The following is a 288,358-nucleotide window of genomic DNA, read 5'->3' on the forward strand; positions in this document are numbered from 1 at the left end:
TATAAAAATAGCAATTTTTTTAGGTTTTGGGTGGATTTTTCAATTTTTTGGGGGTGGTCACGAATTAAAGTCCTTTTCGCGCTAGGACGCTTAGTTTAGGAGATATGGGCAAAAGAAGTTTTTCATATAAAAATTTCAATTTTGTTAGGTTTTGGGTGGATTTTTCAATTTTTTGGGGGTGGTCACGAATTAAAGTCCTTTTCGCTCTAGGACGCTTAGTTTAGGAGATATGGGCAAAAGAAGTTTTTCATATAAAAATTTCAATTTTTTATGTTTTGGGTGGATTTTTCAATTTTTTGGTGGTGGTCACGAATTAAAGTCATTTTCGCTCTAGGACGCTTAGTTTAGGAGATATGGGCCAAATAAGTTTTTCATATAAAAATTTCAATTTTTTTAGGTTTTGGGTGGATTTTTCAATTTTTTGGGTGGATTTTTCAATTCACGAATTAAAGTCCTTTTCGCTCTAGGACGCATATTTAAGGAGATATGGGCAAAAGAAGTTTTTCATATAAAAATAGCAATTTTTTAGGTTTTGGGTGGATTTTTCAATTTTTTGGGGGTGGTCACGAATTAAAGTCCTTTTCGCTCTAGGACGCTTAGTTTAGGAGATATGGGCAAAAGAAGTTTTTCATATAAAAATTTCAATTTTTTTAGGTTTTGGGTGGATTTTTCAATTTTTTGGAGGTGGTCACGAATTAAAGTCCTTTTCGCTCTAGGACGCATATTTAAGGAGATATGGGCAAAAGAAGTTTTTCATATAAAAATAGCAATTTTTTTAGGTTTTGGGTGGATTTTTCAATTTTTTGGGGGTGGTCACGAATTAAAATCCTTCTCGTTCTAGGACGCATATTTAAGGAGATATGGGCAAAAAAAGTTTTTCATATAAAAATTTCAATTTTTTTAGGTTTTGGGTGGATTTTTCTATTTTTTGGGGGTGGTCACGAATTAAAGTCCTTTTCGCTCTAGGACGCTTAGTTTACGAGATATGGGCAAAAGAAGTTTTTCATATAAAAATTTCAATTTTTTTAGGTTTTGGGTGGATTTTTCAATCTTTTGGGGGTGGTCACGAATTAAAGTCCTTTTCGCTCTAGGACGCTTAGTTTAGGAGATATGGGCAAAAGAAGTTTTTCATATAAAAATTTCAATTTTTTTAGGTTTTTGGGTGGATTTTTCAATTTTTTGTGGGTGGTCACGAATTAAAGTCCTTTTCGCTCTAGGACGCATATTTAAGGATATATGGGCAAAAGAAGTTTTTCATATAAAAATTTCAATTTTTTTAGGTTTTGGGTGGATTTTTCAATTTTTTGGGGGTGGTCACGAATTAAAGTCCTTTTCGCTCTAGGACGCATATTTAAGGAGATATGGGCAAAAGAAGTTTTTCATATAAAAATAGCAATTTTTTTAGGTTTTGGGTGGATTTTTCAATTTTTTGGGGGTGGTCACGAATTAAAGTCCTTCTCGTTCTAGGACGCATATTTAAGGAGATATGGGCAAAAAAAGTTTTTCATATAAAAATTTCAATTTTTTTAGGTTTTGGGTGGATTTTTCTATTTTTTGGGGGTGGTCAAGAATTAAAGTCATTTTCGCTCTAGGGCGCATATTTAAGGAGATATGGGCAAAAGAAGTTTTTCATATAAAAATTTCAATTATTTAGGTTTTGGGTGGATTTTTCAATTTTTTGGGGGTGGTCACGAATTAAAGTCCTTTTCGCTCTAGGACGCTTAGTTTAGGAGATATGGGCAAAAGAAGTTTTTCATATAAAAATTTCAATTTTTTTAGGTTTTGGGTGGATTTTTCAATTTTTTGTGGGTGGTCACGAATTAAAGTCCTTTTCGCTCTAGGACGCATATTTAAGGAGATATGGGCAAAAGAAGTTTTTCATATAAAAATTTCAATTTTTTTAGGTTTTGGGTGGATTTTTCAATTTTTTGGGGGTGGTCACGAATTAAAGTCCTTTTCGCTCTAGGACGCATATTTAAGGAGATATGGGCAAAAGAAGTTTTTCATATAAAAATAGCAATTTTTTTAGGTTTTGGGTGGATTTTTCAATTTTTTGGGGGTGGTCACGAATTAAAGTCCTTTTCGCGCTAGGACGCTTAGTTTAGGAGATATGGGCAAAAGAAGTTTTTCATATAAAAATTTCAATTTTGTTAGGTTTTGGGTGGATTTTTCAATTTTTTGGGGGTGGTCACGAATTAAAGTCCTTTTCGCTCTAGGACGCTTAGTTTAGGAGATATGGGCAAAAGAAGTTTTTCATATAAAAATTTCAATTTTTTTATGTTTTGGGTGGATTTTTCAATTTTTTGGTGGTGGTCACGAATTAAAGTCATTTTCGCTCTAGGACGCTTAGTTTAGGAGATATGGGCAAAATAAGTTTTTCATATAAAAATTTCAATTTTTTTAGGTTTTGGGTGGATTTTTCAATTTTTTGGGTGGATTTTTCAATTCACGAATTAAAGTCCTTTTCGCTCTAGGACGCATATTTAAGGAGATATGGGCAAAAGAAGTTTTTCATATAAAAATAGCAATTTTTTAGGTTTTGGGTGGATTTTTCAATTTTTTGGGGGTGGTCACGAATTAAAGTCCTTTTCGCTCTAGGACGCTTAGTTTAGGAGATATGGGCAAAAGAAGTTTTTCATATAAAAATTTCAATTTTTTTAGGTTTTGGGTGGATTTTTCAATTTTTTGGAGGTGGTCACGAATTAAAGTCCTTTTCGCTCTAGGACGCATATTTAAGGAGATATGGGCAAAAGAAGTTTTTCATATAAAAATAGCAATTTTTTTAGGTTTTGGGTGGATTTTTCAATTTTTTGGGGGTGGTCACGAATTAAAGTCCTTCTCGTTCTAGGACGCATATTTAAGGAGATATGGGCAAAAAAAGTTTTTCATATAAAAATTTCAATTTTTTTAGGTTTTGGGTGGATTTTTCTATTTTTTGGGGGTGGTCACGAATTAAAGTCCTTTTCGCTCTAGGACGCTTAGTTTACGAGATATGGGCAAAAGAAGTTTTTCATATAAAAATTTCAATTTTTTTAGGTTTTGGGTGGATTTTTCAATCTTTTGGGGGTGGTCACGAATTAAAGTCCTTTTCGCTCTAGGACGCTTAGTTTAAGAGATATGGGCAAAAGAAGTTTTTCATATAAAAATTTAAATTTTTTTAGGTTTTGGGTGGATTTTTAAATTTTTTGGGGGTGGTCAAGAATTAAAGTCCTTTTCGCTCTAGGACGCATATTTAAGGAGATATGGGCAAAAGAAGTTTTTCATATAAAAATTTCAATTTTTTTAAGTTTTGGGTGGATTTTTCAATTTTTTGGGGTGGTCACGAATTAAAGTCCTTTTCGCGCTAGGACGCTTAGTTTAGGAGATATGGGCAAAAGAAGTTTTTCATATAAAAATTTCAATTTTTTTAGGTTTTGGGTGGATTTTTCAATTTTTTGGGGGTGGTCACGAATTAAAGTCCTTTTCGCTCTAGGGCGCATATTTAAGGAGATATGGGCAAAAGAAGTTTTTCATATAAAAATTTCAATTTTTTTAGGTTTTGGGTGGATTTTTCAATTTTTTGGGGGTGGTCACGAATTAAAGTCCTTTTCGCTCTAGGACGCATATTTAAGGAGATATGGGCAAAAGAAGTTTTTCATATAAAAATTTCAATTTTTTTAGGTTTTGGGTGGATTTTTCAATCTTTTGGGGGTGGTCACGAATTAAAGTCCTTTTCGCTCTAGGACCCTTAGTTTAGGAGATATGGGCAAAAGAAGTTTTTCATATAAAAATTTCAATTTTTTTAGGTTTTGGGTGGATTTTTCAATTTTTTGGGGGTGGTCACGAATTAAAGTCCTTTTCGCTCTAGGACGCATATTTAAGGAGATATGGGCAAAAGAAGTTTTTCATACAAAAATAGCAATTTTTTTAGGTTTTGGGTGGATTTTTCAATTTTTTGGGGGTGTCACGAATTAAAGTCCTTTTCGCTCTAGGACGCTTAGTTTAGGAGATATGGGCAAAAGAAGTTTTTCATATAAAAATTTCAATTTTTTTAGGTTTTGGGTGGATTTTTCAATTTTTTGGGTGGATTTTTCAATTCACGAATTAAAGTCCTTTTCGCTCTAGGACGCATATTTAAGGAGATATGGGCAAAAGAAGTTTTTCATATAAAAATAGCAATTTTTTAGGTTTTGGGTGGATTTTTCAATTTTTTGGGGGTGGTCACGAATTAAAGTCCTTTTCGCTCTAGGACGCTTAGTTTAGGAGATATGGGCAAAAGAAGTTTTTCATATAAAAATTTCAATTTTTTTAGGTTTTGGGTGGATTTTTCAATTTTTTGGAGGTGGTCACGAATTAAAGTCCTTTTCGCTCTAGGACGCATATTTAAGGAGATATGGGCAAAAGAAGTTTTTCATATAAAAATAGCAATTTTTTTAGGTTTTGGGTGGATTTTTCAATTTTTTGGGGGTGGTCACGAATTAAAGTCCTTCTCGTTCTAGGACGCATATTTAAGGAGATATGGGCAAAAAAAGTTTTTCATATAAAAATTTCAATTTTTTTAGGTTTTGGGTGGATTTTTCTATTTTTTGGGGGTGGTCACGAATTAAAGTCCTTTTCGCTCTAGGACGCTTAGTTTACGAGATATGGGCAAAAGAAGTTTTTCATATAAAAATTTCAATTTTTTTAGGTTTTGGGTGGATTTTTCAATCTTTTGGGGGTGGTCACGAATTAAAGTCCTTTTCGCTCTAGGACGCTTAGTTTAAGAGATATGGGCAAAAGAAGTTTTTCATATAAAAATTTCAATTTTTTTAGGTTTTGGGTGGATTTTTAAATTTTTTGGGGGTGGTCAAGAATTAAAGTCCTTTTCGCTCTAGGACGCATATTTAAGGAGATATGGGCAAAAGAAGTTTTTCATATAAAAATTTCAATTTTTTTAAGTTTTGGGTGGATTTTTCAATTTTTTGGGGTGGTCACGAATTAAAGTCCTTTTCGCGCTAGGACGCTTAGTTTAGGAGATATGGGCAAAAGAAGTTTTTCATATAAAAATTTCAATTTTTTTAGGTTTTGGGTGGATTTTTCAATTTTTTGGGGGTGGTCACGAATTAAAGTCCTTTTCGCTCTAGGGCGCATATTTAAGGAGATATGGGCAAAAGAAGTTTTTCATATAAAAATTTCAATTTTTTTAGGTTTTGGGTGGATTTTTCAATTTTTTGGGGGTGGTCACGAATTAAAGTCCTTTTCGCTCTAGGACGCATATTTAAGGAGATATGGGCAAAAGAAGTTTTTCATATAAAAATTTCAATTTTTTTAGGTTTTGGGTGGATTTTTCAATCTTTTGGGGGTGGTCACGAATTAAAGTCCTTTTCGCTCTAGGACGCTTAGTTTAGGAGATATGGGCAAAAGAAGTTTTTCATATAAAAATTTCAATTTTTTTAGGTTTTGGGTGGATTTTTCAATTTTTTGGGGGTGGTCACGAATTAAAGTCCTCTTCGCTCTAGGACGCATATTTAAGGAGATATGGGCAAAAGAAGTTTTTCATATAAAAATAGCAATTTTTTTAGGTTTTGGGTGGATTTTTCAATTTTTTGGGGGTGGTCACGAATTAAAGTCCTTTTCGCTCTAGGACGCTTAGTTTAGGAGATATGGGCAAAAGAAGTTTTTCATATAAAAATTTCAATTTTTTTAGGTTTTGGGTGGATTTTTCAATTTTTTGGGGGTGGTCACGAATTAAAGTCCTTTTCGCTCTAGGACGCTTAGTTTAGGAGATATGGGCAAAAGAAGTTTTTCATATAAAAATTTCAATTTTTTTAGGTTTTGGGCGGATTTTTCAATTTTTTGGGGGTGGTCACGAATTAAAGTCCTTTTCGCTCTAGGACGCTTAGTTTAGGAGATATGGGCAAAAGAAGTTTTTCATATAAAAATTTCAATTTTGTTAGGTTTTGGGTGGATTTTTCAATTTTTTGGGGGTGGTCACGAATTAAAGTCCTTTTCGCTCTAGGACGCTTAGTTTAGGAGATATGGGCAAAAGAAGTTTTTCATATAAAAATTTCAATTTTTTTAGGTTTTGGGTGGATTTTTCAATTTTTTGGGGGTGGTCACGAATTAAAGTCCTTTTCGCTCTAGGACGCATATTTAAGGAGATATGGGCAAAAGAAGTTTTTCATATAAAAATTTCAATTTTTTTAGGTTTTGGGTGGATTTTTCAATTTTTTGGGGGTGGTCACGAATTAAAGTCCTTTTCGCTCTAGGACGCTTAGTTTAGGAGATATGGGCAAAAGAAGTTAGTTTACGAGATATGGGCAAAAGAAGTTTTTCATATAAAAATTTCAATTTTTTTAGGTTTTGGGTGGATTTTTCAATTTTTTGGGGGTGGTCAAGAATTAAAGTCCTTTTCGCTCTAGGACGCATATTTAAGGAGATATGGGCAAAAGAAGTTTTTCATATAAAAATTTCAATTTTTTTAAGTTTTGGGTGGATTTTTCAATTTTTTTGGGGTGGTCACGAATTAAAGTCCTTTTCGCGCTAGGACGCTTAGTTTAGGAGATATGGGCAAAAGAAGTTTTTCATATAAAAATTTCAATTTTTTTAGGTTTTGGGTGGATTTTTCAATTTTTTGGGGGTGGTCACGAATTAAAGTCCTTTTCGCTCTAGGGCGCATATTTAAGGAGATATGGGCAAAAGAAGTTTTTCATATAAAAATTTCAATTTTTTTAGGTTTTGGGTGGATTTTTCAATTTGTTGGGGGTGGTCACGAATTAAAGTCCTTTTCCCTCTAGGACGCTTAGTTTAGGAGATATGGGCAAAAGAAGTTTTTCTTATAAAAATTTCAATTTTTTTAGGTTTTGGGTGGATTTTTCAATCTTTTGGGGGTGGTCACGAATTAAAGTCCTTTTCGCTCTAGGACGCTTAGTTTAGGAGATATGGGCAAAAGAAGTTTTTCATATAAAAATTTCAATTTTTTTAGGTTTTGGGTGGATTTTTCAATTTTTTTGGGGTTGTCACGAATTAAAGTCCTTTTCGCTCTAGGACGCATATTTAAGGAGATATGGGCAAAAGAAGTTTTTCATATAAAAATAGCAATTTTTTTAGGTTTTGGGTGGATTTTTCAATTTTTTGGGGGTGGTCACGAATTAAAGTCCTTTTCGCTCTAGGACGCTTAGTTTAGGAGATATGGGCAAAAGAAGTTTTTCATATAAAAATTTCAATTTTTTTAGGTTTTGGGTGGATTTTTCAATTTTTTGGGGGTGGTCACGAATTAAAGTCCTTTTCGCTCTAGGACGCTTAGTTTAGGAGATATGGGCAAAAGAAGTTTTTCATATAAAAATTTCAATTTTTTTAGGTTTTGGGTGGATTTTTCAATTTTTTGGGGGTGGTCACGAATTAAAGTCCTTTTCGCTCTAGGACGCTTAGTTTAGGAGATATGGGCAAAAGAAGTTTTTCATATAAAAATTTCAATTTTGTTAGGTTTTGGGTGGATTTTTAAATTTTTTGGGGGTGGTCACGAATTAAAGTCCTTTTCGCTCTAGGACGCATATTTAAGGAGATATGGGCAAAAGAAGTTTTTCATATAAAAATTTCAATTTTTTTAAGTTTTGGGTGGATTTTTCAATTTTTTGGGGGTGGTCACGAATTAAAGTCCTTTTCGCGCTAGGACGCTTAGTTTAGGAGATATGGGCAAAAGAAGTTTTTCATATAAAAATTTCAATTTTTTTAGGTTTTGGGTGGATTTTTCAATTTTTTGGGGGTGGTCACGAATTAAAGTCCTTTTCGCTCTAGGGCGCATATTTAAGGAGATATGGGCAAAAGAAGTTTTTCATATAAAAATTTCAATTTTTTTAGGTTTTGGGTGGATTTTTCAATTTTTTGGGGGTGGTCACGAATTAAAGTCCTTTTCGCTCTAGGGCGCATATTTAAGGAGATATGGGCAAAAGAAGTTTTTCATATAAAAATTTCAATTTTTTTAAGTTTTGGGTGGATTTTTCAATTTTTTGGGGTGGTCACGAATTAAAGTCCTTTTCGCGCTAGGACGCTTAGTTTAGGAGATATGGGCAAAAGAAGTTTTTCATATAAAAATTTCAATTTTTTTAGGTTTTGGGTGGATTTTTCAATTTTTTGGGGGTGGTCACGAATTAAAGTCCTTTTCGCTCTAGGGCGCATATTTAAGGAGATATGGGCAAAAGAAGTTTTTCATATAAAAACTTCAATTTTTTTAGGTTTTGGGTGGATTTTTCAATTTTTTGGGGGTGGTCACGAATTAAAGTCCTTTTCGCTCTAGGACGCTTAGTTTAGGAGATATGGGCAAAAGAAGTTTTTCATATAAAAATTTCAATTTTTTTAGGTTTTGGGTGGATTTTTCAATTTTTTGGGGGTGGTCACGAATTAAAGTCCTTTTCGCTCTAGGACGCATATTTAAGGAGATATGGGCAAAAGAAGTTTTTCATATAAAAATTTCAATTTTTTTAGGTTTTGGGTGGATTTTTCAATTTTTTGGGGGTGGTCACGAATTAAAGTCCTTTTCGCTCTAGGACGCTTAGTTTAGGAGATATGGGCAAAAGAAGTTAGTTTACGAGATATGGGCAAAAGAAGTTTTTCATATAAAAATTTCAATTTTTTTAGGTTTTGGGTGGATTTTTCAATTTTTTGGGGGTGGTCAAGAATTAAAGTCCTTTTCGCTCTAGGACGCATATTTAAGGAGATATGGGCAAAAGAAGTTTTTCATATAAAAATTTCAATTTTTTTAAGTTTTGGGTGGATTTTTCAATTTTTTGGGGTGGTCACGAATTAAAGTCCTTTTCGCGCTAGGACGCTTAGTTTAGGAGATATGGGCAAAAGAAGTTTTTCATATAAAAATTTCAATTTTTTTAGGTTTTGGGTGGATTTTTCAATTTTTTGGGGGTGGTCACGAATTAAAGTCCTTTTCGCTCTAGGACGCTTAGTTTAGGACATATGGGCAAAAGAAGTTTTTCATATAAAAATTTCAATTTTTTTAGGTTTTGGGTGGATTTTTCAATCTTTTGGGGGTGGTCACGAATTAAAGTCCTTTTCGATCTAGGACGCTTAGTTTAGGAGATATGGGCAAAAGAAGTTTTTCATATAAAAATTTCAATTTTTTTAGGTTTTGGGTGGATTTTTCAATTTTTTGGGGGTGGTCACGAATTAAAGTCCTTTTCGCTCTAGGACGCATATTTAAGGAGATATGGGCAAAAGAAGTTTTTCATATAAAAATTTCAATTTTTTTAGGTTTTGGGTGGATTTTTCAATTTTTTGGGGGTGGTCACGAATTAAAGTCCTTTTCGCTCTAGGACGCTTAGTTTAGGAGATATGGGCAAAAGAAGTTAGTTTACGAGATATGGGCAAAAGAAGTTTTTCATATAAAAATTTCAATTTTTTTAGGTTTTGGGTGGATTTTTCAATTTTTTGGGGGTGGTCACGAATTAAAGTCCTTTTCGCTCTAGGGCGCATATTTAAGGAGATATGGGCAAAAGAAGTTTTTCATATAAAAATTTCAATTTTTTTAAGTTTTGGGTGGATTTTTCAATTTTTTGGGGTGGTCACGAATTAAAGTCCTTTTCGCGCTAGGACGCTTAGTTTAGGAGATATGGGCAAAAGAAGTTTTTCATATAAAAATTTCAATTTTTTTAGGTTTTGGGTGGATTTTTCAATTTTTTGGGGGTGGTCACGAATTAAAGTCCTTTTCGCTCTAGGGCGCATATTTAAGGAGATATGGGCAAAAGAAGTTTTTCATATAAAAACTTCAATTTTTTTAGGATTTGGGTGGATTTTTCAATTTTTTGGGGGTGGTCACGAATTAAAGTCCTTTTCGCTCTAGGACGCTTAGTTTAGGAGATATGGGCAAAAGAAGTTTTTCATATAAAAATTTCAATTTTTTTAGGTTTTGGGTGGATTTTTCAATTTTTTGGGGGTGGTCACGAATTAAAGTCCTTTTCGCTCTAGGACGCATATTTAAGGAGATATGGGCAAAAGAAGTTTTTCATATAAAAATTTCAATTTTTTTAGGTTTTGGGTGGATTTTTCAATTTTTTGGGGGTGGTCACGAATTAAAGTCCTTTTCGCTCTAGGACGCTTAGTTTAGGAGATATGGGCAAAAGAAGTTAGTTTACGAGATATGGGCAAAAGAAGTTTTTCATATAAAAATTTCAATTTTTTTAGGTTTTGGGTGGATTTTTCAATTTTTTGGGGGTGGTCAAGAATTAAAGTCCTTTTCGCTCTAGGACGCATATTTAAGGAGATATGGGCAAAAGAAGTTTTTCATATAAAAATTTCAATTTTTTTAAGTTTTGGGTGGATTTTTCAATTTTTTGGGGTGGTCACGAATTAAAGTCCTTTTCGCGCTAGGACGCTTAGTTTAGGAGATATGGGCAAAAGAAGTTTTTCATATAAAAATTTCAATTTTTTTAGGTTTTGGGTGGATTTTTCAATTTTTTGGGGGTGGTCACGAATTAAAGTCCTTTTCGCTCTAGGACGCTTAGTTTAGGACATATGGGCAAAAGAAGTTTTTCATATAAAAATTTCAATTTTTTTAGGTTTTGGGTGGATTTTTCAATCTTTTGGGGGTGGTCACGAATTAAAGTCCTTTTCGCTCTAGGACGCTTAGTTTAGGAGATATGGGCAAAAGAAGTTTTTCATATAAAAATTTCAATTTTTTTAGGTTTTGGGTGGATTTTTCAATTTTTTTGGGGTTGTCACGAATTAAAGTCCTTTTCGCTCTAGGACGCATATTTAAGGAGATATGGGCAAAAGAAGTTTTTCATATAAAAATAGCAATTTTTTTAGGTTTTGGGTGGATTTTTCAATTTTTTGGGGGTGGTCACGAATTAAAGTCCTTTTCGCTCTAGGACGCTTAGTTTAGGAGATATGGGCAAAAGAAGTTTTTCATATAAAAATTTCAATTTTTTTAGGTTTTGGGTGGATTTTTAAATTTTTTGGGGGTGGTCACGACATAAAGTCCTTTTCGCTCTAGGACGCTTAGTTTAGGAGATATGGGCAAAAGAAGTTTTTCATATAAAAATTTCAATTTTTTTAGGTTTTGGGTGGATTTTTCAATTTTTTGGGGGTGGTCACGAATTAAAGTCCTTTTCGCTCTAGGACGCTTAGTTTAGGAGATATGGGCAAAAGAAGTTTTTCATATAAAAATTTCAATTTTGTTAGGTTTTGGGTGGATTTTTCAATTTTTTGGGGGTGGTCACGAATTAAAGTCCTTTTCGCTCTAGGACGCTTAGTTTAGGAGATATGGGCAAAAGAAGTTTTTCATATAAAAATTTCAATTTTTTTAGGTTTTGGGTGGATTTTTCAATTTTTTGGGGGTGGTCACGAATTAAAGTCCTTTTCGCTCTAGGACGCATATTTAAGAAGATATTGGCAAAAGAAGTTTTTCATATAAAAATTTAAATTTTTTTAGGTTTTGGGTGGATTTTTCAATTTTTTGGGGGTGGTCACGAATTAAAGTCCTTTTCGCTCTAGGACGCTTAGTTTAGGAGATATGGGCAAAAGAAGTTTTTCATATAAAAATAGCAATTTTTTTAGGTTTTGGGTGGATTTTTCAATTTTTTGGGGGTGGTCACGAATTAAAGTCCTTTTCGCTCTAGGACGCTTAGTTTAGGAGATATGGGCAAAAGAAGTTTTTCATATAAAAATTTCAATTTTTTTAGGTTTTGGGTGGATTTTTCAATTTTTTGGGGGTGGTCACGAATTAAAGTCCTTTTCGCTCTAGGACGCATATTTAAGGAGATATGGGCAAAAGAAGTTTTTCATATAAAAATTTCAATTTTTTTAGGTTTTGGGTGGATTTTTCAATTTTTAGGGGGTGGTCACGAATTAAAGTCCTTTTCGCTCTAGGACGCATATTTAAGGAGATATGGGCAAAAGAAGTTTTTCATATAAAAATAGCAATTTTTTTAGGTTTTGGGTGGATTTTTCAATTTTTTGGGGGTGGTCACGAATTAAAGTCCTTTTCGCTCTAGGACGCTTAGTTTAGGAGATATGGGCAAAAGAAGTTTTTCATATAAAAATTTCAATTTTTTTAGGTTTTGGGTGAATTTTTCAATTTTTTGGGGGTGGTCACGAATTAAAGTCCTTTTCGCTCTATGACGCATATTTAAGGAGATATGGGCAAAAGAAGTTTTTCATATAAAAATAGCAATTTTTTTAGGTTTTGGGTGGATTTTTCAATTTTTTGGGGGTGGTCACGAATTAAAGTCCTTTTCGCTCTAGGACGCTTAGTTTAGGAGATATGGGCAAAAGAAGTTTTTCATATAAAAATTTCAATTTTTTTAGGTTTTGGGTGGATTTTTCAATTTTTTGAGGGTGGTCACGAATTAAAGTCCTTTTCGCTCTAGGACGCATATTTAAGGAGATATGGGCAAAAGAAATTTTTCATATAAAAATTTCAATTTTTTTAGGTTTTGGGTGGATTTTTCAATTTTTTGGGGGTGGTCACGAATTAAAGTCCTTTTCGCTCTAGGACGCATATTTAAGGAGATATGGACAAAAGAAGTTTTTCATATAAAAATTTCAATTTTTTTAGGTTTTGGGTGGATTTTTCAATTTGTTGAGGGTGGTCACGAATTAAAGTCCTTTTCGCTTTAGGACGCATATTTAAGGAGATATGGACAAAAGAAGTTTTTCATATAAAAATAGCAATTTTTTTAGGTTTTGGGTGGATTTTTCAATTTTTTGGGGGTGGTCACGAAATAAAGTCCTTTTCGCTCTAGGACGCATATTTAAGGAGATATGGGCAAAAGAAGTTTTTCATATAAAAATAGCAATTTTTTTAGGTTTTGGGTGGATTTTAAATTTTTTGGGGGTGGTCACGAATTAAAGTCCTTTTCGTTCTAGGACGCATATTTAAGGAGATATGGGCAAAAGAAGTTTTTCATATAAAAATTTCAATTTTTTTAGGTTTTGGGTGGATTTTTCAATTTTTTGGGGGTGGTCACGAATTAAAGTCCTTTTCGCTCTAGGACGCTTAGTTTACGAGATATGGGCAAAAGAAGTTTTTCATATAAAAATTTCAATTTTTTTAGGTTTTGGGTGGATTTTTCAATTTTTTGGGGGTGGTCACGAATTAAAGTCCTTTTCGCTCTAGGATGCATATTTAAGGAGATATGGGCAAAAGAAGTTTTTCATATAAAAATAGCAATTTGTTTAGGTTTTGGGTGGATTTTTCAATTTTTTGGGGGTGGTCACGAATTAAAGTCCTTTTCGTTCTAGGACGCATATTTAAGGAGATATGGGCAAAAGAAGTTTTTCATATAAAAATTTAATTTTTTTTTAGGTTTTGGGTGGATTTTTCAATTTTTTGGGGGTGGTCACGAATTAAAGTCCTTTTCGCTCTAGGACGCTTAGTTTAGGAGATATGGGCAAAAGAAGTTTTTCATATAAAAATTTCATTTTTTTTTAGGTTTTGGGTGGATTTTTCAATTTTTTGGGGGTGGTCACGAATTAAAGTCCTTTTCGCTCTAGGACGCATATTTAAGGAGATATGGGCAAAAGATGTTTTTCATATAAAAATTTCAATTTTTTTAGGTTTTGGGTGGATTTTTCAATTTTTTGGGGGTGGTCACGAATTAAAGTCCTTTTCGCTCTAGGACGCATATTTAAGGAGATATGGGCAAAAGAAGTTTTTCATATAAAAATTTCAGTTTTTTTAGGTTTTGGGTGGATTTTTCAATTTTTTGGGGGTGGTCACGAATAAAAGTCCTTTTCGCTCTAGGACGCTTATTTTAGGAGATATGGGCAAAATAAGTTTTTCATATAAAAATTTCATTTTTTTAGGTTTTGGGTGGATTTTTCAATTTTTTGGGGGTGGTCACGAATTAAAGTCCTTTTCGCTCTAGGACGCTTAGTTTAGGAGATATGGGCAAAAGAAGTTTTTCATATAAAAATTTCAATTTTTTTTAGGTTTTGGGTGGATTTTTCAATTTTTTGGGGGTGGTCACGAATTAAAGTCCTTTTCGCTCTAGGACGCTTAGTTTAGGAGATATGGGCAAAAGAAGTTTTTCATATAAAAATTTCAATTTTTTTAGGTTTTGGGTGGATTTTTCAATTTTTTGGGGGTGGTCACGAATTAAAGTCCTTTTCGCTCTAGGACGCTTAGTTTAGGAGATATGGGCAAAAGAAGTTTTTCATATAAAAATTTCAATTTTGTTAGGTTTTGGGTGGATTTTTAAATTTTTTGGGGGTGGTCACGAATTAAAGTCCTTTTCGCTCTAGGACGCATATTTAAGGAGATATGGGCAAAAGAAGTTTTTCATATAAAAATAGCAATTTTTTAGGTTTTGGGTGGATTTTTCAATTTTTTGGGGGTGGTCACGAATTAAAGTCCTTTTCGTTCTAGGACGCATATTTAAGGAGATATAGGCAAAAGAAGTTTTTCATATAAAAATTTCAATTTTTTTAGGTTTTGGGTGGATTTTTCAATTTTTTGGGGGTGGTCACGAATTAAAGTCCTTTTTGCTCTAGGACGCTTAGTTTACGAGATATGGGCAAAAGAAGTTTTTCATATAAAAATTTCAATTTTTTTAGGTTTTGGGTGGATTTTTCAATCTTTTGGGGGTGGTCACGAATTAAAGTCCTTTTCGCTCTAGGACGCATATTTAAGGAGATATGGGCAAAAAAAGTTTTTCATATAAAAATTTCAATTTTTTTAAGTTTTGGGTGGATTTTTCAATTTTTTGGGGGTGGTCACGAATTAAAGTCCTTTTCGCTCTAGGACGCTTAGTTTACGAGATATGGGCAAAAGAAGTTTTTCATATAAAAATTTTATTTTTTTAGGTTTTGGGTGGATTTTTCAATTTTTTGGGGGTGGTCACGAATTAAAGTCCTTTTCGCTCTAGGACGCATATTTAAGGAGATATGGGCAAAAGAAGTTTTTCATATAAAAATAGCAATTTTTTTAGGTTTTGGGTGGATTTTTCAATTTTTTGGGGGTGGTCACGAATTAAAGTCCTTTTCGCTCTAGGACGCTTAGTTTAGGAGATATGGGCAAAAGAAGTTTTTCATATAAAAATTTCAATTTTTTTAGGTTTTGGGTGGATTTTTCAATTTTTTGGGGGTGGTCACGAAATAAAGTCCTTTTCGCTCTAGGACGCATATTTAAGGAGATATGGGCAAAAGAAGTTTTTCATATAAAAATAGCAATTTTTTTAGGTTTTGGGTGGATTTTAAATTTTTTGGGGGTGGTCACGAATTAAAGTCCTTTTCGTTCTAGGACGCATATTTAAGGAGATATGGGCAAAAGAAGTTTTTCATATAAAAATTTCAATTTTTTTAGGTTTTGGGTGGATTTTTCAATTTTTTGGGGGTGGTCACGAATTAAAGTCCTTTTCGCTCTAGGACGCATATTTAAGGAGATATGGGCAAAAGAAGTTTTTCATATAAAAATTTCAATTTTTTTAGGTTTTGGGTGGATTTTCCAATTTTTTGGGGGTGGTCACGAATTAAAGTCCTTTTCGCTCTAGGACGCTTAGTTTAGGAGATATGGGCAAAAGAAGTTTTTCATATAAAAATTTCAATTTTTTTAGGTTTTGGGTGGATTTTTCAATTTTTTGGGGGTGGTCACGAATTAAAGCCTTTTCGCTCTAGGACGCATATTTAAGGAGATATGGGCAAAAGAAGTTTTTCATATAAAAATAGCAATTTGTTTAGGTTTTGGGTGGATTTTTCAATTTTTTGGGGGTGGTCACGAATTAAAGTCCTTTTCGTTCTAGGACGCATATTTAAGGAGATATGGGCAAAAGAAGTTTTTCATATAAAAATTTAATTTTTTTTTTGGTTTTGGGTGGATTTTTCAATTTTTTGGGGGTGGTCACGAATTAAAGTCCTTTTCGCTCTAGGACGCTTAGTTTAGGAGATATGGGCAAAAGAAGTTTTTCATATAAAAATTTCAATTTTTTTTAGGTTTTGGGTGGATTTTTCAATTTTTTGGGGGTGGTCACGAATTAAAGTCCTTTTCGCTCTAGGACGCATATTTAAGGAGATATGGGCAAAAGAAGTTTTTCATATAAAAATTTCAATTTTTTTAGGTTTTCATATAAAAATTTCAGTTTTTTTAGGTTTTGGGTGGATTTTTCAATTTTTTGGGGGTGGTCACGAATAAAAGTCCTTTTCGCTCTAGGACGCTTATTTTAGGAGATATGGGCAAAAGAAGTTTTTCATATAAAAATTTCATTTTTTTAGGTTTTGGGTGGATTTTTCAATTTTTTGGGGGTGGTCACGAATTAAAGTCCTTTTTTTCGCTCTAGGACGCATATTTAAGGAGATATGGGCAAAAGAAGTTTTTCATATAAAATAGCAATTTTTTAGGTTTTGGGTGGATTTTTCAATTTTTTGGGGGTGGTCACGAATTAAAGTCCTTTTCGTTCTAGGACGCATATTTAAGGAGATATAGGCAAAAGAAGTTTTTCATATAAAAATTTCAATTTTTTAGGTTTTGGGTGGATTTTTCAATTTTTTGGGGGTGGTCACGAATTAAAGTCCTTTTTGCTCTAGGACGCTTAGTTTACGAGATATGGGCAAAAGAAGTTTTTCATATAAAAATTTCAATTTTTTTAGGTTTTGGGTGGATTTTTCAATCTTTTGGGGGTGGTCACGAATTAAAGTCCTTTTCGCTCTAGGACGCATATTTAAGGAGATATGGGCAAAAAAAGTTTTTCATATAAAAATTTCAATTTTTTTAAGTTTTGGGTGGATTTTTCAATTTTTTGGGGGTGGTCACGAATTAAAGTCCTTTTCGCTCTAGGACGCTTAGTTTACGAGATATGGGCAAAAGAAGTTTTTCATATAAAAATTTTATTTTTTTAGGTTTTGGGTGGATTTTTCAATTTTTTGGGGGTGGTCACGAATTAAAGACCGTTTCGCTCTAGGACGCTTAGTTTAGGAGATATGGGCAAAAGAAGTTTTTCATATAAAAATTTCATTTTTTTTGGGTTTGGGTGGATTTTTCAATTTTTTTGGGGTTGTCACGAATTAAAGTCCTTTTCGCTCTAGGACGCATATTTAAGGAGATATGGGCAAAAGAAGTTTTTCATATAAAAATAGCAATTTTTTTAGGTTTTGGGTGGATTTTTCAATTTTTTGGGGGTGGTCACGAATTAAAGTCCTTTTCGCTCTAGGACGCTTAGTTTAGGAGATATGGGCAAAAGAAGTTTTTCATATAAAAATTTCATTTTTTTTAGGTTTTGGGTGGATTTTTCAATTTTTTGGGGGTGGTCACGAATTAAAGTCCTTTTCGTTCTAGGACGCATATTTAAGGAGATATGGGCAAAAGAAGTTTTTCATATAAAAATTTAATTTTTTTTTTAGGTTTTGGGTGGATTTTTCAATTTTTTGGGGGTGGTCACGAATTAAAGTCCTTTTCGCTCTAGGACGCTTAGTTTAGGAGATATGGGCAAAAGAAGTTTTTCATATAAAAATTTCAATTTTTTTTAGGTTTTGGGTGGATTTTTCAATTTTTTGGGGGTGGTCACGAATTAAAGTCCTTTTCGCTCTAGGACGCATATTTAAGGAGATATGGGCAAAAGAAGTTTTTCTTATAAAAATTTCAATTTTTTTAGGTTTTGGGTGGATTTTTCAATTTTTTGGGGGTGGTCACGAATTAAAGTCCTTTTCGCTCTAGGACGCATATTTAAGGAGATATGGGCAAAAGAAGTTTTTCATATAAAAATAGCAATTTTTTTAGGTTTTGGGTGGATTTTTCAATTTTTTGGGGGTGGTCACGAATTAAAGTCCTTCTCGTTCTAGGACGCATATTTAAGGAGATATGGGCAAAAAAAGTTTTTCATATAAAAATTTCAATTTTTTTAGGTTTTGGGCGGATTTTTCTATTTTTTGGGGGTGGTCACGAATTAAAGTCCTTTTCGCTCTAGGACGCTTAGTTTACGAGATATGGGCAAAAGAAGTTTTTCATATAAAAATTTCAATTTTTTTAGGTTTTGGGTGGATTTTTCAATTTTTTGGGGGTGGTCAAGAATTAAAGTCCTTTTCGCTCTAGGACGCATATTTAAGGAGATATGGGCAAAAGAAGTTTTTCATATAAAAATTTCAATTTTTTTAAGTTTTGGGTGGATTTTTCAATTTTTTGGGGTGGTCACGAATTAAAGTCCTTTTCGCGCTAGGACGCTTAGTTTAGGAGATATGGGCAAAAGAAGTTTTTCATATAAAAATTTCAATTTTTTTAGGTTTTGGGTGGATTTTTCAATTTTTTGGGGGTGGTCACGAATTAAAGTCCTTTTCGCTCTAGGGCGCATATTTAAGGAGATATGGGCAAAAGAAGTTTTTCATATAAAAATTTCAATTTTTTTAGGTTTTGGGTGGATTTTTCAATTTTTTGGGGGTGGTCACGAATTAAAGTCCTTTTCGTTCTAGGACGCATATTTAAGGAGATATGGGCAAAAGAAGTTTTTCATATAAAAATAGCAATTTTTTAGGTTTTGGGTGGATTTTTCAATTTTTTGGGGGTGGTCACGAATTAAAGTCCTTTTCGTTCTAGGACGCATATTTAAGGAGATATAGGCAAAAGAAGTTTTTCATATAAAAATTTCAATTTTTTTAGGTTTTGGGTGGATTTTTCAATTTTTTGGGGGTGGTCACGAATTAAAGTCCTTTTTGCTCTAGGACGCTTAGTTTACGAGATATGGGCAAAAGAAGTTTTTCATATAAAAATTTCAATTTTTTTAGGTTTTGGGTGGATTTTTCAATCTTTTGGGGGTGGTCACGAATTAAAGTCCTTTTCGCTCTAGGACGCATATTTAAGGAGATATGGGCAAAAAAAGTTTTTCATATAAAAATTTCAATTTTTTTAAGTTTTGGGTGGATTTTTCAATTTTTTGGGGGTGGTCACGAATTAAAGTCCTTTTCGCTCTAGGACGCTTAGTTTACGAGATATGGGCAAAAGAAGTTTTTCATATAAAAATTTTATTTTTTTAGGTTTTGGGTGGATTTTTCAATTTTTTGGGGGTGGTCACGAATTAAAGACCTTTTCGCTCTAGGACGCTTAGTTTAGGAGATATGGGCAAAAGAAGTTTTTCATATAAAAATTTCATTTTTTTTGGGTTTGGGTGGATTTTTCAATTTTTTTGGGGTTGTCACGAATTAAAGTCCTTTTCGCTCTAGGACGCATATTTAAGGAGATATGGGCAAAAGAAGTTTTTCATATAAAAATAGCAATTTTTTTAGGTTTTGGGTGGATTTTTCAATTTTTTGGGGGTGGTCACGAATTAAAGTCCTTTTCGCTCTAGGACGCTTAGTTTAGGAGATATGGGCAAAAGAAGTTTTTCATATAAAAATTTCATTTTTTTTTAGGTTTTGGGTGGATTTTTCAATTTTTTGGGGGTGGTCACGAATTAAAGTCCTTTTCGTTCTAGGACGCATATTTAAGGAGATATGGGCAAAAGAAGTTTTTCATATAAAAATTTAATTTTTTTTTTAGGTTTTGGGTGGATTTTTCAATTTTTTGGGGGTGGTCACGAATTAAAGTCCTTTTCGCTCTAGGACGCTTAGTTTAGGAGATATGGGCAAAAGAAGTTTTTCATATAAAAATTTCAATTTTTTTTAGGTTTTGGGTGGATTTTTCAATTTTTTGGGGGTGGTCACGAATTAAAGTCCTTTTCGCTCTAGGACGCATATTTAAGGAGATATGGGCAAAAGAAGTTTTTCTTATAAAAATTTCAATTTTTTTAGGTTTTGGGTGGATTTTTCAATTTTTTGGGGGTGGTCACGAATTAAAGTCCTTTTCGCTCTAGGACGCATATTTAAGGAGATATGGGCAAAAGAAGTTTTTCATATAAAAATAGCAATTTTTTTAGGTTTTGGGTGGATTTTTCAATTTTTTGGGGGTGGTCACGAATTAAAGTCCTTCTCGTTCTAGGACGCATATTTAAGGAGATATGGGCAAAAAAAGTTTTTCATATAAAAATTTCAATTTTTTTAGGTTTTGGGTGGATTTTTCTATTTTTTGGGGGTGGTCACGAATTAAAGTCCTTTTCGCTCTAGGACGCTTAGTTTACGAGATATGGGCAAAAGAAGTTTTTCATATAAAAATTTCAATTTTTTTAGGTTTTGGGTGGATTTTTCAATTTTTTGGGGGTGGTCAAGAATTAAAGTCCTTTTCGCTCTAGGACGCATATTTAAGGAGATATGGGCAAAAGAAGTTTTTCATATAAAAATTTCAATTTTTTTAAGTTTTGGGTGGATTTTTCAATTTTTTGGGGTGGTCACGAATTAAAGTCCTTTTCGCGCTAGGACGCTTAGTTTAGGAGATATGGGCAAAAGAAGTTTTTCATATAAAAATTTCAATTTTTTTAGGTTTTGGGTGGATTTTTCAATTTTTTGGGGGTGGTCACGAATTAAAGTCCTTTTCGCTCTAGGGCGCATATTTAAGGAGATATGGGCAAAAGAAGTTTTTCATATAAAAATTTCAATTTTTTTAGGTTTTGGGTGGATTTTTCAATTTTTTGGGGGTGGTCACGAATTAAAGTCCTTTTCGTTCTAGGACGCATATTTAAGGAGATATGGGCAAAAGAAGTTTTTCATATAAAAATTTAATTTTTTTTTTAGGTTTTGGGTGGATTTTTCAATTTTTTGGGGGTGGTCATGAATTAAAGTCCTTTTCGCTCTAGGACGTTTAGGAGATATGGGCAAAAGAAGTTTTTCATATAATAATTTCAATTTTTTTAGGGTTTGGGTGGATTTTTCAATTTTTTGTGGGTGGTCACGAATTAAAGTCCTTTTCGCTCTAGGACGCATATTTAAGGAGATATGGGCAAAAGAAGTTTTTCATATAAAAATTTCAATTTTTTTAAGTTTTGGGTGGATTTTTCAATTTTTTGGGGGTGGTCACGAATTAAAGTCCTTTTCGCTCTAGGACGCATATTTAAGGAGATATGGGCAAAAGAAGTTTTTCATATAAAAATAGCAATTTTTTTAGGTTTTGGGTGGATTTTTCAATTTTTTGGGGGTGGTCACGAATTAAAGTCCTTTTCGCGCTAGGACGCTTAGTTTAGGAGATATGGGCAAAAGAAGTTTTTCATATAAAAATTTCAATTTTTTTAGGTTTTGGGTGGATTTTTCAATTTTTTGGGGGTGGTCACGAATTATAGTCCTTTTCGCTCTAGGACGCATATTTAAGGAGATATGGGCAAAAGAAGTTTTTCATATAAAAATTTCCTTTTCGCTCCAGGACGCTTAGTTTAGGAGATATGGGCAAAAGAAGTTTTTCATATAAAAATTTCAATTTTTTTAGGTTTTGGGTGGATTTTTCAATTTTTTTGGGGTTGTCACGAATTAAAGTCCTTTTCGCTCTAGGACGCATATTTAAGGAGATATGGGCAAAAGAAGTTTTTCATATAAAAATAGCAATTTTTTTAGGTTTTGGGTGGATTTTTCAATTTTTTGGGGGTGGTCACGAATTAAAGTCCTTTTCGCTCTAGGACGCTTAGTTTAGGAGATATGGGCAAAAGAAGTTTTTCATATAAAAATTTCAATTTTTTTAGGTTTTGGGTGGATTTTTCAATTCTTTGGGGGTGGTCACGAATTAAAGTCCTTTTCGCTCTAGGACGCATATTTAAGGAGATATGGGCAAAAGAAGTTTTTCATATAAAAATAGCAATTTGTTTAGGTTTTGGGTGGATTTTTCAATTTTTTGGGGGTGGTCACGAATTAAAGTCCTTTTCGTTCTAGGACGCATATTTAAGGAGATATGGGCAAAAGAAGTTTTTCATATAAAAATTTAATTTTTTTTTTAAGGTTTTGGGTGGATTTTTCAATTTTTTGGGGGTGGTCACGAATTAAAGTCCTTTTCGCTCTAGGACGCTTAGTTTAGGAGATATGGGCAAAAGAAGTTTTTCATATAAAAATTTCATTTTTTTAGGTTTTGGGTGGATTTTTAAATTTTTTGTGGGTGGTCACGAATTAAAGTCCTTTTCGCTCTAGGACGCATATTTAAGGAGATATGGGCAAAAGAAGTTTTTCATATAAAAATTTCATTTTTTTTAGGTTTTGGGTGGATTTTTCAATTTTTTGGGGGTGGTCACGAATTAAAGTCCTTTTCGCTCTAGGACGCATATTTAAGGAGATATGGGCAAAAGAAGTTTTTCATATAAAAATAGCAATTTTTTTAGGTTTTGGGTGGATTTTTCAATTTTTTGGGGGTGGTCACGAATTAAAGTCCTTTTCGCGCTAGGACGCTTAGTTTAGGAGATATGGGCAAAAGAAGTTTTTCATATAAAAATTTCAATTTTTTTAGGTTTTGGGTGGATTTTTCAATTTTTTGGGGGTGGTCACGAATTATAGTCCTTTTCGCTCTAGGACGCATATTTAAGGAGATATGGGCAAAAGAAGTTTTTCATATAAAAATTTCAATTTTTTTATGTTTTGGGTGGATTTTTCAATTTTTTGGTGGTGGTCACGAATTAAAGTCCTTTTCGCTCTAGGACGCTTAGTTTAGGAGATATGGGCAAAATAAGTTTTTCATATAAAAATTTCAATTTTTTTAGGTTTTGGGTGGATTTTTAAATTTTTTGGGGGTGGTCACGAATTAAAGTCCTTTTCGCTCTAGGACGCATATTTAAGGAGATATGGGCAAAAGAAGTTTTTCATATAAAAATAGCAATTTTTTTAGGTTTTGGGTGGATTTTTCAATTTTTTGGGGGTGGTCACGAATTAAAGTCCTTCTCGTTCTAGGACGCATATTTAAGGAGATATGGGCAAAAAAAGTTTTTCATATAAAAATTTCAATTTTTTTAGGTTTTGGGTGGATTTTTCTATTTTTTGGGGGTGGTCACGAATTAAAGTCCTTTTCGCTCTAGGACGCTTAGTTTACGAGATATGGGCAAAAGAAGTTTTTCATATAAAAATTTCAATTTTTTTAGGTTTTGGGTGGATTTTTCAATCTTTTGGGGGTGGTCACGAATTAAAGTCCTTTTCGCTCTAGGACGCTTAGTTTAAGAGATATGGGCAAAAGAAGTTTTTCATATAAAAATTTCAATTTTTTTAGGTTTTGGGTGGATTTTTCAATTTTTTGGGGGTGGTCAAGAATTAAAGTCCTTTTCGCTCTAGGACGCATATTTAAGGAGATATGGGCAAAAGAAGTTTTTCATATAAAAATTTCAATTTTTTTAAGTTTTGGGTGGATTTTTCAATTTTTTGGGGTGGTCACGAATTAAAGTCCTTTTCGCGCTAGGACACTTAGTTTAGGAGATATGGGCAAAAGAAGTTTTTCATATAAAAATTTCAATTTTTTTAGGTTTTGGGTGGATTTTTCAATTTTTTGGGGGTGGTCACGAATTAAAGTCCTTTTCGCTCTAGGGCGCATATTTAAGGAGATATGGGCAAAAGAAGTTTTTCATATAAAAATTTCAATTTTTTTAGGTTTTGGGTGGATTTTTCAATTTTTTGGGGGTGGTCACGAATTAAAGTCCTTTTCGCTCTAGGACGCATATTTAAGGAGATATGGGCAAAAGAAGTTTTTCATATAAAAATTTCAATTTTTTTAGGTTTTGGGTGGATTTTTCAATCTTTTGGGGGTGGTCACGAATTAAAGTACTTTTCGCTCTAGGACGCTTAGTTTAGGAGATATGGGCAAAAGAAGTTTTTCATATAAAAATTTCAATTTTTTTAGGTTTTGGGTGGGTTTTTCAATTTTTTTGGGGTTGTCACGAATTAAAGTCCTTTTCGCTCTAGGACGCATATTTAAGGAGATATGGGCAAAAGAAGTTTTTCATATAAAAATAGCAATTTTTTTAGGTTTTGGGTGGATTTTTCAATTTTTTGGGGGTGGTCACGAATTAAAGTCCTTTTCGCTCTAGGACGCTTAGTTTAGGAGATATGGGCAAAAGAAGTTTTTCATATAAAAATTTCATTTTTTTTAGGTTTTGGGTGGATTTTTCAATTTTTTGGGGGTGGTCACGAATTAAAGTCCTTTTCGTTCTAGGACGCATATTTAAGGAGATATGGGCAAAAGAAGTTTTTCATATAAAAATTTAATTTTTTTTTTAGGTTTTGGGTGGATTTTTCAATTTTTTGGGGGTGGTCACGAATTAAAGTCCTTTTCGCTCTAGGACGCATATTTAAGGAGATATGGGCAAAAGAAGTTTTTCATATAAAAATAGCAATTTTTTAGGTTTTGGGTGGATTTTTCAATTTTTTGGGGGTGGTCACGAATTAAAGTCCTTTTCGCGCTAGGACGCTTAGTTTAGGAGATATGGGCAAAAGAAGTTTTTCATATAAAAATTTCAATTTTTTTAGGTTTTGGGTGGATTTTTCAATTTTTTGGGGGTGGTCACGAATTATAGTCCTTTTCGCTCTAGGACGCATATTTAAGGAGATATGGGCAAAAGAAGTTTTTCATATAAAAATTTCAATTTGTTTATGTTTTGGGTGGATTTTTCAATTTTTTGGTGGTGGTCACGAATTAAAGTCCTTTTCGCTCTAGGACGCTTAGTTTAGGAGATATGGACAAAATAAGTTTTTCATATAAAAATTTCAATTTTTTTAGGTTTTGGGTGGATTTTTCAATTTTTTGGGGGTGGTCACGAATTAAAGTCCTTTTCGCTCTAGGGCGCATATTTAAGGAGATATGGGCAAAAGAAGTTTTTCATATAAAAATTTCAATTTTTTTAGGTTTTGGGTGGATTTTTCAATTTGTTGGGGGTGGTCACGAATTAAAGTCCTTTTCGCTCTAGGACGCTTAGTTTAGGAGATATGGGCAAAAGAAGTTTTTCATATAAAAATTTCAATTTTTTTAGGTTTTGGGTGGATTTTTCAATCTTTTGGGGGTGGTCACGAATTAAAGTCCTTTTCGCTCTAGGACGCTTAGTTTAGGAGATATGGGCAAAAGAAGTTTTTCATATAAAAATTTCAATTTTTTTAGGTTTTGGGTGGATTTTTCAATTTTTTTGGGGGTGGTCACGAATTAAAGTCCTTTTCGCTCTAGGACGCATATTTAAGGAGATATGGGCAAAAGAAGTTTTTCATATAAAAATAGCAATTTTTTTAGGTTTTGGGTGGATTTTTCAATTTTTTGGGGGTGGTCACGAATTAAAGTCCTTTTCGCTCTAGGACGCTTAGTTTAGGAGATATGGGCAAAAGAAGTTTTTCATATAAAAATTTAAATTTTTTTAGGTTTTGGGTGGATTTTTCAATTTTTTGGGGGTGGTCACGAATTAAAGTCCTTTTCGCTCTAGGACGCATATTTAAGGAGATATGGGCAAAAGAAGTTTTTCATATAAAAATAGCAATTTGTTTAGGTTTTGGGTGGATTTTTCAATTTTTTGGGGGTGGTCACGAATTAAAGTCCTTTTCGTTCTAGGACGCATATTTAAGGAGATATGGGCAAAAGAAGTTTTTCATATAAAAATTTCAATTTTTTTAGGTTTTGGGTGGATTTTTCAATTTTTTGGGGGTGGTCACGAATTAAAGTCCTTTTCGCTCTAGGACGCTTAGTTTAGGAGATATGGGCAAAAGAAGTTTTTCATATAAAAATTTCAATTTTTTTAGGTTTTGGGTGGATTTTTAAATTTTTTGTGGGTGGTCACGAATTAAATTCCTTTTCGCTCTAGGACGCATATTTAAGGAGATATGGGCAAAAGAAGTTTTTCATATAAAAATTTCAATTTTTTTAGGTTTTGGGTGGATTTTTCAATTTTTTGGGGGTGGTCACGAATTAAAGTCCTTTTCGCTCTAGGACGCATATTTAAGGAGATATGGGCAAAAGAAGTTTTTCATATAAAAATTTCAATTTTTTTATGTTTTGGGTGGATTTTTCAATTTTTTGGTGGTGGTCACGAATTAAAGTCCTTTTCGCTCTAGGACGCTTAGTTTAGGAGATATGGGCAAAATAAGTTTTTCATATAAAAATTTCAATTTTTTTAGGTTTTGGGTGGATTTTTCAATTTTTTGGGGGTGGTCACGAATTAAAGTCCTTTTCGCTCTAGGACGCATATTTAAGGAGATATGGGCAAAAGAAGTTTTTCATATAAAAATAGCAATTTTTTTAGGTTTTGGGTGGATTTTTCAATTTTTTGGGGGTGGTCACGAATTAAAGTCCTTTTCGCTCTAGGACGCTTAGTTTAGGAGATATGGGCAAAAGAAGTTTTTCATATAAATATTTCAATTTTTTTAGGTTTTGGGTGGATTTTTCAATTTTTTGGGGGTGGTCACGAATTAAAGTCCTTTTCGCTCTAGGACGCATATTTAAGGAGATATGGGCAAAAGAAGTTTTTCATATAAAAATAGCAATTTTTTTAGGTTTTGGGTGGATTTTTCAATTTTTTGGGGGTGGTCACGAATTAAAGTCCTTCTCGTTCTAGGACGCATATTTAAGGAGATATGGGCAAAAAAAGTTTTTCATATAAAAATTTCAATTTTTTTAGGTTTTGGGTGGATTTTTCTATTTTTTGGGGGTGGTCACGAATTAAAGTCCTTTTCGCTCTAGGACGCTTAGTTTACGAGATATGGGCAAAAGAAGTTTTTCATATAAAAATTTCAATTTTTTTAGGTTTTGGGTGGATTTTTCAATCTTTTGGGGGTGGTCACGAATTAAAGTCCTTTTCGCTCTAGGACGCTTAGTTTAAGAGATATGGGCAAAAGAAGTTTTTCATATAAAAATTTCAATTTTTTTAGGTTTTGGGTGGATTTTTCAATTTTTTGGGAGTGGTCAAGAATTAAAGTCCTTTTCGCTCTAGGACGCATATTTAAGGAGATATGGGCAAAAGAAGTTTTTCATATAAAAATTTCAATTTTTTTAAGTTTTGGGTGGATTTTTCAATTTTTTGGGGTGGTCACGAATTAAAGTCCTTTTCGCGCTAGGACGCGTAGTTTAGGAGATATGGGCAAAAGAAGTTTTTCATATAAAAATTTCAATTTTTTTAGGTTTTGGGTGGATTTTTCAATTTTTTGGGGGTGGTCACGAATTAAAGTCCTTTTCGCTCTAGGGCGCATATTTAAGGAGATATGGGCAAAAGAAGTTTTTCATATAAAAATTTCAATTTTTTTAGGTTTTGGGTGGATTTTTCAATTTTTTGGGGGTGGTCACGAATTAAAGTCCTTTTCGCTCTAGGACGCATATTTAAGGAGATATGGGCAAAAGAAGTTTTTCATATAAAAATTTCAATTTTTTTAGGTTTTGGGTGGATTTTTCAATTTTTTTGGGGTTGTCACGAATTAAAGTCCTTTTCGCTCTAGGACGCATATTTAAGGAGATATGGGCAAAAGAAGTTTTTCATATAAAAATAGCAATTTTTTTAGGTTTTGGGTGGATTTTTCAATTTTTTGGGGGTGGTCACGAATTAAAGTCCTTTTCGCTCTAGGACGCTTAGTTTAGGAGATATGGGCAAAAGAAGTTTTTCATATAAAAATTTCAATTTTTTTAGGTTTTGGGTGGATTTTTCAATTTTTTGGGGGTGCTCACGAATTAAAGTCCTTTTCGCTCTAGGACGCTTAGTTTAGGAGATATGGGCAAAAGAAGTTTTTCATATAAAAATGTCAATTTTTTTAGGTTTTGGGCGGATTTTTCAATTTTTTGGGGGTGGTCACGAATTAAAGTCCTTTTCGCTCTAGGACGCTTAGTTTAGGAGATATGGGCAAAAGAAGTTTTTCATATAAAAATTTCAATTTTTTTAGGTTTTGGGTGGATTTTTCAATTTTTTGGGGGTGGTCACGAATTAAAGTCCTTTTCGCTCTAGGACGCATATTTAAGGAGATATGGGCAAAAGAAGTTTTTCATATAAAAATTTAAATTTTTTTAGGTTTTGGGTGGATTTTTCAATTTTTTGGGGGTGGTCACGAATTAAAGTCCTTTTCGCTCTAGGACGCTTAGTTTAGGAGATATGGGCAAAAGAAGTTTTTCATATAAAAATTTCAATTTTTTTAGGTTTTGGGTGGATTTTTCAATTTTTTGGGGGTGGTCACGAATTAAAGTCCTTTTCGCTCTAGGACGCTTAGTTTAGGAGATATGGGCAAAAGTAGTTTTTCATATAAAAATTTCAATTTTTTTAGGTTTTGGGTGGATTTTTAAATTTTTTGGGGGTGGTCACGAATTAAAGTCCTTTTCGCTCTAGGACGCATATTTAAGGAGATATGGGCAAAAGAAGTTTTTCATATAAAAATTTCAATTTTTTTAGGTTTTGGGTGGATTTTTCAATTTTTTGGGGGTGGTCACGAATTAAAGTCCTTTTCGCGCTAGGACGCTTAGTTTAGGAGATATGGGCAAAAGAAGTTTTTCATATAAAAATTTCAATTTTTTTAGGTTTTGGGTGGATTTTTCAATTTTTTGGGGGTGGTCACGAATTAAAGTCCTTTTCGCTCTAGGACGCATATTTAAGGAGATATGGGCAAAAGAAGTTTTTCATATAAAAATTTCAATTTTTTTAGGTTTTGGGTGGATTTTTCAATTTTTTGGGGGTGGTCACGAATTAAAGTCCTTTTCGCTCTAGGACGCATATTTAAGGAGATATGGGCAAAAGAAGTTTTTCATATAAAAATAGCAATTTTTTTAGGTTTTGGGTGGATTTTTCAATTTTTTGGGGGTGGTCACGAATTAAAGTCCTTTTCGCTCTAGGACGCTTAGTTTAGGAGATATGGGCAAAAGAAGTTTTTCATATAAAAATTTAAATTTTTTTAGGTTTTGGGTGGATTTTTCAATTTTTTGGGGGTGGTCACGAATTAAAGTCCTTTTCGCTCTAGGACGCATATTTAAGGAGATATGGGCAAAAGAAGTTTTTCATATAAAAATAGCAATTTTTTAGGTTTTGGGTGGATTTTTCAATTTTTTGGGGGTGGTCACGAATTAAAGTCCTTCTCGTTCTAGGACGCATATTTAAGGAGATATGGGCAAAAAAAGTTTTTCATATAAAAATTTCAATTTTTTTTGGTTTTGGGTGGATTTTTCTATTTTTTGGGGGTGGTCACGAATTAAAGTCCTTTTCGCTCTAGGACGCTTAGTTTACGAGATATGGGCAAAAGAAGTTTTTCATATAAAAATTTCAATTTTTTTAGGTTTTGGGTGGATTTTTCAATTTTTTGGGGGTGGTCAAGAATTAAAGTCCTTTTCGCTCTAGGACGCATATTTAAGGAGATATGGGCAAAAGAAGTTTTTCATATAAAAATTTCAATTTTTTTAAGTTTTGGGTGGATTTTTCAATTTTTTGGGGTGGTCACGAATTAAAGTCCTTTTCGCGCTAGGACGCTTAGTTTAGGAGATATGGGCAAAAGAAGTTTTTCATATAAAAATTTCAATTTTTTTAGGTTTTGGGTGGATTTTTCAATTTTTTGGGGGTGGTCACGAATTAAAGTCCTTTTCGCTCTAGGGCGCATATTTAAGGAGATATGGGCAAAAGAAGTTTTTCATATAAAAATTTCAATTTTTTTTGGTTTTGGGTGGATTTTTCAATTTGTTGGGGGTGGTCACGAATTAAAGTCCTTTTCGCTCTAGGACGCTTAGTTTAGGAGATATGGGCAAAAGAAGTTTTTCATATAAAAATTTCAATTTTTTAGGTTTTGGGTGGATTTTTCAATTTTTTTGGGGTTGTCACGAATTAAAGTCCTTTTCGCTCTAGGACGCATATTTAAGGAGATATGGGCAAAAGAAGTTTTTCATATAAAAATAGCAATTTTTTTAGGTTTTGGGTGGATTTTTCAATTTTTTGGGGGTGGTCACGAATTAAAGTCGTTTTCGCTCTAGGACGCTTAGTTTAGGAGATATGGGCAAAAGAAGTTTTTCATATAAAAATTTCAATTTGTTTAGGTTTTGGGTGGATTTTTCAATTTTTTGGGGGTGGTCACGAATTAAAGTCCTTTTCGCTCTAGGACGCTTAGTTTAGGAGATATGGGCAAAAGAAGTTTTTCATATAAAAATTTCAATTTTTTTAGGTTTTGGGTGGATTTTTCAATTTTTTGGGGGTGGTCACGAATTAAAGTCCTTTTCGCTCTAGGACGCTTAGTTTAGGAGATATGGGCAAAAGAAGTTTTTCATATAAAAATTTCAATTTTTTTAGGTTTTGGGTGGATTTTTAAATTTTTTGTGGGTGGTCACGAATTAAATTCCTTTTCGCTCTAGGACGCATATTTAAGGAGATATGGGCAAAAGAAGTTTTTCATATAAAAATTTCAATTTTTTTAGGTTTTGGGTGGATTTTTCAATTTTTTGGGGGTGGTCACGAATTAAAGTCCTTTTCGCTCTAGGACGCATATTTAAGGAGATATGGGCAAAAGAAGTTTTTCATATAAAAATTTCAATTTTTTTATGTTTTGGGTGGATTTTTCAATTTTTTGGTGGTGGTCACGAATTAAAGTCCTTTTCGCTCTAGGACGCTTAGTTTAGGAGATATGGGCAAAATAAGTTTTTCATATAAAAATTTCAATTTTTTTAGGTTTTGGGTGGATTTTTCAATTTTTTGGGGGTGGTCACGAATTAAAGTCCTTTTCGCTCTAGGACGCATATTTAAGGAGATATGGGCAAAAGAAGTTTTTCATATAAAAATAGCAATTTTTTTAGGTTTTGGGTGGATTTTTCAATTTTTTGGGGGTGGTCACGAATTAAAGTCCTTTTCGCTCTAGGACGCTTAGTTTAGGAGATATGGGCAAAAGAAGTTTTTCATATAAATATTTCAATTTTTTTAGGTTTTGGGTGGATTTTTCAATTTTTTGGGGGTGGTCACGAATTAAAGTCCTTTTCGCTCTAGGACGCATATTTAAGGAGATATGGGCAAAAGAAGTTTTTCATATAAAAATAGCAATTATTTTAGGTTTTGGGTGGATTTTTCAATTTTTTGGGGGTGGTCACGAATTAAAGTCCTTCTCGTTCTAGGACGCATATTTAAGGAGATATGGGCAAAAAAAGTTTTTCATATAAAAATTTCAATTTTTTTAGGTTTTGGGTGGATTTTTCTATTTTTTGGGGGTGGTCACGAATTAAAGTCCTTTTCTCTCTAGGACGCTTAGTTTACGAGATATGGGCAAAAGAAGTTTTTCATATAAAAATTTCAATTTTTTTAGGTTTTGGGTGGATTTTTCAATTTTTTGGGGGTGGTCACGAATTAAAGTCCTTTTCGCTCTAGGACGCTTAGTTTAAGAGATATGGGCAAAAGAAGTTTTTCATATAAAAATTTCAATTTTTTTAGGTTTTGGGTGGATTTTTCAATTTTTTGGGGGTGGTCAAGAATTAAAGTCCTTTTCGCTCTAGGACGCATATTTAAGGAGATATGGGCAAAAGAAGTTTTTCATATAAAAATTTCAATTTTTTTAAGTTTTGGGTGGATTTTTCAATTTTTTGGGGTGGTCACGAATTAAAGTCCTTTTCGCGCTAGGACGCGTAGTTTAGGAGATATGGGCAAAAGAAGTTTTTCATATAAAAATTTCAATTTTTTTAGGTTTTGGGTGGATTTTTCAATTTTTTGGGGGTGGTCACGAATTAAAGTCCTTTTCGCTCTAGGGCGCATATTTAAGGAGATATGGGCAAAAGAAGTTTTTCATATAAAAATTTCAATTTTTTTAGGTTTTGGGTGGATTTTTCAATTTTTTGGGGGTGGTCACGAATTAAAGTCCTTTTCGCTCTAGGACGCATATTTAAGGAGATATGGGCAAAAGAAGTTTTTCATATAAAAATTTCAATTTTTTTAGGTTTTGGGTGGATTTTTCAATCTTTTGGGGGTGGTCACGAATTAAAGTCCTTTTCGCTCTAGGACGCTTAGTTTAGGAGATATGGGCAAAAGAAGTTTTTCATATAAAAATTTCAATTTTTTTAGGTTTTGGGTGGATTTTTCAATTTTTTTGGGGTTGTCACGAATTAAAGTCCTTTTCGCTCTAGGACGCATATTTAAGGAGATATGGGCAAAAGAAGTTTTTCATATAAAAATAGCAATTTTTTTAGGTTTTGGGTGGATTTTTCAATTTTTTGGGGGTGGTCACGAATTAAAGTCCTTTTCGCTCTAGGACGCTTAGTTTAGGAGATATGGGCAAAAGAAGTTTTTCATATAAAAATTTCAATTTTTTTAGGTTTTGGGTGGATTTTTCAATTTTTTGGGGGTGCTCACGAATTAAAGTCCTTTTCGCTCTAGGACGCTTAGTTTAGGAGATATGGGCAAAAGAAGTTTTTCATATAAAAATTTCAATTTTTTTAGGTTTTGGGCGGATTTTTCAATTTTTTGGGGGTGGTCACGAATTAAAGTCCTTTTCGCTCTAGGACGCTTAGTTTAGGAGATATGGGCAAAAGAAGTTTTTCATATAAAAATTTCAATTTTGTTAGGTTTTGGGTGGATTTTTCAATTTTTTGGGGGTGGTCACGAATTAAAGTCCTTTTCGCTCTAGGACGCTTAGTTTAGGAGATATGGGCAAAAGAAGTTTTTCATATAAAAATTTCAATTTTTTTAGGTTTTGGGTGGATTTTTCAATTTTTTGGGGGTGGTCACGAATTAAAGTCCTTTTCGCTCTAGGACGCATATTTAAGGAGATATGGGCAAAAGAAGTTTTTCATATAAAAATTTCAATTTTTTTAGGTTTTGGGTGGATTTTTCAATTTTTTGGGGGTGGTCACGAATTAAAGTCCTTTTCGCTCTAGGACGCTTAGTTTAGGAGATATGGGCAAAAGAAGTTTTTCATATAAAAATTTCAATTTTTTTAGGTTTTGGGTGGATTTTTCAATTTTTTGGGGGTGGTCACGAATTAAAGTCCTTTTCGCTCTAGGACGCTTAGTTTAGGAGATATGGGCAAAAGTAGTTTTTCATATAAAAATTTCAATTTTTTTAGGTTTTGGGTGGATTTTTAAATTTTTTGGGGGTGGTCACGAATTAAAGTCCTTTTCGCTCTAGGACGCATATTTAAGGAGATATGGGCAAAAGAAGTTTTTCATATAAAAATTTCAATTTTTTTAGGTTTTGGGTGGATTTTTCAATTTTTTGGGGGTGGTCACGAATTAAAGTCCTTTTCGCGCTAGGACGCTTAGTTTAGGAGATATGGGCAAACGAAGTTTTTCATATAAAAATTTCAATTTTTTTAGGTTTTGGGTGGATTTTTCAATTTTTTGGGGGTGGTCACGAATTAAAGTCCTTTTCGATCTAGGACGCATATTTAAGGAGATATGGGCAAAAGAAGTTTTTCATATAAAAATTTCAATTTTTTTAGGTTTTGGGTGGATTTTTCAATTTTTTGGGGGTGGTCACGAATTAAAGTCCTTTTCGCTCTAGGACGCATATTTAAGGAGATATGGGCAAAAGAAGTTTTTCATATAAAAATAGCAATTTTTTTAGGTTTTGGGTGGATTTTTCAATTTTTTGGGGGTGGTCACGAATTAAAGTCCTTTTCGCTCTAGGACGCTTAGTTTAGGAGATATGGGCAAAAGAAGTTTTTCATATAAAAATTTAAATTTTTTTAGGTTTTGGGTGGATTTTTCAATTTTTTGGGGGTGGTCACGAATTAAAGTCCTTTTCGCTCTAGGACGCATATTTAAGGAGATATGGGCAAAAGAAGTTTTTCATATAAAAATAGCAATTTTTTAGGTTTTGGGTGGATTTTTCTATTTTTTGGGGGTGGTCACGAATTAAAGTCCTTCTCGTTCTAGGACGCATATTTAAGGAGATATGGGCAAAAAAAGTTTTTCATATAAAAATTTCAATTTTTTTTGGTTTTGGGTGGATTTTTCTATTTTTTGGGGGTGGTCACGAATTAAAGTCCTTTTCGCTCTAGGACGCTTAGTTTACGAGATATGGGCAAAAGAAGTTTTTCATATAAAAATTTCAATTTTTTTAGGTTTTGGGTGGATTTTTCAATTTTTTGGGGGTGGTCAAGAATTAAAGTACTTTTCGCTCTAGGACGCATATTTAAGGAGATATGGGCAAAAGAAGTTTTTCATATAAAAATTTCAATTTTTTTAAGTTTTGGGTGGATTTTTCAATTTTTTGGGGTGGTCACGAATTAAAGTCCTTTTCGCGCTAGGACGCTTAGTTTAGGAGATATGGGCAAAAGAAGTTTTTCATATAAAAATTTCAATTTTTTTAGGTTTTGGGTGGATTTTTCAATTTTTTGGGGGTGGTCACGAATTAAAGTCCTTTTCGCTCTAGGGCGCATATATAAGGAGATATGGGCAAAAGAAGTTTTTCATATAAAAATTTCAATTTTTTTTGGTTTTGGGTGGATTTTTCAATTTGTTGGGGGTGGTCACGAATTAAAGTCCTTTTCGCTCTAGGACGCTTAGTTTAGGAGATATGGGCAAAAGAAGTTTTTCATATAAAAATTTCAATTTTTTTAGGTTTTGGGTGGATTTTTCAATTTTTTTGGGGTTGTCACGAATTAAAGTCCTTTTCGCTCTAGGACGCATATTTAAGGAGATATGGGCAAAAGAAGTTTTTCATATAAAAATAGCAATTTTTTTAGGTTTTGGGTGGATTTTTCAATTTTTTGGGGGTGGTCACGAATTAAAGTCGTTTTCGCTCTAGGACGCTTAGTTTAGGAGATATGGGCAAAAGAAGTTTTTCATATAAATATTTCAATTTTTTTAGGTTTTGGGTGGATTTTTCAATTTTTTGGGGGTGGTCACGAATTAAAGTCCTTTTCGCTCTAGGACGCTTAGTTTAGGAGATATGGGCAAAAGAAGTTTTTCATATAAAAATTTCAATTTTTTTAGGTTTTGGGTGGATTTTTCAATTTTTTGGGGGTGGTCACGAATTAAAGTCCTTTTCGCTCTAGGACGCTTAGTTTAGGAGATATGGGCAAAAGAAGTTTTTCATATAAAAATTTCAATTTTGTTAGGTTTTGGGTGGATTTTTCAATTTTTTGGGGGTGGTCACGAATTAAAGTCCTTTTCGCTCTAGGACGCTTAGTTTAGGAGATATGGGCAAAAGAAGTTTTTCATATAAAAATTTCAATTTTTTTAGGTTTTGGGTGGATTTTTCAATTTTTTGGGGGTGGTCACGAATTAAAGTCCTTTTCGCTCTAGGACGCTTAGTTTAGGAGATATGGGCAAAAGAAGTTTTTCATATAAAAATAGCAATTTTTTTAGGTTTTGGGTGGATTTTTCAATTTTTTGGGGGTGGTCACGAATTAAAGTCGTTTTCGCTCTAGGACGCTTAGTTTAGGAGATATGGGCAAAAGAAGTTTTTCATATAAAAATTTCAATTTTTTTAGGTTTTGGGTGGATTTTTCAATTTTTTGGGGGTGGTCACGAATTAAAGTCCTTTTCGCTCTAGGACGCATATTTAAGGAGATATGGGCAAAAGAAGTTTTTCATATAAAAATTTCAATTATAAATTAATGGTTCTTCAAGCTCGAGGTCTTTTTAAAATATTTTATTTATTATTCCCAATATTTCGCGATTACGATATTGAATCGCTTCCTCAGGGGTCTACAATAGATTTATAGAAATTACATTTCATAAATATCACAGTATTAAACATTTAATAATTTAAAGAAGTGTAAATCTTAATTACTTTTAGTTAATAATCTCAAATGGTATTATAGGATAATATAATTATAAAAAAAAATCGGACAGACATATCTTAATCTCATTTTTCAAGTATCAGGCGAACAGAAAAATTAAAACAGCAACACAACCAATGACTTACATGTATAGTATCCACAACACAAAATACTTAAAGCTACTGTAGATTCACTACCCTCGTCAGCTGTCTGTATTGCACTGAGTTGTTTTTACTATTGCACGATGATCACTACCATGTATTTGTTGTTTCCTTTTCCGAAGCAAATGCCTGTAACAGTGAGCGATGTTTTCTGTATCAACTTTGAAGTTCATTCGTTTGCTTGCAGGTACATTGTTTATGTGAAGTGTTTCTAGTGTAAACCTTTTGCTGTAATTATTCTCTCTTTCTAATATTCTTACGTCGTCAAAGTTTGGGGTATGATTGTTTCTCGCACAGTGGCCTGCTAGTGCCGTTTTTGTGGTATTCGAGTTGGTGCGTAATTTAATATCCGATTTATGTCCTGAAATTCTTGTTTTTAATTTGTTTTTGGATGTTCCTACATAAACTTTTTCACATTTTTCTTTATTATTTCCACCGCACGGTATTTCATAAATCGTATTATGTTTTTCCATAGTGGGGATCTTGGTTTTCATGTTGGAAAATAATTTTTTGAGAGTATTGTTTGACTTGTGTGCTAAAGTGTATTGTCCTTTATCAAAGATTTCAGAGTTTGTAATTCGTTCTGATAATTTGTTGACATATACTAGTGACTTGTATATTGTTTCCTCGTTTTTATTTTCGTTTTGTTTTTTCCCCTCCGGATTAAATTGTGATATTAAGTCATTAATTAAATATTTTGGAAAATTATTGTTGTGTAGAATATCTCTAATAATGGATTTGTTTTTAGAATGATATTCTTTGTCACTTATGTTTAACACCCTGTTTATAAGATTTTTTGCTGTGTTAATCACTATCCTTTTTGGGTGTTGTGAAAAATAATTCATTATTCTCCCCGATGCTGTTGGTTTTTGGTACCAATCTAAACCAAGTTTATAATTTTCCTTCCTGATAACCAGCGTGTCTAAGTATGGAATTCTGCCGTTTTTCTCTATTTCTACCGTGAATTTTATGCTATTATGGAAGCCATTTAATGTTGTCAAGATCTCATGTATTGCACCTTCCCGAACCACAGCAAATATATCGTCCACATATTTCGTCAAGATTTTTGGTTTTGTTGTCAAGTTTTCCATGCAGTTGTCCAGTAAATGTTCCATAACTATATCAGCTACAATAGGTGAAGCAGATGATCCCATCGGCAGTCCTCTCTTTTGTTTATATGTTTTGTCTTCATACGTAAAGTATCTATTCTCCACTATGCAGAATTTTAAAATTTTCATAAATATATTCTTTGTAAGTCTAGTATGGCCCTCCAATTCTTGCCATCTACTTTCGATGATTTTTAAAGCTAAGTCAACCGGTACACTTGGGAATAGGGACACAACGTCAAAAGATACTAATTTTTCATCCTCCTTGATAGTCAGGTTCTTGATCTTATTTTTAAATTGCAGGGAGTCTTTTATATTGTACTTCGAGTCCTGTGTTAAAATTTTTAAAAAGACCTCGAGCTTGAAGAACCATTAATTTATAATTCTAACGAAAAGGTCGACCAAAAATCAAACAAAAACTAATAATTAAAACGGAGAGCCCGCCGAAACAACCAAATAATTCAAAAATGATCTACAATAGACTAAAGAAAAACAACAGCATAAAACACAGTATAAATAGACATAAAAATTTAAATGAAAAAGCTATAAGGACAAAATCGACAATGACTTTCCTAATAAAATGTCGCAACGAGGGAATTATACCAGGATTCATAAAACAAGCAATGAAAAATGTTTACAATATATTAGGAAATAGACGAAAGGAATATGAAGTACAGAAGACGCTAGACAAGCATATTGAGAATTTTCAAAGAAAAATTCTAAATGTTGTTATAAAACATCAACATAATATAAAACGAGATATTGAACGAGAAAAGGACGGAATAAAATCATACTTAGACAGTAAACTTAATGAAGAAGAAAAGAATTACCTTTGGACAAGAGAAAATAAAATTACAAGGGAAATTAAAGAAAAGTCAACCGCAACACACAAGAAAAAATTATTAAAACTTCAAGAACAACAAAGAGAGGAATTGGACATAAAGATAAACGAAAAATGGTTTATTAATACAACAGATACTCAATTTCACGAAAATGTAAAATGGTTACTGTCGCTAGGACAAAAACATGGTCTCCCAACATCAAAAGCCGAATTTCCACTTTTTAAATATATAAGTGATGGGGAACATATAATACAATCTACAAAAAAAGAAAAGGAAGAACAGGAAACTGCGAGAACAATGTTCGCAACAACTTTAGAAACTCATTTAAATAAAATGAAATACAACAGTAGGGAGAAGTTCGTTACAAGAACAGTGGAGCAAACTCGACAATTTTTAAAGAAAAATAAAAATATATTAATTTTAAATGCAGACAAAGGCAATACAACAGTTGCTATGGAAAAAAGTGAATATCAACAGAGAATGATGAAGATTATAAGCGACATGATGATGTATCAAAGAATCAACAAGGATCCAACGACATCGTTGCAAAGAAAAAATAACGAATTAGTGGAGGAACTGGACAGAAACAACATGATTTCGCCTGCAGAGAAAAAGCGACTAAAAATGGACGTAGCTACAGCACCAAGGATTTATGGCTTGCCAAAAACACATAAAGATGGTTATCCATTACGGCCAATTTGCTCATCTATAGATTCACCTTCGAGCAATCTCTGCAAGTACATTGGAAACCTTTTAAAAATTTTAACACAGGACTCGAAGTACAATATAAAAGACTCCCTGCAATTTAAAAATAAGATCAAGAACCTGACTATCAAGGAGGATGAAAAATTAGTATCTTTTGACGTTGTGTCCCTATTCCAAAGTGTACCGGTTGACTTAGCTTTAAAAATCATCGAAAGTAGATGGCAAGAATTGGAGGGCCATACTAGACTTACAAAGAATATATTTATGAAAATTTTAAAATTCTGCATAGTGGAGAATAGATACTTTACGTATGAAGACAAAACATATAAACAAAAGAGAGGACTGCCGATGGGATCATCTGCTTCACCTATTGTAGCTGATATAGTTATGGAACATTTACTGGACAACTGCATGGAAAACTTGACAACAAAACCAAAAATCTTGACGAAATATGTGGACGATATATTTGCTGTGGTTCGGGAAGGTGCAATACATGAGATCTTGACAACATTAAATGGCTTCCATAATAGCATAAAATTCACGGTAGAAATAGAGAAAAACGGCAGAATTCCATACTTAGACACGCTGGTTATCAGGAAGGAAAATTATAAACTTGGTTTAGATTGGTACCAAAAACCAACAGCATCGGGGAGAATAATGAATTATTTTTCACAACACCCAAAAAGGATAGTGATTAACACAGCAAAAAATCTTATAAACAGGGTGTTAAACATAAGTGACAAAGAATATCATTCTAAAAACAAATCCATTATTAGAGATATTCTACACAACAATAATTTTCCAAAATATTTAATTAATGACTTAATATCACAATTTAAACCGGAGGGGAAAAAACAAAACGAAAATAAAAACGAGGAAACAATATACAAGTCACTAGTATATGTCAACAAATTATCAGAACGAATTACAAACTCTGAAATCTTTGATAAAGGACAATACACTTTAGCACACAAGTCAAACAATACTCTCAAAAAATTATTTTCCAACATGAAAACCAAGATCCCCACTATGGAAAAACATAATACGATTTATGAAATACCGTGCGGTGGAAATAATAAAGAAAAATGTGAAAAAGTTTATGTAGGAACATCCAAAAACAAATTAAAAACAAGAATTTCAGGACATAAATCGGATATTAAATTACGCACCAACTCGAATACCACAAAAACGGCACTAGCAGGCCACTGTGCGAGAAACAATCATACCCCAAACTTTGACGACGTAAGAATATTAGAAAGAGAGAATAATTACAGCAAAAGGTTTACACTAGAAACACTTCACATAAACAATGTACCTGCAAGCAAACGAATGAACTTCAAAGTTGATACAGAAAACATCGCTCACTGTTACAGGCATTTGCTTCGGAAAAGGAAACAACAAATACATGGTAGTGATCATCGTGCAATAGTAAAAACAACTCAGTGCAATACAGACAGCTGACGAGGGTAGTGAATCTACAGTAGCTTTAAGTATTTTGTGTTGTGGATACTATACATGTAAGTCATTGGTTGTGTTGCTGTTTTAATTTTTCTGTTCGCCTGATACTTGAAAAATGAGATTAAGATATGTCTGTCCGATTTTTTTTTTATAATTATATTATCCTATAATACCATTTGAGATTATTAACTAAAAGTAATTAAGATTTACACTTCTTTAAATTATTAAATGTTTAATACTGTGATATTTATGAAATGTAATTTCTATAAATCTATTGTAGACCCCTGAGGAAGCGATTCAATATCGTAATCGCGAAATATTGGGAATAATAAATAAAATATTTTAAAAAGACCTCGAGCTTGAAGAACCATTAATTTATAATTCTAACGAAAAGGTCGACCAAAAATCAAACAAAAATTTCAATTTTTTTAGGTTTTGGGTGGATTTTTCAATTTGTTGGGGGTGGTCACGAATTAAAGTCCTTTTCGCTCTAGGACGCATATTTAAGGAGATATGGGCAAAAGAAGTTTTTCATATAAAAATAGCAATTTTTTTAGGTTTTGGGTGGATTTTTCAATTTTTTGGGGGTGGTCACGAATTAAAGTCCTTTTCGCTCTAGGACGCTTAGTTTAGGAGATATGGGCAAAAGAAGTTTTTCATATAAAAATTTAAATTTTTTTAGGTTTTGGGTGGATTTTTCAATTTTTTGGGGGTGGTCACGAATTAAAGTCCTTTTCGCTCTAGGACGCATATTTAAGGAGATATGGGCAAAAGAAGTTTTTCATATAAAAATAGCAATTTTTTAGGTTTTGGGTGGATTTTTCACGAATTAAAGTCGTTTTCGCTCTAGGACGCTTAGTTTAGGAGATATGGGCAAAAGAAGTTTTTCATATAAAAATTTCAATTTTTTTAGGTTTTGGGTGGATTTTTCAATTTTTTGGGGGTGGTCACGAATTAAAGTCCTTTTCGCTCTAGGACGCATATTTAAGGAGATATGGGCAAAAGAAGTTTTTCATATAAAAATTTCAATTTTTTTAGGTTTTGGGTGGATTTTTCAATTTTTTGGGGGTGGTGACGAATTAAAGTCCTTGTCGCTCTAGGACGCTTAGTTTAGGAGATATGGGCAAAAGAAGTTTTTCATATAAAAATTTCAATTTTTTTAGGTTTTGGGTGGATTTTTCAATTTTTTGGGGGTGGTCAGGAATTAAAGTCCTTTTCGCTCTATGACGCATATTTAAGGAGATATGGGCAAAAGAAGTTTTTCATATAAAAATAGCAATTTTTTTAGGTTTTGGGTGGATTTTTCAATTTTTTGGGGGTGGTCACGAATTAAAGTCCTTTTCGCTCTAGGACGCTTAGTTTAGGAGATATGGACAAAAGAAGTTTTTCATATAAAAATTTCAATTTTTTTAGGTTTTGGGTGGATTTTTCAATTTTTTGGGGGTGGTCACGAAATAAAGTCCTTTTCGCTCTAGGACGCATATTTAAGGAGATATGGGCAAAAGAAGTTTTTCATATAAAAATAGCAATTTTTTAGGTTTTGGGTGGATTTTAAATTTTTTGGGGGTGGTCACGAATTAAAGTCCTTTTCGTTCTAGGACGCATATTTAAGGAGATATGGGCAAAAGAAGTTTTTCATATAAAAATTTCAATTTTTTTAGGTTTTGGGTGGATTTTTCAATTTTTGGGGGTGGTCACGAATTAAAGTCCTTTTCGCTCTAGGACGCTTAGTTTACGAGATATGGGCAAAAGAAGTTTTTCATATAAAAATTTCAATTTTTTTAGGTTTTGGGTGGATTTCTCAATTTTTTGGGGGTGGTCACGAATTAAAGTCCTTTTCGCTCTAGGACGCATATTTAAGGAGATATGGGCAAAAGAAGTTTTTCATATAAAAATTTAAATTTTTTTAGGTTTTGGGTGGATTTTTCAATTTTTTGGGGGTGGTCACGAATTAAAGTCCTTTTCGTTCTAGGACGCATATTTAAGGAGATATGGGCAAAAGAAGTTTTTCATATAAAAATTTAATTTTTTTTTAGGTTTTGGGTGGATTTTTCAATTTTTTGGGGGTGGTCACGAATTAAAGTCCTTTTCGCTCTAGGACGCTTAGTTTAGGAGATATGGGCAAAAGAAGTTTTTCATATAAAAATTTCAATTTTTTTAGGTTTTGGGTGGATTTTTCAATTTTTTGGGGGTGGTCACGAATTAAAGTCCTTTTCGCTCTAGGACGCTTAGTTTAGGAGATATGGGCAAAAGAAGTTTTTCATATAAAAATTTCAATTTTTTTAGGTTTTGGGTGGATTTTTCAATTTTTTGGGGGTGGTCACGAATTAAAGTCCTTTTCGCTCTAGGACGCATATTTAAGGAGATATGGGCAAAAGAAGTTTTTCATATAAAAATTTCAGTTTTTTTAGGTTTTGGGTGGATTTTTCAATTTTTTGGGGGTGGTCAAGAATTAAAGTCCTTTTCGCTCTAGGACGCATATTTAAGGAGATATGGGCAAAAGAAGTTTTTCATATAAAAATTTCAATTTTTTTAAGTTTTGGGTGGATTTTTCAATTTTTTGGGGTGGTCACGAATTAAAGTCCTTTTCGCGCTAGGACGCTTAGTTTAGGAGATATGGGCAAAAGAAGTTTTTCATATAAAAATTTCAATTTTTTTAGGTTTTGGGTGGATTTTTCAATTTTTTGGGGGTGGTCACGAATTCAAGTCCTTTTCGCTCTAGGGCGCATATTTAAGGAGATATGGGCAAAAGAAGTTTTTCATATAAAAATTTCAATTTTTTTAGGTTTTGGGTGGATTTTTCAATTTGTTGGGGGTGGTCACGAATTAAAGTCCTCTTCGCTTTAGGTTTTGGGTGGATTTTTCAATTTTTTGGGGGTGGTCAAGAATTATAGTCCTTTTCGCTCTAGGACGCATATTTAAGGAGATATGGGCAAAAGAAGTTTTTCATATAAAAATTTCAATTTTTTTAAGTTTTGGGTGGATTTTTCAATTTTTTGGGGTGGTCACGAATTAAAGTCCTTTTCGCGCTAGGACGCTTAGTTTAGGAGATATGGGCAAAAGAAGTTTTTCATATAAAAATAGCAATTTTTTTAGGTTTTGGGTGGATTTTTCAATTTTTTGGGGGTGGTCACGAATTAAAGTCGTTTTCGCTCTAGGACGCTTAGTTTAGGAGATATGGGCAAAAGAAGTTTTTCATATAAAAATTTCAATTTTTTTAGGTTTTGGGTGGATTTTTCAATTTTTTGGGGGTGGTCACGAATTAAAGTCCTTTTCGCTCTAGGACGCATATTTAAGGAGATATGGGCAAAAGAAGTTTTTCATATAAAAATTTCAGTTTTTTTAGGTTTTGGGTGGATTTTTCAATTTTTTGGGGGTGGTCAAGAATTAAAGTCCTTTTCGCTCTAGGACGCATATTTAAGGAGATATGGGCAAAAGAAGTTTTTCATATAAAAATTTCAATTTTTTTAAGTTTTGGGTGGATTTTTCAATTTTTTGGGGTGGTCACGAATTAAAGTCCTTTTCGCGCTAGGACGCTTAGTTTAGGAGATATGGGCAAAAGAAGTTTTTCATATAAAAATTTCAATTTTTTTAGGTTTTGGGTGGATTTTTCAATTTTTTGGGGGTGGTCACGAATTCAAGTCCTTTTCGCTCTAGGGCGCATATTTAAGGAGATATGGGCAAAAGAAGTTTTTCATATAAAAATTTCAATTTTTTTAGGTTTTGGGTGGATTTTTCAATTTGTTGGGGGTGGTCACGAATTAAAGTCCTTTTCGCTCTAGGACGCTTAGTTTAGGAGGCAAAAGAAGTTTTTCATATAAAAATTTAAATTTTTTTAGGTTTTGGGTGGATTTTTCAATCTTTTGGGGGTGGTCACGAATTAAAGTCCTTTTCGCTCTAGGACGCTTAGTTTAGGAGATATGGGCAAAAGAAGTTTTTCATATAAAAATTTCAATTTTTTTAGGTTTTGGGTGGATTTTTCAATTTTTTTGGGGTTGTCACGAATTAAAGTCCTTTTCGCTCTAGGACGCATATTTAAGGAGATATGGGCAAAAGAAGTTTTTCATATAAAAATAGCAATTTTTTTAGGTTTTGGGTGGATTTTTCAATTTTTTGGGGGTGGTCACGAATTAAAGTCGTTTTCGCTCTAGGACGCTTAGTTTAGGAGATATGGGCAAAAGAAGTTTTTCATATAAAAATTTCAATTTTTTTAGGTTTTGGGTGGATTTTTCAATTTTTTGGGGGTGGTCACGAATTAAAGTCCTTTTCGCTCTAGGACGCTTAGTTTAGGAGATATGGGCAAAAGAAGTTTTTCATATAAAAATTTCAATTTTTTTAGGTTTTGGGTGGATTTTTCAATTTTTTGGGGGTGGTCACGAATTAAAGTCCTTTTCGTTCTAGGACGCATATTTAAGGAGATATGGGCAAAAGAAGTTTTTCATATAAAAATTTCAATTTTTTTAGGTTTTGGGTGGATTTTTCAATTTTTTGGGGGTGGTCACGAATTAAAGTCCTTTTCGCTCTAGGACGCTTAGTTTACGAATTAAAGTCCTTTTCGCTCTAGGACGCATATTTAAGGAGATATGGGCAAAAGAAGTTTTTCATATAAAAATAGCAATTTTTTTAGGTTTTGGGTGGATTTTTCAATTTTTTGGGGGTGGTCACGAATTAAAGTCCTTTTCGCTCTAGGACGCTTAGTTTAGGAGATATGGGCAAAAGAAGTTTTTCATATAAAAATTTCAATTTTGTTAGGTTTTGGGTGGATTTTTCAATTTTTTGAGGGTGGTCACGAATTAAAGTCCTTTTCGCTCTAGGACGCTTAGTTTAGGAGATATGGGCAAAAGAAGTTTTTCATATAAAAATTTCAATTTTTTTAGGTTTTGGGTGGATTTTTCAATTTTTTGGGGGTGGTCACGAATTAAAGTCCTTTTCGCTCTAGGACGCATATTTAAGGAGATATGGGCAAAAGAAGTTTTTCATATAAAAATTTCAATTTTTTTAGGTTTTGGGTGGATTTTTCAATTTTTTGGTGGTGGTCACGAATTAAAGTCCTTTTCGCTCTAGGACGCTTAGTTTAGGAGATATGGGCAAAAGAAGTTTTTCATATAAAAATAGCAATTTTTTTAGGTTTTGGGTGGATTTTTCAATTTTTTGGGGGTGGTCACGAATTAAAGTCCTTTTCGCTCTAGGACGCTTAGTTTAGGAGATATGGGCAAAAGAAGTTTTTCATATAAAAATAGCAATTTTTTTAGGTTTTGGGTGGATTTTTCAATTTTTTGGGGGGTGGTTACGAATTAAAGTCCTTTTCGCTCTAGGACGCATATTTAAGGAGATATGGGCAAAAGAAGTTTTTCATATAAAAATTTCAATTTTTTTAGGTTTTGGGTGGATTTTTCAATTTTTTGGGGGTGGTCACGAATTAAAGTCCTTTTCGTTCTAGGACGCATATTTAAGGAGATATGGGCAAAAGAAGTTTTTCATATAAAAATTTCAATTTTTTTAGGTTTTGGGTGGATTTTTCAATTTTTTGGGGGTGGTCACGAATTAAAGTCCTTTTCGCTCTAGGACGCTTAGTTTAGGAGATATGGGCAAAAGAAATTTTTCATATAAAAATTTCAATTTTTTTTAGGTTTTGGGTGGATTTTTAAATTTTTTGGGGGTGGTCACGAATTAAAGTCCTTTTCGCTCTAGGACGCATATTTAAGGAGATATGGGCAAAAGAAGTTTTTCATATAAAAATTTCAATTTTTTTAGGTTTTGGGTGGATTTTTCAATTTTTTGGGGGTGGTCACGAATTAAAGTCCTTTTCGCTGTAGGACGCATATTTAAGGAGATATGGGCAAAAGAAGTTTTTCATATAAAAATTTCAGTTTTTTTAGGTTTTGGGTGGATTTTTCAATTTTTTGGGGGTGGTCACGAATAAAAGTCCTTTTCGCTCTAGGACGCTTATTTTAGGAGATATGGGCAAAAGAAGTTTTTCATATAAAAATTTCATTTTTTTAGGTTTTGGGTGGATTTTTCAATTTTTTGGGGGTGGTCACGAATTAAAGTCCTTTTCGCTCTAGGACGCTTAGTTTAGGAGATATGGGCAAAAGAAGTTTTTCATATAAAAATTTCAATTTTTTTAGGTTTTGGGTGGATTTTTCAATTTGTTGGGGGTGGTCACGAATTAAAGTCCTTTTCGCTCTAGGACGCTTAGTTTAGGAGGCAAAAGAAGTTTTTCATATAAAAATTTAAATTTTTTTAGGTTTTGGGTGGATTTTTCAATCTTTTGGGGGTGGTCACGAATTAAAGTCCTTTTCGCTCTAGGACGCTTAGTTTAGGAGATATGGGCAAAAGAAGTTTTTCATATAAAAATTTCAATTTTTTTAGGTTTTGGGTGGATTTTTCAATTTTTTTGGGGTTGTCACGAATTAAAGTCCTTTTCGCTCTAGGACGCATATTTAAGGAGATATGGGCAAAAGAAGTTTTTCATATAAAAATAGCAATTTTTTTAGGTTTTGGGTGGATTTTTCAATTTTTTGGGGGTGGTCACGAATTAAAGTCGTTTTCGCTCTAGGACGCTTAGTTTAGGAGATATGGGCAAAAGAAGTTTTTCATATAAAAATTTCAATTTTTTTAGGTTTTGGGTGGATTTTTCAATTTTTTGGGGGTGGTCACGAATTAAAGTCCTTTTCGCTCTAGGACGCTTAGTTTAGGAGATATGGGCAAAAGAAGTTTTTCATATAAAAATTTCAATTTTTTTAGGTTTTGGGTGGATTTTTCAATTTTTTGGGGGTGGTCACGAATTAAAGTCCTTTTCGTTCTAGGACGCATATTTAAGGAGATATGGGCAAAAGAAGTTTTTCATATAAAAATTTCAATTTTTTTAGGTTTTGGGTGGATTTTTCAATTTTTTGGGGGTGGTCACGAATTAAAGTCCTTTTCGCTCTAGGACGCTTAGTTTACGAATTAAAGTCCTTTTCGCTCTAGGACGCATATTTAAGGAGATATGGGCAACAGAAGTTTTTCATATAAAAATAGCAATTTTTTTAGGTTTTGGGTGGATTTTTCAATTTTTTGGGGGTGGTCACGAATTAAAGTCCTTTTCGCTCTAGGACGCTTAGTTTAGGAGATATGGGCAAAAGAAGTTTTTCATATAAAAATTTCAATTTTGTTAGGTTTTGGGTGGATTTTTCAATTTTTTGAGGGTGGTCACGAATTAAAGGCCTTTTCGCTCTAGGACGCTTAGTTTAGGAGATATGGGCAAAAGAAGTTTTTCATATAAAAATTTCAATTTTTTTAGGTTTTGGGTGGATTTTTCAATTTTTTGGGGGTGGTCACGAATTAAAGTCCTTTTCGCTCTAGGACGCATATTTAAGGAGATATGGGCAAAAGAAGTTTTTCATATAAAAATTTCAATTTTTTTAGGTTTTGGGTGGATTTTTCAATTTTTTGGTGGTGGTCACGAATTAAAGTCCTTTTCGCTCTAGGACGCTTAGTTTAGGAGATATGGGCAAAAGAAGTTTTTCATATAAAAATAGCAATTTTTTTAGGTTTTGGGTGGATTTTTCAATTTTTTGGGGGTGGTCACGAATTAAAGTCCTTTTCGCTCTAGGACGCTTAGTTTAGGAGATATGGGCAAAAGAAGTTTTTCATATAAAAATAGCAATTTTTTTAGGTTTTGGGTGGATTTTTCAATTTTTTGGGGGGTGGTTACGAATTAAAGTCCTTTTCGCTCTAGGACGCATATTTAAGGAGATATGGGCAAAAGAAGTTTTTCATATAAAAATTTCAATTTTTTTAGGTTTTGGGTGGATTTTTCAATTTTTTGGGGGTGGTCACGAATTAAAGTCCTTTTCGTTCTAGGACGCATATTTAAGGAGATATGGGCAAAAGAAGTTTTTCATATAAAAATTTCAATTTTTTTAGGTTTTGGGTGGATTTTTCAATTTTTTGGGGGTGGTCACGAATTAAAGTCCTTTTCGCTCTAGGACGCTTAGTTTAGGAGATATGGGCAAAAGAAGTTTTTCATATAAAAATTTCAATTTTTTTTAGGTTTTGGGTGGATTTTTAAATTTTTTGGGGGTGGTCACGAATTAAAGTCCTTTTCGCTCTAGGACGCATATTTAAGGAGATATGGGCAAAAGAAGTTTTTCATATAAAAATTTCAATTTTTTTAGGTTTTGGGTGGATTTTTCAATTTTTCATATAAAAATAGCAATTTTTTTAGGTTTTGGGTGGATTTTTCAATTTTTTGGGGGGTGGTTACGAATTAAAGTCCTTTTCGCTCTAGGACGCATATTTAAGGAGATATGGGCAAAAGAAGTTTTTCATATAAAAATTTCAATTTTTTTAGGTTTTGGGTGGATTTTTCAATTTTTTGGGGGTGGTCACGAATTAAAGTCCTTTTCGTTCTAGGACGCATATTTAAGGAGATATGGGCAAAAGAAGTTTTTCATATAAAAATTTCAATTTTTTTAGGTTTTGGGTGGATTTTTCAATTTTTTGGGGGTGGTCACGAATTAAAGTCCTTTTCGCTCTAGGACGCTTAGTTTAGGAGATATGGGCAAAAGAAGTTTTTCATATAAAAATTTCAATTTTTTTTAGGTTTTGGGTGGATTTTTAAATTTTTTGGGGGTGGTCACGAATTAAAGTCCTTTTCGCTCTAGGACGCATATTTAAGGAGATATGGGCAAAAGAAGTTTTTCATATAAAAATTTCAATTTTTTTAGGTTTTGGGTGGATTTTTCAATTTTTTGGGGGTGGTCACGAATTAAAGTCCTTTTCGCTGTAGGACGCATATTTAAGGAGATATGGGCAAAAGAAGTTTTTCATATAAAAATTTCAGTTTTTTTAGGTTTTGGGTGGATTTTTCAATTTTTTGGGGGTGGTCACGAATAAAAGTCCTTTTCGCTCTAGGACGCTTATTTTAGGAGATATGGGCAAAAGAAGTTTTTCATATAAAAATTTCATTTTTTTAGGTTTTGGGTGGATTTTTCAATTTTTTGGGGGTGGTCACGAATTAAAGTCCTTTTCGCTCTAGGACGCTTAGTTTAGGAGATATGGGCAAAAGAAGTTTTTCATATAAAAATTTCAATTTTTTTAGGTTTTGGGTGGATTTTTCAATTTTTTGGGGGTGGTCACGAATTAAAGTCCTTTTCGCTCTAGGACGCATATTTAAGGAGATATGGGCAAAAGAAGTTTTTCATATAAAAATAGCAATTTTTTAGGTTTTGGGTGGATTTTTCAATTTTTTGGGGGTGGTCACGAATTAAAGTCCTTTTCGTTCTAGGACGCATATTTAAGGAGATATGGGCAAAAGAAGTTTTTCATATAAAAATTTCAATTTTTTTAGGTTTTGGGTGGATTTTTCAATTTTTTGGGGGTGGTCACGAATTAAAGTCCTTTTTTCTCTAGGACGCTTAGTTTACGAGATATGGGCAAAAGAAGTTTTTCATATAAAAATTTCAATTTTTTTTAGGTTTTGGGTGGATTTTTCAATCTTTTGGGGGTGGTCACGAATTAAAGTCCTTTTCGCTCTAGGACGCATATTTAAGGAGATATGGGCAAAAGAAGTTTTTCATATAAAAATTTCAATTTTTTTTAAGTTTTGGGTGGATTTTTCAATTTTTTGGGGGTGGTCACGAATTAAAGTCCTTTTCGCTCTAGGACGCTTAGTTTACGAGATATGGGCAAAAGAAGTTTTTCATATAAAAATTTTATTTTTTTAGGTTTTGGGTGGATTTTTCAATTTTTTGGGGGTGGTCACGAATTAAAGTCCTTTTCGCTCTAGGACGCTTAGTTTAGGAGATATGGGCAAAAGAAGTTTTTCATATAAAAATTTCATTTTTTTTTGGGTTTTGGGTGGATTTTTCAATTTTTTGGGGGTGGTCACGAATTAAAGTCCTTTTCGCTCTAGGACGCTTAGTTTAGGAGATATGGGCAAAAGAAGTTTTTCATATAAAAATTTCAATTTTTTTAGGTTTTGGGTGGATTTTTCAATTTTTTGGGGGTGGTCACGAATTAAAGTCCTTTTCGCTCTAGGACGCATATTTAAGGAGATATGGGCAAAAGAAGTTTTTCATATAAAAATTTAAATTTTTTTAGGTTTTGGGTGGATTTTTCAATTTTTTGGGGGTGGTCACGAATTAAAGTCCTTTTCGTTCTAGGACGCATATTTAAGGAGATATGGGCAAAAGAAGTTTTTCATATAAAAATTTCAATTTTTTTAGGTTTTGGGTGGATTTTTCAATTTTTTGGGGGTGGTCACGAATTAAAGTCCTTTTCGCTCTAGGACGCTTAGTTTACGAATTAAAGTCCTTTTCGCTCTAGGACGCATATTTAAGGAGATATGGGCAAAAGAAGTTTTTCATATAAAAATAGCAATTTTTTTAGGTTTTGGGTGGATTTTTCAATTTTTTGGGGGTGGTCACGAATTAAAGTCCTTTTCGCTCTAGGACGCTTAGTTTAGGAGATATGGGCAAAAGAAGTTTTTCATATAAAAATTTCAATTTTCTTAGGTTTTGGGTGGATTTTTCAATTTTTTGGGGGTGGTCACGAATTAAAGTCCTTTTCGCTCTAGGACGCATATTTAAGGAGATATGGGCAAAAGAAGTTTTTCATATAAAAATTTCAATTTTTTTAGGTTTTGGGTGGATTTTTAAATTTTTTGGGGGTGGTCACGAATTAAAGTCCTTTTCGCTCTAGGACGCATATTTAAGGAGATATGGGCAAAAGAAGTTTTTCATATAAAAATAGCAATTTTTTTAGGTTTTGGGTGGATTTTTCAATTTTTTGGGGGTGGTCACGAATTAAAGTCCTTTTCGCTCTAGGACGCTTAGTTTAGGAGATATGGGCAAAAGAAGTTTTTCATATAAAAATTTCAATTTTTTTAGGTTTTGGGTGGATTTTTCAATTTTTTGGGGGTGGTCACGAATTAAAGTCCTTTTCGCTCTAGGACGCATATTTAAGGAGATATGGGCAAAAGAAGTTTTTCATATAAAAATTTCAATTTTTTTAGGTTTTGGGTGGATTTTTCAATTTTTTTGGGGGTGGCCACGAATTAAAGTCCTTTTCGCTCTAGGACGCATATTTAAGGAGATATGGGCAAAAGAAGTTTTTCATATAAAAATAGCAATTTTTTTAGGTTTTGGGTGGATTTTTCAATTTTTTGGGGGTGGTCACGAATTAAAGTCCTTTTCGCTCTAGGACGCTTAGTTTAGGAGATATGGGCAAAAGAAGTTTTTCATATAAAAATTTCAATTTTTTTAGGTTTTGTGTGGATTTTTCAATTTTTTGGGGGTGGTCACGAATTAAAGTCCTTTTCGCTCTAGGACGCATATTTAAGGAGACATGGGCAAAAGAAGTTTTTCATATAAAAATAGCAATTTTTTTAGGTTTTGGGTGGATTTTTCAATTTTTTGGGGGTGGTCACTAATTAAAGTCCTTTTCGCTCTAGGACGCTTAGTTTAGGAGATATGGGCAAAAGAAGTTTTTCATATAAAAATTTCAATTTTTTTAGGTTTTGGGTGGATTTTTCAATTTTTTGGGGGTGGTCACGAATTAAAGTCCTTTTCGCTCTAGGACGCATATTTAAGGAGATATGGGCAAAAGAAGTTTTTCATATAAAAATAGCAATTTTTTTAGGTTTTGGGTGGATTTTTCAATTTTTTGGGGGTGGTCACGAATTAAAGTCCTTTTCGCTCTAGGACGCTTAGTTTAGGAGATATGGGCAAAAGAAGTTTTTCATATAAAAATTTCAATTTTTTTAGGTTTTGGGTGGATTTTTCAATTTTTTGGGGGTGGTCACGAAATAAAGTCCTTTTCGCTCTAGGACGCATATTTAAGGAGATATGGGCAAAAGAAGTTTTTCATATAAAAATTTCAATTTTTTTAGGTTTTGGGTGGATTTTTCAATTTTTTGGGGGTGGTCACGAATTAAAGTCCTTTTCGCTCTAGGACGCTTAGTTTAGGAGATATGGGCAAAAGAAGATTTTCATATAAAAATTTCAATTTTTTTAGGTTTTGGGTGGATTTTTCAACTTTTTGGGGGTGGTCACGAATTAAAGTCCTTTTCGCTCTAGGACGCATATTTAAGGAGATATGGGCAAAAGAAGTTTTTCATATAAAAATTTCAATTTTTTTAGGTTTTGGGTGGATTTTTCAATTTTTTGGGGGTGGTCACGAATTAAAGTCCTTTTCGCTCTAGGACGCTTAGTTTAGGAGATATGGGCAAAAGAAGTTTTTCATATAAAAATTTCAATTTTTTTAGGTTTTGGGTGGATTTTTCAATTTTTTGGGGGTGGTCACGAATTAAAGTCCTTTTCGCTCTAGGACGCTTAGTTTAGGAGATATGGGCAAAAGAAGTTTTTCATATAAAAATAGCAATTTTTTTAGTTTTTGGGTGGATTTTTCAATTTTTTGGGGGTGGTCACGAATTAAAGTCCTTTTCGCTCTAGGACGCTTAGTTTAGGAGATATGGGCAAAAGAAGTTTTTCATATAAAAATTTAAATTTTTTTAGGTTTTGGGTGGATTTTTCAATTTTTTGGGGGTGGTCACGAATTAAAGTCCTTTTCGCTCTAGGACGCTTAGTTTAGGAGATATGGGCAAAAGAAGTTTTTCATATAAAAATAGCAATTTTTTTAGGTTTTGTGTGGATTTTTCAATTTTTTGGGGGTGGTCACGAATTAAAGTCCTTTTCGCTCTAGGACGCTTAGTTTAGGAGATATGGGCAAAAGAAGTTTTTCATATAAAAATTTAAATTTTTTTAGGTTTTGGGTGGATTTTTCAATTTTTTGGGGGTGGTCACGAATTAAAGTCCTTTTCGCTCTAGGACGCTTAGTTTAGGAGATATGGGCAAAAGAAGTTTTTCATATAAAAATTTCAATTTTTTTAGGTTTTGGGTGGATTTTTCAATTTTTTGGGGGTGGTCACGAAATAAAGTCTTTTTCGCTCTAGGACGCTTAGTTAAGGAGATATGGGCAAAAGAAGTTTTTCATATAAAAATTTCAATTTTTTTAGGTTTTGGGTGGATTTTTCAATTTTTTGGGGGTAGTCACGAATTAAAGTCCTTTTCGCTCTAGGACGCTTAGTTTAGGAGATATGGGCAAAAGAAGTTTTTCATATAAAAATTTCAATTTTTTTAGGTTTTGGGTGGATTTTTCAATTTTTTGGGGGTGGTCACGAATTAAAGTCCTTTTCGCTCTAGGACGCTTAGTTTAGGAGATATGGGCAAAAGAAGTTTTTCATATAAAAATTTCATTTTTTTTTGGGTTTTGGGTGGATTTTTCAATTTTTTGGGGGTGGTCACGAATTAAAGTCCTTTTCGCTCTAGGACGCTTAGTTTAGGAGATATGGGCAAAAGAAGTTTTTCATATAAAAATTTCAATTTTTTTAGGTTTTGGGTGGATTTTTCAATATTTTGGGGGTGGTCACGAATTAAAGTCCTTTTCGCTCTAGGACGCATATTTAAGGAGATATGGGCAAAAGAAGTTTTTCATATAAAAATTTAAATTTTTTTAGGTTTTGGGTGGATTTTTCAATTTTTTGGGGGTGGTCACGAATTAAAGTCCTTTTCGTTCTAGGACGCATATTTAAGGAGATATGGGCAAAAGAAGTTTTTCATATAAAAATTTCAATTTTTTTAGGTTTTGGGTGGATTTTTCAATTTTTTGGGGGTGGTCACGAATTAAAGTCCTTTTCGCTCTAGGACGCTTAGTTTACGAATTAAAGTCCTTTTCGCTCTAGGACGCATATTTAAGGAGATATGGGCAAAAGAAGTTTTTCATATAAAAATTTCAATTTTTTTTAGGTTTTGGGTGGATTTTTCAATTTTTTGGGGGTGGTCACGAATTAAAGTCCTTTTCGCTCTAGGACGCATATTTAAGGAGATATGGGCAAAAGAAGTTTTTCATATAAAAATTTCAATTTTTTTAGGTTTTGGGTGGATTTTTCAATTTTTTGGGGGTGGTCACGAATTAAAGTCCTTTTCGCTCTAGGACGCATATTTAAGGATATATGGGCAAAAGAAGTTTTTCATATAAAAATTTCAGTTTTTTTAGGTTTTGGGTGGATTTTTCAATTTTTTGGGGGTGGTCACGAATAAAAGTCCTTTTCGCTCTAGGACGCTTATTTTAGGAGATATGGGCAAAAGAAGTTTTTCATATAAAAATTTCATTTTTTTAGGTTTTGGGTGGATTTTTCAATTTTTTGGGGGTGGTCACGAATTAAAGTCCTTTTCGCTCTAGGACGCTTAGTTTAGGAGATATGGGCAAAAGAAGTTTTTCATATAAAAATTTCAATTTTTTTAGGTTTTGGGTGGATTTTTCAATTTTTTGGGGGTGGTCACGAATTAAAGTCCTTTTCGCTCTAGGACGCTTAGTTTAGGAGATATGGGCAAAAGAAGTTTTTCATATAAAAATTTCAATTTTTTTAGGTTTTGGGTGGATTTTTCAATTTTTTGGGGGTGGTCACGAATTAAAGTCCTTTTCGCTCTAGGACGCATATTTAAGGAGATATGGGCAAAAGAAGTTTTTCATATAAAAATAGCAATTTTTTTAGGTTTTGGGTGGATTTTTCAATTTTTTGGGGGTGGTCACGAATTAAAGTCCTTTTCGCTCTAGGACGCTTAGTTTAGGAGATATGGGCAAAAGAAGTTTTTCATATAAAAATTTCAATTTTTTTAGGTTTTGGGTGGATTTTTCAATTTTTTGGGGGTGGTCACGAATTAAAGTCCTTTTCGCTCTAGGACGCTTAGTTTAGGAGATATGGGCAAAAGAAGATTTTCATATAAAAATTTCAATTTTTTTAGGTTTTGGGTGGATTTTTCAACTTTTTGGGGGTGGTCACGAATTAAAGTCCTTTTCGCTCTAGGACGCATATTTAAGGAGATATGGGCAAAAGAAGTTTTTCATATAAAAATTTCAATTTTTTTAGGTTTTGGGTGGATTTTTCAATTTTTTGGGGGTGGTCACGAATTAAAGTCCTTTTCGCTCTAGGGCGCATATTTAAGGAGATATGGGCAAAAGAAGTTTTTCATAAAAAAATAGCATTTTTTTTAGGTTTTGGGTGTATTTTTCAATTTTTTGGGGGTGGTCACGAATTAAAGTCCTTTTCGCTCTAGGACGCTTAGTTTAGGAGATATGGGCAAAAGAAGTTTTTCATATAAAAATTTCAATTTTTTTAGGTTTTGGGTGGATTTTTCAATTTTTTGGGGGTGGTCACGAATTAAAGTCCTTTTCGCTCTAGGGCGCATATTTAAGGAGATATGGGCAAAAGAAGTTTTTCATATAAAAATAGCAATTTTTTTAGGTTTTGGGTGGATTTTTCAATTTTTTGGGGGTGGTCACGAATTAAAGTCCTTTTCGCTCTAGGACGCTTAGTTTACGAATTAAAGTCCTTTTCGCTCTAGGACGCATATTTAAGGAGATATGGGCAAAAGAAGTTTTTCATATAAAAATTTCAATTTTTTTAGGTTTTGGGTGGATTTTTCAATTTTTTGGGGGTGGTCACGAATTAAAGTCCTTTTCGCTCTAGGACGCTTAGTTTAGGAGATATGGGCAAAAGAAGATTTTCATATAAAAATTTCAATTTTTTTAGGTTTTGGGTGGATTTTTCAACTTTTTGGGGGTGGTCACGAATTAAAGTCCTTTTCGCTCTAGGACGCTTAGTTTAGGAGATATGGGCAAAAGAAGTTTTTCATATAAAAATTTCATTTTTTTTTGGGTTTTGGGTGGATTTTTCAATTTTTTGGGGGTGGTCACGAATTAAAGTCCTTTTCGCTCTAGGACGCTTAGTTTAGGAGATATGGGCAAAAGAAGTTTTTCATATAAAAATTTAAATTTTTTTAGGTTTTGGGTGGATTTTTCAATTTTTTGGGGGTGGTCACGAATTAAAGTCCTTTTCGCTCTAGGACGCATATTTAAGGAGATATGGGCAAAAGAAGTTTTTCATATAAAAATTTAAATTTTTTTAGGTTTTGGGTGGATTTTTCAATTTTTTGGGGGTGGTCACGAATTAAAGTCCTTTTCGTTCTAGGACGCATATTTAAGGAGATATGGGCAAAAGAAGTTTTTCATATAAAAATTTCAATTTTTTTAGGTTTTGGGTGGATTTTTCAATTTTTTGGGGGTGGTCACGAATTAAAGTCCTTTTCGCTCTAGGACGCTTAGTTTACGAATTAAAGTCCTTTTCGCTCTAGGACGCATATTTAAGGAGATATGGGCAAAAGAAGTTTTTCATATAAAAATAGCAATTTTTTTAGGTTTTGGGTGGATTTTTCAATTTTTTGGGGGTGGTCACGAATTAAAGTCCTTTTCGCTCTAGGACGCTTAGTTTAGGAGATATGGGCAAAAGAAGTTTTTCATATAAAAATTTCAATTTTCTTAGGTTTTGGGTGGATTTTTCAATTTTTTGGGGGTGGTCACGAATTAAAGTCCTTTTCGCTCTAGGACGCATATTTAAGGAGATATGGGCAAAAGAAGTTTTTCATATAAAAATTTCAATTTTTTTAGGTTTTGGGTGGATTTTTAAATTTTTTGGGGGTGGTCACGAATTAAAGTCCTTTTCGCTCTAGGACGCATATTTAAGGAGATATGGGCAAAAGAAGTTTTTCATATAAAAATAGCAATTTTTTTAGGTTTTGGGTGGATTTTTCAATTTTTTGGGGGTGGTCACGAATTAAAGTCCTTTTCGCTCTAGGACGCTTAGTTTAGGAGATATGGGCAAAAGAAGTTTTTCATATAAAAATTTCAATTTTTTTAGGTTTTGGGTGGATTTTTCAATTTTTTGGGGGTGGTCACGAATTAAAGTCCTTTTCGCTCTAGGACGCATATTTAAGGAGATATGGGCAAAAGAAGTTTTTCATATAAAAATTTCAATTTTTTTAGGTTTTGGGTGGATTTTTCAATTTTTTTGGGGGTGGCCACGAATTAAAGTCCTTTTCGCTCTAGGACGCATATTTAAGGAGATATGGGCAAAAGAAGTTTTTCATATAAAAATAGCAATTTTTTTAGGTTTTGGGTGGATTTTTCAATTTTTTGGGGGTGGTCACGAATTAAAGTCCTTTTCGCTCTAGGACGCTTAGTTTAGGAGATATGGGCAAAAGAAGTTTTTCATATAAAAATTTCAATTTTTTTAGGTTTTGTGTGGATTTTTCAATTTTTTGGGGGTGGTCACGAATTAAAGTCCTTTTCGCTCTAGGACGCATATTTAAGGAGACATGGGCAAAAGAAGTTTTTCATATAAAAATAGCAATTTTTTTAGGTTTTGGGTGGATTTTTCAATTTTTTGGGGGTGGTCACTAATTAAAGTCCTTTTCGCTCTAGGACGCTTAGTTTAGGAGATATGGGCAAAAGAAGTTTTTCATATAAAAATTTCAATTTTTTTAGGTTTTGGGTGGATTTTTCAATTTTTTGGGGGTGGTCACGAATTAAAGTCCTTTTCGCTCTAGGACGCATATTTAAGGAGATATGGGCAAAAGAAGTTTTTCATATAAAAATAGCAATTTTTTTAGGTTTTGGGTGGATTTTTCAATTTTTTGGGGGTGGTCACGAATTAAAGTCCTTTTCGCTCTAGGACGCTTAGTTTAGGAGATATGGGCAAAAGAAGTTTTTCATATAAAAATTTCAATTTTTTTAGGTTTTGGGTGGATTTTTCAATTTTTTGGGGGTGGTCACGAATTAAAGTCCTTTTCGCTCTAGGACGCATATTTAAGGAGATATGGGCAAAAGAAGTTTTTCATATAAAAATTTCAATTTTTTTAGGTTTTGGGTGGATTTTTCAATTTTTTGGGGGTGGTCACGAATTAAAGTCCTTTTCGCTCTAGGACGCTTAGTTTAGGAGATATGGGCAAAAGAAGATTTTCATATAAAAATTTCAATTTTTTTAGGTTTTGGGTGGATTTTTCAACTTTTTGGGGGTGGTCACGAATTAAAGTCCTTTTCGCTCTAGGACGCATATTTAAGGAGATATGGGCAAAAGAAGTTTTTCATATAAAAATTTCAATTTTTTTAGGTTTTGGGTGGATTTTTCAATTTTTTGGGGGTGGTCACGAATTAAAGTCCTTTTCGCTCTAGGGCGCATATTTAAGGAGATATGGGCAAAAGAAGTTTTTCATATAAAAATAGCAATTTTTTTAGGTTTTGGGTGGATTTTTCAATTTTTTGGGGGTGGTCACGAATTAAAGTCCTTTTCGCTCTAGGACGCTTAGTTTAAGAGATATGGGCAAAAGAAGTTTTTCATATAAAAATTTCAATTTTTTTAGGTTTTGGGTGGATTTTTCAATTTTTTGGGGGTGGTCACGAATTAAAGTCCTTTTCGCTCTAGGGCGCATATTTAAGGAGATATGGGCAAAAGAAGTTTTTCATATAAAAATAGCAATTTTTTTAGGTTTTGGGTGGATTTTTCAATTTTTTTGGGGGTGGTCACGAATTAAAGTCCTTTTCGCTCTAGGACGCTTAGTTTAGGAGATATGGGCAAAAGAAGTTTTTCATATAAAAATTTCAATTTTTTTAGGTTTTGGGTGGATTTTTCAATTTTTTGGGGGTGGTCACGAATTAAAGTCCTTTTCGCTCTAGGACGCTTAGTTTAGGAGATATGGGCAAAAGAAATTTTTATGTATAAAATTAGCAATTTTTTTAGTTTTTGGGTGGATTTTTCAATTTTTTGGGGGTGGTCACGAATTAAAGTCCTTTTCGCTCTAGGACGCTTAGTTTAGGAGATATGGGCAAAAGAAGTTTTTCATATAAAAATTTAAATTTTTTTAGGTTTTGGGTGGATTTTTCAATTTTTTGGGGGTGGTCACGAATTAAAGTCCTTTTCGCTCTAGGACGCTTAGTTTAGGAGATATGGGCAAAAGAAGTTTTTCATATAAAAATAGCAATTTTTTTAGGTTTTGTGTGGATTTTTCAATTTTTTGGGGGTGGTCACGAATTAAAGTCCTTTTCGCTCTAGGACGCTTAGTTTAGGAGATATGGGCAAAAGAAGTTTTTCATATAAAAATTTAAATTTTTTTAGGTTTTGGGTGGATTTTTCAATTTTTTGGGGGTGGTCACGAATTAAAGTCCTTTTCGCTCTAGGACGCTTAGTTTAGGAGATATGGGCAAAAGAAGTTTTTCATATAAAAATTTCAATTTTTTTAGGTTTTGGGTGGATTTTTCAATTTTTTGGGGGTGGTCACGAAATAAAGTCCTTTTCGCTCTAGGACGCTTAGTTAAGGAGATATGGGCAAAAGAAGTTTTTCATATAAAAATTTCAATTTTTTTAGGTTTTGGGTGGATTTTTCAATTTTTTGGGGGTGGTCACGAATTAAAGTCCTTTTCGCTCTAGGACGCTTAGTTTAGGAGATATGGGCAAAAGAAGTTTTTCATATAAAAATTTCAATTTTTTTAGGTTTTGGGTGGATTTTTCAATTTTTTGGGGGTGGTCACGAATTAAAGTCCTTTTCGCTCTAGGACGCTTAGTTTAGGAGATATGGGCAAAAGAAGTTTTTCATATAAAAATTTCAATTTTTTTAGGTTTTGGGTGGATTTTTCAATTTTTTGGGGGTGGTCACGAATTAAAGTCCTTTTCGCTCTAGGACGCATATTTAAGGAGATATGGGCAAAAGAAGTTTTTCATATATAAAATAGCAATTTTTTTAGGTTTTGGGTGGATTTTTCAATTTTTTGGGGGTGGTCACGAATTAAAGTCCTTTTCGCTCTAGGGCGCTTAGTTTAGGAGATATGGGCAAAAGAAGTTTTTCATATACAAATTTCAATTTTTTTAGGTTTTGGGTGGATTTTTCAATTTTTTGGGGGTGGTCACGAATTAAAGTCCTTTTCGCTCTAGGACGCTTAGTTTAGGAGATATGGGCAAAAGAAGTTTTTCATATAAAAATAGCAATTTTTTTAGGATTTGGGTGGATTTTTCAATTTTTTGGGGGTGGTCACGAATTAAAGTCCTTTTCGCTCTAGGACGCTTAGTTTAGGAGATATGGGCAAAAGAAGTTTTTCATATAAAAATTTCAATTTTTTTAGGTTTTGGGTGGATTTTTCAACTTTTTGGGGGTGGTCACGAATTAAAGTCCTTTTCGCTCTAGGACGCATATTTAAGGAGATATGGGCAAAAGAAGTTGTTCATATAAAAATTTCAATTTTTTTAAGTTTTGGGTGGATTTTTCAATTTTTTGGGGGTGGTCACGAATTAAAGTCCTTTTCGCTCTAGGACGCTTAGTTTAGGAGATATGGGCAAACGAAGTTTTTCATATAAAAATTTCAATTTTTTTAGGTTTTGGGTGGATTTTTAAACTTTTTGGGGGTGGTCACGAATTAAAGTCCTTTTCGCTCTAGGACGCATATTTAAGGAGATATGGGCAAAAGAAGTTTTTCATATAAAAATTTCAATTTTTTTAGGTTTTGGGTGGATTTTTCAATTTTTTGGGGGTGGTCACGAAATAAAGTCCTTTTCGCTCTAGGACGCTTAGTTTAGGAGATATGGGCAAAAGAAGTTTTTCATATAAAAATTTCAATTTTTTTAGGTTTTGGGTGGATTTTTCAATTTTTTGGGGGTGGTCACGAATTAAAGTCCTTTTCGCTCTAGGACGCTTAGTTTAGGAGATATGGGCAAAAGAAGTTTTTCATATAAAAATTTCAATTTTTTTAGGTTTTGGGTGGATTTTTAAATTTTTTGGGGGTAGTCACGAATTAAAGTCCTTTTCGCTCTAGGGCGCATATTTAAGGAGATATGGGCAAAAGAAGTTTTTCATATAAAAATAGCACTTTTTTTAGGTTTTGGGTGGATTTGTCAATTTTTTGGGGGTGGTCACGAATTAAAGTCCTTTTCGCTCTAGGACGCTTAGTTTAGGAGATATGGGCAAAAGAAGTTTTTCATATAAAAATTTCAATTTTTTTAGGTTTTGGGTGGATTTTTCAATTTTTAGGGGGTGGTCACGAATTAAAGTCCTTCTCGCTCTAGGACGCATATTTAAGGAGATATGGGCAAAAGAAGTTTTTCATATAAAAATAGCAATTTTTTTAGGTTTTGGGTGGATTTTTCAATTTTTTGGGGGTGGTCACGAATTAAAGTCCTTTTCGCTCTAGGACGCATATTTAAGGAGATATGGGCAAAAGAAATTTTTCATATAAAAATTTAAATTTTTTTAGGTTTTGGGTGGATTTTTCAGTTTGTTGGGGGTGGTCACGAATTAAAGTCCTTTTCGCTCTAGGACGCTTAGTTTAGGAGATATGGGCAAAAGAAGTTTTTCATATAAAAATTTCAATTTTTTTAGGTTTTGGGTGGATTTTTCAACTTTTTGGGGGTGGTCACGAATTAAAGTCCTTTTCGCTCTAGGACGCATATTTAAGGAGATATGGGCAAAAGAAGTTTTTCATATAAAAATTTCAATTTTTTTAAGTTTTGGGTGGATTTTTAATTTTTTTGGGGGTGGTCACAAATTAAAGTCCTTTTCGCTCTAGGACGCTTAGTTTAGGAGATATGGGCAAAAGATGTTTTTCATATAAAAATTTCAATTTTTTTAGGTTTTGGGTGGATTTTTCAACTTTTTGGGGGTGGTCACGAATTAAAGTCCTTTTCGCTCTAGGACGCTTAGTTTAGGAGATATGGGCAAAAGAAGTTTTTCATATAAAAATTTCAATTTTTTTAGGTTTTGGGTGGATTTTTCAATTTTTTGGGGGTGGTCACGAATTAAAGTCCTTCTCGCTCTAGGGCGCATATTTAAGGAGATATGGGCAAAAGAAGTTTTTCATATAAAAATAGCAATTTTTTTAGGTTTTGGGTGGATTTTTCAATTTTTTGGGGGTGGTCACGAATTAAAGTCCTTTTCGCTCTAGGACGCTTAGTTTAGGAGATATGGGCAAAAGAAGTTTTTCATATAAAAATTTCAATTTTTTTAGGTTTTGGGTGGATTTTTCAATTTTTTGGGGGTGGTCACGAATTAAAGTCCTTTTCGCTCTAGGACGCATATTTAAGGAGATATGGGCAAAAGAAATTTTTCATATAAAAATTTAAATTTTTTTAGGTTTTGGGTGGATTTTTCAGTTTGTTGGGGGTGGTCACGAATTAAAGTCCTTTTCGCTCTAGGACGCTTAGTTTAGGAGATATGGGCAAAAGAAGTTTTTCAGATAAAAATTTCAATTTTTTTAGGTTTTGGGTGGATTTTTCAATTTTTTCGGGGTGGTCACGAATTAAAGTCCTTTTCGCTCTAGGACGCTTAGTTTAGGAGATATGGGCAAAAGAAGTTTTTCATATAAAAATTTCAATTTTTTTAGGTTTTGGGTGGATTTTTCAATTTTTTGGGGGTGGTCACGAATTAAAGTCCTTTTCGCTCTAGGACGCATATTTAAGGAGATATGGGCAAAAGAAGTTTTTCATATAAAAATAGCAATTTTTTTAGGTTTTGGGTGGATTTTTCAATTTTTTTGGGGTGGTCACGAATTAAAGTCCTTTTCGCTCTAGGACGCTTAGTTTAGGAGATATGGGCAAACGAAGTTTTTCATATAAAAATTTCAATTTTTTTAGGTTTTGGGTGGATTTTTCAATTTTTTGGGGGTGGTCACGAATTAAAGTCCTTTTCGCTCTAGGACGCTTAGTTTAGGAGATATGGACAAAAGAAGTTTTTCATATAAAAATAGCAATTTTTTTAGGATTTGGGTGGATTTTTCAATTTTTTGGGGGTGGTCACGAATTAAAGTCCTTTTCGCTCTAGGACGCTTAGTTTAGGAGATATGGGCAAAAGAAGTTTTTCATATAAAAATTTCAATTTTTTAAGGTTTTGGGTGGATTTTTCAATTTTTTGGGGGTGGTCACGAATTAAAGTCCTTTTCGCTCTAGGACGCATATTTAAGGAGATATGGGCAAAAGAAGTTTTTCATATAAAAATTTAAATTTTTTTAGGTTTTGGGTGGATTTTTCAATTTTTTGGGGGTGGTCACGAATTAAAGTCCTTTTCGCTCTAGGACGCTTAGTTTAGGAGATATGGGCAAAAGAAGTTTTTCATATAAAAATTTCAATTTTTTTAGGTTTTGGGTGGATTTTTCAATTTTTTGGGGGTGGTCACGAAATAAAGTCCTTTTCGCTCTAGGACGCTTAGTTAAGGAGATATGGGCAAAAGAAGTTTTTCATATAAAAATTTCAATTTTTTTAGGTTTTGGGTGGATTTTTCAATTTTTTGGGGGTGGTCACGAATTAAAGTCCTTTTCGCTCTAGGACGCTTAGTTTAGGAGATATGGGCAAAAGAAGTTTTTCATATAAAAATTTCAATTTTTTTAGGTTTTGGGTGGATTTTTCAATTTTTTGGGGGTGGTCACGAATTAAAGTCCTTTTCGCTCTAGGACGCTTAGTTTAGGAGATATGGGCAAAAGAAGTTTTTCATATAAAAATTTCAATTTTTTTAGGTTTTGGGTGGATTTTTCAATTTTTTGGGGGTGGTCACGAATTAAAGTCCTTTTCGCTCTAGGACGCATATTTAAGGAGATATGGGCAAAAGAAGTTTTTCATATATAAAATAGCAATTTTTTTAGGTTTTGGGTGGATTTTTCAATTTTTTGGGGGTGGTCACGAATTAAAGTCCTTTTCGCTCTAGGGCGCTTAGTTTAGGAGATATGGGCAAAAGAAGTTTTTCATATACAAATTTCAATTTTTTTAGGTTTTGGGTGGATTTTTCAATTTTTTGGGGGTGGTCACGAATTAAAGTCCTTTTCGCTCTAGGACGCTTAGTTTAGGAGATATGGGCAAAAGAAGTTTTTCATATAAAAATAGCAATTTTTTTAGGATTTGGGTGGATTTTTCAATTTTTTGGGGGTGGTCACGAATTAAAGTCCTTTTCGCTCTAGGACGCTTAGTTTAGGAGATATGGGCAAAAGAAGTTTTTCATATAAAAATTTCAATTTTTTTAGGTTTTGGGTGGATTTTTCAACTTTTTGGGGGTGGTCACGAATTAAAGTCCTTTTCGCTCTAGGACGCATATTTAAGGAGATATGGGCAAAAGAAGTTGTTCATATAAAAATTTCAATTTTTTTAAGTTTTGGGTGGATTTTTCAATTTTTTGGGGGTGGTCACGAATTAAAGTCCTTTTCGCTCTAGGACGCTTAGTTTAGGAGATATGGGCAAACGAAGTTTTTCATATAAAAATTTCAATTTTTTTAGGTTTTGGGTGGATTTTTAAACTTTTTGGGGGTGGTCACGAATTAAAGTCCTTTTCGCTCTAGGACGCATATTTAAGGAGATATGGGCAAAAGAAGTTTTTCATATAAAAATTTCAATTTTTTTAGGTTTTGGGTGGATTTTTCAATTTTTTGGGGGTGGTCACGAAATAAAGTCCTTTTCGCTCTAGGACGCTTAGTTTAGGAGATATGGGCAAAAGAAGTTTTTCATATAAAAATTTCAATTTTTTTAGGTTTTGGGTGGATTTTTCAATTTTTTGGGGGTGGTCACGAATTAAAGTCCTTTTCGCTCTAGGACGCTTAGTTTAGGAGATATGGGCAAAAGAAGTTTTTCATATAAAAATTTCAATTTTTTTAGGTTTTGGGTGGATTTTTAAATTTTTTGGGGGTAGTCACGAATTAAAGTCCTTTTCGCTCTAGGGCGCATATTTAAGGAGATATGGGCAAAAGAAGTTTTTCATATAAAAATAGCACTTTTTTTAGGTTTTGGGTGGATTTGTCAATTTTTTGGGGGTGGTCACGAATTAAAGTCCTTTTCGCTCTAGGACGCTTAGTTTAGGAGATATGGGCAAAAGAAGTTTTTCATATAAAAATTTCAATTTTTTTAGGTTTTGGGTGGATTTTTCAATTTTTAGGGGGTGGTCACGAATTAAAGTCCTTCTCGCTCTAGGACGCATATTTAAGGAGATATGGGCAAAAGAAGTTTTTCATATAAAAATAGCAATTTTTTTAGGTTTTGGGTGGATTTTTCAATTTTTTGGGGGTGGTCACGAATTAAAGTCCTTTTCGCTCTAGGACGCATATTTAAGGAGATATGGGCAAAAGAAATTTTTCATATAAAAATTTAAATTTTTTTAGGTTTTGGGTGGATTTTTCAGTTTGTTGGGGGTGGTCACGAATTAAAGTCCTTTTCGCTCTAGGACGCTTAGTTTAGGAGATATGGGCAAAAGAAGTTTTTCATATAAAAATTTCAATTTTTTTAGGTTTTGGGTGGATTTTTCAATTTTTTCGGGGTGGTCACGAATTAAAGTCCTTTTCGCTCTAGGACGCTTAGTTTAGGAGATATGGGCAAAAGAAGTTTTTCATATAAAAATTTCAATTTTATTAGGTTTTGGGTGGATTTTTCAATTTTTTGGGGGTGGTCACGAATTAAAGTCCTTTTCGCTCTAGGACGCATATTTAAGGAGATATGGGCAAAAGAAGTTTTTCATATAAAAATAGCAATTTTTTTAGGTTTTGGGTGGATTTTTCAATTTTTTTGGGGTGGTCACGAATTAAAGTCCTTTTCGCTCTAGGACGCTTAGTTTAGGAGATATGGGCAAACGAAGTTTTTCATATAAAAATTTCAATTTTTTTAGGTTTTGGGTGGATTTTTCAATTTTTTGGGGGTGGTCACGAATTAAAGTCCTTTTCGCTCTAGGACGCTTAGTTTAGGAGATATGGACAAAAGAAGTTTTTCATATAAAAATAGCAATTTTTTAGGATTTGGGTGGATTTTTCAATTTTTTGGGGGTGGTCACGAATTAAAGTCCTTTTCGCTCTAGGACGCTTAGTTTAGGAGATATGGGCAAAAGAAGTTTTTCATATAAAAATTTCAATTTTTTTAGGTTTTGGGTGGATTTTTCAACTTTTTGGGGGTGGTCACGAATTAAAGTCCTTTTCGCTCTAGGACGCATATTTAAGGAGATATGGGCAAAAGAAGTTTTTCATATAAAAATTTCAATTTTTTTAAGTTTTGGGTGGATTTTTAATTTTTTTGGGGGTGGTCACAAATTAAAGTCCTTTTCGCTCTAGGACGCTTAGTTTAGGAGATATGGGCAAAAGATGTTTTTCATATAAAAATTTCAATTTTTTTAGGTTTTGGGTGGATTTTTCAACTTTTTGGGGGTGGTCACGAATTAAAGTCCTTTTCGCTCTAGGACGCTTAGTTTAGGAGATATGGGCAAAAGAAGTTTTTCATATAAAAATTTCAATTTTTTTAGGTTTTGGGTGGATTTTTCAATTTTTTGGGGGTGGTCACGAATTAAAGTCCTTCTCGCTCTAGGGCGCATATTTAAGGAGATATGGGCAAAAGAAGTTTTTCATATAAAAATAGCAATTTTTTTAGGTTTTGGGTGGATTTTTCAATTTTTTGGGGGTGGTCACGAATTAAAGTCCTTTTCGCTCTAGGACGCTTAGTTTAGGAGATATGGGCAAAAGAAGTTTTTCATATAAAAATTTCAATTTTTTTAGGTTTTGGGTGGATTTTTCAATTTTTTGGGGGTGGTCACGAATTAAAGTCCTTTTCGCTCTAGGACGCATATTTAAGGAGATATGGGCAAAAGAAATTTTTCATATAAAAATTTAAATTTTTTTAGGTTTTGGGTGGATTTTTCAGTTTGTTGGGGGTGGTCACGAATTAAAGTCCTTTTCGCTCTAGGACGCTTAGTTTAGGAGATATGGGCAAAAGAAGTTTTTCAGATAAAAATTTCAATTTTTTTAGGTTTTGGGTGGATTTTTCAATTTTTTCGGGGTGGTCACGAATTAAAGTCCTTTTCGCTCTAGGACGCTTAGTTTAGGAGATATGGGCAAAAGAAGTTTTTCATATAAAAATTTCAATTTTTTTAGGTTTTGGGTGGATTTTTCAATTTTTTGGGGGTGGTCACGAATTAAAGTCCTTTTCGCTCTAGGACGCATATTTAAGGAGATATGGGCAAAAGAAGTTTTTCATATAAAAATAGCAATTTTTTTAGGTTTTGGGTGGATTTTTCAATTTTTTTGGGGTGGTCACGAATTAAAGTCCTTTTCGCTCTAGGACGCTTAGTTTAGGAGATATGGGCAAACGAAGTTTTTCATATAAAAATTTCAATTTTTTTAGGTTTTGGGTGGATTTTTCAATTTTTTGGGGGTGGTCACGAATTAAAGTCCTTTTCGCTCTAGGACGCTTAGTTTAGGAGATATGGACAAAAGAAGTTTTTCATATAAAAATAGCAATTTTTTTAGGATTTGGGTGGATTTTTCAATTTTTTGGGGGTGGTCACGAATTAAAGTCCTTTTCGCTCTAGGACGCTTAGTTTAGGAGATATGGGCAAAAGAAGTTTTTCATATAAAAATTTCAATTTTTTTAGGTTTTGGGTGGATTTTTCAACTTTTTGGGGGTGGTCACGAATTAAAGTCCTTTTCGCTCTAGGACGCATATTTAAGGAGATATGGGCAAAAGAAGTTTTTCATATAAAAATTTCAATTTTTTTAAGTTTTGGGTGGATTTTTAATTTTTTTGGGGGTGGTCACAAATTAAAGTCCTTTTCGCTCTAGGACGCTTAGTTTAGGAGATATGGGCAAAAGATGTTTTTCATATAAAAATTTCAATTTTTTTAGGTTTTGGGTGGATTTTTCAACTTTTTGGGGGTGGTCACGAATTAAAGTCCTTTTCGCTCTAGGACGCATATTTAAGGAGATATGGGCAAAAGAAGTTTTTCATATAAAAATAGCAATTTTTTTAGGATTTGGGTGGATTTTTCAATTTTTTGGGGGTGGTCACGAATTAAAGTCCTTTTCGCTCTAGGGCGCATATTAAGGAGATATGGGCAAAAGAAGTTTTTCATATAAAAATAGCAATTTTTTTAGGTTTTGGGTGGATTTTTCAATTTTTTGGGGGTGGTCACGAATTAAAGTCCTTTTCGCTCTAGGACGCATATTTAAGGAGATATGGACAAAAGAAGTTTTTCATATAAAAATAGCAATTTTTTTAGGATTTGGGTGGATTTTTCAATTTTTTGGGGGTGGTCACGAATTAAAGTCCTTTTCGCTCTAGGGCGCATATTAAGGAGATATGGGCAAAAGAAGTTTTTCATATAAAAATAGCAATTTTTTTAGATTTTGGGTGGATTTTTCAATTTTTTGGGGGTGGTCACGAATTAAAGTCCTTTTCGCTCTAGGACGCATATTTAAGGAGATATGGGCAAAAGAAGTTTTTCATATAAAAATTTCAATTTTTTTAGGTTTTGGGTGGATTTTTCAATTTATTGGGGGTGGTCACGAAATAAAGTCCTTTTCGCTCTAGGACGCTTAGTTTAGGAGATATGGGCAAAAGAAGTTTTTCATATAAAAATTTCAATTTTTTAAGGTTTTGGGTGGATTTTTCAATTTTTTGGGGGTGGTCACGAATTAAAGTCCTTTTCGCTCTAGGACGCTTAGTTTAGGAGATATGGGCAAAAGAAGTTTTTCATATAAAAATTTCAATTTTTTTAGGTTTTGGGTGGATTTTTCAATTTTTTGGGGGTGGTCACGAATTAAAGTCCTTTTCGCTCTAGGACGCTTAGTTTAGGAGATATGGGCAAAAGAAGTTTTTCATATAAAAATTTCAATTTTTTTAGGTTTTGGGTGGATTTTTCAATTTTTTGGGGGTGGTCACGAATTAAAGTCCTTTTCGCTCTAGGACGCTTAGTTTAGGAGATATGGGCAAAAGAAGTTTTTCATATAAAAATTTCAATTTTTTTAGGTTTTGGGTGGATTTTTCAATTTTTTGGGGGTGGTCACGAATTAAAGTCCTTTTCGCTCTAGGACGCATATTTAAGGAGATATGGGCAAAAGAAGTTTTTCATATAAAAATAGCAATTTTTTTAGGATTTGGGTGGATTTTTCAATTTTTTGGGGGTGGTCACGAATTAAAGTCCTTTTCGCTCTAGGGCGCTTAGTTTAGGAGATATGGGCAAAAGAAGTTTTTCATATAAAAATTTCAATTTTTTTAGGTTTTGGGTGGATTTTTCAATTTTTTGGGGGTGGTCACGAATTAAAGTCCTTTTCGCTCTAGGACGCATATTTAAGGAGATATGGGCAAAAGAAGTTTTTCATATAAAAATAGCAATTTTTTTAGGTTTTGGGTGGATTTTTCAATTTTTTGGGGGTGGTCACGAATTAAAGTCCTTTTCGCTCTAGGACGCTTAGTTTAGGAGATATGGGCAAAAGAAGTTTTTCATATAAAAATTTCATTTTTTTTAGGTTTTGGGTGGATTTTTCAATTTTTTGGGGGTGGTCACGAATTAAAGTCCTTTTCGCTCTAGGACGCTTAGTTTAGGAGATATGGACAAAAGAAGTTTTTCATATAAAAATAGCAATTTTTTTAGGTTTTGGGTGGATTTTTCAATTTTTTGGGGGTGGTCACGAATTAAAGTCCTTTTCGCTCTAGGACGCATATTTAAGGAGATATGGGCAAAAGAAGTTTTTCATATAAAAATTTCAATTTTTTTAGGTTTTGGGTGGATTTTTCAATTTGTTGGGGGTGGTCACGAATTAAAGTCCTTTTCGCTCTAGGACGCTTAGTTTAGGAGATATGGGCAAAAGAAGTTTTTCATATAAAAATTTCAATTTTTTTAGGTTTTGGGTGGATTTTTCAATTTTTTGGGGGTGGTCACGAATTAAAGTCCTTTTCGCTCTAGGACGCTTAGTTTAGGAGATATGGGCAAAAGAAGTTTTTCATATAAAAATAGCAATTTTTTTAGGTTTTGGGTGGATTTTTCAATTTTTTGGGGGTGGTCACGAATTAAAGTCCTTTTCGCTCTAGGACGCTTAGTTTAGGAGATATGGGCAAAAGAAGTTTTTCATATAAAAATTTCAATTTTTTTAGGTTTTGGGTGGATTTTTCAATTTTTTGGGGGTGGTCACGAATTAAAGTCCTTTTCGCTCTAGGACGCTTAGTTTAGGAGATATGGGCAAAAGAAGTTTTTCATATAAAAATTTCAATTTTTTTAGGTTTTGGGTGGATTTTTCAACTTTTTGGGGGTGGTCACGAATTAAAGTCCTTTTCGCTCTAGGACGCATATTTAAGGAGATATGGGCAAAAGAAGTTTTTCATATAAAAATTTCAATTTTTTTAAGTTTTGGGTGGATTTTTCAATTTTTTGGGGGTGGTCACAAATTAAAGTCCTTTTCGCTCTAGGACGCATATTTAAGGAGATATGGGCAAAAGAAGTTTTTCATATAAAAATAGCAATTTTTTAGGATTTGGGTGGATTTTTCAATTTTTTGGGGGTGGTCACGAATTAAAGTCCTTTTCGCTCTAGGACGCTTAGTTTAGGAGATATGGGCAAAAGAAGTTTTTCATATAAAAATTTCAATTTTTTTAGGTTTTGGGTGGATTTTTCAATTTTTTGGGGGTGGTCACGAATTAAAGTCCTTTTCGCTCTAGGACGCATATTTAAGGAGATATGGGCAAAAGAAGTTTTTCATATAAAAATTTCAATTTTTTTAGGTTTTGGGTGGATTTTTCAATTTTTTGGGGGTGGTCACGAATTAAAGTCCTTTTCGCTCTAGGACGCATATTTAAGGAGATATGGGCAAAAGAAGTTTTTCATATAAAAATAGCAATTTTTTTAGGTTTTGGGTGGATTTTTCAATTTTTTGGGGGTGGTCACGAATTAAAGTCCTTTTCGCTCTAGGACGCTTAGTTTAGGAGATATGGGCAAAAGAAGTTTTTCATATAAAAATTTCAATTTTTTTAGGTTTTGGGTGGATTTTTCAATTTTTTGGGGGTGGTCACGAATTAAAGTCCTTTTCGCTCTAGGACGTTTAGTTTAGGAGATATGGGCAAAAGAAGTTTTTCATATAAAAATAGCAATTTTTTTAGGTTTTGGGTGGATTTTTCAATTTTTTGGGGGTGGTCACGAATTAAAGTCCTTTTCGCTCTAGGACGCATATTTAAGGAGATATGGGCAAAAAAAGTTTTTCATATAAAAATAGCAATTTTTTTAGGTTTTGGGTGGATTTTTCAATTTTTTGGGGGTGGTCACGAATTAAAGTCATTTTCGTTCTAGGACGCATATTTAAGGAGATATGGGCAAAAGAAGTTTTTCATATAAAAATTTCAATTTTTTTAGGTTTTGGGTGGATTTTTCTATTTTTTGGGGGTGGTCACGAATTAAAGTCCTTTTCGCTCTAGGACGCTTAGTTTAAGAGATATGGGCAAAAGAAGTTTTTCATATAAAAATTTCAATTTTTTTAGGTTTTGGGTGGATTTTTCAATCTTTTGGGGGTGGTCACGAATTAAAGTCCTTTTCGCTCTAGGACGCATATTTAAGGAGATATGGGCAAAAGAAGTTTTTCATATAAAAATTTCAATTTTTTTAAGTTTTGGGTGGATTTTTAAATTTTTTGGGGGTGGTCACGAATTAAAGTCCTTTTCGCGCTAGGACGCTTAGTTTAGGAGATATGGGCAAAAGAAGTTTTTCATATAAAAATTTAAATTTTTTTTAGGTTTTGGGTGGATTTTTCAATTTTTTGGGGGTGGTCACGAATTAAAGTCCTTTTCGCTCTAGGACGCATATTTAAGGAGATATGGGCAAAAGAAGCTTTTAATATAAAAATTTCAATTTTTTTAGGTTTTGGGTGGATTTTTCAATTTTTTGGGGGTGGTCACGAATTAAAGTCCTTTTCGCTCTAGGACGCATATTTAAGGAGATATGGGCAAAAGAAGTTTTGGTCACGAATTAAAGTCCTTTTCGCTCTAGGACGCTTAGTTTAGGAGATATGGGCAAAAGAAGTTTTTCATATAAAAATTTCAATTTTTTTTAAGTTTTGGGTGGATTTTTCAATTTTTTGGGGGTTGTCACGAATTAAAGTCCTTTTCGCTCTAGGACGCATATTTAAGGAGATATGGGCAAAAGAAGTTTTTCATATAAAAATAGCAATTTTTTTAGGTTTTGGGTGGATTTTTCAATTTTTTGGATGGTGGTCACGAATTAAAGTCCTTTTCGTTCTAGGACGCATATTTAAGGAGATATGGGCAAAAGAAGTTTTTCATGGGTGGATTTTTCAATTTTTTGGGGGTGGTCACGAATTAAAGTCCTTTTCGCTCTAGGACGCTTAGTTTAGGAGATATGGGCAAAAGAAGTTTTTCATATAAAAATTTCAATTTTTTTAGGTTTTGGGTGGATTTTTAAATTTTTTGGGGGTGGTCACGAATTAAAGTCCTTTTCGCTCTAGGACGCTTAGTTTAGGAGATATGGGCAAAAGAAGTTTTTCATATAAAAATTTCAATTTTTTTAGGTTTTGGGTGGATTTTTCAATTTTTTGGGGGTGGTCACGAATTAAAGTCCTTTTCGCTCTAGGACGCATATTTAAGGAGATATGGGCAAAAGAAGTTTTTCATATAAAAATAGCAATTTTTTTAGGTTTTGGGTGGATTTTTCAATTTTTTGGGGGTGGTCACGAATTAAAGTCCTTTTCGCTCTAGGACGCATATTTAAGGAGATATGGGCAAAAGAAGTTTTTCATATAAAAATAGCAATTTTTTTAGGTTTTGGGTGGATTTTTCAATTTTTTGGGGGTGGTCACGAATTAAAGTCCTTTTCGTTCTAGGACGCATATTTAAGGAGATATGGGCAAAAGAAGTTTTTCATATAAAAATTTCAATTTTTTTAGGTTTTGGGTGGATTTTTCAATTTTTTGGGGGTGGTCACGAATTAAAGTCCTTTTCGATCTAGGACGCATATTTAAGGAGATATGGGCAAAAGAAGTTTTTCATATAAAAATTTCAATTTTTTTAGGTTTTGGGTGGATTTTTCAATTTTTTGGGGGTGGTCACGAATTAAAGTCCTTTTCGCTCTAGGACGCATATTTAAGGAGATATGGGCAAAAAAAGTTTTTCATATAAAAATTTCAATTTTTTTAGGTTTTGGGTGGATTTTTCAATTTTTTGGGGGTGGTCACGAATTAAAGTCCTTTTCGCTCTAGGACGCTTAGTTTAGGAGATATGGGCAAAAGAAGTTTTTCATATAAAAATTTCAATTTTTTTAGGTTTTGGGTGGATTTTTAATTTTTTTGGGGGTGGTCACGAATTAAAGTCCTTTTCGCTCTAGGACGCTTAGTTTAGGAGATATGGGCAAAAGAAGTTTTTCATATAAAAATTTCAATTTTTTTAGGTTTTGGGTGGATTTTTCAATTTTTTGGGGGTGGTCACGAATTAAAGTCCTTTTCGCTCTAGGACGCATATTTAAGGAGATATGGGCAAAAGAAGTTTTTCATACAAAAATAGCAATTTTTTTAGGTTTTGGGTGGATTTTTCAATTTTTTGGGGGTGGTCACGAATTAAAGTCCTTTTCGCTCTAGGACGCATATTTAAGGAGATATGGGCAAAAGAAGTTTTTCATATAAAAATTTCAATTATTTTAGGTTTTGGGTGGATTTTTCAATTTTTTGGGGGTGGTCACGAATTAAAGTCCTTTTCGCTCTAGGACGCTTAGTTTAGGAGATATGGGCAAAAGAAGTTTTTCATATAAAAATTTCAATTATTTTAGGTTTTGGGTGGATTTTTCAATTTTTTGGGTGTGGTCACGAATTAAAGTCCTTTTCGCTCTAGGACGCATATTTAAGGAGATATGGGCAAAAGAAGTTTTTCATATAAAAATAGCAATTTTTTTAGGTTTTGGGTGGATTTTTCAATTTTTTGGGGGTGGTCACGAATTAAAGTCCTTTTCGCTCTAGGACGCATATTTAAGGAGATATGGGCAAAAAAGTTTTTCATATAAAAATAGCAATTTTTTTAGGTTTTGGGTGGATTTTTCAATTTTTTGGGGGTGGTCACGAATTAAAGTCCTTTTCGCTCTAGGACGCTTAGTTTAGGAGATATGGGCAAAAGAAGTTTTTCATATAAAAATTTCAATTTTTTTAGGTTTTGGGTGGATTTTTCAATTTTTTGGGGGTGGTCACGAATTAAAGTCCTTTTCGCTCTAGGACGCATATTTAAGGAGATATGGGCAAAATAAGTTTTTCATATAAAAATAGCAATTTTTTTAGGTTTTGGGTGGATTTTTCAATTTTTTGGGGGTGGTCACGAATTAAAGTCCTTTTCGCTCTAGGACGCATATTTAAGGAGATATGGGCAAAAGAAGTTTTTCATATAAAAATAGCAATTTTTTTAGGTTTTGGGTGGATTTTTCAATTTTTTGGGGGTGGTCACGAATTAAAGTCCTTTTCGTTCTAGGACGCATATTTAAGGAGATATGGGCAAAAGAAGTTTTTCATATAAAAATTTCAATTTTTTTAGGTTTTGGGTGGATTTTTCAATTTTTTGGGGGTGGTCACGAATTAAAGTCCTTTTCGCTCTAGGACGCTTAGTTTAGGAGATATGGGCAAAAGAAGTTTTTCATATAAAAATTTCAATTTTTTTAGGTTTTGGGTGGATTTTTCAATTTTTTGGGGGTGGTCACGAATTCAAGTCCTTTTCGCTCTAGGACGCATATTTAAGGAGATATGGGCAAAAGAAGTTTTTCATATAAAAATTTCAATTTTTTTAGGTTTTGGGTGGATTTTTCAATTTTTTGGGGGTGGTCACGAATTAAAGTCCTTTTCGCTCTAGGACGCATATTTAAGGAGATATGGGCAAAAGAAGTTTTTCATATAAAAATTTCAACTTTTTTAGGTTTTGGGTGGATTTTTCAATTTTTTGGGGGTGGTCACGAATTAAAGTCCTTTTCGCTCTAGGACGCTTAGTTTAGGAGATATGGGCAAACGAAGTTTTTCATATAAAATTTTCAGTTTTTTTTAGGTTTTGGGTGGATTTTTCAATTTTTTGGGGGTGGTCACGAATTAAAGTCCTTTTCGCTCTAGGACGCATATTTAAGGAGATATGGGCAAAAGAAGTTTTTCATATAAAAATTTCAATTTTTTTAGGTTTTGGGTGGATTTTTCAATTTTTTGGGGGTGGTCACGAATTAAAGTCCTTTTCGCTCTAGGACGCATATTTAAGGAGATATGGGCAAAAGAAGTTTTTCATATAAAAATAGCAATTTTTTTAGGTTTTGGGTGGATTTTTCAATTTTTTGGGGGTGGTCACGAATTAAAGTCCTTTTCGCTCTAGGACGCTTAGTTTAGGAGATATGGGCAAAAGAAGTTTTTCATATAAAAATAGCAATTTTTTTAGGTTTTGGGTGGATTTTTCAATTTTTTGGGGGTGGTCACGAATTAAAGTCCTTTTCGCTCTAGGACGCATATTTAAGGAGATATGGGCAAAAAAAGTTTTTCATATAAAAATAGCAATTTTTTTAGGTTTTGGGTGGATTTTTCAATTTTTTGGGGGTGGTCACGAATTAAAGTCATTTTCGTTCTAGGACGCATATTTAAGGAGATATGGGCAAAAGAAGTTTTTCATATAAAAATTTCAATTTTTTTAGGTTTTGGGTGGATTTTTCTATTTTTTGGGGGTGGTCACGAATTAAAGTCCTTTTCGCTCTAGGACGCTTAGTTTAGGAGATATGGGCAAAAGAAGTTTTTCATATAAAAATTTCAATTTTTTTAGGTTTTGGGTGGATTTTTCAATCTTTTGGGGGTGGTCACGAATTAAAGTCCTTTTCGCTCTAGGACGCTTAGTTTAGGAGATATGGGCAAAAGAAGTTTTTCATATAAAAATTAAAATTTTTTTAGGTTTTGGGTGGATTTTTCAATTTTTTGGGGGTGGTCACGAATTAAAGTCCTTTTCGCTCTAGGACGCATATTTAAGGAGATATGGGCAAAAGAAGTTTTTCATATAAAAATTTCAATTTTTTTAAGTTTTGGGTGGATTTTTCAATTTTTTGGGGGTGGTCACGAATTAAAGTCCTTTTCGCGCTAGGACGCTTAGTTTAGGAGATATGGGCAAAAGAAGTTTTTCATATAAAAATTTCAATTTTTTTTAGGTTTTGGGTGGATTTTTCAATTTTTTGGGGGTGGTCACGAATTAAAGTCCTTTTCGCTCTAGGACGCATATTTAAGGAGATATGGGCAAAAGAAGCTTTTCATATAAAAATTTCAATTTTTTTAGGTTTTGGGTGGATTTTTCAATTTTTTGGGGGTGGTCACGAATTAAAGTCCTTTTCGCTCTAGGACGCATATTTAAGGAGATATGGGCAAAAGAAGTTTTTCATACAAAAATAGCAATTTTTTTAGGTTTTGGGTGGATTTTTCAATTTTTGGGGGTGGTCACGAATTAAAGTCCTTTTCGCTCTAGGACGCTTAGTTTAGGAGATATGGGCAAAAGAAGTTTTTCATATAAAAATTTCAATTTTTTTAGGTTTTGGGTGGATTTTTCAATTTTTTGGGGGTTGTCACGAATTAAAGTCCTTTTCGCTCTAGGACGCATATTTAAGGAGATATGGGCAAAAGAAGTTTTTCATATAAAAATAGCAATTTTTTTAGGTTTTGGGTGGATTTTTCAATTTTTTGGATGGTGGTCACGAATTAAAGTCCTTTTCGTTCTAGGACGCATATTTAAGGAGATATGGGCAAAAGAAGTTTTTCGTGGGTGGATTTTTCAATTTTTTGGGGGTGGTCACGAATTAAAGTCCTTTTCGCTCTAGGACGCTTAGTTTAGGAGATATGGGCAAAAGAAGTTTTTCATATAAAAATTTCAATTTTTTTAGGTTTTGGGTGGATTTTTAAATTTTTTGGGGGTGGTCACGAATTAAAGTCCTTTTCGCTCTAGGACGCTTAGTTTAGGAGATATGGGCAAAAGAAGTTTTTCATATAAAAATTTCAATTTTTTTAGGTTTTGGGTGGATTTTTCAATTTTTTGGGGGTGGTCACGAATTAAAGTCCTTTTCGCTCTAGGACGCATATTTAAGGAGATATGGGCAAAAGAAGTTTTTCATATAAAAATAGCAATTTTTTTAGGTTTTGGGTGGATTTTTCAATTTTTTGGGGGTGGTCACGAATTAAAGTCCTTTTCGCTCTAGGACGCATATTTAAGGAGATATGGGCAAAAGAAGTTTTTCATATAAAAATAGCAATTTTTTTAGGTTTTGGGTGGATTTTTCAATTTTTTGGGGGTGGTCACGAATTAAAGTCCTTTTCGTTCTAGGACGCATATTTAAGGAGATATGGGCAAAAGAAGTTTTTCATATAAAAATTTCAATTTTTTTAGGTTTGGGTGGATTTTTCAATTTTTTGGGGGTGGTCACGAATTAAAGTCCTTTTCGCTCTAGGACGCTTAGTTTAGGAGATATGGGCAAAAGAAGTTTTTCATATAAAAATTTCAATTTTTTTAGGTTTTGGGTGGATTTTTCAATTTTTTGGGGGTGGTCACGAATTAAAGTCCTTTTCGCTCTAGGACGCATATTTAAGGAGGTATGGGCAAAAGAAGTTTTTCATATAAAAATTTCAATTTTTTTAGGTTTTGGGTGGATTTTTCAATTTTTTGGGGGTGGTCACGAATTAAAGTCCTTTTCGCTCTAGGACGCATATTTAAGGAGATATGGGCAAAAGAAGTTTTTCATATAAAAATATCAATTTTTTTAGGTTTTGGGTGGATTTTTCAATTTTTTGGGGATGGTCACGAATTAAAGTCCTTTTCGCTCTAGGACGCATATTTAAGGAGATATGGGCAAAAGAAGTTTTTCATATAAAAATAGCAACTTTTTTAGGTTTTGGGTGGATTTTTCAATTTTTTGGGGGTGGTCACGAATTAAAGTCCTTTTCGCTCTAGGACGCTTAGTTTAGGAGATATGGGCAAAAGAAGTTTTTCATATAAAAATTTCAATTTTTTTAGGTTTTGGGTGGATTTTTAAATTTTTTGGGGGTGGTCACGAATTAAAGTCCTTTTCGCTCTAGGACGCTTAGTTTAGGAGATATGGGCAAAAGAAGTTTTTCATATAAAAATTTCAATTTTTTTAGGTTTTGGGTGGATTTTTCAATTTTTTGGGGGTGGTCACGAATTAAAGTCCTTTTCGCTCTAGGACGCATATTTAAGGAGATATGGGCAAAAGAAGTTTTTCATATAAAAATAGCAATTTTTTTAGGTTTTGGGTGGATTTTTCAATTTTTTGGGGGTGGTCACGAAATAAAGTCCTTTTCGCTCTAGGACACTTAGTTTAGGAGATATGGGCAAAAGAAGTTTTTCATATAAAAATTTAAATTTTTTTAGGTTTTGGGTGGATTTTTCAATTTTTTGGGGGTGGTCACGAATTAAAGTCCTTTTCGCTCTAGGACGCATATTTAAGGAGATATGGGCAAAAAAAGTTTTTCATATAAAAATAGCAATTTTTTTAGGTTTTGGTGGATTTTTCAATTTTTTGGGGGTGGTCACGAATTAAAGTCCTTTTCGTTCTAGGACGCATATTTAAGGAGATATGGGCAAAAGAAGTTTTTCATATAAAAATTTCAATTTTTTTAGGTTTTGGGTGGATTTTTCAATTTTTTGGGGGTGGTCACGAATTGAAATCCTTTTCGCTCTAGGACGCATATTTAAGGAGGTATGGGCAAAATAAGTTTTTCATATAAAAATAGCAATTTTTTAGGTTTTGGGTGGATTTTTCAATTTTTTGGGGGTGGTCACGAATTAAAGTCCTTTTCGCTCTAGGACGCTTAGTTTAGGAGATATGGGCAAAAGAAGTTTTTCATATAAAAATTTCAATTTTTTTAGGTTTTGGGTGGATATTTCAATTTTATGGGGGTGGTCACGAATTAAAGTCCTTTTCGCTCTAGGACGCATATTTAAGGAGATATGGGCAAAAGAAGTTTTTCATACAAAAATAGCAATTTTTTTAGGTTTTGGGTGGATTTTTAAATTTTTTGGGGTGGTCACGAATTAAAGTCCTTTTCGCTCTAGGACGCTTAGTTTAGGAGATATGGGCAAAAGAAGTTTTTCATATAACAATTTCAATTTTTTAGGTTTTGGGTGGATTTTTCAATTTTTTGGGGGTTGTCACGAATTAAAGTCCTTTTCGCTCTAGGACGCATATTTAAGGAGATATGGGCAAAAGAAGTTTTTCATATAAAAATAGCAATTTTTTTAGGTTTTGGGTGGATTTTTCAATTTTTTGGGGGTGGTCAAGAATTAAAGTCCTTTTCGTTCTAGGACGCATATTTAAGGAGATATGGGCAAAAGAAGTTTTTCATGGGTGGATTTTTCAATTTTTTGGGGGTGGTCACGAATTAAAGTCCTTTTCGCTCTAGGACGTTTAGTTTAGGAGATATGGGCAAAAGAAGTTTTTCATATAAAAATTTAATTTTTTAGGTTTTGGGTGGATTTTTCAATTTTTTGGGGGTGGTCACGAATTAAAGTCCTTTTCGCTCTAGGACGCTTAGTTTAGGAGATATGGGCAAAAGAAGTTTTTCATATAAAAATTTCAATTTTTTTAGGTTTTGGGTGGATTTTTCAATTTTTTGGGGGTTGTCACGAATTAAAGTCCTTTTCGCTCTAGGACGCATATTTAAGGAGATATGGGCAAAAGAAGTTTTTCATATAAAAATAGCAATTTTTTTAGGTTTTGGGTGGATTTTTAAATTTTTTGGGGGTGGTCACGAATTAAAGTCCTTTTCGTTCTAGGACGCATATTTAAGGAGATATGGGCAAAAGAAGTTTTTCATGGGTGGATTTTTCAATTTTTTGGGGGTGGTCACGAATTAAAGTCCTTTTCGCTCTAGGACGCTTAGTTTAGGAGATATGGGCAAAAGAAGTTTTTCATATAAAAATTTCAATTTTTTTAGGTTTTGGGTGGATTTTTAAATTTTTTGGGGGTGGTCACGAATTAAAGTCCTTTTCGCTCTAGGACGCTTAGTTTAGGAGATATGGGCAATAGAAGTTTTTCATATAAAAATTTCAATTTTTTTAGGTTTTGGGTGGATTTTTCAATTTTTTGGGGGTGGTCACGAATTAAAGTCCTTTTCGCTCTAGGACGCATATTTAAGGAGATATGGGCAAAAGAAGTTTTTCATATAAAAATAGCAATTTTTTTAGGTTTTGGGTGGATTTTTCAATTTTTTGGGGGTGGTCACGAATTAAAGTCCTTTTCGCTCTAGGACGCATATTTAAGGAGATATGGGCAAAAGAAGTTTTTCATATAAAAATAGCAATTTTTTTAGGTTTTGGGTGGATTTTTCAATTTTTTGGGGGTGGTCACGAATTAAAGTCCTTTTCGTTCTAGGACGCATATTTAAGGAGATATGGGCAAAAGAAGTTTTTCATATAAAAATTTCAATTTTTTTAGGTTTTGGGTGGATTTTTCAATTTTTTGGGGGTGGTCACGAATTAAAGTCCTTTTCGCTCTAGGACGCTTAGTTTAGGAGATATGGGCAAAAGAAGTTTTTCATATAAAAATTTAAATTTTTTTAGGTTTTGGGTGGATTTTTCAATTTTTTGGGGGTGGTCACGAATTAAAGTCCTTTTCGCTCTAGGACGCATATTTAAGGAGATATGGGCAAAAGAAGTTTTTCATATAAAAATTTCAATTTTTTTAGGTTTTGGGTGGATTTTTCAATTTTTTGGGGGTGGTCACGAATTAAAGTCCTTTTCGCTCTAGGACGCATATTTAAGGAGATATGGGCAAAAGAAGTTTTTCATATAAAAATTTCAACTTTTTTAGGTTTTGGGTGGATTTTTCAATTTTTTGGGGGTGGTCACGAATTAAAGTCCTTTTCGCTCTAGGACGCTTAGTTTAGGAGATATGGGCAAAAGAAGTTTTTCATATAAAAATTTCAATTTTTTTAGGTTTTGGGTGGATTTTTCAATTTTTTGGGGGTGGTCACGAATTAAAGTCCTTTTCGCTCTAGGACGCATATTTAAGGAGATATGGGCAAAAGAAGTTTTTCATATAAAAATTTCAATTTTTTTAGGTTTTGGGTGGATTTTTCAATTTTTTGGGGGTGGTCACGAATTAAAGTCCTTTTCGCTCTAGGACGCATATTTAAGGAGATATGGGCAAAAGAAGTTTTTCATATAAAAATAGCAATTTTTTTAGGTTTTGGGTGGATTTTTCAATTTTTTGGGGGTGGTCATGAAATAAAGTCCTTTTCGCTCTAGGACGCTTAGTTTAGGAGATATGGGCAAAAGAAGTTTTTCATATAAAAATTTCAATTTTTTTAGGTTTTGGGTGGATTTTTCAATTTTTTGGGGGTGGTCACGAATTAAAGTCCTTTTCGCTCTAGGACGCATATTTAAGGAGATATGGGCAAAAAAAGTTTTTCATATAAAAATAGCAATTTTTTTAGGTTTTGGGTGGATTTTTCAATTTTTTGGGGGTGGTCACGAATTAAAGTCCTTTTCGTTCTAGGACGCATATTTGAGGAGATATAAGCAAAAGAAGTTTTTCATGGGTGGATTTTTCAATTTTTTGGGGGTGGTCACGAATTAAAGTCCTTTTCGTTCTAGGACGCATATTTAAGGAGATATGGGCAAAAGAAGTTTTTCATATAAAAATTTCAATTTTTTTAGGTTTTGGGTGGATTTTTCAATTTTTTGGGGTGGTCACGAATTAAAGTCCTTTTCGCTCTAGGACGCTTAGTTTAGGAGATATGGGCAAAAGAAGTTTTTCATATAAAAATTTAAATTTTTTTAGGTTTTGGGTGGATTTTTAAATTTTTTGGGGGTGGTCACGAATTAAAGTCCTTTTCGCTCTAGGACGCATATTTAAGGAGATATGGGCAAAAGAAGTTTTTCATATAAAAATTTCAATTTTTTTAGGTTTTGGGTGGATTTTTCAATTTTTTGGGGTTGTCACGAATTAAAGTCCTTTTCGCTCTAGGACGCATATTTAAGGAGATATGGGCAAAAGAAGTTTTTCATATAAAAATAGCATTTTTTTAGGTTTTGGGTGGATTTTTCAATTTTTTGGGGGTGGTCACGAATTAAAGTCCTTTTCGCTCTAGGACGCTTAGTTTAGGAGATATGGGCAAAAGAAGTTTTTCATATAAAAATTTCAATTTTTTTAGGTTTTGGGTGGATTTTTCAATTTTTTGGGGTTGTCACGAATTAAAGTCCTTTTCGCTCTAGGACGCATATTTAAGGAGATATGGGCAAAAGAAGTTTTTCATATAAAAATAGCATTTTTTTAGGTTTTGGGTGGATTTTTCAATTTTTTGGGGGTGGTCACGAATTAAAGCCCTTTTCGCTCTAGGACGCTTAGTTTAGGAGATATGGGCAAAATAAGTTTTTCATATAAAAATTTCAATTTTTTTAGGTTTTGGGTGGATTTTTCAATTTTTTGGGGGTGGTCACGAATTAAAGTCCTTTTCGCTCTAGGACGCATATTTAAGGAGATATGGGCAAAATAAGTTTTTCATATAAAAATTGCAATTTTTTTAGGTTTTGGGTGGATTTTTCAATTTTTTGGGGGTGGTCACGAATTAAAGTCCTTTTCGCTCTAGGACGCTTAGTTTAGGAGATATGGGCAAAAGAAGTTTTTCATATAAAAATTACAATTTTTTTAGGTTTTGAGTGGATTTTTCAATTTTTGTTAAAGTCCTTTTCGCTCTAGGACGCATATTTAAGGAGATATGGGCAAAAGAAGTTTTTCATATAAAAATTTAAATTTTTTTAAGGTTTCGGGTGGATTTTTCAATTTTTTGGGGGTGGTCACGAATTAAAGTCGTTTTCGCTCTAGGACGCATATTTAAGGAGATATGGGCAAAAGAAGTTTTTCATATAAAAATAGCAATTTTTTTAGGTTTTGGGTGGATTTTTCAATTTTTTGGGGGTGGTCATGAAATAAAGTCCTTTTCGCTCTAGGACGCTTAGTTTAGGAGATATGGGCAAAAGAAGTTTTTCATATAAAAATTTAAATTTTTTTAGGTTTTGGGTGGATTTTTCAATTTTTTGAGGGTGGTCACGAATTAAAGTCCTTTTCGTTCTAGGACGCATATTTAAGGAGATATGGGCAAAAGAAGTTTTTCATATAAAAATTTCAATTTTTTTAGGTTTTGGGTGGATTTTTCAATTTTTTGGGGGTGGTCACGAATTAAAGTCCTTTTCGCTCTAGGACGCTTAGTTTAGGAGATATGGGCAAAAGAAGTTTTTCATATAAAAATTTCAATTTTTTTAGGTTTTGGGTGGATTTTTCAATTTTTTGGGGGTGGTCACGAATTAAAGTCCTTTTCGCTCTAGGACGCATATTTAAGGAGATATGGGCAAAAGAAGTTTTTCATATAAAAATAGAAATTTTTTAGGTTTTGGGTGGATTTTTCAATTTGTTGGGGGTGGTCACGAATTAAAGTCCTTTTCGTTCTAGGACGCATATTTAAGGAGATATGGGCAAAAGAAGTTTTTCATATAAAAATTTCAATTTTTTTAGGTTTTGGGTGGAATTTCAATTTTTTGGGGGTGGTCACGAATTAAAGTCCTTTTCGCTCTAGGACGCTTAGTTTAGGAGATATGGGCAAAAGAAGTTTTTCATATAAAAATTTCAATTTTTTTAGGTTTTGGGTGGATTTTTCAATTTTTTGGGGGTGGTCACGAATTAAAGTCCTTTTCGCTCTAGGACGCATATTTAAGGAGATATGGGCAAAAGAAGTTTTTCATATAAAAATTTCAATTTTTTTAGGTTTTGGGTGGATTTTTCTATTTTTTGGGGGTGGTCACGAATTAAAGTCCTTTTCACTCTAGGACGCTTAGTTTACGAGATATGGGCAAAAGAAGTTTTTCATATAAAAATTTCAATTTTTTTAGGTTTTGGGTGGATTTTTCAATCTTTTGGGGGTGGTCACGAATTAAAGTCCTTTTCGCTCTAGGACGCTTAGTTTAAGAGATATGGGAAAAAGAAGTTTTTCATATAAAAAATTCAATTTTTTTAGGTTTTGGGTGGATTTTTCAATTTTTTGGGGGTGGTCACGAATTAAAGTCCTTTTCGCTCTAGGACGCATATTTAAGGAGATATGGGCAAAAGAAGTTTTTCATATAAAAATTTCAATTTTTTTAAGTTTTGGGTGGATTTTTCAATTTTTTGGGGGTGGTTACGAATTAAAGTCCTTTTCGCGCTAGGACGCTTAGTTTAGGAGATATGGGCAAAAGAAGTTTTTCATATAAAAATTTCAATTTTTTTAGGTTTTGGGTGGATTTTTCAATTTTTTGGGGGTGGTCACGAATTAAAGTCCTTTTCGCTCTAGGACGCATATTTAAGGAGATATGGGCAAAAGAAGTTTTTCATATAAAAATTTAAATTTTTTTAGGTTTTGGGTGGATTTTTCAATTTTTTGGGGGTGGTCACGAATTAAAGTCCTTTTCGCTCTAGGACGCATATTTAAGTAGATATGGGCAAAAGAAGTTTTTCATACAAAAATAGCAATTTTTTTAGGTTTTGGGTGAATTTTTCAATTTTTTGGGGGTGGTCACGAATTAAAGTCCTTTTCGCTCTAGGACGCTTAGTTTAGGAGATATGGGCAAAAGAAGTTTTTCATATAAAAATTTCAATTTTTTTAAGGTTTTGGGTGGATTTTTCAATTTTTTGGGGGTTGTCACGAATTAAAGTCCTTTTCGCTCTAGGACGCATATTTAAGGAGATATGGGCAAAAGAAGTTTTTCATATAAAAATAGCAATTTTTTAGGTTTTGGTGGATTTTTCAATTTTTTGGGGGTGGTCACGAATTAAAGTCCTTTTCGTTCTAGGACGCATATTTAAGGAGATATGGGCAAAAGAAGTTTTTCATGGGTGGATTTTTCAATTTTTTGGGGGTGGTCACGAATTAAAGTCCTTTTCGCTCTAGGACGCTTAGTTTAGGAGATATGGGCAAAAGAAGTTTTTCATATAAAAATTTCAATTTTTTTAGGTTTTGGGTGGATTTTTAAATTTTTTGGGGGTGGTCACGAATTAAAGTCCTTTTCGCTCTAGGACGCTTAGTTTAGGAGATATGGGCAAAAGAAGTTTTTCATATAAAAATTTCAATTTTTTTAGGTTTTGGGTGGATTTTTCAATTTTTTGGGGGTGGTCACGAATTAAAGTCCTTTTCGCTCTAGGACGCATATTTAAGGAGATATGGGCAAAAGAAGTTTTTCATAGAAAAATAGCAATTTTTTTAGGTTTTGGGTGGATTTTTCAATTTTTTGGGGGTGGTCACGAATTAAAGTCCTTTTCGCTCTAGGACGCATATTTAAGGAGATATGGGCAAAAGAAGTTTTTCATATAAAAATAGCAATTTTTTTAGGTTTTGGGTGGATTTTTCAATTTTTTGGGGGTGGTCACGAATTAAAGTCCTTTTCGTTCTAGGACGCATATTTAAGGAGATATGGGCAAAAGAAGTTTTTCATATAAAAATTTAAATTTTTTTAGGTTTTGGGTGGAATTTTCAATTTTTTGGGGGTGGTCACGAATTAAAGTCCTTTTCGCTCTAGGACGCTTAGTTTAGGAGATATGGGCAAAAGAAGTTTTTCATATAAAAATTTCAATTTTTTTAGGTTTTGGGTGGATTTTTAAATGTTTTGGGGGTGGTCACGAATTAAAGTCCTTTTCGCTCTAGGACGCTTAGTTTAGGAGATATGGGCAAAAGAAGTTTTTCATAAAAAATTTCAATTTTTTTAGGTTTTGGGTGGATTTTTCAATTTTTTGGGGGTGGTCACGAATTAAAGTCCTTTTCGCTCTAGGACGCATATTTAAGGAGATATGGGCAAAAGAAGTTTTTCATATAAAAATAGCAATTTTTTTAGGTTTTGGGTGGATTTTTCAATTTTTTGGGGGTGGTCACGAATTAAAGTCCTTTTCGCGCTAGGACGCTTAGTTTAGGAGATATGGGCAAAAGAAGTTTTTCATATAAAAATTTAAATTTTTTTAGGTTTTGGGTGGATTTTTCAATTTTTTGGGGGTGGTCACGAATTAAAGTCCTTTTCGCTCTAGGACGCATATTTAAGGAGATATTGGCAAAAGAAGTTTTTCATATAAAAATTTCAATTTTTTTAGGTTTTGGGTGGATTTTTCAATCTTTTGGGGGTGGTCACGAATTAAAGTCCTTTTCGCTCTAGGACGCTTAGTTTAGGAGATATGGGCAAAAGAAGTTTTTCATATAAAAATTTCAATTTTTTTAGGTTTTGGGTGGATTTTTCAATTTTTTGGGGGTGGTCACGAATTAAAGTCCTTTTCGCTCTAGGACGCATATTTAAGGAGATATGGGCAAAAGAAGTTTTTCATATAAAAATTTCAATTTTTTTTTAAGTTTTGGGTGGATTTTTCAATTTTTTGGGGGTGGTCACGAATTAAAGTCCTTTTCGTGCTAGGACGCTTAGTTTAGGAGATATGGGCAAAAGAAGTTTTTCATATAAAAATTTCATTTTTTTTAGGTTTTGGGGGGATTTTTCAATTTTTTGGGGGTGGTCACGAATTAAAGTCCTTTCCGCTCTAGGGCGCATATTTAAGGAGATATGGGCAAAAGAAGTTTTTCATATAAAAATTTCAATTTTTTTAGGTTTTGGGTGGATTTTTCAATTTTTTGGGGGTGGTCATGAATTAAAGTCCTTTTCGCTCTAGGACGCATATTTAAGGAGATATGGGCAAAAGAAGTTTTTCATATAAAAATTTCAATTTTTTTAGGTTTTGGGTGGATTTTTCAATTTTTTGGGGGTGGTCACGAATTAAAGTCCTTTTCGCTCTAGGACGCTTAGTTTAGGAGATATGGGCAAAAGAAGTTTTTCATATAAAAATTTCAATTTTTTTAGGTTTTGGGTGGATTTTTCAATTTTTTGGGGGTGGTCACGAATTAAAGTCCTTTTCGCTCTAGGACGCTTAGTTTAGGAGATATGGGCAAAAGAAGTTTTTCATATAAAAATTTCAATTTTTTTAGGTTTTGGGTGGATTTTTCAATTTTTTGGGGGTGGTCACGAATTAAAGTCCTTTTCGCTCTAGGACGCTTAGTTTAGGAGATATGGGCAAAAGAAGTTTTTCATATAAAAATTTCAATTTTTTTAGGTTTTGGGTGGATTTTTCCATTTTTTGGGGGTGGTCACGAATTAAAGTCCTTTTCGCTCTAGGACGCTTAGTTTAGGAGATATGGGCAAAAGAAGTTTTTCATATAAAAATTTCAATTTTTTTAGGTTTTGGGTGGATTTTTCAATTTTTTGGGGGTGGTCACGAATTAAAGTCCTTTTCGCTCTAGGACGCTTAGTTTACGAGATATGGGCAAAAGAAGTTTTTCATATAAAAATTTCAATTTTTTTAGATTTTGGGTGGATTTTTCAATCTTTTGGGGGTGGTCACGAATTAAAGTCCTTTTCGCTCTAGGACGCATATTTAAGGAGATATGGGCAAAAGAAGTTTATCATAAAAAAATTTCAATTTTTTTAAGTTTTGGGTGGATTTTTCAATTTTTTGGGGGTGGTCACGAATTAAAGTCCTTTCCGCTCTAGGACGCTTAGTTTACGAGATATGGGCAAAAGAAGTTTTTCATATAAAAATTTCATTTTCTTAGGTTTTGGGTGGATTTTTCAATTTTTTGGGGGTGGTCACGAATTAAAGTCCTTTTCGCCCTAGGACGCATATTTAAGGAGATATGGGCAAAAGAAGTTTTTCATATAAAAATTTCAATTTTTTTAGGTTTTGGGTGGATTTTTCAATTTTTTGGGGGTGGTCACGAATTAAAGTCCTTTTCGCTCTAGGACGCATATTTAAGGAGATATGGGCAAAAGAAGTTTTTCATATAAAAATTTCAATTTTTTTAGGTTTTGGGTGGATTTTTCAATTTTTTGGGGGTGGTCACGAATTAAAGTCCTTTTCGTTCTAGGACGCATATTTAAGGAGATATGGGCAAAAGAAGTTTTTCATATAAAAATTTAATTTTTTTTAGGTTTTGGGTGGATTTTTCAATTTTTTGGGGGTGGTCACGAATTAAAGTCCTTTTCGCTCTAGGACGCTTAGTTTACGAGATATGGACAAAAGAAGTTTTTCATATAAAAATTTCAATTTTTTTAGGTTTTGGGTGGATTTTTCAATTTTTTGGGGGTGGTCACGAATTAAAGTCCTTTTCGCTCTAGGACGCTTAGTTTAAGAGATATGGGCAAAAGAAGTTTTTCATATAAAAATTTAAATTTTTTTAGGTTTTGGGTGGATTTTTCAATTTTTTGGGGGTGGTCACGAATTAAAGTCCTTTTCGCTCTAGGACGCTTAGTTTAGGAGATATGGGCAAAAGAAGTTTTTCATATAAAAATTTCATTTTTTTTGGGTTTGGGGTGGATTTTTCAATTTTTTGGGGGTGGTCACGAATTAAAGTGCTTTTCGCTCTAGGACGCTTAGTTTAGGAGATATGGGCAAAAGAAGTTTTTCATATAAAAATTTCAATTTTTTTAGGTTTTGGGTGGATTTTTCAATTTTTTGGGGGTGGTCACGAATTAAAGTCCTTTTCGCTCTAGGACGCATATTTAAGGAGATATGGGCAAAAGAAGTTTTTCATATAAAAATTTCAATTTTTTTAGGTTTTGGGTGGATTTTTCAATTTTTTGGGGGTGGTCACGAATTAAAGTCCTTTTCGCTCTAGGACGCATATTTAAGGAGATATGGGCAAAAGAAGTTTTTCATATAAAAATTTAAATTTTTTTAGGTTTTGGGTGGATTTTTCAATTTTTTGGGGGTGGTCACGAATTAAAGTCCTTTTCGCTCTAGGACGCTTAGTTTACGAGATATGGGCAAAAGAAGTTTTTCATATAAAAATTTCAATTTTTTTAGGTTTTGGGTGGATTTTTCAATTTTTTGGGGGTGGTCACGAATTATAGTCCTTTTCGCTCTAGGACGCTTAGTTTAAGAGATATGGGCAAAAGAAGTTTTTCATATAAAAATTTCAATTTTTTTAGGTTTTGGGTGGATTTTTCAATTTTTTGGGGGTGGTAACGAATTAAAGTCCTTTTCGCTCTAGGACGCATATTTAAGGAGATATGGGCAAAAGAAGTTTTTCATATAAAAATAGCAATTTTTTTAGGATTTGGGTGGATTTTTCAATTTTTTGGGGGTGGTCACGAATTAAAGTCCTTTTCGCTCTAGGACGCTTAGTTTAGGAGATATGGGCAAAAGAAGTTTTTCATATAAAAATTTCAATTTTTTTAGGTTTTGGGTGGATTTTTCAATTTTTTGGGGGTGGTCACGAATTAAAGTCCTTTTCGCTCTAGGACGCATATTTAAGGAGATATGGGCAAAAGAAGTTTTTCATATAAAAATTTCAATTTTTTTAGGTTTTGGGTGGATTTTTCAATTTTTTGGGGGTGGTCACGAATTAAAGTCCTTTTCGCTCTAGGACGCATATTTAAGGAGATATGGGCAAAAGAAGTTTTTCATATAAAAGTTTCAATTTTTTTAGGTTTTGGGTGGATTTTTCAATTTTTTGGGGGTGGTCACGAATTAAAGTCCTTTTCGCTCTAGGACGCTTAGTTTAGGAGATATGGGCAAAAGAAGTTTTTCATATAAAAATTTAAATTTTTTTAGGTTTTGGGTGGATTTTTCAATTTTTTGGGGGTGGTCACGAATTAAAGTCCTTTTCGCTCTAGGACGCATATTTAAGGAGATATGGGCAAAAGAAGTTTTTCATATAAAAATTTCAATTTTTTTAGGTTTTGGGTGGATTTTTCAATTTTTTGGGGGTGGTCACGAATTAAAGTCCTTTTCGCTCTAGGACGCATATTTAAGGAGATATGGGCAAAAGAAGTTTTTCATATAAAAATAGCAATTTTTTTAGGTTTTGGGTGGATTTTTCAATTTTTTGGAGGTGGTCACGAATTAAAGTCCTTTTCGTTCTAGGACGCATATTTAAGGAGATATGGGCAAAAGAAGTTTTTCATATAAAAATTTCAATTTTTTTAGGTTTTGGGTGGATTTTTCAATTTTTTGGGGGTGGTCACGAATTAAAGTCCTTTTCGCTCTAGGACGCTTAGTTTAGGAGATATGGGCAAAAGAAGTTTTTCATATAAAAATTTCAATTTTTTTTAGGTTTTGGGTGGATTTTTCAATTTTTTGGGGGTGGTCACGAATTAAAGTCCTTTTCGCTCTAGGACGCATATTTAAGGAGATATGGGCAAAAGAAGTTTTTCATATAAAAATTTCAATTTTTTTAGGTTTTGGGTGGATTTTTCAATTTTTTGGGGGTGGTCACGAATTAAAGTCCTTTTCGCTCTAGGACGCATATTTAAGGAGATATGGGCAAAAGAAGTTTTTCATATAAAAATAGCAATTTTTTTAGGATTTGGGTGGATTTTTCAATTTTTTGGGGGTGGTCACGAATTAAAGTCCTTTTCGCTCTAGGACGCTTAGTTTAGGAGATATGGGCAAAAGAAGTTTTTCATATAAAAATTTCAATTTTTTTAGGTTTTGGGTGGATTTTTCAATTTTTTGGGGGTGGTCACGAATTAAAGTCCTTTTCGCTCTAGGACGCATATTTAAGGATATATGGGCAAAAGAAGTTTTTCATATAAAAATTTCAATTTTTTTAGGTTTTGGGTGGATTTTTCAATTTTTTGGGGGTGGTCACGCATTAAAGTCCTTTTCGCTCTAGGACGCATATTTAAGGAGATATGGGCAAAAGAAGTTTTTCATATAAAAGTTTCAATTTTTTTAGGTTTTGGGTGGATTTTTCAATTTTTTGGGGGTGGTCACGAATTAAAGTCCTTTCCGCTCTAGGACGCTTAGTTTAGGAGATATGGGCAAAAGAAGTTTTTCATATAAAAATTTCAATTTTTTTAGGTTTTGGGTGGATTTTTCAATTTTTTGGGGGTGGTCACGAATTAAAGTCCTTTTCGCTCTAGGACGCATATTTAAGGAGATATGGGCAAAAGAAGTTTTTCATATAAAAACTTCAATTTTTTTAGGTTTTGGGTGGATTTTTCAATTTTTTGGGGGTGGTCACGAATTAAAGTCCTTTTCGCTCTAGGACGCATATTTAAGGAGATATGGGCAAAAGAAGTTTTTCATATAAAAATAGCAATTTTTTTAGGCTTTGGGTGGATTTTTCAATTTTTTGGGGGTGGTCACGAATTAAAGTCCTTTTCGCGCTAGGACGCTTAGTTTAGGAGATATGGGCAAACGAAGTTTTTCATATAAAAATTTCAATTTTTTAGGTTTTGGGTGGATTTTTCAATTTTTTGGGGGTGGTCACGAATTAAAGTCCTTTTCGCTCTAGGACGCATATTTAAGGAGATATGGGCAAAAGAAGTTTTTCATATAAAAATAGCAATTTTTTTAGGCTTTGGGTGGATTTTTCAATTTTTTGGGGGTGGTCACGAATTAAAGTCCTTTTCACGCTAGGACGCTTAGTTTAGGAGATATGGGCAAACGAAGTTTTTCATATAAAAATTTCAATTTTTTTAGGTTTTGGGTGGATTTTTCAATTTTTTGGGGGTGGTCACGAATTAAAGTCCTTTTCGTTCTAGGACGCATATTTAAGGAGATATGGGCAAAAGAAGTTTTTCATATAAAAATTTAAATTTTTTTTAGGTTTTGGGTGGATTTTTCAATTTTTTGGGGGTGGTCACGAATTAAAGTCCTTTTCGCTCTAGGACGCATATTTAAGGAGATATGGGCAAAAGAAGTTTTTCATATAAAAATTTCAATTTTTTTAGGTTTTGGGTGGATTTTTCAATTTTTTGGGGGTGGTCACGAATTAAAGTCCTTTTCGCTCTAGGACGCTTAGTTTAGGAGATATGGGCAAAAGAAGTTTTTCATATAAAAATTTCAATTTTTTTAGGTTTTGGGTGGATTTTTCAATTTTTTGGGGGTGGTCACGAATTAAAGTCCTTTTCGCTCTAGGACGCTTAGTTTAGGAGATATGGGCAAAAGAAGTTTTTCATATAAAAATTTCAATTTTTTTAGGTTTTGGGTGGATTTTTCAATTTTTTGGGGGTGGTCACGAATTAAAGTCCTCTTCGCTCTAGGACGCTTAGTTTACGAGATATGGGCAAAAGAAGTTTTTCATATAAAAATTTCAATTTTTTTAGATTTTGGGTGGATTTTTCAATCTTTTGGGGGTGGTCACGAATTAAAGTCCTTTTCGCTCTAGGACGCATATTTAAGGAGATATGGGCAAAAGAAGTTTTTCATAAAAAAATTTCCATTTTTTTAAGTTTTGGGTGGATTTTTCAATTTTTTGGGGGTGGTCACGAATTAAAGTCCTTTTCGCTCTAGGACGCTTAGTTTACGAGATATGGGCAAAAGAAGTTTTTCATATAAAAATTTCATTTTCTTAGGTTTTGGGTGGATTTTTCAATTTTTTGGGGGTGGTCACGAATTAAAGTCCTTTTCGCCCTAGGACGCATATTTAAGGAGATATGGGCAAAAGAAGTTTTTCATATAAAAATTTCAATTTTTTTAGGTTTTGGGTGGATTTTTCAATTTTTTGGGGGTGGTCACGAATTAAAGTCCTTTTCGCTCTAGGACGCATATTTAAGGAGATATGGGCAAAAGAAGTTTTTCATATAAAAATTTCAATTTTTTTAGGTTTTGGGTGGATTTTTCAATTTTTTGGGGGTGGTCACGAATTAAAGTCCTTTTCGTTCTAGGACGCATATTTAAGGAGATATGGGCAAAAGAAGTTTTTCATATAGAAATTTAAATTTTTTTAGGTTTTGGGTGGATTTTTCAATTTTTTGGGGGTGGTCACGAATTAAAGTCCTTTTCGCTCTAGGACGCTTAGTTTACGAGATATGGGCAAAAGAAGTTTTTCATATAAAAATTTCAATTTTTTTAGGTTTTGGGTGGATTTTTCAATTTTTTGGGGGTGGTCACGAATTATAGTCCTTTTCGCTCTAGGACGCTTAGTTTAAGAGATATGGGCAAAAGAAGTTTTTCATATAAAAATTTAAATTTTTTTAGGTTTTGGGTGGATTTTTCAATTTTTTGGGGGTGGTCACGAATTAAAGTCCTTTTCGCTCTAGGACGCTTAGTTTAGGAGATATGGGCAAAAGAAATTTTTCATATAAAAATTTCATTTTTTTTGGGTTTGGGGTGGATTTTTCAATTTTTTGGGGGTGGTCACGAATTAAAGTGCTTTTCGCTCTAGGACGCTTAGTTTAGGAGATATGGGCAAAAGAAGTTTTTCATATAAAAATTTCAATTTTTTTAGGTTTTGGGTGGATTTTTCAATTTTTTGGGGGTGGTCACGAATTAAAGTCCTTTTCGCTCTAGGACGCATATTTAAGGAGATATGGGCAAAAGAAGTTTTTCATATAAAAATTTCAATTTTTTTAGGTTTTGGGTGGATTTTTCAATTTTTTGGGGGTGGTCACGAATTAAAGTCCTTTTCGCTCTAGGACGCATATTTAAGGAGATATGGGCAAAAGAAGTTTTTCATATAAAAATTTAAATTTTTTTAGGTTTTGGGTGGATTTTTCAATTTTTTGGGGGTGGTCACGAATTAAAGTCCTTTTCGCTCTAGGACGCTTAGTTTAGGAGATATGGGCAAAAGAAGTTTTTCATATAAAAATTTCAATTTTTTTAGGTTTTGGGTGGATTTTTCAATTTTTTGGGGGTGGTCACGAATTAAAGTCCTTTTCGCTCTAGGACGCATATTTAAGGAGATATGGGCAAAAGAAGTTTTTCATATAAAAATAGCAATTTTTTTAGGATTTGGGTGGATTTTTCAATTTTTTGGGGGTGGTCACGAATTAAAGTCCTTTTCGCTCTAGGACGCTTAGTTTAGGAGATATAGGGAAAAGAAGTTTTTCATATAAAAATTTCAATTTTTTTAGGTTTTGGGTGGATTTTTCAATTTTTTGGGGGTGGTCACGAATTAAAGTCCTTTTCGCTCTAGGACGCATATTTAAGGAGATATGGGCAAAAGAAGTTTTTCATATAAAAATTTCAATTTTTTTAGATTTTGGGTGGATTTTTCAATTTTTTGGGGGTGGTCACGAATTAAAGTCCTTTTCGCTCTAGGACGCATATTTAAGGAGATATGGGCAAAAGAAGTTTTTCATATAAAAGTTTCAATTTTTTTAGGTTTTGGGTGGATTTTTCAATTTTTTGGGGGTGGTCACGAATTAAAGTCCTTTTCGCTCTAGGACGCTTAGTTTAGGAGATATGGGCAAAAGAAGTTTTTCATATAAAAATTTCAATTTTTTTAGGTTTTGGGTGGATTTTTCAATTTTTTGGGGGTGGTCACGAATTAAAGTCCTTTTCGCTCTAGGACGCATATTTAAGGAGATATGGGCAAAAGAAGTTTTTCATATAAAAATTTCAATTTTTTTAGGTTTTGGGTGGATTTTTCAATTTTTTGGGGGTGGTCACGAATTAAAGTCCTTTTCGCTCTAGGACGCATATTTAAGGAGATATGGGCAAAAGAAGTTTTTCATATAAAAATAGCAATTTTTTTAGGCTTTGGGTGGATTTTTCAATTTTTTGGGGGTGGTCACGAATTAAAGTCCTTTTCGCGCTAGGACGCTTAGTTTAGGAGATATGGGCAAACGAAGTTTTTCATATAAAAATTTCAATTTTTTTAGGTGGTGGGTGGATTTTTCAATTTTTTGGGGGTGGTCACGAATTAAAGTCCTTTTCGCTCTAGGACGCATATTTAAGGAGATATGGGCAAAAGAAGTTTTTCATGTAAAAATAGCAATTTTTTTAGGTTTTGGGTGGATTTTTCAATTTTTTGGGGGGTGGTCACGAATTAAAGTCCTTTTCGCTCTAGGACGCATATTTAAGGAGATATGGGCAAAAGAAGTTTTTCATATAAAAATTTCAGTTTTTTTAGGTTTTGGGTGGATTTTTCAATTTTTTGGGGGTGGTCAAGAATAAAAGTCCTTTTCGCTCTAGGACACTTATTTTAGGAGATATGGGCAAAAGAAGTTTTTCATATAAAAATTTCATTTTTTTTAGGTTTTGGGTGGATTTTTCAAATTTTTGGGGGTGGTCACGAATTAGAGTCCTTTTCGCTCTAGGACGCTTAGTTTAGGAGATATGGGCAAAAGAAGTTTTTCATATAAAAATTTCAATTTTTTTAGGTTTTGGGTGGATTTTTCAATTTTTTGGGGGTGGTCACGAATTAAAGTCCTTTTCGCTCTAGGACGCATATTTAAGGAGATATGGGAAAAAGAAGTTTTTCATATAAAAATAACAATTTTTTTAGGTTTTGGGTGGATTTTTCAATTTTTTGGGGGTGGTCACGAATTAAAGTCCTTTTCGCTCTAGGACGCATATTTAAGGAGATATGGGCAAAAGAAGTTTTTCATATAAAAATAGCAATTTTTTTAGGTTTTGGGTGGATTTTGCAATTTTTTGGGGGTGGTCACGAATTAAAGTCCTTTTCGTTCTAGTACGCATATTTAAGGAGATATGGGCAAAAGAAGTTTTTCATATAAAAATTTAAATTTTTTTTAGGTTTTGGGTGGATTTTTCAATTTTTTGGGGGTGGTCACGAATTAAAGTCCTTTTCGCTCTAGGACGCATATTTAAGGAGATATGGGCAAAAGAAGTTTTTCATATAAAAATTTCAATTTTTTTAGGTCTTGGGTGGATTTTTCAATTTTTTGGGGGTGGTCACGAATTAAAGTCCTTTTCGCTCTAGGACGCTTAGTTTAGGAGATATGGGCAAAAGAAGTTTTTCATATAAAAATTTCAATTTTTTAGGTTTTGGGTGGATTTTTCAATTTTTTGGGGGTGGTCACGAATTAAAGTCCTTTTCGCTCTAGGACGCTTAGTTTAGGAGATATGGGCAAAAGAAGTTTTTCATATAAAAATTTCAATTTTTTTAGGTTTTGGGTGGATTTTTCAATTTTTTGGGGGTGGTCACGAATTAAAGTCCTTTTCGTTCTAGGACGCATATTTAAGGAGATATGGGCAAAAGAAGTTTTTCATATAAAAATTTCATTGTTTTTTTTTGTTTTGGGTGGATTTTTCAATTTTTTGGGGGTGGTCACGAATTACAGTCCTTTTCGCTCTAGGACGCTTAGTTTAGGAGATATGGGCAAAATAAGTTTTTCATATAAAAATTTCAATTTTTTTAGGTTTTGGGTGGATTTTTCAATTTTTTGGGGGTGGTCACGAATTAAAGTCCTTTTCGCTCTAGGACGCATATTTAAGGAGATATGGGCAAAAAAGTTTTTCATATAAAAATTTCAATTTTTTTAGGTTTTGGGTGGATTTTTCAATTTTTTGGGGGTGGTCACGAATTAAAGTCCTTTTCGCTCTAGGACGCATATTTAAGGAGATATGGGCAAAAGAAGTTTTTCATATAAAAATAGCAATTTTTTTAGGTTTTGGGTGGATTTTGCAATTTTTTGGGGGTGGTCACGAATTAAAGTCCTTTTCGTTCTAGTACGCATATTTAAGGAGATATGGGCAAAAGAAGTTTTTCATATAAAAATTTCAATTTTTTTAGGTTTTGGGTGGATTTTTCAATTTTTTGGGGGTGGTCACGAATTAAAGTCCTTTTCGCTCTAGGACGCATATTTAAGGAGATATGGGCAAAAGAAGTTTTTCATATAAAAATTTCAATTTTTTTAGGTCTTGGGTGGATTTTTCAATTTTTTGGGGGTGGTCACGAATTAAAGTCCTTTTCGCTCTAGGACGCTTAGTTTAGGAGATATGGGCAAAAGAAGTTTTTCATATAAAAATTTCAATTTTTTTAGGTTTTGGGTGGATTTTTCAATTTTTTGGGGGTGGTCACGAATTAAAGTCCTTTTCGCTCTAGGACGCATATTTAAGGAGATATGGGCAAAAGAAGTTTTTCATATAAAAACTTCAATTTTTTTAGGTTTTGGGTGGATTTTTCAATTTTTTGGGGGTGGTCACGAATTAAAGTCCTTTTCGCTCTAGGACGCATATTTAAGGAGATATGGGCAAAAGAAGTTTTTCATATAAAAATTTCATTTTTTTAGGTTTTGGGTGGATTTTTCAATTTTTTGGGGGTGGTCACGAATTAAAGTCCTTTTCGCTCTAGGACGCATATTTAAGGAGATATGGGCAAAAGAAGTTTTTCATATAAAAATTTCAATTTTTTTAGGTCTTGGGTGGATTTTTCAATTTTTTGGGGGTGGTCACGAATTAAAGTCCTTTTCGCTCTAGGACGCATATTTAAGGAGATATGGGCAAAAGAAGTTTTTCATATAAAAACTTCAATTTTTTTAGGTTTTGGGTGGATTTTTCAATTTTTTGGGGGTGGTCACGAATTAAAGTCCTTTTCGCTCTAGGACGCATATTTAAGGAGATATGGGCAAAAGAAGTTTTTCATATAAAAACTTCAATTTTTTTAGGTTTTGGGTGGATTTTTCAATTTTTTGGGGGTGGTCACGAATTAAAGTCCTTTTCGCTCTAGGACGCATATTTAAGGAGATATGGGCAAAAGAAGTTTTTCATATAAAAATTTCAATTTTTTTAGGTTTTGGGTGGATTTTTCAATTTTTTGGGGGTGGTCACGAATTAAAGTCCTTTTCGCTCTAGGACGCATATTTAAGGAGATATGGGCAAAAGAAGTTTTTCATATAAAAACTTCAATTTTTTTAGGTTTTGGGTGGATTTTTCAATTTTTTGGGGGTGGTCACGAATTAAAGTCCTTTTCGCTCTAGGACGCATATTTAAGGAGATATGGGCAAAAGAAGTTTTTCATATAAAAATAGCAATTTTTTTAGGCTTTGGGTGGATTTTTCAATTTTTTGGGGGTGGTCACGAATTAAAGTCCTTTTCGTTCTAGGACGCATATTTAAGGAGATATGGGCAAAAGAAGTTTTTCATATAAAAATTTCATTGTTTTTTTTTGTTTTGGGTGGATTTTTCAATTTTTTGGGGGTGGTCACGAATTACAGTCCTTTTCGCTCTAGGACGCTTAGTTTAGGAGATATGGGCATAATAAGTTTTTCATATAAAAATTTCAATTTTTTTAGGTTTTGGGTGGATTTTTCAATTTTTTGGGGGTGGTCACGAATTAAAGTCCTTTTCGCTCTAGGACGCATATTTAAGGAGATATGGGCAAAAGAAGTTTTTCATATAAAAATTTCAATTTTTTTAGGTCTTGGGTGGATTTTTCAATTTTTTGGGGGTGGTCACGAATTAAAGTCCTTTTCGCTCTAGGACGCTTAGTTTAGGAGATATGGGCAAAAGAAGTTTTTCATATAAAAATTTCAATTTTTTAGGTTTTGGGTGGATTTTTCAATTTTTTGGGGGTGGTCACGAATTAAAGTCCTTTTCGCTCTAGGACGCTTAGTTTAGGAGATATGGGCAAAAGAAGTTTTTCATATAAAAATTTCAATTTTTTTAGGTTTTGGGTGGATTTTTAAATTTTTTGGGGGTGGTCACGAATTAAAGTCCTTTTCGTTCTAGGACGCATATTTAAGGAGATATGGGCAAAAGAAGTTTTTCATATAAAAATTTCATTGTTTTTTTTTGTTTTGGGTGGATTTTTCAATTTTTTGGGGGTGGTCACGAATTACAGTCCTTTTCGCTCTAGGACGCTTAGTTTAGGAGATATGGGCAAAATAAGTTTTTCATATAAAAATTTCAATTTTTTTAGGTTTTGGGTGGATTTTTCAATTTTTTGGGGGTGGTCACGAATTAAAGTCCTTTTCGCTCTAGGACGCATATTTAAGGAGATATGGGCAAAAAAGTTTTTCATATAAAAATTTCAATTTTTTTAGGTTTTGGGTGGATTTTTCAATTTTTTGGGGGTGGTCACGAATGAAAGTCCTTTTCGCTCTAGGACGCATATTTAAGGAGATATGGGCAAAAGAAGTTTTTCATATAAAAATAGCAATTTTTTTAGGATTTGGGTGGATTTTTCAATCTTTTGGGGGTGGTCACGAGTTAAAGTCCTTTTCGCTCTAGGACGCTTAGTTTAGGAGATATGGGCAAAAGAAGTTTTTCATATAAAAATTTCAATTTTTTTAGGTTTTGGGTGGATTTTTCAATTTTTTGGGGGTGGTCACGAATTAAAGTCCTTTTCGCTCTAGGACGCTTAGTTTAGGAGATATGGGCAAAAGAAGTTTTTCATATAAAAATTTCAATTTTTTTAGGTTTTGGGTGGATTTTTCAATTTTTTGGGGGTGGTCACGAATTAAAGTCCTTTTCGCTCTAGGACGCATATTTAAGGAGATATGGGCAAAAGAATTTTTTCATATAAAAATTTCAATTTTTTTTAGGTTTTGGGTGGATTTTTCAATTTTTTGGGGGTGGTCACGAATTAAAGTCCTTTTCGCTCTAGGACGCTTAGTTTTGGAGATATGGGCAAAAGAAGTTTTTCATATAAAAATTTCATTTTTTTATGTTTTGGGTGGATTTTTCAATTTTTTGGGGGTGGTCACGAATTAAAGTCCTTTTCGCTCTAGGACGCTTAGTTTAGGAGATATGGGCAAAAGAAGTTTTTCATATAAAAATTTCAATTTTTTTAGGTTTTGGGTGGATTTTTCAATTTTTTGGGGGTGGTCACGAATTAAAGTCCTTTTCGCTCTAGGACGCATATTTAAGGAGATATGGGCAAAAGAAGTTTTTCATATAAAAATTTCAATTTTTTTAGGTTTTGGGTGGATTTTTCAATTTTTTGGGGGTGGTCACGAATTAAAGTCCTTTTCGCTCTAGGACGCTTAGTTTAGGAGATATGGGCAAAAGAAGTTTTTCATATAAAAATAGCAATTTTTTTAGGTTTTGGGTGGATTTTTCAATTTTTTGGGGGTGGTCACGAATTAAAGTCCTTTTCGCTCTAGGACGCATATTTAAGGAGATATGGGCAAAAGAAGTTTTTCATATAAAAATTTCAATTTTTTTAGGTTTTGGGTGGATTTTTCAATTTTTTGGGGGTGGTCACGAATTAAAGTCCTTTTCGCTCTAGGACGCTTAGTTTACGAGATATGGGCAAAAGAAGTTTTTCATATAAAAATTTCAATTTTTTTAGGTTTTGGGTGGATTTTTCAATTTTTTGGGGGTGGTCACGAATTATAGTCCTTTTCGCTCTAGGACGCTTAGTTTAAGAGATATGGGCAAAAGAAGTTTTTCATATAAAAATTTCAATTTTTTTAGGTTTTGGGTGGATTTTTCAATTTTTTGGGGGTGGTCACCAATTAAAGTCCTTTTCGCTCTAGGACGCATATTTAAGGAGATATGGGCAAAAGAAGTTTTTCATATAAAAATTTCAATTTTTTTAAGTTTTGGGTGGATTTTTCAATTTTTTGGGGGTGGTCACGAATTAAAGTCCTTTTCGCTCTAGGACGCTTAGTTTAGGAGATATGGGCAAAAGAAGTTTTTCATATAAAAATTTCAATTTTTTTAGGTTTTGGGTGGATTTTTAAATTTTTTTGGGGTGGTCACGAATTAAAGTCCTTTTCGCTCTAGGACGCTTAGTTTAGGAGATATGGGCAAAAGAAGTTTTTCATATAAAAATTTAAATTTTTTTAGGTTTTGGGTGGATTTTTCAATTTTTTGGGGGTGGTCACGAATTAAAGTCCTTTTCGCTCTAGGACGCTTAGTTTATGAGATATGGGCAAAAGAAGTTTTTCATATAAAAATAGCAATTTTTTTAGGTTTTGGGTGGATTTTTCAATTTTTTGGGGGTGGTCACGAATTAAAGTCCTTTTCGCTCTAGGACGCATATTTAAGGAGATATGGGCAAAAGAAGTTTTTCATATAAAAATTTCAATTTTTTTAGGTTTTGGGTGGATTTTTCAATTTTTTGGGGGTGGTCACGAATTAAAGTCCTTTTCGCTCTAGGACGCTTAGTTTAGGAGATATGGACAAAAGAAGTTTTTCATATAAAAATTTCAATTTTTTTAGGTTTTGGGTGGATTTTTCAATTTTTTTGGGGTGGTCACGAATTAAAGTCCTTTTCGCTCTAGGACGCTTAGTTTAGGAGATATGGGCAAAAGAAGTTTTTCATATAAAAATTTCAATTTTTTTAGGTTTTGGGTGGATTTTTCAATTTTTTGGGGGTGGTCACGAATTAAAGTCCTTTTCGCTCTAGGACGCTTAGTTTATGAGATATGGGCAAAAGAAGTTTTTCATATAAAAATAGCAATTTGGATTTTTCAATTTTTTGGGGGTGGTCACGAATTACAGTCCTTTTCGCTCTAGGACGCTTAGTTTAGGAGATATGGGCAAAATAAGTTTTTCATATAAAAATTTCAATTTTTTAGGTTTTGGGTGGATTTTTCAATTTTTTGGGGGTGGTCACGAATTAAAGTCCTTTTCGCTCTAGGACGCATATTTAAGGAGATATGGGCAAAAAAGTTTTTCATATAAAAATTTCAATTTTTTTAGGTTTTGGGTGGATTTTTCAATTTTTTGGGGGTGGTCACGAATTAAAGTCCTTTTCGCTCTAGGACGCATATTTAAGGAGATATGGGCAAAAGAAGTTTTTCATATAAAAATAGCAATTTTTTTAGGATTTGGGTGGATTTTTCAATTTTTTGGGGGTGGTCACGAGTTAAATTCCTTTTCGCTCTAGGACGCTTAGTTTAGGAGATATGGGCAAAAGAAGTTTTTCATAGAAAAATTTCAATTTTTTTAGGTTTTGGGTGGATTTTTCAATTTTTTGGGGGTGGTCACGAATTAAAGTCCTTTTCGCTCTAGGTCGCTTAGTTTAGGAGATATGGGCAAAAGAAGTTTTTCATATAAAAATTTCAATTTTTTTAGGTTTTGGGTGGATTTTTCAATTTTTTGGGGGTGGTCACGAATTAAAGTCCTTTTCGCTCTAGGACGCATATTTAAGGAGATATGGGCAAAAGAAGTTTTTCATATAAAAATTTCAATTTTTTTAGGTTTTGGGTGGATTTTTCAATTTTTTGGGGGTGGTCACGAATTAAAGTCCTTTTCGCTCTAGGACGCATATTTAAGGAGATATGGGCAAAAGAAGTTTTTCATATAAAAATAGCAATTTTTTTAGGTTTTGGGTGGATTTTTCAATTTTTTGGGCGTGGTCACGAATTAAAGTCCTTTTCGCTCTAGGACGCTTAGTTTAGGAGATATGGGCAAAAGAAGTTTTTCATATAAAAATTTCAATTTTTTTAGGTTTTGGGTGGATTTTTCAATTTTTTGGGGGTGGTCACGAATTAAAGTCCTTTTCGCTCTAGGACGCATATTTAAGGAGATATGGGCAAAAGAAGTTTTTCATATAAAAATTTCAATTTTTTTAGGTTTTGGGTGGATTTTTCAATTTTTTGGGGGTGGTCACGAATTAAAGTCCTTTTCGCTCTAGGACGCTTAGTTTTGGAGATATGGGCAAAAGAAGTTTTTCATATAAAAATTTCATTTTTTTTAGGTTTTGGGTGGATTTTTCAATTTTTTGGGGGTGGTCACGAATTAAAGTCCTTTTCGCTCTAGGACGCTTAGTTTACGAGATATGGGCAAAAGAAGTTTTTCATATAAAAATTTCAATTTTTTTAGGTTTTGGGTGGATTTTTCAATTTTTTGGGGGTGGTCACGAATTATAGTCCTTTTCGCTCTAGGACGCTTAGTTTAAGAGATATGGGCAAAAGAAGTTTTTCATATAAAAATTTCAATTTTTTTAGGTTTTGGGTGGATTTTTCAATTTTTTGGGGGTGGTCACCAATTAAAGTCCTTTTCGCTCTAGGACGCATATTTAAGGAGATATGGGCAAAAGAAGTTTTTCATATAAAAATTTCAATTTTTTTAAGTTTTGGGTGGATTTTTCAATTTTTTGGGGGTGGTCACGAATTAAAGTCCTTTTCGCTCTAGGACGCTTAGTTTAGGAGATATGGGCAAAAGAAGTTTTTCATATAAAAATTTCAATTTTTTTAGGTTTTGGGTGGATTTTTCAATTTTTTGGGGGTGGTCACGAATTAAAGTCCTTTTCGCTCTAGGACGCATATTTAAGGAGATATGGGCAAAAGAAGTTTTTCATATAAAAATTTAAATTTTTTTAGGTTTTGGGTGGATTTTTCAATTTTTTGGGGGTGGTCACGAATTAAAGTCCTTTTCGCTCTAGGACGCTTAGTTTAGGAGATATGGACAAAAGAAGTTTTTCATATAAAAATTTCAATTTTTTTAGGTTTTGGGTGGATTTTTCAATTTTTTTGGGGTGGTCACGAATTAAAGTCCTTTTCGCTCTAGGACGCTTAGTTTAGGAGATATGGGCAAAAGAAGTTTTTCATATAAAAATTTCAATTTTTTTAGGTTTTGGGTGGATTTTTCAATTTTTTGGGGGTGGTCACGAATTAAAGTCCTTTTCGCTCTAGGACGCTTAGTTTTTGAGATATGGGCAAAAGAAGTTTTTCATATAAAAATAGCAATTTGGATTTTTCAATTTTTTGGGGGTGGTCACGAATTACAGTCCTTTTCGCTCTAGGACGCTTAGTTTAGGAGATATGGGCAAAATAAGTTTTTCATATAAAAATTTCAATTTTTTTAGGTTTTGGGTGGATTTTTCAATTTTTTGGGGGTGGTCACGAATTAAAGTCCTTTTCGCTCTAGGACGCATATTTAAGGAGATATGGGCAAAAAAGTTTGTCATATAAAAATTTCAATTTTTTTAGGTTTTGGGTGGATTTTTCAATTTTTTGGGGGTGGTCACGAATTAAAGTCCTTTTCGCTCTAGGACGCATATTTAAGGAGATATGGGCAAAAGAAGTTTTTCATATAAAAATAGCAATTTTTTTAGGATTTGGGTGGATTTTTCAATTTTTTGGGGGTGGTCACGAATTAAAGTCCTTTTCGCTCTAGGACGCTTAGTTTAGGAGATATGGGCAAAAGAAGTTTTTCATATAAAAATTTCAATTTTTTTAGGTTTTGGGTGGATTTTTCAATTTTTTGGGGGTGGTCACGAATTAAAGTCCTTTTCGCTCTAGGACGCATATTTAAGGAGATATGGGCAAAAGAAGTTTTTCATATAAAAATTTCAATTTTTTAGGTTTTGGGTGGATTTTTCAATTTTTTGGGGGTGGTCACGAATTAAAGTCCTTTTCGCTCTAGGACGCTTAGTTTTGGAGATATGGGCAAAAGAAGTTTTTCATATAAAAATTTCAATTTTTTTAGGTTTTGGGTGGATTTTTCAATTTTTTGGGGGTGGTCACGAATTAAAGTCATTTTCGCTCTAGGACGCATATTTAAGGAGATATGGGCAAAAGAAGTTTTTCATATAAAAATAGCAATTTTTTTAGGTTTTGGGTGGATTTTTCAATTTTTTGGGCGTGGTCACGAATTAAAGTCCTTTTCGCTCTAGGACGCTTAGTTTAGGAGATATGGGCAAAAGAAGTTTTTCATATAAAAATTTCAATTTTTTTAGGTTTTGGGTGGATTTTTCAATTTTTTGGGGGTGGTCACGAATTAAAGTCCTTTTCGCTCTAGGACGCATATTTAAGGAGATATGGGCAAAAGAAGTTTTTCATATAAAAATTTCAATTTTTTAGGTTTTGGGTGGATTTTTCAATTTTTTGGGGGTGGTCACGAATTAAAGTCCTTTTCGCTCTAGGACGCTTAGTTTTGGAGATATGGGCAAAAGAAGTTTTTCATATAAAAATTTCATTTTTTTTAGGTTTTGGGTGGATTTTTCAATTTTTTGGGGGTGGTCACGAATTAAAGTCCTTTTCGCTCTAGGACGCTTAGTTTTTGAGATATGGGCAAAAGAAGTTTTTCATATAAAAATTTCAATTTTTTTAGGTTTTGGGTGGATTTTTCAATTTTTTGGGGGTGGTCACGAATTAAAGTCCTTTTCGCTCTAGGACGCATATTTAAGGAGATATGGGCAAAAGAAGTTTTTCATATAAAAATTTCAATTTTTTTAGGTTTTGGGTGGATTTTTCAATTTTTTGGGGGTGGTCACGAATTAAAGTCCTTTTCGCTCTAGGACGCATATTTAAGGAGATATGGGCAAAAGAAGTTTTTCATATAAAAATTTCAATTTTTTTAGGTTTTGGGTGGATTTTTCAATTTTTTGGGGGTGGTCACGAATTAAAGTCCTTTTCGCTCTAGGACGCTTAGTTTAGGAGATATGGGCAAAAGAAGTTTTTCATATAAAAATAGCAATTTTTTTAGGTTTTGGGTGGATTTTTCATTTTTTTGGGGGTGGTCACGAATTAAAGTCCTTTTCGCTCTAGGACGCTTAGTTTAGGAGATATGGGCAAAAGAAGTTTTTCATATAAAAATTTCAATTTTTTTAGGTTTTGGGTGGATTTTTCAATTTTTTGGGGGTGGTCACGAATTAAAGTCCTTTTCGCTCTAGGACGCTTAGTTTAGGAGATATGGGCAAAAGAAGTTTTTCATATAAAAATTTCAATTTTTTTAGGTTTTGGGTGGATTTTTCAATTTTTTGGGGGTGGTCACGAATTAAAGTCCTTTTCGCTCTAGGGCGCTTAGTTTACGAGATATGGGCAAAAGAAGTTTTTCATATAAAAATTTCAATTTTTTTAGGTTTTGGGTGGATTTTTCAATTTTTTGGGGGTGGTCACGAATTAAAGTCCTTTTCGCTCTAGGACGCTTAGTTTAGGAGATATGGGCAAAAGAAGTTTTTCATATAAAAATTTCAATTTTTTTAGGTTTTGGGTGGATTTTTCAATTTTTTGGGGGTGGTCACGAATTAAAGTCCTTTTCGTTCTAGGACGCATATTTAAGGAGATATGGGCAAAAGAAGTTTTTCATATAAAAATTTCATTTTTTTTAAGTTTTGGGTGGATTTTTCAATTTTTTGGGGGTGGTCACGAATTACAGTCCTTTTCGCTCTAGGACGCTTAGTTTAGGAGATATGGGCAAAATAAGTTTTTCATATAAAAATTTCAATTTTTTTAGGTTTTGGGTGGATTTTTAAATTTTTTGGGGGTGGTCACGAATTAAAGTCCTTTTCGCTCTAGGACGCATATTTAAGGAGATATGGGCAAAAGAAGTTTTTCATATAAAAATTTCAATTTTTTTAGGTTTTGGGTGGATTTTTCAATTTTTTGGGGGTGGTCACGAATTAAAGTCCTTTTCGCTCTAGGACGCATATTTAAGGAGATATGGGCAAAAGAAGTTTTTCATATAAAAATAACAATTTTTTTAGGATTTGGGTGGATTTTTCAATTTTTTGGGGGTGGTCACGTGTTAAAGTCCTTTTCGCTCTAGGACGCTTAGTTTAGGAGATATGGGCAAAAGAAGTTTTTCATATAAAAATTTCAATTTTTTTAGGTTTTGGGTGGATTTTTCAATTTTTTGGGGGTGGTCACGAATTAAAGTCCTTTTCGCTCTAGGGCGCATATTTAAGGAGATATGGGCAAAAAAGTTTTTCATATAAAAATTTCAATTTTTTTAGGTTTTGGGTGGATTTTTCAATTTTTTGGGGGTGGTCACGAATTAAAGTCCTTTTCGCTCTAGGACGCATATTTAAGGAGATATGGGCAAAAGAAGTTTTTCATATAAAAATAGCAATTTTTTTAGGATTTGGGTGGATTTTTCAATTTTTTGGGGGTGGTCACGAGTTAAAATCCTTTTCGCTCTAGGACGCTTAGTTTAGGAGATATGGGCAAAAGAAGTTTTTCATATAAAAATTTCAATTTTTTTAGGTTTTGGGTGGATTTTTCAATTTTTTGGGGGTGGTCACGAATTAAAGTCCTTTTCGCTCTAGGACGCTTAGTTTAGGAGATATGGGCAAAAGAAGTTTTTCATATAAAAATTTCAATTTTTTTAGGTTTTGGGTGGATTTTTCAATTTTTTGGGGGTGGTCACGAATTAAAGTCCTTTTCGCTCTAGGACGCATATTTAAGGAGATATGGGCAAAAGAAGTTTTTCATATAAAAATTTCAATTTTTTTAGGTTTTGGGTGGATTTTTCAATTTTTTGGGGGTGGTCACGAATTAAAGTCCTTTTCGCTCTAGGACGCTTAGTTTATGAGATATGGGCAAAAGAAGTTTTTCATATAAAAATAGCAATTTGGATTTTTCAATTTTTTGGGGGTGGTCACGAATTACAGTCCTTTTCGCTCTAGGACGCTTAGTTTAGGAGATATGGGCAAAATAAGTTTTTCATATAAAAATTTCAATTTTTTTAGGTTTTGGGTGGATTTTTCAATTTTTTGGGGGTGGTCACGAATTAAAGTCCTTTTCGCTCTAGGACGCATATTTAAGGAGATATGGGCAAAAAAGTTTTTCATATAAAAATTTCAATTTTTTTAGGTTTTGGGTGGATTTTTCAATTTTTTGGGGGTGGTCACGAATTAAAGTCCTTTTCGCTCTAGGACGCATATTTAAGGAGATATGGGCAAAAGAAGTTTTTCATATAAAAATAGCAATTTTTTTAGGATTTGGGTGGATTTTTCAATTTTTTGGGGGTGGTCACGAGTTAAATTCCTTTTCGCTCTAGGACGCTTAGTTTAGGAGATATGGGCAAAAGAAGTTTTTCATATAAAAATTTCAATTTTTTTAGGTTTTGGGTGGATTTTTCAATTTTTTGGGGGTGGTCACGAATTAAAGTCCTTTTCGCTCTAGGACGCTTAGTTTAGGAGATATGGGCAAAAGAAGTTTTTCATATAAAAATTTCAATTTTTTTAGGTTTTGGGTGGATTTTTCAATTTTTTGGGGGTGGTCACGAATTAAAGTCCTTTTCGCTCTAGGACGCATATTTAAGGAGATATGGGCAAAAGAAGTTTTTCATATAAAAATTTCAATTTTTTTAGGTTTTGGGTGGATTTTTCAATTTTTTGGGGGTGGTCACGAATTAAAGTCCTTTTCGCTCTAGGACGCTTAGTTTATGAGATATGGGCAAAAGAAGTTTTTCATATAAAAATAGCAATTTGGATTTTTCAATTTTTTGGGGGTGGTCACGAATTACAGTCCTTTTCGCTCTAGGACGCTTAGTTTAGGAGATATGGGCAAAATAAGTTTTTCATATAAAAATTTCAATTTTTTTAGGTTTTGGGTGGATTTTTCAATTTTTTGGGGGTGGTCACGAATTAAAGTCCTTTTCGCTCTAGGACGCATATTTAAGGAGATATGGGCAAAAAAGTTTGTCATATAAAAATTTCAATTTTTTTAGGTTTTGGGTGGATTTTTCAATTTTTTGGGGGTGGTCACGAATTAAAGTCCTTTTCGCTCTAGGACGCATATTTAAGGAGATATGGGCAAAAGAAGTTTTTCATATAAAAATAGCAATTTTTTTAGGATTTGGGTGGATTTTTCAATTTTTTGGGGGTGGTCACGAATTAAAGTCCTTTTCGCTCTAGGACGCTTAGTTTAGGAGATATGGGCAAAAGAAGTTTTTCATATAAAAATTTCAATTTTTTTAGGTTTTGGGTGGATTTTTCAATTTTTTGGGGGTGGTCACGAATTAAAGTCCTTTTCGCTCTAGGACGCATATTTAAGGAGATATGGGCAAAAGAAGTTTTTCATATAAAAATTTCAATTTTTTAGGTTTTGGGTGGATTTTTCAATTTTTTGGGGGTGGTCACGAATTAAAGTCCTTTTCGCTCTAGGACGCTTAGTTTTGGAGATATGGGCAAAAGAAGTTTTTCATATAAAAATTTCAATTTTTTTAGGTTTTGGGTGGATTTTTCAATTTTTTGGGGGTGGTCACGAATTAAAGTCATTTTCGCTCTAGGACGCATATTTAAGGAGATATGGGCAAAAGAAGTTTTTCATATAAAAATAGCAATTTTTTTAGGTTTTGGGTGGATTTTTCAATTTTTTGGGCGTGGTCACGAATTAAAGTCCTTTTCGCTCTAGGACGCTTAGTTTAGGAGATATGGGCAAAAGAAGTTTTTCATATAAAAATTTCAATTTTTTTAGGTTTTGGGTGGATTTTTCAATTTTTTGGGGGTGGTCACGAATTAAAGTCCTTTTCGCTCTAGGACGCATATTTAAGGAGATATGGGCAAAAGAAGTTTTTCATATAAAAATTTCAATTTTTTAGGTTTTGGGTGGATTTTTCAATTTTTTGGGGGTGGTCACGAATTAAAGTCCTTTTCGCTCTAGGACGCTTAGTTTTGGAGATATGGGCAAAAGAAGTTTTTCATATAAAAATTTCATTTTTTTTAGGTTTTGGGTGGATTTTTCAATTTTTTGGGGGTGGTCACGAATTAAAGTCCTTTTCGCTCTAGGACGCTTAGTTTAGGAGATATGGGCAAAAGAAGTTTTTCATATAAAAATTTCAATTTTTTTAGGTTTTGGGTGGATTTTTCAATTTTTTGGGGGTGGTCACGAATTAAAGTCCTTTTCGCTCTAGGACGCATATTTAAGGAGATATGGGCAAAAGAAGTTTTTCATATAAAAATTTCAATTTTTTTAGGTTTTGGGTGGATTTTTCAATTTTTTGGGGGTGGTCACGAATTAAAGTCCTTTTCGCTCTAGGACGCATATTTAAGGAGATATGGGCAAAAGAAGTTTTTCATATAAAAATTTCAATTTTTTTAGGTTTTGGGTGGATTTTTCAATTTTTTGGGGGTGGTCACGAATTAAAGTCCTTTTCGCTCTAGGACGCTTAGTTTAGGAGATATGGGCAAAAGAAGTTTTTCATATAAAAATAGCAATTTTTTTAGGTTTTGGGTGGATTTTTCATTTTTTTGGGGGTGGTCACGAATTAAAGTCCTTTTCGCTCTAGGACGCTTAGTTTAGGAGATATGGGCAAAAGAAGTTTTTCATATAAAAATTTCAATTTTTTTAGGTTTTGGGTGGATTTTTCAATTTTTTGGGGGTGGTCACGAATTAAAGTCCTTTTCGCTCTAGGACGCTTAGTTTAGGAGATATGGGCAAAAGAAGTTTTTCATATAAAAATTTCAATTTTTTTAGGTTTTGGGTGGATTTTTCAATTTTTTGGGGGTGGTCACGAATTAAAGTCCTTTTCGCTCTAGGACGCTTAGTTTACGAGATATGGGCAAAAGAAGTTTTTCATATAAAAATTTCAATTTTTTTAGGTTTTGGGTGGATTTTTCAATTTTTTGGGGGTGGTCACGAATTAAAGTCCTTTTCGCTCTAGGACGCTTAGTTTAGGAGATATGGGCAAAAGAAGTTTTTCATATAAAAATTTCAATTTTTTTAGGTTTTGGGTGGATTTTTCAATTTTTTGGGGGTGGTCACGAATTAAAGTCCTTTTCGTTCTAGGACGCATATTTAAGGAGATATGGGCAAAAGAAGTTTTTCATATAAAAATTTCATTTTTTTTAAGTTTTGGGTGGATTTTTCAATTTTTTGGGGGTGGTCACGAATTACAGTCCTTTTCGCTCTAGGACGCTTAGTTTAGGAGATATGGGCAAAATAAGTTTTTCATATAAAAATTTCAATTTTTTTAGGTTTTGGGTGGATTTTTAAATTTTTTGGGGGTGGTCACGAATTAAAGTCCTTTTCGCTCTAGGACGCATATTTAAGGAGATATGGGCAAAAGAAGTTTTTCATATAAAAATTTCAATTTTTTTAGGTTTTGGGTGGATTTTTCAATTTTTTGGGGGTGGTCACGAATTAAAGTCCTTTTCGCTCTAGGACGCATATTTAAGGAGATATGGGCAAAAGAAGTTTTTCATATAAAAATAGCAATTTTTTTAGGATTTGGGTGGATTTTTCAATTTTTTGGGGGTGGTCACGTGTTAAAGTCCTTTTCGCTCTAGGACGCTTAGTTTAGGAGATATGGGCAAAAGAAGTTTTTCATATAAAAATTTCAATTTTTTTAGGTTTTGGGTGGATTTTTCAATTTTTTGGGGGTGGTCACGAATTAAAGTCCTTTTCGCTCTAGGGCGCATATTTAAGGAGATATGGGCAAAAAAGTTTTTCATATAAAAATTTCAATTTTTTTAGGTTTTGGGTGGATTTTTCAATTTTTTGGGGGTGGTCACGAATTAAAGTCCTTTTCGCTCTAGGACGCATATTTAAGGAGATATGGGCAAAAGAAGTTTTTCATATAAAAATAGCAATTTTTTTAGGATTTGGGTGGATTTTTCAATTTTTTGGGGGTGGTCACGAGTTAAAATCCTTTTCGCTCTAGGACGCTTAGTTTAGGAGATATGGGCAAAAGAAGTTTTTCATATAAAAATTTCAATTTTTTTAGGTTTTGGGTGGATTTTTCAATTTTTTGGGGGTGGTCACGAATTAAAGTCCTTTTCGCTCTAGGACGCTTAGTTTAGGAGATATGGGCAAAAGAAGTTTTTCATATAAAAATTTCAATTTTTTTAGGTTTTGGGTGGATTTTTCAATTTTTTGGGGGTGGTCACGAATTAAAGTCCTTTTCGCTCTAGGACGCATATTTAAGGAGATATGGGCAAAAGAAGTTTTTCATATAAAAATTTCAATTTTTTTAGGTTTTGGGTGGATTTTTCAATTTTTTGGGGGTGGTCACGAATTAAAGTCCTTTTCGCTCTAGGACGCTTAGTTTATGAGATATGGGCAAAAGAAGTTTTTCATATAAAAATAGCAATTTGGATTTTTCAATTTTTTGGGGGTGGTCACGAATTACAGTCCTTTTCGCTCTAGGACGCTTAGTTTAGGAGATATGGGCAAAATAAGTTTTTCATATAAAAATTTCAATTTTTTTAGGTTTTGGGTGGATTTTTCAATTTTTTGGGGGTGGTCACGAATTAAAGTCCTTTTCGCTCTAGGACGCATATTTAAGGAGATATGGGCAAAAAAGTTTTTCATATAAAAATTTCAATTTTTTTAGGTTTTGGGTGGATTTTTCAATTTTTTGGGGGTGGTCACGAATTAAAGTCCTTTTCGCTCTAGGACGCATATTTAAGGAGATATGGGCAAAAGAAGTTTTTCATATAAAAATAGCAATTTTTTTAGGATTTGGGTGGATTTTTCAATTTTTTGGGGGTGGTCACGAGTTAAATTCCTTTTCGCTCTAGGACGCTTAGTTTAGGAGATATGGGCAAAAGAAGTTTTTCATATAAAAATTTCAATTTTTTTAGGTTTTGGGTGGATTTTTCAATTTTTTGGGGGTGGTCACGAATTAAAGTCCTTTTCGCTCTAGGACGCTTAGTTTAGGAGATATGGGCAAAAGAAGTTTTTCATATAAAAATTTCAATTTTTTTAGGTTTTGGGTGGATTTTTCAATTTTTTGGGGGTGGTCACGAATTAAAGTCCTTTTCGCTCTAGGACGCATATTTAAGGAGATATGGGCAAAAGAAGTTTTTCATATAAAAATTTCAATTTTTTTAGGTTTTGGGTGGATTTTTCAATTTTTTGGGGGTGGTCACGAATTAAAGTCCTTTTCGCTCTAGGACGCATATTTAAGGAGATATGGGCAAAAGAAGTTTTTCATATAAAAATAGCAATTTTTTTAGGTTTTGGGTGGATTTTTCAATTTTTTGGGCGTGGTCACGAATTAAAGTCCTTTTCGCTCTAGGACGCTTAGTTTAGGAGATATGGGCAAAAGAAGTTTTTCATATAAAAATTTCAATTTTTTTAGGTTTTGGGTGGATTTTTCAATTTTTTGGGGGTGGTCACGAATTAAAGTCCTTTTCGCTCTAGGACGCATATTTAAGGAGATATGGGCAAAAGAAGCTTTTCATATAAAAATTTCAATTTTTTTAGGTTTTGGGTGGATTTTTCAATTTTTTGGGGGTGGTCACGAATTAAAGTCCTTTTCGCTCTAGGACGCTTAGTTTTGGAGATATGGGCAAAAGAAGTTTTTCATATAAAAATTTCATTTTTTTTAGGTTTTGGGTGGATTTTTCAATTTTTTGGGGGTGGTCACGAATTAAAGTCCTTTTCGCTCTAGGACGCTTAGTTTACGAGATATGGGCAAAAGAAGTTTTTCATATAAAAATTTCAATTTTTTTAGGTTTTGGGTGGATTTTTCAATTTTTTGGGGGTGGTCACGAATTATAGTCCTTTTCGCTCTAGGACGCTTAGTTTAAGAGATATGGGCAAAAGAAGTTTTTCATATAAAAATTTCAATTTTTTTAGGTTTTGGGTGGATTTTTTAATTTTTTGGGGGTGGTCACCAATTAAAGTCCTTTTCGCTCTAGGACGCATATTTAAGGAGATATGGGCAAAAGAAGTTTTTCATATAAAAATTTCAATTTTTTTAAGTTTTGGGTGGATTTTTCAATTTTTTGGGGGTGGTCACGAATTAAAGTCCTTTTCGCTCTAGGACGCTTAGTTTAGGAGATATGGGCAAAAGAAGTTTTTCATATAAAAATTTCAATTTTTTTAGGTTTTGGGTGGATTTTTCAATTTTTTGGGGGTGGTCACGAATTAAAGTCCTTTTCGCTCTAGGACGCTTAGTTTTGGAGATATGGGCAAAAGAAGTTTTTCATATAAAAATTTCATTTTTTTTAGGTTTTGGGTGGATTTTTCAATTTTTTGGGGGTGGTCACGAATTAAAGTCCTTTTCGCTCTAGGACGCTTAGTTTAGGAGATATGGGCAAAAGAAGTTTTTCATATAAAAATTTCAATTTTTTTAGGTTTTGGGTGGATTTTTCAATTTTTTGGGGGTGGTCACGAATTAAAGTCCTTTTCGCTCTAGGACGCTTAGTTTAGGAGATATGGACAAAAGAAGTTTTTCATATAAAAATTTCAATTTTTTTAGGTTTTGGGTGGATTTTTCAATTTTTTTGGGGTGGTCACGAATTAAAGTCCTTTTCGCTCTAGGACGCTTAGTTTAGGAGATATGGGCAAAAGAAGTTTTTCATATAAAAATTTCAATTTTTTTAGGTTTTGGGTGGATTTTTCAATTTTTTGGGGGTGGTCACGAATTAAAGTCCTTTTCGCTCTAGGACGCTTAGTTTATGAGATATGGGCAAAAGAAGTTTTTCATATAAAAATAGCAATTTGGATTTTTCAATTTTTTGGGGGTGGTCACGAATTACAGTCCTTTTCGCTCTAGGACGCTTAGTTTAGGAGATATGGGCAAAATAAGTTTTTCATATAAAAATTTCAATTTTTTTAGGTTTTGGGTGGATTTTTCAATTTTTTGGGGGTGGTCACGAATTAAAGTCCTTTTCGCTCTAGGACGCATATTTAAGGAGATATGGGCAAAAAAGTTTTTCATATAAAAATTTCAATTTTTTTAGGTTTTGGGTGGATTTTTCAATTTTTTGGGGGTGGTCACGAATTAAAGTCCTTTTCGCTCTAGGACGCATATTTAAGGAGATATGGGCAAAAGAAGTTTTTCATATAAAAATAGCAATTTTTTTAGGATTTGGGTGGATTTTTCAATTTTTTGGGGGTGGTCACGAGTTAAATTCCTTTTCGCTCTAGGACGCTTAGTTTAGGAGATATGGGCAAAAGAAGTTTTTCATATAAAAATTTCAATTTTTTTAGGTTTTGGGTGGATTTTTCAATTTTTTGGGGGTGGTCACGAATTAAAGTCCTTTTCGCTCTAGGACGCTTAGTTTAGGAGATATGGGCAAAAGAAGTTTTTCATATAAAAATTTCAATTTTTTTAGGTTTTGGGTGGATTTTTCAATTTTTTGGGGGTGGTCACGAATTAAAGTCCTTTTCGCTCTAGGACGCATATTTAAGGAGATATGGGCAAAAGAAGTTTTTCATATAAAAATTTCAATTTTTTTAGGTTTTGGGTGGATTTTTCAATTTTTTGGGGGTGGTCACGAATTAAAGTCCTTTTCGCTCTAGGACGCATATTTAAGGAGATATGGGCAAAAGAAGTTTTTCATATAAAAATAGCAATTTTTTTAGGTTTTGGGTGGATTTTTCAATTTTTTGGGCGTGGTCACGAATTAAAGTCCTTTTCGCTCTAGGACGCTTAGTTTAGGAGATATGGGCAAAAGAAGTTTTTCATATAAAAATTTCAATTTTTTTAGGTTTTGGGTGGATTTTTCAATTTTTTGGGGGTGGTCACGAATTAAAGTCCTTTTCGCTCTAGGACGCATATTTAAGGAGATATGGGCAAAAGAAGTTTTTCATATAAAAATTTCAATTTTTTAGGTTTTGGGTGGATTTTTCAATTTTTTGGGGGTGGTCACGAATTAAAGTCCTTTTCGCTCTAGGACGCTTTGTTTTGGAGATATGTGCAAAAGAAGTTTTTCATATAAAAATTTCATTTTTTTTAGGTTTTGGGTGGATTTTTCAATTTTTTGCGGGTGGTCACGAATTAAAGTCCTTTTCGCTCTAGGACGCTTAGTTTAGGAGATATGGGCAAAAGAAGTTTTTCATATAAAAATTTCAATTTTTTTAGGTTTTGGGTGGATTTTTCAATTTTTTGGGGGTGGTCACGAATTAAAGTCCTTTTCGCTCTAGGACGCATATTTAAGGAGATATGGGCAAAAGAAGTTTTTCATATAAAAATTTCAATTTTTTTAGGTTTTAGGTGGATTTTTCAATTTTTTGGGGGTGGTCACGAATTAAAGTCCTTTTCGCTCTAGGACGCTTAGTTTAGGAGATATGGGCAAAAGAAATTTTTCATATAAAAATAGCAATTTTTTTAGGTTTTGGGTGGATTTTTCAATTTTTTGGGGGTGGTCACGAATTAAAGTCCTTTTCGCTTTAGGACGCATATTTAAGGAGATATGGGCAAAAGAAGTTTTTCATATAAAAATTTCAATTTTTTTAGGTTTTGGGTGGATTTTTCAATTTTTTGGGGGTGGTCACGAATTAAAGTCCTTTTCGCTCTAGGACGCTTAGTTTAGGAGATATGGGCAAAAGAAGTTTTTCATATAAAAATAGCAATTTTTTTAGGTTTTGGGTGGATTTTTCATTTTTTTGGGGGTGGTCACGAATTAAAGTCCTTTTCGCTCTAGGACGCTTAGTTTAGGAGATATGGGCAAAAGAAGTTTTTCATATAAAAATTTCAATTTTTTTAGGTTTTGGGTGGATTTTTCATTTTTTGGGGGTGGTCACGAATTAAAGTCCTTTTCGCTCTAGGACGCATATTTAAGGAGATATGGGCAAAAGAAGTTTTTCATATAAAAATTTCAATTTTTTTAGGTTTTGGGTGGATTTTTCAATTTTTTGGGGGTGGTCACGAATTAAAGTCCTTTTCGCTCTAGGACGCTTAGTTTAGGAGATATGGGCAAAAGAAGTTTTTCATATAAAAATTTCAATTTTTTTAGGTTTTGGGTGGATTTTTCAATTTTTTGGGGGTGGTCACGAATTAAAGTCCTTTTCGCTCTAGGACGCTTAGTTTAGGAGATATGGGCAAAAGAAGTTTTTCATATAAAAATTTAAATTTTTTTAGGTTTTGGGTGGATTTTTCAATTTTTTGGGGGTGGTCACGAATTAAAGTCCTTTTCGCTCTAGGACGCTTAGTTTACGAGATATGGGCAAAAGAAGTTTTTCATATAAAAATTTCAATTTTTTTAGGTTTTGGGTGGATTTTTCAATTTTTTGGGGGTGGTCACGAATTAAAGTCCTTTTCGCTCTAGGACGCTTAGTTTAGGAGATATGGGCAAAAGAAGTTTTTCATAAAAAAATAGCAATTTTTTTAGGTTTTGGGTGGATTTTTCAATTTTTTGGGGGTGGTCACGAATTAAAGTCCTTTTCGTTCTAGGACGCATATTTAAGGAGATATGGGCAAAAGAAGTTTTTCATATAAAAATTTCATTTTTTTTTAGGTTTTGGGTGGATTTTTCAATTTTTTGGGGGTGGTCACGAATTACAGTCCTTTTCGCTCTAGGACGCTTAGTTTAGGAGATATGGGCAAAATAAGTTTTTCATATAAAAATTTCAATTTTTTTAGGTTTTGGGTGGATTTTTCAATTTTTTGGGGGTGGTCACGAATTAAAGTCCTTTTCGCTCTAGGACGCATATTTAAGGAGATATGGGCAAAAGAAGTTTTTCATATAAAAATTTCAATTTTTTTAGGTTTTGGGTGGATTTTTCAATTTTTTGGGGGTGGTCACGAATTAAAGTCCTTTTCGCTCTAGGACGCATATTTAAGGAGATATGGGCAAAAGAAGTTTTTCATATAAAAATAGCAATTTTTTTAGGATTTGGGTGGATTTTTCAATTTTTTGGGGGTGGTCACGAGTTAAAGTCCTTTTCGCTCTAGGACGCTTAGTTTAGGAGATATGGGCAAAAGAAGTTTTTCATATAAAAATTTCAATATTTTAGGTTTTGGGTGGATTTTTCAATTTTTTGGGGGTGGTCACGAATTAAAGTCCTTTTCGCTCTAGGACGCATATTTAAGGAGATATGGGCAAAAGAAGTTTTTCATATAAAAATAGCAATTTTTTTAGGATTTGGGTGGATTTTTCAATTTTTTGGGGGTGGTCACGAATTAAAGTCCTTTTCGCTCTAGGACGCTTAGTTTAGGAGATATGGGCAAAAGAAGTTTTTCATATAAAAATTTCAATTTTTTTAGGTTTTGGGTTGATTTTTCAATTTTTTGGGGGTGGTCACGAATTAAAGTCCTTTTCGCTCTAGGACGCATATTTAAGGAGATATGGGCAAAAGAAGTTTTTCATATAAAAATTTCAATTTTTTTAGGTTTTGGGTGGATTTTTCAATTTTTTGGGGGTGGTCACGAATTAAAGTCCTTTTCGCTCTAGGACGCATATTTAAGGAGATATGGGCAAAAGAAGTTTTTCATATAAAAATAGCAATTTTTTTAGGTTTTGGGTGGATTTTTCAATTTTTTGGGGGTGGTCACGAATTAAAGTCCTTTTCGCTCTAGGACGCTTAGTTTAGGAGATATGGGCAAAAGAAGTTTTTCATATAAAAATTTCAATTTTTTTAGGTTTTGGGTGGATTTTTCAATATTTTGGGGGTGGTCACGAATTAAAGTCCTTTTCGCTCTAGGACGCTTAGTTTACGAGATATGGGCAAAAGAAGTTTTTCATATAAAAATTTCAATTTTTTTAGGTTTTGGGTGGATTTTTCAATTTTTTGGGGGTGGTCACGAATTAAAGTCCTTTTCGCGCTAGGACGCTTAGTTTAGGAGATATGGGCAAAAGAAGTTTTTCATATAAAAATAGCAATTTTTTTAGGTTTTGGGTGGATTTTTCAATTTTTTGGGGGTGGTCACGAATTAAAGTCCTTTTCGTTCTAGGACGCATATTTAAGGAGATATGGGCAAAAGAAGTTTTTCATATAAAATTTTCATTTTTTTTAAGTTTTGGGTGGATTTTTCAATTTTTTGGGGGTGGTCACGAATTACAGTCCTTTTCGCTCTAGGACGCTTAGTTTAGGAGATATGGGCAAAATAAGTTTTTCATATAAAAATTTCAATTTTTTTAGGTTTTGGGTGGATTTTTCAATTTTTTGGGGGTGGTCACGAATTAAAGTCCTTTTCGCTCTAGGACGCATATTTAAGGAGATATGGGCAAAATAAGTTTTTCATATAAAAATTTCAATTTTTTTAGGTTTTGGGTGGATTTTTCAATTTTTTGGGGGTGGTCACGAATTAAAGTCCTTTTCGCTCTAGGACGCATATTTAAGGAGATATGGGCAAAAGAAGTTTTTCATATAAAAATAGCAATTTTTTTAGGATTTGGGTGGATTTTTCAATTTTTTGGGGGTGGTCACGAGTTAAAGTCCTTTTCGCTCTAGGACGCTTAGTTTACGAGATATGGGCAAAAGAAGTTTTTCATATAAAAATTTCAATTTTTTAGGTTTTGGGTGGATTTTTCAATTTTTTGGGGGTGGTCACGAATTAAAGTCCTTTTCGCTCTAGGACGCATATTTAAGGAGATATGGGCAAAAGAAGTTTTTCATATAAAAATAGCAATTTTTTTAGGATTTGGGTGGATTTTTCAATTTTTTGGGGGTGGTCACGAATTAAAGTCCTTTTCGCTCTAGGACGCTTAGTTTAGGAGATATGGGCAAAAGAAGTTTTTCATATAAAAATTTCAATTTTTTTAGGTTTTGGGTGGATTTTTCAATTTTTTGGGGGTGGTCACGAATTAAAGTCCTTTTCGCTCTAGGACGCATATTTAAGGAGATATGGGCAAAAGAAGTTTTTCATATAAAAATTTCAATTTTTTTAGGTTTTGGGTGGATTTTTCAATTTTTTGGGGGTGGTCACGAATTAAAGTCCTTTTCGCTCTAGGACGCTTATTTAAGGAGATATGGGCAAAAGAAGTTTTTCATATAAAAATTTCAATTTTTTTAGGTTTTGGGTGGATTTTTCAATTTTTTGGGGGTGGCCACGAATTAAAGTCCTTTTCGCTCTAGGACGCTTAGTTTTGGAGATATGGGCAAAAGAAGTTTTTCATATAAAAATTTCATTTTTTTTAGGTTTTGGGTGGATTTTTCAATTTTTTGGGGGTGGTCACGAATTAAAGTCCTTTTCGCTCTAGGACGCTTAGTTTAGGAGATATGGGCAAAAGAAGTTTTTCATATAAAAATTTCAATTTTTTTAGGTTTTGGGTGTATTTTTCAATTTTTTGGGGGTGGTCACGAATTAAAGTCCTTTTCGCTCTAGGACGCTTAGTTTAGGAGATATGGGCAAAAGAAGTTTTTCATATAAAAATTTCAATTTTTTTAGGTTTTGGGTGGATTTTTCAATTTTTTGGGGGTGGTCACGAATTAAAGTCCTTTTCGCTTTAGGACGCATATTTAAGGAGATATGGGCAAAAGAAGTTTTTCATATAAAAATTTCAATTTTTTTAGGTTTTGGGTGGATTTTTCAATTTTTTGGGGGTGGTCACGAATTAAAGTCCTTTTCGCTCTAGGACGCTTAGTTTACGAGATATGGGCAAAAGAAGTTTTTCATATAAAAATAGCAATTTTTTTAGGTTTTGGGTGGATTTTTCAATTTTTTGGGGGTGGTCACGAATTAAAGTCCTTTTCGCTCTAGGACGCTTAGTTTAGGAGATATGGGCAAAAGAAGTTTTTCATATAAAAATTTCAATTTTTTTAGGTTTTGGATGGATTTTTCAATTTTTTGGGGGTGGTCACGAATTAAAGTCCTTTTTGCTCTAGGACGCATATTTAAGGAGATATGGGCAAAAGAAGTTTTTCATATAAAAATTTCAATTTTTTTAGGTTTTGGGTGGATTTTTCAATTTTTTGGTGTGGTCCTTTTCGCTCTAGGACGCTTAGTTTAGGAGATATGGGCAAAAGAAGTTTTTCATATAAAAATTTCAATTTTTTTAGGTTTTGGGTGGATTTTTCAATTTTTTGGGGGTGGTCACGAATTAAAGTCCTTTTCGCTCTAGGACGCTTAGTTTAGGAGATATGGGCAAAAGAAGTTTTTCATATAAAAATTTCAATTTTTTTAAGTTTTGGGTGGATTTTTCAATTTTTTGGGGGTGGTCACGAATTAAAGTCCTTTTCGCTCTAGGACGCTTAGTTTAGGAGATATGGGCAAAATAAGTTTTTCATATAAAAATAGCAATTTTTTTAGGTTTTGGGTGGATTTTTCAATTTTTTGGGGGTGGTCACGAATTAAAGTCCTTTTCGCTCTAGGACGCTTAGTTTAGGAGATATGGGCAAAAGAAGTTTTTCATATAAAAATTTCAATTTTTTTAGGTTTTGGGTGGATTTTTCAATTTTTTGGGGGTGGTCACGAATTAAAGTCCTTTTCGCTCTAGGACGCATATTTAAGGAGATATGGGCAAAAGAAGTTTTTCATATAAAAATAGCAATTTTTTAAGGTTTTGGGTGGATTTTTCAATTTTTTGGGGGTGGTCACGAATTAAAGTCCTTTTCGCTCTAGGACGCTTAGTTTAGGAGATATGGGCAAAAGAAGTTTTTCATATAAAAATTTGAGTTTTTTTAGGTTTTGGGTGGATTTTTCAATTTTTTGGGGGTGGTCAAGAATAAAAGTCCTTTTCGCACTAGGACACTTATTTTAGGAGATATGGGCAAAAGAAGTTTTTCATATAAAAATTTCATTTTTTTAGGTTTTGGGTGGATTTTTCAATTTTTTGGGGGTGGTCACGAATTAAAGTCCTTTTCGCTCTAGAACGCTTAGTTTAGGAGATATGGGCAAAAGAAGTTTTTCATATAAAAATTTCAATTTTTTTAGGTTTTGGGTGGATTTTTCAATTTTTTGGGGGTGGTCACGAATTAAAGTCCTTTTCGCTCTAGGACGCATATTTAAGGAGATATGGGCAAAAGAAGTTTTTCATATAAAAATAGCAATTTTTTTAGGTTTTGGGTGGATTTTTCAATTTTTTGGGGGTGGTCACGAATTAAAGTCCTTTTCGTTCTAGGACGCATATTTAAGGAGATATGGGCAAAAGAAGTTTTTCATATAAAAATTTCAATTTTTTAGGTTTTGGGTGGATTTTTCAATTTTTTGGGGGTGGTCACGAATTAAAGTCCTTTTTGCTCTAGGACGCTTAGTTTACGAGATATGGGCAAAAGAAGTTTTTCATATAAAAACTTCAATTTTTTTAAGTTTTGGGTGGATTTTGAAATTTTTTGGGGGTGGTCACGAATTAAAGTCCTTTTCGCTCTAGGACGCTTAGTTTACGAGATATGGGCAAAAGAAGTTTTTCATATAAAAATTTCATTTTTTTAGGTTTTGGGTGGATTTTTCAATTTTTTGGGGGTGGTCACGAATTAAAGTCCTTTTCGCCCTAGGACGCTTAGTTTAGGAGATATGGGCAAAAGAAGTTTTTCATATAAAAATTTCATTTTTTTGGGTTTTGGGTGGATTTTTCAATTTTTTGGGGGTGGTCACGAATTAAAGTGCTTTTCGCTCTAGGACGCTTAGTTTAGGAGATATGGGCAAAAGAAGTTTTTCATATAAAAATTTCAATTTTTTTAGGTTTTGGGTGGATTTTTCAATTTTATGGGGGTGGTCACGAATTAAAGTCCTTTTCGCTCTAGGACGCATATTTAAGGAGATATGGGCAAAAGAAGTTTTTCATATAAAAATTTCAATTTTTTTAGGTTTTGGGTGGATTTTTCAATTTTTTGGGGGTGGTCACGAATTAAAGTCCTTTTCGCTCTAGGACGCTTAGTTTACGAGATATGGGCAAAAGAAGTTTTTCATATAAAAATTTCAATTTTTTTAGGTTTTGGGTGGATTTTTCAATCTTTTGGGGGTGGTCACGAATTATAGTCCTTTTCGCTCTAGGACGCTTAGTTTAAGAGATATGGGCAAAAGAAGTTTTTCATATAAAAATTTCAATTTTTTTAGGTTTTGGGTGGATTTTTCAATTTTTTGGGGGTGGTCACGAATTAAAGTCCTTTTCGCTCTAGGACACATATTTAGGGAGATATGGGCAAAAGAAGTTTTTCATATAAAAATTTAAATTTTTTTAAGTTTTGGGTGGATTTTTCAATTTTTTGGGGGTGGTCACGAATTAAAGTCCTTTTCGCTCTAGGACGCTTAGTTTAGGATATATGGGCAAAAGAAGTTTTTCATATAAAAATTTCAATTTTTTTAGGTTTTGGGTGGATTTTTCAATTTTTTGGGGGTGGTCACGAATTAAAGTCCTTTTCGCTCTAGGACGCTTAGTTTAGGAGATATGGGCAAAAGAAGTTTTTCAAATAAAAATTTCAACTTTTTTAGGTTTTGGGTGGATTTTTCAATTTTTTGGGGGTGGTCACGAATTAAAGTCCTTTTCGCTCTAGGACGCTTAGTTTAGGAGATATGGGCAAAAGAAGTTTTTCATATAAAAATAGCAATTTTTTTAGGTTTTGGGTAGATTTTTCAATTTTTTGGGGGTGGTCACGAATTAAAGTCCTTTTCGCTCTAGGACGCTTAGTTTAGGAGATATGGGCAAAAGAAGTTTTTCATATAAAAATTTCAATTTTTTTAAGTTTTGGGTGGATTTTTCAATTTTTTGGGGGTGGTCACGAATTACAGTCCTTTTCGCTCTAGGACGCTTAGTTTAGGAGATATGGCAAAAGAAGTTTTTCATATAAAAATTTCAATTTTTTTAGGTTTTGGGTGGATTTTTCAATTTTTTGGGGGTGGTCACGAATTAAAGTCCTTTTCGCTCTAGGACGCATATTTAAGGAGATATGGGCAAAAGAAGTTTTTCATATAAAAATTTCAATTTTTTTAGGTTTTGGGTGGATTTTTCAATTTTTTGGGGGTGGTCACGAATTAAAGTTCTTTTCGCTCTAGGACGCATATTTAAGGAGATATGGGCAAAAGAAGTTTTTCATATAAAAATTTCAATTTTTTTAGGTTTTGGGTGGATTTTTCAATTTTTTGGGGGTGGTCACGAATTAAAGTCCTTTTCGCTCTAGGACGCATATTTAAGGAGATATGGGCAAAAGAAGTTTTTCATATAAAAATAGCATTTTTTTTAAGGTTTTGGGTGGATTTTTCAATTTTTTGGGGGTGGTCACGAATTAAAGTCCTTTTCGCTCTAGGACGCATATTTAAGGAGATATGGGCAAAAGAAGTTTTTCATATAAAAATTTCATTTTTTTTAGGTTTTGGGTGGATTTTTCAATTTTTTGGGGGTGGTCACGAATTAATGTCCTTTTCGCTCTAGGACGCATATTTAAGGAGATATGGGCAAAAAAGTTTTTCATATAAAAATTTCAATTTTTTTAGGTTTTGGGTGGATTTTTAAATTTTTTGTGGGTGGTCACGAATTAAAGTCCTTTTCGCTCTAGGACGCTTAGTTTAGGAGATATGGGCAAAAGAAGTTTTTCATATAAAAATTTCAATTTTTTTAGGTTTTGGGTGGATTTTTCAATTTTTTGGGGGTGGTCACGAATTAAAGTCCTTTTCGCTCTAGGACGCTTAGTTTAGGAGATATGGGCAAAAGAAGTTTTTCATATAAAAATTTCAATTTTTTTAGGTTTTGGGTGGATTTTTCAATTTTATGGGGGTGGTCACGAATTAAAGTCCTTTTCGCTCTAGAACGCATATTTAAGGAGATATGGACAAAAGAAGTTTTTCATATAAAAATAGCAATTTTTTTAGGTTTTGGGTGGATTTTTCAATTTTTTGGGGGTGGTCACGAATTAAAGTCCTTTTCGCTCTAGGACGCTTAGTTTAGGAGATATGGGCAAAAGAAGTTTTTCATATAAAAATTTCAATTTTTTTAGGTTTTGGGTGGATTTTTCAATTTTTTGGGGGTGGTCACGAATTAAAGTCCTTTTCGCTCTAGGACGCATATTTAAGGAGATATGGGCAAAAGAAGTTTTTCATAAAAAAATTTCAATTTTTTTAGGTTTTGGGTGGATTTTTCAATTTTTTGGGGGTGGTCACGAATTAAAGTCCTTTTCGCTCTAGGACGCTTAGTTTAGGAGATATGGGCAAAAGAAGTTTTTCATATAAAAATAGCAATTTTTTTAGGTTTTGGGTGGATTTTTCAATTTTTTGGGGGTGGTCACGAATTAAAGTCCTTTTCGCTCTAGGACGCTTAGTTTAGGAGATATGGGCAAAAGAAGTTTTTCATATAAAAATTTCAATTTTTTTAGGTTTTGGGTGGATTTTTCAATTTTTTGGGGGTGGTCACGAATTAAAGTCCTTTTCGCTCTAGGACGCATATTTAAGGAGATATGGGCAAAACAAGTTTTTCATATAAAAATTTCAATTTTTTTAGGTTTTGGGTGGATTTTTAAATTTTTTGGGGATGGTCACGAATTAAAGTCCTTTTCGCTCTAGGACGCATATTTAAGGAGATATGGGCAAAAGAAGTTTTTCATATAAAAATAGCAATTTTTTTTAGGATTTGGGTGGATTTTTCAATTTTTTGGGGGTGGTCACGAATTAAAGTCCTTTTCGCTCTAGGACGCTCAGTTTAGGAGATATGGGCAAAAGAAGTTTTTCATATAAAAATTTAAATTTTTTTAGGTTTTGGGTGGATTTTTCAATTTTTTGGGGGTGGTCACGAATTAAAGTCCTTTTCGCTCTAGGACGCATATTTAAGGAGATATGGGCAAAAGAAGTTTTTCATATAAAAATTTCAATTTTTTTAGGTTTTGGGTGGATTTTTCAATTTTTTGGGGGTGGTCACGAATTAAAGTCCTTTTCGCTCTAGGACGCATATTTAAGGAGATATGGGCAAAAGAAGTTTTTCATATAAAAATAGCAATTTTTTTAGGTTTTGGGTGGATTTTTAAATTTTTTGCGGGTGGTCACGAATTAAAGTCCTTTTCGCTCTAGGACGCTTAGTTTAGGAGATATGGGCAAAAGAAGTTTTTCATATAAAAATTTCAATTTTTTTAGGTTTTGGGTGGATTTTTCAATTTTTTGGGGGTGGTCACGAATTAAAGTCCTTTTCGCTCTAGGACGCATATTTAAGGAGATATGGGCAAAAGAAGTTTTTCATATAAAAATTTCAATTTTTTTAGGTTTTGGGTGGATTTTTCAATTTTTTGGGGGTGGTCACGAATTAAAGTCCTTTTCGCTCTAGGACGCTTAGTTTAGGAGATATGGGCAAAAGAAGTTTTTCATATAAAAATTTCAATTTTTTTAGGTTTTGGGTGGATTTTTCAATTTTTTGGGGGTGGTCACGAATTAAAGTCCTTTTCGCTCTAGGACGCTTAGTTTAGGAGATATGGGCAAAAGAAGTTTTTCATATAAAAATTTCAATTTTTTTAGGTTTTGGGTGGATTTTTCAATTTTTTGGGGGTGGTCACGAATTAAAGTCCTTTTCGCTCTAGGACGCATATTTAAGGAGATATGGGCAAAAAAGTTTTTCATATAAAAATAGCAATTTTTTTAGGTTTTGGGTGGATTTTTCAATTTTTTGGGGGTGGTCACGAATTAAAGTCCTTTTCGCTCTAGGACGCTTAGTTTAGGAGATATGGGCAAAAGAAGTTTTTCATATAAAAATAGCAATTTTTTTAGGTTTTGGGTGGATTTTTAAATTTTTTGGGGGTGGTCACGAATTAAAGTCCTTTTCGCTCTAGGACGCTTAGTTTAGGAGATATGGGCAAAAGAAGTTTTTCATATAAAAATTTCAATTTTTTTAGGTTTTGGGTGGATTTTTCAATTTTTTGGGGATGGTCACGAATTAAAGTCCTTTTCGCTCTAGGACGCTTAGTTTAGGAGATATGGGCAAAAGAAGTTTTTCATATAAAAATTTCAATTTTTTTAGGTTTTGGGTGGATTTTTAAATTTTTTGGGGGTGGTCACAAATTAAAGTCCTTTTCGCTCTAGGACGCATATTTAAGGAGATATGGGCAAAAGAAGTTTTTCATATAAAAATTTCAATTTTTTTAGGTTTTGGGTGGATTTTTCAATTTTTTGGGGGTGGTCACGAATTAAAGTCCTTTTCGCTCTAGGACGCTTAGTTTAGGAGATATGGGCAAAAGAAGTTTTTCATAAAAAAATAGCAATTTTTTTAGGTTTTGGGTGGATTTTTCAATTTTTTGGGGGTGGTCACGAATTAAAGTCCTTTTCGCTCTAGGACGCTTAGTTTAGGAGATATGGGCAAAAGAAGTTTTTCATATAAAAATTTCAATTTTTTTAGGTTTTGGGTGGATTTTTCAATTTTTTGGGGGTGGTCACGAATTAAAGTCCTTTTCGCTCTAGGACGCATATTTAAGGAGATATGGGCAAAAGAAGTTTTTCATATAAAAATTTAAATTTTTTTAGGTTTTGGGTGGATTTTTCAATTTTTTGGGGATGGTCACGAATTAAAGTCCTTTTCGCTCTAGGACGCTTAGTTTAGGAGATATGGGCAAAAGAAGTTTTTCATATAAAAATTTCATTTTTTTAGGTTTTGGGTGGATTTTTCAATTTTTTGGGGGTGGTCACGAATTAAAGTCCTTTTCGCTCTAGGACGCATATTTAAGGAGATATGGGCAAAAGAAGTTTTTCATATAAAAATTTCAATTTTTTTAGGTTTTGGGTGGATTTTTAAATTTTTTGGGGGTGGTCACGAATTAAAGTCCTTTTCGCTCTAGGACGCTTAGTTTAGGAGATATGGGCAAAAGAAGTTTTTCATATAAAAATTTCATTTTTTTTAGGTTTTGGGTGGATTTTTCAATTTTTTGGGGGTGGTCACGAATTAAAGTCCTTTTCGCTCTAGGACGCTTAGTTTAGGAGATATGGGCAAAAGAAGTTTTTCATATAAAAATAGCAATTTTTTTAGGTTTTGGGTGGATTTTTCAATTTTTTGGGGGTGGTCACGAATTAAAGTCCTTTTCGCTCTAGGACGCTTAGTTTAGGAGATATGGGCAAAAGAAGTTTTTCATATAAAAATTTCAATTTTTTTAGGTTTTGGGTGGATTTTTCAATTTTTTGGGGGTGGTCACGAATTAAAGTCCTTTTCGCTCTAGGACGCATATTTAAGGAGATATGGGCAAAAGAAGTTTTTCATATAAAAATTTCAATTTTTTTTTTAGGGTTTGGGTGGATTTTTCAATTTTTTGGGGGTGGTCACGAATTAAAGTCCTTTTCGCTCTAGGACGCATATTTAAGGAGATATGAGCAAAAGAAGTTTTTCATATAAAAATTTCAATTTTTTTAGGTTTTGGGTGGATTTTTCAATCTTTTGGTGGTGGTCACGAATTATAGTCCTTTTCGCTCTAGGACGCTTAGTTTAAGAGATATGGGCAAAAGAAGTTTTTCATATAAAAATTTCAATTTTTTTAGGTTTTGGGTGGATTTTTCAATTTTTTGGGGGTGGTCACGAATTAAAGTCCTTTTCGCTCTAGGACGCATATTTAAGGAGATATGGGCAAAAGAAGTTTTTCATATAAAAATTTCAATTTTTTTAAGTTTTGGGTGGATTTTTCAATTTTTTGGGGGTGGTCACGAATTAAAGTCCTTTTCGCTCTAGGACGCTTAGTTTAGGAGATATGGGCAAAATAAGTTTTTCATATAAAAATTTCAATTTTTTTAGGTTTTGGGTGGATTTTTCAATTTTTTGGGGGTGGTCACGAATTAAAGTCCTTTTCGTTCTAGGACGCATATTTAAGGAGATATGGGCAAAAGAAGTTTTTCATATAAAAATTTCAATTTTTTTAGGTTTTGGGTGGATTTTTCAATTTTTTGGGGGTGGTCACGAATTAAAGTCCTTTTCGCTCTAGGACGCATATTTAAGGAGATATGGGCAAACGATTTTTTTTAGGTTTTGGGTGGATTTTTCAGTTTTTTGGGGGTGGTCACGAATTAAAGTCCTTTTCGCTCTAGGACGCTTAGTTTAGGAGATATGGGCAAAAGAAGTTTTTCATATAAAAATTTCAATTTTTTTAGGTTTTGGGTGGATTTTTCAATTTTTTGGGGGTGGTCACGAATTAAAGTCCTTTTCGCTCTAGGACGCATATTTAAGGAGATATGGGCAAAAGAATTTTTTTGGGTTTTGGGTGGATTTTTCAATTTTTTGGGGGTGGTCACGAATTAAAGTCCTTTTCGCTCTAGGACGCTTAGTTTAGGAGATATGGGCAAAAGAGGTTTTTCATATAAAAATTTCAATTTTTTTAGGTTTTGGGTGGATTTTTCAATTTTTTGGGGGTGGTCACGAATTAAAGTCCTTTTCGCTCTAGGACGCATATTTAAGGAGATATGGGCAAAAGAAGTTTTTCATATAAAAATTTCATTTTTTTAGGTTTTGGGTGGATTTTTCAATTTTTTGGGGGTGGTCACGAATTAAAGTCCTTTTCGCTCTAGGACGCATATTTAAGGAGATATGGGCAAAAGAAGTTTTTCATATAAAAATAGCAATTTTTTTAGGTTTTGGGTGGATTTTTCAATTTTTTGGGGGTGGTCACGAATTAAAGTCCTTTTCGCTCTAGGACGCTTAGTTTAGGAGATATGGGCAAAAGAAGTTTTTCATATAAAAATTTCAATTTTTTTAGGTTTTGGGTGGATTTTTCAATTTTTTGGGGGTGGTCACGAATTAAAGTCCTTTTCGCTCTAGGACGCATATTTAAGGAGATATGGGCAAAAGAAGTTTTTCATATAAAAATTTCAATTTTTTTAGGTTTTGGGTGGATTTTTCAATTTTTTGGGGGTGGTCACGAATTAAAGTCCTTTTCGCTCTAGGACGCTTAGTTTAGGAGATATGGGCAAAAGAAGTTTTTCATATAAAAATTTCAATTGTTTTAGGTTTTGGGTGGATTTGTCAATTTTTTGGGGGTGGTCACGAATTAAAGTCCTTTTCGCTCTAGGACGCTTAGTTTAGGAGATATGGGCAAAAGAAGTTTTTCATATAAAAATTTCAATTTTTTTAGGTTTTGGGTGGATTTTTCAATTTTTTGGGGGTGGTCACGAATTAAAGTCCTTTTCGCTCTAGGACGCATATTTAAGGAGATATGGGCAAAAGAAGTTTTTCATATAAAAATTTCATTTTTTTTAGGTTTTGGGTGGATTTTTCAATTTTTTGGGGGTGGTCACGAATTAAAGTCCTTTTCGCTCTAGGACGCTTAGTTTAGGAGATATGGACAAAAGAAGTTTTTCATATAAAAATAGCAATTTTTTTAGGTTTTGGGTGGATTTTTCAATTTTTTGGGGGTGGTCACGAATTAAAGTCCTTTTCGCTCTAGGACGCATATTTAAGGAGATATGGGCAAAAGAAGTTTTTCATATAAAAATTTCAATTTTTTTAGGTTTTGGGTGGATTTTTCAATTTGTTGGGGGTGGTCACGAATTAAAGTCCTTTTCGCTCTAGGACGCTTAGTTTAGGAGATATGGGCAAAAGAAGTTTTTCATATAAAAATTTCAATTTTTTTAGGTTTTGGGTGGATTTTTCAATTTTTTGGGGGTGGTCACGAATTAAAGTCCTTTTCGCTCTAGGACGCTTAGTTTAGGAGATATGGGCAAAAGAAGTTTTTCATATAAAAATAGCAATTTTTTTAGGTTTTGGGTGGATTTTTCAATTTTTTGGGGGTGGTCACGAATTAAAGTCCTTTTCGCTCTAGGACGCTTAGTTTAGGAGATATGGGCAAAAGAAGTTTTTCATATAAAAATTTCAATTTTTTTAGGTTTTGGGTGGATTTTTCAATTTTTTGGGGGTGGTCACGAATTAAAGTCCTTTTCGCTCTAGGACGCTTAGTTTAGGAGATATGGGCAAAAGAAGTTTTTCATATAAAAATTTCAATTTTTTTAGGTTTTGGGTGGATTTTTCAATTTTTTGGGGGTGGTCACGAATTAAAGTCCTTTTCGCTCTAGGACGCATATTTAAGGAGATATGGGCAAAAGAAGTTTTTCATATAAAAATTTAAATTTTTTTAGGTTTTGGGTGGATTTTTCAATTTTTTGGGGGTGGTCACGAATTAAAGTCCTTTTCGCTCTAGGACGCTTTGTTTAGGAGATATGGGCAAAAGAAGTTTTTCATATAAAAATAGCAATTTTTTTAGGTTTTGGGTGGATTTTTCAATTTTTTGGGGGTGGTCACGAATTAAAGTCCTTTTCGCTCTAGGACGCTTAGTTTAGGAGATATGGGCAAAAGAAGTTTTTCATATAAAAATTTCAATTTTTTTAGGTTTTGGGTGGATTTTTCAATTTTTTGGGGGTGGTCACGAATTAAAGTCCTTTTCGCTCTAGGACGCATATTTAAGGAGATATGGGCAAAAGAAGTTTTTCATATAAAAATTTCAATTTTTTTAGGTTTTGGGTGGATTTTTCAATTTTTTGGGGGTGGTCACGAATTAAAGTCCTTTTCGCTCTAGGACGCTTAGTTTAGGAGATATGGGCAAAAGAAGTTTTTCATATAAAAATTTCAATTTTTTAGGTTTTGGGTGGATTTTTCAATTTTTTGGGGGTGGTCACGAATTAAAGTCCTTTTCGCTCTAGGACGCATATTTAAGGAGATATGGGCAAAAGAAGTTTTTCATATAAAAATTTAAATTTTTTTAGGTTTTGGGTGGATTTTTCAATTTTTTGGGGGTGGTCACGAATTAAAGTCCTTTTCGCTCTAGGACGCATATTTAAGGAGATATGGGCAAAAGAAGTTTTTCATATAAAAATAGCAATTTTTTTAGGTTTTGGGTGGATTTTTCAATTTTTTGGGGGTGGTCACGAATTAAAGTCCTTTTCGCTCTAGGACGCTTAGTTTAGGAGATATGAGCAAAAGAAGTTTTTCATATAAAAATTTCAATTTTTTTAGGTTTTGGGTGGATTTTTCAATTTTTTGGGGGTGGTCACGAATTAAAGTCCTTTTCGCTCTAGGGCGCTTAGTTTAGGAGATATGGGCAAAAGAAGTTTTTCATATAAAAATTTCAATTTTTTTAGGTTTTGGGTGGATTTTTCAATTTTTTGAGGGTGGGCACGAATTAAAGTCCTTTTCGCTCTAGGACGCTTAGTTTAGGAGATATGGGCAAAAGAAGTTTTTCACACAAAAATTTCAATTTTTTTAGGTTTTGGGTGGATTTTTCAATTTTTTGGGGGTGGTCACGAATTAAAGTCCTTTTCGCTCTAGGACGCATATTTAAGGAGATATGGGCAAAAGAAGTTTTTCATATAAAAATTTCAATTTTTTTAGGTTTTGGGTGGATTTTTCAATTTTTTGGGGGTGGTCACGAATTAAAGTCCTTTTCGCTCTAGGACGCATATTTAAGGAGATATGGGCAAAAGAAGTTTTTCATATAAAAATTTCAATTTTTTTAGGTTTTGGGTGGATTTTTAAATTTTTTGGGGGTGGTCACGAATTAAAGTCCTTTTCGCTCTAGGACGCTTAGTTTAGGAGATATGGGCAAAAGAAGTTTTTCATATAAAAATTTCAATTTTTTTAGGTTTTGGGTGGATTTTTCAATTTTTTGGGGGTGGTCACGAATTAAAGTCCTTTTCGCTCTAGGACGCTTAGTTTAGGAGATATGGGCAAAAGAAGTTTTTCATATAAAAATTTCAATTTTTTTAGGTTTTGGGTGGATTTTTCAATTTTTTGGGGGTGGTCACGAATTAAAGTCCTTTTCGCTCTAGGACGCATATTTAAGGAGATATGGGCAAAAGAAGTTTTTCATATAAAAATTTCAATTTTTTTAGGTTTTGGGTGGATTTTTCAATTTTTTGGGGGTGGTCACGAATTAAAGTCCTTTTCGCTCTAGGACGCTTAGTTTAGGAGATATGGGCAAAAGAAGTTTTTCATATAAAAATTTCAATTTTTTTAGGCTTTGGGTGGATTTTTCAATTTTTTGGGGGTGGTCACGAAGTAAAGTCCTTTTCGCTCTAGGACGCTTAGTTTAGGAGATATGGGCAAAAGAAGTTTTTCATATAAAAATTTCAATTTTTTTAGGTTTTGGGTGGATTTTTCAATTTTTTGGGGGTGGTCACGAATTAAAGTCCTTTTCGCTCTAGGACGCATATTTAAGGAGATATGGGCAAAAGAAGTTTTTCATATAAAAATAGCAATTTTTTTAGGTTTTGGGTGGATTTTTCAATTTTTTGGGGGTGGTCACGAATTAAAGTCCTTTTCGCTCTAGGACGCTTAGTTTAGGAGATATGGGCAAAAGATGTTTTTCATATAAAAATAGCAATTTTTTAGGTTTTGGGTGGATTTTTCAATTTTTTGGGGGTGGTCACGAATTAAAGTCCTTTTCGCTCTAGGACGCTTAGTTTAGGAGATATGGGCAAAAGAAGTTTTTCATATAAAAATAGCAATTTTTTTAGGTTTTGGGTGGATTTTTCAATTTTTTGGGGGTGGTCACGAATTAAAGTCCTTTTCGCTCTAGGACGCTTAGTTTAGGAGATATGGGCAAAAGAAGTTTTTCATATAAAAATAGCAATTTTTTAGGTTTTGGGTGGATTTTTCAATTTTTTGGGGGTGGTCACGAATTAAAGTTCTTTTCGCTCTAGGACGCTTAGTTTAGGAGATATGGGCAAAAGAAGTTTTTCATATAAAAATGTAAATTTTTTTAGGTTTTGGGTGGATTTTTCAATTTTTTGGGGGTGGTCACGAATTAAAGTCCTTTTCGCTCTAGGACGCATATTTAAGGAGATATGGGCAAAAGAAGTTTTTCATATAAAAATTTCAATTTTTTTAGGTTTTGGGTGGATTTTTCAATTTTTTGGGGGTGGTCACGAATTAAAGTCCTTTTCGCTCTAGGACGCTTAGTTTAGGAGATATGGGCAAAAGAAGTTTTTCATATAAAAATTTCAATTTTTTTAGGTTTTGGGTGGATTTTTCAATTTTTTGGGGGTGGTCACGAATTAAAGTCCTTTTCGCTCTAGGACGCATATTTAAGGAGATATGGGCAAAAGAAGTTTTTCATATAAAAATTTCAATTTTTTTAGGTTTTGGGTGGATTTTTCAATTTTTTGGGGGTGGTCACGAATTAAAGTCCTTTTCGCTCTAGGACGCATATTTAAGGAGATATGGGCAAAAGAAGTTTTTCATATAAAAATTTCAATTTTTTTAGGTTTTGGGTGGATTTTTCAATTTTTTGGGGGTGGTCACGAATTAAAGTCCTTTTCGCTCTAGGACGCATATTTAAGGAGATATGGGCAAAAGATGTTTTTCATATAAAAATAGCAATTTTTTTAGGTTTTGGGTGGATTTTTCAATTTTTTGCGGGTGGTCACGAATTAAAGTCCTTTTCGCTCTAGGACGCTTAGTTTAGGAGATATGGGCAAAAGAAGTTTTTCATATAAAAATAGCAATTTTTTTAGGTTTTGGGTGGATTTTTCAATTTTTTGGGGGTGGTCACGAATTAAAGTCCTTTTCGCTCTAGGACGCTTAGTTTAGGAGATATGGGCAAAAGAAGTTTTTCATATAAAAATGTAAATTTTTTTTAGGTTTTGGGTGGATTTTTCAATTTTTTGGGGGTGGTCACGAATTAAAGTCCTTTTCGCTCTAGGACGCATATTTAAGGAGATATGGGCAAAAGAAGTTTTTCATATAAAAATTTAAATTTTTTTAGGTTTTGGGTGGATTTTTCAATTTTTTGGGGGTGGTCACGAATTAAAGTCCTTTTCGCTCTAGGACGCTTAGTTTAGGAGATATGGGCAAAAGAAGTTTTTCATATAAAAATTTCAATTTTTTTAGGTTTTGGGTGGATTTTTCAATTTTTTGGGGGTGGTCACGAATTAAAGTCCTTTTCGCTCTAGGACGCATATTTAAGGAGATATGGGCAAAAGAAGTTTTTCATATAAAAATTTCAATTTTTTTAGGTTTTGGGTGGATTTTTCAATTTTTTGGGGGTGGTCACGGATTAAAGTCCTTTTCGCTCTAGGACGCATATTTAAGGAGATATGGGCAAAAGAAGTTTTTCATATAAAAATAGCAATTTTTTTAGGTTTTGGGTGGATTTTTCAATTTTTTGCGGGTGGTCACGAATTAAAGTCCTTTTCGCTCTAGGACGCTTAGTTTAGGAGATATGGGCAAAAGAAGTTTTTCATATAAAAATTTCAATTTTTTTAGGTTTTGGGTGGATTTTTCAATTTTTTGGGGGTGGTCACGAATTAAAATCCTTTTCGCTCTAGGACGCATATTTAAGGAGATATGGGCAAAAGAAGTTTTTCATATAAAAATTTTAATTTTTTTAGGTTTTGGGTGGATTTTTCAATTTTTTGGGGGTGGTCACGAATTAAAGTCCTTTTCGCTCTAGGACGCATATTTAAGGAGATATGGGCAAAAGAAGTTTTTCATATAAAAATAGCAATTTTTTTAGGTTTTGGGTGGATTTTTCAATTGCGGGTGGTCACGAATTAAAGTCCTTTTCGCTCTAGGACGCTTAGTTTAGGAGATATGGGCAAAAGAAGTTTTTCATATAAAAATTTCAATTTTTTTAGGTTTTGGGTGGATATGGGCAAAAGAAGTTTTTCATATCAAAATTTCAATTTTTTAGGTTTTGGGTGGATTTTTCAATTTTTTGGGGGTGGTCACGAATTAAAGTCCTTTTCGCTCTAGGACGCTTAGTTTAGGAGATATGGGCAAAAGAAGTTTTTCATATAAAAATTTCAATTTTTTTAGGTTTTGGGTGGATTTTTCAATTTTTTGGGGGTGGTCACGAATTAAAGTCCTTTTCGCTCTAGGACGCTTAGTTTAGGAGATATGGGCAAAAGAAGTTTTTCATATAAAAATTTCAATTTTTTTAGGTTTTGGGTGGATTTTTCAATTTTTTGGGGGTGGTCACGAATTAAAGTCCTTTTCGCTCTAGGACGCATATTTAAGGAGATATGGGCAAAAGAAGTTTTTCATATAAAAATAGCATTTTTTTAGGTTTTGGGTGGATTTTTCAATTGTTTGCGGGTGGTCACGAATTAAAGTCCTTTTCGCTCTAGGACGCTTAGTTTAGGAGATATGGGCAAAAGAAGTTTTTCATATAAAAATTTCAATTTTTTTAGGTTTTGGGTGGATTTTTCAATTTTTTGGGGGTGGTCACGAATTAAAGTCCTTTTCGCTCTAGGACGCTTAGTTTAGGAGATATGGACAAAAGAAGTTTTTCATATAAAAATTTAAATTTTTTTAGGTTTTGGGTGGATTTTTCAATTTTTTGGGGGTGGTCACGAATTAAAGTCCTTCTCGCTCTAGGACGCATATTTAAGGAGATATGGGCAAAAGAAGTTTTTCATATAAAAATAGGAATTTTTTTAGGTTTTGGTGGATTTTTCAATTTTTTGCGGGTGGTCACGAATTAAAGTCCTTTTCGCTCTAGGACGCTTAGTTTAGGAGATATGGGCAAAAGAAGTTTTTCATATAAAAATTTCAATTTTTTTAGGTTTTGGGTGGATTTTTCAATTTTTTGGGGGTGGTCACGAATTAAAGTCCTTTTCGCTCTAGGACGCATATTTAAGGAGATATGGGCAAAAGAAGTTTTTCATATCAAAATTTCATTTTTTTAGGTTTTGGGTGGATTTTTCAATTTTTTGGGGGTGGTCACGAATTAAAGTCCTTGTCGCTCTAGGACGCTTAGTTTAGGAGATATGGGCAAAAGAAGTTTTTCATATAAAAATTTCAATTTTTTTAGGTTTTGTTTGGATTTTTCAATTTTTTGGGGGTGGTCACGAATTAAAGTCTTTTTCGCTCTAGGACGCTTAGTTTAGGAGATATGGGCAAAAGAAGTTTTTCATATAAAAATTTCAATTTTTTTAGGTTTTGGGTGGATTTTTCAATTTTTTGGGGGTGGTCACGAATTAAAGTCCTTTTCGCTCTAGGACGCATATTTAAGGAGATATGGGCAAAAGAAGTTTTTCATATAAAAATAGCATTTTTTTTAGGTTTTGGGTGGATTTTTCAATTTTTTGCGGGTGGTCACGAATTAAAGTCCTTTTCGCTCTAGGACGCTTAGTTTAGGAGATATGGGCAAAAGAAGTTTTTCATATAAAAATTTCAATTTTTTTAGGTTTTGGGTGGATTTTTCAATTTTTTGGGGGTGGTCACGAATTAAAGTCCTTTTCGCTCTAGGACGCTTAGTTTAGGAGATATGGGCAAAAGAAGTTTTTCATATAAAAATTTCAATTTTTTTAGGTTTTGGGTGGATTTTTCAATTTTTTGGGGGTGGTCACGAATTAAAGTCCTTTTCGCTCTAGGACGCATATTTAAGGAGATATGGGCAAAAGAAGTTTTTCATATAAAAATAGCAATTTTTTTAGGTTTTGGGTGGATTTTTCAATTTTTTGCGGGTGGTCACGAATTAAAGTCCTTTTCGCTCTAGGACGCTTAGTTTAGGAGATATGGGCAAAAGAAGTTTTTCATATAAAAATTTCAATTTTTTTAGGTTTTGGGTGGATTTTTCAATTTTTTGGGGGTGGTCACGAATTAAAGTCCTTTTCGCTCTAGGACGCATATTTAAGGAGATATGGGCAAAAGAAGTTTTTCATATAAAAATAGCATTTTTTTAGGTTTTGGGTGGATTTTTCAATTTTTTGCGGGTGGTCACGAATTAAAGTCCTTTTCGCTCTAGGACGCTTAGTTTAGGAGATATGGGCAAAAGAAGTTTTTCATATAAAAATTTCAATTTTTTTAGGTTTTGGGTGGATTTTTCAATTTTTTGGGGGTGGTCACGAATTAAAGTCCTTTTCGCTCTAGGACGCTTAGTTTAGGAGATATGGGCAAAAGAAGTTTTTCATATAAAAATTTCAATTTTTTTAGGTTTTGGGTGGATTTTTCAATTTTTTGGGGGTGGTCACGAATTAAAGTCCTTCTCGCTCTAGGACGCATATTTAAGGAGATATGGGCAAAAGAAGTTTTTCATATAAAAATAGCAATTTTTTTAGGTTTTGGTGGATTTTTAAATTTTTTGCGGGTGGTCACGAATTAAAGTCCTTTTCGCTCTAGGACGCTTAGTTTAGGAGATATGGGCAAAAGAAGTTTTTCATATAAAAATTTCAATTTTTTTAGGTTTTGGGTGGATTTTTCAATTTTTTGGGGGTGGTCACGAATTAAAGTCCTTTTCGCTCTAGGACGCATATTTAAGGAGATATGGGCAAAAGAAGTTTTTCATATCAAAATTTCATTTTTTTAGGTTTTGGGTGGATTTTTCAATTTTTTGGGGGTGGTCACGAATTAAAGTCCTTTTCGCTCTAGGACGCTTAGTTTAGGAGATATGGGCAAAAGAAGTTTTTCATATAAAAATTTCAATTTTTTTAGGTTTTGTTTGGATTTTTCAATTTTTTGGGGGTGGTCACGAATTAAAGTCCTTTTCGCTCTAGGACGCTTAGTTTAGGAGATATGGGCAAAAGAAGTTTTTCATATAAAAATTTCAATTTTTTTAGGTTTTGGGTGGATTTTTCAATTTTTTGGGGGTGGTCACGAATTAAAGTCCTTTTCGCTCTAGGACGCATATTTAAGGAGATATGGGCAAAAGAAGTTTTTCATATAAAAATAGCATTTTTTTTAGGTTTTGGGTGGATTTTTCAATTTTTTGCGGGTGGTCACGAATTAAAGTCCTTTTCGCTCTAGGACGCTTAGTTTAGGAGATATGGGCAAAAGAAGTTTTTCATACAAAAATTTCAATTTTTTTAGGTTTTGGGTGGATTTTTCAATTTTTTGGGGGTGGTCACGAATTAAAGTCCTTTTCGCTCTAGGACGCTTAGTTTAGGAGATATGGGCAAAAGAAGTTTTTCATATAAAAATTTCAATTTTTTTAGGTTTTGGGTGGATTTTTCAATTTTTTGGGGGTGGTCACGAATTAAAGTCCTTTTCGCTCTAGGACGCATATTTAAGGAGATATGGGCAAAAGAAGTTTTTCATATAAAAATAGCAATTTTTTTAGGTTTTGGGTGGATTTTTCAATTTTTTGCGGGTGGTCACGAATTAAAGTCCTTTTCGCTCTAGGACGCTTAGTTTAGGAGATATGGGCAAAAGAAGTTTTTCATATAAAAATTTCAATTTTTTTAGGTTTTGGGTGGATTTTTCAATTTTTTGGGGGTGGTCACGAATTAAAGTCCTTTTCGCTCTAGGACGCATATTTAAGGAGATATGGGCAAAAGAAGTTTTTCATATAAAAATTTCAATTTTTTTAGGTTTTGGGTGGATTTTTCAATTTTTTGGGGGTGGTCACGAATTAAAGTCCTTTTCGCTCTAGGACGCATATTTAAGGAGATATGGGCAAAAGAAGTTTTTCATATAAAAATAGCAATTTTTTTAGGTTTTGGGTGGATTTTTCAATTTTTTGCGGGTGGTCACGAATTAAAGTCCTTTTCGCTCTAGGACGCTTAGTTTAGGAGATATGGGCAAAAGAAGTTTTTCATATAAAAATTTCAATTTTTTTAGGTTTTGTTTGGATTTTTCAATTTTTTGGGGGTGGTCACGAATTAAAGTCTTTTTCGCTCTAGGACGCATATTTAAGGAGATATGGGCAAAAGAAGTTTTTCATATAAAAATAGCATTTTTTTTAGGTTTTGGGTGGATTTTTCAATTTTTTGCGGGTGGTCACGAATTAAAGTCCTTTTCGCTCTAGGACGCTTAGTTTAGGAGATATGGGCAAAAGAAGTTTTTCATATAAAAATTTCAATTTTTTTAAGTTTTGGGTGGATTTTTCAATTTTTTGGGGGTGGTCACGAATTAAAGTCCTTTTCGCTCTAGGACGCATATTTAAGGAGATATGGGCAAAAGAAGTTTTTCATATAAAAATAGCAATTTTTTTAGGTTTTGGGTGGATTTTTCAATTTTTTGCGGGTGGTCACGAATTAAAGTCCTTTTCGCTCTAGGACGCTTAGTTTAGGAGATATGGGCAAAAGAAGTTTTTCATATAAAAATTTCAATTTTTTTAGGTTTTGGGTGGATTTTTCAATTTTTTGGGGGTGGTCACGAATTAAAGTCCTTTTCGCTCTAGGACGCTTAGTTTAGGAGATATGGGCAAAAGAAGTTTTTCATATAAAAATTTCAATTTTTTTAGGTTTTGGGTGGATTTTTCAATTTTTTGGGGGTGGTCACGAATTAAAGTCCTTTTCGCTCTAGGACGCATATTTAAGGAGATATGGGCAAAAGAAGTTTTTCATATAAAAATTTCAATTTTTTTAGGTTTTGGGTCGATTTTTCAATTTTTTGGGGGTGGTCACGAATTAAAGTCCTTTTCGCTCTAGGACGCTTAGTTTAGGAGATATGGGCAAAAGAAGTTTTTCATATAAAAATTTAAATTTTTTTAGGTTTTGGGTGGATTTTTCAATTTTTTGGGGGTGGTCACGAATTAAAGTCCTTTTCGCTCTAGGACGCTTAGTTTAGGAGATATGGGCAAAAGAAGTTTTTCATATAAAAATTTCAATTTTTTTAGGTTTTGGGTGGATTTTTCAATTTTTTGGGGGTGGTCACGAATTAAAGTCCTTTTCGCTCTAGGACGCATATTTAAGGAGATATGGGCAAAAGAAGTTTTTCATATAAAAATAGCAATTTTTTTAGGTTTTGGGTGGATTTTTCAATTTTTTGGGGGTGGTCACGAATTAAAGTCATTTTCGCTCTAGGACGCTTAGTTTAGGAGATATGGGCAAAAGAAGTTTTTCATATAAAAATAGCAATTTTTTTAGGTTTTGGGTGGATTTTTCAATTTTTTGGGGGTGGTCACGAATTAAAGTCCTTTTCGCTCTAGGACGCTTAGTTTAGGAGATATGGGCAAAAGAAGTTTTTCATATAAAAATTTCAATTTTTTTAGGTTTTGGGTGGATTTTTCAATTTTTTGGGGGTGGTCACGAATTAAAGTCCTTTTCGCTCTAGGACGCATATTTAAGGAGATATGGGCAAAAGAAGTTTTTCATATAAAAATTTCAATTTTTTTAGGTTTTGGGTGGATTTTTAAATTTTTTGGGGGTGGTCACGAATTAAAGTCCTTTTCGCTCTAGGACGCTTAGTTTAGGAGATATGGGCAAAAGAAGTTTTTCATATAAAAATTTCAATTTTTTTAGGTTTTGGGTGGATTTTTCAATTTTTTGGGGGTGGTCACGAATTAAAGTCCTTTTCGCTCTAGGACGCTTAGTTTAGGAGATATGGGCAAAAGAAGTTTTTCATATAAAAATTTCAATTTTTTTAGGTTTTGGGTGGATTTTTCAATTTTTTGGGGGTGGTCACGAATTAAAGTCCTTTTCGCTCTAGGACGCATATTTAAGGAGATATGGGCAAAAGAAGTTTTTCATATAAAAATTTCAATTTTTTTAGGTTTTGGGTGGATTTTTCAATTTTTTGGGGGTGGTCACGAATTAAAGTCCTTTTCGCTCTAGGACGCTTAGTTTAGGAGATATGGGCAAAAGAAGTTTTTCATATAAAAATTTCAATTTTTTTAGGTTTTGGGTGGATTTTTCAATTTTTTGGGGGTGGTCACGAATTAAAGTCCTTTTCGCTCTAGGACGCATATTTAAGGAGATATGGGCAAAAGAAGTTTTTCATATAAAAATAGCAATTTTTTAAGGTTTTGGGTGGATTTTTCAATTTTTTGGGGGTGGTCACGAATTAAAGTCCTTTTCGCTCTAGGACGCTTAGTTTAGGAGATATGGGCAAAAGAAGTTTTTCATATAAAAATAGCAATTTTTTTAGGTTTTGGGTGGATTTTTCAATTTTTTGGGGGTGGTCACGAATTAAAGTCCTTTTCGCTCTAGGACGCTTAGTTTAGGAGATATGGGCAAAAGAAGTTTTTCATATAAAAATAGCAATTTTTTTAGGTTTAGGTTTTCAAAAATAGCAATTTTTTTAGGTTTTGGGTGGATTTTTCAATTTTTTGGGGGTGGTCACGAATTAAAGTCCTTTTCGCTCTAGGACGCTTAGTTTAGGAGATATGGGCAAAAGAAGTTTTTCATATAAAAATAGCAATTTTTTTAGGTTTAGGTTTTCATATAAAAATAGCAATTTTTTTAGGTTTTGGGTGGATTTTTCAATTTTTTGGGGGTGGTCACGAATTAAAGTCCTTTTCGCTCTAGGACGCTTAGTTTAGGAGATATGGGCAACAGAAGTTTTTCATATAAAAATGTAAATTTTTTTAGGTTTTGGGTGGATTTTTCAATTTTTTGGGGGTGGTCACGAATTAAAGTCCTTTTCGCTCTAGGACGCATATTTAAGGAGATATGGGCAAAAGAAGTTTTTCATATAAAAATTTAAATTTTTTTAGGTTTTGGGTGGATTTTTCAATTTTTTGGGGGTGGTCACGAATTAAAGTCCTTTTCGCTCTAGGACGCTTAGTTTAGGAGATATGGGCAAAAGAAGTTTTTCATATAAAAATTTCAATTTTTTTAGGTTTTGGGTGGATTTTTCAATTTTTTGGGGGTGGTCACGAATTAAAGTCCTTTTCGCTCTAGGACGCTTAGTTTAGGAGATATGGGCAAAAGAAGTTTTTCATATAAAAATTTCAATTTTTTTAGGTTTTGGGTGGATTTTTCAATTTTTTGGGGGTGGTCACGAATTAAAGTCCTTTTCGCTCTAGGACGCATATTTAAGGAGATATGGGCAAAAGAAGTTTTTCATATAAAAATTTCAATTTTTTTAGGTTTTGGGTGGATTGCCCATATCTCCTTAAATAGGACGCATATTTAAGGAGATATGGGCAAAAGAAGTTTTTCATATAAAAATAGCAATTTTTTTAGGTTTTGGGTGGATTTTTCAATTTTTTGGGGGTGGTCACGAATTAAAGTCATTTTCGCTCTAGGACGCTTAGTTTAGGAGATATGGGCAAAAGAAGTTTTTCATATAAAAATAGCAATTTTTTTAGGTTTTGGGTGGATTTTTCAATTTTTTGGGGGTGGTCACGAATTAAAGTCCTTTTCGCTCTAGGACGCTTAGTTTAGGAGATATGGGCAAAAGAAGTTTTTCATATAAAAATTTCAATTTTTTTAGGTTTTGGGTGGATTTTTCAATTTTTTGGGGGTGGTCACGAATTAAAGTCCTTTTCGCTCTAGGGCGCATATTTAAGGAGATATGGCAAAAGAAGTTTTTCATATAAAAATTTCAATTTTTTTAGGTTTTGGGTGGATTTTTAAATTTTTTGGGGGTGGTCACGAATTAAAGTCCTTTTCGCTCTAGGACGCTTAGTTTAGGAGATATGGGCAAAAGAAGTTTTTCATATAAAAATAGCAATTTTTTTAGGTTTTGGGTGGATTTTTCAATTTTTTGGGGGTGGTCACGAATTAAAGTCCTTTTCGCTCTAGGACGCTTAGTTTAGGAGATATGGGCAAAAGAAGTTTTTCATATAAAAATTTCAATTTTTTTAGGTTTTGGGTGGATTTTTCAATTTTTTGGGAGTGGTCACGAATTAAAGTCCTTTTCGCTCTAGGACGCATATTTAAGGAGATATGGGCAAAAGAAGTTTTTCATATAAAAATTTCAATTTTTTTAGGTTTTGGGTGGATTTTTCAATTTTTTGGGGGTGGTCACGAATTAAAGTCCTTTTCGCTCTAGGACGCTTAGTTTAGGAGATATGGGCAAAAGAAGTTTTTCATATAAAAATTTCAATTTTTTTAGGTTTTGGGTGGATTTTTCAATTTTTTGGGGGTGGTCACGAATTAAAGTCCTTTTCGCTCTAGGACGCTTAGTTTAGGAGATATGGGCAAAAGAAGTTTTTCATATAAAAATTTCAATTTTTTTAGGTTTTGGGTGGATTTTTCAATTTTTTGGGGGTGGTCACGAATTAAAGTCCTTTTCGCTCTAGGACGCATATTTAAGGAGATATGGGCAAAAGAAGTTTTTCATATAAAAATTTCAATTTTTTTAGGTTTTGGGTGGATTTTTCAATTTTTTGGGGGTGGTCACGAATTAAAGTCCTTTTCGCTCTAGGACGCTTAGTTTAGGAGATATGGGCAAAAGAAGTTTTTCATATAAAAATTTCAATTTTTTTAGGTTTTGGGTGGATTTTTCAATTTTTTGGGGGTGGTCACGAATTAAAGTCCTTTTCGCTCTAGGACGCTTAGTTTAGGAGATATGGGCAAAAGAAGTTTTTCATATAAAAATTTCAATTTTTTTAGGTTTTGGGTGGATTTTTCAATTTTTTGGGGGTGGTCACGAATTAGAGTCCTTTTCGCTCTAGGACGCATATTTAAGGAGATATGGGCAAAAGAAGTTTTTCATATAAAAATAGCAATTTTTTAAGGTTTTGGGTGGATTTTTCAATTTTTTGGGGGTGGTCACGAATTAAAGTCCTTTTCGCTCTAGGACGCTTAGTTTAGGAGATATGGGCAAAAGAAGTTTTTCATATAAAAATAGCAATTTTTTTAGGTTTTGGGTGGATTTTTCAATTTTTTGGGGGTGGTCACGAATTAAAGTCCTTTTCGCTCTAGGACGCTTAGTTTAGGAGATATGGGCAAAAGAAGTTTTTCATATAAAAATAGCAATTTTTTTAGGTTTAGGTTTTCATATAAAAATAGCAATTTTTTTAGGTTTTGGGTGGATTTTTCAATTTTTTGGGGGTGGTCACGAATTAAAGTCCTTTTCGCTCTAGGACGCTTAGTTTAGGAGATATGGGCAACAGAAGTTTTTCATATAAAAATGTAAATTTTTTTAGGTTTTGGGTGGATTTTTCAATTTTTTGAGGGTGGTCACGAATTAAAGTCCTTTTCGCTCTAGGACGCATATTTAAGGAGATATGGGCAAAAGAAGTTTTTCATATAAAAATTTAAATTTTTTTAGGTTTTGGGTGGATTTTTCAATTTTTTGGGGGTGGTCACGAATTAAAGTCCTTTTCGCTCTAGGACGCTTAGTTTAGGAGATATGGGCAAAAGAAGTTTTTCATATAAAAATTTCAATTTTTTTAGATTTTGGGTGGATTTTTCAATTTTTTGGGGGTGGTCACGAATTAAAATCCTTTTCGCTCTAGGACGCATATTTAAGGAGATATGGGCAAAAGAAGTTTTTCATATAAAAATTTCAATTTTTTTAGGTTTTGGGTGGATTTTTCAATTTTTTGGGGGTGGTCACGAATTAAAGTCCTTTTCGCTCTAGGACGCATATTTAAGGAGATATGGGCAAAAGAAGTTTTTCATATAAAAATAGCAATTTTTTTAGGTTTTGGGTGGATTTTTCAATTTTTTGGGGGTGGTCACGAATTAAAGTCATTTTCGCTCTAGGACGCTTAGTTTAGGAGATATGGGCAAAAGAAGTTTTTCATATAAAAATAGCAATTTTTTTAGGTTTTGGGTGGATTTTTCAATTTTTTGGGGGTGGTCACGAATTAAAGTCCTTTTCGCTCTAGGACGCTTAGTTTAGGAGATATGGGCAAAAGAAGTTTTTCATATAAAAATTTCAATTTTTTTAGGTTTTGGGTGGATTTTTCAATTTTTTGGGGGTGGTCACGAATTAAAGTCCTTTTCGCTCTAGGACGCATATTTAAGGAGATATGGCAAAAGAAGTTTTTCATATAAAAATTTCAATTTTTTTAGGTTTTGGGTGGATTTTTAAATTTTTTGGGGGTGGTCACGAATTAAAGTCCTTTTCGCTCTAGGACGCTTAGTTTAGGAGATATGGGCAAAAGAAGTTTTTCATATAAAAATAGCAATTTTTTTAGGTTTTGGGTGGATTTTTCAATTTTTTGGGGGTGGTCACGAATTAAAGTCCTTTTCGCTCTAGGACGCTTAGTTTAGGAGATATGGGCAAAAGAAGTTTTTCATATAAAAATTTCAATTTTTTTAGGTTTTGGGTGGATTTTTCAATTTTTTGGGAGTGGTCACGAATTAAAGTCCTTTTCGCTCTAGGACGCATATTTAAGGAGATATGGGCAAAAGAAGTTTTTCATATAAAAATTTCAATTTTTTTAGGTTTTGGGTGGATTTTTCAATTTTTTGGGGGTGGTCACGAATTAAAGTCCTTTTCGCTCTAGGACGCTTAGTTTAGGAGATATGGGCAAAAGAAGTTTTTCATATAAAAATTTCAATTTTTTTAGGTTTTGGGTGGATTTTTCAATTTTTTGGGGGTGGTCACGAATTAAAGTCCTTTTCGCTCTAGGACGCATATTTAAGGAGATATGGGCAAAAGAAGTTTTTCATATAAAAATTTCAATTTTTTTAGGTTTTGGGTGGATTTTTCAATTTTTTGGGGGTGGTCACGAATTAAAGTCCTTTTCGCTCTAGGACGCTTAGTTTAGGAGATATGGGCAAAAGAAGTTTTTCATATAAAAATTTCAATTTTTTTAGGTTTTGGGTGGATTTTTCAATTTTTTGGGGGTGGTCACGAATTAAAGTCCTTTTCGCTCTAGGACGCTTAGTTTAGGAGATATGGGCAAAAGAAGTTTTTCATATAAAAATTTCAATTTTTTTAGGTTTTGGGTGGATTTTTCAATTTTTTGGGGGTGGTCACGAATTAGAGTCCTTTTCGCTCTAGGACGCATATTTAAGGAGATATGGGCAAAAGAAGTTTTTCATATAAAAATAGCAATTTTTTAAGGTTTTGGGTGGATTTTTCAATTTTTTGGGGGTGGTCACGAATTAAAGTCCTTTTCGCTCTAGGACGCTTAGTTTAGGAGATATGGGCAAAAGAAGTTTTTCATATAAAAATAGCAATTTTTTTAGGTTTTGGGTGGATTTTTCAATTTTTTGGGGGTGGTCACGAATTAAAGTCCTTTTCGCTCTAGGACGCTTAGTTTAGGAGATATGGGCAAAAGAAGTTTTTCATATAAAAATAGCAATTTTTTTAGGTTTAGGTTTTCATATAAAAATAGCAATTTTTTTAGGTTTTGGGTGGATTTTTCAATTTTTTGGGGGTGGTCACGAATTAAAGTCCTTTTCGCTCTAGGACGCTTAGTTTAGGAGATATGGGCAACAGAAGTTTTTCATATAAAAATGTAAATTTTTTTAGGTTTTGGGTGGATTTTTCAATTTTTTGAGGGTGGTCACGAATTAAAGTCCTTTTCGCTCTAGGACGCATATTTAAGGAGATATGGGCAAAAGAAGTTTTTCATATAAAAATTTAAATTTTTTTAGGTTTTGGGTGGATTTTTCAATTTTTTGGGGGTGGTCACGAATTAAAGTCCTTTTCGCTCTAGGACGCTTAGTTTAGGAGATATGGGCAAAAGAAGTTTTTCATATAAAAATTTCAATTTTTTTAGATTTTGGGTGGATTTTTCAATTTTTTGGGGGTGGTCACGAATTAAAGTCCTTTTCGCTCTAGGACGCATATTTAAGGAGATATGGGCAAAAGAAGTTTTTCATATAAAAATTTCAATTTTTTTAGGTTTTGGGTGGATTTTTCAATTTTTTGGGGGTGGTCACGAATTAAAGTCCTTTTCGCTCTAGGACGCATATTTAAGGAGATATGGGCAAAAGAAGTTTTTCATATAAAAATTTCAATTTTTTTAGGTTTTGGGTGGATTTTTCAATTTTTTGGGGGTGGTCACGAATTAAAGTCCTTTTCGCTCTAGGACGCATATTTAAGGAGATATGGGCAAAAGAAATTTTTCATATAAAAATAGCAATTTTTTTAGGTTTTGGGTGGATTTTTCAATTTTTTGCGGGTGGTCACGAATTAAAGTCCTTTTCGCTCTAGGACGCTTAGTTTAGGAGATATGGGCAAAAGAAGTTTTTCATATAAACATTTCAATTTTTTAGGTTTTGGGTGGATTTTTCAATTTTTTGGGGGTGGTCACGAATTAAAGTCCTTTTCGCTCTAGGACGCATATTTAAGGAGATATGGGCAAAAGAAGTTTTTCATATAAAAATTTCAATTTTTTTAGGTTTTGGGTGGATTTTTCAATTTTTTGGGGGTGGTTACGAATTAAAGTCCTTTTCGCTCTAGGACGCATATTTAAGGAGATATGGGCAAAAGAAGTTTTTCATATAAAAATAGCAATTTTTTTAGGTTTTGGGTGGATTTTTCAATTTTTTGCGGGTGGTCACGAATTAAAGTCCTTTTCGCTCTAGGACGCTTAGTTTAGGAGATATGGGCAAAAGAAGTTTTTCATATAAAAATTTCAATTTTTTTAGGTTTTGGGTGGATTTTTCAATTTTTTGGGGGTGGTCACGAATTAAAGTCCTTTTCGCTCTAGGACGCATATTTAAGGAGATATGGGCAAAAGAAGTTTTTCATATCAAAATTTCAATTTTTTTAGGTTTTGGGTGGATTTTTCAATTTTTTAGGGGTGGTCACGAATTAAAGTCCTTTTCGCTCTAGGACGCATATTTAAGGAGATATGGGCAAAAGAAGTTTTTCATATAAAAATTTCAATTTTTTTAGGTTTTGGGTGGATTTTTAAATTTTTTGGGGGTGGTCACGAATTAAAGTCCTTTTCGCTCTAGGACGCATATTTAAGGAGATATGGGCAAAAGAAGTTTTTCATATAAAAATTTCAATTTTTTTAAGTTTTGGGTGGATTTTTCAATTTTTTGGGGGTGGTCACGAATTAAAGTCCTTTTCGCTCTAGGACGCATATTTAAGGAGATATGGGCAAAAGAAGTTTTTCATATAAAAATTTCAATTTTTTTAGGTTTTGGGTGGATTTTTCAATTTTTTGGGGGTGGTCACGAATTAAAGTCCTTTTCGCTCTAGGACGCATATTTAAGGAGATATGGGCAAAAGAAGTTTTTCATATAAAAATTTCAATTTTTTTAGGTTTTGGGTGGATTTTTCAATTTTTTGGGGGTGGTCACGAATTAAAGTCCTTTTCGCTCTAGGACGCATATTTAAGGAGATATGGGCAAAAGAAGTTTTTCATATAAAAATAGCAATTTTTTTAGGTTTTGGGTGGATTTTTCAATTTTTTGGGGGTGGTCACGAATTAAAGTCCTTTTCGCTCTGGGACGCTTAGTTTAGGAGATATGGGCAAAAGAAGTTTTTCATATAAAAATTTCAATTTTTTTAGGTTTTGGGTGGATTTTTCAATTTTTTGGGGGTGGTCACGAATTAAAGTCCTTTTCGCTCTGGGACGCTTAGTTTAGGAGATATGGGCAAAAGAAGTTTTTCATATAAAAATTTCAATTTTTTTAGGTTTTGGGTGGATTTTTCAATTTTTTGGGGGTGGTCACGAATTAAAGTCCTTTTCGCTCTAGGACGCATATTTAAGGAGATATGGGCAAAAGAAGTTTTTCATATAAAAATTTCAATTTTTTTAGGTTTTGGGTGGATTTTTCAATTTTTTGGGGGTGGTCACGAATTAAAGTCCTTTTCGCTCTAGGACGCATATTTAAGGAGATATGGGCAAAAGAAGTTTTTCATATAAAAATTTCAATTTTTTTAGGTTTTGGGTGGATTTTTCAATTTTTTGGGGGTGGTCACGAATTAAAGTCCTTTTCGCTCTAGGACGCATATTTAAGGAGATATGGGCAAAAGAAGTTTTTCATATAAAAATAGCAATTTTTTTAGGTTTTGGGTGGATTTTTCAATTTTTTGGGGGTGGTCACGAATTAAAGTCCTTTTCGCTCTGGGACGCTTAGTTTAGGAGATATGGGCAAAAGAAGTTTTTCATATAAAAATTTCAATTTTTTTAGGTTTTGGGTGGATTTTTCAATTTTTTGGGGGTGGTCACGAATTAAAGTCCTTTTCGCTCTAGGACGCATAATTAAGGAGATATGGGCAAAAGAAGTTTTTCATATAAAAATTTCAATTTTTTTTAGGTTTTGGGTGGATTTTTCAATTTTTGGGGGTGGTTACGAATTAAAGTCCTTTTCGCTCTAGGACGCTTAGTTTAGGAGATATGGGCAAAAGAAGTTTTTCATATAAAAATTTCAATTTTTTTAGGTTTTGGGTGGATTTTTCAATTTTTTGGGGGTGGTCACGAATTAAAGTCCTTTTCGCTCTAGGACGCATATTTAAGGAGATATGGACAAAAGAAGTTTTTCATATAAAAATAGCAATTTTTTTAGGTTTTGGGTGGATTTTTCAATTTTTTGGGGGTGGTCACGAATTAAAGTCCTTTTCGCTCTAGGACGCATATTTAAGGAGATATGGGCAAAAGAAGTTTTTCATATAAAAATAGCAATTTTTTTAGGTTTTGGGTGGATTTTTCAATTTTTTGGGGGTGGTCACGAATTAAAGTCCTTTTCGCTCTAGGACGCTTAGTTTAGGAGATATGGGCAAAAGAAGTTTTTCATATAAAAATTTCAATTTTTTTAGGTTTTGGGTGGATTTTTCAATTTTTTGGGGGTGGTCACGAATTAAAGTCCTTTTCGCTCTAGGACGCATATTTAAGGAGATATGGGCAAAATAAGTTTTTCATATAAAAATAGCAATTTTTTTAGGTTTTGGGTGGATTTTTCAATTTTTTGGGGGTGGTCACGAATTAAACTCCTTTTCGCTCTGGGACGCTTAGTTTAGGAGATATGGGCAAAAGAAGTTTTTCATATAAAAATTTCAATTTTTTTAGGTTTTGGGTGGACTTTTCAATTTTTTGGGGGTGGTCACGAATTAAAGTCCTTTTCGCTCTAGGACGCATAATTAAGGAGATATGGGCAAAAGAAGTTTTTCATATAAAAATTTCAATTTTTTTAGGTTTTGGGTGGATTTTTCAATTTTTGGGGGTGGTTACGAATTAAAGTCCTTTTCGCTCTAGGACGCTTAGTTTAGGAGATATGGGCAAAAGAAGTTTTTCATATAAAAATTTCAATTTTTTTAGGTTTTGGGTGGATTTTTCAATTTTTTGGGGGTGGTCACGAATTAAAGTCCTTTTCGCTCTAGGACGCATATTTAAGGAGATATGGGCAAAAGAAGTTTTTCATATAAAAATTTCAATTTTTTTAGGTTTTGGGTGGATTTTTAAATTTTTTGGGGGTGGTCACGAATTAAAGTCCTTTTCGCTCTAGGACGCTTAGTTTAGGAGATATGGGCAAAAGAAGTTTTTCATATAAAAATTTAAATTTTTTTAGGTTTTGGGTGGATTTTTCAATTTTTTGGGGGTGGTCACGAATTAAAGTCCTTTTCGCTCTAGGACGCTTAGTTTAGGAGATATGGGCAAAAGAAGTTTTTCATATAAAAATTTCAATTTTTTTAGGTTTTGGGTGGATTTTTCAATTTTTTGGGGGTGGTCACCAATTAAAGTCCTTTTCGCTCTAGGACGCTTAGTTTAGGAGATATGGGCAAAAGAAGTTTTTCATATAAAAATTTCAATTTTTTAGGTTTTGGGTGGATTTTTCAATTTTTTGGGGGTGGTCACGAATTAAAGTCCTTTTCGCTCTAGGACGCATATTTAAGGAGATATGGACAAAAGAAGTTTTTCATATAAAAATAGCAATTTTTTTAGGATTTGGATGGATTTTTCAATTTTTTGGGGGTGGTTACGAATTAAAGTCCTTTTCGCTCTAGGACGCTTAGTTTAGGAGATATGGACAAAAGAAGTTTTTCATATAAAAATTTCAATTTTTTTAGGTTTTGGGTGGATTTTTCAATTTTTTGGGGGTGGTCACCAATTAAAGTCCTTTTCGCTCTAGGACGCTTAGTTTAGGAGATATGGGCAAAAGAAGTTTTTCATATAAAAATTTCAATTTTTTTAGGTTTTGGGTGGTTTTTTCAATTTTTTGGGGGTGGTCACGAATTAAAGTCCTTTTCGCTCTAGGACGCTTAGTTTCGGAGATATGGGCAAAAGAAGTTTTTCATATAAAAATTTCAATTTTTTTAGGTTTTGGGTGGATTTTTCAATTTTTTGGGGGTGGTCACGAATTAAAGTCCTTTTCGCTCTAGGACGCATATTTAAGGAGATATGGGCAAAAGAAGTTTTTCATATAAAAATTTCAATTTTTTTAGGTTTTGGGTGGATTTTTCAATTTTTTGGGGGTGGTCACGAATTAAAGTCCTTTTCGCTCTAGGACGCTTAGTTTAGGAGATATGGGCAAAAGAAGTTTTTCGTATAAAAATTTCAATTTTTTTAGGTTTTGGGTGGATTTTTCAATTTTTTGGGGGTGGTCACGAATTAAAGTCCTTTTCGCTCTAGGACGCTTAGTTTAGGAGATATGGGCACAAGAAGTTTTTCATATAAAAATTTAAATTTTTTTAGGTTTTGGGTGGATTTTTCAATTTTTTGGGGGTGGTCACGAATTAAAGTCCTTTTCGCTCTAGGACGCTTAGTTTAGGAGATATGGGCAAAAGAAGTTTTTCATATAAAAATTTCAATTTTTTTAGGTTTTGGGTGGATTTTTCAATTTTTTGGGGGTGGTCACGAATTAAAGTCCTTTTCGCTCTAGGACGCTTAGTTTAGGAGATATGGGCAAAAGAAGTTTTTCATATAAAAATTTAAATTTTTTTAGGTTTTGGGTGGATTTTTCAATTTTTTGGGGGTGGTCACGAATTAAAGTCCTTTTCGCTCTAGGACGCTTAGTTTAGGAGATATGGGCAAAAGAAGTTTTTCATATAAAAATTTCATTTTTTTTAGGTTTTGGGTGGATTTTTCAATTTTTTGGGGGTGGTCACGAATTAAAGTCCTTTTCGCTCTAGGACGCATATTTAAGGAGATATGGGCAAAAGAAGTTTTTCATATAAAAATAGCAATTTTTTTAGGATTTGGGTGGATTTTTTAATTTTTTGGGGGTGGTCACGAATTAAAGTCCTTTTCGCTCTAGGACGCTTAGTTTAGGAGATATGGGCAAAAGAAGTTTTTCATATAAAAATTTCAATTTTTTTAGGTTTTGGGTGGATTTTTCAATTTTTTGGGGGTGGTCACGAATTAAAGTCCTTTTCGCTCTAGGGCGCTTAGTTTAGGAGATATGGGCAAAAGAAGTTTTTCATATAAAAATTTCAATTTTTTTAGGTTTTGGGTGGATTTTTAAATTTTTTTGGGGGTGGTCACGAATTAAAGTCCTTTTCGCTCTAGGACGCATATTTAAGGAGATATGGGCAAAATAAGTTTTTCATATAAAAATAGCAATTTTTTTAGGTTTTGGGTGGATTTTTCAATGTTTTGGGGGTGGTCACGAATTAAAGTCCTTTTCGCTCTAGGACGCTTAGTTTAGGAGATATGGGCAAAAGAAGTTTTTCATATAAAAATTTCAATTTTTTTAGGTTTTGGGTGGATTTTTCAATTTTTTGGGGGTGGTCACGAATTAAAGTCCTTTTCGCTCTAGGACGCATATTTAAGGAGATATGGGCAAAAGAAGTTTTTCATATAAAAATTTCAATTTTTTTAGGTTTTGGGTGGATTTTTCAATTTTTTGGGGGTGGTCACGAATTAAAGTCCTTTTCGCTCTAGGACGCTTAGTTTAGGAGATATGGGCAAAATAAGTTTTTCATATAAAAATTTCAATTTTTTTAGGTTTTGGGTGGATTTTTCAATTTTTTGGGGGTGGTCACGAATTAAAGTCCTTTTCGCTCTAGGACGCATATTTAAGGAGATATGGGCAAAAGAAGTTTTTCATATAAAAATTTCAATTTTTTTAGGTTTTGGGTGGATTTTTCAATTTTTTGGGGGTGGTCACGAATTAAAGTCCTTTTCGCTCTAGGCCGCTTAGTTTAGGAGATATGGGCAAAAGAAGTTTTTCATATAAAAATTTCAATTTTTTTAGGTTTTGGGTGGATTTTTCAATTTTTTGGGGGTGGTCACGAATTAAAGTCCTTTTCGCTCTAGGACGCATATTTAAGGAGATATGGGCAAAAGAAGTTTTTCATATAAAAATAGCAATTTTTTTAGGTTTTGGGTGGATTTTTCAATTTTTTGGGGGTGGTCACGAATTAAAGTCCTTTTCGCTCTAGGACGCTTAGTTTAGGAGATATGGGCACAAGAAGTTTTTCATATAAAAATTTCAATTTTTTTAGGTTTTGGGTGGATTTTTCAATTTTTTTGGGGGTGGTCACGAATTAAAGTCCTTTTCGCTCTAGGACGCATATTTAAGGAGATATGGGCAAAAGAAGTTTTTCATATAAAAATTTAAATTTTTTTAGGTTTTGGGTGGATTTTTCAATTTTTTGGGGGTGGTCACGAATTAATGTCCTTTTCGCTCTAGGACGCTTAGTTTAAAAGATATGGGCAAAAGAAGTTTTTCATATAAAAATTTCATTTTTTTTAGGTTTTGGGTGGATTTTTCAATTTTTTGGGGGTGGTCACGAATTAAAGTCCTTTTCGCTCTAGGACGCTTAGTTTAGGAGATATGGGCAAAAGAAGTTTTTCATATAAAAATTTCAAATTTTTTAGGTTTTGGGTGGATTTTTCAATTTTTTGGGGGTGGTCACGAATTAAAGTCCTTTTCGCTCTAGGACGCTTAGTTTAGGAGATATGGGCAAAAGAAGTTTTTCATATAAAAATTTCAATTTTTTAGGGTTTGGGTGGATTTTTCAATTTTTTGGGGGTGGTCACGAATTAAAGTCCTTTTCGCTCTAGGACGCATATTTAAGGAGATATGGGCAAAAGAAGTTTTTCATATAAAAATAGGAATTTTTTTAGGATTTGGGTGGATTTTTCAATTTTTTGGGGGTGGTCACGAATTAAAGTCCTTTTCGCTCTAGGACGCTTAGTTTAGGAGATATGGGCAAAAGAAGTTTTTAATATAAAAATTTCAATTTTTTTAGGTTTTGGGTGGATTTTTCAATTTTTTGGGGGTGGTCACGAATTAAAGTCCTTTTCGCTCTAGGACGCATATTTAAGGAGATATGGGCAAAAGAAGTTTTTCATATAAAAATAGCAATTTTTTTAGGTTTTGGGTGGATTTTTCAATTTTTTGGGGGTGGTCACGAATTAAAGTCCTTTTCGCTCTAGGACGCTTAGTTTAGGAGATATGGGCAAAAGAAGTTTTTCATATAAAAATTTCAATTTTTTTAGGTTTTGGGTGGATTTTTCAATTTTTTGGGGGTGGTCACGAATTAAAGTCCTTTTCGCTCTAGGACGCATATTTAAGGAGATATGGCAAAAGAAGTTTTTCATATAAAAATAGCAATTTTTTTAGGTTTTGGGTGGATTTTTCAATTTTTTGCGGGTGGTCACGAATTAAAGTCCTTTTCGCTCTAGGACGCTTAGTTTAGGAGATATGGGCAAAAGAAGTTTTTCATATAAAAATTTCAATTTTTTTAGGTTTTGGGTGGATTTTTCAATTTTTTTGGGGGTGGTCACGAATTAAAGTCCTTTTCGCTCTAGGACGCTTAGTTTAGGAGATATGGGCAAAAGAAGTTTTTCATATAAAAATTTCAATTTTTTTAGGTTTTGGGTGGATTTTTCAATTTTTTGGGGTGGTCACGAATTAAAGTCCTTTTCGCTCTAGGACGCTTAGTTTAGGAGATATGGGCAAAAGAAGTTTTTCATATAAAAATTTCAATTTTTTTAGGTTTTGGGTGGATTTTTCAATTTTTTGGGGGTGGTCACGAATTAAAGTCCTTTTCGCTCTAGGACGCTTAGTTTAGGAGATATGGGCAAAAGAAGTTTTTCATATAAAAATTTCAATTTTTTTAGGTTTTGGGTGGATTTTTCAATTTTTTGGGGGAGGTCACGAATTAAAGTCCTTTTCGCTCTAGGACGCTTAGTTTAGGAGATATGGGCAAAAGAAGTTTTTCATATAAAAATTTCAATTTTTTTAGGTTTTGGGTGGATTTTTCAATTTTTTGGGGGTGGTCACGAATTAAAGTCCTTTTCGCTCTAGGACGCATATTTAAGGAGATATGGGCAAAAGAAGTTTTTCATATAAAAATAGCAATTTTTTTAGGTTTTGGGTGGATTTTTCAATTTTTTGGGGGTGGTCACGAATTAAAGTCCTTTTCGCTCTAGGACGCTTAGTTTAGGAGATATGGGCAAAAGAAGTTTTTCATATAAAAATTTCAATTTTTTTAGGTTTTGGGTGGATTTTTCAATTTTTTGGGGGTGGTCACGAATTAAAGTCCTTTTCGCTCTAGGACGCTTAGTTTAGGAGATATGGGCAAAAGAAGTTTTTCATATAAAAATTTCAATTTTTTTAGGTTTTGGGTGGATTTTTCAATTTTTTGGGGGTGGTCACGAATTAAAGTCCTTTTCGCTCTAGGACGCTTAGTTTAGGAGATATGGGCAAAAGAAGTTTTTCATATAAAAATTTCAATTTTTTTAGGTTTTGGGTGGATTTTTCAATTTTTTGGGGGAGGTCACGAATTAAAGTCCTTTTCGCTCTAGGACGCATATTTAAGGAGATATGGGCAAAAGAAGTTTTTCATATAAAAATAGCAATTTTTTTAGGTTTTGGGTGGATTTTTCAATTTTTTGGGGGTGGTCACGAATTAAAGTCCTTTTCGCTCTAGGACGCTTAGTTTAGGAGATATGGGCAAAAGAAGTTTTTCATATAAAAATTTAAATTTTTTTAGGTTTTGGGTGGATTTTTCAATTTTTTGGGGGTGGTCACGAATTAAAGTCCTTTTCGCTCTAGGACGCTTAGTTTAGGAGATATGGGCAAAAGAAGTTTTTCATATAAAAATTTCAATTTTTTTAGGTTTTGGGTGGATTTTTCAATTTTTTGGGGGTGGTCACGAATTAAAGTCCTTTTCGCTCTAGGACGCTTAGTTTAGGAGATATGGGCAAAAGAAGTTTTTCATATAAAAATTTCAATTTTTTTAGGTTTTGGGTGGATTTTTCAATTTTTTGGGGGTGGTCACGAATTAAAGTCCTTTTCGCTCTAGGACGCATATTTAAGGAGATATGGACAAAAGAAGTTTTTCATATAAAAATAGCAATTTTTTTAGGATTTGGGTGGATTTTTCAATTTTTTGGGGGTGGTTACGAATTAAAGTCCTTTTCGCTCTAGGACGCTTAGTTTAGGAGATATGGGCAAAAGAAGTTTTTCATATAAAAATTTCAATTTTTTTAGGTTTTGGGTGGATTTTTCAATTTTTTGGGGGTGGTCACGAATTAAAGTCCTTTTCGCTCTAGGACGCATATTTAAGGAGATATGGGCAAAAGAAGTTTTTCATATAAAAATAGCAATTTTTTTAGGTTTTGGGTGGATTTTTCAATTTTTTGGGGGTGGTCACGAATTAAAGTCCTTTTCGCTCTAGGACGCTTAGTTTAGGAGATATGGGCACAAGAAGTTTTTCATATAAAAATTTCAATTTTTTTAGGTTTTGGGTGGATTTTTCAATTTTTTTGGGGGTGGTCACGAATTAAAGTCCTTTTCGCTCTAGGACGCATATTTAAGGAGATATGGGCAAAAGAAGTTTTTCATATAAAAATTTAAATTTTTTTAGGTTTTGGGTGGATTTTTCAATTTTTTGGGGGTGGTCACGAATTAATGTCCTTTTCGCTCTAGGACGCTTAGTTTAAAAGATATGGGCAAAAGAAGTTTTTCATATAAAAATTTCATTTTTTTTAGGTTTTGGGTGGATTTTTCAATTTTTTGGGGGTGGTCACGAATTAAAGTCCTTTTCGCTCTAGGACGCTTAGTTTAGGAGATATGGGCAAAAGAAGTTTTTCATATAAAAATTTCAAATTTTTTAGGTTTTGGGTGGATTTTTCAATTTTTTGGGGGTGGTCACGAATTAAAGTCCTTTTCGCTCTAGGACGCTTAGTTTAGGAGATATGGGCAAAAGAAGTTTTTCATATAAAAATTTCAATTTTTTAGGGTTTGGGTGGATTTTTCAATTTTTTGGGGGTGGTCACGAATTAAAGTCCTTTTCGCTCTAGGACGCATATTTAAGGAGATATGGGCAAAAGAAGTTTTTCATATAAAAATAGGAATTTTTTTAGGATTTGGGTGGATTTTTCAATTTTTTGGGGGTGGTCACGAATTAAAGTCCTTTTCGCTCTAGGACGCTTAGTTTAGGAGATATGGGCAAAAGAAGTTTTTAATATAAAAATTTCAATTTTTTTAGGTTTTGGGTGGATTTTTCAATTTTTTGGGGGTGGTCACGAATTAAAGTCCTTTTCGCTCTAGGACGCTTAGTTTAGGAGATATGGGCAAAAGAAGTTTTTCATATAAAAATTTCAATTTTTTTAGGTTTTGGGTGGATTTTTCAATTTTTTGGGGGTGGTCACGAATTAAAGTCCTTTTCGCTCTAGGACGCATATTTAAGGAGATATGGCAAAAGAAGTTTTTCATATAAAAATAGCAATTTTTTTAGGTTTTGGGTGGATTTTTCAATTTTTTGGGGGTGGTCACGAATTAAAGTCCTTTTCGCTCTAGGACGCTTAGTTTAGGAGATATGGGCAAAAGAAGTTTTTCATATAAAAATTTCAATTTTTTTAGGTTTTGGGTGGATTTTTCAATTTTTTGGGGGTGGTCACGAATTAAAGTCCTTTTCGCTCTAGGACGCTTAGTTTAGGAGATATGGGCAAAAGAAGTTTTTCATATAAAAATTTCAATTTTTTTAGGTTTTGGGTGGATTTTTCAATTTTTTGGGGGTGGTCACGAATTAAAGTCCTTTTCGCTCTAGGACGCTTAGTTTAGGAGATATGGGCAAAAGAAGTTTTTCATATAAAAATTTCAATTTTTTTAGGTTTTGGGTGGATTTTTCAATTTTTTGGGGGTGGTCACGAATTAAAGTCCTTTTCGCTCTAGGACGCTTAGTTTAGGAGATATGGGCAAAAGAAGTTTTTCATATAAAAATTTCAATTTTTTTAGGTTTTGGGTGGATTTTTCAATTTTTTGGGGGAGGTCACGAATTAAAGTCCTTTTCGCTCTAGGACGCTTAGTTTAGGAGATATGGGCAAAAGAAGTTTTTCATATAAAAATTTCAATTTTTTTAGGTTTTGGGTGGATTTTTCAATTTTTTGGGGGTGGTCACGAATTAAAGTCCTTTTCGCTCTAGGACGCATATTTAAGGAGATATGGGCAAAAGAAGTTTTTCATATAAAAATAGCAATTTTTTTAGGTTTTGGGTGGATTTTTCAATTTTTTGGGGGTGGTCACGAATTAAAGTCCTTTTCGCTCTAGGACGCTTAGTTTAGGAGATATGGGCAAAAGAAGTTTTTCATATAAAAATTTAAATTTTTTTAGGTTTTGGGTGGATTTTTCAATTTTTTGGGGGTGGTCACGAATTAAAGTCCTTTTCGCTCTAGGACGCTTAGTTTAGGAGATATGGGCAAAAGAAGTTTTTCATATAAAAATTTAAATTTTTTTAGGTTTTGGGTGGATTTTTCAATTTTTTGGGGGTGGTCACGAATTAAAGTCCTTTTCGCTCTAGGACGCTTAGTTTAGGAGATATGGGCAAAAGAAGTTTTTCATATAAAAATTTCAATTTTTTTAGGTTTTGGGTGGATTTTTCAATTTTTTGGGGGTGGTCACGAATTAAAGTCCTTTTCGCTCTAGGACGCATATTTAAGGAGATATGGACAAAAGAAGTTTTTCATATAAAAATAGCAATTTTTTTAGGATTTGGGTGGATTTTTCAATTTTTTGGGGGTGGTTACGAATTAAAGTCCTTTTCGCTCTAGGACGCTTAGTTTAGGAGATATGGGCAAAAGAAGTTTTTCATATAAAAATTTCAATTTTTTTAGGTTTTGGGTGGATTTTTCAATTTTTGGGGGTGGTTACGAATTAAAGTCCTTTTCGCTCTAGGACGCTTAGTTTAGGAGATATGGGCAAAAGAAGTTTTTCATATAAAAATTTCAATTTTTTTAGGTTTTGGGTGGATTTTTCAATTTTTTGGGGGTGGTCACGAATTAAAGTCCTTTTCGCTCTAGGACGCATATTTAAGGAGATATGGGCAAAAGAAGTTTTTCATATAAAAATTTCAATTTTTTTAGGTTTTGGGTGGATTTTTCAATTTTTTGGGGGTGGTCACGAATTAAAGTCCTTTTCGCTCTAGGACGCTTAGTTTAGGAGATATGGGCAAAAGAAGTTTTTCATATAAAAATTTCAATTTTTTTAGGTTTTGGGTGGTTTTTTCAATTTTTTGGGGGTGGTCACGAATTAAAGTCCTTTTCGCTCTAGGACGCTTAGTTTCGGAGATATGGGCAAAAGAAGTTTTTCATATAAAAATTTCAATTTTTTTAGGTTTTGGGTGGATTTTTCAATTTTTTGGGGGTGGTCACGAATTAAAGTCCTTTTCGCTCTTGGACGCATATTTAAGGAGATATGGGCAAAAGAAGTTTTTCATATAAAAATTTCAATTTTTTTAGGTTTTGGGTGGATTTTTCAATTTTTTGGGGGTGGTCACGAATTAAAGTCCTTTTCGCTCTAGGACGCTTAGTTTAGGAGATATGGGCAAAAGAAGTTTTTCGTATAAAAATTTCAATTTTTTTAGGTTTTGGGTGGATTTTTCAATTTTTTGGGGGTGGTCACGAATTAAAGTCCTTTTCGCTCTAGGACGCTTAGTTTAGGAGATATGGGCACAAGAAGTTTTTCATATAAAAATTTCAATTTTTTTAGGTTTTGGGTGGATTTTTCAATTTTTTGGGGGTGGTCACGAATTAAAGTCCTTTTCGCTCTAGGACGCTTAGTTTAGGAGATATGGGCAAAAGAAGTTTTTCATATAAAAATTTCAATTTTTTTAGGTTTTGGGTGGATTTTTAAATTTTTTGGGGGTGGTCACGAATTAAAGTCCTTTTCGCTCTAGGACGCTTAGTTTAGGAGATATGGGCAAAAGAAGTTTTTCATATAAAAATTTCAATTTTTTTAGGTTTTGGGTGGATTTTTCAATTTTTTGGGGGTGGTCACGAATTAAAGTCCTTTTCGCTCTAGGACGCTTAGTTTAGGAGATATGGGCAAAAGAAGTTTTTCATATAAAAATTTCATTTTTTTTAGGTTTTGGGTGGATTTTTCAATTTTTTGGGGGTGGTCACGAATTAAAGTCCTTTTCGCTCTAGGACGCATATTTAAGGAGATATGGGCAAAAGAAGTTTTTCATATAAAAATAGCAATTTTTTTAGGATTTGGGTGGATTTTTCAATTTTTTGGGGGTGGTCACGAATTAAAGTCCTTTTCGCTCTAGGACGCTTAGTTTAGGAGATATGGGCAAAAGAAGTTTTTCATATAAAAATTTCAATTTTTTTAGGTTTTGGGTGGATTTTTCAATTTTTTGGGGGTGGTCACGAATTAAAGTCCTTTTCGCTCTAGGACGCATATTTAAGGAGATATGGGCAAAAGAAGTTTTTCATATAAAAATTTCAATTTTTTTAGGTTTTGGGTGGATTTTTAAATTTTTTGGGGGTGGTCACGAATTAAAGTCCTTTTCGCTCTAGGACGCATATTTAAGGAGATATGGGCAAAATAAGTTTTTCATATAAAAATAGCAATTTTTTTAGGTTTTGGGTGGATTTTTCAATGTTTTGGGGGTGGTCACGAATTAAAGTCCTTTTCGCTCTAGGACGCTTAGTTTAGGAGATATGGGCAAAAGAAGTTTTTCATATAAAAATTTCAATTTTTTTAGGTTTTGGGTGGATTTTTCAATTTTTTGGGGGTGGTCACGAATTAAAGTCCTTTTCGCTCTAGGACGCATATTTAAGGAGATATGGGCAAAAGAAGTTTTTCATATAAAAATTTCATTTTTTTTAGGTTTTGGGTGGATTTTTCAATTTTTTGGGGGTGGTCACGAATTAAAGTCCTTTTCGCTCTAGGACGCTTAGTTTAGGAGATATGGGCAAAATAAGTTTTTCATATAAAAATTTCAATTTTTTTAGGTTTTGGGTGGATTTTTCAATTTTTTGGGGGTGGTCACGAATTAAAGTCCTTTTCGCTCTAGGGCGCATATTTAAGGAGATATGGGCAAAAGAAGTTTTTCATATAAAAATTTCAATTTTTTTAGGTTTTGGGTGGATTTTTCAATTTTTTGGGGGTGGTCACGAATTAAAGTCCTTTTCGCTCTAGGCCGCTTAGTTTAGGAGATATGGGCAAAAGAAGTTTTTCATATAAAAATTTCAATTTTTTTAGGTTTTGGGTGGATTTTTCAATTTTTTGGGGGTGGTCACGAATTAAAGTCCTTTTCGCTCTAGGACGCATATTTAAGGAGATATGGGCAAAAGAAGTTTTTCATATAAAAATTTAAATTTTTTTAGGTTTTGGGTGGATTTTTCAATTTTTTGGGGGTGGTCACGAATTAAAGTCACTTTTCGCTCTAGGACGCTTAGTTTAGGAGATATGGGCAAAAGAATTTTTTCATATAAAAATAGCAATTTTTTTAGGTTTTGGGTGGATTTTTCAATTTTTTGGGGGTGGTCACGAATTAAAGTCCTTTTCGCTCTAGGACGCTTAGTTTAGGAGATATGGGCAAAAGAAGTTTTTCATATAAAAATTTCAATTTTTTTAGGTTTTGGGTGGATTTTTCAATTTTTTGGGGGTGGTCACGAATTAAAGTCCTTTTCGCTCTAGGACGCTTAGTTTAGGAGATATGGGCAAAAGAAGTTTTTCATATAAAAATTTAAATTTTTTAGGTTTTGGGTGGATTTTTCAATTTTTTGGGGGTGGTCACGAATTAAAGTCCTTTTCGCTCTAGGACGCATATTTAAGGAGATATGGGCAAAAGAAGTTTTTTATATAAAAATAGCAATTTTTTTAGGATTTGGGTGGATTTTTCAATTTTTTGGGGGTGGTCACGAATTAAAGTCCTTTTCGCTCTAGGACGCTTAGTTTAGGAGATATGGGCAAAAGAAGTTTTTAATATAAAAATTTCAATTTTTTTAGGTTTTGGGTGGATTTTTCAATTTTTTGGGGGTGGTCACGAATTAAAGTCCTTTTCGCTCTAGGACGCATATTTAAGGAGATATGGGCAAAAGAAGTTTTTCATATAAAAATAGCAATTTTTTTAGGTTTTGGGTGGATTTTTCAATTTTTTGGGGGTGGTCACGAATTAAAGTCCTTTTCGCTCTAGGACGCTTAGTTTAGGAGATATGGGCAAAAGAAGTTTTTCATATAAAAATTTCAATTTTTTTAGGTTTTGGGTGGATTTTTCAATTTTTTGGGGGTGGTCACGAATTAAAGTCCTTTTCGCTCTAGGACGCTTAGTTTAGGAGATATGGGCAAAAGAAGTTTTTCATATAAAAATTTCAATTTTTTTAGGTTTTGGGTGGATTTTTAAATTTTTTGGGGGTGGTCACGAATTAAAGTCCTTTTCGCTCTAGGACGCATATTTAAGGAGATATGGGCAAAAGAAGTTTTTCATATAAAAATAGCAATTTTTTTAGGTTTTGGGTGGATTTTTCAATTTTTTGGGGGTGGTCACGAATTAAAGTCCTTTTCGCTCTAGGACGCTTAGTTTAGGAGATATGGGCAAAAGAAGTTTTTCATATAAAAATTTCAATTTTTTTAGGTTTTGGGTGGATTTTTAAATTTTTTGGGGGTGGTCACGAATTAAAGTCCTTTTCGCTCTAGGACGCATATTTAAGGAGATATGGGCAAAAGAAGTTTTTCATATAAAAATTTCAATTTTTTTAGGTTTTGGGTGGATTTTTCAATTTTTTGGGGGTGGTCACGAATTAAAGTCCTTTTCGCTCTAGGACGCTTAGTTTAGGAGATATGGGCAAAAGAAGTTTTTCATATAAAAATTTCAATTTTTTTAGGTTTTGGGTGGATTTTTCAATTTTTTTGGGGGTGGTCACGAATTAAAGTCCTTTTCGCTCTAGGACGCTTAGTTTAGGAGATATGGGCAAAAGAAGTTTTTCATATAAAAATTTCAATTTTTTTAGGTTTTGGGTGGATTTTTCAATTTTTTGGGGGTGGTCACGAATTAAAGTCCTTTTCGCTCTAGGACGCTTAGTTTAGGAGATATGGGCAAAAGAAGTTTTTCATATAAAAATTTCAATTTTTTTAGGTTTTGGGTGGATTTTTCAATTTTTTGGGGGTGGTCACGAATTAAAGTCCTTTTCGCTCTAGGACGCTTAGTTTAGGAGATATGGGCAAAAGAAGTTTTTCATATAAAAATTTCAATTTTTTTAGGTTTTGGGTGGATTTTTCAATTTTTTGGGGGTGGTCACGAATTAAAGTCCTTTTCGCTCTAGGACGCATATTTAAGGAGATATGGGCAAAAGAAGTTTTTCATATAAAAATTTCAATTTTTTTAGGTTTTGGGTGGATTTTTCAATGTTTTTTCAATTTTAAGGAGATATGGGCAAAAGAAGTTTTTCATATAAAAATTTCAATTTTTTTAGGTTTTGGGTGGATTTTTCAATTTTTTGGGGGTGGTCACGAATTAAAGTCCTTTTCGCTCTAGGACGCTTAGTTTAGGAGATATGGGCAAAAGAAGTTTTTCATATAAAAATAGCAATTTTTTTAGGTTTTGGGTGGATTTTTCAATTTTTTGGGGGTGGTCACGAATTAAAGTCCTTTTCGCTCTAGGACGCTTAGTTTAGGAGATATGGGCACAAGAAGTTTTTCATATAAAAATTTCAAATTTTTTTGGTTTTGGGTGGATTTTTCAATTTTTTGGGGGTGGTCACGAATTAAAGTCCTTTTCGCTCTAGGACGCATATTTAAGGAGATATGGGCAAAAGAAGTTTTTCATATAAAAATTTCAATTTTTTTAGGTTTTGGGTGGATTTTTCAATTTTTTGGGGGTGGTCACGAATTAAAGTCCTTTTCGCTCTAGGACGCTTAGTTTAGGAGATATGGGCAAAAGAAGTTTTTCATATAAAAATTTCAATTTTTTTAGGTTTTGGGTGGATTTTTCAATTTTTTGGGGGTGGTCACGAATTAAAGTCCTTTTCGCTCTAGGACGCTTAGTTTAGGAGATATGGGCAAAAGAAGTTTTTCATATAAAAATTTCAATTTTTTTAGGTTTTGGGTGGATTTTTCAATTTTTTGGGGGTGGTCACGAATTAAAGTCCTTTTCGCTCTAGGACGCTTAGTTTAGGAGATATGGGCAAAAGAAGTTTTTCATATAAAAATTTCAATTTTTTTAGGTTTTGGGTGGATTTTTCAATTTTTTGGGGGTGGTCACGAATTAAAGTCCTTTTCGCTCTAGGACGCATATTTAAGGAGATATGGGCAAAAGAAGTTTTTCATATAAAAATAGCATTTTTTTTAGGTTTTGGGTGGATTTTTCAATTTTTTGGGGGTGGTCACGAATTAAAGTCCTTTTCGCTCTAGGACGCTTAGTTTAGGAGATATGGGCAAAAGAAGTTTTTCATATAAAAATTTCATTTTTTTTAGGTTTTGGGTGGATTTTTCAATTTTTTGGGGGTGGTCACGAATTAAAGTGCTTTTCGCTCTAGGACGCATATTTAAGGAGATATGGGCAAAAGAAGTTTTTCATATAAAAATAGCAATTTTTTTGGGTGGATTTTTCAATTTTTTGGGGGTGGTCACAAATTAAAGTCCTTTTCGTTCTAGGACGCATATTTAAGGAGATATGGGCAAAAGAAGTTTTTCATATAAAAATTTAAATTTTTTTAGGTTTTGGGTGGATTTTTCAATTTTTTGGGGGTGGTCACGAATTAAAGTCCTTTTCGCTCTAGGACGCTTAGTTTAGGAGATATGGGCAAAAGAAGTTTTTCATATAAAAATTTCAATTTTTTTAGGTTTTGGGTGGATTTTTCAATTTTTTGGGGGTGGTCACGAATTAAAGTCCTTTTCGCTCTAGGACGCATATTTAAGGAGATATGGGCAAAAGAAGTTTTTCATATAAAAATTTCAATTTTTTTAAGTTTTGGGTGGATTTTTCAATTTTTTGGGGGTGGTCACGAATTAAAGTCCTTTTCGCTCTAGGACGCATATTTAAGGAGATATGGGCAAAAGAAGTTTTTCATATAAAAATTTCAATTTTTTTAGGTTTTGGGTGGATTTTTCAATTTTTTGGGGGTGGTCACGAATTAAAGTCCTTTTCGCTCTAGGACGCATATTTAAGGAGATATGGGCAAAAGAAGTTTTTCATATAAAAATAGCAATTTTTTTAGGTTTTGGGTGGATTTTTCAATTTTTTGGGGGTGGTCACGAATTAAAGTCCTTTTCGCTCTAGGACGCTTAGTTTAGGAGATATGGGCAAAAGAAGTTTTTCATATAAAAATTTCAATTTTTTTAGGTTTTGGGTGGATTTTTCAATTTTTTGGGGGTGGTCACGAATTAAAGTCCTTTTCGCTCTAGGACGCTTAGTTTACGAGATATGGGCAAAAGAAGTTTTTCATATAAAAATTTCAATTTTTTTAGGTTTTGGGTGGATTTTTCAATCTTTTGGGGGTGGTCACGAATTAAAGTCCTTTTCGCTCTAGGACGCTTAGTTTAAGAGATATGGGCAAAAGAAGTTTTTCATATAAAAATTTCAATTTTTTAGGTTTTGGGTGGATTTTTCAATTTTTTGGGGGTGGTCACGAATTAAAGTCCTTTTCGCTCTAGGACGCTTAGTTTAGGAGATATGGGCAAAAGAAGTTTTTCATATAAAAATTTCAATTTTTTTAGGTTTTGGGTGGATTTTTAAATTTTTTGGGGGTGGTCACGAATTAAAGTCCTTTTCGCTCTAGGACGCATATTTAAGGAGATATGGGCAAAATAAGTTTTTCATATAAAAATAGCAATTTTTTTAGGATTTTGGTGGATTTTTCAATTTTTTGGGGGTGGTCACGAATTAAAGTCCTTTTCGCTCTAGGACGCTTAGTTTAGGAGATATGGGCAAAAGAAGTTTTTCATATAAAAATTTCAATTTTTTTAGGTTTTGGGTGGATTTTTCAATTTTTTGGGGGTGGTCACGAATTAAAGTCCTTTTCGCTCTAGGACGCTTAGTTTACGAGATATGGGCAAAAGAAGTTTTTCATATAAAAATTTCAATTTTTTTAGGTTTTGGGTGGATTTTTCAATCTTTTGGGGGTGGTCACGAATTAAAGTCCTTTTCGCTCTAGGACGCTTAGTTTAAGAGATATGGGCAAAAGAAGTTTTTCATATAAAAATTTCAATTTTTTTAGGTTTTGGGTGGATTTTTCAATTTTTTGGGGGTGGTCACGAATTAAAGTCCTTTTCGCTCTAGGACGCTTAGTTTAGGAGATATGGGCAAAAGAAGTTTTTCATATAAAAATTTCAATTTTTTTAGGTTTTGGGTGGATTTTGCAATTTTTTGGGGGTGGTCACGAATTAAAGTCCTTTTCGCTCTAGGACGCATATTTAAGGAGATATGGGCAAAAGAAGTTTTTCATACAAAAATTTCAATTTTTTTAGGTTTTGGGTGGATTTTTCAATTTTGTGGGGGTGGTCACGAATTAAAGTCCTTTTCGCTCTAGGACGCTTAGTTTAGGAGATATGGGCAAAAGAAGTTTTTCATATAAAAATTTCAATTTTTTTAGGTTTTGGGTGGATTTTTAAATTTTTTGGGGGTGGTCACGAATTAAAGTCCTTTTCGCTCTAGGACGCATATTTAAGGAGATATGGGCAAAATAAGTTTTTCATATAAAAATAGCAATTTTTTTAGGATTTTGGTGGATTTTTCAATTTTTTGGGGGTGGTCACGAATTAAAGTCCTTTTCGCTCTAGGACGCTTAGTTTAGGAGATATGGGCAAAAGAAGTTTTTCATATAAAAATTTCAATTTTTTTAGGTTTTGGGTGGATTTTTCAATTTTTTGGGGGTGGTCACGAATTAAAGTCCTTTTCGCTCTAGGACGCATATTTAAGGAGATATGGGCAAAAGAAGTTTTTCATATAAAAATTTCAATTTTCTTAGGTTTTGGGTGGATTTTTAAATTTTTTGGGGGTGGTCACGAATTAAAGTCCTTTTCGCTCTAGGACGCATATTTAAGGAGATATGGGCAAAAGAAGTTTTTCATATAAAAATAGCAATTTTTTTGGGTGGATTTTTCAATTTTTTGGGGGTGGTCACGAATTAAAGTCCTTTTCGCTCTAGGACGCATATTTAAGGAGATATGGGCAAAAGAAGTTTTTCATATAAAAATAGCAATTTTTTAGGTTTTGGGTGGATTTTGCAATTTTTTGGGGGTGGTCACGAATTAAAGTCCTTTTCGCTCTAGGACGCTTAGTTTAGGAGATATGGGCAAAAGAAGTTTTTCATATAAAAATAGCAATTTTTTTAGGTTTTGGGTGGATTTTTCAATTTTTTGGGGGTGGTCACGAATTAAAGTCCTTTTCGCTCTAGGACGCTTAGTTTAGGAGATATGGGCAAAAGAAGTTTTTCATATAAAAATTGCAATTTTTTTAGGTTTTGGGTGGATTTTTCAATTTTTTGGGGGTGGTCACGAATTAAAGTCCTTTTCGCTCTAGGACGCATATTTAAGGAGATATGGGCAAAAGAAGTTTTTCATATAAAAATTTCAATTTTTTAGGTTTTGGGTGGATTTTTAAATTTTTTGGGGGTGGTCACGAATTAAAGTCCTTTTCGCTCTAGGACGCATATTTAAGGAGATATGGGCAAAAGAAGTTTTTCATATAAAAATTTCAATTTTCTTAGGTTTTGGGTGGATTTTTAAATTTTTTGGGGGTGGTCACGAATTAAAGTCCTTTTCGCTCTAGGACGCATATTTAAGGAGATATGGGCAAAAGAAGTTTTTCATATAAAAATAGCAATTTTTTTGGGTGGATTTTTCAATTTTTTGGGGGTGGTCACGAATTAAAGTCCTTTTCGCTCTAGGACGCATGTTTAAGGAGATATGGGCAAAAGAAGTTTTTCATATAAAAATAGCAATTTTTTAGGTTTTGGGTGGATTTTGCAATTTTTTGGGGGTGGTCACGAATTAAAGTCCTTTTCGCTCTAGGACGCTTAGTTTAGGAGATATGGGCAAAAGAAGTTTTTCATATAAAAATAGCAATTTTTTTAGGTTTTGGGTGGATTTTTCAATTTTTTGGGGGTGGTCACGAATTAAAGTCCTTTTCGCTCTAGGACGCTTAGTTTAGGAGATATGGGCAAAAGAAGTTTTTCATATAAAAATTGCAATTTTTTTAGGTTTTGGGTGGATTTTTCAATTTTTTGGGGGTGGTCACGAATTAAAGTCCTTTTCGCTCTAGGACGCTTAGTTTAGGAGATATGGGCAAAAGAAGTTTTTCATATAAAAATTTCAATTTTTTAGGTTTTGGGTGGATTTTTCAATTTTTTGGGGGTGGTCACGAATTAAAGTCCTTTTCGCTCTAGGACGCATATTTAAGGAGATATGGGCAAAAGAAGTTTTTCATATAAAATTTTCAATTTTTTTAGGTTTTGGGTGGATTTTTCAATTTTTTGGGGGTGGTCACGAATTAAAGTCCTTTTCGCTCTAGGACGCATATTTAAGGAGATAAGGGCAAAAGAAGTTTTTCATATAAAAATTTCAATTTTTTTAGGTTTTGGTTGGATTTTTCAATTTTTTGGGGGTGGTCACGAATTAAAGTCCTTTTCGCTCTAGGACGCATATTTAAGGAGATATGGGCAAAAGAAGTTTTTCATATAAAAATAGCAATTTTTTAGGTTTTGGGTGGATTTTGCAATTTTTTGGGGGTGGTCACGAATTAAAGTCCTTTTCGCTCTAGGACGCTTAGTTTAGGAGATATGGGCAAAAGAAGTTTTTCATATAAAAATAGCAATTTTTTTAGGTTTTGGGTGGATTTTTAAATTTTTTGGGGGTGGTCACGAATTAAAGTCCTTTTCGCTCTAGGACGCTTAGTTTAGGAGATATGGGCAAAAGAAGTTTTTCATATAAAAATTTAAATTTTTTTAGGTTTTGGGTGGATTTTTCAATTTTTTGGGGGTGGTCACGAATTAAAGTCCTTTTCGCTCTAGGACGCATATTTAAGGAGATATGGGCAAAAGAAGTTTTTCATATAAAAATAGCAATTTTTTTAGGTTTTGGGTGGATTTTACAATTTTTTGGGGGTGGTCACGAATTAAAGTCCTTTTCGCTCTAGGACGCTTAGTTTAGGAGATATGGGCAAAAGAAGTTTTTCATATAAAAATTTCAATTTTTTTAGGTTTTGGGTGGATTTTTCAATTTTTTGGGGGTGGTCACGAATTAAAGTCCTTTTCGCTCTAGGACGCTTAGTTTAGGAGATATGGGCAAAAGAAGTTTTTCATATAAAAATTTCAATTTTTTTAGGTTTTGGGTGGATTTTTCAATTTTTTGGGGGTGGTCACGAATTAAAGTCCTTTTCGCTCTAGGACGCTTAGTTTAGGAGATATGGGCAAAAGAAGTTTTTCATATAAAAATTTCAATTTTTTTAGGTTTTGGGTGGATTTTTAAATTTTTTGGGGGTGGTCACGAATTAAAGTCCTTTTCGCTCTAGGACGCATATTTAAGGAGATATGGGCAAAAGAAGTTTTTCATATAAAAATTGCAATTTTTTTTAGGTTTTGGGTGGATTTTTCAATTTTTTTGGGGGTGATCACGAATTAAAGTCATTTTCGCTCTAGGACGCTTAGTTTAGGAGATATGGGCAACAGAAGTTTTTCATATAAAAATTTCAATTTTTTTAGGTTTTGGGTGGATTTTTCAATATTTTGGGGGTGGTCACGAATTAAAGTCCTTTTCGTTCTAGGACGCTTAGTTTAGGAGATATGGGCAAAATAAATTTTTCATATAAAAATTTCAATTTTTTTAGGTTTTGGGTGGATTTTTCAATTTTTTGGGGGTGGTCACGAATTAAAGTCCTTTTCGCTCTAGGACGCATATTTAAGGAGATATAGGCAAAAGAAGTTTTTCATATAAAAATAGCAATTTTTTTAGGTTTTGGGTGGATTTTACAATTTTTTGGGGGTGGTCACGAATTAAAGTCCTTTTCGCTCTAGGACGCTTAGTTTAGGAGATATGGGCAAAAGAAGTTTTTCATATAAAAATTTCAATTTTTTTAGGTTTTGGGTGGATTTTTCAATTTTTTGCGGGTGGTCACGAATTAAAGTCCTTTTCGCTCTAGGACGCATATTTAAGGAGATATGGGCAAAATAAATTTTTCATATAAAAATTTCAATTTTTTTAGGTTTTGGGTGGATTTTTCAATTTTTTGGGGGTGGTCACGAATTAAAGTCCTTTTCGCTCTAGGACGCTTAGTTTAGGAGATATGGGCAAAAGAAGTTTTTCATATAAAAATTTAAATTTTTTTAGGTTTTGGGTGGATTTTTCAATTTTTTGGGGGTGGTCACGAATTAAAGTCCTTTTCGCTCTAGGACGCTTAGTTTAGGAGATATGGGCAAAAGAAGTTTTTCATATAAAAATTTCAATTTTTTTAGGTTTTGGGTGGATTTTTCAATTTTTTGGGGGTGGTCACGAATTAAAGTCCTTTTCGCTCTAGGACGCATATTTAAGGAGATATGGGCAAAAGAAGCTTTTCATATAAAAATTTCAATTTTTTTAGGTTTTGGGTGGATTTTTCAATTTTTTGGGGGTGGTCACGAATTAAAGTCCTTTTCGCTCTAGGACGCTTAGTTTAGGAGATATTGGCAAAAGAAGTTTTTCATATAAAAATTTCAATTTTTTTAGGTTTTGGGTGGATTTTTCAATTTTTTGGGGGTGGTCACGAATTAAAGTCCTTTTCGCTCTAGGACGCTTAGTTTAGGAGATATGGGCAAAAGAAGTTTTTCATATAAAAATTTCAATTTTTTTAGGTTTTGGGTGGATTTTTAAATTTTTTGGGGGTGGTCACGAATTAAAGTCCTTTTCGCTCTAGGACGCTTAGTTTAGGAGATATGGGCAAAAGAAGTTTTTCATATAAAAATTTCAATTTTTTTAGGTTTTGGGTGGATTTTTCAATTTTTTGGGGGTGGTCACGAATTAAAGTCCTTTTCGCTCTAGGACGCTTAGTTTAGGAGATATTGGCAAAAGAAGTTTTTCATATAAAAATTTCAATTTTTTTAGGATTTGGGTGGATTTTTCAATTTTTTGGGGGTGGTCACGAATTAAAGTCCTTTTCGCTCTAGGACGCTTAGTTTAGGAGATATGGGCAAAAGAAGTTTTTCATATAAAAATTTCAATTTTTTTAGGTTTTGGGTGGATTTTTCAATTTTTTGGGGGTGGTCACGAATTAAAGTCCTTTTCGCTCTAGGACGCATATTTAAGGAGATATGGGCAAAAGAAGTTTTTCATATAAAAATTTCAATTTTTTTAGGTTTTGGGTGGATTTTTAAATTTTTTGGGGGTGGTCACGAATTAAAGTCCTTTTCGCTCTAGGACGCTTAGTTTAGGAGATATGGGCAAAAGAAGTTTTTCATATAAAAATTTCAATTTTTTTAGGTTTTGGGTGGATTTTTCAATTTTTTGGGGGTGGTCACGAATTAAAGTCCTTTTCGCTCTAGGACGCTTAGTTTAGGAGATATGGGCAAAAGAAGTTTTTCATATAAAAATTTCAATTTTTTTAGGTTTTGGGTGGATTTTTCAATTTTTTGGGGGTGGTCACGAATTAAAGTCCTTTTCGCTCTAGGACGCATATTTAAGGAGATATGGGCAAAAGAAGTTTTTCATATAAAAATAGCAATTTTTTTAGGTTTTGGGTGGATTTTTCAATTTTTTGGGGGTGGTCACGAATTAAAGTCCTTTTCGCTCTAGGACGCTTAGTTTAGGAGATATGGGCAAAAGAAGTTTTTCATATAAAAATTTCAATTTTTTTAGGTTTTGGGTGGATTTTTCAATTTTTTGGGGGTGGTCACGAATTAAAGTCCTTTTCGCTCTAGGACGCTTAGTTTAGGAGATATGGGCAAAAGAAGTTTTTCATATAAAAATTTCAATTTTTTTAGGTTTTGGGTGGATTTTTCAATTTTTTGGGGGTGGTCACGAATTAAAGTCCTTTTCGCTCTAGGACGCTTAGTTAAGGAGATATGGGCACAAGAAGTTTTTCATATAAAAATTTCAATTTTTTAGGTTTTGGGTGGATTTTTCAATTTTTTGGGGGTGGTCACGAATTAAAGTCCTTTTCGCTCTAGGACGCATATTTAAGGAGATATGGGCAAAAGAAGTTTTTCATATAAAAATAGCATATTTTTTAGGATTTGGGTGGATTTTTAAATTTTTTGGGGTGGTCACGAATTAAAGTCCTTTTCGCTCTAGGACGCTTAGTTTAGGAGATATGGGCAAAAGAAGTTTTTCATATAAAAATTTCAATTTTTTTAGGTTTTGGGTGGATTTTTCAATTTTTTGGGGGTGGTCACGAATTAAAGTCCTTTTCGCTCTAGGACGCATATTTAAGGAGATATGGGCAAAAGAAGTTTTTCATATAAAAATTTCAATTTTTTTAGGTTTTGGGTGGATTTTTCAATTTTTTGGGGGTGGTCACGAATTAAAGTCCTTTTCGCTCTAGGACGCATATTTAAGGAGATATGGGCAAAAGAAGTTTTTCATATAAAAATTTCAATTTTTTTAGGTTTTGGGTGGATTTTTCAATTTTTTGGGGGTGGTTACGAATTAAAGTCCTTTTCGCTCTAGGACGCTTAGTTTAGGAGATATGGGCAAAAGAAGTTTTTCATATAAAAATTTCAATTTTTTTAGGTTTTGGGTGGATTTTTCAATTTTTTGGGGGTGGTCACGAATTAAAGTCCTTTTCGCTCTAGGACGCATATTTAAGGAGATATGGGCAAAAGAAGTTTTTCATATAAAAATTTCAATTTTTTTAGGTTTTGGGTGGATTTTTCAATTTTTTTGGGGGTGGTCACGAATTAAAGTCCTTTTCGCTCTAGGGCGCTTAGTTTAGGAGATATGGGCAAAAGAAGTTTTTCATATAAAAATAGCAATTTTTTTAGGTTTTGGGTGGATTTTTCAATTTTTTGGGGGTGGTCACGAATTAAAGTCCTTTTCGCTCTAGGACGCTTAGTTTAGGAGATATGGGCAAAAGAAGTTTTTCATATAAAAATTTCAATTTTTTTAGGTTTTGGGTGGATTTTTCAATTTTTTGGGGGTGGTCACGAATTAAAGTCCTTTTCGCTCTAGGACGCATATTTAAGGAGATATGGGCAAAAGAAGTTTTTCATATAAAAATTTCAATTTTTTTAGGTTTTGGGTGGATTTTTCAATTTTTTGGGGGTGGTCACGAATTAAAGTCCTTTTCGCTCTAGGACGCTTAGTTTAGGAGATACGGGCAAAAGAAGTTTTTCATATAAAAATTTCAATTTTTTAGGTTTTGGGTGGATTTTTCAATTTTTTGGGGGTGGTCACGAATTAAAGTCCTTTTCGCTCTAGGACGCTTAGTTTAGGAGATATGGGCAAAAGAAGTTTTTCATATAAAAATTTCAATTTTTTTAGGTTTTGGGTGGATTTTTCAATTTTTTGGGGGTGGTCACGAATTAAAGTCCTTTTCGCTCTAGGACGCATATTTAAGGAGATATGGGCAAAAGAAGTTTTTCATATAAAAATTTCAATTTTTTTTGGGTTTTGGGTGGATTTTTCAATTTTTTGGGGGTGGTCACGAATTAAAGTCCTTTTCGCTCTAGGACGCATATTTAAGGAGATATGGGCAAAAGAAGTTTTTCATATAAAAATTTCAATTTTTTTAGGTTTTGGGTGGATTTTTCAATTTTTTGGGGGTGGTCACGAATTAAAGTCCTTTTCGCTCTAGGACGCATATTTAAGGAGATATGGGCAAAAGAAGTTTTTCATATAAAAATAGCAATTTTTTTAGATTTTGGGTGGATTTTTCAATTTTTTGGGGGTGGTCACGAATTAAAGTCCTTTTCGCTCTAGGACGCTTAGTTTAGGAGATATGGGCAAAAGAAGTTTTTCATATAAAAATTTCAATTTTTTTAGGTTTTGGGTGGATTTTTCAATTTTTTGGGGGTGGTCACGAATTAAAGTCCTTTTCGCTCTAGGACGCATATTTAAGGAGATATGGGCAAAAGAAGTTTTTCATATAAAAATAGCAATTTTTTTTAGGTTTTGGGTGGATTTTACAATTTTTTGGGGGTGGTCACGAATTAAAGTCCTTTTCGCTCTAGGACGCTTAGTTTAGGAGATATGGGCAAAGGAAGTTTTTCATATAAAAATTTCAATTTTTTTAGGTTTTGGGTGGATTTTTCAATTTTTTGGGGGTGGTCACGAATTAAAGTCCTTTTCGCTCTAGGACGCTTAGTTTAGGAGATATGGGCAAAAGAAGTTTTTCATATAAAAATTTCAATTTTTTTAGGTTTTGGGTGGATTTTTCAATTTTTTGGGGGTGGTCACGAATTAAAGTCCTTTTCGCTCTAGGACGCTTAGTTTAGGAGATATGGGCAAAATAAGTTTTTCATATAAAAATAGCAATTTTTTTAGGTTTTGGGTGGATTTTTCAATTTTTTGGGGGTGGTCACGAATTAAAGTCCTTTTCGCTCTAGGACGCTTAGTTTAGGAGATATGGGCAAAAGAAGTTTTTCATATAAAAATTTCAATTTTTTTAGGTTTTGGGTGGATTTTTAAATTTTTTGGGGGTGGTCACGAATTAATGTCCTTTTCGCTCTAGGACGCTTAGTTTAGGAGATATGGGCAAAAGAAGTTTTTCATATAAAAAATTTCAATTTTTTTAGGTTTTGGGTGGATTTTTCAATTTTTTGGGGGTGGTCACGAATTAAAGTCCTTTTCGCTCTAGGACGCTTAGTTTAGGAGATATGGGCAAAAGAAGTTTTTCATATAAAAATTTCAATTTTTTTAGGTTTTGGGTGGATTTTTCAATTTTTTGGGGGTGGTCACGAATTAAAGTCCTTTTCGCTCTAGGACGCTTAGTTTAGGAGATATGGGCAAAAGAAGTTTTTCATATAAAAATTTCAATTTTTTTAGGTTTTGGGTGGATTTTTCAATTTTTTGGGGTTGGTCACGAATTAAAGTCCTTTTCGCTCTAGAACGCTTAGTTTAGGAGATATGGGCAAAAGAAGTTTTTCATATAAAAATTTCAATTTTTTAGGTTTTGGGTGGATTTTTCAATTTTGTGGGGGTGGTCACGAATTAAAGTCCTTTTCGCTCTAGGACGCTTAGTTTAGGAGATATGGGCAAAAGAAGTTTTTCATATAAAAATTTCAATTTTTTTAGGTTTTGGGTGGATTTTTCAATTTTTTGGGGGTGGTCACGAATTAAAGTCCTTTTCGCTCTAGGACGCATATTTAAGGAGATATGGGCAAAAGAAGTTTTTCATATAAAAATTTCAATTTTTTTAGGTTTTGGGTGGATTTTTCAATTTTTTGGGGGTGGTCACGAATTAAAGTCCTTTTCGCTCTAGGACGCTTAGTTTAGGAGATATGGGCAAAAGAAGTTTTTCATATAAAAATTTCAATTTTTTTAGGTTTTGGGTGGATTTTTCAATTTTTTGGGGGTGGTCACGAATTAAAGTCCTTTTCGCTCTAGGACGCATATTTAAGGAGATATGGGCAAAAGAAGTTTTTCATATAAAAATTTCAATTTTTTTAGGTTTTGGGTGGATTTTTCAATTTTTTGGGGGTGGTCACGAATTAAAGTCCTTTTCGCTCTAGGACGCATATTTAAGGAGATATGGGCAAAAGAAGTTTTTCATATAAAAATTTCAATTTTTTTTGGGTTTTGGGTGGATTTTTCAATTTTTTGGGGGTGGTCACGAATTAAAGTCCTTTTCGCTCTAGGACGCATATTTAAGGAGATATGGGCAAAAGAAGTTTTTCATATAAAAATTTCAATTTTTTTAGGTTTTGGGTGGATTTTTCAATTTTTTGGGGGTGGTCACGAATTAAAGTCCTATTCGTTCTAGGACGCTTAGTTTAGGAGATATGGGCAAAAGAAGTTTTTCATATAAAAATTTCAATTTTTTTAGGTTTTGGGTGGATTTTTCAATTTTTTGGGGGTGGTCACGAATTAAAGTCCTTTTCGCTCTAGGACGCATATTTAAGGAGATATGGGCAAAAGAAGTTTTTCATATAAAAATAGCAATTTTTTAGGTTTTGGGTGGATTTTTCAATTTTTTGGGGGTGGTCACGAATTAAAGTCCTTTTCGCTCTAGGACGCTTAGTTTAGGAGATATGGGCAAAAGAAGTTTTTCATATAAAAATTTCAATTTTTTAGGTTTTGGGTGGATTTTTCAATTTTTTGGGGGTGGTCACGAATTAAAGTCCTTTTCGCTCTAGGACGCTTAGTTTAGGAGATATGGGCAAAAGAAGTTTTTCATATAAAAATTTCAATTTTTTTAGGTTTTGGGTGGATTTTTCAATTTTTTGGGGGTGGTCACGAATTAAAGTCCTTTTCGCTCTAGGACGCATATTTAAGGAGATATGGGCAAAAGAAGTTTTTCATATAAAAATTTCAATTTTTTTAGGTTTTGGGTGGATTTTTCAATTTTTTGGGGGTGGTCACGAATTAAAGTCCTTTTCGCTCTAGGACGCTTAGTTTAGGAGATATGGGCAAAAGAAGTTTTTCATATAAAAATTTCAATTTTTTTAGGTTTTGGGTGGATTTTTCAATTTTTTGGGGGTGGTCACGAATTAAAGTCCTTTTCGCTCTAGGACGCATATTTAAGGAGATATGGGCAAAATAAGTTTTTCATATAAAAATAGCAATTTTTTTAGGTTTTGGGTGGATTTTTCAATTTTTTGGGGGTGGTCACGAATTAAAGTCCTTTTCGCTCTAGGACGCTTAGTTTAGGAGATACGGGCAAAAGAAGTTTTTCATATAAAAATTTCAATTTTTTAGGTTTTGGGTGGATTTTTCAATTTTTTGGGGGTGGTCACGAATTAAAGTCCTTTTCGCTCTAGGACGCTTAGTTTAGGAGATATGGGCAAAAGAAGTTTTTCATATAAAAATTTCAATTTTTTTAGGTTTTGGGTGGATTTTTCAATTTTTTGGGGGTGGTCACGAATTAAAGTCCTTTTCGCTCTAGGACACATATTTAAGGAGATATGGGCAAAAGAAGTTTTTCATATAAAAATTTCAATTTTTTTTGGGTTTTGGGTGGATTTTTCAATTTTTTGGGGGTGGTCACGAATTAAAGTCCTTTTCGCTCTAGGACGCATATTTAAGGAGATATGGGCAAAAGAAGTTTTTCATATAAAAATTTCAATTTTTTTAGGTTTTGGGTGGATTTTTCAATTTTTTGGGGGTGGTCACGAATTAAAGTCCTTTTCGCTCTAGGACGCATATTTAAGGAGATATGGGCAAAAGAAGTTTTTCATATAAAAATAGCAATTTTTTTAGATTTTGGGTGGATTTTTCAATTTTTTGGGGGTGGTCACGAATTAAAGTCCTTTTCGCTCTAGGACGCTTAGTTTAGGAGATATGGGCAAAAGAAGTTTTTCATATAAAAATTTCAATTTTTTTAGGTTTTGGGTGGATTTTTCAATTTTTTGGGGGTGGTCACGAATTAAAGTCCTTTTCGCTCTAGGACGCATATTTAAGGAGATATGGGCAAAAGAAGTTTTTCATATAAAAATAGCAATTTTTTTTAGGTTTTGGGTGGATTTTTCAATTTTTTGGGGGTGGTCACGAATTAAAGTCCTTTTCGCTCTAGGACGCTTAGTTTAGGAGATATGGGCAAAAGAAGTTTTTCATATAAAAATTTCAATTTTTTTAGATTTTGGGTGGATTTTTCAATTTTTTGGGGGTGGTCACGAATTAAAGTCCTTTTCGCTCTAGGACGCTTAGTTTAGGAGATATGGGCAAAATAAGGTTTTCATATAAAAATAGCAATTTTTTTAGGTTTTGGGTGGATTTTTCAATTTTTTGGGGGTGGTCACGAATTAAAGTCCTTTTCGCTCTAGGACGCTTAGTTTAGGAGATATGGGCAAAAGAAGTTTTTCATATAAAAATTTCAATTTTTTTAGGTTTTGGGTGGATTTTTAAATTTTTTGGGGGTGGTCACGAATTAATGTCCTTTTCGCTCTAGGACGCTTAGTTTAGGAGATATGGGCAAAAGAAGTTTTTCATATAAAAATTTCAATTTTTTTAGGTTTTGGGTGGATTTTTCAATTTTTTGGGGGTGGTCACGAATTAAAGTCCTTTTCGCTCTAGGACGCATATTTAAGGAGATATGGGCAAAAGAAGTTTTTCATATAAAAATTTCAATTTTTTTAGGTTTTGGGTGGATTTTTCAATTTTTTGGGGGTGGTCACGAATTAAAGTCCTTTTCGCTCTAGGACGCTTAGTTTAGGAGATATGGGCAAAAGAAGTTTTTCATATAAAAATTTCAATTTTTTTAGGTTTTGGGTGGATTTTTCAATTTTTTGGGGGTGGTCACGAATTAAAGTCCTTTTCGCTCTAGGACGCTTAGTTTAGGAGATATGGGCAAAAGAAGTTTTTCATATAAAAATTTCAATTTTTTTAGGTTTTGGGTGGATTTTTCAATTTTTTGGGGGTGGTCACGAATTAAAGTCCTTTTCGCTCTAGGACGCTTAGTTTAGGAGATATGGGCAAAAGAAGTTTTTCATATAAAAATTTCATTTTTTTAGGTTTTGGGTGGATTTTTCAATTTTTTGGGGGTGGTCACGAATTAAAGTCCTTTTCGCTCTAGGACGCTTAGTTTAGGAGATATGGGCAAAAGAAGTTTTTCATATAAAAATTTCAATTTTTTTAGGTTTTGGGTGGATTTTTCAATTTTTTGGGGGTGGTCACGAATTAAAGTCCTTTTCGCTCTAGGACGCATATTTAAGGAGATATGGGCAAAAGAAGTTTTTCATATAAAAATTTCAATTTTTTTAGGTTTTGGGTGGATTTTTCAATTTTTTGGGGGTGGTCACGAATTAAAGTCCTTTTCGCTCTAGGACGCATATTTAAGGAGATATGGGCAAAAGAAGTTTTTCATATAAAAATAGCAATTTTTTTAGGTTTTGGGTGGATTTTTCAATTTTTTGAGGGTGGTCACGAATTAAAGTCCTTTTCGCTCTAGGACGCTTAGTTTAGGAGATATGGGCAAAAGAAGTTTTTCATATAAAAATTTCAATTTTTTAAGGTTTTGGGCGGATTTTTCAATTTTTTGGGGGTGGTCACGAATTAAAGTCCTTTTCGCTCTAGGACGCATATTTAAGGAGATATGGGCAAAAGAAGTTTTTCATATAAAAATTTCAATTTTTTTAGGTTTTGGGAGGATTTTTAAATTTTTTGGGGGTGGTCACGAATTAAAGTCCTTTTCGCTGTAGGACGCTTAGTTTAGGAGATATGGGCAAAAGAAGTTTTTCATATAAAAATTTCAATTTTTTTAGGTTTTGGGTGGATTTTTCAATTTTTTGGGGGTGGTCACGAATTAAAGTCCTTTTCGCTCTAGGACGCTTAGTTTAGGACATATGGGCAAAAGAAGTTTTTCATATAAAAATAGCAATTTTTTAGGTTTTGGGTGGATTTTTCAATTTTTTGGGGGTGGTCACGAATTAAAGTCCTTTTCGCTCTAGGACGCTTAGTTTAGGAGATATGGGCAAAAGAAGTTTTTCATATAAAAATTTCAATTTTTTTAGGTTTTGGGTTGATTTTTCAATTTTTTGGGGGTGGTCACGAATTAAAGTCCTTTTCGCTCTAGGACGCATATTTAAGGAGATATGGGCAAAATAAGTTTTTCATATAAAAATTTCAATTTTTTTAGGTTTTGGGTGGATTTTTCAATTTTTTGGGGGTGGTCACGAATTAAAGTCCTTTTCGCTCTAGGACGCTTAGTTTAGGAGATATGGGCAAAAGAAGTTTTTCATATAAAAATTTCAATTTTTTTAGGTTTTGGGTGGATTTTTCAATTTTTTGGGGGTGGTCACGAATTAAAGTCCTTTTCGCTCTAGGACGCATATTTAAGGAGATATGGGCAAAAGAAGTTTTTCATATAAAAATTTCAATTTTTTTAGGTTTTGGGTGGATTTTTCAATTTTTTGGGGGTGGTCACGAATTAAAGTCCTTTTCGCTCTAGGACGCTTAGTTGAGGAGATATGGGCAAAAGAAGTTTTTCATATAAAAATAGCAATTTTTTTAGATTTTGGGTGGATTTTTCAATTGTTTGGGGGTGGTCACGAATTAAAGTCCTTTTCACTCTAGGACGCATATTTAAGGAGATATGGGCAAAAGAAGTTTTTCATATAAAAATTTCAATTTTTTTAGGCTTTGGGTGGATTTTTCAATTTTTTGGGGGTGGTCACGAATTAAAGTACTTTTCGCTCTAGGACGCTTAGTTTAGGAGATATGGGCAAAAGAAGTTTTTCATATAAAAATTTCAATTTTTTTAGGTTTTGGGTGGATTTTTCAATTTTTTGGGGGTGGTCACGAATTAAAGTCCTTTTCGCTCTAGGACGCATATTTAAGGAGATATGGGCAAAAGAAGTTTTTCATATAAAAATAGCAATTTTTTTAGGTTTTGGGTGGATTTTTCAATTTTTTGGGGGTGGTCACGAATTAAAGTCCTTTTCGCTCTAGGACGCTTAGTTTAGGAGATATGGGCAAAAGAAGTTTTTCATATAAAAATTTCAATTTTTTTAGGTTTTGGGTGGATTTTTCAATTTTTTGGGGGTGGTCACGAATTAAAGTCCTTTTCGCTCTAGGACGCTTAGTTTAGGAGATATGGGCAAAAGAAGTTTTTCATATAAAAATAGCAATTTTTTTAGGTTTTGGGTGGATTTTTCAATTTTTTGGGGGTGGTCACGAATTAAAGTCCTTTTCGCTCTAGGGCGCTTAGTTTAGGAGATATGGGCAACAGAAGTTTTTCATATAAAAATTTCAATTTTTTTAGGTTTTGGGTGGATTTTTCAATATTTTGGGGGTGGTCACGAATTAAAGTCCTTTTCGTTCTAGGACGCTTAGTTTAGGAGATATGGGCAAAAGAAGTTTTTCATATAAAAATTTCAATTTTTTTAGGTTTTGGGTGGATTTTTCAATTTTTTGGGGGTGGTCACGAATTAAAGTCCTTTTCGCTCTAGGACGCATATTTAAGGAGATATGGGCAAAAGAAGTTTTTCATATAAAAATAGCAATTTTTTTAGGTTTTGGGTGGATTTTTCAATTTTTTGGGGGTGGTCACGAATTAAAGTCCTTTTCGCTCTAGGACGCTTAGTTTAGGAGATATGGGCAAAAGAAGTTTTTCATATAAAAATTTCAATTTTTTTAGGTTTTGGGTGGATTTTTCAATTTTTTGGGGGTGGTCACGAATTAAAGTCACGAATTAAAGTCTTTTCGCTCTAGGACGCTTAGTTTAGGAGATATGGGCAAAAGAAGTTTTTCATATAAAAATTTCAATTTTTTTAGGTTTTGGGTGGATTTTTCAATTTTTTGGGGGTGGTCACGAATTAAAGTCCTTTTCGCTCTAGGACGCTTAGTTTAGGAGATATGGGCAAAAGAAGTTTTTCATATAAAAATTTCAATTTTTTTAGGTTTTGGGTGGATTTTTCAATTTTTTGGGGGTGGTCACGAATTAAAGTCCTTTTCGCTCTAGGACGCATATTTAAGGAGATATGGGCAAAAGAAGTTTTTCATATAAAAATTTCAATTTTTTTAGGTTTTGGGTGGATTTTTTCAATTTTTTGGGGGTGGTCACGAATTAAAGTCCTTTTCGCTCTAGGACGCATATTTAAGGAGATATGGGCAAAAGAAGTTTTTCATATAAAAATTTCAATTTTTTTAGGTTTTGGGCGGATTTTTCAATTTTTTGGGGGTGGTCACGAATTAAAGTCCTTTTCGCTCTAGGACGCTTAGTTTAGGAGATATGGGCAAAAGAAGTTTTTCATATAAAAATTTCAATTTTTTTAGGTTTTGGGTGGATTTTTCAATTTTTTGGGGGTGGTCACGAATTAAAGTCCTTTTCGCTCTAGGACGCATATTTAACGAGATATGGGCAAAAGAAGTTTTTCATATAAAAATAGCAATTTTTTTAGGATTTGGGTGGATTTTTCAATTTTTTGGGGTGGTCACGAATTAAAGTCCTTTTCGCTCTAGAACGCATATTAAGGAGATATGGGCAAAAGAAGTTTTTCATATAAAAATAGCATTTTTTTTAGGTTTTGGGTGGATTTTTAAATTTTTTGGGGGTGGTCACGAATTAATGTCCTTTTCGCTCTAGGACGCTTAGTTTAGGAGATATGGGCAAAAGAAGTTTTTCATATAAAAATTTCAATTTTTTTAGGTTTTGGGTGGATTTTTCAATTTTTTGGGGGTGGTCACGAATTAAAGTCCTTTTCGCTCTAGGACGCATATTTAAGGAGATATGGGCAAAAGAAGTTTTTCATATAAAAATTTCAATTTTTTTAGGTTTTGGGTGGATTTTTCAATTTTTTGGGGGTGGTCACGAATTAAAGTCCTTTTCGCTCTAGGACGCTTAGTTTAGGAGATATGGGCAAAAGAAGTTTTTCATATAAAAATTTCAATTTTTTTAGGTTTTGGGTGGATTTTTCAATTTTTTGGGGGTGGTCACGAATTAAAGTCCTTTTCGCTCTAGGACGCTTAGTTTAGGAGATATGGGCAAAAGAAGTTTTTCATATAAAAATTTCAATTTTTTTAGGTTTTGGGTGGATTTTTCAATTTTTTGGGGGTGGTCACGAATTAAAGTCCTTTTCGCTCTAGGACGCTTAGTTTAGGAGATATGGGCAAAAGAAGTTTTTCATATAAAAATTTCAATTTTTTAGGTTTTGGGTGGATTTTTCAATTTTTTGGGGGTGGTCACGAATTAAAGTCCTTTTCGCTCTAGGACGCTTAGTTTAGGAGATATGGGCAAAAGAAGTTTTTCATATAAAAATTTCAATTTTTTTAGGTTTTGGGTGGATTTTTCAATTTTTTGGGGGTGGTCACGAATTAAAGTCCTTTTCGCTCTAGGACGCATATTTAAGGAGATATGGGCAAAAGAAGTTTTTCATATAAAAATTTAAATTTTTTTAGGTTTTGGGTGGATTTTTCAATTTTTTGGGGGTGGTCACGAATTAAAGTCCTTTTCGCTCTAGGACGCATATTTAAGGAGATATGGGCAAAAGAAGTTTTTCATATAAAAATAGCAATTTTTTTAGGTTTTGGGTGGATTTTTCAATTTTTTGAGGGTGGTCACGAATTAAAGTCCTTTTCGCTCTAGGACGCTTAGTTTAGGAGATATGGGCAAAAGAAGTTTTTCATATAAAAATTTCAATTTTTTAAGGTTTTGGGCGGATTTTTCAATTTTTTGGGGGTGGTCACGAATTAAAGTCCTTTTCGCTCTAGGACGCATATTTAAGGAGATATGGGCAAAAGAAGTTTTTCATATAAAAATTTCAATTTTTTTAGGTTTTGGGAGGATTTTTAAATTTTTTGGGGGTGGTCACGAATTAAAGTCGTTTTCGCTGTAGGACGCTTAGTTTAGGAGATATGGGCAAAAGAAGTTTTTCATATAAAAATTTCAATTTTTTTAGGTTTTGGGTGGATTTTTCAATTTTTTGGGGGTGGTCACGAATTAAAGTCCTTTTCGCTCTAGGACGCTTAGTTTAGGACATATGGGCAAAAGAAGTTTTTCATATAAAAATTTCAATTTTTTTAGGTTTTGGGTGGATTTTTCAATTTTTTGGGGGTGGTCACGAATTAAAGTCCTTTTCACTCTAGGACGCTTAGTTTAGGACATATGGGCAAAAGAAGTTTTTCATATAAAAATTTCAATTTTTTTAGGTTTTGGGCGGATTTTTCAATTTTTTGGGGGTGGTCACGAATTAAAGTCCTTTTCGCTCTAGGACGCTTAGTTTAGGAGATATGGGCAAAAGAAGTTTTTCATATAAAAATAGCAATTTTTTTAGGATTTTGGTGGATTTTTTAAATTTTTTGGGGGTGGTCACGAATTAAAGTCCTTTTCGCTCTAGGACGCATATTAAGGAGATATGGGCAAAAGAAGTTTTTCATATAAAAATAGCAATTTTTTAGGTTTTGGGTGGATTTTTCAATTTTTTGGGGGTGGTCACGAATTAAAGTCCTTTTCGCTCTAGGACGCTTAGTTTAGGAGATATGGGCAAAAGAAGTTTTTCATATAAAAATTTCAATTTTTTTAGGTTTTGGGTTGATTTTTCAATTTTTTGGGGGTGGTCACGAATTAAAGTCCTTTTCGCTCTAGGACGCATATTTAAGGAGATATGGGCAAAATAAGTTTTTCATATAAAAATTTCAATTTTTTTAGGTTTTGGGTGGATTTTTCAATTTTTTGGGGGTGGTCACGAATTAAAGTCCTTTTCGCTCTAGGACGCTTAGTTTAGGAGATATGGGCAAAAGAAGTTTTTCATATAAAAATTTCAATTTTTTTAGGTTTTGGGTGGATTTTTCAATTTTTTGGGGGTGGTCACGAATTAAAGTCCTTTTCACTCTAGGACGCATATTTAAGGAGATATGGGCAAAAGAAGTTTTTCATATAAAAATTTCAATTTTTTTAGGCTTTGGGTGGATTTTTCAATTTTTTGGGGGTGGTCACGAATTAAAGTACTTTTCGCTCTAGGACGCTTAGTTTAGGAGATATGGGCAAAAGAAGTTTTTCATATAAAAATTTCAATTTTTTTAGGTTTTGGGTGGATTTTTCAATTTTTTGGGGGTGGTCACGAATTAAAGTCCTTTTCGCTCTAGGACGCATATTTAAGGAGATATGGGCAAAAGAAGTTTTTCATATAAAAATAGCAATTTTTTTAGGTTTTGGGTGGATTTTTCAATTTTTTGGGGGTGGTCACGAATTAAAGTCCTTTTCGCTCTAGGACGCTTAGTTTAGGAGATATGGGCAAAAGAAGTTTTTCATATAAAAATTTCAATTTTTTTAGGTTTTGGGTGGATTTTTCAATTTTTTGGGGGTGGTCACGAATTAAAGTCCTTTTCGCTCTAGGACGCTTAGTTTAGGAGATATGGGCAAAAGAAGTTTTTCATATAAAAATAGCAATTTTTTTAGGTTTTGGGTGGATTTTTCAATTTTTTGGGGGTGGTCACGAATTAAAGTCCTTTTCGCTCTAGGACGCTTAGTTTTGGAGATATGGGCAACAGAAGTTTTTCATATAAAAATTTCAATTTTTTTAGGTTTTGGGTGGATTTTTCAATATTTTGGGGGTGGTCACGAATTAAAGTCCTTTTCGTTCTAGGACGCTTAGTTTAGGAGATATGGGCAAAAGAAGTTTTTCATATAAAAATTTCAATTTTTTTAGGTTTTGGGTGGATTTTTCAATTTTTTGGGGGTGGTCACGAATTAAAGTCCTTTTCGCTCTAGGACGCATATTTAAGGAGATATGGGCAAAAGAAGTTTTTCATATAAAAATAGCAATTTTTTTAGGTTTTGGGTGGATTTTTCAATTTTTTGGGGGTGGTCACGAATTAAAGTCCTTTTCGCTCTAGGACGCTTAGTTTAGGAGATATGGGCAAAAGAAGTTTTTCATATAAAAATTTCAATTTTTTTAGGTTTTGGGTGGATTTTTCAATTTTTTGGGGGTGGTCACGAATTAAAGTCACGAATTAAAGTCTTTTCGCTCTAGGACGCTTAGTTTAGGAGATATGGGCAAAAGAAGTTTTTCATATAAAAATTTCAATTTTTTTAGGTTTTGGGTGGATTTTTCAATTTTTTGGGGGTGGTCACGAATTAAAGTCCTTTTCGCTCTAGGACGCTTAGTTTAGGAGATATGGGCAAAAGAAGTTTTTCATATAAAAATTTCAATTTTTTTAGGTTTTGGGTGGATTTTTCAATTTTTTGGGGGTGGTCACGAATTAAAGTCCTTTTCGCTCTAGGACGCATATTTAAGGAGATATGGGCAAAAGAAGTTTTTCATATAAAAATTTCAATTTTTTTAGGTTTTGGGTGGATTTTTTCAATTTTTTGGGGGTGGTCACGAATTAAAGTCCTTTTCGCTCTAGGACGCATATTTAAGGAGATATGGGCAAAAGAAGTTTTTCATATAAAAATTTCAATTTTTTTAGGTTTTGGGCGGATTTTTCAATTTTTTGGGGGTGGTCACGAATTAAAGTCCTTTTCGCTCTAGGACGCTTAGTTTAGGAGATATGGGCAAAAGAAGTTTTTCATATAAAAATTTCAATTTTTTTAGGTTTTGGGTGGATTTTTCAATTTTTTGGGGGTGGTCACGAATTAAAGTCCTTTTCGCTCTAGGACGCATATTTAACGAGATATGGGCAAAAGAAGTTTTTCATATAAAAATAGCAATTTTTTTAGGATTTGGGTGGATTTTTCAATTTTTTGGGGTGGTCACGAATTAAAGTCCTTTTCGCTCTAGAACGCATATTAAGGAGATATGGGCAAAAGAAGTTTTTCATATAAAAATAGCATTTTTTTTAGGTTTTGGGTGGATTTTTCAATTTTTTGGAGGTGGTCACGAATTAAAGTCCTTTTCGCTCTAGGACGCTTAGTTTAGGAGATATGGGCAAAAGAAGTTTTTCATATAAAAATTTCAATTTTTTTAGGTTTTGGGTGGATTTTTCAATTTTTTGGGGGTGGTCACGAATTAAAGTCCTTTTCGCTCTAGGACGCATATTTAAGGAGATATGGGCAAAAGAAGTTTTTCATATAAAAATTTCAATTTTTTTAGGTTTTGGGTAGATTTTTCAATTTTTTGGGGGTGGTCACGAATTAAAGTCCTTTTCGCTCTAGGACGCTTAGTTTAGGAGATATGGGCAAAAGAAGTTTTTCATATAAAAATTTCAATTTTTTTAGGTTTTGGGTGGATTTTTCAATTTTTTGGGGGTGGTCACGAATTAAAGTCCTTTTCGCTCTAGGACGCATATTTAAGGAGATATGGGCAAAAGAAGTTTTTCATATAAAAATTTCAATTTTTTTAGGTTTTGGGTGGATTTTTCAATTTTTTGGGGGTGGTCACGAATTAAAGTCCTTTTCGCTCTAGGACGCTTAGTTTAGGAGATATGGGCAAAAGAAGTTTTTCATATAAAAATGTCAATTTTTTTAGGTTTTGGGTGGATTTTTCAATTTTTTGGGGGTGGTCACGAATTAAAGTCCTTTTCGCTCTAGGACGCTTAGTTTAGGAGATATGGGCAAAAGAAGTTTTTCATATAAAAATTTCAATTTTTTTAGGTTTTGGGTGGATTTTTCAATTCTTTGGGGGTGGTCACGAATTAAAGTCCTTTTCGCTCTAGGACGCATATTTAAGGAGATATGGGCAAAAGAAGTTTTTCATATAAAAATAGCAATTTTTTTAGGTTTTGGGTGGATTTTTCAATTTTTTGGGGGTGGTCACGAATTAAAGTCCTTTTCGCTCTAGGACGCTTAGTTTAGGAGATATGGGCAAAAGAAGTTTTTCATATAAAAATTTCAATTTTTTTAGGTTTTGGGTGGATTTTTCAATTTTTTGGGGGTGGTCACGAATTAAAGTCCTTTTCGCTCTAGGACGCATATTTAAGGAGATATGGGCAAAAGAAGTTTTTCATATAAAAATTTCAATTTTTTTAGGTTTTGGGTGGATTTTTCAATTTTTTGGGGGTGGTCACGAATTAAAGTCCTTTTCGCTCTAGGACGCTTAGTTTAGGAGATATGGGCAAAAGAAGTTTTTCATATAAAAATTTCAATTTTTTTAGGTTTTGGGTGGATTTTTCAATTTTTTGGGGGTGGTCACGAATTAAAGTCCTTTTCGCTCTAGGACGCTTAGTTTAGGAGATATGGGCAAAAGAAGTTTTTCATATAAAAATGTCAATTTTTTTAGGTTTTGGGTGGATTTTTCAATTTTTTGGGGGTGGTCACGAATTAAAGTCCTTTTCGCTCTAGGACGCATATTTAAGGAGATATGGGCAAAAGAAGTTTTTCATATAAAAATAGCATTTTTTTAGGTTTTGGGTGGATTTTTCAATTTTTTGGGGGTGGTCACGAATTAAAGTCCTTTTCGCTCTAGGACGCATATTTAAGGAGATATGGGCAAAAGAAGTTTTTCATATAAAAATAGCAATTTTTTTAGGTTTTGGGTGGATTTTTCAATTTTTTGGGGGTGGTCACGAATTAAAGTCCTTTTCGCTCTAGGACGCTTAGTTTAGGAGATATGGGCAAAAAAAGTTTTTCATATAAAAATTTCAATTTTTTTAGGTTTTGGGTGGATTTTTCAATTTTTTGGGGGTGGTCACGAATTAAAGTCCTTTTCGCTCTAGGACGCATATTTAAGGAGATATGGGCAAAAGAAGTTTTTCATATAAAAATAGCAATTTTTTTAGGTTTTGGGTGGATTTTTCAATTTTTTGGGGGTGGTCACGAATTAAAGTCCTTTTCGCTCTAGGACGCTTAGTTTAGGAGATATGGGCAAAAGAAGTTTTTCATATAAAAATTTCAATTTTTTTAGGTTTTGGGTGGATTTTTCAATTTTTTGGGGGTGGTCACGAATTAAAGTCCTTTTCGCTCTAGGACGCTTAGTTTAGGAGATATGGGCAAAAGAAGTTTTTCATATAAAAATAGCAATTTTTTAGGTTTTGGGTGGATTTTTCAATTTTTTGGGGGTGGTCACGAATTAAAGTGCTTTTCGCTCTAGGACGCTTAGTTTAGGAGATATGGGCAAAAGAAGTTTTTCATATAAAAATTTCAATTTTTTTAGGTTTTGGGTGGATTTTTCAATTTTTTGGGGGTGGTCACGAATTAAAATCCTTTTCGCTCTAGGACGCATATTTAAGGAGATATGGGCAAAAGAAGTTTTTCATATAAAAATTTCAATTATTTTAGGTTTTGGGTGGATTTTTCAATTTTTTGGGGGTGGTCACGAATTAAAGTCCTTTTCGCTCTAGGACGCTTAGTTTAGGAGATATGGGCAAAAGAAGTTTTTCATATAAAAATTTCAATTATTTTAGGTTTTGGGTGGATTTTTCAATTTTTTGGGTGTGGTCACGAATTAAAGTCCTTTTCGCTCTAGGACGCATATTTAAGGAGATATGGGCAAAAGAAGTTTTTCATATAAAAATAGCAATTTTTTTAGGTTTAGGGTGGATTTTTCAATTTTTTGGGGGTGGTCACGAATTAAAGTCCTTTTCGCTCTAGGACGCATATTTAAGGAGATATGGGCAAAAGAAGTTTTTCATATAAAAATAGAAATTTTTTTAGGTTTTGGGTGGTTTTTTCAATTTTTTGGGGGTGGTCACGAATTAAAGTCCTTTTCGCTCTAGGACGCTTAGTTTAGGAGATATGGGCAAAAGAAGTTTTTCATATAAAAATTTCAATTTTTTTAGGTTTTGGGTGGATTTTTCAATTTTTTGGGGGTGGTCACGAATTAAAGTCTTTTCGCTCTAGGACGCTTAGTTTAGGAAATATGGGGAAAAGAAGTTTTTCATATAAAAATTTTAATTTTTTTAGGTTTTGGGTGGATTTTTCAATTTTTTGGGGGTGGTCACGAATTAAAGTCCTTTTCGCTCTAGGACGCTTAGTTTAGGAGATATGGGCAAACGAAGTTTTTCATATAAAAATTTAAATTTTTTTAGGTTTTGGGTGGATTTTTCAATTTTTTGGGGGTGGTCACGAATTAAAGTCCTTTTCGCTCTAGGACGCATATTTAAGGAGATATGGGCAAAAGAAGTTTTTCATATAAAAATTTTAATTTTTTTAGGTTTTGGGTGGATTTTTTCAATTTTTTGGGGGTGGTCACGAATTAAAGTCCTTTTCGCTCTAGGACGCATATTTAAGGAGATATGGGCAAAAGAAGTTTTTCATATAAAAATTTCAATTTTTTTAGGTTTTGGGTGGATTTTTCAATTTTTTGGGGGTGGTCACGAATTAAAGTCCTTTTCGCTCTAGGACGCTTAGTTTAGGAGATATGGGCAAAAGAAGTTTTTCATATAAAAATTTCAATTTTTTTAGGTTTTGGGTGGATTTTTCAATTTTTTGGGGGTGGTCACGAATTAAAGTCCTTTTCGCTCTAGGACGCTTAGTTTAGGAGATATGGGCAAAAGAAGTTTTTCATATAAAAATTTCAATTTTTTTAGGTTTTGGGTGGATTTTTCAATTTTTTGGGGGTGGTCACGAATTAAAGTCCTTTTCGCTCTAGGACGCATATTTAAGGAGATATGGGCAAAAGAAGTTTTTCATATAAAAATTTCAATTTTTTTAGGTTTTGGGTGGATTTTTCAATTTTTTGGGGGTGGTCACGAATTAAAGTCCTTTTCGCTCTAGGACGCATATTAAAGGAGATATGGGCAAAAGAAGTTTTTCATATAAAAATAGCATTTTTTTTAGGTTTTGGGTGGATTTTTCAATTTTTTGGGGGTGGTCACGAATTAAAGTCCTTTTCGCTCTAGGACGCTTAGTTTAGGAGATATGGGCAAAAGAAGTTTTTCATATAAAAATTTCAATTTTTTTAGGTTTTGGGTGGATTTTTCAATTTTTTGGGGGTGGTCACGAATTAAAGTCCTTTTCGCTCTAGGACGCTTAGTTTAGGAGATATGGGCAAAAGAAGTTTTTCATATAAAAATTTCAATTTTTTTTGGTTTTGGGTGGATTTTTCAATTTTTTGGGGGTGGTCACGAATTAAAGTCCTTTTCGCTCTAGGACGCATATTTAAGGAGATATGGGCAAAAGAAGTTTTTCATATAAAAATAGCAATTTTTTTAGGTTTTGGGTGGATTTTTCAATTTTGGGGGTGGTCACGAATTAAAGTCCTTTTCGCTCTAGGACGCTTAGTTTAGGAGATATGGGCAAAAGAAGTTTTTCATATAAAAATTTCAATTTTTTTAGGTTTTGGGTGGATTTTTCAATTTTTTGGGGGTGGTCACGAATTAAAGTCCTTTTCGCTCTAGGACGCATATTTAAGGAGATATGGGCAAAAGAAGTTTTTCATATAAAAATAGCAATTTTTTAGGTTTTGGGTGGATTTTTCAATTTTGGGGGTGGTCACGAATTAAAGTCCTTTTCGCTCTAGGACGCTTAGTTTAGGAGATATGGGCAAAAGAAGTTTTTCATATAAAAATTTCAATTTTTTTAGGTTTTGGGTGGATTTTTCAATTTTTTGGGGGTGGTCACGAATTAAAGTCCTTTTCGCTCTAGGACGCATATTTAAGGAGATATGGGCAAAAGAAGTTTTTCATATAAAAATTTCAATTATTTTAGGTTTTGGGTGGATTTTTCAATTTTTTGGGGGTGGTCACGAATTAAAGTCCTTTTCGCTCTAGGACGCTTAGTTTAGGAGATATGGGCAAAAGAAGTTTTTCATATAAAAATTTCAATTTTTTTAGGTTTTGGGTGGATTTTTCAATTTTTTGGGGGTGGTCACGAATTAAAGTCCTTTTCGCTCTAGGACGCTTAGTTTAGGAGATATGGGCAAAAGAAGTTTTTCATATAAAAATAGCAATTTTTTAGGTTTTGGGTGGATTTTTCAATTTTTTGGGGGTGGTCACGAATTAAAGTGCTTTTCGCTCTAGGACGCTTAGTTTAGGAGATATGGGCAAAAGAAGTTTTTCATATAAAAATTTCAATTTTTTTAGGTTTTGGGTGGATTTTTCAATTTTTTGGGGGTGGTCACGAATTAAAGTCCTTTTCGCTCTAGGACGCATATTTAAGGAGATATGGGCAAAAGAAGTTTTTCATATAAAAATAGCAATTTTTTTAGGATTTGGGTGGATTTTTCAATTTTTTGGGGGTGGTCACGAATTAAAGTCCTTTTCGCTCTAGGACGCTTAGTTTAGGAGATATGGGCAAAAGAAGTTTTTCATATAAAAATTTCAATTTTTTTAGGTTTTGGGTGGATTTTTCAATTTTTTGGGGGTGGTCACGAATTAAAGTCCTTTTCGCTCTAGGACGCATATTTAAGGAGATATGGGCAAAAGAAGTTTTTCATATAAAAATTTCAATTATTTTAGGTTTTGGGTGGATTTTTCAATTTTTTGGGGGTGGTCACGAATTAAAGTCCTTTTCGCTCTAGGACGCTTAGTTTAGGAGATATGGGCAAAAGAAGTTTTTCATATAAAAATTTCAATTATTTTAGGTTTTGGGTGGATTTTTCAATTTTTTGGGTGTGGTCACGAATTAAAGTCCTTTTCGCTCTAGGACGCATATTTAAGGAGATATGGGCAAAAGAAGTTTTTCATATAAAAATAGCAATTTTTTTAGGTTTTGGGTGGATTTTTCAATTTTTTGGGGGTGGTCACGAATTAAAGTCCTTTTCGCTCTAGGACGCATATTTAAGGAGATATGGGCAAAAGAAGTTTTTCATATAAAAATAGCAATTTTTTTAGGTTTTGGGTGGTTTTTTCAATTTTTTGGGGGTGGTCACGAATTAAAGTCCTTTTCGCTCTAGGACGCTTAGTTTAGGAGATATGGGCAAAAGAAGTTTTTCATATAAAAATTTCAATTTTTTTAGGTTTTGGGTGGATTTTTCAATTTTTTGGGGGTGGTCACGAATTAAAGTCCTTTTCGCTCTAGGACGCTTAGTTTAGGAGATATGGGCAAAAGAAGTTTTTCATATAAAAATTTCAATTTTTTTAGGTTTTGGGTGGATTTTTCAATTTTTTGGGGGTGGTCACGAATTAAAGTCCTTTTCGCTCTAGGACGCTTAGTTTAGGAGATATGGGCAAAAGAAGTTTTTCATATAAAAATTTCAATTTTTTTAGGTTTTGGGTGGATTTTTCAATTTTTTGGGGGTGGTCACGAATTAAACTCCTTTTCGCTCTAGGACGCATATTTAAGGAGATATGGGCAAAAGAAGTTTTTCATATAAAAATTTCAATTTTTTTAGGTTTTGGGTGGATTTTTCAATTTTTTGGGGGTGGTCACGAATTAAAGTCCTTTTCGCTCTAGGACGCATATTAAAGGAGATATGGGCAAAAGAAGTTTTTCATATAAAAATAGCATTTTTTTTAGGTTTTGGGTGGATTTTTCAATTTTTTGGGGGTGGTCACGAATTAAAGTCCTTTTCGCTCTAGGACGCTTAGTTTAGGAGATATGGGCAAAAGAAGTTTTTCATATAAAAATTTCAATTTTTTTAGGTTTTGGGTGGATTTTTCAATTTTTTGGGGGTGGTCACGAATTAAAGTCCTTTTCGCTCTAGGACGCATATTAAAGGAGATATGGGCAAAAGAAGTTTTTCATATAAAAATAGCATTTTTTTTAGGTTTTGGGTGGATTTTTCAATTTTTTGGGGGTGGTCACGAATTAAAGTCCTTTTCGCTCTAGGACGCTTAGTTTAGGAGATATGGGCAAAAGAAGTTTTTCATATAAAAATTTCAATTTTTTTAGGTTTTGCGTGGATTTTTCAATTTTTTGGGGGTGGTCACGAATTAAAGTCCTTTTCGCTCTAGGACGCTTAGTTTAGGAGATATGGGCAAAAGAAGTTTTTCATATAAAAATTTCAATTTTTTTAGGTTTTGGGTGGATTTTTCAATTTTTTGGGGGTGGTCACGAATTAAAGTCCTTTTCGCTCTAGGACGCATATTTAAGGAGATATGGGCAAAAGAAGTTTTTCATATAAAAATAGCAATTTTTTTAGGTTTTGGGTGTATTTTTCAATTTTGGGGGTGGTCACGAATTAAAGTCCTTTTCGCTCTAGGACGCTTAGTTTAGGAGATATGGGCAAAAGAAGTTTTTCATATAAAAATTTCAATTTTTTTAGGTTTTGGGTGGATTTTTCAATTTTTTGGGGGTGGTCACGAATTAAAGTCCTTTTCGCTCTAGGACGCATATTTAAGGAGATATGGGCAAAAGAAGTTTTTCATATAAAAATAGCATTTTTTTAGGTTTTGGGTGGATTTTTCAATTTTTTGGGGGTGGTCACGAATTAAAGTCCTTTTCGCTCTAGGACGCTTAGTTTAGGAGATATGGGCAAAAGAAGTTTTTCATATAAAAATTTCAATTTTTTTAGGTTTTGGGTGGATTTTTCAATTTTTTGGGGGTGGTCACGAATTAAAGTCCTTTTCGCTCTAGGACGCATATTTAAGGAGATATGGGCAAAAGAAGTTTTTCATATAAAAATTTCAATTTTTTTAGGTTTTGGGTGGATTTTTCAATTTTTTGGGGGTGGTCACGAATTAAAGTCCTTTTCGCTCTAGGACGCTTAGTTTAGGAGATATGGGCAAAAGAAGTTTTTCATATAAAAATTTCAATTTTTTTAGGTTTTGGGTGGATTTTTCAATTTTTTGGGGGTGGTCACGAATTAAAGTCCTTTTCGCTCTAGGACGCATATTTAAGGAGATATGGGCAAAAGAAGTTTTTCGTATAAAAATAGCAATTTTTTTAGGTTTTGGGTGGATTTTTCAATTTTTTGGGGGTGGTCACGAATTAAAGTCCTTTTCGCTCTAGGACGCTTAGTTTAGGAGATATGGGCAAAAGAAGTTTTTCATATAAAAATTTCAATTTTTTTAGGTTTTGGGTGGATTTTTCAATTTTTTGGGGGTGGTCACGAATTAAAGTCCTTTTCGCTCTAGGACGCATATTTAAGGAGATATGGGCAAAAGAAGTTTTTCATATAAAAATTTCAATTTTTTTAGGTTTTGGGTGGATTTTTCAATTTTTTGGGGGTGGTCACGAATTAAAGTCCTTTTCGCTCTAGGACGCTTAGTTTAGGAGATATGGGCAAAAGAAGTTTTTCATATAAAAATTTAAATTTTTTTAGGTTTTGGGTGGATTTTTCAATTTTTTGGGGGTGGTCACGAATTAAAGTCCTTTTCGCTCTAGGACGCTTAGTTTAGGAGATATGGGCAAAAGAAGTTTTTCATATAAAAATTTCAATTTTGTTAGGTTTTGGGTGGATTTTTCAATTTTTTGGGGGTGGTCACGAATTAAAGTCCTTTTCGCTCTAGGACGCATATTTAAGGAGATATGGGCAAAAGAAGTTTTTCATATAAAAATTTCAATTTTTTTAGGTTTTGGGTGGATTTTTCAATTTTTTGGGGGTGGTAACGAATTAAAGTCCTTTTCGCTCTAGGACGCTTAGTTTAGGAGATATGGGCAAAAGAAGTTTTTCATATAAAAATTTCAATTTTTTTAGGTTTTGGGTGGATTTTTCAATTTTTTGGGGGTGGTCACGAATTAAAGTCCTTTTCGCTCTAGGACGCATATTTAAGGAGATATGAGCAAACGAAGTTTTTCATATAAAAATTTCCATTTTTTTAGGTTTTGGGTGGATTTTTCAATTTTTTGGGGGTGGTCACGAATTAAAGTCCTTTTCGCTCTAGGACGCTTAGTTTAGGAGATATGGGCAAAAGAAGTTTTTCATATAAAAATTTCAATTTTTTTAGGTTTTGGGTAGATTTTTCAATTTTTTGGGGGTGGTCACGAATTAAAGTCCTTTTCGCTCTAGGACGCATATTTAAGGAGATATGGGCAAAAGAAGTTTTTCATATAAAAATTTCAATTTTTTTAGGTTTTGGGAGGATTTTTCAATTTTTTGGGGGTGGTCACGAATTAAAGTCCTTTTCGCTCTAGGACGCTTAGTTTAGGAGATATGGGCAAAAGAAGTTTTTCATATAAAAATTTCAATTTTTTAGGTTTTGGGTGGATTTTTCAATTTTTTGGGGGTGGTCACGAATTAAAGTCCTTTTCGCTCTAGGACGCTTAGTTTAGGAGATATGGGCAAAAGAAGTTTTTCATATAAAAATTTCAATTTTTTTAGGTTTTGGGTGGATTTTTCAATTTTTTGGGGGTGGTCACGAATTAAAGTCCTTTTCGCTCTAGGACGCATATTTAAGGAGATATGGGCAAAAGAAGTTTTTCATATAAAAATTTCAATTTTTTTAGGTTTTGGGAGGATTTTTGAATTTTTTGGGGGTGGTCACGAATTAAAGTCCTTTTCGCTCTAGGACGCTTAGTTTAGGAGATATGGGCAAAAGAAGTTTTTCATATAAAAATTTCAATTTTTTTAGGTTTTGGGTGGATTTTTCAATTTTTTGGGGGTGGTCACGAATTAAAGTCCTTTTCGCTCTAGGACGCTTAGTTTAGGAGATATGGGCAAAAGAAGTTTTTCATATAAAAATAGCATTTTTTTTAGGTTTTGGGTGGATTTTTCAATTTTTTGGGGGTGGTCACGAATTAAAGTCCTTTTCGCTCTAGGACGCTTAGTTTAGGAGATATGGGCAAAATAAGTTTTTCATATAAAAATTTCAATTTTTTTAGGTTTTGGGTGGATTTTTCAATTTTTTGGGGGTGGTCACGAATTAAAGTCCTTTTCGCTCTAGGACGCATATTTAAGGAGATATGGGCAAAAGAAGTTTTTCATATAAAAATTTCAATGTTTTTAGATTTTGGGTGGATTTTTCAATTTTTTGGGGGTGGTCACGAATTAAAGTCCTTTTCGCTCTAGGACGCTTAGTTTAGGAGATATGGACAAAAGAGGTTTTTCATATAAAAATTTCAATTTTTTTAGGTTTTGGGTGGATTTTTCAATTTTTTGGGGGTGGTAACGAATTAAAGTCCTTTTCGCTCTAGGACGCTTAGTTTAGGAGATATGGGCAAAAGAAGTTTTTCATATAAAAATTTCAATTTTTTTAGGTTTTGGGTGCATTCAGCAAGACAGGAACAAATTCCCTTAATGTCGTGCTGCATCTATTGCCTTTAGACATTTTGGCCAAACAGTCAGCTGCAACAACGGCTGTGCGGTTGCGCGAACTATCGCTGTGGTCGGAAAAAGGTTACGGTCACAGTTCTGTCCTCAAAACAATGCCAGATGTGCCTAACGTAGTGGATTACACTTTGGCGAGTCCACTTTTCGACAAAAAGTTTGAGACTCTAATCCCCAACAGTGAGGCGTGGTGCACACAGACCCCGGGGAATAAAGAATATATAGATTTCTACACTGATGGCTCCAAATTGGATGGACAAGTGGGGTTCGGAGTATATTCTAATGATCTGGAACTTCGAATAGCGAAAAGATTACCTAATCACTGTAGTGTTTTTCAGGCTGAAATATTAGCAATAAGAGAGGTGGCGAATTGGCTGAGAAGTAATGTTCCAAAAAATGTGGGCATTAATATATACTCAGACAGTCAACCTGCAATAAAATCCTTGGACTCTGTGTTCCTCAACTCGAAAACGGCCATCGACTGCCGCAAATCTCTCAATGAGATGGCTGAGCAGTACAATATTCACCTAATATGGGTGCCTGGCCATAGGAACATACCGGGGAACTGCGAAGCGGATGAGTTGGCAAGGCTAGGGACTACCTTACATATTCCAGGGGAACTAGAATTTGTTGGTATGCCCCTAGCTACCTGCAAGCTCATGCTGCGTGAGAAGGCTGTTATGATGGCAAATGTTCGATGGGAGAATTGCAAGGGTTGTAACGACACCAAGCAAATATGGCCCCATTTCAACTTAAACCGCACACTAGATATGCTAATGTTCTCGAGACGTCAGATATCACTCCTGATATCTGCTATAACGGGTCGCTGCCTGATAGGCGATTTTGCAAAAACTATTGGCGCGAAGTATAATGACTATTGTATGAGCTGTCATGATGCGGAGGAAAAAGAATCAATTAAACACCTCTTGTGTGAGTGTCCTGCATTTTGTGTAAAGCGCAAGCAACTTTTAGGAGCATATAGCTTCAGATTACTGGCGGATCTGGAAAACGTTAACTTAAGCAGTCTGCTACTGTTTTTGGAACAATCTGGTTGGTTCAACAAAGAAAAATAATCAAGAAGGTTCAGCGGTTAAAACTAGAAGTGCCCATATGTAATAGGTACTTTTAGTTAATGTGGTATCACAATGGACTGAATAGTCTAAGTGAGCCTGAATCTTAATCGGGCTGCCACTTTAACCTAACCTAACCTAACCTAGGTTTTGGGTGGATTTTTCAATTTTTTGGAGGGTGGTCACGAATTAAAGTCCTTTTCGCTCTAGGACGCATATTTAAGGAGATATGAGCAAACGAAGTTTTTCATATAAAAATTTCCATTTTTTTAGGTTTTGGGTGGATTTTTCAATTTTTTGGGGGTGGTCACGAATTAAAGTCCTTTTCGCTCTAGGACGCTTAGTTTAGGAGATATGGGCAAAAGAAGTTTTTCATATAAAAATTTCAATTTTTTTAGGTTTTGGGTAGATTTTTCAATTTTTTGGGGGTGGTCACGAATTAAAGTCCTTTTCGCTCTAGGACGCATATTTAAGGAGATATGGGCAAAAGAAGTTTTTCATATAAAAATTTCAATTTTTTTAGGTTTTGGGAGGATTTTTCAATTTTTTGGGGGTGGTCACGAATTAAAGTCCTTTTCGCTCTAGGACGCTTAGTTTAGGAGATATGGGCAAAAGAAGTTTTTCATATAAAAATTTCAATTTTTTTAGGTTTTGGGTGGATTTTTCAATTTTTTGGGGGTGGTCACGAATTAAAGTCTTTTTCGCTCTAGGACGCTTAGTTTAGGAGATATGGGCAAAAGAAGTTTTTCATATAAAAATTTCAATTTTTTTAGGTTTTGGGTGGATTTTTCAATTTTTTGGGGGTGGTCACGAATTAAAGTCCTTTTCGCTCTAGGACGCTTAGTTTAGGAGATATGGGCAAAAGAAGTTTTTCATATAAAAATTTCAATTTTTTTAGGTTTTGGGTGGATTTTTCAATTTTTTGGGGGTGGTCACGAATTAAAGTCCTTTTCGCTCTAGGACGCTTAGTTTAGGAGATATGGGCAAAAGAAGTTTTTCATATAAAAATTTCAATTTTTTTAGGTTTTGGGTGGATTTTTCAATTTTTTGGGGGGTGGTCACGAATTAAAGTCCTTTTCGCTCTAGGACGCATATTTAAGGAGATATGGGCAAAAGAAGTTTTTCATATAAAAATAGCAATTTTTTTAGGTTTTGGGTGGATTTTTCAATTTTTTGGGGGTGGTCACGAATTAAAGTCCTTTTCGCTCTAGGACGCTTAGTTTAGGAGATATGGGCAAAAGAAGTTTTTCATATAAAAATTTCAATTTTTTTAGGTTTTGGGTGGATTTTTCAATTTTTTGGGGGTGGTCACGAATTAAAGTCCTTTTCGCTCTAGGACGCATATTTAAGGAGATATGGGCGAAAGAAGTTTTTCATATAAAAATTTCAATGTTTTTAGATTTTGGGTGGATTTTTCAATTTTTTGGGGGTGGTCACGAATTAAAGTCCTTTTCGCTCTAGGACGCTTAGTTTAGGAGATATGGACAAAAGAGGTTTTTCATATAAAAATTTCAATTTTTTTAGGTTTTGGGTGGATTTTTCAATTTTTTGGGGGTGGTCACGAATTAAAGTCCTTTTCGCTCTAGGACGCTTAGTTTAGGAGATATGGGCAAAAGAAGTTTTTCATATAAAAATTTCAATTTTTTTAGGTTTTGGGTGGATTTTTCAATTTTTTGGGGGTGGTCACGAATTAAAGTCCTTTTCGCTCTAGGACGCATATTTAAGGAGATATGGGCAAAAGAAGTTTTTCATATAAAAATTTCAATTTTTTTAGGTTTTGGGTGGATTTTTCAATTTTTTGGGGGTGGTCACGAATTAAAGTCCTTTTCGCTCTAGGACGCTTAGTTTAGGAGATATGGGCAAAAGAAATTTTTCATATAAAAATTTAAATTTTTTTAGGTTTTGGGTGGATTTTTCAATTTTTTGGGGGTGGTCACGAATTAAAGTCCTTTTCGCTCTAGGACGCTTAGTTTAGGAGATATGGGCAAAAGAAGTTTTTCATATAAAAATTTCAATTTTTTTAGGTTTTGGGTGGATTTTTCAATTTTTTGGGGGTGGTCACGAATTAAAGTCCTTTTCGCTCTAGGACGCTTAGTTTAGGAGATATGGGCAAAAGAAGTTTTTCAAATAAAAATTTCATTTTTTTTAGGTTTTGGGTGGATTTTTCAATTTTTTGGGGGTGGTCACGAATTAAAGTCCTTTTCGCTCTAGGACGCATATTTAAGGAGATATGGGCAAAAGAAGTTTTTCATATAAAAATAGCAATTTTTTTAGGTTTTGGGTGGATTTTTCAATTTTTTGGGGGTGGTCACGAATTAAAGTCCTTTTCGCTCTAGGACCCTTAGTTTAGGAGATATGGGCAAAAGAAGTTTTTCATATAAAAATTTCAATTTTTTTAGGTTTTGGGTGGATTTTTAAATTTTTTGGGGGTGGTCACGAATTAAAGTCCTTTTCGCTCTAGGACGCTTAGTTTAGGAGATATGGGCAAAAGAAGTTTTTCATATAAAAATTTCATTTTTTTAAGGTTTTGGGTGGATTTTTCAATTTTTTGGGGGTGGTCACGAAGCGAAAAGGACTTTAATTCGTGACCACCCCAAAAAATTGAAAAATCCACCCAAAACCTAAAAAAATGAAATTTTTATATGAAAAATATGCGTCCTAGAGCGAAAAGGCCTTTAATTCGTAACCACCCCCAAAAAATTGAAAAATCCACACAAAAACCTAAAAAAATTGAAATTTTTATATGAAAAACTTCTTTTGCCCATATCTCCTAAACTAAGCGTCCTAGAGCGAAAAGGACTTTAATTCGTGACCACCCCCAAAAAATTGAAAAATCCACCCAAAACCTAAAAAAATTCAAATTTTTATATGAAAAACTTCTTTTGCCCATATCTCCTAAACTAAGCGTCCTAGAGCGAAAAGGACTTTAATTCGTGACCACCAAAAAAAATTGAAAAATCCACCCAAAACCTAAACAAATTTATATTTTTATATGAAAAACTTCTTTTGCCCATATCTCCTAAACTAAGCGTCTTAGAGCGAAAAGAACTTTAATTCGTGACCACCCCCAAAAAATTGAAAAATTCACCCAAAACCTAAAAAAATTGCAATTTTTATATGAAAAACTTCTTTTGCCCATATCTCCTTAAATATGTGTCCTATGTGTTGAAAAATCCACCCAAAACCTAAAAAAATTGAAATTTTTATATGAAAAACTTCTTTTGCCCATATCTCCTAAACTAAGCTCCTAGAGCGAAAAGGACTTTAATTCGTGACCACCCCCAAAAAATTTAAAAATCCACCCAAAACCTAAAAAAATTGAAATTTTTATATGAAAAACTTCTTTTGCCCATATCTCCTTAAATATGCGTCCTAGAGCGAAAAGGACTTTAATTCGTGACCACCCCCAAAAAATTGAAAAATCCAACCAAAACCTAAGAAAATTGAAATTTTCATATGAAAAACTTCTTTTGCCCATATCTCCTAAACTAAGCGTCCTAGAGCGAAAAGGACTTTAATTCGTGACCACCCCCAAAAAATTGAAAAATCCCCCCAAAACTTAAAAAAATTGAAATTTTTATATGAAAAACTTCTTTTGCCCATATCTTCTTAAATATGGGTCCTAGAGCGAAAAGGACTTTAATTCGTGAACACCCCCAAAAACTTGAAAAATCCACCCAAAACCTAAAAAAACTGAAATTTTTATATGAAAAACTTCTTTTGCCCATACCTCCTAAACTAAGCGTCCTAGAGTGAAAAGGACTTTAATTCGTGACCACCCCCAAAAAATTGAAAAATCCACCCAAAACCTAAAACAATTGAAATTTTTATATGAAAAACTTCTTTTGTCCATATCTCCTAAACTAAGCGTCCTAGAGCGAAAAGGACTTTAATACGTGACCACCCCCAAAAAATTGAAAAATCCACCCAAAACCTAAAAAAATTGAAAAATCCACCCAAAACCTAAAAAAATTGATATTTTTATATGACAAACTTCTTTTGCCCATATCTCCTAAACTAAGCGTCCTAGAGCGAAAAGGACTTTAATTCGTGACCACCCCCAAAAAATTGAAAAATCCACCCAAAACCTAAAAAAATTGAAATTTTTATATGAAAAACTTCTTTTGCCCATATCTCCTAAACTAAGCGTCCTAGAGCGAAAAGGACTTTAATTCGTGACCACCCCCAAAAAAATTGAAAAATCCACCCAAAACCTAAAAAAAATCTAAAAAAATTGACATTTTTATATGAAAAACTTCTCTTGTCCATATCTCCTAAACTAAGCGTCCTAGAGCGAAAAAGACTTTAAATCGTGGCCACCCCCAAAAAATTGAAAAATCCTCCCAAAACCTAAAAAAATTGAAATTTTTATATGAAAAACTTCTTTTGCCCATATCTCCTTAAATATGCGTCCTAGAGCAAAAGGACTTTAATTCGTGACCACCCCCAAAAAATTGAAAAATCCTCCCAAAACCTAAAAAAATTGAAATTTTTATATGAAAAACTTCTTTTGCCCATATCTCCTAAACTAAGCATCCTAGAGCGAAAAGGACTTTACTTCGTGACCACCCCCAAAAAAATTTAAAAATCCTCCCAAAACCTAAAAAAATTGAAATTTTTATATGAAAAACTTATTTTGCCCATATCTCCTTAAATATGCGTCCTAGAACGAAAAGGACTTTAATTCGTGACCACCCCCAAATAATTGAAAAATCCAACCAAAACCTAAAAAATTGAAAAATCTACCCAAAACCTAAAAAAATTGAAATTTTTATATGAAAAACTTCTTTTGCCCATATCTCCTAAACTATGCGTCCTAGAGCGAAAAGGACTTTAATTCGTGACCACCCCCAAAAAATTGAAAAATCCACCCAAAACCTAAAAAAATTGAAATTTTTATATGAAAAACTTCTTTTGCCCATATCTCCTAAACTAAGCGTCCTAGAGCGAAAAGGACTTTAATACGTGACCACCTCCAAAAAATTGAAAAATCCACCCAAAACCTAAAAAAAATTGAAAAATCCACCCAAAACCTAAAAAAATTGATATTTTTATATGACAAACTTCTTTTGCCCATATCTCCTAAACTAAGCGTCCTAGAGCGAAAAGGACTTTAATTCGTGACCACCCCCAAAAAATTGAAAAATCCACCCAAAACCTGAAAAAATTGAAATTTTTATATAAAAAACTTCTTTTGCCCATATCTCCTAAACTAAGCGTCCTAGAGCGAAAAGGACTTTAATTCGTGACCACCCCCAAAAAATTGAAAAATCCACCCAAAACCTAATAAAAATTATATTTTTATATGACAAACTTCTTTTGCCCATATCTCCTAAACTAAGCGTCCTAGAGCGAAAAGGACTTTAATTCGTGACCACCCCCAAAAAATTGAAAAATCCACCCAAAACTTGAAAAAATTGAAATTTTTATATGAAAAACTTCTTTTGCCCATATCTCCTTAAATATGCGTCCTAGAGCGAAAAGGACTTTAATTCGTGACCACCCCCAAAAAATTGAAAAATCCACCCAAAACCTGAAAAAATTGAAATTTTTATATGAAAAACTTCTTTTGCCCATATCTCCTTAAATATGCGTCCTAGAGCGAAAAGGACTTTAATTCGTGGCCACCCCCAAAAAATTTAAAAATCCAACCAAAACCTAAAAAAATTCAATTTTTATATGAAAAACTTATTTTGCCCATATCTCCTAAACTAAGCGTCCTAGAGCGAAAAGGACTTTAATTCGTGACCACCCCCAAAAAATTGAAAAATCCACCCAAAACCTAAAAAAAATTATATTTTTATATGACAAACTTCTTTTGCCCATATCTCCTAAACTAAGCGTCCTAGAGCAAAAGGACTTTAATTCGTGACCACCCCCAAAAAATTGAAAAATCCACCCAAAACCTAAAAAAATTGAAATTTTTATATGAAAAACTTCTTTTGCCCATATCTCCTAAACTAAGCGTCCTAGAGCGAAAAGGACTTTAATTCGTGACCACCCCCAAAAAATTGAAAAATCCACCCAAAACCTAAAAAAATTGAAATTTTTATATGAAAAACTTCTTTTGCCCATATCTCCTTAAATATGTGTCCTAGAGCGAAAAGGACTTTAATTTGTGACCACACCCAAAAAATTGAAAAATCCACCCAAAACCTAAAAAAATTGAAATTTTTATATGAAAAACTTCTTTAGGCCATATCTCCTTAAATATGCGTCCTAGAGCGAAAAGGACTTTAATTCGTGACCACCCCCAAAAAATTGAAAAATCCAACCAAAACCTAAAAGAATTGAAATTTTCATATGAAAAACTTCTTTTGTTCATATCTCCTAAACTAAGCGTCCTAGAGCGAAAAAGACTTTAATTCGTGGCCACCCCCAAAAAGTTGAAAAATCCTCCCAAAACCTAAAAAAATTGAAATTTTTATATGAAAAACTTCTTTTGCCCATATCTCCTTAAATATGCGTCCTAGAGCGAAAAGGACTTTAATTCGTGACCACCCACAAAAAATTGAAAAAACCACCCAAAACCTGAAAAAATTGAAATTTTTATATGAAAAACTTCTTTTGCCCATATCTCCTAAACTAAGCTTCCTAGAGCAAAAGGACTTTAATTCGTGACCACCCCCAAAAAATTGAAAAATCCTCCCAAAACTTAAAAAAATTGAAATTTTTATATGAAAAACTTCTTTTGTTCATATCTCCTAAACTAAGCGTCCTAGAGCGAAAAGGACTTTAATTCGTGACCACCCCCAAAAAATTGAAAAATCCTCCCAAAACTTAAAAAAATTGAAATTTTTATATGAAAAACTTCATTTGCCCATATCTCCTTAAATATGCGAAAAGGACTTTAATTCGTGACCACCCCCAAAAAAATTGAAAAATCCACCCAAAACCTAAAAAAATTGAAATTTTTATATGAAAAACTTATTTTGCCCATATCTCCTAAACTAAGCGTCCTAGAGCGAAAAGGACTTTAATTCGTGACCACCCCCAAAAAATTGAAAAATCCACCCAAAACCTAAAAAAATTGAAATTTTTATATGAAAAACTTCTTTTCATTTCGTCCTAGAGCGAAAAGGACTTTAATTCGTGACCTCCCCCAAAAAATTTAAAAATCCTCCCAAAACCTAAAAAAATCGCAATTTTTATATGAAAAACTTCTTTTGCCCATATCTCCTTAAATATGCGTCCTAACGGACTTTAATTCGTGACCACCCCCAAAAAATTGAAAAATCCACCCAAAACCTAAAAAAATTGCTATTTTTATATGAAAAACTTCTTTTGCCCATATCTCCTTAAATATGCGTCCTAGAGCGAAAAGGACTTTAATTCGTGACCACCCCCAAAAAATTGAAAAATCCACCCAAAACCTAAACAATTGAAATTTTTATATGAAAAACTTCTTTTGCCCATATCTCCTAAACTAAGCGTCCTAGAGCGAAAAGGACTTTAATTCGTGACCACCCCCAAAAAATTTAAAAATCCAACCAAAACCTAAAAAATTGAAATTTTTATATGAAAAACTTCTTTTGCCCATATCTCCTAAACTAAGCGTCCTAGTGCGAAAAGGACTTTAATTCGTAACCACCACCAAAAAATTGAAAAATCCACCCAAGACCTAAAAAAATTGAAATTTTTATATGAAAAACTTCTTTTGCCCATATCTCCTAAACTAAGCGTCCTAGTGCGAAAAGGACTTTAATTCGTGACCACCCCCAAAAAATTTAAAAATCCACCCAAAACCTAAAAAAATTGAAATTTTTATATGAAAAACTTCTTTTGCCCATATCTCCTAAACTAAGCGTCCTAGAGCGAAAAGGACTTTAATTCGTGACCACCCCCAAAAAATTTAAAAATCCAACCAAAACCTAAAAAATTGAAATTTTTATATGAAAAACTTCTTTTGCCCATATCTCCTAAACTACGCGTCCTAGAGCGAAAAGGACTGTAATTCGTGACCACCCCCAAAAAATTGAAAAATCCACCCAAAACCTAAAAAAATTTAAATTTTTATATGAAAAACTTCTTTTGCCCATATCTCCTTAAATATGCGTCCTAGAGCGAAAAGGACTTAAATTCGTGACCACCCCCAAAAAATTGAAAAATCCCCCCAAAACCTAAAAAAATGAAATTTTTATATGAAAAACTTCTTTTCATTTCGTCCTATAGCGAAAAGGACTTTAATTCGTGACCTCCCCCAAAAAATTTAAAAATCCTCCCAAAACCTAAAAAAATCGCAATTTTTATATGAAAAACTTCTTTTGCCCATATCTCCTTAAATATGCGTCCTAACGGACTTTAATTCGTGACCACCCCCAAAAAATTGAAAAATCCACCCAAAACCTAAAAAACTTGCTATTTTTATATGAAAAACTTCTTTTGCCCATATCTCCTTAAATATGCGTCCTAGAGCGAAAAGGACTTTAATTCGTGACCACCCCCAAAAAATTGAAAAATCCACCCAAAACCTAAAAAAATTAAAATTTTTATATGAAAAACTTCTTTTGCCCATATCTCCTAAACTAAGCGTCCTAGAGCGAAAAGGACTTTAATTCGTAACCACCCCCAAAAAATTGAAAAATCCACCCAAAACCTAAAAAAATTGAAATTTTTATATGAAACACTTCTTTTACCCATATCTCCTAAACTAAGCGTCCTAGTGCGAAAAGGACTTTAATTCGTGACCACCCCCAAAAAATTGAAAAATCCACCCAAGACCTAAAAAAATTGAAATTTTTATATGAAAAACTTCTTTTGCCCATATCTCCTAAACTAAGCGTCCTAGTGCGAAAAGGACTTTAATTCGTGACCACCCCCAAAAAATTGAAAATTCCACCCAAAACCTAAAAAAATTAAAATTTTTATATGAAAAACTTCTTTTGCCCATTTCTCCTAAACTAAGCGTCCTAGAGCGAAAAGGACTTTAATTCGTGACCTCCCCTAAAAAATTTAAAAATCCACCCAAAACCTAAAAAAATTGAAATTTTTATATTAGAAACTTCTTTTGCCCATATCTCCTAAACTAAGCGCCCTAGTGCGAAAAGGACTTTAATTCGTGACCACCCCCCAAAAAATTTAAAAATCCACCCAAAACCTAAAAAAAATGAAATTTTTATATGAAAAACTTCTTTTGCCCATTTCTCCTAAACTAAGCTTCCTAGAGCGAAAAGGACTTTAATTCGAGACCTCCCCCAAAAAATTTAAAAATCCTCCCAAAACCTAAAAAAATTGAAATTTTTATATGAAAAACTTCTTTTGCCCATATCTCCTTAAATATGCGTCCTAGAACGAAAAGGACTTTAATTCGTGACCACCCCCAAAAAATTGAAAAATCCACCCAAAACCTAAAAAATTGAAATTTTTATATGAAAAACTTCTTTTGCCCATATCTCCTAAACTAAGCGTCCTAGAGCGAAAAGGACTTCAATTCGTGACCACCCCCAAAAGTTGAAAAATCCACCCAAAACCTAAAAAGATTGAAATTTTTATATGAAAAACTTCTTTTGCCCATATCTCCTATACTAAGCGTCCTAGAGCGAAAAGGACTTTAATTCGTGACCACCCCCAAAAAATTGAAAAATCCACCTAAAACCTAAAAAAATTGAAATTTTTATATGAAAAACTTCTTTTGCCCATATCTCCTTAAATATGCGTCCTAGAGTGAAAAAGACTTTAATTCGTGACCACCCCCAAAAAATTTAAAAATCCACCCAAAACATAAACAAGTATATACAGCAGTAAGTTCGGCCGGGCCGAATCTTAAATACCCACCACCATGAACCAATTATTAGGGTTTCCTTTGAAATTTCAGGAGGGCTTGAGGACTTGAGGACACTTCCCGATGATAAATTTAAAGATTTCACCAATGCGGACTATATCAGATTCTGGATTTAGTTCTAAATTTCAGGCAAATTGGATAAAAACTACGAATTCTATAAACCCCAAAAAGAAAAATCTGGAGATCGGTCTATATGGGGACTATACCAAAACATGGACCGCTACTCACCATTTTTGGCACACCTCTTTATGGTTCTAAAATACCTCTAGAATTTGAAATTGAGGCAAATTGGATAAAAACTACGGATTCTATAAGCCCAAGAAGTAAAGTCGGGAGATCGGTCTATATGGGGGCTATACCAAAACATGCACTGACACTCACCATTTTTGGCACACCTCTTCAAGGTTCCAAAATACCTCTAGATTTTCAATTTCGCGCAAATTGGATGAAAACTACGGTTTCTATAAGCGAAAGACCCCAAATCGGGAGGTCGGTTTATATGGGGGCTATACCAAAACATGGACCGACACTCACCATTTTTGGCACACCTCTTCAAGGTCCCAAAATATCTCTAGATTTTCAATTTCGCGCAAATTGGATGAAAACTACGGTTTCTATAAGCGAAAGACCCCAAATCGGGAGGTCGGTTTATATGGGGGCTATACCAAACCATGGACCGACACTCACCGTTTTTGGCACACCTCTTCAAGGTCCCAAAATATCTCTAGATTTTCAATTTCGCGCAAATTGGATGAAAACTACGGTTTCTATAAGCGAAAGACCCCAAATCGGGAGGTCGGTTTATATGGGGGCTATACCAAAACATGGACCGACACTCACCATTTTTGGCACACCTCTTCAAGGTCCCAAAATATCTCTAGATTTTCAATTTCGCGCAAATTGGATGAAAACTACGGTTTCTATAAGCGAAAGACCCCAAATCGGGAGGTCGGTTTATATGGGGACTATACCAAAACATGGCCCGATATAGCCCATCTTCGAACTTGACCTGCGCGCAGACAAAAGACGATTCTGTGCCAAATTTCAGGACGATAGCTCCATTATTGAATGCTGTAGCGTGATTACAACAGACAGCCAGACAGACAGACAGACAGACGGACATGCTTATATCGTCTTAGAATTTCTCCCTGATCAAGAATATATATACTTTATATAGTCGGAAATCGATATTTCGATGCGTTACAAACGGAATGACAAACTTATTATACACCGTCACCATTCTATGGTGGTGGGTATAAAAAATTGAAAAATCCACCCAAAACCTAACAAAATTGAAATTTTTATATGAAAAACTTCTTTTGCCAATATCTCCTTAAATATGCGTCCTAGACCGAAAAGGACTTAAATTCGTGACCACCCCCAAAAAATTTAAAAATCCACCCAAAACCTAAAAAATTTGAAATTTTAAAATGAAAAACTTCTTTTGTCCATATCTCCTAAACTAAGCGTCCTAGAGCGAAAAGGACTTTAATTCGTGACCACCCCCAAAAAATTGAAAAATCCACCCAAAACCTAAAAAAATTGAAATTTTTATATGAAAAACTTCTTTAGCCCATATCTCCTTAAATATGCGTCCTAGACCGAAAAGGACTTAAATTCGTGACCACCCCCAAAAAATTGAAAAATCCCCCCAAAACCTAAAAAAATTGAAATTTTTATATGAAAAACTTCTTTTGCCCATATCTCCTAAACTAAGCATCCTAGAGCGAAAAGGACTTTACTTCGTGACCACCCCCAAAAAAATTTAAAAATCCTCCCAAAACCTAAAAAAATTGAAATTTTTATATGAAAAACTTATTTTGCCCATATCTCCTTAAATATGCGTCCTAGAACGAAAAGGACTTTAATTCGTGACCACCCCCAAATAATTGAAAAATCCAACCAAAACCTAAAAAATTTAAAAATCTACCCAAAACCTAAAAAAATTGAAATTTTTATATGAAAAACTTCTTTTGCCCATATCTCCTTAAATATGCGTCCTAGAGCGAAAAGGACTTTAATTTGTGACCACCCCCAAAAATTTTTAAAATCCACCCAAAACTTAAAATAATTGAAATTTTTATATGACAAACTTTTTTGCCCATATCTCCTAAACTAAGCGTTCTAGAGCGAAAAGGACTTTAATTCGTGACCACCCCCAAAAAATCGAAAAATCGACCCAAAACCTAAAAAAATTTAAATTTTTATATGAAAATCTTCTTTTGCCCATATCTCCTAAACTATGCGTCCTAGAGCGAAAAGGACTTTAATTCGTGACCACCCCCAAAAAATTGAAAAATCCACCTAAAACCTAAAAAAAATTTAATTTTTATATGAAAAACTTCTTTTGCCCATATCTCCTAAACTATGCGTTCTAGAGCGAAAAGGACATTAATTCGTGACCACCCCAAAAAAACAAAATTGAAAAATCCACCCAAAACCTAAAAAAAATTAAATTTTTATATGAAAAACTTCTTTTGGCCGTATCTCCTAAACTAAGCGTCCTAGAGCGAAAAGGACTTTAATTCGTGACCACCCCAAAAAAACAAAATTGAAAAATCCACCCAAAACCTAAAAAAAATTAAATTTTTATATGAAAAACTTCTTTTGGCCGTATCTCCTAAACTAAGCGTCCTAGAGCGAAAAGGACTTCAATTCGTGACCACCCCAAAAAATTGAAAAATCAACCCAAAACCTAAAACAAATGAAATTTTTATATGAAAAACTTCTTTTGCCCATATCTCCTAAACTAAGCGTCCTAGAGCGAAAAGGACTTTAGTTCGTGACCACCCCAAAAAATTGAAAAATCGACCCAAAACCTAAAAAAATTGAAATTTGTATATGAAAAACTTCTTTTGCCCATATCTCCTAAACTAAGCGTCCTAGAGCGAAAAGGACTTTAATTAGTGACCACCCCCAAAAAATTGAAAAATCCACCCAAAGCCTAAAGAAAATTGAAATTTTTATATGAAAAACTTCTTTTGCCCATATCTCCTAAACTAAGCGTTCTAGAGCGAAAAGGACTTGAATTCGTGACCACCCCCAAAAAATTGAAAAGTCCACCCAAAACTTAAAAAAAATTTAATTTTTATATGAAAAACTTCTTTTGCATATATCTCCTAAACTAAGCGTACTACAGCGAAAAGGACTTTAATTCGTGACCACCCCCCAAAAAATGAAAAATCCACCCAAAACCTAAAAAAATTGAAACTTTTATATGAAAAACTTCTTTTGCCCATATCTCCTAAACTAAGCGTCCTAGACCGAAAAGGACTTTAATTCGTGACCACCCCAAAAAATTTAAAAATCCACCCAAAACCTAAAAAAATTGAAATTTTTATATGAAAAACTTCGTTTGCCCATATCTCCTAAACTAAGCGTCCTAGAGCGAAAAGGACTTTAATTCGTGACCACCCCCACAAAATTGAAAAATTCACCCAAAGCCTAAAAAAAATTGAAATTTTTATATGAAAAACTTCTTTTGCCCATATCTCCTAAACTAAGCGTCCTAGAGCGAAAAGGACTTTAGTTCGTGACCACCCCAAAAAATTGAAAAATCGACCCAAAACCTAAAAAAATTGAAATTTGTATATGAAAAACTTCTTTTGCCCATATCTCCTAAACTAAGCGTCCTAGAGCGAAAAGGACTTTAATTCGTGACCACCCCCAAACAATGAAAAATCCACCCAAAACCTAAAAAAAATGAAATTTTTATATGAAAAACTTCTTTTGCTCATATCTCCTAAACTAAGCGTCCTAGAGCGAAAAGGACTTTAATTCGTGACCACCCCCACAAAATTGAAAAATTCACCCAAAGTCAAGAAAAAATTGAAATTTTTATATGAAAAACTTCTTTTGCCCATATCTCCTAAACTAAGTGTCCTAGAGCGAAAAGGACTTTAATTCGTGACCACCCCAAAAAAATTGAAAAATCCACCCTAAAAAATTGAAATTTTTATATGAAAAACTTCTTTTGCCCATATCTCCTAAACTAAGCGTCCTAGAGCGAAAAGGACTTTAATTCGTGACCACCCCCAAAAAATTGAAAAATCCACCCAAAACCTAAAAAAAATTTTAATTTTTTATGAAAAACTTCTTTTGCCCATATCTCCTAAACTATGCGTCTTAGAGCGAAAAGGACTTTAATTTGTGACCACCCCCAAAAAATTTTAAAATCCACCCAAAACCTAAAAAAATTGAAATTTTTATATGAAAAACTTCGTTTGCCCATATATCCTAAACTAAGCGTCCTAGAGCGAAAAAGACTTTAATTCGTGACCACCCCAAAAAATTGAAAAATTCACCCAAAGTCAAGAAAAAATTGAAATTTTTATATGAAAAACTTCTTTTGCCCATATCTCCTAAACTAAGTGTCCTAGAGCGAAAAGGACTTTAATTCGTGACCACCCCAAAAAAATTGAAAAATCCACCCTAAAAAATTGAAATTTTTATATGAAAAACTTCTTTTGCCCATATCTCCTAAACTAAGCGTCCTAGAGCGAAAAGGACTTTAATTCGTGACCACCCCCAAAAAATTGAAAAATCCACCCAAAACCTAAAAAAATAGAAATTTTTATATGAAAAACTTCTTTTGCCCATATCTCTTAAACTAAGCGTCCTAGAGCGAAAAGGACTTTAATTCGTGACCACCCCCCAAAAAATTGAAAAATCGACCCAAAACCTAAAAAATTCAAATTGTTATCTGAAAAACTTCTTTTGCCCATATCTCCTAAACTAAGCGTCCTAGAGCGAAAAAGCGTCCTAAAAAAATTAAATTTTTATATGAAAAACTTCTTTTGCATATATCTCCTAAACTAAGCGTACTACAGCGAAAAGGACTTTAATTCGTGACCACCCCCCAAAAAATGAAAAATCCACCCAAAACCTAAAAAAATTGAAACTTTTATATGAAAAACTTCTTTTGCCCATATCTCCTAAACTAAGCGTCCTAGAGCGAAAAGGACTTTAATTCGTGACCACCCCCAAACAATGAAAAATCCACCCAAAACCTAAAAAAAATGAAATTTTTATATGAAAAACTTCTTTTGCCCATATCTCCTAAACTAAGCGTCCTAGAGCGAAAAGGACTTTAATTCGTGACCACCCCCACAAAATTGAAAAATTCACCCAAAGCCTAAAAAAAATTGAAATTTTTATATGAAAAACTTCTTTTGCCCATATCTCCTAAACTAAGCGTCCTAGAGCGAAAAGGACTTTAGTTCGTGACCACCCCAAAAAATTGAAAAATCGACCCAAAACCTAAAAAAATTGAAATTTGTATATGAAAAACTTCTTTTGCCCATATCTCCTAAACTAAGCGTCCTAGAGCGAAAAGGACTTTAATTCGTGACCACCCCCAAAAAATTGAAAAATCCACCCAAAACCTACAAAAAATTTTACTTTTTATATGAAAAACTTCTTTTGCCCATATCTCCTAAACTATGCGTCTTAGAGCGAAAAGGACTTTAATTTGTGACCACCCCCAAAAAATTTTAAAATCCACCCAAAACCTAAAAAAATTGAAATTTTTATATGAAAAATTATTTTGCCCATATCTCCTAAACTAAGCGTCCTAGAGCGAAAAGGACTTTAATTCGTGACCACCCCTAAAAAATGAAAAATCCACCCAAAACCTAAAAAAATTGAATTTTTTGTATGAAAAACTCCTTTTGCTCATATCTCCTAAACTAAGCGTCCTAGAGCGAAAAGGACTTTAATTCGTGACCACCCCCAAAAAATTGAAAAATCCACCCAAAACCTAAAAAATTGAAATTTTTATATGAAAAACTTCTTTTGCCCATATCTCCTAAACTAAGCGTCCTAGAGCGAAAAGGACTTTAATTCGTGACCACCCCAAAAAAATTAAAATTTTTATATGAAAAACTTCTTTTGTCCATATCTCCTAAACAAAGCGTCCTAGAGCGAAAAGGACTTTAATTAGTGACCACCCCCAAAAAATTGAAAAATCCACCCAAAACCTAAAAAAAATTGAAATTTTTATATGAAAAATTCTTTTGCACTTATCTCCTAAACTAAGCGTCCTAGAGCGAAAAGGACTTGAATTCGTGACCACCTCAAAAAAATTGACAAATCCACCCAAAACCTAAAAAAATTGAAATTTTCATATGAAAAACTTCTTTTGACCATATCTCCTAAAGTAAGCGTCCTAGAGCGAAAAGGACTTTAATTCGTGACCACCCCAAAAAAAAAATGAAAAATCCACCCAAAAACTTATTTTGCCCATATCTCCTAAACTAAGCGTCCTAGAGCGAAAAGGACTTTAATTCGTGACCACCCCAAAAAATTGAAAAATTGAAATCTAATCCATATTCTTCTAACACGTTTGTTATACACCCAGAAAAAAGTGTCTTCGGAACTAAAGGAAAAAATTTAGTTTAGCCATTTTATTTCCATTCAGTTAAATTTTTGTGTGAAATAATAAAATTTACTTGTTTCAGTAAAAATCCTAAACTGAAAGCAGTTAGGAATAGTTCATTAACTAGAATAAGGCATGACATTTTACTAGTACTGTTTTCTTCGCTGGGTATAAGAAGTTACTACTGAAAAAGAAAATGCTATTCACTGCACACAAAAAATAAATGTCTGATTCAATCACGAAATTAATTGATCCAATTAATTTTTTAATTGAAATGTCTTCAATCACAGAAATGATAGTATCAATTAAAAAATTAATTGAAGGTCAATTAAAAAATTAATTGATTCAATTAAAAAATTAATTGATACTATTAATTTTTGTGATTGATTTTTGTTTCAATTAAAAAATTTGTTGAATCAATTAAATTTTTAATTGAATATTTTTTAAAACTCAATTAAAATTTTAATTTGAAAAATTTTCGTGAAATTTATTTATGTGTGATAACAAAGCATTCGTAAAAATAAACAAAAACCGAACTAAAACCAAGCTTCCTCAAATTTAGTAAGATTTCTTATAAAATGATATTTTATATTTTAGTTCATTCGTATTAATAAGTTTTCAATCCTTTCAAAACTTAAGGAAACACACTTGTTAGAATATAGGAAAATTTCCTACATTTCTTTTATCTACCTGAAATCGATACCTGTCATCGATGTAATCGATATGTTTGCGCGTGTGTTGTTTTTTAGTTGGAATCGCGTTGTTATGGTATACTGAGAGATTGTTAAAAATAATATAGTAAATTAATATAATAAAAAACAAATAAAATATATAAAATATTTGTTATTTTAAATTAGTGAGAAAATTGTTCGTTTTGTGAAAATTGGTTTATAATAAAAAGAAAACACCAGCAGTATAACAACCCCTTCATTCGACTTCATTTTGGAATCTTCAATTATCAGGTAATATTCAGTGAAGCTAACCTTTTGTGAAAAAATTGGTTTAGGATTTTTTTGTTTATATTTGTAGGTATTGAAATTGTAAAAGGTGGACAAAATTGCTAGGCAGCAACTTTTTCAAAGTGAAAGGTACTAGAAGTAGAAAACAATGTGTTTTAATATTTTAAGGCCAGTTGATGCTGTTGATTCTAAATAAATATATTTAATGTATTAATAAAACATGTCTTTTATTGAAGAAAAATTTGCTTATATAAATACATAAAATTGTATTTAAAAACGAAGGTAAGCAGTTCTAAATTTGAAGTAAAAGATTTCCCACATATATGTAAGATTTGTCCAAATGAATGAAAAAAGTTCAATAAAATCATTCCATATATGAATTCAATTCAGTTAAATTTTTTCATTCTGTAGTATAGTGGTACATAAATATAGGAAAATAACCTGACCTGTTTTTTCCGTAAAATTTCAGTCGGGGGAGTTTAGTTTTGTTTTCACTGTACTTTAAAAAAAGTCGGGCAAAGGGTTGGTCCCCCTCCCCGACCAAATATCGAAAAATAATGCGGATTTTTGTCTAGATAGATACCAACCCCAACATTCAATGAAAATTTCAAGCAAATCGCATAATTTTGTTCCAAGTTTCAAAAAGTAGGGCAAGGGGGAGGTCCCCCTCCCCGTCCACATATGAAATCATCAGGTACCCCATATTAATTCCATAACCTCACCGCATGTTCTCTGTAAATCTCAGATAATTTAGAGAATTTTAGTTTTGTCATTGTACTTTAAAAAAGTCGAACAGAGGGGAGGTCCCCCTCCGCCACCAAATATCGAAATATAAAGTAGCTGATTTTTGTCTAGATACCAACCCCAACCTTCAATGAAAATTTCAAGCAAATCGGTCAACTTTGGTCCAATTTTCAAAAAGTCCGACAAAGGGGAGGTCCCCCTCCGCGACTAGATGTCAAAAAATGAGGTACCCTATTTACATACAAACAAACAAACAAATAAACAAACATTGATTGAATTTTATATATAGATGTTAACTAATATGTGGAATGCATTCTATCTAATTTCTACGAAAATCACATCGTACAAACAAATAAAAATGGCTTTGGCGCTATACGAAGTTCAACTTTCTTCACAATGAGTTCATTTTAACTTAAAGAAGGGGTCACTTTTTTCTGGGTGTATAGTTTGCCTGACCAATTTTCCGGTTTTACTTTCACGGTGTACTTCCATTCCTAAGAAATGTTCCAATAATCTTTTATCGGTTACTTCAAATTCTTTTCCAATTTGCGATTTAATTCGTACTATCTCATTTTCATTTTTACAGGCAATAATGATATCGTCGACGTACACTGCGAGAAGTATAAAATTTTTATTTCTTACCATCGTGTACAAACATAGTTCATTATCGCATCTTTTGAATCCAATTTTACGAAGACGCTCGTGTAGTTTTGAATTCCACTCTCTTCCCGCCTGCTTTAATCCATAGATTGATTTTTGTAGACGTAAAACTTTGTTGGGATGATTTATATCCTAAAAACCATCTGGTTGATGCATATATATTTCGTCACTAAGATCTCCATTTCATATTCGACTGATAAAGCCAGCAACATCCTGATCGTAGCATATCTCACAACAGGTGAGAACGTTTCTTGATAGTCTATGCCATAACGTTGACTACATCATTTTGCTACTAGTCTGACTTTATAGCGCACAATTTCACCTTTGGCATTTTTCTTCAAAGTGTAAACCCATTTTGATTTAATTGCCTCATGTCCTTTAGGAAATTCTTGTAAAGGCCAGGTATTATTTTCTTCTAACGACTTCATTTCTTTCCATAGCTCCAATCCACTGTTTATTAAATTTGCTGGATAATGCTTCCTCATATGTGACAGATAAATTTTGAGTTTCCTCCACCACATTATTCAGCCTATTGTAAACTTTTCTTGGACGTCCAGGATTTCCGGTACGAATAATTCGTGGTCTACCAGGTCCACTTCGCTTTGCATTGTTTTCCTCTACAAGCTCCTCCTCCTCGGAAGAAGAAAAATCATGAAAACTTTGATCACTTGATGATGCGGCTTGGTCCACAGAACCAATATTTTCAACACTTTCTACATCATCATTTTGGACTTCATGAGTTTCAGAAGTTCCACTTTCTGAATTATTGATTTGTTCAATTTGCCTATTATCTTCAAATGATATATATTCGAGATTATCACTGACTTCACCACAGCCAGGAAAATAACTCTAATCAAAAATGACATCTCGTCGTTCAATTACTTTGCGTGTACTTGGGTCGTACAACCGATAAGCTTTCGATACCATGAAGTATCTAACCATGATTTAGCTTGCTCCTTTGGCATCAAATTTACCCTTCCTTTTCTTGTTGTGTGATACCGCATGTGATCCGAATATCTTGAAATGATTCACTTTTGGCTTTCTACCGGTCCAAATCTCTAAAGGAGTTTTATTGCCCAACATTTTTGAAGGACATCGATTTCGCAAATATTCTGCTGTTGCTACAGCTTCTGCCCGCAAACTTTTGTCCAGATTAGAGCCAATGAGTATACACCTACCCATTTCAATTAAAGTGCGGTTTACCCTTTCCGCTACCCGGAGAATAGAGAACACTTAACTGGTGTTGAATACCTTGACTGTCTAAATATCTTTTAAATTCATTACTGCAATATTCGCCTCCATTGTCCGTTCTGAGAATTTTGATTTTCTGGTTGGTTTGGCGCTCCACCATATTCTTGAACGACTTGAAAATTTGAAATACTTCGCTTTTACGTTTCATGAAGTAAACAAAGATATTTCCGGACATATCGTCAATAAAAGTAACAAAATACTTTGAACCACCAGCCGACTCTTCATTTATTGGCCCACATACATCTGAATGTATGATTTCGAATAATTGTTGCGATCTAGTGTCAGAATGTTTTGGATAAGGTAAAGTATGGATTTTTCCTACCATACACGTATTGCAATCTACATTAGTTGCATTTACAGAAATATTCAAACCTCCTACCATACAATTTCTTGACAAATCAGCAAGACTTTTGAAATTTAAATGGCCATATCTTCGATGCCACAAATTGTTAACTGACTTTGCACTACGGATCTTCTGCTTATTTTCTTGTGCTTCGATAACAAATAGATTATTATCTCTCTTTGCACAGAAAATAGGTGTCTCGTAAATTTAAGAAGATTTTTACAATAATTTATTACAAGAATTTTTCAGAATTTTAGTTCATTTTTCGTATCTTCAACGAAAATTAACTACTCGAAAGGAAATTTTACAAATTCTAAGTAGCAATCGTTTAGTTCATGGCCTACAAAATACGATGGTAATTTCCTTAAAAAATTTCTTAACTGGTAGTCAAAAATTCGTTTGTCATGGTATAAAACTACTTGTGAAATGTAAAGTACTTTCTAAATAATAAGTGCAATTTACTGTAAGATTTTTTTGTATGAGAAAATATTTTTTTACGAAAAATGAATTTGAAAGTGGATAGCAATTTCTTACTGATAATTCCTATAGTTAATAATTGTTGGTAAAAAATTACCCAATGAAATATTTTTAGTTCACATGTAATTAGGGTTTCCATATGGATAATTTTCAAAAGAGAACTTTCGCTTTAAAAAAAGAGTACATTTTAACTAAAAAAGAGTTTACAATAAAAAAATCTTTATTAAATAATGAATAATTTTATTGATGTTTAAATTAAAATAATAATAGTTTCTAATGATAGAAACAACGAAATAAATATATAATAAAACAATAAAAAACAAAAAGAATCACATTTTCTTAAAAAATAAACAAAATAAATTCAAAAATACGCTGTCAAAAATAAAACACACATGTTCCTACGATCTCGACCACAATTGACGACGACAACGTAATGGCGTATTTACGTCGTACGTTCAATTACATATATTACTAATTTCAACGCCGTACGTCGAAACGTCGTAATTGTGTTCCGGCCTTTAATTTGTCAACAGATTTAACCCAGTAAACAATTAGTGGCGAACAATTGTGGTGAATTCCTACTAAATAAATAAAATTCCATCAATCTAGAATTTTTTTTGAAATAGAGTACATAAAGAGCACTGTTGGACATAAAAATACGGCACCAAAAAAAGAGAGTGAACAAAAAGATACGAACACAAAAAGAGAACATGTTCTTTTTAAAAGAAAACATGTTTTCTTTAAAAAAGATGTAATGGACAGCCTACATGTAATTAAATTTATAGACATTTTCGTCAAAAATGGTTGTTGTTGTTTTTGTTGTAACAGTTTATTGTGATCTCATCCATTTCATGTTATACGCTTGGTACATCAGCTTGGTGGCAGATCAAGGAACTCTGCGACTAAGATGGGGTGTGTCCAAAGTGATCTGGTGGTAAGTCGGGTTGGTTTGGCTGAGCAAGAGAAAAGATGACGCGTGTCGTGTGGCCCTTGGTTGCAAATTGGACAAACGTCAGCTACGCTGCTATCAATCACCGATAAGTAGGAATTGAGGCGGCTGCACTTGCCTGATCTTAATTGGGCCAAAACTACCCTAGTCTGCCGTGGGAGGTCTCTTTCCTCCGGTGCTATGGGCGGTGGCCGGACTCCAAGAACAGGATTAACCTTGTAGCTTCTCACCGCTTCAGCTACAGTATCCTCATGAATCCTGTTCAAACCTGCCTGGTACGCTGCTTGATCTAGAGGCTCCCTTTATAGCGCTGGATCTCGCGCTCTAGATTATGTATATCAACCCTTACGTTCCTGGGTGGTGGTTGTGTATCCATAAGATGGTGGTTTGGATGATTACTGCGATAACAACCCAGGAGATACTGCTTTGACAACATGTAGTCTTCGCACAGGGATGATCTTTGTCTCCACATAAAGGTGATCCAGGGGTGTGCTGCGGAGACACCCAGTCGCAGTTCTAAGAGCAGCGTTCTGGCAGGTTTGTATGTTATTCCACTGCGTATCACTGGTCTGCGGTGTCCACACTGGCGCTGCATAGTTTACCACTGACCGGCCAATTGCCTTATAAGTAGTTAGCAAGGTTTCTTTGTCCGCACCCCAAGTACTGCCGGCAAGTGACTTGAGGACCTTGTTTCTACCACGGAGCTTATTAAAAATTGCAGTGGCATGGGCAGAAGACCTAAAAAGGCTGTCGAATGTGACCCCAAGAATCTTGGGGTAATTTGTGGTCGGAATTATTACTCCATCGACTCTGATATTCAACTGCCTGCGCACTTCTGCCGTCCATGTAGTAAATAGTGTGGCTGAGGATTTGGTGGGGGATATCTTCAAGTTTCTCGCAGTGAAATAACTGGTAAGATTAGCTATGTAGACGTTCAACCGATGTCATCAACATTGGGCCCAGATGCCAAGATTGTACAGTCATCCGCATATGATACAATCTCGACGCCGTCAGGAGGGGGTGGAATCGAGGACATGTAGAGGTTAAACAGTGCCGGAGATATCACCCCACCTTGGGGGACTCCCTGTTTAACTCTACGCGGTCTTGACTTTCTGTCCCTGAATTCCACGTACGACTGGCGTCCACACATATAATTCAGCACCCAACGCTGCCGATAGGGACGTATTCTCGATGTCCTCAAATAATGTGGCATGGTTGACCGTATCGAATGCTTTCGATAGGTCAAGCGCCACGAGGACCGTCCTATGACACGACCTGGGCTGGTTAAGTCCCTTATTAATATGTGTCGAAATGGCATGTAAGGCTGTTGTCGTACTATGTACCTTACGGAATCCATGTTGATGGTGGGCAGCTGGAAAATTCTCCACATGGCTGGGGAGGAGTAATGCCTCAAGTGTCTTGGCTACTGGCGAAAGAAGGGATATCGGTCTGTACGATTCACCTTTGCTCGAATCTTTGCCCGGTTTCAGTAGTGGAATCACCCTTCCCATTTTCCAGACATCGGGTATAATGTGTGATTCCAAAGACAAATTGAGGAGTCTGGTCAGGTACTCAACTCCCAGTATTCCCAGATGCTTCAGCATTAGCATTGAAATTCCGTCAGGGCCCAGCGCCTTAGATGGTTTCGCGCTGTTGATGACATGGGTTAACTTCGGCTGCAGTAAATTGTGGTATGTCATCGGCTCGGAGACCACGTACACGACGGGTGGCTCTCCTTTTCGCTCTATCACTCTCGGGATGCTCGACAAACTGTCGGTTGAAGTATTTGGCGCACCTCTTCGGATCAGTCACAGTCACGTCGCCAAATTTGACTGAAATCCCATCATCCCTTGTGGATGGGTTCGAGATGGCTCTAACTGTTGACCACAATTTACCAGTTCCTGTTCCTAAGTTTCATTGCTTCAGGTGCTCTAACCAAGTGTTCCGCTTGTGCTCGTCGACTATCTTACTAATTTCTAGATTTAGTTCTCTGATTCTAGGATCAGCAGGGTTAGCACGACGGCGTTCATCACGCTCGTCTGCGAGTCCCGCCGCTTCGGCTGGGAAGTTGGGCCTCACTTGGGCAATTCGACCAGCGGGTATGAAGTGAGCGGCTGCTGCGTTGATGATGTCCCGGAACTCCCTCTGGGCAACATGAACATGTGAGGGGGACGGGAGCTCACTGAAGCGGCGATCGGTGTATTCTCTGAAGCCTTCCCAGTTGGCTTTCTTTTGATTAATAAACGTCCGGCGTTCAGAGGTTATGAAATCGGAGGGTCGGTTGATGGTGAGAATTATGGGGAGGTGGTCCGAACCCAATGAAATGACGGGTTGCCAGGAGACGTCATTTATCAGACCAGGCGCAAATTCTAAGTTAAACGTTTCATCGTTCATAAACTGGTGTGCCTTTACGAATATTATGTTAGAGTAAATTGTCAGCAGATGCGATGAACTAATGCATAGTACAGAGATCTTTATCGGCATAGTCGAATGTGATTAATGCAAAGATGATGTTACTTGAGTTTTGTTGTGTATACATGAGCGTGGGGTTGTTTTTATTTTTGTTCATTTAGTGGTTTGTATGTGTGTTTGTTATTCGCGGATGGTTTATTTGTCTGGATGAGGTGTTGTTTTCAATAAAGCACATGTGTTTTTGTTGTTGTAGGAATATTTTGGCTTTGCTTGGTTTTGTTTGGCATGCTTCAGTTGTATAGTTGGCGTTGGTGTGGGCTGTTGCATCTTTTAGGCAGGTAAATGAAAGTTATTAATATTTTATCGGTAGTTTAGAAAAAAGTTATTAAGTTAATATTTAGGAAAATATGTTGAAATTGAAATTTTTATTATTCAATGTAAAAAATTAATATTCAATTCCAGATGAATTTGGAAATTTTATTCAACTTTAAATGGATTCGAACAAATTTAAAAAATAGGGAATTGGTAAGTTTTCTTTTAAAAATTGGCTTTCTTTCAACTAGAATATTTACGTTTTTATGACCTTTTTATTATCAAAATTACAGGTTTTTAATACCTTATTTTAGTATTTCTTTAATCAAATTTTTTAGAAACCAATGTAATATTTTTAATGTAAAAAACAATTATTTAATTTCAGAATAACCCCTTAAAAATTTGGAAACATTTTTACTACTCCTTTGCTTGTAATTTAATAGTGAATTGGTAAGGATTCTTTAACTTTCTTTTAACCCTGGACAGTCATCCTTATTTTTTGTACATTAAAGTCATCCTTCGTCATTTTGACTAGGGCTCATTTCAAGACCCTATAATTTTTATCGTGAGCGAAAATTTTGTTTTAATTAGTATAAAACAAAAATTCATAAAACGGTCGAATTAGTACAATTTAAATTTACCATTTCCCAGTAGACTAAAATGCATTTTAAATCGAAAATGAAATTACGTGTCGTCATTTTGACGAATGATGACTGTCTGGGGTTAACCAGAATATTTGGTTCTTTATGCATATTATTATGTTTTTCATTAGATTTTTTGGAAACCTATTTAATAATTTTATTTAAGGTAAAAAATAAATATTTAATTTCAGAGTAACCCAAATAAATTTGGACAACTTTTTATATTTTCCCTCAGCGTACAATTTAATAGAGAATTGGTAAGTTTTATATTAAAACTTTGTCTTTCTTTCAACTAGAATATTTATTGTATTGTATTTATTGTATTATGTCCTTCACATCGATAACAACAAATTCCTTACACCATTTAATAAAATGCCCCAAATATGTTAAGTTACAAGCTAATTTAAAGACCAAAAAAAAATTATATTTTATTACATGGTAATTTTTAACAATTTTCTTTATTCCTTCCATTTTTTTCAGCAAGATATGTGAAAAATATACTTACGATGAATAAAAAACTAAGGAAAAATCAAAATGTCCAAAAAGCGAGTTAAAATAAACTACTTTCTTGTTCCACGTTGTCATAATTTTCATTCACAAAAACATTCATCATAAGTTTTTATAATAAAGTACTTTTGCTTAAAGAAAGTTTAATTTTATTGTATGAAAATTTTCATAATAGTAAAACGGTTTGTTGTTCCTTTAATTATTTAATTTCTCTGTAAAAATTAAAAATAGTTTATTCGTCGACATTTTAAAGAGACTGTTAACCAATTTTTATTATCGGGTTTCCCAAAAAATAAGCAAGTAAACCAAAATAATACTGACTTTTTAACTTGGTAGGGGTATATAAATCTTATGGTGTTGTAAAAATGAAAGAGAATTATAAACTAGACAAGTTGAAAAAAACCTTAAGGGCTAAATCATGGTCAATATTACTACTATTTGCAATGGAAAAAGGTTCACTGTTTTTTTTCAGTGTACCACGATTCATAATTTCTCTCGTCCAGCTTTTCTATTTAGTACAACGATGAACTCATCTTTCCGTATTTTTCCCTTTACGAAAATCTTGAAAAACTGTCTTGATATTATTCCTTTGAAAATTTCCTTTCAATTGATTCTTGATTTACAGCCTCCAGTACGCCCTGCACCCATAACCTGATAGAAATATTCTCAAGATTCCAATATATCGCACAGACCAAAAAACACGAATACTATTTAAGAATTGTTTTTTTTTTTTCTATAAAAGTCTTTATTCAATATAATATAACGAATGAAAAAAAAACGGAATGACAACAAACTCAAAATACAATTTGTCTTAACAAAAAAGCAAAGGCTACTTGATGAACATGTTGCAAAGTGGTATTTCCAATAATTTGGATGGATTTTTCAATTTTTTGGGGGTGGTCACGAATTATCGGCCTTTTCGCTCTAGGACGCTTAGTTTAGGAGATATGTAATAAAAATTTTAGTTTTTTTAGAGTTTGGGTGGATTTTTAGAAATTATTGAGGGTGGTCACGAATTATCGTCCTTTTTGCTCTAGGACGCTTAGTTTAGGAGACATGCCTAAAACGTGTTTTTCTTATAAAAATTTAAATTTTTTAGGATTTCGGTTATTTTTCAATTTTTTGAGGGTGGTCACGAATTATCATCCTTTTCGCTCTAGGACGCACATTTAAGGAGATATGGCCAAAAGAAGTTTTTCATATAAAAATTTCATTTTTTATGGATTGGTGGATTTTTCAATTTTTGGAGGGTGGTCACGAATTAAAGTCCTTTTCGCTCTATGATGCTTAGTTTAGGAGATATGGCCAAAAGAAGTTTCTCATATAAACATTTGATTTTCTTTAGGATTTGGATGGAATTTTCAAAATTTTGTGGGTTGGTATGAATTAACGTTCTTTTGGCTTTAGGACGCTTAGTTTGGGGGATATGGCCAAAACAAGTTTTTCACAAAAAAATTTATTTTTTTTAGTATTTGAGTGGAATTTTCAAATTTTTGGGGTTGGTCATGAATTAAAGCTCTTTTGGCTTTAGAACGTGTAATTTAGGAGATATGACCAAAAATATTTTTCATATAAAAATTTTAATTTTTTAGGATTTGGATGGAAGTTTTAAAATTGATTTTTTAGAATTTGATTTTCGTATAAGAAAATGGTTATATGAGGTTTGATTTTTGGGTGGTCAGGAATTAACTTCTAAAAAATAAAATGAATTTTCATTGGAGTAAATCGGTCAGCCGACGATGCAATTCATATCAGCCACCCTATGGACCTATGGGTTGCACGGTTCGTGAGCTTACCTTGCACAAACGGAGCTTCATGAAAATCGGGATAAATGAAATTGTTTTTTTTAAATTTAAAGTAAAGTTTATTTATAAATAATAATAAATAATTTGTTGGGAGACTTTTTGTTTTTAATAACGTATACGAGAAACATGATGTCAATCGAATTGATGTGTCATGATAGAAATCTATACGAAATAATTTAATTTTATAATAAATATTTTTTCTGTTGAACAATACATGCATACTTAAATTGATACCAGCAAGAAAAATAAAGGATATATGTATGGGTCGATTTATGAAGCCTTAAATCCAATTCCGCTTATATTTGAATCATTGGTAGTAAAATCATTTATACAGATATCTTTAAAAAAAATCCTTAAAACTACAAATCTCACTTCCCCTAGTGTTGTCGAGGCGGTTATTCTTTTTTGCGCCTCAACCAACTAGGTATGCATTTATTAATCGCCTCACCCAATTGGCGATATATCATTAGAGCCAATATGGGCAAAACTAGCCTTGCGTCTTTGAATAGATAGAAATAACAGGCGACAATGAAGAGAACCATATCGGTGGAATAGGATATGGCAGAACGAACTTTCTCTTGGGCCTCTTCATCGCTTATGGGCGTGGGAGGATGGGTGGCCACTTCTACTGATTCGTGTGAAGATGATATCAAGGGCGAAGCCTTTTGGTTTTTCCCGTCCAGTGAGTTCGCTTTAGTATCAACTATTAAAGGTCTTCTGCCAATAGGACCGGGTGATCTTGATTCAGTTGTAGCAGATCTTCTTGTTGTGGATAGGGGTCTTGTTGTGACGGATGCCAATGGTTCATATGCTGAACCTATACTCGAGGCTGGCCTACTGAGAGAGGTATCGCGAGAGCGGGTACCCGAAGGAACTCTTTTTCTGAGAACGCGTTTAACCTTAACCAAACGTGTTCGACCTCTAGAATCGGGACGTTCTTCCACAGTTTCACTTATTACAGTGCTGATAGTTTCGCACTCATCCACCGGTGGCGTTGGGGGTGAATGTAATGGCGGCGGTGTAGATAATACAGGAGGTGTTTCGGGTTTATTGAGACTTGGAACTGTGAATGACAACGGTGTATTCCGCTCGCTTGGGGTTTCTGGTTCGGATCCTTGGTATTGAACCTGTTTCATGGACATGTCACTGGCTGTTTCACGAACATGTACCATTTGACCTCGTTCTGATATTGATAATCTTGGCTTGTTGCTCACCGGTGGCACCAAACCAATATCGGGACTTTGCGAACGCCTTGCTTTGTGTTGATTGTATTCAGCATTTTCGTCGTCCTCATCGTCCAGTACTCCATCTTGTTTGGCTTTCTCAGCAATCTTTTTCAACTCCTCCTGATCCATGTATATGGGCGTGTGATATTTCTTAGTTGTGCTGACTTGCTGCACCAATTCACTGTAGTGGTCCACTGCAGCGTGGGCTTCTTCGAGCATAATGCGTTCGGCTTCTTTTCGCTTTCGTTCCTCCTCCTCTTCTTTGGACTTCCGCTTCGCATCGGCTTCAGCTTTTAACAAGGAGGCGTTGGTTTTCTCCTGAGGATTAGATATCATTTCATTTTCCTCTGTATTTTTTTCAGTGGCCGAACGCTTGTCCCTTTTAAAGAAGGACTTTATACCCTTGGCGATGTCTAGCTTATCATGGGAATTAGCATTTGTCTTTGAGGTATTGGAAGTATCATTGTTGGATGGATCGGCTTGTAGGACATTCTCATATGAGGGTCTTTTCAAAATAGGTTTTGGTACAAAATCCGGGCTTGGTAAGGGGACTGGTCTTGTCAATACCAATGCTGCCTCATTAGGTGTTGGAGCTCGATAGGGAGTGAAAACTCCTGCCGACATGTCACGTGGATGATAAGTCTCTAGCTCTCGTGGTGTGGGCGAACGAGTTCGCGCCATTAACTCCATTTTGAACTTTTCTATGGAGTCTTCATCCGACGATGCTGTACTTTCCGTATAGTCTGAACCGATATCGTAACTATCTTCTCTTCGTACTCGATAATCATCGCTGACCTCGCCACTTTCTTGGCTTTCCTGACGCTTGCTTAGCATTTGAGGCATCTTACGTGGTGTGGCTTTGATGTCAGTTACGTTTTCCTTTGAGTTCCATTTATGTAGAGTCTTAATGTCCTGAGTAATGTCCGCCGATTGTCTCCTCATCTCACTACGTTTTTCAAACGATAGTCTTTCAGCTTCGGTCATGGAACCTAAGCGCTTGCGGACATTGGCCGGCGCAGCCAATTTGTCTTGGGATACCTTTAATTTACGTGCTTTTTCAGCTTCCTCCAGCTCAACAGCTTCGTAAAAGCGGGCCATGGCCCTTTCGTAGAGCAATTCCGTAGAGCTTACCGAACGTCGCATAGGGAAGGTATGCAGGGTGGAATATTCCAGCAAAGCTAAATCAGGAGCCGATATGGAGATAGGGGGAGGTTGTATGGCATCCTCTAGATCCAATTCGAAGGAATCTTGCTCTGAAAAGAGAAGTTAGATGGAATTAGTAGGAATTCTAGAACAAAAGTTCGCGGGGAAATATAGAGAGCGTGGTGGAGTGGATGGGAAGACGACACTTACTGTCTTTATCGTTGACCTTGCTATTCTTGTCGAATACAACAAGCATGAATTCGTTGCTGGTGTGCACATCGTCATGCTTATCGGTATTTGACATTTTGCGAATTGGATTTTGGGATGCCAAGGAGGTGGTGGTCACCGATATAGGTGACGTGGGAGTGGTAACTGTAGTCACTGTAACTTTTGGAGGAGCACTTATTTCTATTGTTGGGGTTGTTGGAGTTGTGGTACTGCTACTATTTCCATTTTTCACTTCACGCATTCCAGCAAACTTTAGATCGGTATCTTGGCCTAGAGAAGATGTGGCTATTGCCATAGCCAATGTTGATGCATTTTGGGCTGCAGGGCCCAGAGCTTGTAAGCCGGCATAAGGAGCAGAAGTTTTTGCAGTATTTGCGGCAGATGAAGATGACTTAATGGGCCTCATTAAATCCTCATCATGATTGGGAGTAACATTACGGTTGCGAGTTTTCATGAAATCAACAATCGTTGAATTCTCGGCTACAGGTTCTGTGGTGGGCGTTGACGGCGTCGGTGTTTTGGAAGACATCGGTAATTCTTTGGGTTTCAAAATGCTTTGCAGGAAGACTGGTTTCTTCGTTGTTGTGGGTGAACGTTGTGGTGATCGCCCTTCTCTACCGATAGCAGCTTCGATGTTCAAGGTCAAATTGTTCGGAATGCTACTGGGTTGCTTATTAATTGCGTCGGTAGAAGTCAAAGGTGAGGGAGTTTTACCCATTGCAGTTCCATATGACATTTCACGGTGCAAATCTTCACTGTCGAATACTTGAGGCCTTATCTTACGATCCGTTTTTGGTGAAAAACGCCCAAGAGTTTCGGTGGCCGCGTCCACGGTTGGTCTGGATGGCGATAGTGTCTTTCGCCGAGGAGGTACAGGTCTATTGGGATCCTCATTAAGTTTTACCTCAGAACTGGGTTTCGTAATACCCCGTTTGGGATCTGGTATGAAAAGTACATCAGACTCTTCACTGGGATCGCTAACGCCGTAAGGATTTTCCGCTTTCACTCGGAACTTATATTCCGAACCCTCAATCAAATCATGTAGGGTAGTACTAAGAGAGCGTGTTGTTGCCGCTTTAAGCCAAACATTCCAGCCAATACGAAAATATTCGACTATATAGTTGCCTATCTTGCAGCCTCCGTCATCAATAGGGGCTGTCCATGACAGAGTAGCCGATTTGCCGAAGGACATGTTTAACCTCACCTTCCCAGGGGGATTGGGACGTGCAGTGACAGTAACCAAAAACGAGCTAACATCCTCGCCTAATTTATTCGAGGCCTTGATGCTATACTCGCCCCGATCATCCCGTTGGACATTATCGATTTTCAACATGGAATTCTTGTCGGTATTGATAATCTCAAATCTTCCGCTGTTGGCTATAGCCTCACCCTCATGCAGCCAGGTTATCTGAGGCAAAGGTTGACCCGCTATACCAACTTTCAGGCGTAACACCTCTTCGGCCTCCACGATAAGGCCATCTTCATAGGTACGTGGCAGACGTATCTTAGGCGGAGCTTGTACAAAGAGTCTAGCCTTCGTTACGACATGACCAGCTCGATTAGTCGCCGTGCACTTGATTTCACCCTCATCGGTCAATGCCACCTGATGTATGATCAAGACACTAGCGTCGGTATCGTTAACAATTTTCGTTCGTCTACTACTGAAGATTTCATAGCCGTCTTTGAACCAATTGATTTCCGGCGGTGGTTGACCAAGGAATTTCACACGAAATTCCATTCGTTCGTCCTCAACAGCATGCATATCCTGCAGTTCGTCAATAAAGCGTGGCACACTAATAGCATTACGTTGTAGTGTTACGGTTAGCACATCCGACAAATCACTGGGATCGGATCGTCCAACAATATTTTCGGCAAAAACACGGAATTGATAACGCCATCCTGGTTCCAGACCACTGATGGAAACTTCACAATTATTAACGGGTATTGGGGTAGCTTTCACCCAATGTGGTGAGCCCATGCGACGATGTTCGACAATGTAGCCGGTAATGGGAGAACCTCCATCGAGTCTTGGACGTTCCCATCGTAAGCTAACAACGTCGGGTTGTTGTTCGGAGACTGCTATTAATAGGGGTCGCCCTGGCGGGGAGGGACGCTCTGTAAAAAAAATATTAATATGAAATAAAATGAATTAAAGTGTAGAATTGATTTTTAATCACTGTGAATACTCCATATTTTGCGTTCGAAATCGTGATTTTAGTACTACGCTTAGCAGAACATTGTAAATGTGCATTTATTGTAGTGACAGGTTTTTGACAGCATTTTGATGTATTGCATTCAGAAATAAAGTCATTCGTGATGGAAATCAAGCGCCATAGTGCTGGAAAACCGCAAGTGCTAGCCACATTGAGATGTATAAATAAATCTTTTATTTGTCGTACCCTTTCTCGTTACCGTCGTAATGGCAATGTTTAATCGCATCCAAAATATTGACAAAAAAAATTTAACAACGGCAGAAATGATCCGAAATGTGAAGGCCAGATTTAAATGAAAGCCGCAGTGGAAGAAAACTTGTTCGTGAACTGAAGCCATCGACGCACAAAAAACGAGAGACTGGAAAGACCCACTGAATTGGATGGTTTGCACGAAAGTGATCAATTACAGAATTTATTTTGTTTGGACAAACCTTGAAAATATATATGCTTGAAGCAGAATGTGTTGTAATCACGCTACGTTGTTCTAAAGTCACAACTTTAAGAGCACTTCAAAATATGTCCTCCCAAATATATTCTTTATTTTAACTATAAAGGAAGTTCTTTTAATTCATTTTTCCATATTTTTAACGGGTAATTGTAACTTTTTTTGTTTCAAATGGGTTGAAAACAGAGTAAAATTTAATAAAATGGTACCTTTAATTAAAATTTGGTCGAAGAAATGCCAAATCCATTCTAGAAAAATCGCGATGTTTGAAAATATTTGAAATCAAATCTTTCAGATAAGCGTTAGAATGCATTAAAAATCATAAAAAATTAGAAAACTTATTTATTTGGCAAAATAGCACAAATTTTTATACCCAACACCATAGAGTGGTCATGGGGGTATAAGTTTGTCATTACGTTTGTAACATATCGAAATATCGATTTCCGACTATAAAAGTATATATATTAGAGCTTGACCGAAGTCGGCTTCGGCTAAAAATCGATAATCGGCCACGAATCGACCTTCGGGGTCAAGAGGCCGATTGACCGATGCCGAAGCTTTTTGAATAATTTATTTGATATTGATTTGTCCAAGTGTTGAATTTGTCTCGTTCGAAACTCCAAGTATAAAAAAAAATATAAAAATTATTTTTGTCATTATGGTATCAAACTACTGGACAGAATTACCTTTTATTGTTGTATTTATGCATTTGTTGAAAAAATATTCTAATATTGAACTAAAACACACCAAATTTCTTTAATTACAAATTGCAGGAAAATAATCGGCTTCGGCCGATTATTGATTTTTTGCCGAACATCGGTTTCGGCTTCAGCCAAAAAAACCCGCTTCGGTCCAGCTCTAATATATATTCTTGATCGATGTAAGCATGTCCGTCTGTCTGTTTTAATCACGCTACAGCCTTCAATAATGGCGCTATCGTCCTGAAATTTGGCAGAGATTCGTTTTCTCTTTGTAGGCAGGTCAAGTTCGAAGATGGGCTATATCGGTCCAATTTTTGATATAGTCCGCATATAAACCGACCTCCCGACTTGGGGTCTTGGGCTTATAAAAACCGTAGTTTTTATTCAATTTACCTGAAATTGAAAATCTAGATGTATTTTAGGACTATAAAAAGGTGTGGAAAATGGTGCCATGTTTTGGTATAGCGCCCATATAGACCAGTCCCCCGATCTTGCTTCTTGGGCGTCTAGAAACTGTATTTTCTTTCCGATTTGCCTGAAAATGAAAATTATGAGGTATTTTAGGACCATAAATTGGTTTGTCGAAAATGGCGTTATCGGTCCAAGTTTTGGTATAGCCCCCATATAGACCGATCTCCCGATTTTATTTCGTGGGCCTCTAGAAACTGTATTTACTATCCGATTTGCCTGAAAATGAAAATCTAGAGGCATTTTGGGACCATAAAGAGGTGTGTCGTCCTGTGGGTCCTTTTCCGTCCATGTTTTGATATAGATCCCATATAGACCGATCTCCCGATTTTATTTCTTGGGCTTCTAGAAACTGTATTTACTATCCGATTTATCTGAAATTTGAAATCTAGAAGTATTTTATGACCACAAATAGGTGTGCCGAAATTGGGGTGTATCGGTCCATGGTTTGGAATAGCCCCCATATAGATCTCCCGATTTTACTTCTTGGGCGTCTAGAAACTATATTTTCTATCCGATTTGCTTGAAATTGAAAACGTAGAGGTATTTTAAGATCACATATAGGTGGGTCGTAAATGGTGCCTATCGGTCTATGTTTTTGGTATAGCCCGCATATAGACCGATCTCCCGACTTTATTTCTTGGGCTTCTAGAATCCGTAGTTTTTATCCAATTTGCCCGAAATTACAAATCTAGAGGTATCTTAGGACCATAAAGAGGTGTGTCGAAAATGGTCTGTATCGGTCCATGTTTTGGTATAGCCCCCATATAGACAAATCTCCCGATTTTACTTCTTTATACGATTTGCCCGAAAATGTAAATATACTGGTATTTTAGACGCTGAAAAATCTGTAACGCATTTATTTTTAGCGGTCCATTTGGTAAGGCATATATATATAGACCGATTTAACTCCTTTGGCCCGGCCGAACTTACTGCTGTACTTGTTTTAATTGACATCGAAAACACTGAATTCAGATCACACTTTAAGAAGTGATGCAAATTCAGTGCAACGGTTGTTGAAATGGGGGACATCCGTCCTATGACAAATCCATGTTAAATTTATGGCTTCTGTGCCAATTTTGCACCACTTCCGGATCCAATAAGGACATTTTCACTATTTGTTTTGGCGACGCTGTTTTTGCTGCAAGTATATTTTACAGAAGCGATTTTTTAGGGTAAACCGCCGATTGGCTACCAAAATCTCCGGACCTCAATCAGTTGGACTTTTGCGCCGGGTGCATTTGGGAGAGTATGATTAGTGTCGACCATCTCAAGAGGGCGCTTTGCCGGGAACATACCACAGAACCACTTTTGGGCAGCATGTTTGTCGGCTGTCTTAAGGCCATAATTCATGCCAAATATAGGCAATCAACAAAAATCTAAACTGCTTATAAAATTTGATGTTATTTTACTTTTGAATAAATTTAATAAAACATTTAAAACCAGGTATATACGGCCGTAAAATCGGCCAGGCCGAATCTTATGTACCCTCCACCATGGATTGCGTAGTAACTTCTACGAAAGACTGTCATCCACAATCGAATTACTTGGGTTGGGTTGGGTATCTTAACATCGTTTTCTAAATTGTGAGTTAGTCCATACGTGGTATATATTAGACAATTATTTGTAAGTCTACAAATAATTACGAATCGATATGGGCTTTTGCACGGCACGTAGAGAGCCAGAATTGAAATATGGGGGTCGCTTATATGGGGGCTATATACAATTATGAACTTGATATGGACCAATTTTTGTGTGATTGGGGATCGATTTATCTGAGGGCTATATATAACTATAGACCGATATGGACCTAGTTAGGCATGGTTGTTAACGGCCAAATACTAGCACAATGTACCAAATTTCAACCGAATCGGATGAAATTTGCTCCTCCAAAAGGCTCCAAAACCAAATCTCGGGATCGGTTTACCACCACTTTTGGCATGGTTGTTAAATATCATATACTACCACCACGTACCAAATTTCAACCAGATCGGATGAATTTTGCTTCTCCAAAAGGCACCGGAGGTCAAATCTGGGGATCGGTTTATATGGGGACTATATATAATTATGGACCGATTTCGACCAATTTTTGCATGGTTGTTGGATACCATATACTAACATCACGTACCAAATTTCAACTGAATCGGATGAATTTCGCTCTTCCAAGGGGCTCCGGAGGTCAAATCTGGGGATCGGTTTATATGGGGACTATATATAATTATGGACCGATTTCGACCAATTTTTGCATGGGTGTTTGAGGCCATATGTTAACACCACGTACCAAATTTCAACTGAATCAGATGAATTTTGGTCTTCCAAGAGGCTCCGAAAGCCAAATCGGGGGATCGGTTTATATGGGGGCTATATATAATTATGGACTGATGTAGACCAATTTTTGCATGGTTGTTAGAGACCATATACTAACACCATGTACCAAATTTCAGCCGGATCGGATAAAATTTGCTTCTCTTAAAGGGTCCGCAAGCCAAATTTGGGGGTCCGTTTATATGGGGGCTATACGTAAAAGTGGACCGATATAGCCCATTTGCATTACCATCTGACCTACGTCAATAACAACTACTTGTGCCAAGTTTCAAGTCGATAGCTTGTTTCGTTCGGAAGTTAGCGTGATTTCAACAGACAGGACATGCTCAGACCGCCTCAGAATTTCACTACGACCCAGAATATATATACTTTATGGGGTCTTAGAGCAATATTTCGATTTGTTACAAACGGAATGACAAAGTTAATATACAGTATGTCAAGAAAGTCTTTTGACATTGCCAAATATTTCAAATTCCAGAAATGATTGAAATATTAAATATTTTATTTTTTTGCAGCAATGCTGTGTACGTATGTATACTTTGCAAAATACATAATAAAATATTTTTTTAAATTTCATTATATTTAATTTTGGAACAAAACATAATTTTTAACCTATTGTCAAAACACTTTCTTGACATACTGTACCCCCATCCCATGGTGGAGGGTATAAAAATGGCGTTTTACTTTGCTGAATCACATATGAGCCGCTCTGTATATGCTAGCATATTTAGGGAAGCCATTGCTTAGCGCAAAAATATAAAGAAAATGTTTTATTTTGTTCTTATTTTTCAAATGAAATCCCAAGAAGTGAATTAGCATAATATCTGGGGAACTAATGTGAAATGAATGCACTGGATGCTTAAAAGAAAAACTTCCAGCATATTTTGACGACGTTTGTTTACATGGCGCCATCTACGGTGAGCTGAAAAACAATAGAGTATTGTTACGAATGTGATATTTCTAGATTTAAGTTTATTTAAATTAGTTTACGTTAATTTAAATTTCAAATTGTAACGATAAAATTACGTCATAACTTGTTAGAGTCATTTCTTTATTTTCTAGTACTTAAACATCTTTTGTGTTTCCAATCGTTCATTGTAAAAGTAACGCCTTTTGTTTTACTTATTGACTTATGTTATGCCTGCACGACATCTACCTAATCTAGTAGAATGCACTAGATTATTAGCATAAGCCTAAAAGTATGTGTGCCATATCACCTGTAAAATAACCCCGATAGAACATTCCAGATGGCTGTAGGCAATGAAGATAACCAGTTGAATATGTGGTGTTAGATAAATTGTATCAAGATAGTTCTAGATGGTTGTAGGACAGACTATCCAGAATTTTCGAAATCGTCAAATCATGGTATATAAGCCCCTGGCGGAGGGAGCAGTGAAGTCAGTCGTACACAGAAAAAACTATCACTAAAATATTTCCAATTAAAAAGTTAATTGAAGTTGAAATTTTTTTCAATTAATAAATTAATTGATACAATTAACTTTTTAATCATGATAGAAACATTAAGTTAATTAAGTCAATGATTGAAAATTTTAAAATTTTTAATTAAAAAATTAATTGATACAATTAACTTTTTTTTTAATTTTTAATTAAAAATATATTTCAAACAATCATTTGTTAATCCAAATAAAAACTCTAAGTCAATTCAGAAAGTAATTAAAAATAGTTACCTTTTTTAATTAATAAATTAATTGAGTTTTGCAATCAACATCAATTAAATTTTTAATTGAATCAATTAAAAAATTAATTGAATTTTTCTGAAAAATCAATTAATTTTTTAATCAAGAATTTTTTCTATGCCCAATTAAAACTGTGATTGATACTATCATTTAAGTGATTGAAGACATTTCAATTAAAAAATTAATTGGATCAATTAATTTGGTGATTGAATCAGAAAAAAATTTTTTTGTGTGTAAGCTAAAGTTTATAGTACACATCGTAGAGAAAATAAGTGAAACCAATCAGTTACACCAATAAATTGTAGATTGTCGTTATTTGAAAAGAACTGTGTTTTAATTATCGGGTAATTAAATACGCCTCAAAATAAAAACGTAACAGTATATTTACTATTTGTTAGTATTCATGAAAAACTGATGTAACATATATCAATACCAGAAAAAGTGCATTAATGGTAAGCCATTATTCCCAAGCTTACAATTGTACTGTGTGTATTGCACAAATGCCATTGGTAAGTAGTATTTGTTTTTACTTCATCTGTAAAATGGATTTGCAATAATTAACACTTTTCTTTTTTATAAAATCGAATACATTTTCATATTATCCATAACCTTTCTTGACCTTAGGATTGCTATATTTTGCATATGTTTCATGTCACATTTTTTATTCCATTGTGTCATTTTTAGCATAAGGATCGATTTAAGATTGAAAAGGTATAAGCAAATCGTATCTGGGTCAAAGCCAATATTATAAGCAGTACCTTATGAGTCAACAATGAGCTGTATTAGTAGTAGTCGCATTGTACCTAGAAAGTAATTTTAACCTAAATACCTTCCTGCTAAACGAATTTCACAAAAGGGAAAAACAAAAGACTAATACTAATATGCATATCTATGTATATGTGTATAGATGCTTATTTGAAAGCAATCATTGGACAAGCAAAACAAGAAAATCTAAACAAAATTGGTAAACAAAATGAAAATGGGGAAAATGAGAGAATACGATATTTCTCTTTATGTGTGATGGTGCTCTTCTACGATACTTCAATTTCTTTACACGGACCACAAAGAATTTCTCTTAAAATCTCTTTTGATAGTTTTATTAAAATATATTATCTTTGTTATTTGTCTGACATCATATTTTTGGATGCTCATTTACGCATAATCGCATAGAAAACTGCTGAGAGAAAAAAAAATGATTTCCATAGCTATTCGCCAAAAATTGAATACTATTGAATGAATGAAGATGGATGCGAATAAAAATTTCAACACGAGTTTGTTTTAGAGAAAACTGTGGTGTTTCCTAAACCTTCACAAAAGCTCATGTATATATTTAAAATATTTTGTAAACCCCATATCCCAGAAACTAATAAAGATAAACGCTCACGCCCCTCTTTATACGGCAGTGTAAGTCAGAAAAGAACAACATTTTATTATACCCTGCGCCACACTGTGGAACAGGGTATTATAAGTTAATGCATATGTTTGTAACACCCAGAAGGAGACGAGATAGGCACATGGTGTCTTTGGCAATAATGCTCAGGGTGGGTCCCTGAGTCGATATAACCATGTCCGTCTGTCCGTCCGTCCGTCTGTCTGTGAACACATTTTTGTGATCAAAGTCTAGATCGCAATTTAAGTCCTATCGCCTTCAAATTTGGCACATGTTCCTAATTTGGGTCAGAATAGAACCCTATTGATTTGGAAGAAATTAGTGTGCAAAATTTGATTGAAATCGGTTCAGATTTAGATATAGCTCATATATATATCTTTCGCCCGATATGGACTAATACGGTCCTAAAAGCCAGAGTTTTGGCCCAATTTGGTTGAAATTTTGCACAGGGAGTAGATTTAGCATTGTAGCTATGTGTGCCAAATTTGATTGAAATCGGTTTAGATTTAGATATAGCTTCCATATATATTTTTCGCCCGATATGGACTTATATGTCCCCAGAAGCCAGAGTTTTGGCCCAATTTGGTAGAAATTTTGCACTAGGAGTGCAATTAGTAATATATTTAGTCATGTGTGCCAAATTTGATTGAAATCGGTTCAGATTTAGATATAGCTCCCATATATATGTTTCTCTGATTTCGACAAAAATGGTCAAAATACCAACATTTTCCTTGTTAAATCGCCACTGCTTAGTCGAAAAGTTGTAAAAATGACTCTAATTTTCGTAAACTTCTAATACATATATATCGAGCGATAAATCATAAATAAACTTTTGCGAAGTTTACATAAACTTGCTTCAGATTTAAACGTTTCCCATATTTATACCCTGCGCCACACTGTGGAACAGGGTATTATAAGTTAGTGCATATGTTTGTAACACCCAGAAGGAGACGAGATAGACACATGGTGTCTTTGGCAATAATGCTCAGGGTGGGTCCCTGAGTCGATATAACCATTTCCGTCCGTCCGTCCGTCTGTCTGTGAACACATTTTTGTGATCAAAGTCTAGATCGTAATTTAAGTCCTATCGCCTTCAAATTTGGCACATGTTCCTAATTTGGGTCAGAATAGAACCCTATTGATTTGGAAGAAATTTTGCACTAGGAGTACAATTAGTAGTATAGTCTAGTGTGCAAAATATGATTGAAATCGGTTCAGATTTAGATATAGCTCCCATATATATCTTTCGCCCGATATGGACTAATACGGTCCTAAAAGCCAGAGTTTTGGCCAAATTTGGTTGAAATTTTGCGCAGGGAGTAGATTTAGCATTGTAGCTATGTGTGCCAAATTTGATTGAAATCGGTTCAGATTTAGATATAGCTTCCATATATATTTTTCGCCCGATATGGACTTATATGGCCCCAGAAGCCAGAGTTTTGGCCCAATTTGGTTGAAATTTTGCACTAGGAGTGCAATTAGTAATATAAAGGGTGATACGGTGATTTGGGTGAAAGGGTGATTTGGTCAAGGGAAAAGCGTGTAAATCGGTTTAAAAAATCAAATTAAATTTCTTTTTCAAGTTCAATTAGTATAAAATTCAGGAAAAATATTCAGTTAGGCTTTCGCTTTTCCAAATCCAAATTGCCGGGCCTCACGCTTGACACCTGCCATCCGATTTTGTACAGCCACCTTGTCCACCTTCTTCGCCGCAGAAAGCCAGTTTGCCTTGAACTGCTGCTCGTCCTTAGCAGTTTTTTTTGGTCTTCTTTAGGTTCCGCTTGACAATAGCCCAGTATTTCTCAATTGGGCGGAGCTCTGGCGTGTTGGGAGGGTTCTTGTCCTTGGGAACCACCTGCACGTTGTTGGCGGCGTACCACTCCATGGCCTTTTTACCGTAATGGCAAGATGCCAAATCCGGCCAAAACAGTACGGAACAACCGTGTTTCTTCAGGAAAGGTAGCAGACGTTTATTCAAACACTCTTTCACGTAAATTTCTTGGTTGACAGTCCCGGAAGCTATGAAAATGCTGCTTTTCAAGCCACAGGCACAGATGGCTTGCCAAACCAGATATTTCTTTGCGCACTTTGACAGTTTTATGTGCTTGAAAATATCTGCTACCTTTCCCCTTCCTTTTGCCGTATAAAACTCCTGTCCCGGAAGCTGCTTGTAGTCGGCTTTGACGTAGGTTTCGTCGTCCATTACCACGCAGTCAAACTTCGTCAGCATCGACGTGTACAGCCTCCGGGATCGCGCTTTGGCCGTCGTATTTTGTTTATCATCGCGATTTGGAGTCACTACCTTCTTGTAAGTCGATAGTCCGGCTCGTTTTTTGGCTCGATGCACGGTTGTAGACGATACACCCAGCTTATATGCGGCATCTCGGAGAGAGAGGTTAGGGTTTCGCTTGAAACTACCGGCAACTCTCTTTGTCGTCTCAGCGGCTTCCGGTTTTCGATTTCCCCCCGATCCAGACTTCCTGGCTGTCGACAAACGTTCCCCGAACACTTTAATTACATTTGTAACGGTTGATTTGGCAACTTTTAGCGATTTTGCCAGCTTTGCGCGAGTAGCTCGGATTTTCGCGATGCGCGAGCAAAATTTTGATACGATGCTCTTCTTGCTTGGACGGCATTTTGACAACTGAAGAGTGAATTCCAAAATCAAAATAGGAGCAACATTCTTCACACACACACCTTCAAAATGAGGGGTATTCAGGTTTTTTAAATGCAAAATTGAAAGAAATATGTCAAGTTTATATTGACCAAATTTTGACCGTATCACCCTTTAGTCATGTGTGCCAAATTTGATTGAAATCGGTTCAGATTTAGATATAGCTCCCATATATATGTTTCTCTGATTTCGACAAAAATGGTCAAAATACCAACATTTTCCTTGTTAAATCACCACTGCTTAGTCGAAAAGTTGTAAAAATGACTCTAATTTTCGTAAACTTCTAATACATATATATCGAGCGATAAATCATAAATAAACTTTTGCGAAGTTTCCTCAAACTTGCTTCAGATTTAAACGTTTCCCATATTTTTTTACTAAAATTGTGTTCCACCCTAGTGCATTAGCCAACTTAAATTTTGAGTCTATAGATTTTGTAGAAGTCTATCAAATTCTGTCCAAATCGAGTGATATTTAAATGTATGTATTTGGGACAAACGTTTATATATAGCCCCCAACACATTTGACGGATGTGATATGGTATCGAAAATTTAGATCTACAAAGTGGTGCAGGGTATAATATAGTCGGCCCCGCCCGACTTTAAACTTTCCTTACTTGTTTTATATATGCCTGTTTGGTGGGATTAATCACCACCTTTTATTGAGATTAAGGAAGGAGATAATGGTTCCGCACCAACACAACATTTTGCATTCAGCTGTGGTTCATTTCTCTTCATGGTGCAATTGTTGGCATGCCCGTCTTGCATACATAGGGTCGTGGGTTCAAACCCAATTTGGACCAAACACCAAAACCTTTTTCAACGGTGGAGTATCCCCTCTACACCCAAAGAAAAAAAAAACGTTTGGAAAACGTGTACCGAAAACGTTTTTCTTTTGTTGGAGTTTTTTGAATTTCTTCGAAAATATTATTGGTGTTTTTGATCTCAGCTTAAAACCATGCATTGACTAAACTACACGTGTAGCTTAACCAACCCAGGAAAAGTATGCTTGTCAAATTTATTTGGGCAAAACCCTATAGACTGCAAGATGGTTGGATGTACAGCTGTTTCGGAATTACCACATTCCTCATCAGCATCATCTACTTCTTCGAAAATTTTAAACTTTTATCACCAAAAAATTCGTTTGTTACAAAATTTAATTTTTTTCAATAAAAGAAATTATTTTTGAACAAACAACACAGTCCATTTCGTTTATATCAAGCACTGTTCCTTAAGTCTTTAATGACACACATTTTACTGTTGCATAGTAAAAATGTAATATAGTAGTATGTAATGTTGAAAACCTTTTCGAAATCTTCCGAAAATATACGGAATATTTGTAAAAAATAAAACATTTTTTGGGATCGAACCCAGGACCCTTGGTAAGCAAGGCGGACGTACCAACCACTGCTCCACGGTCCCAGCTAAATGTATGTTTCTCTTAAATAAAATTTGTTTAATCGGCTCGTGGGCGCCGCAAACTATGCTATATAAATATAACTTATAACGATAATTGTCTATTGATGTCAATAACAGCTACGTAGCCCAGTGGACAATGTGTTCGACAATGTTTCAAGAGCAAAATGTTATTTTTGTATGGTGACCATGTAACATGTTTGTCACTAAAATGTTATATTTTCGTCAAATATAACCTGCTTGCCGAAATCAGATACATGATTTTCGAGAAAATAACATGGTTGCGAAAACCATGTTACATGGTCACCACCCAAATATAACATTTTGCACTTAAAATATGTTTGAGGTGATCATATTCCTTCTCTAGGTGTAGAATCGAGCAGAGCTCTGTGCTAAGAGAGAAATTCACCACTGGGGTATCACTATGGACTGAATTGTCTAAGTCAGCCTGTAATATCGGGCTGCCACTATACTTAAACTATCCTAACCTAAGTGGTGTCACCCATAGCATTAATAGTCATTAAGCAGAATCGGGCTTATGGAAGAGTTTCATGTATTGTGCATTTAAATTTCTCCGAACGGTATTAGATTAAAAATTTTAATAAAACTTGATCAAATGTGAATTCGGAAAAGCGAAGTAAAATTGCTCCGATAATGCGTATCCAATTTTTAACGCTGGATCAGCTTCAATGAAAACTTTAATTTTTTTAACTCGAAGTGTACAAAATGTGGAGAATTATTAACATGGACCGCTCGTGAAGTTATCAAACCAAATGAAGAAACCGGAATACCGGATGGTTCCCTAACTGGCACAAGAAATTAAGTGCCCTTTATATTTCAAATAAATCGGATAATTAGCTTTTTATACCCACCACCATAGAATGGTGACGGGGTATAATAAGTTTGTCATTCCGTTTGTAACACATCGAAATATCGATTTCCGACTATATAAAGTATATATATATATATATATATATATATATATATATATATATATATATATATATATATATATATATATATATATATATATATATATATATATATATATATATATATATATATATATATATATATATATATATATATATATATATTATTGATCAGGGAGAAATTCTAAGACGATATAACGATGTCCGTCTGTCAGTCTGTCTGTTGTAATCACGCTACAGTTTTCAATAATGAAGCAATCGTGCTGAAATTGTGCACAAACTCGTCTTTTGTCTGCAGGCAGGTCAAGTTCGAAGATGGGCTATACCGGTCCAGGTTTTGATATAGTCCCCATATAAATCGAACTCCCGATTTGGGGTCTTGGGCTTATAGAAATTGTAGTTTTTATCCAATTTGCCTGAAATTTTAAATCTAGAGGTATTTTATGACCATAAAGAGGTGTGCCAAAAATGGCGAGTATCGGTCCATGTTTTGGTATAGCCCCCATATAGACCGATATCTCGGTTTTATTTCTTGGGCTTCTATAATCAGAAGTTTTTATCCAATTTGTCGGAAATTGGAAATCTAGAGGTATTTTCGGGCCATAAAGTGGTGTGCCGAAAACGGTGAGTATCGGTCCATATTTTAGTATAGCCCCCATAAGAACGATCTCCCGATTTAACTCCTTGGGTTTCTAGAAACCGTAGTTTTTATCCGATTTGCCTAAAATTGTAAATATTCTCGTATTTTAGGCTCACAAAAACGTGTATCGGATTAAGTTTTTATCGGTCCTTTTGGTAATGCCTCCATATAGACCGACTTCACTTCTTGAGGGCACTGATCATGAAAATTGCTTGAAACTCAATGTAAAATTTCCAGATTTTACTTCTCGGGTGAAAATCTACAGATTTAAGATTTTAAATCAAGACGTTATTTTACATTTTTCTTGCACACTTACAAGAGATGTTAATGATTCCTCTAAAACTCAAACAAAAATGGTTCTTATAAATCCAGAATCTGATATAGTCCTCATAGGTGAAATCTTTAGATTTATCTTCGGGAAGTGTCCTCAAGTCCTCAAGACCTCCTGAAATTTCAAAGGAAACCCTAATATTTGGTTCATGGTGGTGGGTATTTAAGATTCGGCCCGGACGAACTTACTGCTGTATATACTTGTTTTTTTTTTTTCATTTTCCCTTTGAATTTTCATATTTGTTTCTTGTTTTTCTTGGAATCTGTTGTAGGTCATTTCCGCATTTTTATGATATTGCAGTTGTTATTTTTTAATTGAATCATAACCACCGCATTATTTAGGGTAGGCCCAAAACACTCTCGCCAATCTGTCAAAGCAAGGAATTCATTCACAAAAATATGCTCATTTTTTCTTACAAACACGCGTGTGTTACACTTCGTATGCGTTTCGTTTTCTATATCTTTTGAGAGAGTATCTATCACTGAAGTCTTTTTTTAAAGATTTTTATTCCGAATTATTTATGGTCGGTATTTTCGAAACGAATACAACGACAATAAGGCACCAACAACAAAACACGCTGACGTTGTGTCGAGATGCAAAGTCAACCACTTGAGTGTGAAAATGGTTCTAAAAATAACCGCATGTCTGGCGCTCCCACTAACGTTTTTAGCTTTTTATGTCGAATATAAAAAATAATTTTGCCCTATTACACGAAAATAAAATATGGAATTTTCACAGTGAATAAAAAAAAAAAACTCAAAATTGAAGACAATGTGTATGTGTGTGTTTGTCAATTCACCTGCTGATTTCCAATGGACATTTTTCTTAGGCCGGCCACTTTGAGTTTGATGTTGTAATTTTCCTTGTTGATTGCCCATAAAAAATTATTCGAATATATTTTTAAATATATATACAAAAAATTTCTTTTTATAACAAAAATGAACCTTAAATTTTATACTACGTAATTTTTTTCTTCATCTAAAAATGCACTTTTTCGTTTTAGTATTAATTTTTCGTTGCGTTTTGGGGAAACTTCGATTAAACCATTTGTTTTTTTTTTCTTTTTTAATTTTTTCATTAGGTTAGGTGTACTCCTTCATTTTAGGATTTTTGAAAATTTTCTTTTTTTTTGGTTAATAATTTTCAATAATTTATTTTCTGCTTAGCTTTCGTTGATGGCACAGAGCGAGCGTTAAATAATCCCATACAAAGAACACCGAGCAACGCAACACACTTTTCAAAATTATTTCATACTTTGCCTGTCTGCCTGGCTACTACTCGTCGTCCATTGGACCGATTGCTGCTGGCTACTTGGCCATTACCTTATCTCTGGGAGAAAGAACGACGATAATGGGGGAAAAACCAAAGAAAAGATCGCAAGAAAAACGCATTTCGGACGCAAGGAAATTTAAGAGAATATTTCATTTGTGAAATTTCTCAAAAGAGATGAAGAGAGAATTTTTGTTGTTTTGATGTTTTATTTTGTAAAACGTTTACTATTCGAAATACTATGGAATGTTCTGAATGATTTTTTTTTGAATGGAGAATGAGTTTTTTCTCTTTCTAAATTTTGGTCTTAATCGCACACCTTCAAAAAAACAAAATCGCTCTTGTAACATACACAGAAAAAAAAACTATCGACAAGATTTTGCAAAATTAAAATTTTAATTGAACCACCATAGAATGGTGATGGGGGTATAATAAGTTTGTCATTCCCTCTAAATATTGATTTTCGACTATATAAAGTACAGTAGAATTCATTTATAGCGACCTCGGTTATAACGACCATCCGTTTATAACGACGAATTTTCAAAGCAAGTTTGGTTCTTAATAGTTTGTACATGCGCAAGCATTCGCTTAGAACGACTCCGGTTTTAGCGACCATCTGCTTTTAACGACCAATTTGCACGTCTGCTTTGGAATGGACATTCGGTTATAACGACGATGTAAGTTCTGTGTACTAATTTTTATTTTTTTTTTCATTCCATTTTTTGTCGTCAGCCAATTCTAAATAAAGAAACATATACTGCGGGGAATCACGGAATTTGTTTTCGACTATCCCAAACAGAGGTGCAAATGACAAAGAAGAAATATTCAAACCAGTTTGAGTCGTAAAAGCTGATGGACGCATAAACATTCACTTTTTAATTACCAGCGGTGTTATAGAAATGTTTTATTTATATAAGAATCTGTAATCCGGCTCAACCAAACGCAGGTAAGGTTGCGGGCAGCACTTTTACTTGGATAAATACTGATATATCAGAGAGGGGGTTCTGATATATCAGAGAGTTTATATAGTTCCGTTGAAATTATTGAAAGTAAATTTTTAAAAGAAATTCTTGTAAGTAGAAAACAAACCACAATTCTAAACTATTTCCAATCTCAATAAATATGAATATACATGATAAAAAAAAACTTAAAAAATATTGTGTGCACTTATTTGGATACAACGACGTTCGGTTATAACGACGTATAATTTCGATCCCTTGGCGGTCGCTATAACCGAATTCTACTGTATATTTACATTGATCAGGGTTCTTCCTAAGACGATACAACTATGTCCGTCTGTCTGTCTATTGTAATCACGCTACAGCTTTCAATAATGGCGCTATCATCCTGAAATTTAACACAGATTCGTTTTTTGTTTGCAGGCAGGTCAAGTTCGAAGATGGGCTATATGGGTCCATGTTTTGGTATAGCCCGCATGTAAACCGAACCCCCAATTTGGGGTCTTGGGCTTCTACCGTATTCTCTAACCGATTTGCTTGAAATTTGAAATCTAATGGTATTTTAGGATCACAAATAGGTGTGACGAAAATGGGGCGTCTATATATCTATCTATAGCCCGCATATAGACCGATCTAACGATTTTACTTCTTGAGCTTCTAGGGAAGGTTAGGTGGCAGCCCGATGTATCAGGCTCACTTAGACTATTCAGTCCATTGTGATACCACATTGGTGAACTTCTCTCTTATCACTGAGTGCTGCCCGATTCTTGAGCTTCTAGAAATTGTATTTTCTATCCGAGTTGCTTGAAATTGGAATTCTATAGGTATTTTAGGCCCACAAATAGTTGTGCCGAAAATGGGGAGTATAGGTCCATGTTTTGGTATATCCCCCATATAGGCCAAAATTTACTTCTTGGGCTTATAGAAACTGTTGTTTTCTCCAAATTGCCTGAAATTGAAAATCTAGAAGTATTTTAGGACCAAAAAGAGGCGTGACGAAAACGGTGACTATCGGTTCATGTTTTAGTATAGCCCCCATAAGACCGATCTCCCGATTTAACTCATTGGTTTTCTAGAAACCGTAGTTTTTATCCAATTTGCCTGAAATTGTACATTTATTTACTGGTATATAGACCCACAAAAACGTGCATCTTATTTAGTTTTTATCGGTCCATTTGGTAAGGCCTCCATATAGACCGATTTCAATTCTTGATGGTATAGAAGACGCACTGATCATGAAAATTGGTTGAAACCTGAAAATTGGTTGAAATTTCCAGATTTTACTTATCGCAATCATTTAAATAATGGGGGGGTGAAAATCTACAGATTTAAGATTTAAAATCCAGGCGTTATTTTATCATTTTCTTGCACACTTACAAGAGATGTTAATAATTCCTCTAAAACTCAAACAAAAATGGTTCTTATAAATCCACAATCTGATATAATCTCCATAGGTAAAATCTTTAAATTTATCTTCGGGAAGTGTACTAGTTGGACTGATCTGCTTGGGAGAATATCTGTCATCAATCCCCTATGAAATTGCAAAGGAAATTATAATATTTGATTCATGGTGGTGGGTATTTAAGATTCGGGCCGGCCGAACTTACTGCAGTATATACTTGTTTTAACCCTCTAATGCCCAATCCCGCCTTTAGGCGGTCATCATTAAATAAGGAAGCTTTTAGAAAAGCACACCTTAAGACAACAAAAATAAATAAAATAAAAAGAAAACTTAGTTGAACCTGTTCAAGAGCCTTTGCAGCATATTCTGAATAATACCGTATAAATTTTTCTTGATTAGTTTTCTTGCTTTTGTGTCGTTAACATTGAATATTTAATCAGCTGACAAAAAAATTGGGGCATTAGAGGGTTAATTAAAACCAAAAACAAGTATATACGGTCGTAAGTTCGGCCAGGCCGAATCTTATGTACCCTCCACCATGGATTGCGTAGAAACTTCTATGAAAGACTGTCATCCACAATCGAATTACTTGAGTTGTGGTATCTTAAAACTTCTTAACATCGTTTTCTAAATTGTGAGGTAGACAATATGTGGCATATATTAGACAAACAAGGTATGAATAGGTACGTCTACAAATATTTACGAATCGATATAGACTTTTTCACGGTACGTAGAGAGCCAGAATTGAAATATGGGGGTCGCTTATATGGGGGGCTATATACAATTATGAACTTGATATGGTTCAATTTTTGTGTGATTGGCGATCGATTTACCTGAGGGCTATATATAAATATATGGACCTAGTTAGGCATGGTTGTTACACGCAGAGAAGAATTATGATCACCTCAAACATGTTTCAAGAGCAAAATGTTATTTTTGTATGGTGACCATGTAACATGTCTGCCACTAAAATGTTATTTTCTCGTCAAATATAACCTGCTTGCCGAAATCAGATACATGATTTCCGAGAAAAAACACATGGTCGCGAAAACCATGCTACATGGTCACCACCCAAAAATAACATTTTGCTCTTAAAACATGTTTGAGGTGATCATATTCCTTCTCTGGGTGTAACGGCCATATACTAGCACAATGTACCAAATTTCAACTGACTCGGATGAAATTTGCTCCATCAAGTGGCTCCCAAACCAAACCTCGGGATCGGTTTATATGGGGGATATATATGATTATGGACTGATATGGACCACTTTTGGCATGGTTGTTAAATATCATATACTTCCACCACGTACCAAATTTCAAGCAGATCGGATGAATTTTGCTTCTCCAAAAAGGCACCGGAGGTCAAATCTGGGGATCGGCTTATACGGGAGCTATATATAATTATGGACTGATAGGAACCATGGTTGTTGGATACCATATACTAACATCACGTACCAAATTTCAACCGAATGGGAAGAATTTTGCTCTTCCAAGGGGCTCTGGAGGTCAAATCTGGGGATCGGTTTATATGGGGCCTATATATAATTATGGACCGATATCGACCAATTTTTGCATGGGAGTTTGAGGCCATATATTAACACCACGTACCAAATTTCAACTGAATCAGATGAATTTTGGTCTTCCAAGAGGCTCCGGAGGTCAAATCTGGTGATCGGTTTATATGGGGGCTATATATAATTATGGACCGATGTGGTCCAGTTTTTGCATGGTTGTTACAGACCATATACTACCACCATGTACCAAATTTCAGACGGATCGGATGAAATTTGCTTCTCTTAGAGGCCTCGCAAGCCAAATCGGGGGATCGGTTTATATGGGGGCTATATATAATTATGTACCGATATGGACCAATTTTTGCATGGTTGGTAGAGACCATATACTAATACCATGTACCAAATTTCAGCCGGATCGGATGAAATTTGCTTCTCATAGAGGCCTCGCAAGCCAAATCGGGGGATCGGTTTATATGGGGCTATATATAATTATGGACCGATATGGACCAATTTTTGCATGGTTGGTAGATACCATATACTCACATCATGTACCAAATTTCAGCCTGATCGGATGAAATTTGCTTCTCTTAGAGGCCTCGCAAGCCAAATTTGGGGGTATATACGTAAAAGTGGACCGATATGGTCCATTTGCAATACCATCCGACCTACATCAATAACAAGTACTTGTGCCAAGTTTCCAGTCGATAGCTTGTTTCGTTCGGAAGTTAGCGTGATCTCAACAGACGGACGGACGGACATGCTCAGATTGACTCAGAATTTCACCACGACCCAGAATATATATATACTTTATGGGGTCTTAGAGCAATATTTCGATGTGTTACAAACGGAATGACAAAGTTAATATACCCCCCATCTTATGGTGGAGGTTGTGTTAATTAATTTTTTAATTGAATTAATTTTATTCGATGTTAGCCATACTTACGTTTCTATGATTGAAGAAAATTCAACTAAAATTCGTGACTCCTAAATATAACCTGCTACACATATATTTTCAGAATTTACCCGAAGAAACTGAAAATTTAATCAATTAAAATTTAACTGAATCTCAATTATACCCTGCGTCATACTGTGGAACAAATTTATTACACCGACAAAAAGTGAATTGTTTTATAGGAAGAATGAACTACCACGCACCAAAATTGAACTAAATTGTACTCCACATTTTGAGATTTCCACAAAGCGTTGTTAAAACCATGAACTTTTAATGCCTTGTTGTACTTTCTAACTACAGTTCACGAAATTACATCATCTCATAGAAGAAAAAATAACTAAAAGTAAAGAAGAAAATCATTGGCGCCAAATCATGACAATTTTAACCATACAGTAGTTCATTCTTATTATTTTTGGGAATCGTACGAAAATCTTCTTTTGTTTAAGTTTATATTGAACTTATGTGTACGGTCAAAGAACTTTATAGTCACGTTTAGTTCATAAAATTTTTGAGACATACTTAAAAAAAGTAAGATTTCATTAAGCTGTGGAAAATTTCGATAAAAATAATAAAATTTAACTACAAGCAAATCATTTTTTTTTTTTCCAATAAAAATAAGTTAAATCTAACGTTAGTTTAACTACAGAAATTTTTTTCTTTGTATACTCTGACCACTATGTGGTTTAGGGTATAAATATATATTCACCTACAAAATATTATGTTGTAACTTATTAAAATAGTTTTTATACCCACACGATTTGTGGGGGGTATATTAACTTTGTCATTCCGTTTGTAACACATCGAAATATTGCTTTAAGACCCCGTCTGTTGAAATCACGCTAACTTCCGAACGAAACAAGCTAACGACTTGAAACTTACCATAAGTAGTTGTTATTGATGCAGATGGTATTGCCAATGGACCATATTGGACCACTTTTACGTATAGGCCCCATATAAACCGGCACCCAGATTTGGCTTGCGGATCCTCTTAGAGAAGCAAATTTCATACGATCCGTTTGAAATTTGGTACGTGGTGTTAGTATATGGTCTTTAATAATAATGCAAAAATTGGTTCATAACGGTCCATAATTATATATAGCCCCCATATATGCCGATCCCCAGATTTAACCTCCGGAGCCTCTTGGAGGAGTAAAATTCATCCGATTCGGTTGAAATTGGGTACTTGGTGTTAGTATATGGTCTCTAATAATTATGCAAAAATTGGTTCTTATCGGTCCATAATCCTATATAGCCCCCGTATAAACCGATACTCAGATTTCACCTCCGGAGCTTCTTGGAGAACCAATTTTCATTCTATCCAGTTGAAATTTGATATGTGGTGTTAGTATATGGTCTCTAACAGTCATGCAAAAATTGGTTCATATCGATCCATAATTACATATATCCCCCATATAAATCGATCCCCAGATTTGACCTCCGGGGACTCTTGGAGGAGTAAAATTCATCCGATCCGGTTGAAATTGTGTACTTGGTGTAAGTAAAGGGTGATTCTTTTGAGGTTAGGATTTTCATGCATTAGTATTTGACAGATCACGTGGGATTTCAGACATGGTGTCAAAGAGAAAGATGCTCAGTATGCTTTGACATTTCATCATGAATAGACTTACTAACGAGCCACAACGTCGAATTTTCAGTGAATGGGCCCTAGAAAAGTTGGCAGAAAATCCGCTTTTTTATCGACAAATTTTGTTCAGCGATGAGGCTCATTTCTGGTTGAATGGCTACGTAAATAAGCAAAATTGCCGCATTTGGAGTGAAGAGCAACCAGAAGCCGTTCAAGAACTGCCCATGCATCCCGAAAAATGCACTGTTTGGTGTGGTTTGTACGCTGGTGGAATCATTGGACCGTATTTTTTCAAAGATGCTGTTGGACGCAACGTTACGGTGAATGGCGATCGCTATCGTTCGATGCTAACAAACTTTTTGTTGCCAAAAATGGAAGAACTGAACTTGGTTGACATGTGGTTTCAACAAGATGGCGCTACATGCCACACAGCTCGCGATTCTATGGCCATTTTGAGGGAAAACTTCGGAGAACAATTCATCTCAAGAAATGGACCGGTAAGTTGGCCACCAAGATCATGCGATTTGACGCCTTTAGACTATTTTTTGTGGGGCTACGTCAAGTCTAAAGTCTACAGAAATAAGCCAGCAACTATTCCAGCTTTGGAAGACAACATTTCCGAAGAAATTCGGGCTATTCCGGCCGAAATGCTCGAAAAAGTTGCCCAAAATGGACTTTCCGAATGGACCACCTAAGACGCAGCCGCGGTCAACATTTAAATGAAATTATCTTCAAAAAGTAAATGTCATGGACCAATCTAACGTTTCAAATAAAGAACCGATGAGATTTTGCAAATTTTATGCGTTTTTTTTAAAAAAAAAGTTATCAAGCTCTTAACAAATCACCCTTTATATCGTCTCTAATTGATTCATATCGGTCCATAATTATATATAGCCCATATAAAGCGACCTCCATAATTCAATTTTGACTCTCTAATTACCGCGCAAACGTCCATATCGGTTCGTAACTATTTGTAGACTTACCTATATATACCTTTTTTGTCTAATAAAGGGTGATACGGTCAAAATTTGATCAAGGGAAAACGCGTGTAAATCGGTGAAATCGTTTATTTAAAAAATCAAATTAAATTTCTTTTTCAAGTTCAATTAGTATAAAATTCAGGAAAATATTCAGTTAGGCTTTCGCTTTTCCAAATCCGAATTGCCGGGCCTCACGCTTGACACCTGCCATCAGATTATGTACAGCCACCTTGTCCACCTTCTTCGCCGCAGAAAGCCAGTTTGCCTTGAACTTCTGCTCGTCCTTAGCAGTTTTTTTTTGGTCTTCTTTAGGTTCCGCTTGACAATAGCCCAGTGTTTCTCAATTGGGCGGAGCTCTGGCGTGTTGGGAGGGTTATTGTCCTTGGGAACCACCTGCACGTTGTTGGCGGCGTACCACTCCATGGCCTTTTTACCGTAATGGCAAGATGCCAAATCCGGCCAAAACAGTACGGAACAACCGTGTTTCTTCAGGAAAGGTAGCAGACGTTTATTCAAACACTCTTTCACGTAAATTTCTTGGTTGACAGTCCCGGAAGCTATGAAAATGCTGCTTTTCACGCCACAGGTACAGATGGCTTGCCAAACCAGATATTTCTTTGCGCACTTTGAAAGTTTTATGTGCTTGAAAATATCTGCTACCTTTCCCCTTCCTTTTGCCGTATAAAACTCCTGTCCCGGAAGCTGCTTGTAGTCGGCTTTGACGTAGGTTTCGTCGTCCATTACCACGCAGTCAAACTTCGTCAGCATCGACGTGTACAGCCTCCGGGATCGCGCTTTGGCCGTCGTATTTTGTTTATCATCGCGATTTGGAGTCACTACCTTCTTGTAAGTCGATAGTCCGGCTCGTTTTTTGGCTCGATGCACAGTTGTAGACGATACACCCAGCTTATTTGCGGCATCTGGGAGAGAGAGGTTAGGGTTTCGCTTGAAACTACCGGGAACTCTCTTTGTCGTCTCAGCGGCTTCCGGTTTTCGATGTCCCCCCGATCCAGACTTCCTGGCTGTCGACAAACGTTCCCCAAACACTTTAATTACATTTGTAACGGTTGATTTGGCAACTTTTAGCGATTTTGCCAGCTTTGCGTGCGGTAGCTCGGATTTTCGCGATGAGCGAGCAAAATTTTGATACGCTGCTCTTCTTGCTTGGACGGCATTTTGACAACTGAAGAGTGAATTCCAAAATCAAAATAGGAGCAACATTATACACACACACACCTTCAAAATGAGGGGTGTTCAGGTTTTTTAAATGCAAAATTGAAAGAAATACGTCAAGTTTATATTGACCAAATTTTGACCGTATCACCCTTTATAAACCATGTATTGACTAACTTAAAATTTAAAGGGTGATTCTTTTGAGGTTAGGATTTTCATGCATTAGTATTTGACAGATCACGTGGGATTTCAGACATGGTGTCAAAGAGAAAGATGCTCAGTATGCTTTGACATTTCATCATGAATAGACTTACGATCTGCCACAACGTCGAATTTTCAGTGAATGGGCCCTAGAAAAGTTGGCAGAAAATCCGCTTTTTTATCGACAAATTTTGTTCAGCGATGAGGCTCATTTCTGGTTGAATGGCTACGTAAATAAGCAAAATTGCCGCATTTGGAGTGAAGAGCAACCAGAAGCCGTTCAAGAACTGCCCATGCATCCCGAAAAATGCACTGTTTGGTGTGGTTTGTACGCTGGTGGAATCATTGGACCGTATTTTTTCAAAGATGCTGTTGGACGCAACGTTACGGTGAATGGCGATCGCTATCGTTCGATGCTAACAAACTTTTTGTTGCCAAAAATGGAAGAACTGAACTTGGTTGACATGTGGTTTCAACAAGATGGCGCTACATGCCACACAGCTCGCGATTCTATGGCCATTTTGAGGGAAAACTTCGGAGAACAATTCATCTCAAGAAATGGACCGGTAAGTTGGCCACCAAGATCATGCGATTTGACGCCTTTAGACTATTTTTTGTGGGGCTACGTCAAGTCTAAAGTCTACAGAAATAAGCCAGCAACTATTCCAGCTTTGGAAGACAACATTTCCGAAGAAATTCGGGCTATTCCGGCCGAAATGCTCGAAAAAGTTGCCCAAAATTGGACTTTCCGAATGGACCACCTAAGACGCAGCCGCGGTCAACATTTAAATGAAATTATCTTCAAAAAGTAAATGTCATGGACCAATCTAACGTTTCAAATAAAGAACCGATGAGATTTTGCAAATTTTATGCGTTTTTTTTTTTTAAAAGTTATCAAGCTCTTAACAAATCACCCTTTAGAAGACGATGTTAAGAAGTTTTATAATACCTTGCCATCGGTAAGTATTACCACAACCCAAGTAATTCGATTGTGGATGACAGTTTTTCGTATAAGTTTCTACGCAATCCATGGTGGAGGGTACATAAAATTCCGCCTAGCCGAACTTACAGCCGTGTACGAGTATATTTGTTTTTTTTTTTTTTTTTATATATATAATCTCTGTTTCTTCTTCTCTCTGATATCTGCAAATATATTCATTTCATTAAAGAAAGTTTGACGTTCCAAACATACTATTTGCTAACGTTAACATTTTGTACTAGTTTCTTGTTTGCACTTTTTCATACCAGAACATACACCTTTTTCCGTGTAGATACCACTATAATAGCTATTAAAAAGTTTTATAGGCATAGTTTTCACCATGCAGACGTCTATTAAATATGCATAGTTCGAAGGTATAATATCTTTGAATAGCCATCTAACACACAATTAGTATTAGATTGTCACACGCTCCAAGGCAATGATTACTGAGGTTAGTTCACACATTCAAACCAATAGTACCAGCATAATTGTGTTCGGACCACCCAGAAAAAGGGTTTTCTTTCATACTATAACTGCTCGTACTAATCCAATTTCGTATATATGATATGAGATTTTAAAATATCTCATTATAGTAGTAGTATATTGATGTACAAAGAAAAAAATAAAATGTCTTTTATCCACTAGCTATGAATTCATTTTGCCGCTCCAGTCAGGTTGTCAGTTTGAATGTCGCTGGGCTTTACACAATCATAAATAATAGATTTTGTTTTACATTCACTCCACCACAAAGAGGGATCTCTGCATTGGTATATGTTGTAATTCTAAGTATCAGAGACGGCGACAAATTTATTCTAATTCAACCAATTAGACAAAGATGGAATGAGAAACTAAGTCTCTGAGTTGAGAAAGGGCAAAATGCAGTGGTATTGGAGAAATTTGGGTTTTGCATTTAATCAAAAACACTTTTAATTTAATTTTTTTAATTTTAATTTACATATAAATAATGCTCCACAACAGACAAAAAGGTTTTGTGGAAGGAAAAAAGTAGGGGTTCTTCGACTATGTAAGGTATAGTATAGTCGAAGAACCCCTACCACCTTGAATACCAACATTCACATATTTCAGTCCATTTACTTTATATCGTTTATGAAACAATGACACTACTGATTTTGCTATTGATTTCGAGCCAAAGAAACGGAGAGTTGAAGTAAGTATATTTTTAGGGCACTCATCTTTTTTAAATTTATGTTTTGCTTACTTGATTCCAGGAAGCAAATTTTTATTTCATTCGGTTTTTCACCTCTTTTCTTCATGTGCCAATAGACCTTTAACGTGTTAACGACAACATAAATTTCGAAATTCAGACTCGACTTCAAGTAGAAAGTTTGCTAAGTTTGAAGTAAAAAACTTCTTTATTATAGGATGAAGGGTATATTATCTTTGTCATTCCGTTTGTAACACATCGAAATATTGTTCTAAGAGCCCATAAAGTATATATTCTGGGTCGTGGTGCAATTCTGAATCGATCTAGCGATGTCCGTCCTTCTGTGGAATCACGCTAACTTCCGAACGGAAGAAACTATCGACTTCAAACTTTGCACAAGTAGTTGGTATTGATGTAGGTAGCATGGTATTGCAAATGGGCCATATCGGACCAGGTTTACGTATTGCCCCTATATAAACCAACCCCCAGATTTGGCTTGCGGATGCTCTAGGTGGACCAAATTTCACTAGATCTGGTTGAAATTTTGTACGTGGTGTTAGTATATGACCTCTATCACCCATGCAAAACATGGTTCATATCGGCCCATAATAATATATAGCCCCCATATAAGTCAACCCCCAGATTTGGGTTGCGGAGCCTCTTAGAGAAGCAAATTTCATTCGATCCGGTTGAAATTTGGTACGTGGTGTTAGTATATGGTGTCTAATAGGCAAGCAAAAATTGGTCCATAATTATATCTAGCCCCCATATAAACCGATCCCCAGATTTGATATCCGGATCCTCTTGGAGGAGCAAAATTCATTCTATCCAGTTGATATTTGGTACATGGTGTTAATATATGGTCTCTAACAAGCATGCATAAATTAGTCCATTTCAGAATTGAATTGAAGAACACAATTCATCCGGTCCGGTTGAAATTTGTTACGTCGTGTTAGTATACGGTCTCTAATAACCATGCAAAAATTGGTCCATATCGGTCTGTAATTATATAAAGCCCCCATATAAAGCGATCCCTAGATTTGACCTCCGGAACATCTTGGAGGAGCAAAATTCATCCGATCCGGTTGAAATTTGGTACATTGCGCTGGTATATGGCCGCTAACAACCTTGCCAAAATTGGTCCATATCGGCCTATAGTTATATATAGTCGATACCCAATCACACAAAAATAGGTCCATATCGCCAAAATAATCTACCAAAATTTTATTTCTATGGAAAATTTTGTCAACATTTTATTACTACAGAAAATTTTGTCAATATTTTATTGCTATACAAAAGTTTGTCAAGATTTTATTTTTCTAGAAAATTTTGTCAAAATTTAATTTCTATAGAAAATTTTGTCAAAATTTTATTTCTATAGAAAATTTCATCAAAATTTTATTTCTATAGAATATTTTGTCAACATTTTATTTCTATAGAAAATTTTGCCACATTTTATTTCTATAAAAAATATACCCCGTATGGGCCGAGTCCTATGTACCCTCCACCATGGATTGCATAGAAACTTGTACTAAAGACTGTCATCCACAATCGAATTACTTGGGTTGCGGTAACACATGCCGGTGGCAAGGTATCTTAAAACTTCCCAACACCGTCTTCTCAATTGTAAGTTAGTCCATACGGGGTATATATTAAACAAAACAAGTATAGACGGCCGTAAGTTCGGCCAGGCCGAATCTTATGTACCCTCCACCATGGATTGCGTAGAAACTTCTACGAAAGACTGTCATCCACAATCGAATTACTTGGGTTATGGTATCTTAAAACTTCTTAACATCGTTTTCTACATTGTGAGTTAGTCCATATGTGGTAGACAGCCAGAATGTAGATATGGGGGTCGCTTATATGGGGGCTATATACATTTATGAACTTTATATGGACCAATTTTTGTGTGATTAGGGATCTATTTATCTGAGGGCTATATATAACTATAGAGTGATATGGACCTAGTTAGGCATGGTTGTTAACGGCCATATACCAGCACAATGTACCAAATTTCAACTGACTCGGATGAAATTTGCTCCTCCAAGAGGCTCCAAAACCAAATCTCGGGATCGGTTTATATGGGGGCTATATATGATTATGGACTAATATGGACCACTTTTGGCATGGTTGTTAAATATCATATACTACCATCACGTACCAAATTTCAACCAGATCGGATGAATTTTGCTTCTCCAAAAGGCACCGGAGATCAAATCTGGGGATCGGTTTATATGCGGGCTATATATAATTATGGACTGATATGAACCAATTCCTGCATGGTTGTTGGATAATATATACTAACATCACGTACCAAATGTCAACCGAATCGGATAAGTTTTGTTCTTCCAATTGGCTCCGGAGGTCAAATCTGGGAATCGGTTTATATGGGGGCTATATATAATTATGGACCGATGTGGACCAATTTTTGCATAGTCACTAGAGACCATATACTCACACCATGTACCAAATTTCAGCCGGATCGGATGAAATTTGCTCCAATTTTTGCATGGTTGTTTGAGGCCATATATTAACACCACGTACCAAATTTCAACTGAATCAGATGAATTTTGGTCTTCCAAAAGGCTCCGGAGGTCAAATCTGGTGATCGGTTTATATGGGGGCTATATATAACTATGGACCGATGTGGACCAATTTTTGCATAGTTACTAGAGACTATATACTAACACCATGTACCAAATTTCAGCCGGATCGGATGAAATTTGCTTCTCCTAGAGGCTCCGCAAGCCAAATCTGGGGTCGGTTTATATGGGGGCAATATATAATTATTGACCGATGTGGACCAATTTTTGCATGGTTGTTAAAGACCATATACTTACAGCTGTATCAAATTTCAGCCGCATCGGATGAAATTTACTTCTCTTAGAGGGTCCGCAAGTCAAATTTGGCGGTCCGCTTATATAGGGGCTATATATAATTATGAATCGATGTGGACCAATTTTTGCACGGTTGTTAGAGACCATGTACTAGCACCATGTACCAAATTTCAATCGGATTGGGTGAATTTTGCTCCTCCAAGAGGCTCCGCAAGCCAAATCTGAGCGTCGGTTTATATGGGGACTATACGTAAAATTGATCCAATATGGCCCATTTGCAATACCATCCGACCTACATCAATAAAAACTACGTGTGCCAAGTTTCAAGGCGATAGCTAGATTCGTTCGGAAGTTGGCGTGATTTCAACAGTCGGACGGAGGACGGACATGCTTAGATCGACTCAGAATTTCACCACGACCAAGAACATATATACTTTATGGGGTCTGAGAGCAATATTTCGATGTGTTACAAACGGAATGACAAATCCTATGGTGGAGGGTATAAAAACTAATTAAAATAAGGAAAATTTTTTCACATTTGGCAAAATTTTACTAAAAACAACTAATTTTTATACAGTGCAGACATTTTTGCTAACTTTTGCCTGTAAATAAAAATTGAATGATGATTCGAGAATCATTTGTAGTCGTATTGTCGAAAATAACAGCCCAATGTGTTCTGTGGTATAATAATCGCCGTATAAATCACTGTGAATAATTTAGTAAATACGCTAAACGACTGATAGATGTACTAAATAGCTCTGTATAAGACAGTTTTGCTCTTTTGGTTGCGTGCGATTGTCTTCGACTTGTTGCATGTTGTGCGTGGCCATTGATTAGGTATGATGATCCCCACGGGCTGGGTATTTCGTATGGGATTTCTACGCAAACATGAAACACTGCGTCTGTTACAACAGCAACAACAACAACCACAAACACCATATAGTAAACATTGAATTTTGGGTCAACTCCATCAACAGCACCAACAACAACAACAAAAGTCCCATATCACAAACAAAGTTGTTTTGAAGCAGTCCTAAAACAAACAACTGGAATTATTGAACCACTTGGGTGATGGAGGAGATGGTAGGTTGGGAAAGTTTTTTTTTTTCAATACCAACAGAAAGCCCAAACGTAACAAGTGTTCTGCCCAGTTTGAGCCACAAATCAGGTGTCAGGTATAACTGGTAGCTGTAAGGCGTTTGTGTGAGACCAAACGTTGGGGAAATTGTGTGAGAAAATGTTTGTGTTCTGTTTTGTGGAACAAACACAAAAATAATTTGTTTAATTAATACTATTAATTAACATTTTATTCTAATTTTGACATAAATCAAAAAATATCTTAATCTAAAAAAAAGAAATTCTTCTACGAGATAAGGCATTTCCGCTGAGTGTTGTGGTTCATATTTATACGTCTTCCATAAAAATTATCGCTGACCGCAGTTTTAACATAAGTTGCATTATGAAGTGTAAAACGGTTGTTCTTTTGTGGCAGTATTTTGAAAAGTTCATACTTTTATCACCCAAACAAATTTGTTTGGTTATAAAATGTTTATTATTTTGTGCACATAGTGGGTACCATAACTTTGATCTGCCAAAAAAATGTGCCTACCAGAAATATTAATTTTAGACCCCATAAAATATATACCTATCGACTCAGAATCACCTCCTGGGTCGATCTAGTTTTTGTTGTACGTGAAATTTTATACAAGGTCTTTTTTGGGCACAAGGAAGAAATCGGATTTCGACAAATGGGGTCACGTTGCACTTTTTTACAAATCTCTCGGCACAAAGTAATCTTTTTCATCACCCTCCAAGTCTGCAAAATCGAATCGAAATCGGTTCAGATTTAGATATAACTCTAATATACAGTTGTGTGAAAAATAATAAGGACAGTCGCATTCACCGTTTTATGGGCTTACGAATTCATGAATGAACAATTTTTTATACTATAAGAATTTGAGTTTATCTTCCTTTTGTTGTCAGAACAAAACATATTTTTTGCAAAATGAAGAATTTCTGCTGTGTTTTGCTTTTTTGTAAAAAAATGATACTAAAAATTAACAGGCCGAATCTTATGTACCCTCCACCATGGATTGCGTATAAACTTCTACGAAAGACTGTCATCCACAATCTAATTAATTGAAACGGGGTATCTGAAAACTTCTTAACATCGTTTTCTAAATTGTTAGTTAGTCCATACGTGGTAGAGAGCCAGCATTGAAATATGGGGGTGGCTTATATGTGGGCTATTTATATACAATTATGAACTTGACATGGACCAATTTTTGTGTGATTGGGGATCGATTTATCTAAGGGCTATATATAACTATAGACCGATATGGACCTAGTTAGACATGGCCATATACTAGCACAATGTACCAATTGACTCGGATGAAATTTGCTCCTCCAAATGGCTCCAAAACCAAATCTCGGGATCGGTTTATATGGGGGCTATATATGATTATGGACTGATATGGACCACTTTTGGCATGGTTGTTAAATATCATATACTACCATCACGTATCAAATTTCAACCAGATCGGATGAATTTTGCTTCTCCGAAAGGCACCCGGGGACAAATCTGGGGATCGGTTTATATGGGGGCTATATAATTATGGACTGATATGAACCAATTCCTGCATGGTTGTTGGATACAATATACTAACATCACGTACCAACTTTCAACCGAATCGGATAAATTTTGCTCTTCCAAGGGGCTCCGGAGGTCAAATCTGGGGATCGGTTTATATGGGGGCTATATATAATTATGGACCGATTTCGACTAATTTTTGCATTTGTGTTTGAGGCCATATATTAACACCACGTACCAAATTTCAACTGAATCAGATGAATTTTGGTCTTCCAAGAGGCTCCGGAGGTCAAATCTGGTGATCGGTTTATATATAATTATATACCGATGTGGACCAATTTTTGCATGGTTGTTTGAGGCCATATATTAACACCACGTACCAAATTTCAACTGAATCAGATGAATTTTGGCCTTCCAAAAGGCTCCGGAGGTCAAATCTGGTGATCGGTTTATATGGGGGCTATATATAATTATGAACCGATGTGGACTAATTTTGCATGGTTATTACATACCATATACAAATACCATGTACCAAATTTCAGCCGGATCGGATAAAATTTGCTTCTCTTAGAGGCTCTGCAAGCCAAATCGGGGGATCGGTTTATATGGGGGCTATATAATTATGGACCAATTTCTGCATGGTTGTTAGAGACCATATACCAACACCATCTACCAAATTTCAGCCGTATTGGATGAAATTTGCATCTCTTAGAGGCTCCGCAAGCCAAATCGGGGGATCGGTTTATATGGGGGCTATATATAATTATGGACCGATGTGGACCAATTTTTGTATGGTTATTACAGACCATATACGAACACCATGTACCAAATTCCAGCCGGATCGGATGAAATTTGCTTCTCTTAGAGGCTCCGCAAGCCAAATCGGGGGATCGGTTTATATGTGGGCTATATATAATTATGGACCAATTTTTGCATGGTTCGTAGAGACCATATACTAACACCATGTACAAAATTTCGTCCGGATCGAATGAAATTTGCTTCTCTTAGAGGATCGGCAAGCCAAATTTGGGGGTCTGTTTATATGGCGGCTATACGTAAAAGTGGACCAATATGGCCCATTTGCAATACCATCCGATCTACATCAATACACTGAAAGGAAAAAGTACGTCATGAGGATGAATCTTTACATCACGGTGACGAATTTTTCGTCAAAAATGAGCTAACGTAACATTTCATCCCATTGACGATTTTATCGTCATAGCGATGAATTGAATTCATCCTTGTGATGAACTTATTTACATCCCTTATACAACTATGTTACGTCCAGATGATGAGAGAGAAGTTCACCAATGTGGTATCACAATGGACTGAATAGTCTAAGTGAGCCTGATACATCGGGCTGCCACATAACCTAACCTAACCTAACCTAACCTACGTCCAGATGATGAATGTATTTCATCTATGTGATGATATTTTTTGTATCTGCGATTATTCTCTTTCATCCATGCGATGATGCAATTCTTCAAAAGTACGATTCTCGTTCGTCATCGCTACAAACGCCATCGTCATAGCGATGAACTCTTTCCCTAAATTTGACGTAATCCATTCATGAATATGATGTAATAGATTCATCAATTTGATGTAATCGATTCATCAATACGATGTAAACATCAAATTGATAAATTGATTATTAGAAATATTTTCTACGACACTTTTAATAAAGAACCATATTGTTTTTTTGTTTTAATTAAATTTAAATTTTATTTATTTGAAATATGTACAACTAACGAAGTAAAAACGTATACAAAATTTTTCATACACATCTACCAAAGCTGTTGATTTTGATAAATTGACCATCTTGACACACAAACATTCTGTTACCTTAATAGTGTTTATATTACCAAGGATGAAAAGTTTTATGGGTTCATCCTGTGGAGTAAAAAAATTATAAAGAAGAATTTAAAAATGGAAATTTTAAATTATTGTAAAATATATTCGATCTTTTTAGAACAAAATTTAACTCACCCTTTTTGTGCCCAACTGCTCCTTTTCGTTTTGAATTGTTTGCTCATCCAATTCATCTTTATTCTTTAATTTCGTTATCCGTGTTCGGCTTTCACAGAACGAAAAATGTTGCGGCATTTATCTGTAAATTTAGAAATACTTCCATAAACTTATAACATATAAACTTTAAAAAAAAATAAATTGACCAAAAAATAAAAAAAATCGTCATTTTGGTTAAATTTTTTTTCCATATATAACACTTCATGCTTTTTTTTATTTTTACTCACATTTTTGTTTTTCTTTCCACTTTCACATCTTTAAGCATTAGCCCTTTATTTTCGCCACGCGCGACTTTACACTTTGGACTGAACTCAACAACTGAGAGGAACCATTTGAAATGTTCTTACCGCACAGAAAAAAAAAACAATATTTCTACCACACAACTACGTATGGATGTGTTATTGCATTAGTATTTGAATACATGTCAACGGAGTAGATGAAACTTTTCGTCTATTTGATTACTATTTTCGTCAATTTGATGACTTTTATTGTTCTCATATGTCTTGGAAGCCAATTTAAAAACAAACATGTGAACAAATGTTTGCTCAAATACTCTTTTGAGTTAAGTTAAATGTGGAGAGAGCATGAAATACCCAACAAAAATAACTTAGCTCTCATTAATAAAAGCTGTGTACAGTTATTTTAAAAACAAAACGTAGCAAGCGCATTTGGTTGTTTGTGTGTTTTTTTAGGTAGAGAAATAAACACACATCTACAGAACGTATGAATTTTATCATCACATTGAACACTGTTTCGTCACATTGACTATTGATTCGACTTTTAGGTGTTTCACTTTAGTACTAATGGAAAAATGTAAATTACAGACATCTATATACTATATACACCGTATATCGTTTTATGTTTTAGTTAGCATTGAGATTTTTTGATACACATTTCAGAGAAAAGTATGTTTCATCAATTTGAAGATTCTTTCATCGCATTGACGAAAACCAGCATCCTTGATACATCATGAAAATAAAACACTTAAAACTTTTGTCCAACTTCTATTAATATGTGTAATTCATATATTGGGACTTCATATAAACGAAATTAATTTAAAACAAATGTTAATTTTGGTTAACTTTCGCTGAATCGGGAAGAAAATAATTTCGTCTCATAGACAAAATTAGATCATCAATGTGACGAACTATGAAAAGAACAAAAATTGACTTTGATGATTGATTTTGCCACGTGGACTACCGAAATACTCCCATGGACGAAACTTTTCATCGCATAGACGAAAACGCATTGATGAAACTCAATCGTCAAGGTGACGAACGCTTTTTCTTTCGGTGTAACAACTACTTGTGCCCAGTTTCAATTCGATAGCTTGTTTCGTTCGGAAGTTAGCGTGATTTCAACAGACGGACGGACGGACATACTCGGATCGACTCAGAATTTCACCACGACCCAGAATATTTATACTTTATGGGGTCTTAGAGCAATATTTCGATGTGTTACAAACGGAATGACAAAGTTAATATACCCCCATCCTATGGCGGATGGTATAAAAACCCGTCGGTATATCCAAAACGGCGAAAATGCCAATAAATAGATTTCCAAGGATCAAACCCATCGCAGAAAACCTAAAATTACACCTACTATTTCGAGAAGTATCAATGTATGCGAAAAAAGGATCCATTTATCGGTTCCAATTAAATAAGAAATTATCTAAATATTGACGTTGATTCATAAACTATTCGAAAAACACACATTGAAGATGGATCTAGGGTCCGCAGTGCAAGAAAAGTGTCATTGTTATCCCAAAAGGATTAAATAAGGATTAAAGTTTGCTAAAAATCAAAAAAAAAAAATTGGCCGGTGACACAAAAATAAAAGTAATCGTCCGATGACACAAAAGTAAACTTGTTTTCTTCTGATGGAGGTGTCTACCATGTAAGAATACCTATCCATCAAGAATTCAATCCCAAATATACTTTAAAGACGGTCCAAATCGGTGGTGACAGCATCGTGATATGAAGGTCATTCCCATATTATAGTGCGGGTCTTCTATGTCTTATAGAGAATATAATGAAATCAGCAGATTACAAAGAAATTCTGCAAACTACAATGTTGCCTGATGCCGAAGAAAATATGACACTCAAATGCGTCTTTCAGCAGGATAATGACCCAAAGCACACGGCAAGGTACACAAAGAAGTGGTTCCAGGACAATAAAATCAATATGTTAGAATGGACAGTACAGTCCCCAGAATTGAACCCAATAGAAAATTTGTGCAACGAAGTTTTGCGGGCAATCAGGGGAATATGTACATCAAATTGCGATGAGATCTGGAATCTAATACAGGATGCGTGGAAAGAAATACCGCAACATTTTTGCCTAATTTTGGTCGATTCAATGCCTGGAAGATGCCCTACTCTTCTGGATAATAAAGCATCCGCAAATAAGTACTAATCTAACACAGAGGCTTTATGAAACAATATTCAGTATATTTATATATAAAGGTTTGTCCCAAATACATACATTCAAATATCACTCGATCTGGACAGAATTTGATAGACTTCTACAAAATCTATAGATTCAAAATTTAAGTCGGCTAATGCACTAGGGTGGAACACAATGTTAGTAAAAAACAAGTAAGGAAAGTCTAAAGTCGGGCGGGGCCGACTACATTATACCCTGCACCACTTTATAGATCTCAATTTTCGATACCATATCAGATCCATCAAATGTGTTGGGTGCTATATATAAAGGTTTGTCCTAAATACATACATTTAAATATCACTCGATTTGGACAGAATGTGATAGACTTTTACAAAATCTATAGACTCAAAATTTAAGTTGGCTAATGCACTAGGGTGTAACACAATTTTAGTAAAAAAAATATGGGAAACATTTAAATCTTAAGCAATTTTAAGGAAACTTCGCAAAAGTTTATTTATGATTTATCGCTCGATATATATGTATTAGAAGTTAAGGAAAATTAGAGTCATTTTTACAACTTTCCGACTAAGCAGTGGCGATTTAACAAGGAAAATGTTGGGTTTTTGACCATATATATATATATATATATATATATATATATATATATATATATATATATATATATATATATATATATATATATATATATATATATATATATATATATATATATTATATATATATATATATATATATATATATATATATATTATATATATATATATATATATATATATATAAAATATATATATATATATATATATATATATATATATATATATATATATATATATATATATATATATATATATATATATATATATATATATATATATATATATATATATATAAATATATATATATATATATATATATATATATATATATATATATATATATATATATATATATATATATATATATATATATAATATATATATATATATATATATATATATATATATATATATATATATATATATATATATATATATATATATATGGGAGCTATATCTAAATCTGAACCGATTTCAACCAAATTTGGCACGCATAGCTACAATGCTAATTCTACTCCCTGTGCAAAATTTCAACTAAATCGGAGCAAAAAATTGGCCTCTGTGGTCATATGAGTGTAAATCGGCTGAAAGCTAAAAAATTCACTTTCAACTGAAGGTCATAATGGGGTGTGTATTAAATTTTAAGTTTCAACCGCTAAAACATTTTAAGGACATTAATTTGTTATCATACATTGTATTTAGCTATACATCATTAATTCAAATTTTTAAATGTATTAAAACTAAATATAAACAAATATATACGGCCGTAAGTTCGGCCAGGCCGAAGCTTATGTACCCTCCATCATGGATTGCGTAGAAACTTCTTCTAAACACTGCCATCCACAATCGAATTACTTAAGTTGCGGTAACGCTGGCCGATGGCAAGGTATCTTAAAACCTCCTAACACCATCTTCTAAATTGTATGTCCATACGTGGTATATATTAAATCAAAAAAGATCGATCCAATACGTATATAATTCAGTTTGACAAAGTAGACATAAAATTTTGACAAAATTTTCTACAGAAAGAAAATATTAAAAAATTTTCTATGGAAATAAAATTTTCACAAAATTTTCTACAGAAATAAAATTTTGACAAAATTTTCTATAGAAATAAAATTTTGACAATGATGAAAATTTTATTATGAACCGCACCCAGAAAAAAGTGACCCCTTCTTTAAGTTAAAATGAACTCATTGTGAAGAAAGTTGAACTTCGTATAGCGCCAAAGACATTTTTATTTGTTTGAACGATGTGATTTTCGTAGAAATTAGGAATAATGCATTCCATATATTAGTTAACATTTTCCTATATTTATATACCACTATGGTTAGGTTAGGTTATGTGGCAGCCCGATGTATCAAGCTCACTTAGACTATTCAGTCCATTGTGATACCACAGTGGTGAACTTCTCTCTTATCACTGAGTGCTGCCCGATTCCATGTTAAGCTCAATGACAAGGGACCTCCTTTTTATAGCCGAGTCCGAACGGCGTTCCACATTCCAGTGAAACCACTTAGAGAAGCTTTGAAACCCTCAGAAATGTCACCAGCATTACTGAGGTGGGATAGTCCACCGCTGAAAAACTATTTGGTGTTCGGTCGTAGCAGGAATCGAACCCACGACCTTGTGTATGCAAGGCGGGCATGCTAACCATTGCACCACGGTGGCTCCCTATATACCACTATACTACAGAATGAAAAAATTTAACTAATTTGAATTCATATATGGAATGATTTTATTGAAATTTTTTCATTCATTTCGACAAATCTTACACATTTGTGGTAAAACTTTTATTTCATAATTAGAACTGCTTACCTTCGTTTTTAAATACAATTTTATTTATTTCTATAAGCAATTTTATCTTCAATAAAAGACATGTTTTATTAATATATTGAATATATTTATTAAGAATCAACAGCATCGAATCTCTTTGAAATATTAGTTTATTATTCCACTATTTCCAATTTCCGTGTGATATTATCAACTGTAAAACGCACTTTTTCTTCTTCTTGTACTTTTCACTTTTAATAAGTTGCTGCCTAACGATTTTGTCCTCCTTTTACAATTTCAATACCTACAAATATAAAAAATCATAAAACATTTTTGTTGCAAAAGGTTAGCGTCACTGAATATTACCTGATAATTGAAGATTCCAAAATGAAGACAAATGAAAGGGTTGTTATTCTGCTGGTGTTTTCTTTCTTTATACACTATCACGAACATTGATAGATTTATTAAAAAAAAAACGAAAATTTTTCTCACTAATTTAAAATAACAAATATTTTATATATTTTGTTTGTTATTTATTATATTATTTTACCATATTATTTTTTAACAATCTCTCCGTATACCAAAACAACGCGATTCCAACTAAAAAAACAACCGACGCGCAAATATATCGATTACACCCACGCGCAAACACATCGATTACGATGACAGGTATCGATTACAGGTAGACAATAGAAATTTAGTAAAATTTCCCATATTCTAACAAGTGTGTTTCCTTAAGTTTTGAAAGGATTGCATACTTCTTAGTACGAATGAACTAAAATATTTTTCTATGCCAAGTGTTGTTCGTATGTATGAAAAACTTTCTATTATAAAGGAAGTCGCAATTATCATTTTATAAGAAATTTTACTAATTTTGAGGAAACTTGGTTTTAGTTCGGTTTTTGTTTATTTTTACGAATGCTTTGTTATCGGTGAATAAAATTTTCTTTTTCAGTAGTAAATTCTTATACCCAGCGAAGAAAATAGTATGAGTAAAATTCCATGCCTTATTCTAGTTAATGAACTATTCCTAACTGCTTACAGTTTAGGATTTTTTTACTGAAACGAGTAAATTTTATTATTTTTCACAAAAATTTACGTTAATGGAAATAAAATGGATAAACTATATTGATGAAAATTTTTTCCTTTAGTTTCGAAGGCACTTTTTTCTGGGTGCGAATAAAATTTTAACAAATTTTCTCTAGAAATAAAATTTTGACAACATTTTCTATAGAAATAAAATTTTGGTAGATTATTTTTGGCTCTAGTGGCAACCATGATTATGAACCGATATGGACCAATTTTTGTGTGTTTGGACCAATTTTGGTATGGTTGTTAGCGACGGTTGTTAGAGACCATATACCAATATCATGTACCAAATTTCAGCTGGATCGGATGAAATTTTCTTCTCTTTGAGGCTCCGCAAGCCAAATCTGGGGATCGGTTTATATGGGGGCTATATATAATTATGGACCGATGTGAACCAATTTTTGCACGGTTGTTAGAGACCATATACCAACACCATATACCAAATTTCAGCCGGATCGGATGAAATATGCTTCTGTTAGAGGCTCCACAAGCCAAATCTGGGGATCGGTTTATATGGGGGCTATATATAATTATGGACCGATGTGGACCAATTTTTGCATGGTTATTAGAGACCATATACCAACACCATATACCAAATTTCAGCCGGATCGGATGAAATATGATTCTCTTAGAGGCTCCACAAGCCAAATCTGAGGGTCCCTTTATATGGGGGCTATACGTAAAAGTGGACCGATATGGCCCATTTTCAATACCATCTGACCTACATCGATAACAACTACTTGTGCCAAGTTTCAAGTCGATAGCTTGTTTCGTTCGGAAGTTAGCGTGATTTCAACAGACGGACGGACGGACGGACATGCTTAGATCGACTCAGAATTTCACCACGACCCAGAATATATATACTTTATGGGGTCTTAGAGCGATATTTCGATGTGTTACAAACGGAATGACAAAGTTAATATACCCCCATCCTATGATGGAGGGTATAAAAATAAAATTTAAATGAAATTAATTTTTTTATTCGGTAAAAGTGCTATTTAAGTTTGGTGACTCAACCAAATGGAGAAGGGAGCAACGACCAATTCCATCGTCTGATACAACCAACTCCATATTACAGGTTGGCTGATAAGTCCCCGGTCTGACACATAGATGGCGTCGCTAGTATTAAATGCATATTATTTTTATATAGTACCAACCTTCAAATCATTCGTGTCAATTGACTTACAGACAATTAGTTTGTGAGATAGAGCGTCTTTTGTGAAGCAACTTTTGTTATTGTGAAAAAAATGGAAAAAAAGGAATTTCGTGTTTTGATAAAATACTGTTTTCTGAAGGAGAAAATACGTTGGAAGCAAAAACTTGGCTTGATAATGAGTTTCCGGACTCTGCCCCAGGGAAATCAACTATAATTGATTGGTATGCAAAATTCAAGCGTGGTGAAATGAGCACGGAGGACGGTGAACGCAATGGACGCCCGAAAGAGGTGGTTACCGACGAAAACATCAAAAAAATCCACAAAATGATTTTGAATGACCGTAAAATGAAGTTGATCGATATAGCAAAGGCCTTAAAGATATCAAAGGAACGTGTTGTTCATATCATTCATCAATATTTGGATATGCGGAAGCTCTGTGCAAACTGGGTGCCAGCGAGCTCACATTTGACCAAAAACAACAACGAGTTGATGATTCTGAGCGGTGTTTACAGCTGTTAACTCGTAATACACCCGAGTATTTCCGTCAATATGTGACAATGGATGAAATATGGCTCCATCACTACACTCCTGAGTCCAATCGACAGTTGACTGAGTGGACAGCGACCAGTGAACCGTCTCCGAAGCGTGGAAAGACTCAAAAGTCCGCTGGCAAAGTAATGGCCTCTGTGTTTTGGGATGCACATGGAATAATTTTTATCGATTATCTTGAGAAGGGAAAAACCATCAACAGTGACTATTATATGGCGTTATTGGAGCGTTTGAAGGTCGACATCGCGGCGAAACGGCCCCATATGAAGAAGACAAAAGTGTTGTTCCACCAACGCATCGTGACACAAGTCATTGAGAACGATGGCAAAAATTCATGAATTGGGCTTCGAATTGCTTCCCCACCCCAGATCTGGCCCCCAGAGACTTTTTCTTGTTCTCAGACCTCAAAAGGATGCTCGCAGGGAAAAAATTTGGCTGTAATGAAGAGGTGATCGCCGAAACTGAGGCCTATTTTGAGGCAAAACCGAAAGAGTACTACCAAAATGGTATCAAAAAATTGGAAGGTCGTTATAATCGTTGTATCGCTCTTGAAGGGAACTATGTTGAATAATAAAAACGAATTTTGACAAAAAAATGTGTTTTTCTTTGTTAGACCGGGGACTTATCAGCCAACCTGTTATATTGTATTAGTTGGATTTCCCATAATTCGATTGAGTCGACCGGTGACACAACTGCCAACAAATAGTTGGTGCAACTGCCATAAGGAGGTTGGCAATAAATTCGGTTATCACAACCAATCTGTATTCTCTGTGTAAAGCTGATGAAAACAATTTGTTTAGTTTTATACCCTCCACCATATGATGGGGGTATATTAACTTTGTCATTCCGTTTGTAACACATCGAAATATTGCTCTAAGACCCCATAAAGTATATATATTCTGGGTCGTGGCGAAATTCTGAGTCGATCTAAGCATGTCCGTCCGTCCCTCCGTCTGTTGAAATCACGCTAACTTCCGAACGAAACAAGCTATCGACTTGAAATTTGGCACCAGTAGTTGTTATTGATGTAGGTCGGATGGTATTGCAAATGGGCCATATCGGACCACTTTTACGTATAGCCCCCATATAAACCGACGCTCAGATTTGGCTTGCGGAGCATCTTGGAGGAGCAAAATTCATCCGATCCTGTTGAAATTTGGTACATGGTGTTAGTATATGGTCTTTAACAAAAATGCCAAAATTGGTCAACATCGGTCTATAATTATATATTGCCCCCATATAAACCGATCCCCGATATGGCTTGCGAGGCCTCTAAGAGAAGCAAATTTCATCCGATCCGGCTGAAATTTGGTACATGGTGTTAGTATATGGTCTCTAACAACCATGCAAAAATAGGTTCACATAGGTCAATAATTATATATAGGCCCCATATAAACCGATCCCCAGATTTGACCTCCAGAGCCCCTTGGAAGAGCAAAATTCTTCCCATTCGGTTGAAATTTGGTACGTGATGTTAGTATATGGTGTCCAACAACCATGCAGGAATTGGTTCCTATCAGCCCATAATTATATATAGCTCCCATATAAACCGATCCCCAGATTTGACCTCCGGTGTCTTTTGCTTGAAATTTGGTACGTGGTGATCGTATATGATATTTAACAGCCATGCCAAAAGTGGTCCATATTAGTCCATAATCATATATAGCCCCCATATAAACCGATCCCGAGATTTGGTTTTGGAGCCTCTTGGAGGAGCAAATTTCATCCGAGTCATGTGAAATTTGGTACATTGTGCTAGTATATGGCCGTTAACAACCATGCCTAACTAGGTCCATATCGGTCTATAGTTATATATATCCCTCAGATAAATCGATTTCCAATCACACAAAAATTGGTTCATATCAAGTTCATAATTGTATATAGCCCCCATGTAAGTGACCCACATATTTCAATTCTGGCTCTCTACGTACCGTGCAAAAAGTCCATATCGATTCGTAATTATTTGTAGACTTAACTATACATAACTTTTTTGTTTAATATATACCACGTATGGACTAACTCACAATTTAGAAAACGATGTTAAGAAGTTTTAAGATACCACAACCCAGTATTTCGATTGTGGATGACAGTCTTTCGTAGAAGTTTCTACGCAATCCATGGTGGAGGGTACATAAGATTAGGCCTGGCCGAACTTACGGCCGTATATACTTGTTTCCTTTACTGTAATCATTTTTTCATGCTTACTATCATTTGGCAATCATTTCAATAGAATTTCGTTTGTGATACAAGACAAATGGTTAAGCAACAGTTTCAGTTCAATTTTCATACTCCTCTTTATTTATTTTCGTTAATAATAACAATCCATTTAATGAGATTTTATCACAGGAGATATTATAACAAATGAGACTCTTATTGAAAATATACATTATATTAGTTATATAAACTAGTTTAAGTTTAAACTGAATTCAAATGAAACTGGGAAATCGTATATCAATTGTAATGTTTCCTTTACCCTATGAAGGATTTGAATTTTCACTCATCACATATAGTGATGAGTGTTTTACAAGCTTTATATAATAAAATAATTATAATAAAATAAATAATAGAAATAAACTTATATCTAAATACATGTTTACATATACTTTCTGTTTTCCATAACAAATAAATAAATCAGGTTTGATAATTTCATTTCTCGTACCAACACAATTATATAATATGTAAAATCAAAATGTCACTGTTTCCCTTTATATTTTATCAAAATGTTTAGCTGATAGCCTTTGTAGCTAATGATATTTCCTTTTTTCTTTATACTTGCCTTATATTTATATAAGCTAAGTTAAATTTAATAAATAAACAAGTAAGGAAAGTCTAAAGTCGGGCGGGGCCGACTATATTATACCCTGCACCACTTTGTAGATCTAAATTTTCGATACCATATCACATCCGTCAAATGTGTTGGGGGCTATATATAAAGGTTTGTCCCAAATACATACATTTAAATATCACTCGATCTGGACAGAGTTTGATAGACTTTTACAAAATCTATAGACCCAAAATTTAAGTCGGCTAATGCACTAGGGTGGAACACAATGTTAGTAAGAAAAAGTTGGGAAACATTTAAATCTGCAGCAATTTTAAGGAAACTTCGCAACAGGGTTTTTATGATTATCGTTCGATATATATGTATTTGATGATAAGGAAAATTGCAATCCTTTTTACAAGTTTTCGACTAAGCAGAGGCGATTTTAAAAGGGAAAATGTTGGTATTTTGACCATTTTTGTCGAAATCAGAAAAACATATATATGGGAGCTATATCTAAATCTGAACCGATTTCAACCAAATTGGGCACGCATTGCTACAATGCTAAGTCTACTCCCTGTGCAAAATTTCAAATAAATCGGAATAAAAAAATTGGCTTCTGTGGTCATATAAGTCTAAATCGGGCGAAAGCTATATGTGGGAGCTATATATAAATCTGAACCGATTTCAATCAAATTTGGCACGCATAGCTACAATGCTAAATCTACTCCTTGTGCAGAATTTCAACCAAATTGGACCAAAACTGTGGCTTTTAGGACCATATTAGTCCATATCGGGCGAAAGATATATATGGGAGCTATATCTAAATTTGAACCGATTTCAATCAAATTTTGCACACTTGACTATACTACTAATTGTACTCCTAGTGCAAAATTTCAACCAAATTCGGCCAAAAATCTGGCTTCTTGGGCCATATAAGTCCATATCGGGCGAAAGATATATATGGGAGCTATATCTAAATCTGAACCGATTTCAATCAAATTTTGCACACTTGACTATACGACTAAGTGTTATGTTTGTACAAAATTTCAAGCAAATCGGTATAAAACTCTGGCTGCTGGGTCCATATTAGTGCATATCGGGCGAAAGATATATATGGGAGCTATATCTAAATCTGAACCGATTTCTTCCAAAATCAATAGAGTTCTATTCTGACCCAAATTAGGAACATGTGCCAAATTTGAAGGAGATTGGACTTAAATTGCGACCTAGACTTTGATCACAAAAATGTGTTCACAGACAGACGGGCGGACGGACGGACGGACAGACGGACATGGTTATATCGACTCAGAGACCCACCCTGAGCATTATTGCCAAAGACACCATGTGTCTATCTCGTCTCCTTCTAGGTGTTACAAACATATGCACTAACTTATAATACCCTGTTCCACAGTGTGGCGCAGGGTATAATAAATAAATAAATAAATAAATCAGGTTTAAATATTTATTATCTCTATAAATACAAAAGAAAATATCAAATGGAATGACACTCACACTCATACACACACCATCATATCTTAAATATCAATAATAAATAAAATTCCTATGCAACTCCAACATGTTTGATGCAGACCATATCAAACCATTCATGGCCAAATGAAGTAAAGAATTTTCCAACTGGCCTGTATTTCCAAATCCAACTTCAGTCTTCATTTTAAGCCGCGAACATTTGGATGTGCTCAAAGTCGGGCGATTTGTGGCGACTAACCGCGGGTTAAAAAAAAAAAAAAGAATTCAATGTTTATCTAAAATAAAACTATTAATAAATCTTTAGAAAAAAAAATAACAAAAAAAATATATACATACAAAGATAAACATAAAAAGTGTGTGCCTACGTAAAACAAAACTCCGAATAGCTTTCAATATTGTGCTGAAAAAGAGAAAGAAAAAAATGTAAAAGGTGATTTTTTTTTAAGCCGAATATGGCATTAAATTTGAAACCAACAAACAACCACAACAAATTGTAGGTTGATGGTATGTTACTTGAAATGTTGACAATTGAAAATGTTGACAATTGAAAAAAAATATGCAAAAAGTACAAAAAATAAAATTATTTTAAACAAAATACAAACAGGTTTCATTACAAAAATATATGTTTAATATGAGTTTTCTAAACCTGATCTATGCCAACAAAGCATTGCTACAAGGCAATGATATTGCTAGAGTGATTAAATTTCATATATACATATGAAAAATATAATAATAAAAATAAAATAATAATTTAAACAAAAAATTTTATCAATTTAATTTAAATTTATATGTCATTTTTGTGTCATGATTTTCGCAAATAAGAATTTACATGTGCGTGATTTAAAATAAGATCAAATAAATCAAGAAGGTATTTTTTGTCATTGGAAATTTTGAACGTGTTCGCTATAAAAATCATTAGAATGTGTGCTATAGAAAATGTTCGTGATGTCTTTACATGCATGAGCTTTGTTATCGGCTCCATTGGTTCTATGGAATGTTAAGTGATTGCCACCATTTCAATATCTGTCAATTCACTTTGAAGTGTTTTTCTACGAATTTCGATAATTTTGTTGAATATTTTAAATCATTATATAAAAGAAGAAGTCTATACGAAGACGCGCAAAACAAAGGACGCATAAAACCGTATCCTTCAATATAAAAACACAGCAATACTAAATAATCTTCACACAAAGAAATTTCATTAAAATTTAGCCAACTAAACTTTTTCATTAGGACAAAGAAAAATGTTTATTAATAGTATGATCCGTGTCGTTATTAAATAAAAACTTCATTATAGCAATTTAAATTTCATTGTATTTATGAATTTTTTATTTATGAATAAAAACTTATTTCGCAATAATATAAGAAGCATATTCTACAGGTGTTGAATACAACTTATTAGTAACTAAACTTCTGGTGATTTCGATTACAATTAAAAGTGCTACAGTTCCCAAATTAGTTTCAAAATTCACCGTATTCTACACTAGCAAGAACTATTGAATGATGCTATCGTTTGGATTTAAGGAAAGTGCTGTAATACTAAGCCAAAACCTTTATGCAGAGACTATTTACTTTTGAATGGATTTTTCGAGATATAGGGGCAGGTACTGTTGCAGGTTTTCTTGGATCACCACCATGATGTTTGGCAAAACTATCGACTTTTAATTTTTTTTTTTTGAAAATCGAGTAAGTAAACCGAATATGAGGCATATCGATTCACATTTCGATATACCCCCATATAGACCGATCTTCCAATTTGACTTCTTGACTTTCTAGACACCGCAATTTTTATCCGATTTGCCAAGAGGTATTTTAGATAAATAGGTGTAGCGAATATGGTGTAGATCGGTCCATGTTTTGGTATAGCCCCCATGTCCCAGCAAAAAAAAGCGTCGCCAAAAAAGTAATGAATATGTTCTGTTTGGATCCGGAAGTGGTGCAAAATTGCCGCAGAAGCGATGAATTTAACATGGGCTTGTCACAGGACGGAAGTCCTCTATTTCAACAGCCGGTGCACTGAATTTGGATCACTTCTTTTGGTGTGATCCGAATTCATTGTTTTGGATGTTAATTAAAAAATTCTGTGATATTTTGTCAAATAAATAATTTTTATAATTTTTTATAATTTTTAATAGATTCTAACGCTTGTCTGAAACGTTTGACCCCAAATATTTTAAAAAATTCACAATTTTTATACCCACCACCATAGAATAGTGACGGGGGTATAATAAGTTTGTCATTCCGTATGTAACACATCGAAATATCGATTTCCGACTATAAAGTATATATATTCTTGATCAGGGAGAAATTCTAAGACGATATAACGATGTCCGTCTGTCTGTCTGTCTGTTGTAATCACGCTACAGTCTTCAATAATGAAGCAATCATGCTGAAATTTTGCACAAACTCGTCTTTTGTCTGCAGGCAGGTCAGGTTCGAAGATGGGCTATATCGGTCCAGGTTTTGATATAGTCCCCATATAAACCGACCTCCCGATTTGGGGTCTTGGGCTTATAGAAATCGTAGTTTTTATCCAATTTGCCTGAAATTTGAAATCTAGAGGTATTTTATGACCATAAAGAGGTGTGCCAAAAATGGTGAGTATCCGTCCATGTTTTGGTATAGCCCCCATATAGACCGCTCTCCCGATTTTACTTCTTGAGCTTATAGAAACCGCAGTTTTTATTCAATTTACCTGAAATTGGAAATCTAGAGGTATTGTAGAACCACAAATACGTGTGCCAAAAATTTTGAGTATCGGTCCATATTTTGGTATAGCCCCCATATAGACCGATCTCCCGATTTTATTTCTTGGACTTCTAGAATCCGAAGTTTTTATCCTATTTGCCTGAAATTGGAAATCTAGAGGTATTTTCGGGTCATAAAGAGGTGTGCCGAAAACGGTGAGTATCGGTCCATATTTTAGTATAGCCCCCATAAGAACGATCTCCCGATTTAACTCCTTGGGTTTCTAGAAACCGTAGTTTTTATCTGATTTGCCTGATTTTAGGCTCACAAAACGTATATCGGATTTTAGGCTCACAAAAACGTGTATCGGATTAAGTTTTTATCGGTCCATTTCGTAATGCCTCCATATAGACGGACTTCACTTCTTGAGGGTGTAGAAGGCGCACTGATCATGAAAATTGCTTGAAACTCAATGTAAAAATTCCAGATTTTACTTCTACAGATTTAAGATTTCAAATCAAGACGTTATTTTATAATTTTCTTGCACACTTACAAGAGATGTTAATGATTCCTCTAAAACTCAAAATTTGGAAAAAATTTTCTATAGAAATAAAATTTGGAAAAAATTATCTATAGAAACAAAATTTTGTCAAAATTTTATTTCTATAGAAATAAAATTTGGAAAAAAATTTCTATAGAAACAAAATTTTGTCAAAATTTTATTTCTATAGAAATAAAACTTTGACAAAATTTTCTATAGAAATAAAATTTTGCCAAAATTTTCTATAGAAATAACATTTTGACACTGTTTTCTATAAAAATAAAATTTTGGTAGATTATTTTTGGCTCGAGTGGCAACCATTATTATAGACCGATATGGACCAATTTTTGTGTGATTGGGGATCGGCTATATATAACTATAGACCGATATGGACCAATTTTGGCATGGTTATTAGCGGCCTTATACTAACACCACGTTGCAAATTTCAACCGAATGGGAAGAATTTTGCTCTTCCAAGAGGCTCCGGATATCAAATCTGGGGAACGGTTTATATGGGAGCTATATATAATTATGGACTGATAGGAACCAATTCCTGCATGGTTGTTGGATACCATATACTAACATCACGTACCAAATTTCAACCGAATGGGAAGAATTTTGCTCTTCCAAGAGGCTCCGGATATCAAATCTGGGGAACGGTTGATATGGGGGCTATATATAATTACGGACCGATATGGACCAATTCTTGCGTGTTTGTTAGATACCACATTCTAACACCATTTTCCAAATTTCAACCCGATCGGATGAGTTTTGCTCCTCCAAGAGGCTCCGGAGGACAAATCTGGGGATCGATTTATATGGGGGCTATATATAATTATGGGCCAATGTGGACTAATTTTTGCATGGTCACCAGAGAACAAATACCAACACCATGTACCAAATTTCAGCCGGATTCGATGAAATCTGCTTCTCTTAGAGGCTCCGCAAGCCAAATCTGGGGATCGGTTTATATGGGGGTTATATATAATTATGGATCAATTTTTGCATGGTTGTTAGAGACCATATACTTACACCATGTACCAAATTTCAGCCGGATCGGATGAAATTTGGTTCTCTTAGAGGCTCTGCAAGCCAAATCGGGGGATCGGTTTATATGGGGGCTATATGTAATTATGGACCGATATGGACCAATTTTTGCATGGTTGTTAGAGACCATATACAAACACAATGTACCAAATTTTAGCCAGATTGGATGATATTTGCTTCTCTTAGAGCAATCGCAAGCCAAATTTGAGGGTCCATTTATATGGGGGCTATACGTAAAAGTGGACCGATAGGGCCCATTTGCAATACCATCCGACCTACATCAATAACAACTACTTGTGCCAAGTTTCAAGTCGATAGCTAGATTCGTTCGGAAGTTAGCGTGATTTCAACAGACGGACGGACGGACGGTCGGACATGCTCAGATTGACTCAGAATTTCACCACGACCCAAAATATATATATTTATGGGATCTTAGAGCAATATTTCGATGTGTTACAAACGGAATGACAAAGTTAATATACCCCCCATCCTATGGGTTAAAATTACCCATTAAAAATGTGAAAAAAGCGTGTTATAAAAAATTGATTGAAGAGAACTTCCTGTGTAGTTAAAATAAAGAACATCATTTGGAGTACATCTTCTCGAAGTGCTTTTAAAGTTGTGCTTTTGGAAGAACTTCCAAATTTTTTTCTGGGGTGTTAAGTCTCGCGATTTCCATGTTGGTATATATGCATGTTTGCTTGGCAGTGTATCTGTCATCAAATCCACCTGAAATATATTTTCAAATAACGAAGAGTTTTCACAAGAAACAATTATATGATTTGACTCATTATAGTGGGTATTTAAGATTCGGCCCGGCCGAATTTAATTCTGTATTTACTTGGTATACCCTTCACCACTACTGTGGTACAGGGTATAATAAGTTTGTGCATTTGTATGTAACGCCAAGAAGGAAAAGTCTGAGACCCATGTCCGTCTGTCTGTGTGTCCGTTTGTCTGTCTGTTGATGTATTTTTGTGTGCAAAGTACAGCTCGCAGTTTTAGTCCGATTGTCCTAAAATTTGGTATGGGGTCCTGTTTCGGCTCAAAGACGATCCCTATTGATTTTGGAAAAAATCGGTTCAGATTTAGATATGGCTGCCATATATATTTTTCACCGATCTGGTCATAATTGGCGTGTATATCAACCGATCTTCCTCAAATTCCGAACATCCGAATATTTTATGAGTCTCGAAAAACTTGCAAAATATCATCCAAATCGGTTCAGATTTAGATATAGCTCCCATATATAGCTTTCGCCCGATTTACACTCCTTTGTCCACAGAGGCCAATTTTTTGCTCCGATTTAGTTGAAATTTTGCACAGGGAGTAGAATTAGAAGTATAGCTATGCGTGTCAAATTTGGTGGAAATCGGTTCAGATTTAGATATAGCTCCCATATATAGCTTTCGCCCGATTTACACTCATTTGCCCACAGAGGCCAATTTTTTGCTCCGATTTAGTTGAAATTTTGCATAGGGAGTAGAATTAGCATTGCAACTATGCGTGCCAAATTTGGTTGACATCGGTTCAGATTTAGATATAGCTCCCATATATATCTTTCGCCCGATGTGGACTAATACGGTCCCAGTAGCCAGAGTTTTACCCTGACTTACTTCAAAATTTGCACAAGCGGTACTTTTAACGATACTATTGTATGTGTCAAATATGGTCAAAATCGATTCAGATTTAGATATAGCTCCCTTATATATCCTTCGTCCGATTTGAACTTATATGGCCTCAAAATCCAGGGTTTTGCCGTGATTTGCTTCAAATTTCGCACAAGGAGTACGTTTAGTAGTATTGGTAATTGTGCCAAATTTGGTTAAAATCGGTTCAGATTTAGATATGGCTCCCATATATATCTTCTGTCCGATTTGCACTCATATGACCAGGGGGGCCAAAGTTATACTCCCATTTACGTGAAATTTCGCATAGATAGCAGAATTATTATTCTTACTATACATGTCAAATTTAGTCAAAATCGGTTCTGATTATATATAGCTCCCATATATACGTACACCAGAGTTGGGGAAATATGGTAGACTGTTACACATTTTAGACGCATTTTCAATGGAAGTTTCCTCCAATTAACTGGATAGCGTTAGCCGATTTAAATTTTAATTCTAGAGATTTTGTAGAAGTAAAAAAATTGTCTCATTTATATAGCTTCCAGCAAATGTGAAGTAGTTAAGATGGTAACACAAATTTTGGCCTACATAGGGGTGAAGGGTATAATATAGTCGGCCCCGCCCGACTTTAGACTTTACTTACTTGTTTTATTAATATTTGTTTTGTCATTCAAGACTGAAACAATGGTCGCTGTTTTTTGAAAGACTAAATTCTTAAATTTTGTCGAGAACAAATCAAAACATTTGTCTTAATATTTTAAGGAAAAATAGCTAAATTGTTCGAGGTATAAAAAAAGTTATTTTATTTATTTATTATTATGAATCCATTCCCAGGAAAAAATTAGAAGTACTTCCAAGGGCACAACTTTAAAAGCACTTCCGAAAATTTCCTCCCAAAGATGTTTTTTATTTAAACTACTCAGGAAGTTCTTTTAATTAAATTTGATTAAACCTATTTGAAACAAAAAAAGTTAAAATTACCTTCTAAAATATGAAAAAGCGAGTTACAACGCTTTTTTCATATTTGAGAAGGTAATATTAACTTTTTTGTTTCAAACAGGTTAAAACTGCTTAAGGATTAATAAAATGATAGAAATTATTTAAATTTTGTGTAATCAATTTAGTGCATTTTTCAAAATATTTGGGGTCAATTATTTCAAACAAGCGTTAGAATGCATTAAAAATCAATTATTTCTAAACATTGTTAATTTATGAAAATATCACAGATTTTTATACCCTCCACCATAGGATGGGGGTATATTAACTTTGTCATTCCGTTTGTAACACATAGAAATATTGCTCTAAGACCCCATAAAGTATATATATTCTGGGTCGTGGTGAAATTCTGAGTCGATCTGAGCATGTCTGTCCGTCCGTTCGTCCATGCAAAAATTGATCCACATCGGTCCATAATTATATATAGCCCCCATATAAACCGATCCCCCGATTTGGCTTGCGAGGCCTCTAAGAGAAGCAAATTTCATCCGATCGGGTTGAAATTTGGTACGTGGTGTTAGTATATGGTCTCTAACAACCACGCCAGATTTGACCTCCGGAGCCTTTTGGAGGAGCCAAAATCATCTGATCCAGTTGAAACTTAGTACGTGGTTTTAGTATATGGTCTCTAACAACCATGTACAAATTGGTCCACATCGGTCCATAATTATATATAGCCCCCATATAAACCGATCACCAGATTTGACCACCGGAGTCTCTTGGAAGCCCAAAATTCATCAGATTCAGTTAAAATTTAGTACGTGGTGTTAATATATGGCCTCAAACTCCCATGCAAAAATTTGTCGGTATCGGTTCATAATTGTATATAGGTCCCATATGAACCGATCCCCAGATTTGACCTCCGGAGCCCGTTGGAAGAGCAAAATTCTTCCCATTCGGTTGAAATGTGGTACGTGATGTTAGTATATGATATCCAACAACCATGCAGGAATTGGTTCCTATCAGTCCATAATTATATATAGCTCCCATATAAACCGATCCCCAGATTTGATCTCCGGTGCCTTTTGGAGAAGCAAAAATCATCCGATCTGCTTGAAATTTGGTACGTGGTGATAGTATATGATATTAAACAACCATGCCAAAAGTGGTCCATATCAGTCCATAATCATATATAGCCCCATATAACCGATCCCGAGATTTGGTTTTGGAGCCTCTTGGAGGAGCAAATTTCATCCGAGTGATTTGAAATTTGGTACATTGTGCTAGTATATGGTCGTTAACAACCATGCCTAACTAGGTCCGTATCGGTCTATAGTTATATATATTCCTCAGATAAATCGATTTCCAATCACACAAAAATTGGTCCATATCAAGTTCATAATTGTATATAGCCCCCATATAAGCGACCCCCATATTTCAACTGTGGCTCTCTACGTACCGTGAAAAAAGTCCATATCGATTCCTAATTATTTGTAGACTTAACTATACATAACTTTTTTGTCTAATATATAGCAAATATGGACTAACTCACAATTTAGAAAACGATGTTAAGAAGTTTTAAGATACCACAACCCAAGTAATTCGATTGTGGATGACAGTCTTTCGTAGAAGTTTCTACGCAATCCATGGTGGAGGATTCGGCCTGGCCGAACTTACGGCCGAATATACTTGTTTTAATTCACGTCCAAAACACTGAATTCAGATCATACCTGAAGAAGTGATGCATATTCAGTGTAACCTCATGAAATGGTGGAGATCGGTCCTAAGACAAGCCCATATTAAATTCATCGCTTCTGCGCCAATTTCGCACGGCTTCCGGATCTAAAAAGAAGATTTTCACTACTTTTTTGGCGACGCTTTTTTTGCTGGGTTCTTTTATTAACACTGATCGCCATTTGCTTAACCTGAACAGGTGTAGGGCCAAACATACATTCGTTTGTTCTCTCCAAGAATCTGGAATTTTTGTGGATTTCATGGACATATAAATCGAAAGTATTTATGAATAGATATTTGAATGACTTTTGTTTCTATCCAAGTGTGAATACATTTGCCATCATCTTTCATGGGGCTGAATAGGGAGATTTTTATTGTTAGGAGAGTTTTTAATTAATTAGACTGCCAATGCCAATTTTTAATTAATTAGACAATGTAAAGCCACCATGCAATCATGATTACGACATCTTCCAATCTAATGTACACAATTTTACTCAAGTCACCAAAAACGTCAAACGCTATATAAATCTTCTATATTTCTAAACAAGTATATAGAGCAGTAAGTTCGGACGGGCCGAATCTTAAATACCCACCATCATGAAATATTATAGTTTCCTTTGAAATGCCAGGGGGATTTGATGACAGATATTCTCCCAATTAGAGCAGTTCAAATAGTACACTTCTCGAAGATAAATTTAAAGATTTTACCTATGAAGACTATATCAGATTCAGAATAATTTTTGATTGAGTTTTATAGGAATCATTAACATCTCTTATATTCAGTCCATTGTGATACCACATTGGTGAACTTCTCTCTTATCACTGAGTGCTGCCCGATTCCATGTTAAGCTCAATGACAAGGGACCTCAAGGGACGGCGTTCGACATTGCAGTGAAACCACTTAGAGAAGCTTTGAAACCCTCAGAAATGTCACCAGCATTACTGAGGTGGGATAATCCACCGCTGAAAAACATTTTGGAGTTCGGCCGAAGCAGGAATCGAACCCACGACATTGTGTATGCAAGGCGGGCATGCTAACAATTGCACCACGGTGGCTCCACGGTCTTAAACTACACTTAAAAAAAGTTTACTTGGATCTAAAGATTTTGACCTTACCTTAAGGATTTTGTTATTGATTCCGAGCCAAAGATGCGGCTTCTTTAAAATATAGACATTTTTTACGGACCTCCCTGGATTTAAATCTAGGATCAAATAAATTAAAATTGGAGACGGATCTCATTCATCGAGTTTTTATTTTCTTTTTGCGATATATTAATAAAGGTATTTATGTACAAACAAATTCCAATTTCAAAATCCAAATTATGCCAGGTACTTCAAAGTAAAAACAGTTTTTTTAATGCTAAAAAAACTTTAAACCAAAGATGCAAATCCTTAAAATAAGTCTTAGCCTGTATTTGAAGCGTTTTTATCTTAAATTTAAAAATTCAATATGTCAGTTGAGTTAAAGACGATTTCTTTAAATTAAAAATGTTTTTCTTTATTTTAAGGAAAATTTGCCTTACTTCGAAGATCTAAAACTTCAGCAGGGAGACGCAAAATTTCAAGATTTGTGTCCTAAATGTAATGAAAAAAATGTATGAAGCAAGGATTATAAACTTTCTTTTAATTAAAATGTCATTGTTTTAAATAATTTTGTCCTTAGCATTGCGTAAATTTTGAGTCCTACAATTTAAGTTGCATAATCTTCCATATTACGTCAATATTTTTTTCAGTGTATGTAGACCAACATTTGTGCTACCATCTCAACTACTTTGCTGGGAGCTATATAAAGGTTTGCATTTCTAGATACAAATACTTATAATGGAGAAAATTTTTTGTACTTGTACAAAATCTCTAGAATTAAAATTGAAATCGGCTAACGCACTGGAATGAAACACAATGTTAGTAAACAAATATAGGAAATATGAGCGATAGAATTTTTGCTATTCAGCAGTTACGATTTTACAAGGATATTGGTTAGATCTTGCCACGATATGTGGTCAAGTGTGGGTTGTGATATATTATTTGGTCAAGTCGGGCAACTTGGAGCCTTATTTAAAACTCAACCGTTCTTTGGAAAGTCTGCCATTAGTACAGTGTGTAGGATATGACTAAGATATGGGGAAATCATCACAGAATTTTGTGTAAAGTGTGGGAATTTGACCATATTTGTATAAACCGGAAGAACGAATATATATGAGGTTTTATCTAAATCTGAACCAAATTAGATCAAACTTAAATATCATATTAAATATATTCTCTGTGGAAACTATCCAGTCAATTGGAGGAAAATCCCATTGACAATGGGTCCAAAATATGAAATAGTCTATCATATTTTCCCAACTCTGGTATACATATATATGGGGGCTATATCTAAATCTGAACCGATTTTAACCAGTTTTGGCACACATAACGATATCATTAAACGTAACTCTCGGTCAAAATTTTAAGGAAATCACTGCAAAACTCTGGCTTTTGAGGCCATATAAGTGCAAATAGGACGAAAGATGTATACGGGAGCTATATCTAAATCTGAACCGATTTTTACCAAAGTTGGCACACATAACTATACCATTAAACGTACCTCTCGTGCAAAATTTAAAACAAATCACGGCAAAACTCTGGCTTTTTAGGCCATATAAGTTCAAATCGAACGAAAGATATATATGGGAGCTATAAGTAAATCTGAACCGATTTCAACCAAATTTGGTACACATACCGATACTATTAAACGTACTCCTTGTGCTAAATTTGAACCAAATCACGGCAAAATTCTGGCTTCTGAGGCCATATAAGCCCAAATCGGACGAAAGATATATGAGGGAGCTATATCTAAATCTGAACCGATTTTAGCCAAATTTGGTACACTTCCCGATACTATTAAACGTACTCCTTGTGCAAAATTTGAAGCATGTCAGGGCAAAACTCTGGCTTTTGAGGCCATATAAATTCAAATCGGACGAAAGATATATATGGGAGCTATATCTAAATCTGAACCGATTTAAATCAAATTTACCAACCAATGGTAGAATACCAATACTGCTCTCTACGCAAAATTTCACGAAAATTGGTAGTAAACTTTGGCCTCTGTGGTCATATGAATCTAAATCGGACGAAAGATATATATGGGAGCTATATCTAAATCGGAACCGATTTGGCTTATATTTTGCAAGTTTTTAGAGACTCATAAAATATTCGAATGTACGTAATTTGAAGAAAGTCGGTTGATAAACACGCCAACTATGACCAGATCGGGGATAAATATATATGGCAGCTATGTATAAATCTGAACCAAAATCAATAGCGCTTGTCTCTGTCCCAAAAAACCACCCTATGGCAAATTTGAGGACGATCGGACTTAAACTGCGACCTGTACTTTGCACACAAAATTACATATACAGACAGACGGACGTACAGACATACAGACAAACAGACAGACGGACATCGCTAAATCGACTCAGAATTTAATTCTAAGACGATCGGTATACTAAACGATGGGTCTCAGACTTTTCCTTCTTGGCGTTACATACAAATGCACAAACTTATTATACCCTGTACCACAGTTTTGGTGAAGGGTATAAATATGGGAAACATTTAAATCTGAAGCAATTTTAAGGAATCTTCGCAAAAGTTTTTTTATGGTTTATCGCTCGATATGTATGTATTAGAAGTTTATGAAAATTAGGGTCATTTTTACAACTTTTCGACTAAGCAGTGGCGATTTAACAAGGAAAATTTTGGTATTTTGACCATTTTTGTCGAAATCAGAAAAACATATCTATGGGAGCTATATCTAAATCTGAACCGATTTCAATCAAATTTGGCACGCATAGATACAATGCTAATTATATTCTCTGTGCAAAATTTCAACTAAATCGGAGCAAAAATTGTCCTCTGTGGTCTTATGAGTGTAAATCGGGCGAAAGCTATATATGGGAGCTATATCAAAATCTGAACCGATTTCAACCAACTTTGACACACTTGACTACACTACTAATTGTACTCCTAGTGCGAAATTTCAACTAAAATGGACGTAAAACTCTAGCTTCTGGGACCGTATTAATTCATTTCGGGCGAAAGATATATATGGGAGCTATATCTAAATCTGAACCGATTTCAATAAAATTTGGCACACTTGACTATAGTGCTAATTGTTCTTCCTATGCAAAATTTTAAGCAAATTATTGTAAAACTCTGGCTTCTTGGGCCATATAAGTCTATATCGGGCGAAATATATATGGGAGAAAATCAATAGGGTTTTATTCTGAGCCAAGACACATACTTGTGCCAAATTTGAAGTCGATTGGACTAAAACTGTGACCTACACTTTTATTACAAAATTGTGTTCACGGACATGGCTATATCGACTCAAGAGCCCACCCTGAGCATTATTGCCAAAGACACCATGTGTCTATCTCGTCTCCTTCTTCATATGCACTAACTTATAATACCCTGTTCCACGGTGTAGCGCAGGGTATAAACAGTGTTTTTCGTCCGTGTATACTTAACCTAACCTAACACTAAGGGCGAACCTTATTCAATAAACAAGTATATACGGCCGTAAGTTCGGCCAGGCCGAAGCTTATGTACCCTCCATCATGGATTGCGTAGAAACTTCATCTAAACACTGCCATCCACAATCGAATTACTTAAATTGCGGTAACGCTTGCCGATGGCAAGGTATCTTAAAACCGTCTAACACCATCTTCTAAATTGTATGTAAGTCCATACGTGGTATATATTAAATCAAAAAAGATCGATCCAATACGTATATAATTCAGTTTGAAAAGTAGACATACAATTTTGACAAAATTTTCTACAGAAATAAAATTTTAACAAAATTTTCCATAGAAATAAAATTTTCACAAAATTTTCTCTAGAAATAAAATGTTGACAAAATTTTCTATAGAAATAAAATCTTGGTAGGTTATTTTTGGCTCGAGTGGCAACCATGATTATGAACCGAATAAAATTTGAACAAAATTTTCTATAGAAATAAAATTTTGACAAAATTTTCTATAGAAATAAAATTTTGGTAGATTATTTTTGGCTCTAGTGGCAACCATGATTATGAACCGATATGGACCAATTTTTGTGTGATTGGACCAATTTTGGTATGGTTGTTAGCGACCATATACTAACACCACGTGCCTAATTTGAACCGGATCGGATGAATTTTGCTCCTCCAAGAGGCTCCGGAGGTCAAATCTGGAGAATGTTTTATATGGGGGCTATATATAATTATGGACCGATATGGACCAATTCTGGCACGGTTGTTAAAGATCATATACTAACACCATGTTCCAAATTACAACCGGATTGGATGAAATTTGCTTCTCTTGGAGACTTCGCAAGCCAAATCTGGGGATCGGTTTATATGGGGGCTATATATAATTATGAACGGATGTGGACCAATTTTTGCATGGTTGTTAGAGACCATATACCAATATCATGTACCAAATTTCAGGCGGATCGGATGAAATTTGCTTCTCTTTGAGGCTCCGCAACCCAAATCTGGGGATCGGTTTATATGGGCGCCATATATAATTATAGACCGATGTGGACCAATTTTTGCACGGTTGTTAGAGACCATATACCAATACCATGTACCAAATTTCAGCCGGATCGGATGCAATTTGCTCCTCTTTGAGGCTTCGCAACCCAAATCTGGAGATCGGTTTATATGGGGTCTATATATAATTATGGACCGATGTGGACCAATTTTTGCATGGTTGTTAGAGACCATATACCAACACCATGTACCAAATTTCAGCCGGATCGGATGAAATATGCTTCTGTTAGAGGCTCCACAAGCCAATTCTGAGGGTCCCTTTATATGGGGGCTATACGTAAAAGTGGACCGATATGGTCCATTTTCAATACCATCCGACCTACATCGATAACAACTACTTGTGCCAAGTTTCAAGTCGATAGCTTGTTTCGTTTGGAAGTTAGCGTGATTTCAACAGACGGACGGACGGACGGACGGACATGTTTAGATCGACTCAGAATTTCACCACGACCCAGAATATATATACTTTATGGGGTCTTAGAGCAATATTTCGATGTGTTACAAACGGAATGACAAAGTTAATATACCCCCATCCTATGATGGAGGGTATAACAAGTTTACAAAATTTTGATCAAGTGAAATGCTTTCGTATCAGAGCAATGTGTTTTCATTATTACGACGAAAAAAAATCACCATCTGAAGTTTAGTAAAAATATTTTTAGTGTAGATTTGCATGTAAAGTTTCGACCCTCGTTTTTTTCTTAGGGTTTTGCGGTTTTGTCAACCGACGGCATGAATTTATGATATGGAACGAGCTTTGTAGCGGTTTTTATTGCTGGCATCCAAACATAAAAACTAATGCGTGTGCGCTTGGTATCCAATGAAATATCCATCTAGCCGCAGATTGCAGCACACATGCAGAAAATTACCGGTTGCATTCATAAAGAGCTAAGATTCAACATCCAGTTATAGTCAATGCCACCCATATTAGATTACAATTAGTTTTCCATACTTGCATTCAAACAGGAATCTTACAATTCAGGCACTATTTTTTCATAAAGTTTACTTTTTACATGGAATAGTCATGTGACATTAAATAGTAAAGACTCACGTAGTTTTAGTAGTTCACGCGTTATACTCGCTGGAAGTTTATTGATTGAGTGAGTACGAGAAATCACAAAGTAACCCATTTGTATGTAAATGAAGGGAAACTATGTTCACGTTGCAGTCGCACACGCAAAGATAAAAATAAGTCGGGAATATAGGGCGAAAGTTCGTTCAGTCTGATTCTTATGTATCTTGCACAATTGTGCAGGGTAAAAAGTTATACTAAATTCACGAATTATTCGGGTTGTGGTAATAGTTGCCAATGGCTAGTTATCTTAAATTTGTTAATAATCTACT

The 288,358-nt window shown here is 34.0% G+C and overlaps 3 protein-coding genes across 4 annotated transcripts in view; 2 read left to right on the forward strand and 1 right to left on the reverse strand.

Moving 5' to 3' along the window:
* Positions 1–37,230: 37,230 nt before the first annotated feature.
* Positions 37,231–215,009, forward strand: LOC142235790 (uncharacterized). Its single transcript, XM_075307047.1, has 2 exons — positions 37,231–38,757; positions 214,974–215,009. The coding sequence occupies exons 1-2, from the start codon at positions 37,231–37,233 to the stop codon at positions 215,007–215,009; spliced, it is 1,563 nt and encodes a 520-aa protein (XP_075163162.1).
* Positions 215,010–223,614: 8,605 nt separating this feature from the next.
* On the reverse strand, positions 223,615–242,737 carry MnM (myomesin and myosin binding protein). Of its 2 annotated transcripts, XM_075303320.1 has the most exons (4): positions 242,665–242,737; positions 242,210–242,272; positions 226,162–228,294; positions 223,615–226,061 (listed from the first exon to the last, which is right to left on the reverse strand). In XM_075303320.1, the coding sequence occupies exons 3-4, from the start codon at positions 228,155–228,157 to the stop codon at positions 223,978–223,980; spliced, it is 4,080 nt and encodes a 1,359-aa protein (XP_075159435.1). In that variant the 5' UTR covers positions 228,158–228,294; positions 242,210–242,272; positions 242,665–242,737; the 3' UTR covers positions 223,615–223,977. The 2 variants fall into 2 exon arrangements, with proteins under 2 accessions (XP_075159435.1, XP_075159434.1); XM_075303319.1 differs by having other exon boundaries at positions 242,210–242,716.
* Positions 242,738–273,063: 30,326 nt separating this feature from the next.
* The window catches only part of LOC142233168 (SEC14 domain and spectrin repeat-containing protein 1-B), a 237,324-nt gene continuing 222,029 nt past the window's right edge, over positions 273,064–288,358 (forward strand). Inside the window, exon 1 of the mRNA XM_075303999.1 lies at positions 273,064–273,295. The gene's annotated coding sequence lies outside the window, so the exon portion shown is untranslated. The remainder of the gene's footprint in view (positions 273,296–288,358) is intronic.

Source organism: Haematobia irritans, chromosome 4, assembly GCF_050003625.1.
Source record: "Haematobia irritans isolate KBUSLIRL chromosome 4, ASM5000362v1, whole genome shotgun sequence".
Taxonomy (NCBI): domain Eukaryota; kingdom Metazoa; phylum Arthropoda; class Insecta; order Diptera; family Muscidae; genus Haematobia; species Haematobia irritans.

Bases quoted from the DNA above. Each gene is read 5' to 3' on its own strand.
- MnM (XM_075303319.1), bottom strand. From the start codon at position 242,288: ATGGGCAATCAACAAGGAAAATTACAACATCAAACTCAAAGTGGCCGG. The intron at 228,295-242,209 runs GTGAATTGACAA...TTTTTTTTACAG, and splicing joins TGTCCATTGGAAATCAGCAG to AGCGTCCCTCCCCGCCAGGG. The intron at 226,062-226,161 runs GTAAGTGTCGTC...TTCTCTTTTCAG, and splicing joins CAAGGTCAACGATAAAGACA to AGCAAGATTCCTTCGAATTG.
- LOC142235790 (XM_075307047.1), top strand. From the start codon at position 37,231: ATGACTTTCCTAATAAAATGTCGCAACGAGGGAATTATACCAGGATTC. The intron at 38,758-214,973 runs GTAGAAATAGAG...TTTAATCCATAG, and splicing joins ATAATAGCATAAAATTCACG to ATTGATTTTTGTAGACGTAA.